Consider the following 252846-nt stretch of genomic DNA (forward strand, 5'->3'; position numbering starts at 1 on the left):
GACCCTGGAGATAACAAAACTTCTTCACAAGTTTTAAAGTCTTCAGGATTGGCAAAAGCAAGGGAGGTTTTACTGTGGCCCATTCTGGTGAATCTCAGCTGTAATGATAGCTGGATATGAATGATAAGACTGATTTTTCAGGGTACCTTATTTTTCACTGGCACTTCATTGCTATATATATTTTACTTGAAGATAGTAGATATTTTTAGACTGGAGGGGGAAAAACATATATAAATATACATACACACACATACACATGCATACATATGAATATGCTACTATGTATATTGAATCAAAGTCGATGCTTTCAAGTATTTCATGGGCTGACATGGTAGTGGGATTAAACTTGTTCTCCATGGCCTTAGAGAGAAAAATGAGTGAAACTGTATTTGGGCCAAAAGGCAAACACTGCAATGGTTAGAGCTGTGCGAAAGCAGCATGGGCTGTCTTGGGAAGTAGTAAGTTCTCCATAGCTAGAGATATTCATGTGGAGCTGGATGCACCACTGTTGGTAGTGCTGTTCTAGAGGGCACTCATGTTCTAGATAAGGGTTTTCTTTTTTTGTTTGTTTTGTTTTGGTTTTGGGTTTTTTTTGCTTTTCTTTTAGAGGGGGAAAGGCAGGGCAATTGGGGTTAAGTGACTTGCCCAAGGTCACACTGCTAGTAAGTGTGTCAAGTGTGTGAGGCCAGATTTGAACTCAGGTCCTCCTGACTCTAGGGCTGGTACTCTACTTACTATGTCACCTACTTGGCCCTAGATAGGGGTTTTCTTGAATGAACTCTAAAGCCCCTTCCAACACTGTGATTTTATGATTGCATGTGTCTTGGAATCCTGGCATTTTGGCACTTCTAGTGCCATATGGAATTTTGTATAAATATGTACATACACACATACATAAATATATGGTGTCATTTGGCCTTATATGTACACACACGTATGTATACACACATATATAGTGGCAAATAGTACTTAAGGGTCATCAGTGTAAATAAGAAACAGTTAATGAGAGATGGAGAGATGGAGAAATAGAGGGAAAGAGAAAGGAGAGAGAAGTAAGCAAGGGGAGAGAGGAAAGTAAAGGTGGAATGGAGAAAGGGAGGAAAAGAGGGGGAGAATGGGAAAGGGGAGAAAGATGGCAAGCTAGCTGTATGTAGGTGTAGATATCCATACAGACATACAAATCATATGGCACTTTTAGTAGAGATGGGGAAGTCATGAAGTCAACTGGCAACTGGGAAATCTAATTCTGTAAAGACTGGTAGTCACAGAGTTCTTTGGAATCCCCTTATCAATGGACAGATTTATCAATGGAATCCACAGGAAAGAATAGGCAGGATTCCTGTGAGTGTGTTGGGAATTTTCTGCCTTTCTAAGTAAAAGCTTCCTTGGACCAGAGGAGCTCCTCTTCAGGACCAGGTAAGCACCAGCTCTGATCTTCAAAATTGTCCTTGTATTTCCCTCAGTTAATGACACTTCCATGACATCACTATATTCTTGCTTTGCATATATTGTGTATTTTCTTTACCATGCAATAATATCGTTTGTATCACCAGCACTTAGCAGAATTCCTTCCATCTAGCAGGTGCTTAATAATGTGCTATAAATTCAGCCAAAATCAGATTTACACCCAGTCAGTTATTATGTCCTGTAGCAAACCTGCCTGTCTTTATTGAGTCCAACATTTTAGAGCCTTACTGCCCATCACCCCAGTTTTCAAAGATGGCTCTGGGTGACCAATTCAACTGCCCCAGATTTTTTCATTTCACGATTTCCAACTGGTGATTTTTCTACTTTTCAAGGACCAGAATTTGTCATAAAAATAAAATTCCTTAGGATATGATTATCTGGACATTAAAGCCAGAGACATAGGAAACACTATATAGGAAAAAAAAAATTTCTGGTAAAAGAGATGATCCTGTGTAATTATAATGAGAAAGCTTGGCTGTGAAAGAGATGAAAAATCAGACCTCCCCCCTTTCTTTGGCAGAGGACTGGGGGTGTGGAAAAGGAATGTCACATCAACTGTCAGCTTTAGTTGATAACATTGGTTGGTCTTACTGTGCTGCCTGCTTCCTGCCTTCCTACCCCCCCCCTCCCCACCCCCACCCCACCCTGCCATTGTTTTTATTCTTTGTCACCAAGGATAGCAACCTGAGTAGGAGAGATACATTCCTAAAGGAAGAGGGCTCTTTTGGAAGAGAGATCAATATTTTTTTTTTAAGATGAAGATCACATTCCTTCATACAAGGGGGCTAGTGTTGTATTAGTGCTTCAGGTACCTGGTGGGCCAGTCAGCCTAAATTTGTATCAAGCTACCCACCACCTAGCCCTCTTATTTCAGAGAAAGAAAAAAAAAAACCCATATGACAGCATTATAGATCATTCCTGGGTCTGGAAATATCTGTTCATGAGTAGGATAGCTATTTCTCAGTGGCACAATTTTTTTTTTAACATTTGGGTACACAGGGTTTATAGTAAGGGTGTGGGACATTTGCCAAGTAGCCACCTCTTCAAAAATTGCTTCAAGTCCTACTTTACTAAGAATTTGCATTAGATTTATTTAAAAAGTAGCAGACCTTTATGGGGGCTCTGCAGGGAGAATTATTAGTAGGCAGCTTTGTGAGGGCAGCAAACATGTGTAGCTTTGCTTTAGTGGGGGAACAGCACCCCTTAGTGTCTAATTCCCTGAATGGCAGAAGATGTCTTGAGAGTTTTCTTCCTTATGGAAGCACTGCATAATATGTGCCCAGGAGAATAGTCTCTAAAGTAGAAGAATGCATTCCAAAACATCTGTCTCCTGAGCCCCCATGCTACCCCTCTGCCAACATTCTCAGCCAGAGACCTGACCTCACACTTCATAAAAATAACTAAAGCCATTCATGGAGATCTTCCTCTTCTCTCCAACTCCTTGTCTCACATCACTTAGAAATCTTTCCTGAATGTTGAGGAGAGAGTGGCTCACCAGATCCAATTATTAAGTTTTTAGCTAGAGCATTTACTCTAACGAAATGGCAGGAACCAAACTTCTCAAATAACATCTTCTGTATTACCTAGGGAGAATGGGCTCAGACTACACAATTTCTACATAGCATTCACCCCACCAAGTTCATATCCAAATGTAGCATAGCAGATGGAAAATCCACATATTAGCTCTGGCTGGGCTGGAGGACAATTCCTACCCTCAAAACATCAATGCCAGACTAACTGGATGCTGAGCATGGACCTGGCTCCTGGACTGCCTTCTGGCTTGCTTTCCTGACCTTTTTAAACTCACAAGGTCATAATCACTCTCAGTCTCCTTCACCTGAAAGCAGGAAACAATAGACCCAAAATATGCAGAGACTAAACCAGGGTCATGTGCTCCCAGCTTCATCCTGCCTCTGCATGAGGGAGAGTCCAAGGCTCCTTTCCCACCCAGAGGCCTCAATCAGTCCACAGTCATTCTCCAAAGCAAGAAAGTCTGGATACCTCAGAGCCAAGAGATTTGGAGGCACCCTATCAGAGCCACTAACCAGTCTGACTCCTCATCATGGGGTTAGCAGTTGAGAAGTAATAAAGAATGTCTGTGCCCACATATCATCATGTCTCTCCAGAAGCAGGCTACCCAACCTCTTCCACGTGAGGGATTGCATAGCACCTATATTACTCACTAAGCACTTGCTATGTATAGATGCATAGGCACTGGGGACCGACTTCCTTACCTTCTTGGCTTCTAGGACAGTATACTGTACTGGTAGCCTTCCTAGTCAATTCAAACCATGATGGCATGGAAGGGACAAGCAAAGGGTCCCAGAGATTGCCTTGACTACACACACACACACACACACACACACACACATACATCAGATTTCTTTCTTCCTGTATATATGTCTCAGCTTGCCTCCATGTAGGCACTCAGATTGATCTGGCCCATTGGCATTAGCATCACAAATGCTCAGGCTCCTTAAGAGTCTATCCAATATGGCAAATCCTTAATAAACTTTGTCTTTTTCCTTGGCTGAGAAGGCTTGAGTCAAATTCATTCGGCAGGACCCAGCGTGTCAGTGTTTAGGGGTCTCAAGCACCCCTCAACCCCAAACCTCATCAAAAGGAAAGAAGTGGCCATCTCTACAGCATTTACTTCTTTGCCAGTCACTGTGCTAAGCATTAAGTCTCATCTCATTTGATCCTCACAAGAACCCTGCCAGAGATGTGCTGTCAGTATCGAAGTCTAGCAGTTGAGGAAACTAAGGCAAACAGGTTAAGACTCATCCAGGGATATATAACTAGCAAGGCCTGAGGCTAGATTTAAATTGAACGAGTCTACTGTGGAAGGCTAAATTGTGGCCCAAGTCACATGGATAAGAAAGAGCTAGACACCATTCTTGGAAGTCCCTAGGATCAGTGAGTGGAAGGGAGGAAGAAAATGAGGGTCCACATGTGGGTAATGATAAATCTGAGGCCAGGGATGATAAAATAGTGGTTAATTGCCTGATGCCTCATGGCATGAAGGAGGAATATGAGCTTCAGAATGGCCTTGGGAGCATGTCTTCACAGTAGGCCAGTCAGCAGTTAGTTCTGGGGAATGCCATGCTGCTTTCATCAACCAGGCAGCTTCTCCTTTCAGTAAATCAGTAAGTTATTTTGCATGTATGCCAGGACTTGATTTCTTATGCTTAGTTTCCCTTCCCTTCCTCCACACCCCCCAAAGGCATTTGGGATAGGCCTGCAGGTTCTAAGTCACAAGTTATATTCTAATGGAAATCGTCAGCTGCAGAGACCATTCAGAGCCTCCTAGATAAAGTGCTGTCTGGCAGCCTGTGTGGTGCACCCCACCCCCTACACCCCTGTCTAGTCCTAATGGAGAGCCTGCCCAGGTATGTAGGGCTGGATTTGGGTCTGATTCGGTGCCCCTCCCCCATCTCTCTCTCCTCTCTCTCCTCTCTCTCCTCTCTCTCCTCTCTCTCCTCTCTCTCCTCTCTCTCCTCTCTCTCCTCTCTCTCCTCTCTCTCCTCTCTCTCTCTCTCTCTCTCTCTCATCCCTGGATTTGTCCCTACCCACAGCATTCCAGAATGGAAGTCTTGAGGTCCTTTGAGCAGTTTGAACTGGCAATTGCCACCTTCCTATTGATTTAATGGATCTGATTGAAGGGAGTGGTCACAGTGGTTTGGATTTACTTGGGAGATTGTGGAATCAAACTTCATCAGCAAATGCTCTCCTGAGCAGTGGAAGGATGGTTTAGAAGACCATTTGAGGAAAATGCACTGGTAATTCACTATGGGGTTACCTGAGTAACGTACTCGATCTAATCTTGGTACGGGGATTTTCAGTGAAAGATTTAAAGGATTTCCATGACAAAGTACGAGTGGCAGAGTTGTATCTAAATAGAAATAGTTGTGAAATTGAGACTATCTCTTCTCATGGAGCTAGAGGGAGTATCTTTATTGGGGGGATTCCTGCAGAAGGAAATCACAAGAATGGATAAAATAACACTGATTCATGTATATATATATATATATATATATATATGTGTGTGTGTGTGTGTGTGTACATATATACATATATATACATGCATGTGTGTGCATGTTTGTGTTTGTCAGCACTGATGGTTTCTGAAATTTACACTCAGATTTAGGTCCTTGACCCATAGAGCCTGTAAGAAATTACTTTTAAAAAGGTCAATATTTTAATGCAATCAATATTGTTAATTAACATCATGTTGGTGTGTGGGTCTGATTTTATCAATTGCTGCAAAGAGAATAATTCCTCATGTCAATTAGGGAGTCTGTGTATAGAAGTAAAATAATAAAACTTCATGCTTTGTCATTTTTAATAGCAATAAATGATACACGGTGGAGAATACATGTAAATGGACAGTATTTAAAAACTGACAGCAAAATAAAGTTGACTTCCCCTCCCACCCCAGAAGACAAATGTGTTAGAAGGTAGGAGTGTGATTAAATAAAGGGATGACAGTGTAGGAAGTGGGGTGGTTCCTGTGATTAGGTGAAACAGTGGTGTTAAGAAGAGATGAAAGAAAAAGTGTGACAGAGAAGATATCAGGGAAAGATGAGAAAGGAGGAGTTTTGGAGCAGGAATGGGATGGGAACAGGAACAGAGGAATTGTTTGGGACTGAAGCAGGTAGATACTCTTCTCTCTATGGGCTTTGGTACTGTTTAAGCTATATCTTCATCTTTAAAAAAACAAACAAACAAAAAAAACAAACCTATTGTGGGTGACTTGGCCAGATTTTGGAGGAACTAGACCACGTGGTGTGGTAGAAAGAGTCTTAGACCCGGAACCTCTAATTATTCTGTCACTATCACGGTTGTAGGAGCCCTTCCATCCTTTACTCAAAACATTGCCCCTCCAACTTAAGAACTTTCTTTAAATAATTACTTTCAGACTATCTAAAGACCAAGATGTGGGTGGAAGTTGGAGTCAAGCTCTGGTGGGCTCCTACTAACTGGTTAATTGGTAAAAAAAAATATTTTTTAAATAAAAAATAAGTGGTGGTAGTAGTGATAGTGTTCAGATCCTCCTATTTGAGATTAAATTGTGATGAAGGTTAGACCTAAAAACAATTTGGCAGAAAAGGAACAGATAAATGATTTTGTGTGTGGGGTGTGTGTGTGTGTGTGTGTGTGTGTGTGTGTGTGTGTGTAGGTTGAATTATAGCTGCTAAGGCCACTTCCAGCGCTCAAATTCTCTGATTCTTCCATAGGTTAATTGGAAAAAGAAAGTTTGAGTGAAATCAGCCAAGCTTGAGCAGATCTCCTTATCAATCCCCTGAGGCACAGGGAGGAGGCTGGGCCAGGACTCTGGAAGTGCTAGAATTTACATTCAGCCTCAGGTCTTATTAGCTGTAAGTTCCTGGATAAGTTTTAGCCTCTGTTTGCATCAGCTTGCTCAACCATGCAATGGGGATAATTGCAGCACGGTCTTTGGGAAATATGAAGGACAGGGGTGGAGCTTCTCCCTTACCTCCCTGGTTCTTATCTCCCTGACCCTTGCCAACTATGACAGTTTTAGTGTTTTAAACTCTTGTCCTCTCCACAAAGATTTCCAAAGTAAGAGAGCACACCACCTCAGGGAGTAGAGAGTGTCCTTGTCGTCTGGTATCGGTGTTCAGAATGGACAGAGGAGGAAGAAATCTGAAGCAGTGACATCAAATGCCCTTCCAAATGTGGGGCTCTAGGCATGTTGTCCCGAATGCAAAAGGGTTCCCTATTTCCCTGCTACTTAGCCTGGCTTTCAAGGCCTTCCCCAGTTTGGCCTAAGGCTTTTGCCTGATATAGAAAATAATGCTACAGGGTTTGCTCATCTAAGGTACATTTCAGCTCCATGTGACCTTAGGAAAGCCACTGTACCACTCTAGGCCCATGTTTTGCTGTTCCGTCACTTTCCAACCTTGCCCAGTTCTTTGTGAGCACATTTGGGGTTTCCTTGGTGAAGATACTGGCATGGTTTGCCATTTCTTTCTCCAACTCATTTTACATATGAGGAAACTGAAGCAAACCAGGTAAGTGACCTATCCAGGCTCACACAGCTAGTAACTGTCTGAGGCCACATTTGAACTCAGGAAGAGAAGTCTTCTGGACTCCAGGTCCCCCATCCCCTTCACCATCTAGCTGCCCAATCCCACAGCACCATGCCCTTGATACAGGGTCAATCCTCAGTCCGCCCTGAATCTGGAACCTAGAACTGAGTACTGACCAGCAGAGTTGCCAAGCTCTTCCAGTGGCAGTCCAATTTTAGGCCTGCACTATATCTGAAATGTCTTCTTGCGATGGTGTCCACCTATTCCCTTCTCTTTATGCTTTGCATGATTGTTCCTATCTCCCTATGCCTACCTGGGCTAGAGAACTGACTCACTTTGATTTTTTCTTGGATTTCCCAATTAGAGCCTTTTGTGGTAGAACAAACAGGACCCACATGAGATATCCATTGACCTATTTTGTAACCCAACTGTTGTTTGTGACTGTAATAAAACAGTGCTGTGCTCTAGGAAACAGTTGTTATCAATGGAGAGAGATTCATGGAAAGGTTTAGGTGAACTGATACAGGATTAAATAAGCAGAAGTAAGAAAATGAGGCACACAATGGCATAATGTGTCATTACCACCCAGCAACACAATTAAGACTGTGAAGAGATCCAAAGGCCAGGAAGTGTAAGGGGATATTTCCCCTCACATCTGGGGTGGGGCATGGGCGTGAAACACCAAACTTTTAAAATCTGGTGGTTTGTGCCCCCCAGCACCCAGCTCTTTTTCTTTGTTATACAGGATTACTTGTGAGTTGGTTGAGGGATACACTGGAAAATGTAGGTGATGTAGCTACACAGTATGTTAGTGATTAGAGGTTTTTAAAGCTTCATTCATGACACAACCTGACTTATCTGGAATACTACTGAAAGCCAAGAAGGAAGGTAAGGGGCAGGTTTTTGGGTATCACAGAGGGTACGCATCTGAACTCATGCCCTTTCCTTGTCCTATTTTCGGCCTATCTGAATGTCTGCCCTCTTATTTTAGGCCTAACATTCTGGCTTATCTGATTTCCCAGCCCACATTAGTTAGAAACAGTAAGACCAGTAACTGTCTCATCCATCCCAGGTGACAGGCCTACTGACAGCAGTAAGTGTCAAGGGCCAACGCAAAGCACTGTTAACTCAGGCAATCATTGTTGAAGCAAAGCCACATGGGGCCATTTACTACAAGGGGAAGCACCTTCTCTCCCTGAGATGTTGGGAACAGGTGTTAGAAGGGATTGGGAGTCCAAGAGCCATTGATCTACCACCTTTACTTACTTTGAATGACATGAAAGTCCTCTCTCTGGGACTCAGTTTCCTCATCTATAAAATGGGCAGATAGGACTAGATAATCTCTAATTCTGACTATAAGGCCCTTATGACTTCCAAAGGAATGACTATTTTATTACCAAGAATAAACAATAACTGATGCTCAGAACCTGAGCTCAAATCTGGCCTCAGACTAGATGTGTGGCTCTGGACAGCTTACTTAACCTCTGTCTGCCTCAGTTTCCCCAACTGTATGGGAATAATAATAGCACCTGCCTTCCATGGTTCTTTTGAGGATCAAGTAAGATAATATTTTGAAAGCACTTATCACAGTATCTAGCACATAGTAAGTGTTCAGTAAATGTTTATTCTCTTCCCTTCCTTTACCCTTCATAATGTCTGCCTTCACCAAATTTCCCATTTGTAGCTGTGTGCCTTCTTCCCTCCTTCCCTCAGAAGCAGCTTTTAAGGTCCCCAAAGCAAGATCAGGAGCAGGGGACAAGGCAAGGGGAGCTCCATGGACTGTTGGGATATGGAGGGAGAGTAAGACTTCATTACCCCAGCCCTTCTTTCTTCTGTTGCTCTCCTCCCTACCTTTGTACTTGTGCTTCTAACCGTGTAGAGATTGGCTCACCCTTACATTGTCTCCGAATGTCCTGTCTCCTTTTGTTTGAGTTGTCTATAAGGGCTGCTGCCTCCACTCTCTACTCCACCCAAAACTGAGACACCCATAGACACAGATATGTCTCCTGGATGCTGGGTTTCAGATGACCTAGGCTGAGGTCTAGAGTTTGTTTTCTCCAGAGAAGCCTAGATGCAACTAGGGTGAGAAGAGAATTAGGAGAACTTAGGGTTAGTTTCTCCAAGAGATAAAGGGAGGTAAAGATTAATGAGAGGAATAGGTATGCAGAGGCAAGACCCTTGAGGGGAGGTAGGTGAACTGGGGAGGAGGAAAAGGTACTATAAGAGTGGAAGAACAGGAGAAGGGGGAAGGAATAAATATTTGAGCTGGGGGAGGGGGACAAGAGACAATTGAGCAGGGAGAGGGAGGGGTAGATAATGGGGAGGGAAGGGGAGACAATTGAGCAGGAGAAAGTTCACCTGGAAGAGAGGGAGGGAAGATAGTTGATCTGCGGAAATGGAGAATGTACTGTGGTGTCTTACCATTATATAAAGAAAAACTGACTTACCATTTCCTATGGAAATCCTAATCAGACATATGCTTCTCAATGCATGCAATCAAGTTTTATTAATCAACGCATGCAAATGTAACCCAACTAGGAACAAACCACCAACCTGATTCCTAGAGGTCCTGGGATGCATGTATCATGTAGATGTTCATGACAAGGTTCCCTCTTAGCCTGGCTGAAGGTCATGTGTCTCTCATGGCATGAAGCTCTAAGTGCACAGAATATAGGAGCCATTTGTTGTGGCCGCTCGGAAGGAGACTAATGCTTAGAATCTGGAGGGTGGGGTTACAGTTTTGCCTAAGGATCCATTTAAAAATTAGATCACAGTTCTGATGGGTGATTTAAAAAAAAGTGAAGATATTTCATCTGTCATTCAGTCATTTCAGTCGTGTCCAACTCTTTGTGACCCAATTTGAGATTTTCTTGACAAAAATACTGGAGTGGGTTTCCAGTCAAGGCCAATATTATTTACCACATTTGGAACATGTTTCCTCAATAAGTATTTACCAAATTTGGGGGACACAAAAGTCATTAATAATTGTTTGACAAATCTAGGGTCATGCCAGTGTAAACTACTCGTGTCCTTATTACAAGAAAACAACTTAGAACTACCAGTTGTTTTCCTTCGTGCTCCATAAGGACCAAAATGACAGCACAATGACATCAGGGTCAAGATACAGTGTGCACAACTGTGGCTGATTGGACCAATAAGAACTCAGAAGGCTCTCCCACAGGTTGAGTACAAATAGTCCATTTGAACATTTGGAGAGGAGAGGCATCTAAATTTTCATATCTCCTGTTTCTCTTGAGCTCCTACAGTTCTCATTTGCTCATAGAGCACAGCCCCTTCTTTAATATGGGCACACCATGTTGGGTGATTCTTTCCCAGCATCTACCGTGTCATATAATTGATTCCAAAGTTCTTCGGAGAAACCTCAGGAGTGTCCTTGTATTTCTTCCTCTGACCACCATGTGATCACCTGCTTTGCTGGAGTCCCCTGTAAAACAATCTTTTAGGCAAATGTACATTTGTCATTCGAACAATGTGGCCAGCCCATTGGAGTTGCACTCTCAGTGGTACAGTTTGAATGTTTGGCAGTTCAGCTCCAGAAAGGACCTCAGTGTCTGCTACCTGATCTTTCAGGTTATCTTCAGAATCTTCTTAAGACAATTCAAATGAAAGGGATTCAGTCTGCTGGCACGGCATTGGTGGATCATACAGATTTCACAGGCATACAACAATGAAGTCAGTTCAATGGCTCTGTAGACCTTCAGTTAAGTAGGCAGCCTAATCCTCTTCTCTCTCACACTTTCCTTTGGAGCCTCCCAAACACTGAGCTAGCTCTGGCAATGGACACATCAACCTCATCATCTATGTGCATAACCCTGGAAAGCACAGTGCCAAGGTAAGTGAACTTATCCACAGCATTCAAAATTTATCTATTTGTTGTAACCAATGGTTCTACACATGAATGGTGTGTTGATGGTTGGTGGAGAACTTATTTTTCTTGGTGTTCTAGGGCCAAAATGAGCACAAGTGGCAGAGAATTGATCAATATTCTGTTGCATCTCAGCCTCAGAGGCTGCACTGAGTATCAATTTATCTGCAAACAAAATATTGCACACCAACTCTCCCTTCACTTTAGTCTTTTCTTGTAGCCTTTTCAAGTTATATCATTTGCTGTCTGTAAGGTACCTGACCTTAATGCCATTTTTGTACTCATTCAATGTGTCTGACAACATTGCTTTGGACAGCCACCCCAGCCCACACCCCAAGGTGAGCAGAGTCCAATACTAACATAAAATACAAAGTCAAGAAATAGACTGGGAAAATGAGCAAACAGCAACAATAACAAAAGAATCTGACCATAAAAATCTATTATGGTGAAAAGGAAGGTCAAGCCAAACTCAGAAGAAGACAATGACTTGTAAACATCTACAAGATATGAGTCAAAGGGGAAAAAATTCAAATTGTACACAAGCCAAACAAGAATTCCTAGAAGAGCTAAAGAAAAAGATAAAAGAGCAAAAGACAAATAATAAATCAAATAAGATTGGTAGGGGAAAACATGAAAAGAAATGAGAGCTAGGTAATAAAGTTGTAAAAAAGAGAATTAACAGCTTGGTACAGGGGACACATGAAAAACAATACAGAAGGAGATAACTCCTTAAAAACCAGAATTGACAAAATGGTTAAAGAGATACAAAACCTCACTGAAGATAATAAATTAGAACTAGCAAAGTGACAGCTAATGACTCCATTAGGTATCAAGAAACAATTAAACAAAAGTCTTCAAAGTTATTAACAATTCCTTGATTCCTTAATTACTAAATCTAATAGCCCTTTCTCAATCCTCATCTTTCTCGTTGTGGTCTTTGACATTGTAGATCACCATTTCTTCCTTGATACTCTCTTCTTTCTGGGTTTTCATGACACTATTTCTTGTTCTCCAGTCTTCTTGACTATACCTTATTAGTCTCTTTTGCTCATCCTGGTCATATCCACTAACTACAAATGTCCCCCAGGGATCTCTCCCAGGTTCTCTTCTCTTCTCCCTCCCTATTATTTAACTTGATGATCTTAGTTCCCCTGGGTTCAATTACCTCTTTGTAGATGATTCTCAGGTCTACTGATGTAGCCATAACTTCTCTGCTCACTGCTATTCTTACATCTCCAACTGCCTACTGCATATTTTAAACTGGATGTCCTATAAATATCTTAATCTCAACATGTCCAAAAATGAACTCCTTCTCTCTCCCTTCAAACGCTGCCCTCTTCCTAACTTCCTTATTACTCTAGAGAAGACCATCAGCCTTGAAGTTAGTCAGGTTTTCAACCTAGATATTATTCTCAAGTCTTCACTAACCTTCATATCCAATCAGTTGTCTAGTTGGGCCATTTCTGCCTTTGTAAAATGTCTTATATGCCACCTTCTCTAACACTCCCATCAGTGTAGGTGTATGCAAAAACTGGCAACATCTCCTATATGCTAGTTTATTTTTGATTCTTGAAGAAATAAAGAAAAACCAAAAATGCCCCTGCTCTCAAGCAGTTCATGACCTAATGGATAAGATAACATGCAAAAAGCAATGTGTAAACAATATATATGGAGGCTAAATTGGAGATAATCTCAAAGAGAAGACATGAGCATCAAGAGGGAAACAAGAAAGACTTCTTGTAGAAGGTAAGATTTGAACCAAGACTTAAAATAATCCAGGAAGCAGAAAAAGCAGGGAGATAATTCTTAGGCATGGAGGACAGATAATGAAAGTTCTGTCAGGAGATGGAGTATCTTGTAGGAGGAATAGACAGGGAACCAGTGTCACTGGATTGCAGGGTATGTGAAGAGGAGTAAAGAATAAGGAGACTGGAATTCAGGAACAGGGAGAGGTTATAAGAGGCTTTAAAAGTCAAATAATAGAATAGAAAATTTGATAGTTGGGCTGATAGGAAACCATTGGAATTGATTGAATGGGAAGAGGGGTTTGCATGATCATAACTAGACCTTAGGAAGATCACTTTGGTAGTTGAGTGAAGAATGGATTGTGGTGAGGTGAGACACTCAAGGTAGGGAAACCAATCAGCACTGAAGAACAAGAGTCACAAATGCTCCTCCCTTGGGGCAAAGTTTGGAGGGCTGGCTGGACATTTCAGAGAGGCAGCTACTGCATACCCTGCCTGCAGTGTGGGGCCCTCAGGGATGGACCCTGCTGATGGCCAGAGCCCTGGTATGAGCCAGGTGGGATCCAAAAGGATCTGCAAAATTTTGAAATTCCTTAGAGAGGTCAGCTTGTCACTTGGCAGGAGCAGGGATGGATTGCTGACCAAGGCATAGTAACATTTTAAAAGGGGAAGTCCTTAAAAACTAGGGCCTTGAAAATAGATGTCACCTGAATATTAAAGATCAAGCCATTTTTTAAAATGAGAAGAGAAGCAGCGTAAAGACCTTTCACAGCTCTGGAGAGGAGCTCAACAGAAGCCATTGTAAAGATGAGAAATCATTTGGACTACATGAAATTAAACTTTTTCACAAACAAAATTAGCAACATCTAGGATAAGAGGGGTAGCAGTACCTGAGGTAAAAAAAAAAAAAATCTTTGCATCAGGTATCTCTGATAAGAGCTTGAGATGCAAGACCTAGAGATAATTAATTGAAATGCATAAAACCAAAGGCCATTCCCTAATAGAGGAAAACTCAAAGGATACAAACAAAGTAATTGTATACTATTAACAGTTATAGAAAAGTATGGTTCAAACCACTAATCGTAAGAGAAACACAGATCCCAGCATCCCTAAGGTTTCATCAAACAGCAATCAAATTGGAAAGGATGACTAACAATGGGTAAAATCCACATGGGAAGGGTTATTGACAGACACATAGACCCAGTGTGAGTAGGTTCAGCCATTCTGGAAAGAAATTTGGAAGCACATGAAGAAAAATAACCAAAATGCCAATACCTTTGGGCCCAGATATTTTACTTCCAAGTATAGACCAAAGGATTTTTTTTAAATGGCCACCAAAACATTCATAGTAGGACTTTTTGTATTAGCACACAATTGGAAACAAAGGAAATGTCTATAGATGGAGAAATGTCCAAGCAAATTGGTGTATGTGAATTTTTTAAAAGTGTTTTTTTCAAGTAACAAATATTTTAAAATTGATCCATCCTTCCTATTATGCCCCATGAGCAATTTTTTCACAAAAGAAAAAACCCTTTAATACATACCTAATCTAGCAAAATAAATTCCCATGTTAGCAATATCCAAAAAAGAAATAAAAGTCTCTGCCTTTAAAGTTTGTCATCTCAATGGCAGGAGAAGAATGGCATGTGTTATCTTCATGCTTTCGGAGTCTTGGTTTATCATTGCATTGGTTGGACTGCCAATTTTTTTTACTTGTCTCTATAATATCATCATTGTATGATTGTTCTCCCCTTTCTGTTAATTTCACTCTGTATCAGTCCATAAATTTCTTCCCAGATTCCGCAGAAGAAGAGCAAAGTAATGAACTTCCTCCAGAAGATCCATTTGAAAAGCCATGAATAAATTTCATATAATTACTTATGTTTTAGTGATTATCTCCAAAATCTCAAGTTGGATTGAGGATTTCACATATAGAATTTCTTTGAGAGTTCTAAAGAAACTTATATATTGTATGGTTTTTTTTTTTTTGGTTTGAGGACTCTGATAATTTCAAGTGACAGAGGAGCCCATTTTACAGGCCAGATCATCAAAGATTCCTCTTAAGATTTTTCAGTAAAATGCATTGTCCTGATTACCCAAGGATTCAGGCAAAGTAGAATGAAGAAAGGGTATGTGAAAATTGAAACTCTCAAAGCTCTTAAGATGAATTACTGCTCACCTGGTTGGCTATTCTTCCTATTGCCCTGATGATTAGAAATTTAACACCATAAAACTCCCATCACGTGAAATAACTACTGGAAGGCCAATGGGATAAGGTTTTGTCAGAATTTCTTAAATGATACTGTCTTACTACTAGCAATTCTGAGCATCATGACTTAGGTAACCACTGTAGGGGCAATGCATGAATTGGAATATGGCAAGTGGTCCTCTGAAGAAAGAGCTCTACAAATCTCCACTAGAAACACGATGAAAAGGCCCATCCCCATGTAAGTGGGCCAAGATGGATAATTTGGAGTTGGTACTCTTAGACTGAGCCCTTACATATACAATGAAGTCCAAGACCACGGGACAGGGTTCCTTCCTACCTGCTGCCGAAATGGGCATGGAAATGTTTGTCCCATTCCTTTTTGTCTTCCTGATGATAAAATTATGCATATTTTCTGTTGTCTGTTACAGGACCCTGATCCTTTTGAAGAAGGTACCTAAGGGTCAGATTTAAGACAAAACTGGAAACAAATCCAGGTCCTCCCTATAAAATGGCTGGTAATAATGTGCCCCAGAAAAAAAAATCCAATCCCCACTTCTGCTGAACAGCAACTGTTCAAAAGAGCAGCTCCAGAAAAGGTAGGGGGAATGATGGATCACAGTCCTTATTTGGACCCTTTATTATTGTTTAGGGGTTTGACTTCAGCTTTCCTGCTTTATTCCCTCTCTAATTTACTGCAGCACCATTGGGTGATGATGTTTAGTCTCAAGGGAACATTTTGGATTCCGTGACTTGTTAGCACCATCTTTTTTTGTTTGTTTTTTCATCATTGTAATAAGCCTCTCTGGACCAAGCTTCCTATTTTACTGTGTAATCAACTGTCTAACTGTTATACATTCATCTATCCATATGTATACTATTTGTGCATGTGTGCATGTGTGTGTAAAAACTCTGACTCTCAAGTAAAAACACACTTATTAAAAATAAACTTTCAGAAGACTAGAAGAATTAGAAGAACTTAAATAGTTAATGACGACAGACAAATCCAGATTTCATGAGTCTTCTGAAGTATCAAAGTTTGTTGTTGTTGTTGTGTTTGTCCTTTATTTTTGAAGAGGACCATGGCATCAGGGAAATGATGATATGACTGGCAGTTGACTTTGATTTGATTGAGGGAGGGCTGTGCTAGGTCACTAGCCTAACTTTCTCCTCCAGAGCCATCTGGATCCAGTGACCAGATACTCATCAGGATGACTGAAGGTGACCAAGGATACAATGGGAGATCCCAGCCCTTTTAGGCTAAGGGCTTTTTGTGTACCCACTTAGAGTGAGCTAACACCCTTGAGGGTCTTTTCCTCCCAGCTTGATTTTTTTTCTTTTTTTCTTTTTCCATTAAAAGGGCCATCCCTTGACTCACTTCTTAAAGAGGCCTATTCACTAAATGGGCATTACCTCACTCTAAGTGAGTACATGAAAAGGGCCAGGGTCTTTCATTCGAAGATGACTGGGTCATCTCCATTCATCTTGATAAATATCTGGTCACTGGGCCCAGATGGCTTTGGAGGAGAAAGTGAAGCTGGTGACCTTGCAAAGCCCTCCCTCACTCAAATCAAAGTCAACTGCAAATTGTGGCATCATTTCCCTGATGCCATGGTCCTCTTTGAAAACCAAGGACAAACACAACCTGTGAGTAGTTGAGCTGCCTTAATGGGGATCCAGCTAGTTGGGTAACTCAGCTCATCTTCTCCCTCTTCCTCTCCCTCTCCTTCTCCCCTCCAAAGGAATTGAAGGATCAAAGAAGAGAATTGGCAGAGGGGAGAAATAGGAACTACAATTATATTTGCAATAATTACAATTATTTTGATGGACTAACAATTTGGAAATCTCCCAACCATGGAGTGGCCTAAGTGGAATAGAAGGAGAATTTAAAAAAAAAATAACAAAACATGCAAGGATAAGGTGAAGCAGACAGTTTAATCCACTATTGTAACAACTATTTGCTGTCCTTGGTAGGAGAGTCTGCAGTTACGTCCACAAAGGCTTCTTTCACAATTGTAAAAGAATTTAGTCTTTTCTCTTTGTCTCCTGCCCAGGAACAGGGAATATTTTCCTGTTCCAATAGTAAATCCTGCCACTTACATTCAAAATACTCCCCATTTCCCCATTGGCTGATTCCCCTCTTTCTCCATCTCTCCCTTTCCCTTTTTGTCCAACATTGTCCCACAATGCTACTGATTGTATTCTCTAATCGGGCTTGAAAATTTATGAAAGCGAAGTCTGTAGCCCAGGACTCTGAATCTTCTCTTGGTGACAGTAGATTCCTCAGCATGCTGGAAAATCTCTTTGCGTTTAGTTTCTTTGACACATAGTCATCTGACCCACTACTACCATCGGTATTTCTCTCCCAAGACACTTTCCCCAATATAGCTCCCCTAAAAGTGACGTGAGAATAATATTTGATTTCCAAAGACCCCATGGTAACAGAAATAGAAAGGAGGAAAACAAACACAGCAACTAAGAAAAGTATAAGCAATGAAATAAATTATTCAACAAAAAGGAGAAGAAAAAAAAACTAGAAAGAAAAAAGCTCTTTCTCTTTAAAACAAAGGGCAGCTAGGTGGCACTGCAGTGCCCCAAGGGCCAGCACTGAAGTCAGGAAGGCTCATCTTCCTGACTTCAAATCTGGCCTCAGACACTTACTAACTGTTTGACCCTGGACAAGTCACTTAACCCTGTTGGTCTCAGTTTCCTCATCTGGAAAATGGGCTGGATAAGTGTTATGGGCTTCCGAAGCCTTGTAACTATGCTCAGGGTTCCCCCCAAGCCCCAGGCCTTTGCCTAAGCAAAGGACCTGATCTCGCGGACAATGAACAGGGCGGGAGCCAAGAAGACGGTGAGTGACTCCGTTTATTATTTCAGCAAGCAGCACCTTTATATCTTTAGTGAAGTAGGTACATTCTTTTGTTACGTGGGTGAAGGACAGGTAAAACTCTATACACCTGGGTAACTAGGACCGCCTTGACTCTGCCTACTCTCCTCCCCTTCTCTTCCCGCCCTACCCGAAGCTTCCTGCTGGCAGGCAGTCCAGGCAAAGAACCGGAAGTTCCACATGCTCTGCCAGAGAGCCGGAAGTTCCACATGGTCAGGCAGGCCTGGGCAAAGACCTGGGATTGCTAGGGAGGCAACAAAGGTGAGACCTCTCCTCCTGGCTCCACCCACATCCCAAAGCCCTGAGTTTATCTCAGCAGGCCCCTGGACCTGGAGGTCTGAGGAGGACAGGGCTTGGCTCTAACGCGGCCCCTAACAGATGAGGAAATGACAAACCACACCAGTGTCTTTACAAATCAACAACAGTAACAACAAAACTGGGGTGAGGAAGAGTAGGGCATAGCAGAAACCACTGGAGGACAACAAACATGCTTTGAACAACAAGAGAACAAGGGAGGGATGCTTAAGAGATTTATTTCTAAAAGTACACAAGAAGCTAGATAAGATTAAAAGCAGAATTTAATTAGACCAGGTAATAGTAGAAGAGTAGGCCTGGAACACCAAGGACTGAGTCTTACAACATCCTGTCAACTGATGGAGCAATTATTTTTTTGTGGGGGTGGGGTGGAGGGAAATAACTGGAGAATGGGAAGATACATAAAAGAGCAAATGAAAGGATAAAAATGGAGGAAATGGGTGCTGTACCCTAATCAAATCAATGGTAAACAATTAAAAGAGATAAATCCTGTCATCTCTCAGGAAGAAGAAAAGCTAAGGGAGAGTAGGAAAGGGGACAAAGGGAGGGATGGAAACAAGAAAAGAAAAGGAGAACTCGTGATCCAGTGGCAGGAGGTGATCACGATGAAGAATGTTCCCATGAAGATTCTGTAATGGTAGATAGAGACAGAGCATAATCTGCAGAGATTGGAAGATTACACAGACCACTCTTCAGAGGGAGGATTGGGCCTCCATGGATAGCACCCCATCTCTGAAGAACAGAAATCAGAGCTCCTTAATGCAATCAAAATCCAGAAGAGTGGCAGTTCTCAGATGCAGAGAAGAAATTTGGTAAAGAAAATAATTATGGGGGTCACACTTTCAGAGGGAGAGTCAAGATAGCAGAGTAGTGGAAGCCATTAGCCAAGTTCTCTCAACATTTCCCGCCAAATAACTTGAAAATAATTCCTCAAATAAAATTCCAGAGAGGCAGTGCCAGGAAAGGTTGGAGAGAGACATTCTTTCAGCCCAACATAACTTAGGAGGTTGGAAAGAGAGATCTTTCATACAGGAATGGATCCTGGCCCAGAGCCCACAAAGAACCAATGACAATGGTGGGACTTTGTGATAGTGAAAAAAGCATCAGGACCTTCAGGAACTCTCAATCCACAGTTGATAAGGGGATCTGACACCTGGCCAGAAAGAGAATACAGGGGACACTGGAGCTAACACTGGATACAAAATTGTTTGGAAACTCCATTGCCTATACCTATTTGGGGTCATAGTTCGGGGGCAAAGTAGAGCAATTTCAGCCACAAGGGAGCAGGGACCTTCCTTGGTATGGACCAAAGTGTAGATGAGGAGAGCCATGACCTCACCTCTCCCTGATCATGGCACCTTGGAAATACCAGAAACTTCTGAGCCCCTAGAAATGGCTCTGAAAATATCAGTGCAATGAAGTCTTGGGACAGGGTCACTACCCATCATGTCAAGAATAAACCTCGACTTTAACACAGAGTTCAAAATCAAGAAACAGGGTGGAGAAGTAAGCAAACAGCAACAACAAAAAGAACCTGAACATAAAAAGGCTACTGTGGTGAAAGGGAAGATCAAGACACAAACTCAGAAGACAACGCTGTCAGAACAATTCCAAGCAAAACCTCAGAGGAAAAAATGTGAATTGGACATGAGCCCAGTGAAAACTCCTGGAAGAACTAAAAAAAAAATGATTTTCAAAATCAAATAAGTGTCATAGAGGAAAATTGAGTAAAGAAATCAAAACAATGCAAGAAAATTATGAAAAGACAGTTCAGAACTTGGTTTAAAAAGAAGGCACAAAAATACCGAAGAAAAGAACTCTGTAAAACCAGAATTGACCAAATGGTAAAACAGGGACAAGTAAAAATAACTCTTTAAAGAGCAGCATTGGCCAAATTGGGGGGGGGGGGGGTCCAAAAGATCACGGAAGACTATAATTCCTTAACAATTATATTGGGTAAACAGAAGCTAATGATTCCATGAAACATCAAGAAAGAAGAAACAAAGTCCAAACAATTTTTTAAAATTGTAATGTCTCTGGTGGAAAAAAAAAAAAAAAACTGAACTGGGAAATAGATTAAGGAGAGGTCATTTAAGAATTATTGGACTGCCTGAAAGCTGTGATCAAAGAAAGAGCCTAGACAATATATTTTCTTTTCTTTTCTTTTTTATTATTTTATATTTTTTGAAATGATGTGAATTTCCAGGGGGGCACTGAGTAATTTTTTTTAAATAATTTTTTTTTAAATTTAATTTATTTATTTAACATATTTAGTTTTCAGCATTGGTTTTCACAAGAGTTTGAATTACAAATTTTCTCCCCATTTCTACCCTCCTCCCCCACTCCAAGATGGCGTATATTCTGGTTGCCCTGTTCCCCAGTCGGTCCTCCCTTCTGTCACCCCACTCCCCTCCCATCCCCTTTTCCCTTCCTTTCTTGTAGGGCAAGATAAATTTCTATGCCCCATTGTCTATGTATCTTATTTTCTAGTTGCATGCAAAAACTTTTTTTGTTTTTGTTTTTGAACATCTGTTTTTAAAACTTTGAGTTCAAATTCTCCCCCCTCCTCCCTTCCCACCCACCCTCCCTAAGAAGTCAAGCAATTCAACATAGGCCACATGTGTATCATTATGTATAACCCTTCCACAATACTCATGTTGTGAAAGACTCACTATATTTTGCTCCTTCCCAACCCATCCTGCTTTATTGAATTTTCTCCCTTGACCCTGTCCCCTTTCCAAAGTGTTTGTTTTTGATCATCTTCACCCCCATCTGCCCTCCCCTCCATCATCCCGCCCCCTTTTTTATCTTCTTCCCTCTTCTTTCCTGTGGGGTAAGATACCCAATTGAGTATGTATGGTATTCCCTCCTCAGGCCAAATTTGATGAGAGCAAGATTCACTCATTCCCCCTCACCTGCCTTCTCCTCTCTTCCTACAGAACTGCTTTTTCTTGCCAGTTTTATGCGAGATAATTTGCCCCATTCTATCTCTCCCTATCTCCCTCTCTCAATATATTCCTCTCTCATCCCTTAATTTGATTTTATTTCTTTTAGATATCTTCCCTTCATCTTCAACTCACTCTGTGCCTGCTCTCTCTCTCTCTCTCTCTCTCTTTATATATATATATATATATATATATATATTCACATACATATATACATACATACACACTCACACATACATATATACACAAACATATATATGTATATATATACATAAACATATATATGTGTGTGTGTATATATGTATATATATGTGTGTATATATATATATATATATATATATGCATATTCCCTTCAGCTACCCTAATACTGAGGTCTCATGAATCATACACATCATCTTTCCATGTAGGAATGTAAACAAAACAGTTCAACTTTAGTAAGTCCCTTGCAATTTCTTTTTCTTGTTCTTTTTCTTGATTACCTTTTCATGCTTCTCTTGATTCTTGTGTTTGAAAGTCAAATTTTCTATTCAGCTCTGGTCTTTTCACTGAGAAAGCTTGAAAGTCCTCTATTTTATTGAAAATCCATATTTTGCCTTGGAGCATGATACTCAGTTTTGCTGGGTAGGTGATTCTAGGTTTTAATCCTAGCTCCATTGTCCTCCGGAATATCGTATTCCAAGCCCTTCGATCTCTTAATGTAGAAGCTGCCAGATCTTGGATTATTCTGATTGTGTTTCCACAATACTCAAATTGTTTCTTTCTGGTTGCTTGCAGGATTTTCTCCTTGATCTGGGAGCTCTGGAATTTGGTGACAATATTCCTAGGAGATTTCTTTTTGGGATCTATTTGAGGAGGCAATCGATGGATTCTTTCAATTTCTATTTTGCCCTGTGGCTCTAGAATATCAGGGCAGTTCTCCTTGATAATTTCTTGAAAGATGCTATCTAGGCTCTTTTTTTGATCATGGCTTTCAGGTAGTCTAATAATTTTTAAATTATCTCTCCTGGATCTATTTTCCAGTTCAGTGGTTTTTCCAGTGAGATATTTCACATTGTCTCCCATTTTTTCATTCCTTTGGTTCTGTTTTATAATATCTTGATTTCTCATAAAGTCACTAGCTTCCACTTGCTCCATTCTAATTTTTAAGATAGTGTTTTCTCCAGTGGTCTGTTGCACCTCCTTTTCCATTTGGCTAATTCTGCCTTTCAGGGCATTTTTCTCCTCATTGGCTTTTTGGAGCTCTTTTGCCATTTGAGTTAGTCTATTTTTTAAAGTGTTGTTTTCTTCAGTGTATTTTTCAGTATTTTTTGGGGTCTCCTTTAGCAAGTCATTGAGTTGCTTTTCATAGTTTTCTCACATCCTTCTCATTTCTCTTCCCAATTTTTCCTCTACTTCTCTAACTTGCTTTTCCAAATCTTTTTTGAGCTCTTCCATCGCCTGGGACCAGTTCATGTTTTTCTTGGAGGCTTCTATTGTAGGCTCTTTGACTTTGTTGACTTCTTCTGTCTGTATGTTTTGGTCTTCTTTGTCACCAAAGAAAGAATCCAAAGTCTGAGACTGAATCTGGGTGCATTTTCACTGCCTGACCATATTCCCAACCAACTAACTTGACCCTTGAGTTTTTCAGTGGGGTATGACTGTTTGTAGACTATAGAGTTCTATGTTCCACGTTTGGGTGGGATGCACCAGCTCTGCCACACCAGCACTCCTCCTTCCCCAAGAACCCCCAACCCGGACTGGGCTTAAATCTTCAGCAGGCTGTGCACTCCTGCTCTGATCTGCCACTTAATTCCTCCCACCAGGTGGGCCTGGGGCTAGAAGCAACTGCAGCTGTAGCTGCCCCACCTCTGCTGCCCCTGGGGCCAGTAGCCGAACCAAGAACTCCTTCCACTCCTGCAGCTTTTCCCACTAACCTTCTCTGTTGTCTTTGGTGTTTGTGGGTTGAGAAGTCTGGTAAATGCTGCAGCTCACTGATTCAGGGCACTAGGGCATGCTCTGCCCGGGTCCTGGTCTGGTTGGTCCACGCTGCTCACGCTGGGCTCTGCTCCCAGCTCCGTGTGGGATAGACCTCACCCAGAGACCATCCAGGCTGTCCTGAGCTGGAGCCCAGCTTCCCTCTGCTGTTTTGTGGGTTCTGTAGTTCTACAATTGGTTCAGAGCCATTTTTTTATAGGTTTTTGGAGGGACTCGGCAGGGGAGCTCATGCTAGTCCCTACTTTCCTGCCGCCATCTTGGCTCTGCCTAGACAACATATTTTCAAAAATTATCAAGGAAAATTGCCTCCATATCCTAGAAAAAGAGAGTAAAATAATTACTGAAAGAATTCATTGATCATCACTTGAAAGAAATCCCCAAAGGAAAACTCTGAGGAAGATTATAGCCAAACTCTGGAGCTTCTGGGTCAAGGAAAAAATAATTCAACTAGCCAGAAAGAAATCCTTTAAATATTGTGGTGCTACAGTCAGCATCACACAAAATTTAGCAGCTATCAAGTTAAAGGAGTGAAAAGCTTGGGATATGATATTCTGGGAGGTGAAAGAGCTAGGATTACAAACAAGATTCATCCACCCAGCAAAACTGAGTATAATGCTTCAGGGAAGAAAATGGATATTTAATGATATAGAGTACTTTCAAGGATTCCTGATAAAAAGACAGGAGCTGAAGAGAAAATTTGACTTTCAAATTTCTCAAGAAAAGCACAAAAACATAAACACGGGAGAAAAATAATCAGAGACTCAATAAGGGTAACCTGTTTATATCCCTATTTGGGAGGATGATACAAATAACTGCTAAGAACTTAATCATTATTAGGGCAATTTAAAGGCATCTACATAGACGGAGGGCACAGGAGTGAGTTGATTATGTGTGGATCATCTAATAAAATCAATGGCTGAGAAAGAAGGAAGCACTGGGAAAAGGAGAAGAAGAATAGAGAAAAATCATCTCACATAAAAGAAGTGCATGAGGAAGAGTTTTTACAATGCATGGGGAACCGAGAGGGAGGGATGGGTAATGTTTGAACCTCACTCTCATATAATTGTTTCAAAGAGGGGAAAACCTTTCTATTTATATCTATAAATATTTTAGAGGAGAGAAAAGAAGAAGAAGAAGAAGAAGAAGAAGAAGAAGAAGAAGAAGAAGAAGAAGAAGAAGAAGAAGAAGAAGAAGAAGAAGAAGAAGAAGAAGAAGAAGAAGAAGGAGAAGAAGGAGAAGAAGAAGAAGAAGAAAGAAGAAGAAGAAAAATCATAAATGTGAATGTGAACAGGATGGATTCTTCCATAAAGTAATAGCAGAATACAGCGATAAGTTGTGTGACATATAAAAAGTCTGAGAAACAGTTTCCAGCTAATTAATCATTTAATTAATTATAGCTAGTGAATAATTAATAAAAGGATGGTCATTTGGCTTTCTCTCACAAACTAAAGACCCCTAATGGAGGCTTCTTGATGCTTATATAACCTTGGAAGACTGGGTATTTCCAGCAAGCAGGAATCAACTCCAATTGATTCCTTTATTTTTCTTTATTCCTTCATTATTTTCATATTCTATGATTCCTTTATTATTCTCATTAACATTTAATGAGAGGATAAATATTATAATGAGAGGTGGGCCTATTTTAATGAGGCACTGGGTATAAGACTCTGATCTTATCACTCATGGACAAAGAGAGACTCATATCAAGCCAGACCACTCCTGTCCCCAGCAATCTACACAAAAGAGACCTTCCTTCCCCCACCCCCAGCCTGTCTGAGTAGAACGCAATGAGCTAGAATTCACCTGGATCAGACTCTTTTTACTCTTTAATCAGTAAGTTTCCCTGGTTGGGTGGGGAAGACTGGGGAGAGTGTTAAATCCATTCTCATCATCAGCCCTGTTTTACAGATGCTGGCTGAATAACCTACAAGAGGCTGATTTATGAATGAGGAAATAGAAAAGGGAAAATCTTAATCTGAATTAATAATTGGTTTTTAATATAAGAGAAATTGTTCTTTCAGTTATTTACAAGAAACAAATTTGAAATGGAGAGATATACACAGAGTTAAAATAAGAGACTGAATCAGAAGTAAAAAAAAAAAAAAAGGCAAGGATAGCAATCATGATTTCAGACAAAGCAAAAGCAAAAACTGACCTAATTAAAAGAGATGAGAAGGGAAACTGCACCGTGCTAAAAGGCACCATAGATAATGAAGTGATATTAATAGTAAACATATTTGTGCCAAACAGTATACCATCCTAATTATTAAAGAAAAAGTTAAATAAAATACAGGAGAAAATAGACAGTAAAACTATACTAGTGAGGGACCTGAACTTTCCCCTCTCTGAAGCTAGATAAATAAGAAAAAAGTTAAAGAGATGACTAGACTCTTAGAAAAGTTAGATATGATAGAAATCTGGAGAAAATCAAATGGAGATAGAAAGGAGTATACCTTTTCCTTAGTTGTACATGGCACCATCACAAAAATTGGCCATGTAGTAGGGCATAAAATCCTAACAAACAAATTCAGAAAAGTAGAAATATTAAATCCTAGGGGCAGCTAGGTGGTGCAGTCAGTAGAGCACCGGCCCTGGAGTTAGGAGGACCTGAGTTCAAATCCGGCCTCAGACACTTGACACATGTACTAGCTGTGTGACCTTGGGCAAGTCACTTAACCCCAACTGCCCTGCCAGAAAGCCAAAAAAAAAAAAAAGAAATATTAAATCCTGAAAATCAAAAGGGAGATTAATATAATTGAAAGTAAGAGAACTGTTGAACTAATAAATAAAACAAAATATATATAAAATTATAACAAAGACTAAAATCTTGTTCTTTGGAAAGTTTAACAAAATTGATAAACCTTTAGGCAATCTGAATAAAAACAAGAGAGCAGAAATTAAATCAATAAAAGAGCAAACCAGGTGAAATCACAACAAAACTAAAAGTAGGAAAGAATTATCAGAACTCAGTATGTACAGTTATAGTCTTATAAAACTGAGAATGTAACAGAAATAGACAAATGTTTTAAAATATAAAATTCCTAAAGTAACAGAAGGCCAAATAGAGGGGATGAGAATAATGGGCTGATGTGGAGGGGGCATGGGTTGGAGATGGCCATAGCTAGTGAAAAATTAGGGGAAGGAGTTGAATGTTTTTGCCTTTTTGCAGTTTAAAAAGGATAGCTTGGGTTCCTAGGAAGAAGAGAGGGTCTATCTTTAAATCATTCTAAGTTTCCTTTCTGCCCCCTGCCATCCTTACAGACCCTGGAAGAAATGAGAATTGGAGAGAAAAAAAAGACACCTTAGCATTGATAACAGAAGTAAGTAGGGGTGGCAGAGGGAGCAGACAAGGAATGAGCTGCATTTTGAAATTCTATATACTAGCATCTCCAATTGAAAATAGCCAAGTGAATTAGAGATTATGAAAGAGGAGTTGGAATAGTCCAATCCCACTTCACAGCTGTTCCACCTCCAACATCTAACTTTAGTAGCTCATGCCAATCAGAAGACACCCATCCCAGCATATTAAGCTTAGCAATGTGACTCCAGGGGACTCATGATGATACCTGTTACAAGCCTATCTCCTGACAGAGAGAGGATGAACTCAGGATGCAGAATGGGCCTTTTTTTTTTTCTTAACATGATCAATGTGGGAATTTGTTTTGCTTGATTCTGTGTGTTTGATTTTTTTATTATTTTTTTTATTTCAAGTTCCAAATTCTTTCCCTCTCTCCCCCACCCACTCAGAAGCAAGAAATGCAATACCCACCATATATAGGAAAACATGCAAAATGCATTTCTATATTAGCCATGTTACAGAAGGGAAAAAACCAACAAAAACAATGAAGTGAAAGAAAATATGCTTTATCTGCACTCAGTTCATCAGTTCTCTCTCTGAAGGTAGATGCCATTTTTTATCATGAGTTCTTAGGAATTGTCATGGAGCATTGTATGAATCAGAAGAATGAGTCTGTCACAGTTGATCATCATAACATTGCTGTCTTTGTACAGTGCCCTTCTAGTTCTGCCAACTTCACTTGGTATCAGCTCATGTAAGTCTTCTCAGGTTTTTCTGAAACCATCTGCTTTGTCATTCCTCATAGTAGTATTCCACCAAAATCATACGCCACATCCTCAGACATTCCTCAATTGATGGACATCCCCTAAGTTTCCAATTCTTTGCTACCACAAAAAGAGCAGCTGTACATATGTTTTGTTTTTATCAGTCCTTTTCGTTTTTCTTTGACCAGTGTGGGATACCAGACCTAATAGTGGTATTACTGGGTCAAAGGGCATGCACAGTTTAATGGCTCTTTGGAAATAGTTCTGAATTTTAGACCAATTCACAACTCCACCAATGGGACTCTAGTTATATAATGGTCTTTTTATATTTCTTTTTTTTTTCTTAGTGAGGAGGGGAAGAGACAGGAGGGAGAGGAGAATTTCATTTATTGAAAAAAAAAATTAAATGAAGTTGGTAGCCTTTACAGGTCATCTGTTCTCTGTTACTGAAGGTATTTAAGCACAAATGAGTTGATGTAGAGGGGGTGTTTTGTTTTTTAAATTCTTAATTTAATAAATTACAATAAGCATTTATCCACAAGCAGAACATAAGAAAGAGAATTCTATACAAAGCTATGATTCTCCATTTCCAGCCTTTCATTTAAAGTATATAAGAAATTCTACACAGTATTTTCAAAACTGTTTTACTTGTCTGTGCTTCCTTGTGAACTTTCTTCTGTTCTCATATGTAGATTTAAAAATATTTAAATGGCTCTATTGTTTTCCATTACGATTGCTAAATCTCATTCTTCCCTCATAGTCAAGCAAAGCAAATTCACACAGTGACCATGTTTAAAAATGTATGTCTCTTTCCTTACCTTATGTCCATCACCTCTCTGTCAGATGGTGGTAACATGCTTCATCATAGGTCTTCTAAAAATGCACTGGCACAGGACTGCCCAGCATGGCATGTTCACATCAAAAAAGGCAGTGTGCTTCATGGGCAAAGCAGAGTTTGCAGTAGCACAAAGGGAACATGAGACATGCAAATCTAGAGACATCTCAGATATTCTAGAGAACATCCCAGATGCTCAAATGGACTGTTTGTGCCCAACCTGTGGTAGAGCCTTCCAAGCCTGCATTGGACTGCTCAGCCACAAACACACTGTACCTTGACCCTAACATTGTGATGTAACTCTTCCCCTTTGAGGATGAACAACTTATTGCATAGACCAGAGCTAGTAAATCTTTCAAAGATTTTTTTTAATATTTGCAATATTTGTTGTTCTCAGGATTCTCCTTAATTCATTCCACATCAGTCCATATGAGTCTTTCCTTGCTCCCCTCAAAACTCTCCTTTTCATCATTTCTTATGGTCCAATAGTATTCCATGATATTCATATATCAGTTTGTTCAGCCATTCCCCAGGGGATGGGAATGCTCTCAGTTTCCAATCCTTTGCCCCTGAAAACAGAGATCCTTTACTTTTTTTTTTATAAATATAAGTCCTTTTCCTCTTTCTTTGATCCCTTGGGTGTACATTGGGTGGTAGTTTCACTGGGTCAGAGGATTGCATCTTAGTAACTTTGGGAGGAATAGTTCCTAATGTATTGAACCAGTTCATAAAGCCACCAATAGGGCATTCATATACATATTTTCCCACAGCCTCCTTCCACCGACAGTTGTCATTGTCCTGTCAACTCTGGCAATCTGATGATGTAAAGTGGCAACTAAAAGTTACTTTAATTTGCATTTGACTTATTAACATAGTCACACTGCAACCTTAAAAAGATTAAATTAACAACTATATGAAGAGGAAGGAGAGGGAGGAGGAAGAAGAGGAGGAGGAAGAGGAGGACGAGGAGGAGGAGGAGGAGGAAGAGGCTGCTTTTGCAATAGTTCAGCTTAGTGGTAATGAAGAGCCTACAATGAGATAATACCCATGTGAGTGAAGAGAAGGGGTTGGATGTGAGAGTTTAGGAAGGAAGAAATGAAAAGACTCTCTGCTCTTTTAGGCTTTCTGCCCTGATTTCTGGAATGTGTCCCCTGTCAGCCTGCCCTGCCTCCCTCCCCTCCCTCCAAGGCTTTCCACTCATGAATGAAAAGTGGAGGAGACAACTGCTTGGGGACCATTATTCTCAGTCTGGGGGGCCTTAGACAACATCTAGTCCAACTCCCTCATTTTATACATAAAGAAATTCAGGCTCAGAGACTTGCACAAGGTCACAAAACTCAGGAGCAAGCCCGTCAGGATTGGAACTCAGGTCTTCTAACTCTATGCTAAGTACTTCTTCCACTACATCAAGAGGCATCTCATAAAGCAGGGGAGGAAAGACTGACCTGCCTTACTTCCTCCTTCGGAAGCAAATGCCTCCTTCTTCCTCTGTGGGTAGTGGCTTACCTCCGCAGGCACACATGCAGCACAAGGAGCTCCACCTAGTCTGGGGTACTGGAGCGGGGACCTGCAGGCTGAGGGCAGCAGGTGGGGAGGAAGACACCCCACACACAGGTGTGGAGGTTCCTAGGAAGGATGTTTGGGATAGGCCTGCTGGGCTTAGCATTTACCACTAGATGGAGCCAGAAGACAAAGAAGAGAAGGTTTGTTGAGAGATGGGAGACCCGTGAGGCTAACAACTCCTTTCTATAATCTTGTGAAAGGTTTCCAAAGAGCTTTCTCCACAACCAGGCTGGGTATATACCATCTTAGAGATAAAGAAAAACAGAGATGGAGTGGGTAAAGGGCCACAGATCATAAACTCTCCCTGCCCCTTTCCAAACTTCCATATTTCTATGAGGATACCAGCGACTTTCCCGTCACCCAGGTTTGTAACTCAGGGGGTACAAACACCTAGGGGGGTGCCTAGTGGATAGAGCAGGCATTACCCAAAGAAGCATGATGGAGTTGTAGCTGACACATTAGGCTGCTGAGGTGGCCCCTGATGGATACCCTAGTGCCCTCATGTGGCAGCTAGAAGGATTTGAGACCTGGCCCCATATTGTGGGTCACTTGGCAAATTATGGCGTTTGTACTGACCTGACTGTTTTGTGACCTTGCAACAAAAACTTGTAGAACATGGAGGATTTGAAAGCTGGAAGGGAGCTGGGAAGGCATGCACAGCTTGGTACTGATGGATTTAGAGCTGGAAGGGTGCTTGCTTCAGCTTTTGCATTTTCTTCTCTTTTTCCCTTTTCTTTTTCTCTTTCCTCTGCCCCTCTGTGTCACTCTGGCTGTCTTTCTATCATTCTGTCTCTGTGTCTCTTTCCTTCCCTCACCCTCCCCCATTATTAGAAAAAACATTGAAATGTTTAAAGTGAAATATAAACCCCTTACTTTGCAATAAGATAGAGGCAGCCTTAATGTCAGTTTGTCCATCTTGCCCCATGGCTGCTTCCACTGCTGAGTGGAATGAGGGAGACAGAGTGAACCTGACTTTCCCCAATGGAAGCAGCCTGGTTTAATGGATACAGCATGGAGCTTGGAATTAGCAAGACCAGGGTGCAAATCCTGCCTGAGACACTTACTGGCTACATGACCCTAGGCAACTTGCTTAACCTCTGTGAGCCCATCTCCTCACCTCAGCAGGGATGAATGAAGCCCCTGCTTCATTGGGTTGTTCATAGGATTTAAAGGGGATTGGTCTTCAGAGGCTATTTAGTCCACCCTTGCTCTCTATCATCAGAGGGGAGGGGAGCAGAGAGGAGGAAGAGGAGGGGAAAGAGAACATTGGGAAGTCTCAGAAACATAGCTACCATGAGCTTTCACTTGAACTGCTCCTGGGTGAGCTGGCCTGTTCACTTGTGTTTCAGATTCCACAAAGGCATTCCATGGGAAGGGTTCCACATGCCTAGTCTAGATAATTGGACCAAAGTCAAGTCACCGTAACATAGCATTTTGGGTTGGGGAGAACTTCAGGTCAGTGGCTCCTTTGTGTTCTCCTCGTCAGCATGTGAACCTGGGCATTTTTACCCCACACAAGCTGAGCTTTTAAATTCCCTCAGTGCCTGAAGGAAAGCTGACCGTGCTGGGGAAGAAGCTCCAGCCATGTCAATATTGTGACAGACGTTCAGTCTGCCATTCACTTCAATGAGCTCTTTTTTTCCCAGGAATTAAATTGTCAGACACAATAGCCAGAGCTCAGTATCAGTGGGGGTGCTCAGATGTGGGGGTGTTTGTTTATATGTGTGTGCAGAAACATGGAAGACTCATCTAGGAAAACCATTGCCCATGGCTAGATCAGTGTGATGAATGAATACAAGATCTGAAGGCTGAAGATCTGAGTTCAAGTACTACTTCCACCATGTACTCTCTCAGTACTCTGAGCAAGGCATGAATATCTCTGGGCCTCAGTTTTCTTCTCTGGAAAGTAAATAAATTGGACTAGATCATATCTCTGGGCAGCTGTGTGTTACAGTGGATAGAGTGTCATTCTTGAGACAGTCAGGAAGATTCGTCTTTCTGAGTTCAAATCTGGCCTCAGATATTCCCTATATGACCCTGGACATCACTTAACCCTGTTGGCCTCAGTTTCCTTACATGCAAAATGACCTGGAGGGGGAAACAACAAAGCACTTTAGTATCTTTTCCAGGAAAACTCTGACTGGGGTCATGAAGAATTGGACACAACTGAAAAATTGACTGAACACCTGAAAAGATTATCTCTAGAGTGCCTCCCTTTTCTAAATCCTGTGGTGCCGTGCCCCAGAATAATTGTGTGAAACCTGATTCTCACTTCAGAGAACAGAAGGAACAAAAAGCTTCCTGTTGTGCTGTCTCTTTGTTAGGACATGAGCCTGCCTGGACCAGAGCCTTGATCCACCCACTCAGGAGGGCAGCAGATTGCTGGAAGACCCAGGCTCCCAGCCTAGCCTCTTGGCTTTTGTTTGGGCCACTTCAGGACCTTTTCCTCTTTCACAACAGAATGAATGGAGGACAGGGAAAGAAGATGAGCTCAGATTCAGCCATCTAGCTGCTGCTCAGCGTGTCTAGTCAGATTCAGGGAGTAAGGGAAGATGGAGAAGCAAGAGCGAATTTGCAGATCTGGAGGGATTTCATTACTCAGTTTAGTCATATTGTGTGTATGTGTGCACGGTCATGTATCCATGCGCAGGTGTGTGGGTGCATATGTGCATTAGTGTGCACGTGTGTTTGTGTGTGTGTGTGTGTTTTTACATGTGTCTGGACTCGTGATTTCATTGGTGTTAGGAATTCCAGTGTAGAAGGTCCCTCTACCAATGCAGATTGACTCCTTCTCCACATCTTAAAGTCTTACAAAGTTGCCTAGAGACCCAGAGAGATGAAGTGATTTCCCAGGGTCATCTAGCTGATATGTCCCAATCTGGATTTATCACAGATCTTTCTGATGCTGAGGCAAGGGTTTTGACCATTACACCAGGCTCTCCTTCATATTGTCCCACTAGTGCATTAATACTTATCTCATTATTGTCAACTAACTCATCAATTTATTAGTTTATTAATATAATCCACTTATTAATTGTGAACCACTAGAGAAAATATATAAAGGAGACTAATTCTCAGTAGCCAAGTGGCCCTTTGGGTCAACTCAGGAGAATTATTACAACTTTACTTGTCTAGTAGGAAAAGGAGGACTTTGTAATCCTTGAATATCTCTTTGCCATAATTTAATGCAATTCAATTTGATAAGCATTTATTAAGCACTGACTGTGTGTTGGGCACTGAGGATAAAAGACCAAAGGAAAATACTCCCTGTCCCCAAGGAACTTACATTCTACTGGCCTATAGGAAGCATATAATAATTATTTGCTTACTTTCGTCTTACTGTGAGATGTAGTCAATTGAGAAATAAATACATAGAAATTATAGAAACACCTAATTTCAAAGTCATTTTGCATGGAGTAGAATACTAACTATTAGAAGGGTCAGGAAAAGCCTCTTTCATGTTGGAGGTGGCACCTGAGCTGTACTTGGAAGGAAAGATTCTAAAAGGAAGAGGAAGAAGAGAGAGCATTCTAGGCAAGGGGAACAGCCTAGGCAAAGGCATGGAGGTGGGAGAAAAAATCCAACACAAAGGAAATGGTAATATTTCTTTAGCAAACCCAATATAGTGTCTGAAAATCCAGGTGTGTGCAAAGATAAAGTCTTACTCTAAAATCTATTCTTCTATTATGTTATGTCATACAAGGAATAAGTAGCCCATGGAGGATTTGAACCCAGGTTCTCTAAGGCTAAAGACAATGCTCTTTCTAGTACATCATAGCTGCAATGGATTGGTTTGTCTTTTGAATTCTTTCCCCTTCCTTAAAGGGACAAGACATCAAGGAGAAGGCCCTCCAATAACATAACGAAACACTTGCAAAGCTTGTGTTGCTTCATGTTTCTCCATATCTGGAGTTTCCTCCACTCCTGTCATTTAAAGCCTCTCCCCCATTGAGCCCCAGCCTGCCTTTCACCACTGATTACCTACCGCTCCCCTTCTCATATTCTATGTTCCAGCCTTGGTATTTCCTGTAAAGAAGTCTCTATCTCCTGCCTCAGCGACTTTGCCCTGGCTACACCCCATGCCTAGAATGCTCTCCCTACTCATTTTTGTCTATGGAAATCCTTGGCTTCCTTCAAGGCCCAGATGGCATCACCACCTATAAGAGACCTTTTGCCCTAATCGGTAGTTCACTTGAAAACCAATGTAATTCTCTCTTTGACTTTCCCTCCCTGTGTCTCAGTTTCATTCTTGATAAACTCAGAGGGAGAGAGGCTAGAGGAGCTCAGAGGTCTCACCTAGCCTTTGGATTTTTGACCTATAACATCTTCTCTCTAATGACAGACTTAGTAATAATCCCCCTGGTAAATAGGGGGATCTGACCCCAGAGCTATTATCTAAATTCTGTTGATTCTTTTCACTATGTCAGAAAGTCTCAGCATCTAGTCTCTCTGATTATATTTTAAGGAATATAACAATTAAATCCTTCAATTCTGGAGGGAGCTATAGGCTTGAATAGGTAAGCCACTTCCCTTCCTTCCCTGGGCCTCGGTTTTCCCACCTGTACAGTAAACAGGGTCAACGAGATGACCTCAAAGAATGTTTTCGATTCAGAAGCTGTTGACTTGGTGGACAAAAAAGTCTCTGATTGGGAATAATGTTATTCCTCATTGACTCTAAATTTCCCTCTTTCAAAAACAAAATTCACCTTCAGTGTCTCCTCATGGAGGACAAGCTCTGGCAGGTCCTACTGAGCTGGAAAGTCATCTGGTAAAGGCCCCTTTGGACCCCCAGCCGGAGAAGAATGAAGAGTCAGGTGTTTGTGCACTGAAAAGAGTATTAGAATGAACTTCTAGACTTGCTGTCTCCTCTCTCAAAGGAGAAGGTTGCATGACATGACCTGTAAGGTTGCTTCCAGCTCTGAGTTCTTACGATTCACTATCCCCTCACCACCCCCAGGGCCTCAGGTTTCCTAGTCTGTAAAACAAGGTAAGACTAGGCAATCTCAGCAGCCCTATCCAGAACTTACATCCTATGTCTCTAATTCTGGGATTCTTAAAACAAGTCAGAGAGCAGGGCCCTGTGGCAGGTGTGGCAGGATGATTTTGCCACATGCCAAGTCCCCAGAGAAGGTGGATGTAACTAAGTAGAAGTTAAGTAGCTGGAATTCAGGTAAGAAAAAAAAAGCCTGACACAGGCTTCAGAATCCAAGTAAGCACCCATCTGTTGGACATGTCTTCTCTACCTCCTGCTTGTGGGAGAGGGTCCAAGGAAGGCTCCCTTCCAAAGGAGCCATCTCTTATCACCATCCCAAAACCCAAACACCAAGCCACAGGTGTTGCTACCTTTAAAGAAAAAGAGCTTGAAAACAAACAATTCAATGAAATTAGTGAGAAATCACTCCACTAATTTGCTAGGTGACTTTCAGCTGGTCTTTTCCTTTATCTAGGCCTGAGATTGCTCATCCATTAAGTGAGGGATTTGAGGCAGCATGACACAGTGCAATGCATTTATTAAACACCTACTTTATGCATGGCACTGTTTGCACAGACACCCTCTTTGCCAGGATCTCACATTCTAACGGGGGAGGCTTCAGCTGCCAGTAAGAGAAGGGCCTGTGGTCTTGAGGGTAGAACACCAAAGCAGACCGTAATGCCTCTTCTCTAATAGAATTTCTACCAACTAAAGTGTTTCTGATGTTAAACCGTTTGTCAGGGCCGAGGACTTTGGCTAGAAGAACTGTCCATGGTACCTGTGACTGTAGCCCCAGCAGGGGCAGTTGCCCGGTGGTATCTCCACAGGGGCTGCTTCCTAGGGTGCTCCTGAGGACATTGGATTGATCCATTGGCAATTCTCAAGGCTTTGGGGTTCAGGGTCTCCATCCAGGTCTGAGGGAAAATGGTGATAAAGGCAGTTGTGATGATTTGACTTGCCTGGCATGTGCTGCCTCCTGGTTCTCCTTCAGGGGGCCTGGCTGTTTCACCTCAAGTAGCTTGCTTGCCTTGTGAGTGGTAGTTGGCAGAAACTAGCTCTAGGCTCAGAGAACCTGGGTTCAAATCCCACTTCTCTTCTGTGACCTTGACCTGGGGTGAACGCCTCCTTTGTAAGATAAGAGGACTGGACTGGATGGACTTTGAGATTCCTTCTGGGTTCATATCTGTGATTCTACAATAGTCACACATTGCCCTGGGCCTTAATTTCCTCATCTGTAAAACAAGACATTTGGACTGTCTGGCCTCTGAGGTCACTTCCTGCTCTAGACCTAAGCCCTAGGATTTTGGTGGTTTTTTTCAGCTCTGCCAGCCTATGACTCTAGGTCCTACTTAGAGGGACCCAAGGCAGACAACACGAGGAGGCAAAGGTCCACCTGCAGGAGAGCCCGGGGAGAAGCTGTCTGGTCCCTCAGCCCACTGTGGCCTACCCCATGGCACTTATTTCATAGTTATTTTAGTATCCAGCTATGAAGCAGTTGATCCTTGTTTTCTGCTCTTCACTGACAGGCTGTCATTCTGCCAGGCCACAGTGAGTTGCAGCCAGGATCACTGGGGCGGAAGGCAGCCTCCCCATGCTTCCAATCCCTGCGTAGCCTCAATCTGAGCAGCACTCTCCAGCTCAAGCTGGGGCTTGCTGGCTTCTGTAGAATGGAGCTGGTTCTTTCACTTCACTGACCTCACACAGGGCTCCTGCCTTTCTTTCTTCCTCAGATTTTTCTCACACTCACAGCTTGTCAAGTGAACAAGCATTTAGTGAGCTCTTACTACTTGGCAGTCACTGTGCTAAGGGCTGGAGACACAAATATGGCAAAAAGAAAGGCAGTCCCTTCCCTCAAGGAGCTTACATTCTAGTGGGGAAAGACAAAGCATAAAAAAGATAGGGGTTTTCTGCATCCTCTAGTCCACCCCCACCTCTGGTGTTCTGCATCCCCTCCTCTAGTCCACCCCCAGGTGTTCTGTACCCTCTAGTCTACCCCCAGGTGTTCTGCATCCTCTAGTCCACCCCCAGGTGTTCTGCATCCTCTAGTCCACCCCCCCCCAGGTGATCTCCACCCTGGTGAAGTCTCTAGAGTCAGAAGCAGTCCCACGTACCCCTTCCAAGGATGTCCAAGGTCCAGGCTGGGCCAGTCAAGAAAGGTTTAATAGTCTGGGGGAGGGGAGGGTGTCTAAGCCTGCTGCTCATAGCAGTGCTATCCTTTAGATGGGCCTAAGAGAATCCTGTGTGGGGAGTCAAAGGATGAGGTTCAAATTTCAAGTCCACTCCTTACTTTCTTCCTGACCTTAAATGAATCACTCTCCTTTTCTGGACCATCATCTATTCCTTCATCCTTAAAATGAGGGGAAGGAACCAGATACTTCTGAGACAACTCCAGGTCTTTTGTCCATGCCCAAAAGCAATCACCCATTCCTCATCTCTTTTCTCCAGTCACCTTCTAGTGGCAAGCGATTTGCTCAAGTTAGGGGTTTCTCTTTCCTTTTTTTGTAAAATGAGGCAGTCAGACTGGGTCATTGCTAGGATCTCTACCATCCTGAGAGCTAATCTCCTTTGAATTTACAGGAATATTTAGCCTGGAGAAGAAAAGACTGGAAGGACATAATTGGAGATATGTCTTCAAGTCTGCTCTCTTCTCCACATCAGTTTTTGAAACATTTGTTCTGATTTTCCAGAGTAAAGAAACAAGGGCCATGATAGCAATCAGAAAGAAAAAAATATATGTGGCTTCAGGAAACTCCTCCAAATGAGGAGAGCTGTCCCAAAGTAGAGCAGGCTACCTTGGAAGGAAGTGGGCTCCCTGTCACTGGAGTGCTCCAAGCAGAGGCTGGCTGGCCACCTGTGATGTATGTTAGAGTGAGGCTCTCAATTGGGTTGGATTGAACTAAAGGGCCATTGAGGTCACTCACTTCAAGTCTCTTCCCCTCTCTGTGCATCAGGCTTCTCCTTTGTGAAGTGGGGGAGGGGGAGATGACTAACCTCGATTGCTTCTAGAGCCTGTCGCAGTCCCAAAAATTATTGTCTTTCAGCCCCCGAGGGTGCTCTGCATCCTCTAGTCCCCTCCCAGGGGTTCTGCATCCTCTCATCCACCCCTCAGGTACTCTGCATCCTCTAGTCCCCTCCCAGGTGTTCTGCATCCTCTAGTCCACCCCCTAGATGTTCTTCATCCTCTAGTCTACCTCCCTACCTCAGGTGTTTTGTATCCTCTAGTCCCCCCCAGATGTTCTGAATCCTCTAGTTCACCCCCAGGTGCTCTGCATCCTCTAGTCCCCTCCCAGGGGTTCTGCATCCTCTAGTCCACCCCCCCAGGTACTCTGCATCCTCTAGTCCCCTCCCAGGTGTTCTGCATCCTCTAGTCCACCCCCCCCAGGTACTCTGCATCCTCTAGTCCCCTCCCAGGTGTTCTGCATCCTTTAGTCCACCCCCTAGATGTTCTTCATCCTCTAGTCTACCTCCCTACCTCAGGTGTTTTGTATCCTCTAGTCCCCCCCAGGTGTTCTGAATCCTCTCGTACACACCTCCAGATGTTCCGCATCCTCTCATCCACCCCCATCAGTGTTCTCCCTCCTCTAGTCCACCCCCACAGGTTTTCTGCATCCTCTCGTCCACCCCCATCAATGTTCTCCATCCTTTAGTTCACGCCCCAGGTTTTCTACATCCTCTAGTCCACCCCCAGGTGTTCTACATCCTCTAGTACACACCTCCAGATGTTCTGCATCTTCTAGTCCACTCCCCAGTGTTCTCCCTCCTCTAGTCCACCCCCCCAGGTGCTCTGCATCGTCTATTCCACCCCACACCTCAGGTGCTGTGCATCCCCTCTTCTAGTCCAGGGCTGCTTCCCTGGCGTTGACTGGGATAAGACCAGCCCGATCCCTCCCCTGCCCTTGGAGCCTCAGTCTAGCCACCTTATATGTGCCTGCATTACTTCTTTCCCCGGAACTGATGTAAGTCATACATCAAGAGGCAACTTTGGGGTCTTAAGGCTGCTTTTTCCTTCCGTTTTCATGATAAAAGCTCCTGATAAAGGCTTTGCTGACAAATAGCAACTCCAGAGGACTTTTCTGTCTGTGGGGGCATTTGTCAGGACTGGTCAGATTCCATGTGCCCTTGCTCACCCACAGGCAGAACCTGTCCTCTTTTGCCTTTGGACCTCCAGGGCTAAACACACCCTGGGCATGGCATATAGTATTTACTTCACATTTATTCTCTCCTTTTGGGGACCAGAGGAACCAGGAACTATTTTTTCCCAGTAATGGTCTCCTTCCTCTGCCTCTTGTTTCTGTGAAGAAGATGTTCCTGGATTTTGGGTGGACATGGACCATTTGCTATGGGATGGTTCCCCTGGAATTTCTGTGCCTGCAATTTTTCCTTTCCAGTGTGATCCTAAAGCTTTCCTTCCAGAAGAAGCTTGGGATTTTGCCCACAGCTTCTTACCTTCACTTTTATGAGCCTTTAGCAAAATGTCCATGCTATTTCCAGGGCGGGGGAGAAAAACCAACAGTGTGAGATATTCAAAAGGGTCCAACCATCAGTCAAAGAATTCCAGATTCCAATCTGAGGGGCCCAGAAACCATCTGGTCCAGCCCTCTTATTATAGAGAGGAAAAGGAAACGAAGGCCCAGAAAGTGACTTGCCCATAGTCATGTAGGCTTTGAGGAGAAGAGTCAGGATTTGAACCCAAGTCAAATTCTCATTGCATTGTGATCTACCGCCACCTCAGAAGATGTGCACTCAAATCCTGACTCCAACACGTCCTGATGACTCTAAGAAATATCTCTTCCTAAGCCTCAGTTTCCTCCTCTCTGAAATGGGAATAATAATGTCTGTATTGACCCTTGGGAAGCTAAGCACCTGCAAACCTTAAAGCTGAGCCCCAATGTGATTAGCAGAAGGATGTTTAAGGGAGAAGAAGGAACTTTAAGACCTCATTTCCAGTCCCAACATACTGATGGCCATTTGCCTTTTGAGACACTTCCCCTCTTGAAGCCTCAGCTTCCTCCTCTGTAAAATGATTATAGCATTGGTTTCATTTACCTCATAAGGATAGTTTAAATATTGAAAGAGATAAAATATATGAACGTCAATGACATGGGATAGTGTTGGTATAGGAATTCCCTTGTCCTATACAGGTCACAAACTCCATGTAACCTAGAGGGGCAGGGTGGTGCAGGGGCAAGAGCACTGGACTTGGAGTCAGAAAACAGATATTCAAATTCTGTGTCTCTCTACTTTTATGACCTTGGTTAAGTCACTTCCCTCACAGTGCCTCCATGCAATTTCCTCAGCTCAGAAATGAGTGGGTGGACATAGCTCATTTCTCATGCTCTTTTCCAGCTCTACATTTGGTGTTATAACTTCTAGTCTCAGAAGGTGTACCGAAGATCAGAGAAGTTAGATGATGTCTGCACTCACATGGCGGTCAAATTCAAACCCGGGTCTTCCTGACTACATGTACAGCCTCTCTTCATTCTGCTATGTTGTTTGTAAACTCCAAAGTCTTGTAGCAAGCATGAGGATCCAGAGATCATTGACCTCTTTTCTAGGCTACCAGTGGAGGCAGGAGCAGGAGTGGAGAGAGGGCTGGGACAGCTGGCATGGGTAGGTTCTCTCATTGGGCTTTTGCTTACCAGCTGAGAGGCCTCCCATGAGAACAATTCCACTCTGCTGCTCAGGATGCTGAGAGCCACCCCATACATAATAGATGAAGCACTTGGGTGCTGAAGCAAACATCAGGCTTGGGGTGGTGGAAATATCTGTCCCGACAGCCAGCAGCAGGCTTTGAGGCATCTATATGGCTGATGGCTCAGATGGGAAGGCTTGTCACCCTGCCCTTTCTCTCTAGCCAAGGCTCTCTCAAATGGAAGAGGAAGAGGCATCTGGGAAACACTGAAAAGCATAGGTCATTTTCATTGCCTCTCCTTCCTTCTTTCTCATTTTGGTCATTTATGTTCTCCCTCATACATTTACTGGCCCCCACCATGGATTTGGCCATTTTAAAAAATTCATTGATCTAAGAATTTGTATTTAATGATCCATTTTTAAATTGTGTATTTTATTTTTGCCCTATTGTGCTTTTTCTTTTCCTATTTTCTTTGGGTCACTGCTTTCTTCCTTTTCTAAAGTCTTAGTTTAAATTAATGTTATTTCTTTTTTTCTATCTATAGACTTTTAATAGTAATACCTAACATCTATGTATTGAATTAATATTTGTAAAACATTTTTACAGATGCCATTTCATTTTATCCTTAGAACAACCCAGGATGGTACATTTTGTTATGAATTCCCATTTTACAGATGAGTAAACCAAGGCAGAAGTTAATTAGCTTACCCAAAGTCATACAGTTAGCTTGTGTCTGAGGCTGGATTTGAAGACAAGCCTTTGTGATGTCAGGCATAGCACATGTCTGCTCGTCAAGCAGAGCAGAGTAGAGCCTTTTAATATGACAAATTTTCTCCCAAGAAGATTGTCGGCTATTTTCCAAAGATCTTTGTGAGGAAGGGCTGAAAGATTCAGTTAGCTCAGTGAACTAGAATGTCATGCCAAAGGCACCAAGGCCACCAGTTTGATTCCCACACAATTGTATTTTCGTCTTGGACAGACAAAAAAAGGCCTTAGGGAGAGGCACACGTGGTGTTTTCCTTCCTGGAAAAAGGAAGGAGCAAAGAATAGATCAGATCATTAATCAAGATGGATAGAAGAGAGAAGCCAGAGTTGTTTAGTTATTTTCTCTTTCCTTGTTACATTTGACATTCATTGCAAAAATAGATGATTTCTGGAGTGAAAAGAATGGAATTAAAATGACTAATTCGAAGTTGATAAGATAAGTAAGGAGAGAGTAGTTGGTAGTTTGTTGTCTTTGCTCTTGAAGAGGACCAAAATATATCGCTATGCTGGGGTCAAATTCCAGTGTGTCCAACTGCCACCGACTAGATCAACGTGAGCTTGGAAGGCTCTGCCACAGGTTGGCCACAAATACTCCGTGTGAACATCTGGATTTAAGCATCTCATGTTTCTTTTGAGCCACTGCAATTCTGCTTTGCTCGCAGAATACAGCACCTTCTTTGATGTGGGCACACCACAATCAATTCCAAAGTTCCTCAAAGACTTTGAAAGGGTCTTTGTATCTCTTCTTCTGACCTCCAAATAAGCACTTGCCTTGTATGAGTTCTCCATAAAATATTCTTTTAGGCAAACATATCTTTGGCATTCAGACAATGAGTCCAGCCCATCAATGTTGCACTCTCTGCAGTAGAGTTTGAATTGTTTGGCAGTTCAGTTTGAGTAAGGACATCAGTGTCCTGTATCTTATCTTGTCAGGTGATCTTCAGAATCTTCTTAAAACAATTCAAATGGAAATGGTTCCATTTCCTGGCATGGTACTTTTATATTGTCCAGGTTTCATAGGCATGCAACGAAGAGATCAGCACAATGGCTCTGTGGACATTCAGTTTGGTTGACAGCCTAATACCTCTTCTCTTTTATACTTTTCTTCAGAGCCTCCCAAACACTAAACTATCCTGGCAATGGGTGTGCCAACTTCATTATCTATGCGTACATCCTTGGAAAGTATACTGCCAAGGTAAGTGAACTTATCTACAGCATTCAAAATATCCCCATTTGTTCTAATCAACAGTTCTATGTATGGATGATGTGGTGCTGGCTGGTAGAGAAATGGTGTTTTGATTGTGTTAATTGTTAGGCCAAAATTAGCACAAGCGGCAGAGAAATGATCCATACTTTGGTGCATCTCAACCTCAGAGACTGCAATAGTGCACAATTATCTGCAAACAAAAAGTTGCACGCCAACTCTCCCTCCACTTTAGTCCTGGCTTGTAGCCTTTTCAAGTTAAATAATTTACTGTCAGAAGTAGCTGACCTTGATGCCGTTTTCATCCTCATTAAAGGCATCCAACAACATACCAAAAATCTTCATGCTAAAAAACCTTGGGAGCAAGAACACAGCCCTGCTCCACTCCACTAGTGACTGGGAAGGCACAAGGGCGTTGTCCATTATTCAGAATTCATGCAAGCATGCTGTCATGAAACTGATATACAATACCAATGAACTTCTCTGGGCAACCACATTTTGCCATAATTTTCCACAAGCCCTCATCACTGACAGTATCAAAGGTCTTGGTCAGATCACTGAATATTTTGTAGAGACTTCTATTTTGCTTCTGGCATTTTTAAGAAGAGAGTGTGAGAGAGAAATGAGATTCCCTTGATGAGTTCAAATCTCCAGGATCAGATGAACTACAATCTCAGGCATAGAAAGAAATGACCAAAGTGATTGCTGAGCCACTCTCAGGGATATCTGAAAGATTTTGTAAAACAAGAGAGGCACCAAAGGTCTACAGAAAGGCAGATTTCCTGATGTTCAAAACAATGATGAGAAAAGCATCTGCAAAAGAGAGGATTGTGAGCTTGACCTTCCTGACCATGTTGAAGATTGAATTATTCCAAGCATGACTTCATCAAGAATATCAATCCAACTTTATCTCCTTCTTCTCAGGGCTACAAATTGGTAGATCAGGAGAAAGCTATAGATATATACCTCACCTGCATCCATCAGATTGGCAAAGATGATGGAAAAGCAAAGCAGTTGTCACTGTAGGAATGGTGGGAGGACAGACACACTGATGAACTACTGGTCAATTTATAATTTCACCCCATAAGTATGAACCACTTGACCTGGCAATATCACTACTTAACTTATATCCCAAAGAAACAAAAAACATGGGGGGAAAGTCCCATATGTGCTAAAATATTTATAACAACAGTGTTTTGTTATATTAAAAGAATAGGGCACAAAGTGGGTATACATCAACTGGGAAATGTCTTAAAATATTATGGCATATGCCTGTAGTAGAATATTATCTCACTGTAGGAAATGATGAGATGAACAGATTCGGAGAAACATGGGAAGACTCATACAAACTGATGAAGGGTGAAGTAAGCAGAACCAGAACAGCAATTTACACATTAATAACCAAACTATGAAAGGAAACTCTGAAAGACAATGGAACTCCAATCAACGTAATATAGAGTGACGACTAAAAAGACGATGAAACAGCAGGTTTGCCACCTCCTGGTAGGAAAGTGATAGATTAGACATACAGGAGACACATATTTTCAGACGTTAACAATACAAACCAAATTTGTCCTACTACTTGACTGTAGTTGTTATTATTATAATAATCATCATCATCATTATTATAAGAGAAGGCTATTGTCAGGGGTGACAGTGGTGATACAAAAAATAAAGGAAAAAAGCTAATCAATGAAACATTTTAAAAATAAGCAAAAGTGAACAAAAGGACAGTCAAAAGGGGACAGAAACAAAAATGGCAGGGTTGTTGCTACCATGTTAAAGTTTATGGATACTTTAAAAAAACCTGCATATGACAGATTTGTATTTAATCCTCTTTTGACTGTGAATTTTGATATGGAAGCATTCATGTTTGTTAATTGTCATGTTTATAATTTTTAAAAATTATGTAAGAAATTGAATTTACAAAAAAGGGAGTATGCAAAGGTTTTTAGGAAATCATTTAATAAAGTCTATCAGTATTGTGGAAGAGCTAGAGAGATGAAGGCAGGACAATAGCATAGTTAGGTTGATTTAGGACCATTTGAATGACTGAATCCAAAGACTAGCAATTAATGGACTGGGGTGACCTGGGCCAGAGGACTCCAGCATAGTGCCCCAGGAATCTGTGCTTGACGCTTTTCTGTTTAACAATTCCATCAATTACTTAGCTAAAGGAACAGATAACATGTTTATGAAATTTCCTGATAACACAAAAGTGAGAAGGTTAGCCAATATACTAGATAAGACAATTACTATTAAAAAGTTCTTGAAAGTCCAGGGCATTGTACTAAATTGAAAAACAAATGAAACTTAGTAGGAATAAATGTCAAGTCTCATATGGGTTAAAAAATTCAACTTCACATGTAGAAGTTGAGGGAGACTTGGCTAGAAAACAAATATTCTGAAAAAGACCTTGGGGCTTTAGGAGACTTGCAGTTGAATACAGATGGCATGTAATATAGTAGCTAGGAAAGTTAATGTGACCTTAAGGTACATAAAGAAAGGTAAAGTGTATAGAAATGAAATGATTGCCTTGTTATTACCCACCCTTGTCAGAACATATCTGAAATATTGTGTTTATTCTGGAAGCCACATTTAGGGAGGGAATTGATGAAAATGAAAAGTGTCCAGAGAAGGACAACCAGAACCTTGATTTCATGTTATATGAGAATAAGTGAAAGGAATCAGGGATATTTTAACTAGAGAAGACTTGGGGTAGGGCAGTATGATGGTTATCTTCAAATACTTGAAGGACTAGCATACAGATGATGGATCCAATTTGTTCTACTTAGCACATGCAAAAATATCCAAGTCTGACTGTGCCTCTTCCCACTCAGGAAGTTTCCTTGGCTCTCTATTGCTTCTGGTATAAAATATAAACTTTTCTTTTTGGCTTTAAAGTCCTTTACAATGTGGCTTCTATTAATCTTTCCACACAGATTTCTCACTGCTCCTCCTCATATACACTAGGTTCCAAAACAACTGGATGACTCGATGCTGCTTGTACACAACATTCTATGTCCTCCATCTAAGCTTTTCCCAGGCTGGCCTCAGGCCTGGAATGCTCTCTTGACTCACTTTGAGTTCCTGGAATCCCTTGATTGGCTGATGAAGTCAAGATCTGGCTCACGTTCATCCTTATATAGGAGACATTTATTTGTTACCCCGATTGCTAGTGCCCCTTCTATCATGGTGTATACAGATTTTATATGTTTCCTGTTTACTTATTTGTGCACATTTTGTTTGCTTCAAGATCAGAGACTTAGATTTCCATGTTGATACTCCCAGCACCTAGGATAATGCTTGGCATGCAATTGAGACTTAATTAATGGGAATTGGATTGAACTAGGAGCACTGAGTAAATTTTGGATTGACATAAAGAACAACTTCTTAGAAATCGGAGCTGCCTGAAAGTGGAATGAGCTGCCTCAGGACCCGGAATATTCAGCTGCACTAGAGATTTTCCCACAAAGACTGGAAAGTGTGAGTGCCTTCCCTCCTCAGATTCCCTTCCATCTACTCTCTATGTGCATTTTTTTTGTTCATGGTCACTTATACATTATCTCCCCCATTAGATGGTGAGCTCTTTGAGAGCAAGGACTGTGGTTTTGCCTCTCTGTGTAACCCCAGAGTTTAACACAGTGCCTGGCTCATAGTAAGGGCTTATTAAATGCTTACTGACTAGCTGTGTGAATGGAAAGTTACTTGCTGGTTACGTTATCAGGAGATCCTGTTACAGAACTGTGTTGGACAAGAGAACCACTGATTTTTCTTCCACTTCTAAAATTCTGTGATTTTTACATGTGGTGCTCATATGTCTTTTAAACAGTCTTACTTTTTGGATTTTCTCTCTGACTCAACTGCTATTTAGGAGATTTTTTCCCATGGATGTGTTTAAATTATACTTTTATCTCCCTTCCCCATTTTTTTTGCTTGCATTATACTCTTAAATGATTATATGTGAAATCTCCACATTCTTGTGCTGACTAAGTATTTATTAAGCTCAAGTTTTGTAGAGGCTCCATATAAAATGTCAACTTAGCAAATCATAGAATTGTAAAATTTAAAGCTGGGAGTTTGTCTCATTTACCTCTCACCAAGTATCTATTAATTCCCTCCCACTAGTGCAGGTGGTTTCTTCAGAGCTGTGGTTTCTCTGTTATTTTCCTTTTCCTTGATCTTTCATATTCTGATAATGGGATATTGATGCCTTCTATAATCTATAGATTCCTATCTGCAGTTGTTCTGCTAATGACATTGATGACTATAGCACTGGCTTCACAGAACTGTTTTGGAGACTGAATATACGTAAGCACTTTGCAGGTCTTAAAGGACTGTATGAAGGGCACTTGGCCATCTTCCTCTTTTTTGTTCTTCCTCTTCCTCCTTGGACTGTAGGGATCAGGAAAAGAAAGCAATAGATTCTAGAACTTCAGAGATGAAAGAGTAGCAACTTGGACAGACACATAGGATCTGTGAAATTTAGACACTGATCCTGCACTTCAAGGATGACAATTAATTGACTGAGGATTACTTCAAGATGTACATTGGCAGGAGCAAGCTTCTGGCATTCTGTCAACTGGCCTATATTAGTCTTCTTGAGTAGGGTGACATACACTGTGATTGTGAGAGAATTAGAAAAGGTTCCCTCCTCATTTGAGCTGACATGTTCATGGTGATATTTGGGGGGTAATGGGATCTCTTTCTTCTTCCAGAGCCATTTGTGACTCACTGTGGCAGCATTGTCATGAAGATCCTTAAGGGTTCATTTGTGTGTGTGTTTGTGTGGGTATGTGTGTGCACGTGTGTGCAAGCACATGCGCTTTCCCTGAGCCCTGGTTGGGGATGTACTTCTTGACTTTGAAACCATAGAAGGAGGGATTTGGGTGGAGTGGTCAGGAGGGATGAAATAAGGTGACTGCCCTTGAAACTATCTAAAGCTTCCTACCAAGGCCTCCCTACCCCCAAAGGCAGGCCTTCTTCAGAGCTCTTTCCCCAAAGAGGCAATGAGGATAAGTCTGCAGGAAGAATGATCACCCTGTAGTTGTAGAGCTGTAGAACAAGTCCTCCCATTTCATGCCTGTTTTGGCCCATTTCCTCTCTCTGCCTTTAATGCTTGTACACAATTACATGATGTCATAATTGAAGCCAGTGCTTCTTGCTTATATGTGGCCCAAAGAATCCTGTCTTTATTCCTGGGACTCAGCAGTTTAGCCCTGATTCAACTTGGGGGCTTGCAGACCAGACCCTTCACAGAGAGCCTTCTGTGCCCTTTTGTTTTGCTTGAAAACAAGGTTCATGGTTCTTTTTAGATCAAGAAAATTAATCTCAAATATTTCTCCAAGTCTGATCTTAAGACAACTTCCCTTGGCCTTTTCTTCTGGAATGTCTTTTAGTCCTAATTTAGATAGTCTGATTTGTCCTTGAAGACAATTAGATAGCTTGGCTGCTTTTTACTGAATCCTGTTAAATTCCAGGCCAAATGATGGATTGCATAGCCTCCCCATGAGGAGACATATCTCTCCTTTCCAATCTACCTTCTGCACAGCTGTCGAATTGAGTTACCAAGTCACCATGCCCATGCTCCCACCCCCCATTCAAGAAATGAAATACAAACTCCTCTGTTCAATGCTTAACACCCTTCCCAGTCTGGTTTCAGCCTTTCTTTTCAGGCTGATTATACGTTTCTTCCCTTCATGGACTCAATAATCTAGCTAGCTTGGTTTGCTTGCTGGGCCTCATATACAACATTCCATCTCTGTGCCTTTGCTGTCACCCAGGCCTATATTTTTTTTCTCTCTTTTCTCTCTGTTGGCCCTTTAGAACCCCTAGTTCCCATCAAGACTCAGCTCATATAGAGCCTCTTTCAACAAGCTTTGATTCATCCAATTCATCGTGCCCTTCACCAAATCACTGTGCATTCATTTTGAATATATCAGTGAATACATTGTGTCCTCTCCCCAAATGGAATGCAAACTCCTTAAAGACAGAGATGACCTAATCCTTTCATTCATATCCCCAATGCCTAGGACAGAGCTTGACACATACTGAGTGTTTAATAAGTTCTTGTTAACTGACTGACTGCCAGAACTAAATGTGGAGAGCTTCATTGCCAGAAAGTTGGCTATGCTGTGATGAATTTTGTTGTCCCCAGTAGCTCATAAAGACCATTGACTATGACATATAAATGTGTGCATGGGGGACCGTGCTGTGTCTGCAGAGGAGTTACACCCAGATGCCTAAAGTCACAGTGTTCTGAAGTCTTGAGTAATCATATAGCAACACTTTCAAGAGCTAGTGTGGAGCCCCAATCTTAAGGAATTTTTAAAAATTATGTTGTAGGAAAAGTGGAGATAGAATTGAATTCTAGCACTGTAAAACCCTAATAAAAATCAAAAAGCAAGGAAGAAAAGTAGCCAAACCAATTTCCTTCTGTTTTACCTCAGACCCAGCATCACGTTCAAAAGTCATCCAGTATCTCCTGAACACAGGAAAAATATGTATGTGTCAAGGCCTTTACTCTAGAGCAGCTATGACTTCTGACATTTGGGATATTGTTTTTATTTTTCTGATGTCACAAGAGGCAATTTTGACATTTTAAAGAGATACATTTATTTGGTTATTTTTTCTAATAAAAAACAACAAAAATGTAGCCAAATTCCATCTCCTGGGGTCAAATCATAGAGTTTCAGAGTCTGTGGTGACAGAAATAAAGGGGTCCAATAGTTTTCCTCCCTTAACATGAGCAACTCCATTGTAGACTAAGCCTCCACTTGAATGTCAATGGACAGTCACATCAAAACCCTGGGGGTTTGTTTTCCTTTTTTCCCAGATCCCACACAAGGCCAGCCAGAAGACAAAGTCTCCCCTGTCTCAGAATCTGAGGCCAATGGCATACCAGTCAAGTAAAATGTCTCCATCCTTTTTCCTACAATTACCCCCAAGGACAATGACACATGGTTTGTGAACCCAGCATGGTTATGTATTTCCTACATATTGTAAATACCAGTGGAAAATGGCTTATGTTCAGAAACTTCTGTATTGCCCAATCAATGCTTCTCCATGCCATGACTTTTAACTATGAGTGAAATAAAGTTTTACTGACTTTTACCCTAAATTATAAGCAGTGATCACTTTCCATGATATTTGGAAGGGACCTCAGAGGCCAACTACTTCTACCCATTCCTGAACAAGAATCTCATGGATAACATGCTTAAGCTATGGTTATCCAAACTTTTCTTGAAGACTTTTTAGTGTAAAAGTCATTGACCCTTGAGACAGTCCAGTAGCCTTTGGGACAGTTCCAGATGCTAAGAGCTGTTTAGAAGGTTTTTCTGCATGTTGAACCTAAATTTGTCTCCTTGCATCTTGTAGCCACCTCTCCTACTTTTACCTTCTGGATCCAAGTAGAAAAAGTCTAATCCTTCTTTTCTAAGGCAGCCCTTCAGATAGTTCAAGTCAGCCATCATTCCTATCTTTGAGTCTTTCTTCTCCAGGCTAAATAGTCCTAGTTCCTTCAATTGTTCCTCATAAGGCACAAGCTTGAGGCCCTTCACACCCTAGGTACCCCCTTATGGACTATCTTCTACTTATCAACATCCCTCCTTTCAAGCAGTGCCTTGAGATAAATCAGCATTGTCAGATTTAAATGAAGCACTCGCTTCTTGGCTCCAAAATCTGTCAAAGAAAAGGCTTACAGTAAGTCAGCCTTTACCTTGATCCAGTCCCTATATATTTCCTGTAAGGTTTACCTGGGCATAGATGTAGCCATACTAAAGTTCATTCATTCATTCACTCACTCACTTACTCACTCACTCTCATTTTCTTTTCAGGTTTGACAATTAGAATGCCAGACAGAAAGGGATGACTCTTCACATCTTTCTCCTTAACCCCCACTTTTATTTGGAGAAATTGTTTTGTGAGAACTAGAGATGGGACCCAGCCAGTAGGGGGCCCACTGTGGATAACACAGGGCACTCACCAGCAGGAATATTCACTGTCATAAAACTCCAGCTTTGGAATAGCAAAGGGGATTAAGATATTAGGAATGAAAAAGTGGACTATATCATTTTGGAGACTACAATATGGTCCATGTCACATGAGGATATAGGAAAGGTTTTTGTTCTGAACTAAGTTTCCATTCAGTACATTGCACCATAGCATTGAACTGCCTTTCCAACGGGACCCATCATGGAAAGATGCTCTATCCAGTTAGATTCCTTTCTTTTCCCAATAGATGCCTCTTCCTCACAGGCTCTGGTAGCTGGCAGAGTCCACTTGGCCCAATCCCAATTGATTTTATTTTTCCATCTTACAGGTGAGTACTTCATGAAATTTGATATCTATGTTTCATTGCCTGCAAACTACAGCCATCTCAAAGCGCAAAACAAGAATATGATGAGACAAGAGGACAACTATGGATGATTCTTAACCTAGTGTTGGATTCCATGTTCTCTTTAACAAATCTGGTATTTGAAAGACACTTATTGTCAAAACTCTAAACAGAGATGATGTGGAAGAGCTGGGCCTAAAGTCAGGAGGACATGGGTTCAGATACTACATCTGAAAGTCTACATAGGACAGCGGGCAAAACAGCTACTTCATCTTTCTGGACCTCAGCTTCATCATTATCCATCATCATGCATCATAAAAGAGGGTTAATAGCACCTACTTCATAAGGACGTAAAATAAAGTCTCTAAAGTACTTTGCCAACCTTAATGCACTATAGCAGTGTGAGCAATTCATATTTGTAAGTGATTCATTTCCAAAGCTCCCTAGGTTTCCCTAAAGAACATAGAGTGCAGGAGAAGGCAAGTCCACCTGGAGCCCCATGGAAGTGACCTCATTTCAGACCAGTGTGGGAAGGATATCATGAGAACAGTGTCTTACCCATAGCATAAGGCCATTGCACAAACCCCATGGACACAAGTGAAACTCTGATTGTCTCAAGCCACTGAAATCAGATCTACCACCTTATGTGGACTTGACTAAATGATTAACTTTGGACAATCCCGAAACATTTCACGGGGTGAGGTTTGTTACTCCCACCTTCTAACTCCAGACTTTAATTATGCTTTTTCAGTCAAACAATGCTCTAAGCTGCATTAGCTAAAAGCCTGGAAGTTTGTACCACAAGCACAAATTCACTTACTAAGCTTGAGAGATCGACTCAACTGGAAAGAGACAGGCAGTCAATAACCTGAGTCTAAACATGTCATAGGATCTCTAAGGTCCTCCTTAGAGGGGGACCTCTGAGGCTAGTGGCCCAACCCCAGCTGCTTTCTCTTTTTCACTTGTATGTACATATCTTTTTACAAAGTGTAATCACCAGCAGTAGAAAGAACATGGGACTTGGAGTCAGAGGCTCTGAGTCTAAGTCCAGCTATGCTACTCACTGATTGTGTGATATCTAGCAAGTCATCCCAACTCGACATCGATGCCTATGGCCTTTCTGAGTCTCAATTATTCTACCTATAAAGTGGTGGGGTTGGCCTAGAAGACCTCTAAGGTCCCTCCTTTCTCTACATCCTGTGCTCTCTACCTAGGAATGTGGAAATATTAAATAGAAGGACGCTTGACTTCTGTGTCCTTAAATGTAAAGGTTTTTAAGAAACTCTAAGCAACCACATGAGCCGAGGGCCAGGGTTGATGAACAAGAATAGAGCTAGGGTAGTCTGTGACTGTGTCATTCACAACTCATCCCCACTCCAGCAGGTGGCAGATGAAATGTGTAGAACATTGTGGTGAAGATGGAATCCTTTCAGACAGCTTTGCTTCATTTTCACTTCCTAGCCCACGCATTTCTCAAGTGATTCCATGAGAGCTCCATAGCTGGTGGTGAAGGCGTGAAAGGAGAAGACATAAGCGGAAGAAGAAATGCATACCTCTGGTTTTCCTTTAAGTTAAGTATTGGCTTATCCCACCATGTGGCTTTGAATTGCTCATATTTTGCCAATTTGAATCTTTGACTCAAAAATAAAAGCCACCTCTGGAGGAAGGTGATGACTGAGGAAACACTTTGGGGCAGGAGTGTCTCTCTGTGGTGGCAGTGGGCTGTCCACTGGGCAGGAGGAAGTCTCCCCAGGATTCCACAGGGCTGTTGGTCAATCCACACATATTTCTTGCCTGGAAAAAGGAAGATGAAGAAACTATTTAGTTATGTCCAAGATGTAAAGTATGGTAGAAAAGGAGGCATAGATTTCTAAGATAATCTCCTGAGTTCTGCAAGAGTTGGTATCTGCTGTTTTCAAAAAAAAAAACCTCTTTGATAGAATCCCAGATCTGACAAGAATTGAAAGATTAAGATATTGAATGTCAAAATACTCTCCATGAGGATTTGCCAGGCTAATTGGGCAAAGGGTACTAACTCAATGGGTCTTGGCTCCATTCCGGCTGCACGGTTCCATTTTCTTATGAGAGCTGCTGCAGTTATTTGAGTAAAATCCCGCCTTTGCTCCATAATTGTTATGTAGCATAGACCCAGTACAAGGGCTTGCCCATCATAGCTACAAATGATTGGGGAGCGAATGAGTGAGCTGACTGCTCCCTTCCAGAGGCCCTGCCAGGGCCCGGAGCCCTCACATGCATGATATTCTGCTGATTTCTCTAGACTGGGAGACAATAGCTTCCAGAAGAATCAGCAGTGTGCCATGGCAGTCAAGAAGAGTATTTTGGCTACAGTAAGAGTGTCTGTGATAATACCAAGGCAAAATCACTGCTATCCTCTGCCCTGTTCAAATTCCACATGCAATGTGGCATCCCATTTTGGGGACATGGTGTAAAGAGGACTCTGCTAAGCTAGAGAGCATCCAAAGGAGGGTACCCATCATGGTGAAGGGTCTGGAGTTCATGTCATCAAGGATTGGTTAGAGGTCATGGGCATGTTGAGCCTGGACGAGAGAAGACTAGGGTGGGGGGAGGGTGAGCAGAGTCTTCAAGTATTTGAGGGACTATCCAAAGGTAGAGGTCTTAGCCTTCTTCTGCTTAGCATCAGAGGGCAGGGGGTCATGGGGGCGGAGGTAGAGGGGAGAAGATTTGTTCTTGAAGTTCAAAGTTCCTAGCAATCAAAGCTGTGACAAAGTAGGCTGGACTGCTTCAGGAGGTCATGTTCTCTTCATCACTGGAAAGCTTTTGGCCAAGGCCGGATGCCCACTTGGAGGTCACATCATATAATTGTATATAACAATCCACTTGTTGTGGATAGTTGGTCCTTTGCTTGGGTGTGACACAGAATATAATTTCACTAAGGAGCTGTACAACTTTGGAGGCAGGAATAGCCCTTTGGGCCTTTCCTGGTGACAGTATTCTAAAGAGAAGTAGCCCATCCCTTAGAGCTATGAGGAATTCTGCAGACTGACATTCACTGGTCATTCACACAGGGAAACTCAACACCTTGCCAGCATAAAGCCATCCAATGGCCTCAGAGTAGAAAGGAAGCTCAGAGGTCAATAACCCTCTGCAGCATCCCCACTGAGGGGCCACTAGCAACCTTTTCCTGAAGCCCTCCAGTGAAGGAGGACGCACTAGCTTTCAGTGCAGTTGAGTTGCCTTGGGGACACTTCTCATCATTAGAGAGTTTGCCCTGCTATCAAGCCTCAATTTACCTTTTTCATAACTGCTACTTACTGCTTTTGATTCAGCTTTCTGTTCTTAAGGAGAACAAATATGATCTCTCTGCCATATGAAGGTTACTCAAGTACTTGAGGTTAGTTATTACATCCCCCATGAGTCATCCCTTCCTTAGGCTAGGCAACCATCAGTTTCATAATGAATCCTTCACCATCCCAAGTGCCCCTTCTGGACACTTTCCAGATGATCAGTGCACTTCCTTAAACATAGTACATGAAAGGCAGTGTGATAGTGGTTCTCTGAGCTGGGGGTGGAGTCAGAAAGACCTGGGATGAAGTCCCCCTTCTGCCATATTGTAGCTGTATGACCCTGGAGAAGTCACTTATCCTCTAAATACATTTAGGACAAACTCTTTAATATAACAATTGGCAGAGCAATTGCTGATCTGCATTGGTAAAGGAAGTTCTCTCACCTGGAGTTCCCAACACCAAGGAACTCATAAGTCTGGTTCATCCTCACCGCCCACCACCCCCACCAAATGAGACCTAATCTTTTCAAATCTCACTCTGTTTGAGATATCTTGAAAACTGATCCCTCAGCTTCCAAAATGAGCTTTTCCCTAGTGTCACTAGCATTGTGGGCATTCTCCATGATTTAGGTAATTATAATACATAGCACAACATATACAATCTATTAGATGATGCATTACTGTACCTAAGCTCATAATTAGCTACAAACATGACTTGAAAAGACCAGTCCTGTACAAACATGTTTTATGAACACACCATAATTGCAGCTAAACTGAAAATAGCCAATGAGAATTCTGCCTTCTAGGTGGCATCCCAGGTTAACTGCCATGCCCAGATCTACTTACCAGTGTCTCCTGGCACCCATCTCCATTAATAAAATGATGAGAAGTGAAATTCTGAAATGGAAACATGGCCTCAGAAGAAATGGATGCAGAAGGTTTTAAAGGGATGGGGTGACATGTGCAAGGGGGCAGGAATCTTTGTCCAGGCACCATCTCAGCTCCTGTCCCATGACTTTTGCCAGTATCCATATTGTCCAATCTATCCTGGTTGGCCTGGGCCTGGGACTTGCTGGAATCTAGTTGAGCATTTCTTGAGTAGAGCTGTGGTCTAGAACTGTTCCCTGCCTGGCTCAGAAGTTTTCTTTGATTTGGGTGCTGAATCCTGGAGGCATGGTTTGGCCACAAGTTGCCACCTAGAACTTGTTGACTGAATGAATCAGAGCTCTGGCTCCTGGTCATAAGTAAGTTCTGGTCAGGGTTAGGTTGTAGGAGCGTCCCTGATTCTAAGGGTCCATGGCCATGGTGCTGCTGAGGCTGAACATGAAGCTGGTGTAGAAGCTGACGCTGAAATAGGGGTTGGCAACCTTCATGCTGTGATCTCAAAGGATTCTCCAGCTGCTGCTGATTCTGTTTGGTCTGGCAAGGATTTTCTAAGGATAGGTGGGGGAAGCATGGGCTCAGAAGGCCTGAAATGTTGGATGGTGGCCACTGTTGCTGGATATCTGCAGGTGACTGTATGAAATGAGTAGAGAGATCCTGAGACATTACTGACAGATGCCCCCATGGCTCACAACTGTTACGTCTCTCATTTGTTGTAGGGTGAGGTGGACCAGGCTCCCAAGGAAGGTGGCTTGGCTGCTTCTGGCTTACAACATGGTGTTGCATTGTATTTGGAAGGCACAGTATTTGGGCTAGCTGGCTGGGTGGTGGTTCCTGTGATAAATGAAGTGGACGTTGATGTGCCATATGAGAACTGTTGACTTCAGGTTCTTGGCTTGGGCTCAACAAAGCATGAGTTTTCAAGGAAGCCTGGGGACCCCCAACTTGCTCAGACTCATTTTTCTTCATGAGGGAGCTATAAACATGGGATGAGATTTCCCTGTTTGTTAACATATCATTAAAAGAGGGACTAGAGCCTGAATTCTCCCCTCCTTTCACCCTCCACTCATCTAGCAGCAGGAGCTCCAGCTCCTCAGCATTAAGTCCCAGGTTCTCCAGAGCACTCAAGAGCTCGTTATTGGAGCAATTCTCATCATAGTCAAGAGAGAAGGAATCCAGGGTAGTTAGAAGGGAAGCTCCTTGATTCAAATCAACCAGTTCCTTAGGCTCATCCTCAGAGGAAATCATCTTTGAGGAACCATCCAGGATGTCTCCTGCTACCCGAGGCACAAAGGGGTCTTCGGTCTGGCTGAAGGTGTCACTGCTGCAGCCAAGTTCTTGAGTCACTGCTGCATGGGACACACAGATGGCTGCATCCTGTTGCATCATGGCACCATGAAGTGAATTAGGAACTCGGAGATCTAGCTGGCTCTTTTCTCCTTTGGGAGACTTCTTGAATTTAAGCATTTTTCCTTGAGTTTGGAAAGGGTCAGGAAAACCAGGATCTGGGTGGGTGGCTTTATACAGAAGTGCTTCCCCAGTAGCAAAGGTAAAAGGATGCTGTAGAGACCTTTTCTGAAGGTGCTCTCCTCCTTCTTCATCCCTGCAGAGAAGGAAATACCAACATTTATGAAAACACAATAAAATTTCAGTTTCCCCAATAGAGCTTCAAGTCTGTATCAAGAGAATGGCTTTGTCCCTTGGCACTTGGCAGTGTTGATTGGCTAACGGATGGTCACTCCTGGCTCACCTTCAGCTCTTAGCTGCTTGGGCATCTGAGAAGGAAATGCCACCTCCAAGGGAAGCTTGGTACTCACACAAGAGGCCTCTGAGTGGCGATGATGTAATCAGGTTTGCCATTTCTATAGACGAGCCTGGCATTAGACTGGACCCATCGCCAACGATTTTCTTTGGTCAGAAGACGAAACACTGTCAGGCCACTTTCCCCAGTTCTCATCACTAGGAAACATGTGAATGGGTTCGGATTAACAAGACTATCTGATATATCTTCAGCAACCCGAAGATTGCAAAGCACTTTCCACACATTATCTGATTTGATTCTGGTGACAACCCTGTGAGATGGGTACCATAGGCATCTTTATTTTCTTTTTATAGATGAGCAAACTCAGTCTTAGAGATGGAAAGTTATTGGCTCATGACTGGACAACTAAGGGTCACAATTAGAATTTGAACCCAGCTAACCCTAACTTCAAGTAGAGGCCTACCACATTGCCCTGGAACCCTTAATAATAACATTTGCTACATTTTATTTAAAGTTGCCCAATCCAGAGCTGGAAGAAACCTCAGGGATCAGAGAGTCAACCCCATTCTTTTTCCATATGAGGAAACTGAGGCCAGAAAGTTTGAGATTTTCCCAAAGCCATATAGGGAGCAAGTGGCCAAGATATGATTTGAACCCAGGCCTTCTGATTCTGAAATTTGTATTCTCCTTGCCTCTCTGAAGCTTTTATGCATGGGATTTCTTTTTCTCTTAGTATCATGCCTGCCCCTTAGGAAGCAGGCAGAATACTTGTTGGCTTGAACTGAATTGCTCTTAATAAACACTTTTGAATGATTTTCTTGTTTTTTTTTTCTCTGTTCAGAAGAAATCCCCTGATACTGCCTTCCCTTCACAATTGGGAAAGTTTCCAGTGAGTCCCCCTAGCAGAAGGCGCACTCCCTGAAAGCAGGGGTTGTCTCACTGTCGGCCTTATGCCCCAGGGCCTTGCACAGGGCCTCAGTGTTGGGAAGGCTTTGTTTGGTCGGTCAGATCCCAAACCCAGCTTCCCCTCTTTCCAACTTCCACTGGCTGTTCCTGTGTCTGTCTTTGAGGACCAAGCAGAATGGACTATTCTACCTTCCAGGTGACAGCCTTTAAAAGCTGCTCTCATGCTGAACCCAAGTCTTCTCCTCTCCAGGCAAACATGGGCATCTCCTTCTTCTGTTTCTTATCTGACATCAGCTCAGCTCATGCAGGCAAGCTCTTTTCTTAAGTAGGTTGAATAAGTATTATTCCCATTTTATAGACGAGGAAGCTAAGGCCTACAGGGATAGAACAACTTGTCCAACTTTCCCAGAGCTGGTTTGGCACTGAGGATCTGAATGAGTGGCTTTCAAACCAGAGGCTCAGAAGGACCATGGACCCAAGTAGCAGATTTGGGGGGATATGCCAGTTCTCTCCTCCTGCATTTACTGAGCAGCAGCAGCATATTGAGAACTGCCCAGGACATTGTGTTCATCCCTATCTGCAGCTTGGAGAGGGCATGAGCAATCACAGCTGGAAGAGACCTCAACCCAGCCCCATTCTACAAAGGAGAAGACTGGGGCCCAGAAAGAGGGACACCTTGCCCAAGTTCATGCCCATACCAGAATGCTGCACAGGAGGTACTGTGGAATAGTAAAACAAATGCTTAACTTGGACTCAGAGGATGAGGGTTCGAATCCAGGCTTGGCTACTTATGGCATGTATGACCTCCATCTGGGCTTCAGTTTCCTCCTCTGTAAAACAGACCATCTCTATGTCCCTGGAAGCTCTGTGGTTCTCCAGCCTCCACAACTGCTGGTTACACAGATGAGCCAATGAGTTTAAACTCTTGTTTCTTTTCTAATCAGAAACTTAGTAAATCTCCTTCAGTGTATGCACAGTTCATGGCCTTCATTTTCATACAGTAGGGTTCTGTAAGAGTTGATAGCCCCCCCTCTCCAATTTTACTCTCCAGAAGCTCTCATCCCTTCTAAGAAGAGAGCTGGCCTTGTCCGTGCCCCACCCCCAGCAGCACTCAGTGTTGTGGAATTCTGAAATGGAAACATGGCCACAGAAGAAATGGATGCAGAAGGTTTTAAAGGGATGGGGTGCTTCCATGCAGCAACATCTCATCTAAGTGGAGAATAGGGGCTTAGATGAAATAGAATGCATGGCTCCCATGATTCACTGGGCTTTCATCTGCCTTTGAACTAGAAATAGCCCAGATTTGTGCTCTCAGAAGACTCCAGTTCAGAGCCTCATTCTGTATTTTAACTGGTATTTAGAAATCAGTTGCCTGGAGAGACCCAGGTTTGAGCCCAGCCTCTGCCAATGGCCATCTAGCTGTGTGATTCTTTGCCAATCACTTACTCTCTCTGTTTCCCAAATGGGATGATAATTATGTCTGTAGTCCCAAGATGGTGCTTCAGTGGATAGAGCACCAGGCCTGCAATCAGAAGGACTCAGATTCCAGAGTTCAAAACTAGCCTCAGACACTAATTAGCTATGTGACCCTGGGCAAGTCATGCAACCCTGTTTGCCTCAGTTTCCTTACCTGTAAAATGAGCTGAAGAAGTAAATGGCAAACCACTCCAGTATCTTTGCCAAGAAAATCCCAAATGGGGTCGCAGAGAGTTGGACACAACTACAAATGACTAAACAACAGCATTGCAAGGCACTGTGCTAACACTGGTGATACAAAGAAAGACAAACAGTATTCCCTGCTCTTGAGGTGCTCACAGGCTAACAGCAGAGACAACGTGTAAATGGAAAGGTCTGTAGAAAGTTCAAACAGGAGGCCTGACCTGAGGGAAAGGTGGGATGGAGCTGAGCCTTAAAGGAAGACAGGCTTCTAGGAGATGGAGGGGAGGAGAGAGAACATTGCACTCAGAGGGAATGACTCCTGCCAAGGCAGAAAGGGAGCTGAAACAACCTGAGTGAGGAGCAGCAAGTGGGCTCAAGTGAGGGAACAGTAAGCAGGCCAGTTTGGCTGGATCATACAGTGAGGAACAGTGAATGGGCCAGAGTGAGGGACAGGGAGAAGGCCGGTCTGGCTGGATCATAGAATGAGGAACAAAGAATGTGCCACAGTGAGGAACAGGGAGCAGGCTGGTCTGGCTGGATCATAGGGTGAAGAACAGTGAACAACCAGAGTGAGGGACAGGGAGCTGGCTCAGTCTGACTGGATCACACAGTGAGGAACAGTGAATAGGCCAGAGTGAGGAACAGGGAACAGGCTGGTCTGGCTGGATCATACAGTGAGGAACGGTGAACAGCCCAGAGTGAGGAACAGGGAGCGGGCCAGAGTGAGGGACAGGGAGCTGGCTCGGTCTGGCTGGATCATAGAGTGAGGAACAGTGAACAGGCCAGAGTGAGGAACAGGGAGCAGGCTGGTCTGGCTGGATCATACAGTGAGGAACGGTGAACAGGCCAGAGTGAGGAACAGGGAGCCAGCCTGGTCTGGCTGGATCATACAGTGAGGAACAATGAACAGGCCAGAGTGAGGAACAGGGAGTGGGCCAGAGTGAGGGACAGGGAGCAGGCTGGTCTGACTGTATCATAGGGTGAAGAACAGTGAACAGCCAGAGTGAGGGACAGGGAGCAGGCAGGTTTGGCTAGATCATAGAGTGAGAAAAAGGGAGATGGATCATAGAGTGAGGAACAGTGAACAGGCCAGAGTGAGGAACAGGGAGCGGGCCAGAGTGAGGGACAGGGAGCAGGCTGGTCTGGCTGGACTATAGAGGAAGGAACAGTGAACAGGCCAAAGTGGGGGACAGAGAGCCGGCTCGGTCTGGCTGGATCATACAGTGAGGAACAGTGAACAGGCCAGAGTGAGGAACAGGGAGCGGGCCAGAGTGAGGGACAGGGATCAGGCTGGTCTGGCTGGATCATAGAATGCACAGAGAGACACAAAGGGCAAGGTAGGAAGGGGCGAAATCATAGGGGGCTTTAAATATCAAGCAAAGGGACAGATAGATAGATAGAGATATACAGATATGTGTGTGTATATATGTATGCGTATATATGAGTATGTGTATATATAATATATATGTACATACATGTGTGTATATGTATATGTATGTGTGTGTGTGTGTATGTGTGTGTATAATAGGGAACCACTGGAATTTATCATGATCAGACCTGGATTTTGGAAAATCACTTTGGTGTTCCTGCTGTCTCCAGTCCTTCTCCGGACCTGGGATGGAGGCTGTAGGAGTAGAGAGAAGAGGGTGTGCACAAGACATGTTGTGAAGGTGGAAGTGACATACATCCACAATAGACCAGATACATGGGTTTAGAAAGAGTGAGGATGAGATCAACTTGGAGAGCTGGGGGGCATGGTGTGCCCTCTCCAGTAATGGGGAGGTTTGAAAGGGGAGAGGGTCTGAATAGGTGGGGGGAGAGACAATGAGTTCTGTTTTGGACACGGCGGGTTTAAGATGCCAATGGGACATTCAGATTGAAATGTCCACGAGGCATTGGTGCCCCAAGACTGGAGAGGTGAAGACTGAATACACAGAATTGGGAGTCATGTGAGTTGAGAGACACTTGAGGCCTGAGCTAAGAATGGGTCACTGAATGAGAGATTGGAGAAGGAAAGGAGAGAGGAGAGCCCAGAACGCTGGGTCACACTTGCCCCAGAAGTCACGCAGCCATTAACATGAGGAAGCCCAAATGTTTGTCCGGCAGAACCTACTTGCCCTCTTCTCTGATGGAATGAGCTGTCCTGGAAATGGATGGTTAGACAAACAGACCCAGGAGCACCTAATGGAATCTGAAGAGATTTTGGTTCAATATCAAGAAGAAGTTCTCCACACTTAGAACTGTCCCAGTGTGGAAGCGGCTGCCTCAGGAAGGGGTACACTGCCCCTCACCAGATGAAGGCCTTCCAGAAGAGGCTGGATGCTCACTCATCAGGAATGTTGTAGCTCAGGTCTAGGTGAATCTTTAGGGTAAAATGAGAATTCATTTCCTCTCTGAAGGAGAGGGCCCTTTCAGCTCTGCATCTCTGCAGTTTTGGGACTTAGTATTCCAATACCCCAGGGGACTTGTGATTTAACCATTGGTAAGCTCCCTCCACTGATGAAAAACTATAAACCACAGGCCATTCATGCCTGCCCACCCTGTGCCACTCACCAACATTCTCCTCAACGGCCCTGTGAACTAATACCTCTCTAGGAAAGGAGTGATTTAGCCACCAAAGGGCTCATGCCAGTGTTTAGCAAAGGCATAAGCAATGCCAGAGACCAGTGAGGAGCTGCTTTCCATGCCATTGCCTGCCCACCGTTGGCTCATATCACATGCACAGCAGTAATCTGGTGATGGCCGGAGGCAGACCATCTCTGATTCTACAAAGAATTGTTCACCTTTAGAGTGCGATGAACCAATATAATTACATTACATAGAGTGTCCAGGGGCAGTGTGGGGCAGGGGCCAGGAAAAGGGGCCTTCACTCTTACTCTGGATATGCTTCTCAGCACAGTAGAGCATATCGGCAGCATGGATAAACTGATAGCCGGTCCCTCGCATGTGCAGCTCTGCCTCCGTGTAGCCGAGCACAAGCTTCCCTCTAGGAAAGAAAAAAGACAGTAGCACTCACAGCCCATGCCAGCATTACTCCCACTTCTGTGCTTAGGGCTCACAATGAAAGCACTTGTCTCTTTTCAAAGGATGGAACTCATCAATCCCATTTTACAGATGGGACAGAGAAAAGGGACTGGATGCATCTGTCCTTACATCACCTATCCTTAGGCCCATTAAGCCTTTTCCTTCAAGCTTGGTCAGAGCAGCCAAGGCTCAATTTCTGCCAAGTCAGCCTTCAGACACAGGGTCACCTGCCCACTGCAATGAGGCATCAGAGGAGGCTGAATGCAGGGGAGAACAGTGGCCCCTTCCCCCACCCCCTGCCCCAGCCTCATGCTTACTTGGCATCACAGGCCAGAGGGGTGAAATCCAGCTTGTGCTTGGTCCGGAAGGTCAGTGTTCTTGTTCTGATCTCCAGAATGGATGGAGGTTGCAGAGGAGTAGAGATGGCAAAGAGTGCCAGCTGAGGCGGCACTGGAGCGCCATCCTTGGTTCTGTGGTTCTGCCCGTGCAGCGGCTTCAGCCTGCCCTGAAGGCTTAAAGCCTTTAAAGAAAGAATATGGCTTCAGTGGGGGTGGCTTGACATATACTCGTGTGTACTTGAATGTATACTTCATGTTACATATAACGTTGTATACCCTAACATACTGTACCGTTACCTAATTTTGTCTCTGATTTGTTACATGACATAACACGGCATCGCATCTTATCACATGATCAAATACAGTACAATATGATATAATGGTATATTCACATAGATGGGATATACAGTTATCTCTTTGGATCTGCTCCTGAAATGATCACATTTGAACGAGTCACAGCAAGGTTCAAGTTTCTTCTTCTCCTGGCAAGTGGGTCGAGGCTGTAGGTTCATGCTCATCTTCTTCGTTCTGCTCATGGTCATCTTACACCAATCAGCAGTGAGTGTGAGTGTCTCTGGATAGGGCACGGGTGTCTGACCAACCCTCGACGCCCCTGGCTCCAACCTCCCTTAGGAATAAGGGGCAGAGCTGACCCCTCCCCAGGATTTTCCCATCTCCTTCCTAGGTGGTATTTTAGGGCAAAAGCAGGAAGCTGGGACAGTGGGCAGCAAACAGACCACAGACTCCGAGGGTAGCCAGAACCAGATGAAGAAAGAATTGAGAAATGTTCAATAAAATAAATAAGAAGCGATACAGTTCATGTTACCGTGCAGTGCTCTAAGTCAATCCGAAGCCCACACCTCCCCCTCGCTAGTGAGGTTTGACCCACTGGTTTAGGGTAGGAGCCTTTCTCCAGGAGCTGCATTCTCTTCACAATTCACTCATTCACGCCGTCTTTGTTCCAACAGTTAGTGCAGATTTTAGGCTGGTGTAGCATCTTCTCCTTTGCTGTTTGGGGACTTTATATTACACGAAACTTGGTGATGTAATCACAGCAGCTCTGAGTCTTGAGTTCAGAAAGTTCTGAATGTCCAGGCAGAGCTCGGTCTCCCTGGCCTAATTTGAATTTCTGTCCACCCTTAGGTAACTCCTGAGCTCTTTATGTTATAGTTGGGACAAGACACCTTGCATAGTCCCAGGGCATCCTGGGCCCCAAAGACCCTTTTTCACCCATCTTTACTTTCTTAAAAGTGTTCCTTTACATCATGAACTCAACAATCACTAATGAATTTCCCAATATACAAAGAAGATTATATAAGGAATCATTAAGCTTCAATAACATAGAGTTTCCTTGTTTATAAGTGTATATTAAACTTTAAAAGGTAGTAACAAAATTGGCCAACGTCACACACTTTTAAGATCAGATGTACAGGACCCCACACACCCATTGTCACCAGTTTCATGTGGGACTCCAAGGACCAAGGCCTTATGGGAGACCAGGAAGCCTTCTTAGCTAGGACATAAGAATAAAGCCAGAGAGACCATCTTGGTGGGGGAGACTTTTTACCCTTTCACATTATCCAAAGCATCTGCTTTCCAGTGGCTAAACCTTTCCTGAGTATTATACACAGAAGATTTATTTGACAGAAGGCATTAAATCAGGTTAGTACAGTAGAAAGAGACCAGATTTACAATACAAAGCCTGAGTGACCCTGGACAAGTAACCACCCTGAGTCTGTTCCCTCATCATTCCAATGAGGCTGCTAGATGGTTCAGTGTACAGAATGTGTGACTTGGAGTCAGGAAGCCCTGAATTCAAATCCTGCCTCAGACACTTACTAGCTATGTGACCCTGGGCAGGTCACATGAACTTTGTCAGCCTCAGTTTCCTCATCTATATAAGGGGGATGACAATAGCCTCTACCTTCCAGAGTTGTTGCCAGGATCAAACGAGGGAGCATATGCGATGTGCTTTGCGTCCTTGAGGCATTAAATAAACATCATTATGGCCTCTAAGGTCCCTTCTGGTCCTATCACCCTAAGTCCCTTTGCTGCTTGTGCCTCCATTTCTCCCTCCGTAAAATGAGGAGATGTAATGAAGTGACTTCTTGGGTCTCTTCTCACTCTGAATCCTTTGGTCCTGTCATGTGGTCATGAGAGAGCAGATAATTCCATATGATTCTGGTACCACAGGAAGATGTGTTCCTCAGGGAAGGGGGGTGCAGCTACTGAACCAAGCTGGCAAGAATGAGGCATGAACGCCTTTGCTCTGTACCCCAGGAGTCTCTTCCCTGCTGTTCCATTTGCATCGAGCCTTAGGATTAAACACATTCTCCACTGAGCTATCTAGATCAGCGATCCCATCAGGGCTGTGACTTACCCGGAAGCCTGATGAGTTATCGAGCAGGCATCGGAAGCGGCAGACAAAGCTCCGTTCTAGGAGTGCTGAGTTCTCTGGGGGGAGCTCCTCCGTCTTGGTGCTGCTACCAGATGGGCTGAACGTTGTTTCACCTGAACAGGAACAGGAATGACCAGAGAGTCTTCATGGCCATATAATCCAACCCTCTCATTTTAATAATGGGGTCAACCTAGCCCAGTGACTGGCCCAAGGCTCCTCCCCAACCCCCACCGCATGTTCAAGTTAGTAAGAACCTGAATGTAATAGGTGAGAAGATGGAACTCTTCTCCGTGAAAGAGAAATGGAATGAGTTCACACGTGGTTCATACAAAATGAATGCACAATACAGATCGCTACATATGGCACTCTCCACACTGTGGAGAACCAACTAATCAATCCCCAAGTATTTCTTAAGCACCTACTGTATGCTAGGTACTGGACTAGGCACTAAGGATTCAAGAGTGAGACAGAACCAGCCATGTCCATGGTACTGAGTTCAGTTCTGGGCATCCCACTTTAGGAAGGATGTTGATAAGTTGGACAGCATCCTGTCCTGGACAATCAGGATAGTGAAAGGCCTTGAATCGAGGCCATGTTAATGAATTTATGGATGGGAAATATTTGTTAAGCACTTACTAAGCCCTAATCATGCCCTCAATGAGTTTATATTCTGCTGTTGGAGGTGGGGAGGAGATGTCCTAGCTAATCAGTGAACAAGGATTTAATAGGCATCTTCTATGGCCCAGTTGCTGTGCTAGGCACTGGGAATATAAAAACAGCAGTCTCTGACCTCAAGCAGCTTACATTCTACTGAGAAATGCACCTATCAACCAATGAATAAGCCACAGAAAACTAAATCCAAAGCAGTACAAGGTAATTCCCAGGTGGGGTGCAAGACACGTCACTCGGGGGGATCATGGAAGACCCACATGTGAGGGACGGTTGGAGGTGAGCCTTGATGGAAGTTCAGGGTTCTAACAGGCAGAGGTGATGTGGGAGAGAATTCCAAGTATGGGGGATGGGAGGAACCTGCGCAAATGCAGGAGCTAGAGGGGAATGTGTGAGGAATCACCTGGGAGGTCCATTGTGTTTGTGACTGCAGAGTTTGAAGAGGAGAAGTGTGAAATTCACCTGGACAGACAGGCTGGGGTCAGATTGTGAAGGGCCTGGGATTTCCAACAGAGGAGCTTGCCTTTGAACCTGCAGGTGACAGGGAGCCACCAGAGCTTATGGAGTGAGGGATGGCATGGTCAGACCTGCCCTTGAGGAAGGTCCTTTTGGGAGAATGGAGAGAGTAGCGACAGGCAGTCTCCTTAGGAGGCTCCTGCACAAGACCAGGGCTAAGGTGGTAACATTTGGGCACCTGAATAGCAGGGAAGCTGTGGGAAGTCTATGGCTACAAGGCCCATTTCTCGCCATTTCTGGAACGTACTACCCTATCTACCCATCATGGGCAGTGTGACCTTGGAAGAAGGAAAATGGCAAAGCGCCCAGAGAGGAAGGGGCAGCTTCTTGTGCCAGTGAAATGGGCTGCAGCAAGACAAACAGAGCTTGAGAAGCTGCCCATCACAGAGGGCAGTTAGATCCAGAAAAGGTTGGTGGGCTAGTCAGGTAACAAACAAGTGAGTAAGAATGAGCAACAGCAGAGGGACAACTGATCTCCCCAAGACCGCATATGAACAGGAAGGAGCTTTTCAATGTATTGGCAGGATCCTCTATGGGGATTCATGGAACAGCATGGGAATCTGTGCCAGGCCCTCTGCTGTTAAACAAATGATTCAGATAGAGGTAGAAGCCAACAACACAAAGCTGAGGGGAGGGGACAGCTAACACCCTGGGCAACAGAGTCAGGATTCAAAAAGATCTTGACAGGCCAGAAGATTAGACTGAATCTGTCAAAAGAACTTTTAATAGCAATTAATGTAAAATCTTATGCTGGGGTTCTAGAGATTGACTCCATAATTTCAAAATTCGGGAGATGTGGCAATAAAGCTGTTGGTCTGATGAGATCTGGAGTTTTGAGGAAATTAAAGAAAGCAAAAGGACTTCTATGTAAACATATTAATAGCAGCTCTTTTGGGGGGAGTAGCCAAAAATAAGGGAATGAAGGGTGTGCTTTCCTACTGGGGAATGGCCAAGCGAATTGTGGTATCGTGCCATAGAAACAATGAAACGAATAGTTGCAGAGGAAATTAGGAAGACCGTTATGAACTGATGCAAAATCAAGTGAACAGAGCCAGGAGAATGAAATGTACCATGATAACAACTTGATATCAAAAAGCAACTTTGAAAGACTTTAGACTTTGATCAATGTAATCAACAGCCATACCCCCAGAAGAATGAAGATGAAACCCTCCCATCCTGACAGAAAGGTGATGAATATAAAGTGCAGGAAGGGATTGACATTTTGGATCATGGACAATGTGGGGCCTTGGTTTTCTGGACTATATAGGATCCCCCCCTTTGTTGTTTAATTGGGGGATATAGAGTGACAGATTAGAAATATGTGTAAAAATAAATTATGTATATTTTAAAGAAAACATATGAGCTTTGGGGGACTGCAGACTCAGTGTATCAGTCAACAGTATCATATGAAACCCAAATTAAAAAATAGGGAAAAAAGCCCAAACTTCATATGATCTTGGGCTGCTTTGGGGCAGTAGAGATGTAGCTTCCAGGAATAAGGAGATGATAGTCCTACTGCGCTATGCCCCGATCTAGAGAACTGTGTTTGGTTCTGAGCACCATAGTTTAAGAAGGGTATTGATAAATTGGAGAGTACCCTATTTACCCGCCCTCCACCCAAAATAAGGTGATTACATCTGACACATGAGCACCAGTTGAAGAAACTAGCGATGTTTAGTCTAGTGAAGACTCAGGAGACATACTAGCTGGCATGAAGGAGAGGGGCTGGGCTTCCCTTGGGACCTAGAATGAAGAGCAAAGAGAGGACCAGGGAAGAGGGAAGATGAATTCCCAAAGATCTCACCCATCCAGAAGGGGCCTGGACTGCCCCTCCTTGTAGGTCTTCAAGAAAAGCTCAGATGACCTCTCATTGTTGATGGCTTGAGTGGGCCAGCTCCTTCAGGGCAGGGATTGTCTTTTCGTTTGTTTGTTTATATTTGTATCCCAAGAACTTAGTACAAGCCCAACATACAACATGCAATTAATAAATGATTAGTGATTTAGAATTAAGAAAATTTGTTCAGGTAGGAATTGGACTAGATGGCCACTAGATGGCTCTAGGCCTAGAATCTAATCATCTGCCTCAGTGGAGGGCTGATGTGCACCAGACTGATCCTGGTGGGACATAAGCAGCCCTCACTATGTACACAATACACCGCCATAGACACTTACACAGAGGGCACCGTTTATTTACACATGAAAGACCAAATCCACTAGGCCACGGTGAAGCAAGTAAATAATTGGAACCGGACTGGAGATGTGAGCCCAGGCTGTGCTTGTACAACACCAAAATAACAGGCCAGACCACTTAGAAACAGAAAATCTGGGGCATTGGCTCTCTGGCAGTGGAGATACTCAATAGCTCTTGGCTTTTTTTTTCCTTTTTCAACTTTGTGCCAGTCCTCTTAGCATGGGACAGATACAATCCAAGAGGAAACAGGCAGCAGGGCAGGACTTGCCCAGGAGGCTCAAGGTCCTGACTCAGGGGTTTCTACCAGACACAATCTCCCTACCATTTCTATATTAGCCCATAGAATTTCCAGTGTGATTTTTCCCTTGGGATACTGAAGGATGTCATTGAAATACCAAAGCTCAGAGGACTTGGAGCTGCTTTGAATCTGGCACTCTATTATCCTTTGGACAAAGACTGGGCTAAAATTTATGGAATTGTGGATTCCGTACCTCCCATACACACACAGACACATGCACACACACACACACACACACCCATACCTTGACACCTCCCCAATAAGCCCCAACCTCTTTTCCCAGGCTCAGCTCCATGACTCAGCACTGGTAAGGAGAGAAGGGGATGACATGGCCTCTGGGATCCTTTCTAGAGCCAATATTCCGAGTCACAGTCATCCATGTATCTAAGGCTGGTAAGTAGGAAGTGCTTAGTGTACTTTTTACAGGCAAACATAGCACAACAGGCAAAGTGTACTGTTCTGTGCTTACCATTTCTCCTTTCCCAAATCTGTCCTATTCACAGGTGCCAAAGTAATTTTGATAATGCATAAGTCTGATAATGTCATTGTCCTGCCCAAGAGCCATCAGTGGCTTCCTATTGCTTCTAGGAGAAAATAAAAAAAAACCCCAGCTTGACATAATAAAGTTTCCACAAACTTGCTCCAACCTACCTTTGCAGGCTTTACACAGATCTTGTGTTCACACACACTCTACATTCAGGCCAAACTGCCCCATTTTATAGTCTCTAACCTTGTTATTTGATCTCCTACCTCCATGCTTTTTTACCCACTGTTCCCCTGTGCCAGGAATATTTTCTCTCCTTACCTCCACCATCACCAAGTCACCATCGAGGCGTTAGTCTTGTGCCTCCTCCCCAGAAAGTCTTCCCCGATGCCACTAGTCACCGGTTCTCTCTCTTCCCCACATAATCGTGTAAAATACTAATCTCTTGACATGTGTTTCAAATGCAGGAGATTGTAAGCTCCTTAAGGGCAGAGACTGACATCATTTTATTTGTGGGTCCTCAAGGCCTAGCACAACAATGTGAAGACAGTAGGCACTTAGCAAATGCTTGCTGGATTGGACAATGTCTATTTTACCAGCAGATCATCATTTCAGCTAAGCGGGCATAAAACCAATAGGACCATAGAGCTGAGTGTTCCCTAGGACTGGCAGTTATATCCCTCTGGAGTAGTAGGAGGAGCTCAGGCCCTGGAGTCACAGGGCCACTCTAATCACAATTCTGCCCTTAGACACAGAAGTAACCCTTGGCCAAGTTGCTTCCCCATTCTAAGGCCCAGTTTTCCCATCTGTAGATGGGCTAGCTCCTCTACACAGTATTTGAGGGAACATGGGGATGAGATAGAACAGAACTGAAAGCCATGGATAGGTCACTGTAAGACAAAACCACAGATTTGGAGCTATCAGAGATGTCCAATGTCACCTAGTCCAACTCCCTCATTTTGTTACTGAAAAAGAAACACACCCATGGAGGAAACTAGTTGCCCACCATCTCACAGGTAGTGAGTGGCAGAACTTACAGATGAACCAGAGCCCAAATCCAGAGCTCTCCCCAGTGCCCCAAGGCCTCCTAATCTGAAATCAGCCCCACTGAAGGGCCTGCCACCATTGAGCACATCAGGGATCCAGTGGGAAATTGAAGTAAGCAGAGATCATCACAGTTTTAATACTTTGCTTACTGGGCCATTATGGGGTTGTTGTGTTTTTCCTTCATTTTTAAAGAAGACCATGGCATCAGGGATATGATGACATGACTTTGATTTGAGTGAGGGAGGGCTGTGAAAGGCCACCAGCCTCACTTTATCCTCCAGAACCACCTGGATCCAGTGACCAGATATTCATCAGGATGACTGGAAATGACCCAGGATGCAATGGGGGACTCCGGCCCTTTTAGGCTAAGGTCTTTTCATGTACTCACTTAGAGTGAAGTAACACCCATTCAGTGAATAGGCCTCTTTAAGAAGTGAATCAAGGGATGGCTCCTTTAATTATAAAAAAGAAAAAAAAATCAAGCTGGGAGGAAAAGACCCTCAGGATTGCTGTTCCAAAGAGAAACAGTCACCACTGACATTTACTCTGAGGCAGGAGGGCCCAAAATACAGCTATTAAGTGGAGCTTGGCCAGGAACCTATTGTAGCCAATCTATGAACTTCAGAGTGAACTGAGTTTAAGGTTTTATGAAAGAAAGAAAGAAGGAAGGAAGGAAAGAAGGAAATAAGGAAGGAAAGAAGGAAGGAAGGAAGAAAGGAAGGAGACAGAGAAAGAGAGAGAGAAAGGAAAGAAAGAGAGAGAAAGAAAGGAAGAAAGAAAGGAAGAAAGAAATGAAGGAAGAGAGAGAAAGAAAGGAGGGAGGGAAGGAAGGAAGGAAGGAAGGAAAGAAAGGAAAGAAAGAAAAGAAAGGAAGAAAGAAAGAAAGAAAAAGAAAGAAAGAAAGAAACCTACCCAGTAAACCCCAAGTTGTGGGGAGAAAGTGAGAGAATGCAGGCACAGTGCTTGGCAAACTTTATAAATCCTTAGCAAGATCAGATTGTCTACATCCTACATGGCTGGGTTTCTCTTTTCATTGGCCCTTTAAGAAACAGATGTTCAATCAGTGGCAGAAATAGACAGTGTTTGTGTCAGTCAGTAAACATTTATTAAGCACCCACTGTGTGCCAGGCACTATGCTAAACACCGGGGAAAGAAAGAAGGCAAAAGGCATTCCCTGCTTTCAAAAAGCTGGTAGTCTAAGGGGGAAGATACAGACAGGATAAATTGAGGGCAGTATCAGAGGGAAGGGGGCTGGACTAAATGACCCCAAAGTTTTCTAACTCTAGATTTCATTGTCTGTGAGGGAATGGTATTCTAGGGCCTCATAGATCCCAACCCAACAGACAAATGGCCTCCAAAGAAAACACCAAGCCCAAGTTAGTGCAGATGTCCTTCAAGGACCCACCGGAGCATGCCTGATCGCTTTCAGGTTCAGGGGTTGATGATGGCCTCCAGCGAAGATTGCGCCTGAATTCTGGTTGGTCTTCTGTGTGGATCAGCTCAAAGACACTTTGATGTAAAACATCTGTCTGGCAAGGAAAACAAATGCCACAGTAGCGTTAAATAGTGTCCACCAAGTCTTGAGTAAAGTCATTGGGGTGGCGGAGTTAACAGTCATTTATTTGTCAAATCCACACATGAAATATCCCCCATCCAAAGCCTCCAAACCACCCCAAAGAACCCTGACAGCAGCTTCTGAGGTTAAGAGTGACTTGGAGGCCCTGGAGTCAGGAGGACCTGAGTTCAAATCTGGCCTCAGACACTTGACACACTTACTAGCTGTGTGACCTTGGGCAAGTCACTTAACCCCAATTGCCCTACCTTCCCCCCTCCAAAAAAATTGATTTGGAGGTATAGAACTTTCTGGACATTCCAAGAAAAAGGCCCCAGACACTAAGAAAGATGGCCCTTGTTCACTGTCTCTGCCATCCTTTCCTGGTCTATTCCTCCCTCTGGAATGTGGAAGGAGTGAGTTTGGCAAGTGTCCAGTGGATCACCTGGAGACCCCAGCCCTCACCTGGCCCAGCTGGCTGGTCAAAAGGCATTGTTTCACAGCAGAAGTGTGGGGAGAGCGTCTAGCATTCCTTCTAGTTCTCCCACCTGCTTCAATGGAGAGTCATAAACCCCCAAATCCTCCTGGAAGCCCTTGGCTTATGAAATGGAAATACGGTTTGAGATGCCCAAGGGCCATCTTGCTGTCATTTAACCAGCACTCACAAACCATTCCCAAGCCTTTGATCTCTCAGTTTCTATTTTTTTATTAAAAAGGGAGAAGACCCCTCATAGGGAGGGGATCATCTGTGGCCAGCTGGACGTTTGAGCAGCTGTGTGATGAAAACACTGCATGGCATGTTCTAATTCAGAGGGATTATTTGGAGGCAGCTCAATGTGGAGGGAGGCTTTGTAAACATGTCAAAAGAGAACACATAATTCAACTCAGTTGCCTTCAATAATGAAGAGTAGTTAAGGGAGATCAACTTCAAATGGGAGAGATTAACCAGCCTCCCTCTTAGGACACAAAGCACACTTTGAAGAATTTCAGAGTATATATATTAAAAAAAACAAGAACTCCACTACACCCACACACACCCATACACCCACCCACACACCCACACCCACACACATACCCACAAACACACACACACACACACACACACACACACACTCATAAGTCAGCTCAGTAGGATTATATACTCACTCCTGAAAGGAGCAACATGAGGAAAGGTTTTCTTTCTTATGTTTTACAAACCTAGGTCTCTTCTCTGGAGCTCTTTTGATATAAGTCTGATCATTTTCAGGATAGCAGGGTTCTAATTCAAGAACTCTGGAAGCTTCTGTTGGAGTCCCACCTCAGCCACTTAACATTGTCTGCCTCACGTTTGTTGATAACATAGGGATGCAATCCCTGTAATACCTACCCCAACAGGGCCATGGCCAGGGTCAAATGAAAGAATGGTTGTATGAAGTCAGCTCTTATTTCTGCTTTCCATGAAAGTGATCGTGGAAGATCTGGACAAGCTAATGGGCTGTTTGCTAAACAGAGGTTAACCTCATCTTCTCTTTGGTTAAGGGACCTGTGTTTGGCAGTATTCGTTCAATCAACAAAGACTTATTAAACCCTTCTGAGCTCAAAGAATGGAGCTAGGTGCTGGCATACAAAGTTGAAAAATCACCTGCCCTCTAGGGCTTGGGAGAGGGGGGCAGAGGATCATGGAGAGATGGGACACACATGCACATACGACTCTAACCTGTGCAATCCGTGCTTCACGGAGCTACCAAAATAATATCCCTAAAGCCTAGGTCGGAGCACATGAAGCTTCTTCATTAAGCCTGATAGCTACTGGGGTAAACTGCAGCTTGAGCGTCAATCCAAAGCCCTCCACAGCTGAATTCCAGATGGCTTCTCTAGACTTCTTCATTTCCAGTATTCCTTTTTACTCAAAGTTCCAATACTGCTTTCTATTGCCAGAACTCTGCATTCCAACCCCCTACTCCTTGGTGTCTTTGTAAAAATTGTGCTCCATATCTGGAATGGCCTCCTTCTGCCTTTGCCTCTGCCTCTTGGAAATGTGCTTCCTTCAAGACTCGGGCTTGGATGTTATCTCTTCTGAGCACACACACACACACACACACACACACCCATAAACATACCCACACACACACTCACATACACATACACACACCCATACACATGCATACACACTCACACACACATACACACACACAAATTTTGTAAATGTGGCATGCCCCTAGGTCAGATGCTTTTAATCTTTGCAGGGGGGGGGAAGTCATTGCCCCCAGTTGCAGTCTGGTGAAGTTTATGCCCCGCCTTTCTGGGAATACTGTTTTTAAATGCAAAAAAAAAGACATTACAAAGGAAATAAAATGTATTGAAATACTTATATCAACATTTTTCCATCCAAGTTCATGAAGCCCTTAAAATCTCTCCCTGCATCCCCAGACCCCAGGTGAAGAACTTCTGCTCTGGAAATAGATCACCTCCTGGAAAGTGGGTCCTGATTTATGGTCTTGGAATCCCTAGCACTTAGCACAGTATGTTGTTAAAGTAGCACTCAATGTAGCCTTCCTGAATGGGTCATTGTGAAAACACTGGGAGCTTTCCAAAGGGTTTTAAATTCATTCGATTAACCCTGTAATACAAGTGCTACAAGAATTTTCATCCCCATTTTATAGGTTAGCGAAGAAAGGCACATGGGGGTCAAGTAACCTGCTCAGGGTCACTCAGTAGCTTTTTGAGACCTTCCTGTGTGACCCTTTTTGTAATGGAATTGAACTTCGATCTTCCTACTGCCCAGCACAGCTCTCTATCCATTGAAACATATTATCTCTAACAGAGTGATCCAAGTTCTGCTTAAAATCAAGCTGTCAGGATGTTGGGAATAGAGTTAGGGAGGTGGGAGTGGTCATCTAAAGAAGAGTTTTGTCCCACTTTAATTGGAAGCATTCCATTTCTGTAGGTGTAGATTGTTTCTACCCAATGACTTTGCCCCAGAAGCAACTTAGGTCACTGTTTTCCTAGGGAAGAATTCAGGTGCTTAGGTCTAGACAGAAGAAAGAACAAGACTGAGGTCATGCCTGTGTATGGCCAAATAGCCTGAAGAAAGCTGAAACCAGTCAGTCATCTAGACATTTCCTAATAGCCTGATTTGGGTCACACAAACTAAATCTCTAGTCATTTAACTGACATGCTCAATTTTCTTCTGGGGATTTGGTATCCTGAAGGCTATGCTAAGGGTTGGGCACACAAATAGAAAAGGGAGACAGTCTGTGCCCTTAAGCAATTCACATTCTAGCATGGAATATAGCCCATATAAGAAAGTTCAGACACAAAGCCCATTGGACCTCAGTATGTAGTGACAAAGCAGGTAACATTGGCCAGGCATCTGGAGAGCACCGTGGAGGACAAGGGAGATGATCAAGTGTAAGAGCCCTCTGTTTTACCAGAAGGATTGTAGCGGGTGATTTCTGCTCACTAAATGTGTGTGGATAGTGGACCTGGACCCACCCCTTTTCAGAAGGGGAGATCATGGTAGGATCTAGAAGGTCAGGAGGTTGGGTTGGGGCCATTGAATTCCATCCCCAGTGTGATCTGCTTCATCCTCCAGAGTACATAGCCATGCAGGTTGAGCCATGACTGGAGGAAGGGTGCTATGTCTCCTAGTCCTTGAGCAAACCTAAGGTACATATTTCCAGATTTGGGTGACAATGAGAGGGTAGTTTGGAATCTAAGCAGTCTCCTTTCACTAGCATTTCGAGTTCATTTTGCTTATTACCTATACTTTGTACATTTATTCAGAGACACCCGGGCCTATAGGTTTTCCTTTCTTCCTCTCACTGCTGATATTCTCTCCTGTAAATCACTGGGCCTCTGACTGGCATTCTTCTTCCTCTGTTGTACTATGTTCTCTGAGCTATCTGACTAGTTAGATCTAGGTGGGCAGTTTTCGCCCTTTAGCCTCCATTTTCAATTTAAAAGCCTCTTGACCTAATTCACAGCATTTTGGGTTAATACATATTTTTTTTTGTGAAAAAGAAAAGTGATAAATGTTGGAGAAGATGTGGGAAAATTTAAACACTAATTCACTCTTGGTGGAGTTGTGTACCGATCCAACCATTCTGGAGAACAATTTGGAACTATGCCCCAAGGGGTATAAAACTGTTCATACCCTTTCTTTGATCCAGCAATACCACTACTACGTCTGTATCCCAAAGAGATCATAGAAAAGGGAAAAGGACCCACATGTACAAAAACATTTATAGCAGCTCTTTTCGTGGTAGCAAAGAATTGGAAATTGAGGGCATGCCCATCAACTGGCGAATGGCTGAAGAAGTTGGTATATGAATGTAATAGAATACCACTGTGCTATAAGAAATGATGAACAGACAGACTTCAGAAAAATCTGGAAAGACTTATATGAACTGATACTGAGTGAAGTGAGCAGAACCAGGGGACACTGTACACAGTAACAGCCATATTGTGCAAAGACTGACTTTGATAGATTTAGTTCTCAGCAATGCAAGTATCTAAGCCAGTTCAAAAAGACTCATGATGGAAAACGCTATCCACATCAGAGAAAGAACTATGGAGTCTGAATGCAGATTTTTTGCTTTTTCTTTCTCAGAGTTTTTCCCTTTTGTTCTGATTCTTCTTTCAGAAGATGACTAATGTGGAAATATGTTTAATATGATTGTTCATGCAGAACCTATATCTGATTGCATGCCGTCTCGGGGATGGGGATGGGGAGGGAGAAAAAATATGGAACTCAAAATCTTATAAAAGTGAATATTGAAAACCATCTTTACATGTAATTGGATACTATTAAGTAGAAAAAAAATATTTTTTGCTGCCTCTTGTTAGGTGAACTGTGTCCCCAGACAGAAGCCCAGAAATCCAAATCCCACTCTGAGATGCCATCTTCTTACCCAGCTATTTACATCCTGAATCCACCTCTCTCTTTTGAAACCCCTGCCCTTGACCAGCTGTGCAGATGAAAATGAAAAAACCTTTTAGTCTCTTCTCCAGAATTTTGTAAGAACAAGAAATACTTTAAGATGGATCATCTCCACACGAATCACCAGAACTACGTAGTTGACATCAGGTTTGACCAGCTTAAGTAGGCTCTCTGTCACCTCCTTCACAAACCCCAGGAAGACAGATGACCTCTGTCTTCTTCCTATTAGTCCAACTAAAGCCTTCCTCAGGGCCCTTGAGCAGGGAGACCTCAGTGCCCCATACTTGTTTCTTCTCTTCAGACCCTCCTTGAATGATCTCACCCAACTGTAACTGACTAAGAAGATGAGGTCAAGCAACTTTCCCTTTGGGAAGCCTCACCTTCTGTAGCAGGAAACTAAGGGTGTGTAACCCATTTTTACTTCCCCCAGAGAATGATCCCTTGAATGAACTAGAAAGGGAACAGTACCATAGGATGAACCACAAAAGGCTGTCATCTGGGTGGCCTTTGAAAGTCAGTTTGAAAAATCAGTCCAGGCTGAGGTCAGACTCGGAGAGGAACACGGATCCTAATCAGACACAGGCAAGACATGAAGGACACACAGCTGGAGAAGGGGAGGCTGTGAGCAACCACATGGAAAAGGGAGCAGAAGCATGAGTGGAGCTATTGGCCAAAAAGAAAGGGGCCAGTAAGGCTGGGCCTAGTAAAGGCCCAAGGCTAACATAATTTATAAAGATGAAGTAGACATTTAAAATAAAGAAAGATAAATGGACTTTGCTTTTATAAATTGTGTTAATCTCAGGCCTTTAGTGGTCTGGAGATACTTATTGGGACTGCAGTTGGGAAAAAGAAATTACGAGGCCTGGCATCTCCAGAGAAGAGGAAGAGATGGCTCAAACACCAAGGTTTTTTGCAAGTCACATTGTCTCTGGAAGGGGGTTCAGAGCTTTAAAGAAAAGAATAGAATTGCAGATCTTTTGATGAAACTTCACAGAAGAGAGAAGGAAATCTCCTCAGACAAGGGACCAGGGGTAGAATGAAGAGGGCAAACAGGAGCGATTGACCAATGCTGCTCACCATTCTGCTGTCATACTGCTGCAGTTTCCCCTTCTATCAGGACTGTTGCAGCTCAGCAGTGCTTCTGTTGGTGTTGACAAGGCCATTCCTTAAATATACGATTGTTTGTCATACTCACTGAAGAATATCGTTTTGATGAATGCCTAATAGGTTCATGGCACAAGGGGTCCAAACGTTATATGTACAACGTTGAATGCTCTGAGTTCTAGCAGGGCCTGTGGGGCCTGAGGCTCTTAACTTCTCTCTCAAGATGAAATACAAATTTTCAGTGGGAATAAATATTTCTTATGTCACAGGGCAGATCAGCTAGGTGGCCCAGTGGATAGAATATTAGGCTGGGAATCAGGAAGATTCATCTTCTTGAATTCAAATCTGGTCTCAGACACTTACAAGCTGTGACCCTGGGCAAGTTACTTAACACTATTTGCCTCAGTTTTCTCATCTGTAAAATGAGCTGAAAGAAACAGAAAAACCATTCCAGTGTCTCTGCCAAGAAAACACCAAATGGACTAAACAATGAGTCAGACATGACCGAAAACTGACTGAACAGCAGTGTCACAGGGTGTCTGACAATCCAGAATTCCAGGCACTGAGGGAGAAATGCAACCAAGCCTGTATCAGAGCTTCAGTAAGAGGCATACTAACCTGATGGAATCCCAGATAGTCCTGAATAGTGTGAGAGGAGTAGAAGATTAACCCCTCAGAGGTGACCACCAGCACAAAACCATTCAGGGCCTACAGGAGAGAAAGAACAGACAAATTCAGGATCAGCTTTTCTCTCTTCCTCTTATCTCTGGAGTCATGCAACAAGCATTCATTAATCACCTACTATTTGCTAGGAATTGTGCTAGGCCCTGAGGATATAAAGATAGGAAAGAAACTGTTCCACTCCTCAAGAAGCATAGAGCATCTCCTTGGTTGATGCGGGTAGTTTGGTTTCCTCCATGCTTTCTGGGGCTATAATTCAAAGGAATCATTGAATTTTAGAACTGAAAAGAATCATCTAGTCTGTCCTCTGAATTTTAAAGATGAAATGCCTGGGGCCCAAAGGTAAAATGAAGCAAAATTCTCAAAGTAGCCTGTTGTATTAGCAGCAGAGTCAGGCTTCCAGCCCAGAGCTCCCAAATCCTTCCTAGGCCAATGCCCTTCCCATGGTATCACCCAGACATTGCAGGGAGGTTTCCAGCATGTTGGGGCAGGGCAGGGCTAATCTATGGAGGACAGATATGAGGACAGGGAGGCAGATTGCATAGATTGAGAAAACGAGGATGAGTCAGAATTTGCCCTGGTACAGTATTCAAAGGGGTGAAGTCATATTGTCCATTGAAATATTGAAATATATGTGAGGGGTAAAGGAAAAACTACTGGCAAGTTTATAAAGGGATTGTTGCTTGCAATTCCATTTGAGCCAATGGACAATTATCTGCAACAATAATACCAAAAATGATGATTCTAAGGATAGGTAGCATTTATATAGTCCCTTAAAGTTCGCTAATTGCTTTGCCAATATCAACTCTTTTTCCAGAAATCAGTATTAACTAATGTAAAGTTTTCTACTTGGATTCAAATAGTCAGCAATACAGATGAAGGATGGGGGATCTACAGGTAGGAAAACATCTCAGAATTTTAGGGGATTGAAAACTCAGGATGAGTCAACAGTATGATATGGTAGTTGAAGGAAGGAAATGAGCATTTATTAAATACCTACTATGTGCCAGGCACCGTGCTAAGTGCTTTGTAAATATTCTCTCAGATGATAGGGTTCTAGATGTGATGGAGTAACCTAGGAGATGTCACTTCACTTCTATGAATGAATGAATGAGGCATTTATAGGACCTTACTACATACAAAACACTGTGCTTTTTTGGGTCTCATTTGTTGAATGTAGGAATTATATGTGCTGATTCTCTAAGGTGCTTCACAGATCTTTGAAGAACAAAAATCCATCTGATTTCAGACTTCATTCTGTCGATCACCAGTCCATCTGAGCAGCTGGGCCAACGTACAGCTAGCACATAAAACCCAGAAGAAGAAGGGTTTCTTGGCTTGTGTCTAAAGATTGGCCTATTTTTCTGCTGTCCTCAGCCAGGCTGTCTTTGAAGGCAACAAAGAGAAAGGGAGTTGAGACTTCTTAGCGTACAGCTGGGCGGCCAAGGGCGTCTGAAATAACGGGGATAATAACACCCATCATTCCTATCTTTAGGGTTATCGTAAGGCTGAAATGAGGTGACTTTGTAGTCTCTGATTTATCCATGTCAGGCATCGCCATTGCTGAGAATTCAGGGGCTATTGTTTTAGGACTAACTTTCTGCAGTGTAGTTACCTTGTTCAGATCAGTCTATCTCTTCCTTCTCTAAAGCACCAATAAAAGTGCTGGTCTTCCCTTAAGTTTCTAAATGTCTCTTTTACTTTTTGGAACAATGATTCAGCCACCATTAGCTTTTATCTTTTTCTTTCTGGGAGGGACATTTGTACTTGGAAGCATTTTCTCAGGCTCCAAGCCAAAAAACTAAAATAAATGATTGATGGTCTCCTGCCAGTCTGGGATCTTGGGGCACTTGCTGTCCTGGGCTGTGTCCAGATTACTCTAGGAGGATTTTCATGGCATGCAGCTACTCTGTTTACTTAACCACACAGCAGGCAAACAGGCTCTGTGTGTGATATGTGTGAAGGATGCAAAATGGGATTTCCTGCTGAGATGATTTTCCATGGATATTTATTCTATGGTACAAGAAATCATCCAGATTCTCCCCTCATCCACTTCAGATTTTCACACAAAGCCAGTTAGTGAACAACCTACGTTTGACCTACCCTGTACCCTGGATTTATTAAGGCACTTTTTAATGGGATCTTCCGGCTTCTTCCTGAGCTAGAAGGTTAATGTCGTCTCCCCTCCAGAAGGGGTTCTTAACCTAGAATCCTTGAACTTAAAAAAGGATAAGTTTATTTCATTATAGTTGAAATTATCCTTTTCAAACTTCTACATTTTATTTAAGGCATTTAAGAGCATTTTTCTGAGAAGGGGCCCATAGGCTTCAGCAGTCTGCCACCTACCAAGGTGGGGAGTGGGTGCAGAAAAAGGTGAAGACCCTGCAAGTCCTCACACTGATCCTGTGCATGTATTTCTCTCAAGAGGCATGGCTTTTTAGGTTATGTCTAGATGGCCTTTCTTCATCACCCTACTCAGTAGTTACTGATCACTCGCTTCAGTTGTGGATAGGAAGTAGTAAAGACAAAAGAAATTCAAACTTACATTACAGTCAATCATATCAACATCTTCCCTTTGGACTCTCCATGTCTTTGGACATTCTGTCCTCTGTTTGTGAAATGTACTCCCTGTGCCTCAAAGAATTCCCAGTATCTGTCAAAGCTCATCTCAGGTGCCACCTCACACATGGATCCTCTCCTGATCCACCTAGTTGTTGGTGCTGTCCCCCTCCCCAATTATTTTGTAAGTATTGGCCTATTTATTACCCTCCTTCCACCCCAGAATATAAGCTCCTCAAGGCCAAGGAGGTTTTGACTTCATAGTCACATGGCATAGCATCCTGCCCACAGTAGGTGCTTATTAAGTGCATTTTCTGGTCATTTACTTACCAGAATTATTAACAAAGAACAGAGTTTCAGTGATTTTCAGCTCTCGTTTTCTGGCTCACCCACCCTCTAGGGGGAAAAATGGTACTTAAAAGAGTTGAAATGAAGATGGAGATGAATTTCAGAAATCTAAAAAGCAGGGAGAAGGAACAAAAGAAATGAAGACAGAAGGAAGCTGGAAAAGGATTTCTATTAGAGGAGAACTGAAAGAAGCTTCTATTTGCATTTGGGAGTTGGCAAGAAAATGCCTATTAGACATTGAAGGCCAAATAACCAAGACAGACTCCTGAAGGGAAAAAAGTCTTCCTTGAAACTTAGCTATCTGTTAGCTTTAAAAATGATTGCATTATTTGTTACATTTATTTTTATATGCTTATCTATGTCCTTGTCGTCTCCCTTACTAGAAAGTAATTTCCTTGTGAGTCCAAAGTACTGTGTACTTTTTACATTCTTACATCCCTACCACCAGGCAGCTAGCTGGTGCAGTGGACAGAGTGCTGGGTCTGGAATCAGGAAGACCTGAGTGTGACCCGGGGCAAGTTACATCACCCTCTTTGCCTCTGTTTTCTCATCTATAAAATGAGCTGGAGAAGAAAATGGAAGACCCCCCCAGTATCTCTGCCAAGAAAACCCCAAATGGGGTCACGAAGAATCAGACATGATTGAAACAAGTGAACAACAAATCCCCAGCTTCTCCTGCAGTACCAGGTGTTTCCTATGTGTGCCTTGGTCAATTTCTTTGTGACCTGCTGGGATCTCCCCTTTGGCAAGGCACAAAAGGCAAAAGAGATTTTTTTCAGTGGTCTACAGAGTATGTGTCATGTTTGTGTTTCTGATAGTGTTAAGAAATAGATACAGCAGAACAAAACACACAGAGGAAGGAAGGAATTCCTTTATAGTCTCCAGGTTATCACAGAGAATGACACATTTCTTGAAAAAAAAAGGAAAGGGTGATTTAACAGGAAAACAAAGGGGATGAAGAATTTGAGGAGCCTGAGAGAAATTCTATCTTATGTTAAAATGTCTGGGTGTGAGAAAGTGTGAGCCTAAGAAGGGACTAAACATGTCTTGAAAATATGTAAGAGCTATATAGCCCAGGCATGGCCATCAACCCACTAATACAGACAGAATAGCTCATGAGTGTGGCATCTTAACTAATGTACACTGATGTCATCTCCTCTCCGTCTCTCTGTCTCTCTCTGTTTGTCTCTGTCTCTCTCTGTCTCTGTCTCTCTCTCTGTTTGTCTCTGTGTCTCTCTCTCTGTCTCTCTCTCTCTCCCTCTCTCATCCCATCCCATACTGGCACACACAAGTCTGGGAGTAGGGAATGGAGGTAAGTCCTAGGCGCCACCATAGTATTACAATTCGACTCTTAAGGTCCTATACTTATGTCTAACCTTAACCCCAGTATGGAAGAATACACTTCTCTTACTGCTACGTGTGCATCTAACAGTGCATATTCTATTTAAACAAAATTAGTCACAATGACATTGACTCTTAATCTTGAATCATTTACCAGAGAAGAAAACAAAAGCAATGATAATTAGGTCGCATTGTCCCACCAACGCAAGGAATGTCCACAGGGGAGAGTGAGCATACACATTGAAACCTTCCATGTATTTCTCTAATCCTATTCTTGGAGCAACTCACAACTCTGGACTTCAGGCCCTGATGCCCTTGGTCTCTTAAGAGTACAGTTTATACCGTATGCTACCTGCTGGTCAAAACTACTTCTCTGAAACTCCTGGACTGCTGAAGCAGTGTCAGACACTTTTATCACAAAGCCACTCTTAGCAGGTACTGAGAAAGTGTTAACCTACTTCAGTGAAAAGCAATTCCATTAAGCCAAAGAACTACAAATCCTCTGGACATCCTCTTGGGGCTCTGAGAAGTCTCTCCCTCTCAACCTAAAGATGTCTCATTCTGGGCAGTGGAGTCCAATACTGTCAAGCACATGAGAGGTTTCCCATCTCCTAAGGTGTAGATAGTGATAAAATGCAATAAGCCCAGAAACTTTTCCCCCAGCAGCAAGATTCTGATTTCCTCCAATCAGCTTTCAGCAGCTACAGAGCTCTCCTCCAATAAGAAAAACAACTGCTAAGCCTATCTAGGGTCAGTCAGTATTCTCAGCTGATTCAATCAGAGGCAGGCTCTCTTGTCTTTTGATTTTTTCATACTATGTTCCTTTTAAGCATCAGGAGACGTCTTCATCGGCAGCTTCTCTCTTCAGATTGAAGCTACTGTGTCTTTGGTCCCCAGCTTCTGACTCCTGCACTTAGCTTCTGACTGATTTTCCTTCCTCAGTGCAGGCTCTGTTTATATTTATTGATTCATCTCTAACTGAGGTGGAAGAACCCAAAGTTCCCAGTTCTATCACTTGTAATGTAAGCAATATACAATTTCCCCATAGGTCTCGTGTCTTTCAGCTGCCTTTAATAGATCCTCTCCATACATTTTTAGCTGAGGGGCAGTTGATATTGGCATACTGAGAGTGACGATGATACCCTCAGGTGCAAGGTCACACAACTCTCATCAGATAAAAAGGAGATGAGTAGTGCTGGCTGGTAGATGGTGACTGTGCTGAAAGATTACTGACAGGAGAGAAAAGAAAGAATAACTCAATTATTATTTTGTTTCTGTTTTCTGTGCTAAAAGGAGTGATCTTTGGAGTGGGAAACATTGTAAAAATGGGTAGCAGGAAATCCAAATTCCAGATGAAGGAATTCAAATCTCCAGGCCCAGGTGAGCTAGATTCCAGGGGATTGAAAAAGCTGGCAGCTGTGACTATTGAGTCTTGGGCAGTGATCTTTGCAAAACTGGAGAAAACAGGAATGGTATAAAAGAACCAGAGAAGGGAAGACTTTGTCCTCATTTTCAAAAGAAGGAAAAGCCTGGGGTAAATGAGAAGGTCAAATTAGCTTTTACTTTTGTAACAATTCTGGCATGCATTATTAAAAGGATTATTAGAAAGAGAAGCAATCATCTCCAAGATGCCCTGATCAAGAACAGATGGGGTCAACCTAACTTGATTTTTTTAAAGCTACCCTAGACTGGTCTACCAAGGGAATGGCAGAAGCCTAGGATGTCTGGATTTCAACAGAGCATTGAAAATTTCTCTCATGCCCTCTTTGTGGAAAAGAAGGTAAGAAAGGGGCTGCAAGACACAACAAAACAGTTATGTGGTTTCTGATTTAGCTTAATGACTAAACCAAAAGATGTGTGTTGCCGACTAGATTTATCAATGACTTGGATAAAGGTATAGCTATATGCTGGGAACCCAAAGCTGAGGAGGGTGAGCACCTTAGAGGAGAGTATCAACTTCCAAAAAGACCTTGAAATGATAAAACAAGAGGATGAAACCAAAAAGATGGCATTTACTGGGATAAATATAAAGTCCAAACAGTTGGGTTCAGGTAATCAACCCTACCAGTAAAGGGTGATGGAGACATTGCTGAGGAAAAGTTTCAATGAAAGAGATCTGAGGGTTTTAGAAGATCACAAGGTCAAAATGAACCAACAACGTGAAACAGCTGTCCCTAAAGGAACAGGGTTCCTTTGGAGGTGGTGGACTCCTCCTCCAGGCTGGATATTGTCAATGTTCCAAAGGTCAAAGGTATGCTACAGCCTGGGTCTAGATGAACCTGGGAGTCCCTTCCAATTCTCAGATTCTGTGAAATGGAAGTGAACTCCAGGGAAACATTGGAGGGCCAAGTAAGACCAACAGATAATTATAGCCCTATATAACTAGACGTGGGGAGGGGAAGTGGGAACGGGGAACCTGTTGCCTTGAGACCACATGTGGCCCTCTAGGTCTTCAAGAAGGGCCCCATGTGAACTAGATCCTAATTAAGGAAGAGTTAACTGTAGGAGGAAAGTAATTCATTTTTCTTCATTCGTGAATACAATAACGGCCTGAAGGCTATTTGGCAGTGCATTCATTCCTCATTTGGCAGACGAGTTAAACAGCTTCCTCTCAGGCAAAGATAGGGCTAGGACAGAGATAAAACAGAAATTTTCTATTTTTCAGTCCTGTCCTTGGCTCCCAGAACCATGAAGACTCCTCTAAACGGACCTCTATTCAGAAAGTTTCTGGTTTGGACAGAGACTCAAACAACCCCAAAACAAAAGTAATCTGCCAGCTCTACAGCAGAAAGGGTTGTAGAAAAAGCAGGAGATTGAGAGCCAGAAAATCTGAGCCCAAATCCCAACCCCACCACTTAGAAGAACATGTGAGCCAGTAGAAGTCCATACATCTCCCTAGACCTTACCTGTGAAAGGAGGGGGTTGGATTATTTGATATCTAAGGTCCCTTCCAGCTCCCCAGCCTAAGTTAGAGACTATCTTCTTTTGGTTTCAGCTGCCCTAGACAATATTTATAATAGCTACAGTTTTTATATTTTCTTTGTATCCCCAGAACTTGTGCCTTGAACGTAGTAAGCAATTAATAAATTCTTAATTGATTAATCTAATTCTATTTCATGAAAACATAATAGTTCTATTCCCCCACTTCTACACACACACATGAACACATACATACACACACATACGGACACTGCTGATAAAGTACAGCCCTCCCAACACTTGAGCTAAAAACATTGGCTCCATGACTTTCACTGCTAATGGCAATTTGAAACCTTGACATCCAACCCCAGCCCACTTTCCCCAACTCACTAATGTAGAGGCATGTCGGAAATCATTAGGGTCTGGTGCACACATGGCACCAAGCTCAGCTATTGCTGCTCACCACTCCCCTTCATCACCCAGGTCTGCAGTTTTTTCCCTTTCACTTTCCTTTATTCTGGATACAAATGGTCTTTCTTTTTACTGAGAAGGACACAGTGGGTGGGAATTTACTCCAGAGGTTAATTAGTGCCCCCAGTGCCCGACCTTCAGCCCATCATGCTGATCGTCAGCAGAAATGTCAGTGGCCAGTTCTCAATAAGCCCCTCATTGAGGTTGGATTATCTGTCCTGTGTTAGCAATAAAAACTGTGATTATAAGTTATAGGACCAGAGATTAGAGCTCAAAGGGACCTCAGAGACCATCTGTCCCAACCCCTTGTTTTTTTATATAAGGGATCTGAGGCCCAGGGATGTGAAGTGATTTGCCCAATGTCACCAAGGTAATAAGGAGCAGACACAGAATTCACACTCAGGTTCCATGACTTCAGGATCAGTGCTCTTTCCATTGTGCCACAACTGGACAGAATCCATATAAAATTGCTCTTTAGTGATGTGTGCTAAAGTGAATTGTTTTTGTTTTTGTTTTTTTTTTGTGTTGACCTATGACTTCATTGTGGCTTTTTATGTCCTTGGGTGCAGCCTTTTGACTGGGTCCAAGTTTTACAGAACAAATCCTTTTATTAAAGGGATTTGTTCTGTGAAATGAGAGAGAGAGAGAGAGAGAGAGAGAGAGAGAGAGAGAGAGAGAGAGAAAGAGAGAGACAGAGAGAGAGAGAGAGATCTTGGTCAGAAGTTTCCTATTGTTAGGCTATCCTGGCTTCCTCATTCATGGATGCTAACTAATCAGGAAAATAATAAATTTCCTAAAAGTTTCAAGCAAAATGCTTTGCCCTTTGTCCCAGACATAGATATATACTCCAATGATGTCAATAACCTGAAGAAAAACCTCACAAACCCAAAAAATCTTTATAGAAGTGTTTTTTAGTAGCAAAAGGGCTGGAGACAAAGTAGATGTCCACTAATTGAGGAATGGATAAGCAGATTGTGGTATATGAATAAAATGGAATATTACTAGACTTTAGATATGATTAATGTGATAAAAACAGAAAAGCATGGGAAGAATTATATGAACTGATACAAAATAAGCAGAATGAGCTAAACAACAGAGAGAGAGAGCTATATCTATCTCTATGTATTTCTATAAATAGATATAGATATACAGATAGAGACTTTAACAGAACCTGAATGCTATGGAATTGCAGCTAGGTGGCCCAGTGAATAAAGCACTGGGCCTGGAGGCAGGAAGACTCACCTTCATGAGTTGAAATTTGTTTTCAAACACCTCCTAGCTAGGGGACCCTAGGGAAGTCATTTAACCCTATTTTCCTTAGTTTTCTCACTTGTAAAATGAGCTGGAGAAGGAAGTGGTAAACCACTACAAGATCTTTGACAAGAAAACCCTAAATGGGATCATGAAGAGTTGGACATGAATGAAATGAATGACATTGAAATTATATGAAACAAACATGAAATTCACAATGACCAAACTTGACCCGAAAGAAGAAATATGAAAAGGCCCGTCCCTCCTTTCTTTGAAGAGATGGGAGGCTACGGATACGTAACATTATGGATAATGTTAACCTTTTTGCACCAATTCATTTTGCTCATCTATTTTTTTCTTTTTTAATCTCTGTTGTAAGATATGGCTCTCTGGGTAGGGGAGGGGATACCCTGGGAAGTGTAGAGAATATAAAAACAACAGCTCTTGGTCAAATTTATTTTTAAAAACAAACAGAACAGATTTGAGCTAGCAGAAGGTTTGGGAACAGTAGCTTAGGCTGTGACTCAGCCCCACCCACCTCCTGTCTTTGCCCAAACAGATTTCACCTAACAGTTCTTTAGTTATCAAAAAAGGTACTTCCTATTAGGAAAAGCCTTAAACAATCAGTAACAGCTACAGAGAAGACATCTTTGCAAGAGCGTTAGACAGACTCCAATGAGAAAGCATGCCTGAAGCATTAACCTGCAGGAGAAGTTTGCCCTCGGGCACGATTGCGCCTGTGCATCGCCAGCTTCTGTCCCCATCGTGGCTGTGGCTTGCAGACCACTCCTTGGCACAGCTGCTCTTCCGGGTGACTGCAGTGAAGCAAAGGAAAGTATTTCAGTGCTGAGCTAATGTTTACCAAGTAACTGCTGGGAATGTCAGCTTCTTTTACACACGCCTCATTCACAGTGCGTGTGCGGCCAGACTTCTCCAAAGGAAGATGGCATTACATTACACACCCAGTAGGTGCTCAGTACATGTTAGCTGGATCCATGGGGTTCCTATTATTCAGCAGATGAGGGAATTGTTATGGATGATATGTTTCCCTAGCCCTTGTTTGTCGAAGGAATATGTAGGGGATTGTCTTAAGAACACCATCCTTTTGATGCAATAAGACCATTAAAATAGAAAACACTGCCCAGTCTGGCCAGTGGTAGGAATGATGTACATCAGAAATACAATTTGACCTAGATTCTCAATTTTGTTTTTATTAAAATGATCATTAAAATCTCCTTAATAAAAAGTTTCACCAATTCCTTCCTTTTCATTTCCACTGCTGCCATGCCAGCTCATTTCCTTGTGCCTGGACTAGAGACCATAATAGCCTCTTAGCCAGCATTCCTATCTCTGTTCCTTCTATGCCTTTCTACAGAACCACTCTCAATACCATAGTAAAGGTACTCTTTGTAAAGCAGAGTTATGTCACTTTCTACCTCTAAAACCTGCTATAGGTCCCATGAAATAAATGAGCAAGTTCTTGACCTCACAATTAAAAAACACAATAAGATGATCTCGTAGCCTTTATATGCCTTTATATCCCTGTGCTTAGAATAATACCTGGCACATAATAATCACTTAATAAATGCTTGCTGACTGACTATAACATGGTACAAATAGGGGTGAAGCTAGAGAGGAAAGAGTGGAGTTCAAATCTAGGATTTGGTATCTTCCAGCTGTGTGATCTCTGATAAGTCCATTAGCCAGCTTCACTTCACTCCTTCTTCCCTGGTCTTCACTCCAATTCCTCCATGCAAGGCTAGGTCAATAAGCCTAATATCCCATGGGGTACCCTCACCATTCCTGTGCCTTTCTAAACCAAAGGGGCCCTCCCTATCTATGGTTGTCCACTCCTTTCATCTGAATGTAAGACCCTTAAGATCAAGGACTGACTTTGCTTTTGTGTTGGCATCCCCAGCCCTTAGAATAGTGTTTGGCATGCAAGAAGTGCTTAAGAAATGCTTATTTTCATTCACTCTTCATTGTCAGATGTCTGAATACCAGTATGGCATCTCTTCTGAATATTCTCTTTTCCAGGTTGAACATTCTGAGTTCCTTCACCTAATTCCATTATGATATAACATATAGTCCTCTCCAGGACACTGAGATGTCATGTGATTTGGCCAGGATCACAAAAGACAGTAAAGGGAAAAAAAGAAAAAAATACAACAAAGACATTAAATGTCAGAGGGAGGAGCTCAAACCCACCTCTTCCTGGCTCTGAGGGTAGCTCCTCACCTACTATTCCTCTCCACATAATCAATCCAGTAGTACTTACTATTTGCCTGGCACTGTGCTAGCTGGGAGGCTAGCTAGGGATACAAAACGGGCAAAATACAGTCCCTGTCCTCAAGGAGCTTAGGCACATTTGAAGATCTAGCCTTCATCCCCCAAATACGTTCTGTGCTTTCCCACTTTTTGGATTTGTTCACGGGACTCCCTGTACTTGGAATGTGCCCCCTACCCTACCTAAGGAGTTGAATTTCTCCCCATCCTTTGAAATCCGCTGTAGATCCTATATCCTCCAGCAAGCCCTTCTAGAAGCTCTACCTTTTTGTCTATGAATCAGACTAACTAACCACTGAGATCCCTCCCAGCTCTTAAGCTCTGCGATCCCCTTCAGGCCCACATAACGCACTGCTTTGCTTCCTTTTATGGACGTTTGGGGTCCAGGCCTGTGATTTCACTGATGTGGCAAACTCTTTTCACTAATGCAGAGTAGCAACTTTTGGAAAGTGTCTAGAGCAGTGATGTCAAACTCAAAGAGGAGGGGAGCACTAAACCATGGAAAGGAATCCCTGCAAGCCGCGCATTGACTTAGCTTTAAAATGTAACATTATCTATGATATATGATCTTTTTCTTCATTTGGGTAATTTTCCAATTACATTTGAATTGGTGCTGGGCTGTACTCAGAAGAGAGACAGCATGATTGACACATCTGGCCTAGAGCACAAAGGTTAAGTGACTTGCTTGAGTTCCAGAGATTGGATGTCAGGAGCAGGTCTTGACCCCAAGCCTTCCAGATTGTGATGAAGGCCATCTGACTTGCAGCTGCAGCCTTCCACGACAGACTGTGAGAAGCTTGAGAGCTGCAGCCTTACTTTTCTAGGTGTATCCGCAGCCCTCAGCATGATGGTTTGCACATAGTTAGTACTCTACAAATGCTTCATCCATTCATCCAAATAGGGCAGGGTACATGAGGGGTCTATGCCCTATTTAAACATTGCATCTTTACGAGCTAAGTGCTGTGGACTGTACACTGAAGATTCAATTAATTTAGGGGTTTGAATTCAACAATCTTACTTAATCTTCACAAAAATGTGAATCATATAGTGCAAATGATTTTATCCCACTTTCATTGATGAGGAAATCTAAGCTCTGAGTGGGGGGAATTTGCTCAAGGCCACACATATGCTAAGTGCCAAAGCCCAGATTAAAACCCAGGTCTTCTGACTCCCAGCCCAGCCTTGCCTGGCCTTGCCTATGTCACCTCTTATTTGTGTCTTAAAACATTGAAGTGGAAAATCTGCTCAATTCTGGAAGAAAAACATTACCTATGTCTAACCCTCCTCTGCAGCGCTCTAGCAAAGACCAGACACCTGATCCCCATTTCAGCAGGATTAAGGTCTTAGCAAAAGGCTGAGCAGGCTGTTAACTACTGCAGAACCAAAGCTGATTGTACTTAGTCCTCTCCCTCCATGCTGCTTCCTCTTAAGCTCAATTCAAATGCCCCCTCCTCAGGGGCCCTTTCCTGATTCTCCCAGTATCTAATAGCTGCACACCCCAGCTGCTACCCCCCAACACACATGTATAACTTACTCTGTATGCATTTTTATTAAATTTTCTGTTTATACATTATCCCCTTGCACCTTGGAGGCAAGAACTTTCCTTTTTTTTTCTTTATATCCTTAGCACCTGACACACAAAAGTCCCTTAATAATTACTTGAATGAATAAAGGTAGAAAAGAGTGCTTATGTCTTCATGTGAATATCTCACCCTTTTTGAGTAGAGCTTAGAGCAGAGGGTTTAATCACATAGGTAGAAATTCTTGTAAGCAGCCTGGGTACATGTTCATTTCTCTTCTTTTCTGAGAGGCCAACGAGGGCCCATTTTTCCAAAAGCATTGCAGTAGCATGGCCAACAGCAGCACCCACCCATAGCCATTCTGGATACTCTTCCATCTTGGTGTCACGGACATGGGAACATAGGGCCATATATTTAGAGCTAGGAAAGACCTCAGAAATCACCAAATCCAACTTCGTTTTCTAGATTAGGAAATGGAGGAGCCAGGAAGGAGAAGGGAGCTGTCCAAGGTCACTCAGTTCAGAAATAGCCAGGCCAAGACTGGCACATAGGTTCTCTGACGCTAAATCTAGCATTCTTTCCATTACACCATGTGGTCTCCTTAGTGTGATCAAACTCATGAAAGTTTGAGCCACTTTCTAATTTCTTTTTTTTTTTCCTGAGAGAGATCCTGAATAGAGTAACTGTCCTTGGTCATTTGCACAGGGCATGTCCCTTTGAAAAGCAAGTGTATGGAGAAGATGCAATTATATAGATCATATAGGTGTTTAGAGATCTGGAAGCTACTCTGACCTCCTAAGAAACATGTTTTCAGAAGGGCACCTTTGCGGATGGCTGATCTCCACTTTGAATGTATTCTAAGTATGGGATGGGAGAAGAAACACAGGTTCAACACTCCCAGTATCTATTCTCAGCCTTGCCATTCACTTTCTGAGTGACCTTGGGTAGGTCTCTCTGGTCTTCAGTTTTTCCTTTGTAAAATTAGGGGACTAAAGTAGATAATTTGCGGTTAATATTGCAAATCTGCAACTAGATAATTTGCAGAAAATATTGTGAAATTGCAACTAATTTGTAGATAATATTGCATATTTGTAACAATTTCTTTCTCTCCAACAGTCCATTTAGACTGACACTTTCTGGCCGAGTCCCCACATTCTAGTAGTATCTCTTGTTCAGATTCTGCTCTGCCCCCAAGGTACTGAGAGGCTTTCTGTGTAACCATCCTAGCTACTCAGGATAGAGCTACAGACCTTGATTAAAAAGAATCATCCCAGCCTCTCCTTTTCTTGCCTCTGCCTTTGTCTCTCCACAAATAGCCTTGCAAGGTCTCCTGGGTCTCTCCATCATCAAAACTGTCACACCAGTTCAGGCTGATGGAGTGAATACCAAGTGGAGACCTGATAATGGCCTTCCCTGCATCAGGGTGGAATGCATCTCCCTCCTGTCTGTTAGAATTATGTCTCACTTTTAAGGTCAGGCCAGAGAGGCAGGCTGAACTTATTTCTAGCAACACAAAGGGTGAACACCCAGTGCCAAGGCCCTGGAATGTGGTCCTTATCCTGCCCTCAGGACGTGACTCTCATGGTAGGGACCAGGGGACTCCAGAGAAGAGTTGTCATGACCCCATCCCTATGGAGCCTTAGGATGAAAAGGCCAAGATGACATTTAGATTTGAAAGATAATGGAGTCCAAAACTAGATGTTAATAATGGAGGTTTTAGGGGAAGGTGAGAGATAGGACCATTACTAGGAGTTGAAGGAGCCCTCATTAGCCATATAAGCCAACTGACACACAAAAGGGAAAGCAAGGCGAGATAGCCAGGGAGTACCCACTGCCTATTAAAGGCAGGACTTAATAGAGTACCTCAGTTAGTGGTTCTAAGAGGGAACCTTTTTCTTCATTCCCCCTTTTCTGCTCCTGATTCCACTCCCTGATCACTGTCAGATAGAGAGGGATGGTGGGTTCAAGAAAGGCTTCATGAATGAGAAGATCCCCAAAGAATTCTGAGACTCAGCTATAAGAAGGCAGCAGCTGTTCAAGGGATTTTCCTTAAGCACAAGCCTAACTCTATTATCTGCCCCACCCCTTCAATAAACTGCAGCAGATCCCCATTTCTCTAGAATCAAATATCAAATCCTCTGACACTTGAAGATCTCCGTAACCTGGCCCCTTCCTACCTTTGTAGTATTCTGATACATTACTCCCTAACACATGCTCTTTTGTTGTTGTTCAGTCATTTCAATCATTTCTGACTAGTCATGACCTCATTTGGGATTTTCTTGGCAAATATACTGGAGTGGTTTGCCATTTCCTTCTCTAGCTCATTTTACAGATGGGGAAATTGAGGCAAACATGGTTAAGTGGCTTATGCAGGGTGACACAGCCAGTAAGTGTCTGAGTCCAGACTTGAGCTAGGGTTTTCCTGACTCCAGACCCAGCTTTCTATCCACCACACCACCCAGCTACTCACACACTCTACAATTTTAATTCCTAAAAAGATTAAGCAACATATTAATCTCTAACAAATATTGGCACAAAAACATAAAAGAAAATATCAGTAAAGAAGCTGAAAGTAGACACTAGAACCAGATCAGACTCATGTTAGGAATATGAGATCTGTTCATTATTAGGAACACTATAAAGGTAATAAGCCATATTGGTGACAAAAACAATTTTGAAAATCACATGGTTATATAAATAGATGTAGAAAAAAGGGTTTTGGTGTTTTTTTAATGAAATGCAACACATACTAACTAAAATCAAAGCAGAGGGGAAAATGGACCTTTCCTTAATATAGTCAATCTTGTCGATCTAAATCCAAGGTCTAACATTATCTAACATGGAGAAATAGTAGAGGGCTTCTCAATAAGATCAGAGGTAAAATCAGTCACTTGGTCAACAAATATTAACTAAATTCTTATCATACACCAGGTGCCGTGCCAAGTGCTAGGATAAAATTAAAGGCAAAAAATATTCCCTGGTCTTGAGGAGTCACATTCTAATTGGGGGGGGAGATGGAATGTACATAACTTGGTACATATGAGATTCACACAATGAAGACAGAATGTAATTTCAGCCAGGCAGGGCCCAGATGGGGGGGGGCATGGTGCACACTGGATTGGGGGGGCTAAAAAGGCCTTCTGCAGAAAGTTGGATTTGGGCTGAGTCTTGGATTCATCCAAGGAAACTAAGAGGCATAAAAACAGAGGGAGTAAATTCCAGGAATGGGGAAGAGTCAGCACGAAGTCCAGAAATGGAAAATGGAGTGTCTTGTATGAGGAACAAGAGTTAGGCCAACTAGCTAGATTGAAGAGTGTATGGAGGGTGGTAATGCATAACACGACTGGTACAATAGAAAGAGGCCAGCTTAAGAAGGGCTTTAAAAGTCAAACAGAGTAGCAAGGAAGATCAAAGAAGCCAGTGTTGAAAGGTTTTCTTATCAAAATATTATGATGCAGGGCCAAGGAGATGACAGGTTTGGATATTTTGGGGGGGGGTAATGCTTATGGATGGCCAAAGACTCTGGACACTGGGGCTCATCCCATCTGACCTAGCTAGTTACAGGGAAGTGACCAGTCCTTTCCCATTAACTAGAATTAAAATAGTATGGCTAGAAACATTGTAATGTTCGTCCCTTCACTGGACCCTTCTTTCTCTGGTCCCACAATCAGAGCAGCTTCAGGGGCCTTGGAACCTCATAGTCTCAGTCTTTGAGGAGGACAGGTCAGGATGGGCTGTGATACTTAGAAGAAGGGAAGATGGCACTCATGAGGGTGCTTGGCACCTAGGGGAGAGAGGAGGCAGAAGGAAGAGAAGGACCATGAAAGAACTTTGCCTGCTTTGACCTGCCTTACAGTCACACGCTCAAAATTCCCTCGGGGTTATCACTGGTGGTTAGCAATAGCCTGGGCTGGGGTGAGTGGACTAGAAGGGTGGAATATATCAGTCTATGTGCCTGTTGAGCCTGGTCTCCCCAGCACTGGATGGGCTAGTTTCCAGTCAAAACCCTGTAGTTGAGTTCTATGTCTGGTTTAGTGGGAAGAGTTCTACACCTGCAGCCAGAAGAGCTGGGAAAAGTCCTGATCCACTACCTCACAGATGCTGGACAACTGGCTGGGAAGGAAGCAGAGTCCAAGCGATGTACACTGGCTCTGAAGGCACACGATCTGGATTCAGATCTTACCTCTGATATTTAAAACCTCCCCAGAGCTCCTCTGTAAAACTAGGGAGTTCAGGTAGGCAGCCTTGGTGATCCCTTCCTGCTCAAGATCTATGATCCTCTAAACCATCCAAAGGAGTCTGAGCTTGATACAGGAGGGAAAGAAAACTACTTGGACATAGCAATGTCTAGAATATCATGTTAGGCTCTGGGCACCAGAGTTTAAGAGGGACACGGCTAAGTTGGAAAGCGTCCAACCAGGATAGCAAAGGGTCCTGCCTAAGCATGGCATGGAGCATGAAGGCCTCTTTTGTCTGGAGAAGAGAAGACTTAGGTAGAGCAGGCTAGCTATTTCTATGTCGCTAAAGGGCTGTCATGTGGGAAGGGATTTGACTTTCTTGGTCAGGCCAGGAGCAGTGGGTGAGGTTGGAACAAGGAAAGTTGAGCCAGGATCTCACGAAAAACTTCCTAACAGTTAGTTGCCCCCAAATGGAATGGATTTTCTTGGGAGATAGAAATAACAGAGATTTTCCTTGTTGAAGGTCTTTGAGCAGAAGTTGCTTCTCAATCAAGCAATCAATATTTCTTTAGTGCCTACTATGTGCCAGGCATTTTGCTAAGCACCAGGGATACAAAAGGAGACAAAAAAGATGGTCCCTCAAGGAGCTTACAGTCTAACAGACACACAAACAAATATAAACAAAGCAAGCTGGGGACTGGTTAAGTAGGAAATAATTAAGAGGGGAGGCAGTGGAACGAAGAGGAGTTGGGGAACGCTTCCTGTAGAAGGTGAGATTTTAATTGGGGAGATCAGGAGTCAGAGCAAAGGAGCAAGAGCAACCTAGGCATGGGGGACAGCCAGAGAGAAAGCCCAGAGACAGAGATGGAGTGTCTTGTTTGTGGAACAGCCAGGAGGCCAGTGTCACTGGATCCGAGAATACATGACAGAAAGTAAGGTGGAAGAGGACTGGAAAGGAAGGAGGGGGGTAGGTGAAAAATGGCTTTGAAAGCCAAACAGAGGATTTTGTATTAATCCTGGAAGTAATAGGGAGCCACTGACATTTACTGAATAGGGGGTAACATGATCAGACCTGCACTTCAGGAGAATCACTTTAGTGACTGACTATAGGATAGACTGGAGTGGGGAGAGACTTGAGGCAAGCAGACTCTCCAGAAGTTTACTGCAATAATCCAGGCATGAGGTGATGCTATAGAGAAAATTGGGGGGGGGGGCAGGGCATGGTGGCACAGGTTAAGATTAGATTGTCTCTCAGCTTCTATATTCTTGCAGGCAAAGAGCCAGCCATGGCTAGTGTAGATTTCTATAGACTTAGGGGGAAAATCATGGGTGGGGGCTAAGAATCCTTTGCAGAATAATTGGTGCCTCATTTCTTTCTTCTTCCAGTAAAGCCAACTCTGAGAACAGCATGACCACTGCTAGGAAAGAAAGTTTACTGAACCTGCTGGGTAAAGGGCATGTAGTGTCAAATGAATGAAGGAGAGAGGATTACCCAGGATTAAGCGGTCTGCTGGGCACCACCAGGCAGGCAGATCTGTCAGCACTCCAGCAGATTGGTGCATGGAGTTGGTGCATGGCCTGGAGTTCAGCACACACAAACACACCAGGAACCAGGAAAGCAAGGCAGAGCCTGTGGAGAAATGGGCTGGGGTGGGGAGAGATGGGGTCAGCTCCTCTTTCCTATATTTTATTAAACTAAGAGCAAAAGAAGTGGGCGGTCAAGCTTGAAATTTTTTCAGGTATCAGGAAGTACTATGGGCTGGAAAGAAGGAACAATTGGGGGTCAAAGGATCTAAGTTCAAGTCCTAACTGTCCCGTTTTCTTCCTTTGTTTCCTTGAGCAAGTTATTTCTCCTCTTTGGGCCTCAGCTTCCTTCTCTGTAAAATAAGGTCACTGGAGATGACCTCTGAGGTACCTTCTAGCTTTAAATCTTGGATCCTCTGAACCCAGGCCAGCTGGCTGCCTCCATAAGCCTTTGAGTGTAGTAGACTGATCTCATGAGAATTTGCCCTGTCTGATTTAGGGAGTCTCATCTACCCCAGAGCCTGACATTCTCTCTCCTAGCAGTAGATGATCTAGGATGCTCTTAGAGACCCCAAGAGGCCTCTGAGATCATTGATGGTGCTCCCCACCAGAAATCTCATCCTTCTCATTTTTTCACTCTCTGCTATTTAATTACTTCTCCTTTCCTCTTCTCTCAAATTCCTGATGCTGTTCTTCCTTCTTCCATTTTCCCATCTTCTCTGTTATGTCTAAAGTCTACCATTGCTACTCAAGATCAGAATGGCTTGCCAGGAACAGTGAAGTGCCCGCTCATGGTTAGGAGTCAGTCAACCAGCCAGGAAGAAGGATGTGCATCCAAAAGCTGGTGCTACACAGCTCTTTAGGTTCATCCACCTTTTCTCTCTCTCCCCATCACTGAGGCTACCAGGAGGGGACAACTCACCCTTCAACGGGTATAAGTTGCCACCTATCTCTTCTGGCCCCTTCAGTCTGCTCTGGGCTTCATTTTAACCTGATTCCTCTTGTGGACAAATGTTGAGATGAGAGTTCACAAAGTGATTTTTCTAGGACATAGAGTTGGAGATGACCATCTAATCCAAGCCCTACATTGTACAGATAAGGCAACCAAGGTCTGGAGAAATTAAAGCCCTTGTCTGAGGTCACATAGACAGAAGCATCACCATAGGGTGGGGATTCAAACCCAGGTTCCCTAACTCTGTCTCTGTTCCAACATGGAGTCTTTCATGAGCATTTTCTTGGTTCCATGCCCAAACAGCACTGGCCTATGGCATGGCTCAGCCCTTCAGGCAATGGCAGTGGATGATTCCTGCTCTGACCTGAAATGTCACAGGCCAGTCCACCAAAGTTTTCTGACATCAACATGCCCCAAACATAGCTGGGCTCATGGTCACCCAACTCTTCAGAAACTTCACTATCATTAACTGTTTGCCCTAGCTTCAGATTCAGCTGATTTCTAGTCCACTGCTTGATGTAAGCCCATGTGAAGATGCCAGTTCTGGTTAGGGTGTGAACTGAGTGAAGGCTGGTGGCATGGGAAAATCTCCCACAGCTGCAGACAGGGGTAGTGGACATGGCATCAGTAAAGGAGCTGGTAGGAACATTTCCTTAGAAACCAGAGTTAACCAGTTAACTGGCCTTTGTAAAAGCCTGTGGATATGTGTGTATCTGCATACATGTATGTGTGTGTATACACACACACACATATACACTATGTGTGTATATATACACACACATATATCCACTATGTGGATATATGTCCGTGTGTGTCTATGTATACATGTAAAGAGTATGGATGTGTATTTTGTGTGTGTGTGTGCCTATGTGGACAATACCAGATTCAACCCTTTTTAGGGGCATTCTCGGTTAAGTCCTTTAGATATTTTAATCCATAGTGTAAAGTTTCCAAAGCTGCTGAATGATGACCAATGAGTCCAACTGTCATACACCAATGACACAGGCCAGCTTTTCTTCAGAATTTGAACCTTGCCAGGCATGGCAAGGAGAGAGCTCAGTGGGTCCCTGGCCAGATAAAGATGGCCAAGATGCCAAAGTTCCTAAAGACCATTGCTAGTGAGGATCAACCAAAGGAATTGGGGGTGATTAACTCAGAGAACACTGTAGGATCATGGTAGCTGTGCCCAAGTATTTTAAGGGCTAGCACTTGGAAGGGTAAGACTTACCCTCTTTAGCCCCTGAAGACAAAACAAGCAGTGATCAATGGAAGCTGCAAAGAGGTGAAGTAAAGCTCGATTTAAGGAAGAATGTCCTAACATTGAACATCCTCTTAAGGTGGATTAACCTGCCTCATTAGGTGCTGGGCTCCCCTCGCTGGAGATCTTCAAGTAGAGACTGAATGGCCCCTTGCCCATGATGTATTAGAGGAGATTCTTCTTCAGAGATGGCTTGGCTTAGATGGCCACTGGGGTTGGAATCCTGTAACTCTTTGGTGTGGCCATTCCTCAACACCATAACAACCCTTCGACTTCATATTCCCCTCTCTGGGGGACCTTAGCTAAGACCCTTCCCATCCTTGGTTCTCCAAGCTGTCATCTACATGGTGGGGGGAGAGGGTTGAACTCAATGCATTCTAGTGCCCTTCCTTCTTTGAGATTCTATGGCTGATTTATTTGCTGAGGTCTTGGTGGCTGGCACTCCTGAGCCAAGTGGAGGGAGCAGTATTGCCAAGTGAGAGGTTTTCAGAGCCTTTGTATAAGGCTCTGCTGCAATCCTTCTTCCTGAGCACATTTTCTATGCACTGAGTGCACATTTTCTATGGCTGCCTGCCATTCTATGTGCAGTGCTAACCGCCCTCATCAGTCACAGAAGGAAACCAGCCTGGCAGGGAACTTTTCACCTGGCGTTCTGGTGTGTGGTTTCTGTTTCACCATTGAGCTCCTTCCCAGGATCACTGATTGGCCTCGAACAAAGTTTACTTAAGGCAATTTGGCTCCCCAATTACAGAGTCCTAAGTAATCTCTCTTGGCACGGGGGCACTCCCTGGGTTCAAGCCAATGCACGCAATGGGCGAGCTCCTCCTGCTGCCGCTCTCCAAATCCTCAGCTAATTTCTAGCATAATGAGGGAGTTTCAGAAGTGAAGGCCCTTCCCCAGCCAAGATAAACAAGCTGACTAATGGCAGAAAAGCTGGAAGGTGGGGGCTGAGGAAGGCAGATTCAAATTTCTGCAATACTGTTGCACACTTGTGGAATTCAGCAAATTAGACCAATGCATTCCCTGGTGGGGCTACTCAGGGAGAGGTTGATTTATTTATTTTTTCTCATTAATGGCAAAGTGTGTGAAATTCATTCCAGGCTCCACATAGATGGGTTTATATTGTGATATGGAATCAGAGATAACACCATCATTTAAAGCATTATTTGGGGATTTTTCATACTGACAATTTTAATGTAGCCTAGTCAAAGGTCTTGAATTTGAATCCTGTCTCTGCCACTTACTCCCAGTGCATAAAGGACCTGGGGGAGAGTAGACTTAAAAGGCAGCTAGGTAACTCAGTGAGTAGCACCAGCCCTGGAGTCAGGAGGATCTGAGTTCCAATCCATCCTCAAACACTTGAAACACTAGCTGTGTGACCTTGGGCAAGTCACTTAATCCCAACTGCCCTGCCTTTCCCCCTCCAAAAAAAGGAGAGATGGTAGTATTCAAGAATGTAGTATAGTAAAAGGAAAAGCAGACTGGATACGGAGGTATGGAAGCTAGGGTAGCAGGTGAGCCAGCTTCACCACTGCATGACCTTGGGTCGATCATTTAACCTGCTTAGGAGACAGTTTCCTCATCTGTAACATGAGAGGATTCGATAGGAGGTGTCTAAGATCTCTTCCAGCTCTAAACTATGATTCCTATGAGAACAAAACTGGCTAATGAGCCCAGGTTTGAAAAGCCCTGAAGCATTCTTGGGTGATGGAATCCTGACTTGGACTTTGGAGAACATGCAGACGTTATTTAACTGGTTCCAGGTGTACTCCTGCAATCTTACCTGGGCGATATAGCCAGCTTTGTTCTAGACAATGAGGATCCATAGGAAATGTTTGAAGGTCTGGAAATGAGCTGGCCAATTAGTCTTGTCCTTTTTGGGCCTAGATTGCATATTTAGGGACAAGGGAAAGAAGATCCAAAGAAGTCTATTTAGGCTTAATACAAGGAAGAACTTCCTAAGAATTTGAGCTCAGGGATGTGCTTCCACTGTGTCCTTTGCCATGACCGAACAATGTCAGTCTGAAGAAGCTTTTCTACCTGGCTTATTTTAAGTTAATGAATAACACTCCTCTGCTCAGGCCCATTAATTTAACAAACATTTAAGCATCTACTACGTATGAGGCACTGTACTAAGAGATGGAGGTGCGATGACAAAAATGAAACATTTCCTGTACTCAAGAAGATGACTTTCTATTGGACAGTGATGGTGGCAATATGGCAAAAAAAATAAAGGCAGTGGAATGAGCAGAGCATATACTCATGAAATGATAAAAAGACTTACTCCTTGAAATCTGACTGAAAGTCAATAAAATAGTCTGGGTGGGGGGAGGTTGAGCCATGATGGTGAATCAGAGGCAGCAACCCAAACTCACCCAATATTCCCCTCTAAATAACTTAAAATAACTCATCGAATCAAAGTTTGAAGCAGCAGAGCCAACAAAAGGTTAGAGTGGACATTTTTACAGCCCAAGACAATTCAGAGGGTCATCAGGAGAAGTCTGTGACACTGCAGCCGAGAGCACACATGTGGCACCAGGTATAGGCCTTGGAGCCACCAGCAATAGCAGTAGCAGTGGCTGTTTGGGGAGCTCTCAGCCCAGAGATGGTAAGGGGATCAAACAGCTGTTCAAAAAGTGATTACAGGGGACCCCAGACTGAAAGGGGGTACAAGTAATACTAATTGGCAGCTCTATTGACCATACTCAGTTCTGGGTCACAGTTCCAGGGAGGAGAAGAGTGCTTTTGTGGTCACAATGAAACAGGGTCCTGGGAGCTACAGGAGACCAAGGACTCTTCATGGTTAAAGACCAGAGAACAAACTAGGTTACCACATCTCTCCCAGGATCATACCACCTTGAAAGTACCAAAAACTTGAAAACCATCAGAACTAACATTGAAAACAGCAGCACAAAAATAAAGCCTGAAGCTTGAAACATCCGCAAGTGAGTGGAGTCTAAATTTAACATAAAAATCAAAGTCATGAAATTCACTTGGAAAATGGCCAAGTGAGAAAAAAAAGAACTTGAACATAAAAATCTACTATGATGGGCAGGGAAGAACAAGACATAAACTCAGAAGAATACAATGGAGAAACAGCTACAAGCAAAGGCTCAAAGAAAAATGTTAATTAGACTCAAGCCCAACATGAATTCCTTGAAAAGTTAAAGAAAGAGATAAGAGTGGTAGAGGAAAAATTGGGAAAAGAAATGAGAGTGATGCAAGAAAATTATGAAAAGAGAATTAACACCTTGGTAAAAGAACTGACCTAATGGTAAAAGAGGCAGAAAAAAATCATTGAAATAAAGAACTCCTTGAAAAGCAGAATAGGGAGGTACAAAAGTACACTGAAGAAAAGAACTTCTTAAAAATCAGAATTGGCCAAATAGAAAAAAGAAGTACAAAAACTATCTGAAGAATTTTTTTAAAAAAATAGAATTGGACAAGTAGAAGCTAATGACTCTATAAAATATCAAGACATAATAAAACAAAATTTTTAAAAAAGCAAAAATAGAAATACAAAATATCTCATCAGATAAACAACTGACCTGGAAAATAGGCTGAGGAGAGATGATTTAAGAATTATTGAATACCTGAAAGCTATGACCAGAAAAAGAGCCTAGATATCACACTGCAAGAAATTATAATGGAAAAGTGCCCCACTATCTTAGATACAAAGGGCAAAATAGAAATTGAAAGAATCCACCATTCACCTTCTGAAAGAGATCCCAATATTAAAACTCCCAGGATTACTATGGTTAAATTCCAGAGCTCCCAGGTAAAAGAGAAAATACTGCAAGCAGCTAGGAAAAAAAAAAAACATTCAAATATCATGGAACCACAGTCAGGATAACACAAGATTTAGTAGCTTCTACATTAAAGAATTAGAGGGTTTGGAATATGATATTCCAGAGGGCAAAGGAGCTAGTGTTACAATCAAACCTGCCCAGCAGAAGTGAGTATAGTCCTTGAGGAGGAAAAATGGATATTTAACGAAATAGAGGATTTTCATGCATTCTTGATAAAAAGACCAAAGCTAAATAAAAACTTTGACATTCAGATGCAAGACTCAAAAGAAACATAAAAAGGTAAGCATGAAAGAGAAATTATAAGAGACTCAAGAAGATTAAACTATTTACATTCCTATATGATAAGATTATTTATGTAACTCCCAAGCACTTTCTTATTATTAGGGCAGTTGGAAGGAGTTTAAATAGACAGGAGGCATGAATGTGAGTCAATTATGTTGACATGATCTCAAAAATATGAAGGGGTGAGAAAGAAGGACACACTGGGAGATAGGGGGAGGGAGAGATAGAATGGGGAAAATTTTCTCACATAAAAGAGGTGCATAAAGAAGAGCTTTTATAGTGGAGAGGAAAATGGTGGGTGGGGATGGAGAGCAAGGCTTCAACCTCATGCTTATTGGAATTAGTTCAAAGAAGGAATACACGTGTGTGTGTGTGTGTGTGTGTGTGTGTGTGTGTGTGTGTGTGTGTAGTTGGAGATGGAAATCTATCAGTGATGAGCAGGAAATCAGATGTTTGAGGACAGACAGGATAAAAAGAAAGAGAAGGATAATAATAGGATAGAGGCAAATACACAGTAATCCAACTGAATGTGAATGTGATAAGCTCACCCATAAAATGGAAATGCACAGAAGAATGGATTAGAAACCAGAACCCAACAATATACTGTTTATAAGAGACACACTTCGAATAGAAACACACACAGAGAGTTAAAATGAAGGTCTTAAACAGAATCTATTATGCTTCAGCTGGAGTAAAAAGGCAGGAGTAGCAATCATGATCTCAGACAAAACAAAAACATAAATAGACATAATTAAAATAATTAGGGAAACTGCATTTTGCTCAAAAGGCATCACAGACAATGAAGTCATATCAAAAAAAATTTACAGCAAGTTTCTTTGATAAAGGTCTGATTTCTCAATATATAGGAAACTGAGTCAAATTAATAAAAGTAAGAGTCACTACCCAAACAATAAATGGTCAAATGTTATGAAGAGGCGGTTTTCAGAAGAAGAAATCAAAGCTATTTATAGTCATGTAAAAAATGCTTTAAATCACCTAGTGATTAGAGTAATGCAAATTCAAACAGCTCTGAAGTACCCCCTCGCACCCATCAGAAATGAAAAATGCTGGAGAGGATAAGGGAAAAATAGGTACATTAATAAACTGGTGGTATTGTGAACTGGTCCAATCATTCCGAAGAACAATTTGGAAATATGCCCAACAGGTTAAGAAACTGTGAATACCCTTTGACACAGTAAGGCCACTACTAGGTCTGCAACCCAAAAAGTTCAAAGAAAGAGGAAAAGGATCTATATGTACAAAAATACTCATATCATCTTTTTGTGGTGGTAAAGAACTGGAAATCGAGGGGGATGCTTACCAATTGGACAATGGCTGAATAAGTTGTGACATATGATTGTCATGGAGCACTACTGTGCTATAAAAATGACATGGGCAGGGTAGGGCTGGTTTCATAAAAATCACATCAAGACCTATATGAACTGATACAAAAGGAAATGAGAACCAGGAAATCATTGTGCACAGTGACAGCAATGCTGTAATGATGGTCAGCTGTGAAAGATTTGGCTACTATAAACAATACAACAATCCAAGATAATTCCAAAGACTCATGATGAAAAAAATGCTATCTACCACCATAGAGAGAACTGACACACTCTTAGGGCAAATTGAAGTATAGTTTTCTCACTTTTTTACAATATGGCTAATATCGAAATATGTTCTTCATGATTTCACATATGTAAGTGACATCATATTTCTTGTTTTCTTACTGGGTGGGAGGGAGAGAACTTGAAACTCAGAATTAAAAAATAAAACAATGTTACTCTTAAATAAATGATTTTTTAAAAGTTTTATTGTTATCACAAGTCTTGAGGTGGAGAGGTCAGATGAATGACAGCATTCCTATTTTATCCAAGTAAATTATCCACTCTGTCCTGGTTTACCAGAGTATCAAGAAAGAATGAGGGGTAGGAATCTGGAAAAAACAATATTTGAGCTCACCTGGGAAAGGGCAGTTTGTTGCATTTAAAGAATGGGAACAGGAAACTGTTAATGGGTACTGGCTTAAAGAATTCCTTCTCCTCCATGGAGAGTCAGCCTTTCAAAAGAACTGGGGTAAAAGGAAAATATAAATATAAGGGAGAAGGCATGTATGTTGATGTATACCAAAATGGGAGCTGGTTGAAAGATGGAGCCCATCACATCAAGAGGAAAGATACAGGCCCCCTCTCTCTTTGCCTCCACCTTAAGAATCACAGTCTTTATAATATCTTTAAACATGAATTTCATTGCCAGTCTTCTAACTCTGAGGTTCTTTTCCAAGGGGCAGCGAGCGGACATTCCACTGGAAGAACAGAATTAAATCAATCTAGACATTCTTGCTATTATAGAACACAGAAAAAAGAAGGACGTTGCAGCTACCTGGAAGGCTGGGTCATAGGTTCTTAGAAAAGCAAAAGAAGAGATAAGTGCAGGTGCTTTTATCATGGTTCCAAAGACAACAAGAAGCTTCATTTCATTTTATATTCTTTATTTTTTAGTTTACAACACATGGTTCTACATAATTTTGAGTTCCAGATTTTCTCCCCTCCCTCCCCAAGATGGCATGGAATCTCATATAACTACCATGTATAACTTCGCATGGAATTAATTTATACACTAGTCAAGTTGTGGAGAAGAATTATGACCAATGGAATGAATCATGAGAAAAAAGAAACAGAACAAAAAAAAAACAACCCAAAAACAAAAGAGAAGAAAAAAGGTGAGCATGTAGTGTGTCTCAATCTGCATTCAAACTTCACAGTTCTTTCTCTGGAAGTAGATAGCATTTCCATCGTGAGTCCCTTGGAGTTGTCCATGCACCTTGTGTTTCTGAGAAGAGCGAAGTCTGTCAGGGTTGGTCCTCATGCAATCCATATATCTGTGGTTGTGTACAATGTTCTCCTGGCTCTGCTCCGCTCACTCAGCATTATGTCATGTAGGTTTTTCCAGGTTGTTACGAAGTCTGTATCATCCCCATTTCTTATGGCACAATAGTATTCTATTACCTTCATATACCACAGCTTGTTCAGCCATTCCCCAATTGATGGGCATCACTTTGATTTCCAATTCTTGGCTACCACAAAAAGAGCCACTATAAATACTTTTGTATATATGGGTCCCTTTCCCTCTTGTGTGATTTCTTTGGGATACAACCCTAGAAATGGTATTGCTGGGTCAAAGGGTATGAACATTTTTATAGCCCTTTGGGCATAGTTCCAAACTACCGTTTACCTGGCCATTATGTCTCCCAGAAGCTCAAGAATCCAAGTTTCATTCTTTCCGGCTGCAAGTCTCAGGAGTAGATGTTTTCCCGGCCAGTGGCATTGTGCTGCCTCTCGTCGCTTCCACAGACTGCCGTCCTGTGTTGGGAGGCCTGGGGATCTCCACCGGTTTCAGGCGCCCAGCTTTCTCCCAGCCTCCCACGTGGATTTCCCAGCCGGCCGCTTCTGCCTTGGTCTGGAGCAGCTCCGCACCGAGCACTCTCCGAGCCTGCAGGTTCGTGCCTTCAGCCTTTCAGACTCTCCCAGCTCGGAAATTTGCCCCACTCAGACTGCTCGCAGTTTCTGACTCTCTCAAATCTGCTCAAATTCACTTTTTCATGGGAATCTGACAGACCTTGTGAGAGAGCTCTGGTAAGACGCTACCTTCATGTGGCCATCTTGGCTCCGCCCCCCTCATTTTATATTCAGTAATGTTATGTTGCAATGAACATATTACAATAGGAAGTCAAATTACTCCAGGACTTTAAGGTTTGGAGGCTGTTTTCCTCAGAACAACATTGAAAGGCAACTATTGCTCATATTACTGTCCCTATTTTACTTATGAAGAAATGGCAGCCCAGAAAAGTATAGTTAATTGTTCAGCATTACCAAACTTATGAATGTGTAAGGGAGGATTTTTACTAGGCTCTCCTAAGTCCAAATTCGTTATTGTTTCTAAAGTCACGTTCTCTCTCTCTCTCTCTCTCTCTCTCTCTCTCTCTCTCATTCTCTTTCTCTCTCTGTCTCTCTCTTTCCATTTAACATAATAACATAATAAAAAATGAATATTAATTGCATAAATCTGCATTGCTGCAAAAACCCTGAACTCCACTATGTGAGCTGAGTGTGAATGCTGATCGATGGCAGTTGTAAATTCCAGGAAGATAATGGAGCAGGAGGATGCAAGGGAGCCTGTGTTCCATATTTCCCTCATAAAGGGCAATAGAAATACACTCCCCCAAAAAGCTACAGAAATCTTTGAAAGAAAATCAAAATATCAAGGAAACCATCCCAAAAACATCCCAAGGCAGCCCAAAGAAGCACTCAGACACAATGAAAAAAATATGGATATAAAGAAGTGAAGGTCAAAACTCTGGTAAAAAAAATAATTGAAACAAAATTATGCAAAGTACACAAAAGAAAGGAAGAATTTTTTCCAAGATGCAATAAAATGGATAATGGACACACTGAAGGAATTAAAGGAAGAAAGAAAACTGAAAAAGCAATACTCTAAACCACTGACCTGGAAAATAGATCCAGGAGAAATAATTTAAAAATTATTGGACTACCTGAAAGCCATGATCAAAAAAGATCCTAGATAGCATCTTTCAAGAAATTATCAAGGAGAACTGCCTTGACATTCTAGAATCAGAGGGTAAAATACAAATTGAAAGAATCCACCAATCACCTCCTGAAGAAGATCCCAAAAAGAAAACTCCTAGGAACACTGTTGCCAAATTCCAGAGCTTCCAGATCAGGGAGAAAATACTGCAAGCATCCAGAAAGAAACAATTTGAATATTGTGGAAACACAATCAGGATAATACAAGATCTAGCAGCTTCTACCTTAAGGGATCAAAGGGCTTGGAATATCATATTCTGGAGGTCAAAGGAGCTAGGATTAAAACCAAGAATCACCTAGCCAGCAAAACTGAGTATCATGCTCCAAGGCAAAATATGTATTTTCAATAAAATAGAGGACTTTCAAGTTTTCTCAATGAAAAGGCAAGAACTGAATATGAAATTTAACTTTCAAACACAATAATCAAGAAAAGCATGAAAAAGTAAACAAGAAAGAGAAATCATAAGGGACTTACTAAAGTTGAACTGTTTGATTTACATTCCTACATGGAAAGATGATGTGCATGATTAATGAGACTTCAGTATTAGGGTAGCTGAAGGGAATATATATATATATATATATATATATATATATATAGTAATTATCTTCCCCTGAATAAACAACTGTTGCAGTGTTATCCTTCCCATATAGACAGAGGGCACAGGGTGAGTTGAATATGAAGGGATGATATCTAAAAAAATGAAATCAAATCAAGAGATGAGAGAGGAATATATTGAGAGAGGGAGGGAGAAAGGGATAGAATGGGGTAAATTATCTTGCATAAAAATGGCAAGAAAAAACAGTTCCATAGAAAGGGAAGAGGGGGCAGGTGAGGGGGAATGAGTGAATCTTGCTCTCATTAGATTTGACCTGAGGAGGGAATAACAGACACATTCAATTGGGTATCTTACCCCACAGGAAAGAAGGAGTAAGGAGATAAAAAGAGGAGACAATAGAAGGGAGGGCAGAGAGGGTAAGGAGGTAATCAAAAGCAAACACTTGTGAAAAGGGACAGGGTCAAGGGAGAAAAATGAATAAAGAGGGATAGGATAGGAAGGAGGAAAATATAGTTAGTCTTTCAAAACATGATTATTGTGGAAGGGTTTTACATAATGATACACATGTGGCCTATGTTGAATTGCTTGCCTTCTTAGGGATGGTGGTTGGGGAAGGAAGAGGGGAAAGAATTTGGATCTCAAAGTTTTAAAAGCAGATGTTCAAATAAAAGTTTCTGTATGCAACTAGGAAATAAGATATAGGGGCATAGAAATCTTTCTTGCCCTACAAGAAAGTAAAGGAAGAGGGGATGGGGGCAATGGGGTGACAGAAAGGAGGGTTGACTGGGGAATGGGGCAATCAGAATATATGCCATCTTGGAGTGGGGGGCAGGGTAGAAATGAGGAGAAAATTTGTAATTTAAGCTGTTGTGAAAATCAATGCTGAAAACTAAAAATATTAAATAAATAAAAAAGAAAAAAATACTCTGAAATTAAATTGTGCTTTAATTATTAGCTGCTTTACAATTGTGATGAGCTAGGAACAGTTTTAATGTATTTAGCTACAGAATAAAACACAGCACTAGTATCATGTAGGATTACCTGCTGGATGACCCCCTCTTCCTTGAGGGGGACAGAAGTGGGGAGATTAAAAATGAATGAATAATTTATTGTACATCTAATGCAAAAGAAAGTGGACAGAATAGTGATGGTGAAGAGGTGAGGGAATGGACAATCCCAAAAAAGGAAACTCCTTTTTTAAATGATGATTGGGCTAGGATTGGGGTTCTTCTTAACATATGAAACATAAAACACTTAAATTATGAAATATGTAGGAAAGGTTCATTGTAAGTTTTAGAAGTGAGACTATATTTTCTTCTGACAAAATAAGTACTTTAACAAAGAATGACAGATAATGCCAATTTAATATGGCAACCTCAAGTGTAAATGGACTAAATAACCTTATAAAAATAAAAGGGGCTAGTGAATGGATATATATATGTGTGTGTGTGTATGTATATATGTGTGTATATATATATATATATATATATACATATATACATATACGTATATACGTATAAAACACCCAAGAATAAGTTGCTTAAAAGAAACACATCCAAAGATTAAGATTTGGCAAATAAATAGATATGTCAAGTGAGTCTGAAAAGTCAGGGATAACTCTGAGGCTGTAAGCCTGGGTCCCTGGAAGGAAGATGATGCCCTTCACAAGAATGGGGAAGTTTAAACGTGGAGGGGTTTAGGAAGAAAGATAATAAGCTTTGCTTTAGATATTCATCTCATGTCTGAGGTCCAGTTTCAGATGTCTAGGAAATAATTGTCATGAAACCGGTGCTCAGGAGAGAGACCAGGACTAGTTATTTAGATGTAGACATCATGTGAATGGTATGACACTTGAGTCCATGGGAAATGATGATACAGGGAGAAGGCAACAGAGCCCATGACAGAGACATCCGCGATCAAGGCGACGGGCTCCGGATGATTATCCAGTGAGGTCACCTCCCTGAGGCCTTGTATTGGTTTTTGTTTGTTTGTTTTTTTCAATTTTCAGGCTTAATAGATGTAAAAATAATTTAATAATTGACTGTTGAACTGAAATAGTAAAGTGTGGGTGAAACCCAATGAACTCTGAGACCCCCCCCCTGCTCTGAGAGCGAATGGCATCGAGATTCACAGTTGAGCTATTCCTCTGGAGAGGCATGCCGAGATTGTCAGGAGAAGAAATGGCACTTCCTGGCTATTAAGACCTGTCTTTTAAACTCTACAAACATGGATTGTCCTCCCGTTCCATGTCAGACTGCTCCATCAAGCACACAGGGTCATCTGCCTGACATTCAGTCCCATGACCTCGCTGCTCAGCACCTACACAAACTCTCTATGAATGCTGTTTTGAACTGTAACTTTAATTGGAAGAGTCTTCCTTACAAACCCAGTGACCTGTCAAAGGCCTTTTTTGACCTTTTCCTAAAGGTTTTGACCTCATTGGCCCTTTTGTAGTACTCACACACTCACACATTCGGGGAGGAAAATCCCCAAACATCTGCTTGTAACCACCTAGGGTCCTGTCCTCTCTCTAAACCATAAATACTTAAAAGGAAATGTCCAAGGACATTCCTAGAAATGTTTAATTAGGCACAATAATGATGATCTTTTGCCACTTCTACCACACCTCACTCCTTGTGAATGAAAATTAAGAGATGAAATGTGGATGTGGGCTCTTCAAGGCCCTCTTGTGATAAGCACAAGCTCTGGTCATATCAACCAGTCTAGAAGAGCTCTCCATGCCCTCCCAGAAACAGATTATCCACGATCTAGTCTATTCTGGTGCTGAGTGTGACCAGCAGGCTAGCCACTTGATGAAGTACTTGGCCTTGACAACAATGAATCCACAAAAAAAATAAGAGATGGCCGTCATCACTACATCCTCCACCTATCCCCACTTCAGATTCCAGAAAAGACACAATCCGAAGTCACACAGGAAGAGAAGTCATTGATAGGCTGCAATCTGTGCTGAGGAGAGCACAAATGCATCAAAGTACAGCAGCAATCACAAAAAGACCTCACTTCATTTTCCTCCTTAATTGTGTTCAGACATACTTGACTTCCAGCAACAGATCGAAAGGGAAGATGTTACACTGAAATACATTTGTCTGAACACCAGCATCAACGGGGGGCCTTAACCATAATTTGAAATAAACCTCTGGTTGTTTTCTTTTTTCTGTGGAATAAACATGATTTCTCTACTAGTGCCTCCAGATTTAGTCAATAGCTCTCAGGCTGACCTGTCTGTTAACATTACATGCTGAGAATTTACTTCGGACAGGACACGCTGTCACACATGCCCAGATTGCCGTCTTTCATTATTCAGGACACCAAAATACAACATCTCTCACTCCAGGGGGTCACAGAAAGTGGATTCTAGACATGGGAGACCTCCCACTGAGAGGCAGCCGGGCTTGGAGAATGAGTGAGTGCATCTAGCACACAACAGCAGGAAAGCGTGTTTGGGCTCCAGGAATTAAGCAGCGTCTCAGAGCTAGCCAGGGGCACCGTTAGATCGCTGCCCTCTCCTACCCACAAACACTTAAAGATGAAGTGGGCAAACAGTCGTACCTTCTCCCAGGACAATTATGCCTGTCAGACTGTCAACTTCTTAGCTCAGGGCTTGGTTTTGGTTAGGTTCTTATGGAGCAAAGATCTACAAAGAAACTTATTTCCATAAAATAGGAAAGCATGTCATCAGAAGATCTGGGTGTGAATCCTGAGTCTGATAGCTAGATAGGTAGATAGATATATAGATATGGATATAGATATGTGTATATATGTATACACATACACTTATATAGATATACATACCTGTGTGACCTTGGCAAAAGGTGCCCTCAAGTCAGAGGACCCAGATTCAAGTCTCCATTCTCCAACCTTACACAATCTGGGCAAACCATATCATCACTCTCAGTTTGTTTCCCTATCTGTTAAATGATCGGGTTGGGTCAGATGCCCTTTGAGGTCCCTGAGTCACATCCCTATGGACCTCTCCGAGCCTGTTCCCTAATTGGAAAACAAGCTGATGGGACCAGACCTCTGAAGTCACTTCTAACTCCACATTTCTTTTCTCTGACTTTGGCTTTGAATTCTTGCTTTGGGCCTCAGAGTTCCTGATTTCAAAGCTAGAAAGGACTTTAAAGATCATTTAATCCAACTCCTTAATTTTATAGATGAAGAAACTGAATGTGAGAAAGAGCTAGAGTGACTTGCCCAGGATGACAAAAATGAGCAGGCATCAAAGAGTGAATTTGAACCCAGATCCTTGACTCCAGATGTCTCTCTCCAAGGTCGTGTAAATAGTGACTAAGTGATAGAGCTGGAATTTTAACCCAGATGCCCATGCTTCCAGTACAGCATCCTTCCCACTGTCCCAGCCATCTCTTGTCCAGCCACTTCTTCCAAACCGTTCCCAGATGGGCCTGCTTTTTAAACCGTATGCCCCTGTTCAAGAGCCCAGAGTGGATGAGTTCCCAATAATCCCCCACAGATGATCAGATCTGAGCAATTCAGCTCAGGATTTCAGGTCTCCCAACAATGACCTCTCCCGCACTCACAGCTCAACAAGAATCCTTAGGACCGTGGCCTCCACAGTGAACTTGGTTGGGATGAAAGAAGTGGAATTCTAAATCATGGGCCTGGGCTGCTGTCCTCTGGACACCGCTGGGCTTTCTGGGGACTAGCTCAGAGGGGTAACATTAGCCTTTACAAGCTGATAATTGCTGTTTATTCACATTCCAAAGTGCAAAAGGGGAATTTCAATTTTACTCAAGGTCTCTGATCTGGCCCCTTCTGAAGGAAATGAAATTTCAGTGTGTAGAGGAGTGCTCAGAGCCTGAGATGAAGGCTCTTCCCAGGGCTCCGTTTTTAGCCATCCACAGCAAACCTGCCTCCATGAAATTCCTCATCATTCCCCTTCCTGTTATGGGAGGGCATCCTCACTCCCCATGCACAGGTACCCTCCCCAGCACACCTTATTTGCCTATTCACCTCTGAGGAAGGTGGTCTTCGAATATCAGACGTCAAAAGAATTACCTTCCAATTGCTATTAAACAGGGAACACTTGGGATCTGCCTGACAGCAGAAAAAAAGAACAGGACGAAAATGTTCCGATTCTATTTTCCTTGTTTCTCCAGAAGATTTGGTGAGTTTCTTTTCAAAACAAAATGGGATACTTCTGTGCCCGGCCCTCCAGAATCTTATCTCATTGAGAGCATTGGAATGTTAACAGGCTTTTTTAATTTTGAAAGGCTAATGGCAATGAGTTCAAAAAGATAACTGGTTCTATAGCACCCCAACCAATGCCTCACTTATTGGCCCATAGTCACAGTCCTGTGCGGACTCACTGTGGGTGGTAACACATGAATTGTTGGGGAGTGGACACAACTTATGGCCTGAGCCCTAAGACTCCTCTTTCCGAGCTCAAATCTGACCTCAGACTCTGACTAGCTGTGTGACCCTGGGCAAGCCACTTCATCCCGTTTGCCTCAGTTTCCTCATCTGTGAAATGAGCCGGAGAAGAAATGACAAACCACTTTAGTGTCTCTACCAAGAAAGCCCTGAATGGGGCCATGAAGAATCAGACACGACTGATTGCACAGCAATAGTAATAGTAGTAGATGGAATAGTAGTAGATTTGATAACAATAGCAATAGCTGTCATTTACATAGCATTTTATAAACATTATCTCATTTTATCCACTTTACCAATGAGGAAACTAAGCCAGACAGAGGTTAAGTGACTTGCCCAGGATCTCAAAGCTAGTGAATATCAGAAGCAAAATTTGAACTCAAATTTTCTTATTAATCAATTAATAAACATTTATTAAGTGCCTACTACATGGCAGGCACTGTGCTAAGTGCTAGGGATACAAAAAAGGCAAAAGACAATCATTACTCTCATGGAACTTGTAATTTAATGGGGGAGACAAGCAGGCAAACATGAAGAAAGCAAGCAATAGACAGGATATATAGGATATACTGAGCAGAGGGAAGACATCAGAATTAAGAGCGGTTGGGGAAGGCTTTTTGTAGAAAGTGTAATTTTAACTGAGATTTAAAGGAAGCTGGAGGGGTCAGTAGTTAGAGTGGAGGAAGGAGAACATTTGAGGCAGGGGAAAAGACAGAGAAAGTACCTGCAGTCAAGAGAACAAGAAGGGAGTCTTGTTCGTGGAACAGCCACTAGATCAGGGTCACTGGATCAAAGGGTTGGGAAGTGAGGTTTAATAAGACAGGAAAGGTAGAAGGCGGCTAGGTTCCAAAGGACTTTGAATGCCTCACAGAGCATCTTGTTTGCTCCTAGAGGCCACAGAAGCCACTAGAGTTTATTGAGTAGGTGGTAGCCATGGCCAGACCTGCACTTTAGGAAATCACTTGGTGGCTGAATGGACGACAGATTGGAGTGGGGAGAGATCGGTGGCAGGCAGACCTGTCCAAAGGCTATCACAATGGTCCAGGGACAAAGTGATGAGGGCCTGCACCAGAGGAGGGTCAGTGTCAGAGGAGAGAAGGGTGCATATTCTGAAGAGTTTGCAGATGTGAAATCAATAGGCCTTGGCACCATATTGCATATGAGGCGTAGGGGGAGAGATAGTGAGAAATCAAGAATGACCCCTGTTCTATGAACATGAGGGACTGGGGGGATGGTGGTAGCCTCTATAGTAGCAGAGAATGGTGGGGGGGAGATGTTTAGGAAGAAAAATCATGAGTTCAGTTTGGGACGTATTGAATTTCAGATGGCTTTCCTGACTCAACATAAAGCATGTTGTCCACCGTGTCATCTAATTGCCTTGAGTACATTGCTAGTAACCCAAGGAGCCTATTTTGTTTCCTATCTGTGTTGGTAATGGGGGTGGGGAGGTTCTAAAACTCAAAATTACCCCAAGATTGGGAAGAAAGCTTTATACTGACTGAATGATAATAATTCTCTATCTGTGCATTTTGAGTATCTACAGCTTCATGTTAGTGAATGTCTTAACATTCTCTCATTGGTGAGTTTCCCTTTAGTCCCTATTTTGTGGAAGGACCGAGGTGGACCAGACTTTCTAAGCTTCAATATCATGGACTTTGACTAGGTATCTTCATCTCCCTCTTCCTCCTTCCCCTTTCAGATACCTTTTGTGTGTTGTGTCCTTGAAGACAGAAAACATCTTTCTTTTTGCTTGTATTTGTATCTCTAGCACTTAACACACTAACTGGCCCATTGTAAGCACTTCATAAATCTTTCCTTCCTTCCTTCCTTCCTTCCTTCCTTCCTTCCTTCCTTCCTTCCTTCCTTCCTTCTTTCCTTCCTTCCTTCTTTCCTTCCTTCCTTCCTTCCTTTCTCCCTTCCCAGGCCCTCATCAGTCAAGACACTCCATCCTGGATTCATCCACAATCACCTCCCCTGTTTATGTGGCTGCATGCTTATCTTAGAATCATAGGATTATAGATTTCAAGTTGGAAAGGAGCATAAGAATCAAACCTCCTCTTATTAAAGATGGGAAAACTAAGGCTAAAAGATGTTATGTCCCTTACTCAGGGTTAGCCTTAAGTCAAGATTGGGAGAAACTCACATTTTGTTAAACAAAAATGGCATCTGTTCTTCTGAAGACTCTATGGGCTTTTAAAAAATTCTTTAGTCTTACAGACCCTCATTAGTGAGGACTCTCTTCCCTAGACCCATCCATGTTGGTCTCCATTTTGCTTATTTGGATGTACAGTTATCTTGGAAGAATTTCATTGCCCGTGGAAAATAAGCACATTGGGATTCTTGGTGACTTGATGAACCCTTTCAAAGCTGCTGTTTTAAGGCATCCCTGCCTCCCCTCCTCCCTTTGAGAAATTCTTTAGCTGCAAGTTTTACATTATTAATGCCCCAGAAGAGCCCAATGGCCGCACTGCACCACTGACTTTCAACAAACAACATGGTCGACTCAAGGAAGAAAAAAGCAAAAATGGGTTTTAGACAACCAAAAATAACTGATGATTCCAAGCACACTTTTTTTGAAATCCCAAATATTGCATGTCTCTAATAAATTCCCATTGGAGAAGGAAATGGCAAACCACTCCCGAATCTTTACCAAGAAAACGCCAAACGGGGTCACAAAAAGTCGGACCAACTGAATGAATGAACAACCACAAAAATTAAATTCCTATTATTTCTATTTTCAATACACTTTCTTTTCCTATTTCATTACTGATTCATTAGACAGGCTTTCTGAAACAGTAGGCAAGGAGGTATCTAGAAAGAGCTTCATTTGACAGCAGTCTGCTTACTAATTCAGAAGAAGAATTCAAGCTAAAAAAAAGCCCATGGAATGTGAAATTAGATTGTTATTAGGAAAAAAGGAAGCAAAGACTAGATGGGCACCATTAAAGAGAAAAAGTCTCTTTCTAATCATTCTAGAAGTCAAGTGATTTTAGCTCAGTTCCCATTTAGACAAAATATTCTAAATAAAATGAGGAGTAAGATATCAAACACAGGCAAATTTTCCAGCCGGAAACATAAATCCTTTTCAAACAGATATTTTTGGAATATACATAGATGGCCCCAACATACTTGTATTCCATAAGCCTGGAAAAGACAGATTCACCAACCAATTATCTTCCTCTTTCGTTTCTTTCAAATTGAAAACAACACAATTCCCACTGCCATGAGATATATAATAGATTGACTTAAAAATACCACTAGATATTTTATGCAAAACACTTTTCAATTTCAAATTGCTGTTGAAACCATCTATACTGAAATATGACTGCATAGTTATAATATTAAATGAGCAAGGATAGGAAAAACCATGAGAATGTATTAAGGGCTATAAAAATAAAGGGATGATGAAGGTGATGGTGATGATGAAAATTTATTTAATAAATGTGTCATTAGATAGGATGCAGCAAAACAAATGATGAAATGCCTGGCGAACCCTTTCTCCAGATTCTTTAATATGAGTTGGTGCACATGTTACCAAATCCATCACCCAGAGCCAAAAATATATGCACAAATGCACACATACACATATGCCTGGAGGAGTAGTGTACATCCCAGAATAAACAGATGTGCTCTAAAGCACACCTCATAGAGTGCAGAAGAAGCCTGCTATCAAATGAAAATGTTCGAAATCTGCTGTATTTTTTAAGGATGTAAGAAAAAATATAAAACATTTGCTTTTCTAGATAACAGCTAGCTTTTAGCTTCCTAATTAACATCAAAAGATCAATTCAAAGTAGCAAAGAAGAGCATCCTTAGATCATGTTGTGACTTCCAGTAGCACCCTTCTAACCATACCAATTCAATACCATTCTTGAAACCGTCTATAACAAAGTATGACAAAGGACACCGCAGAACTTCTGTGTCAACTATGTAAGAATTGGAGAAGACCTGGAAAGGTATCAAGAGCTATAAAAAGGAAAGGAAGGTGGAGGCAGGAATGAAAGCATGTTTGCCAAACATGTCACTAGATGAATGACCGATGCCTGGAAACCCCACTCTCCAGATTTCTTCGGTGAGAATCAGTGAGCTCCAATTACCAGTACTGTTACCTCTGACACAAATACACATACAGACACGTACATATAAAGGTGTACAAACACACAAAATACATCTGGAGGAGCAGATGACATCCCAGAACAAACAGATATTCCTCAAACTGATGAATGGAAGCACGTTCGATAAATATTTTTGATTGTTTATCTGAATAGCTTCCAAACGGAGAAAACATTAGGTACAGCCAAAACAACAAAGATCTCTTTCTAAATGAAAACACGATCTATCTGAAAGTGGAATCACCAAGTGAAAACACTTCATCCTTCTCTGGAAAATAGGCTGCATGGTGTAAATAAAGAGATCGTGAAAGGAGTTCAAGTCAAAATGGAAAGGACATGAGCCTGGCAAGACAGCTACTGTCTTGTAGCCAGGATTGTAGCTGCCAGCTCTAAGCAAGTCTGGTAGGGTGATTTGAGTAGATGGGCTAGGGTGTTTACATTTTTCTCTTTCCTGGAGCAGTAATCTATCTAGATTTCCTCTAGAGAAGGATTTTTTTAAAATTGATCCATGACTTTCAGAGTTGAAATTGCTTTTTTTCCTTCAGAAGAGAGATCAGAACCCACTAAGATAGGACTTCCTCTTTCCTCTTGTTCCTTCTAGCTCACTTGAAAGGCTAGGACCAGAGAAATTGCACTCCAAAAGTTGAACATTTCTAGAAGATGGAATATGACTGTGAAATATTATCTTTCAAGGAAATCAATTGGTTTTGAAGCTGTCACTAGTCTTCCTGCAGGTCTGTGCTCAACTTACTACCAAGAGGTGGGATTCAATATTCATCTCCGTGCCATGTTTGTTTTGAAATTGTCCAAGGTTCCCAAGCAAGCCCCATATTCCCCATTGGAAACTGACCAGCTTTAACAATTTCAGAATTCACTTGTTTTTTTTTCTTCACATGACAGAAAATAATTGAATTTGTTCTTGTTGGGGACAAGAAATGGAATCCTATTAAGATCTAATGAGGTGGGAAGGTCTTATTTTGGAGGAGGATTTGATACAGATGGTGATGATGGTCATAGTAATCATAATGGCCACTTCCAAAGCACTTTAAAGAGAACAAAGCATTTTTCAACCACCCTTTCCTTGTGGAAGATTGCCCCTTGCTCCTTCTACTCCTCTTGGGCAAGATCTGGAATGAGCCAGGGGCTCAGGGCTTACCTTGGAAGAAGCTTTGAGTGCGCAGGTAGCTGACAGTAAGTCGGAGAATGGACAATTTATCCAAGCTGGAGATGACCTCATTGGGAAAGGGCAGCAGGCTGGCCAGGCACTCTAGCTCAGAGTTCAGCCTCTCCCGGTGCCGCTTGGAGGGGTTTGCCTTGACACCTTCAGAGGGAGGCAACTTGGCCCTGCAGTTGGGGGGTGGGAGGGGCAAAGGCAGACATGTTACAATGGTAGGCCTTCCCCCTCCTGCTCCCAACCATTGCTAGTCTTCAGGAAACAAGGGGAGAGGAGGACCCAGTATTTGTTAGTGGGCTTCTAACCACACACCACCAAGCTTTCTTTAAATCATCTGGCCTGGGAACCCCCGCCTAATGGGCAAGCTGAAGGATGTTTAGTTTGCCAATATCTTTTGATCTGGGTCTGCTGATTTGAAGTAAAGATCATAAGAGAGCTCACCCCTCCTACAGGAAAATGGCCTGCTTTTCTCAGGGTTCCAATTCAATTCAAACCGCATTTACTGAGGGACTGCCTTCTTGGCCAGGACTTAATGTAATTCCTTCACCAAATCCAACACACCTTCCACGAAGGCCCAGGGCAGAGCCAAGACCTTCTGTCCCATGGCCTTTCCATCTTTTGTCCTTTGTTAAGACCCCGCAGTTTCAGAGTGAGGATCAACAAAGTCTAGGGCTCTATGTCCCTCTCCAAAGCCTGTAGACATCTCCTATTGCACCAGTCAGGGATGGAGATGGCCAGATCAGAGATGTCTCCTACACAATCTGAGCAAATCTGAATACTCCTCTCCCCACTCTATAATCAAATAACAACAAAGAATCGAGCTTGGATTCTATCCTGGCTTGGATGCCATAGACTAATAGTTCTCCTCTCCTTCTTAAGATGCAGAGGTGAGGAGAGAAAATAGTCTTTCTGAAATGAAGGCTTCCAACTAGGGCCTTTTATTGGAAAAATCCAAATCTGATCCATTCTGAAATGGGAGCAACAGCCTAGGCCTTCTGCTCTGCACAGAGAAGCAACTGCTGGCTCTGGTTGCCCTTTCAGGGCTGCAGATGCCAGCTCCATGGCAGACATTACACACCCAGGCCAGACAGCGATGGGGGAAGAGGGGGTAGTGATGGAACCAGGGGGAAATGTGCTGCTTGCCTCCCTTACAGGAGGGAAACTGGGCTGAATGTTTGTGTCCAAGGAAACAGAGTCTGTGGGAGCTGGAGACCGTAGCTCAGAGGAGAGCTGGATAACTGGAAACACAGGATATGGGTTCAAATCCCATTGATGAGCTAAAGTGATCTTGGGGAAATCCTCTGGCAGTGGTGCTGGTCTTGGCACTGGTGGTGCCGCTGCTGCCCATAACCGACTGAACTGAGCACTCTGATCGTAGGGAGCAGACACGGAGGAATGGACAAGGGTGCCTTTCTCTAGTGAACCTTGGAGGGGGTGGGCTGTGTGGTGCCTTCTGCCCTAGCTCCTCCTCCTCCTCTAGGAGCTAAGCAAAGCACCTCCCACCCCAGGGCAAGCAGGGGCCTGGCTCCACCTGAGAACTAAGACAGCAGCAACACCAGCCTGAAGGACAGGACACTCCTGCAAATCCCCCCACCCCACCGCCGACTAGCTGGCTGGGGCCTAGAAATTGGAAGGGAACGCGGGGGGGATGCGGTATTTAGTCCAACCTTGTCTTCCCGTGGATCAGGATATTGAGACCCAGAGAGGGGAAGGGACTTGCCCAAAGCCCTACAGAGGGAATGGGGAGAAACAGTATTTGAAACCAGGTCCTCTGACTCCAAGGAGAATATCACCATCTAGACAAGCCTCCTCATTTTATAGATGAAGGAACTGAGTCTCAGAAAGGTACCCAAGTCACCCAGGTAGCTTTGTGGCAGCCACTAGATTTCCACCCACTTCCTCTGGCGCCAAATCGAGAGCCTTTTTTTCTGTAGCAACGTTTCAGCAGGGGCTGAGGAAGGGGAGGCGCTTCTGGGGCGAGCTTCCATCCCCACTCCCTGCTCCCCATCCTGTGTCTCCTGAACCCCTAATCCCTCCCAAGTGAAGTCACAGCAGCACCCCAGGAGCCGCTAAGTTACAAGAAACGTTTCATTTTCGGATGTGGCGAAGGTCTTAGATCGACAGACCCCTAAACCCAGCCCGTCTCAGTGAGAATCCTGAGGCGAAGAAAGCAAAAAAGGGCTTGAGCAGGGTCCCTCAGCCAGTGAGCCTGAGTCACACTTCAAAGCAGGACTCCCGACTCTCAGGCAAAGAGCCGGGAACTGTGGGACCGGGACCTCTTTCTACTCCCCAAGAGAAGAGGGTGAGTTAAGAATGAGGGTGCAGCTCAGGGGGGGAGCAGAAAGTACTGCCGTCCGAACCGTTCGCGTTAGGGTCCAGAGAGAGAGGCAGAGACTTGCCCAAGGACATACAACTGGTAAGGAGTAGGATCGTGAATGGGCTTGAAGGAACACGAGGAGACCAGGGGAAGAATAGACCGGGCAGTAGAAAGTCCTCCTCCGCCTCGCCGACCCTGGCCCTCTGTTCTCGACCCCTTTGGTGGCCTCAAGAGTTCCGCTGCTTCTCGGGAGGGGTCCATGCCCGGACCCGAGCTTCATCCCCAGGGCCCACCCTGACACCGACCCCGGGGCGCAGAGGACGCCACTTTACCGGGACCGTCACTCACTCCCGGAGGGGGGGGGGATCATATCTACTCCCCGGGTACCCCAGCCCGCCTCCCCCGAATGAGCGGCCGCGCGGAGTTATCCTCCGGCCCAGACTCGTCCTTTCCCCTCCAGCCCCCCTGCCCTCCCGAGCGCCCGGCACTCACGTCCTGGGCACGGGCTTCCTCCGTCGGCGTCCAGCGTACATGGTACCGTCGGCACAGGCTGGAACTCGGGGTGCGATAAGTTTGGAGGGGAGCGCAGATCGGGCCCTGTGCGGGACTGGGGGGGAGGGAGGGAGGGAAGGCGGGACCAGCTAGGGTCTCCCTCCCCCTCGGTCGGCTCGCCCCTCCCGCTTCTGGTGGGGCTGAAGGCAAAGGGCTGATGCGGGAAGCCTCCGCTGGTCTCTGGCTCAGGGTTTGGCTGTGAGCAGGGCGGAGACGCAGAGGAAAGCAGAGAAGTCGTCCGTGCCCTCCCCCAGACTGTCCCCTCCCCAGCCCGGCCCGTCACCCCGCCTAGCTGGGCTCAGCACAGATCAGCCCGGGATCCGTAGCACGAGAAGAAGCCGCGCTCTGGGCATTTACTCCTGGCACCAGCGTCGTCCCTCCGAGCCCTGCCCCGCCGGCCCTGCCTCCGGGCTCTGTCCGGCCGGCGCACGCTTCCTTTCCCACGAAACCCCGAACTCCTACGTCCTTGGCTGTTCCCTCAGACAGCACCTTCACCCATGCCAGCTGCCGCCCCTGCTGCTAGTTAGGTGAGGGCATAGTTGCCTCTCCAACAGAAAGGCGGCGGTTCTTGCCCATCCTGGCCTCTGATCCCGGGGGCACAGCCAAACAGAAGTCCTGGAAGGGTCCGTCAGGAATATTCCTCGTCTCAGTCCTGTAAGGGACAGAACCCAGGGAGTTCTGCAGTTGAGGGTGATCCCAAGAGGGAAGGCCCAAGGGCTGTTGTATTTGTCAATGCAAGAACAGGGCAGGGCAGAGATTTGGGGCTGGAAGAGGCCTTAGAAGCCAAGCATTCCCATCTCCTCATTTCACAAGAAACTTAAGACATCGCACAGGTAGCCCGAAGTGGAATTTGAAGCCACAAGGTTCAACTCTAGGTCTTGCTAACTCTGAATCCAATGCCTACCGTCCAAATCAACAATCATTTTGTCTGTGTGCCTGACAGCACTCTGGGCTCTGGAGAATACCGAGTCCCTGACCTCAGGCCTCCAGGTCAAGTCCAGAGCTGTCAACAAATCAAAGGTAACCGCGATGGGAGAGGACACTAGCGGCCAGGGAGATCCCCCAGGCTTCCTGCAGCAGGGAGCCACTGAATGAGATCCAAGGAAGCAGAGGATTCCAAAATGGGAGAGGGAGAAGGAGTGAACTCCCTGCTTGGGAAACAATCACAAGAAGCTTATTCCTAGGACCTGTATGGCCACTCGCTGTGCAGAGAGTGGGAGTTTACATTTTCATTGACTTGGCCATTGTGCTGAATGGCTTGTGTGGGGTCCCAGTTCCCTGCCCAATCAGGCAGAGTGTGGGTCCTACCAGCTGTGGGAAAGATGGGTAAACACACCTTTGGGAAGTCCAATTCTCCAGTTTCTCTGGAGCAGAAAGAGTTGGAATGTGTTTGCGGACCACATGGAAAAGGCAGGGTGAGTGATTATTAAGTTTGGGGTTCTCAGCTTTTTCCTCCTAGGCTCAGCAGGGGCTCTGCAGGGGGCAACCTTGACAGTTTCAGAGGTCCACCCTCAGTAAATCACGAGGCTCAGTGTGTCCAGCAGAGGGCGCATTAGGCTTCCCAGTGAACCCCAACCTCCTCCCACCATCAGGGGCTTAACTGCCCAACATCAGGGTCCTCCTCTCTCTCACCCCCAGCTCCATACTCACTCAGTTGCCAATGCATTGCTTTAACCCCACTGTAGAGTCACAGTCTAGAGCTGGGAAGGACTTCAGAAGCATCTAGTCCAAAACCCTCTTTAACAGACAAGGAAACAGTCTCAGAGGCATCAGTGACTTTTCCATGAAAGAAGAGCCTCTGATCATGGAGAGCCTCTGACTCTAGCACTGAGATTCTTTCCAACTATCACTCACATCAGTCACATACAGGGCTAGGCACTGTGCCTGCCACATAGTAGGTGCTTAATACATGTTGATCCATTGAGTGATCCATTCCTTTCTTTCTATTCACATGCTGTCCATCTTGTTTGAGGTCTCCCTCATCTCTTAGCTTTGCAGAAGTCTTCCGATTCGTCTCCTCAACTCCAGCTTCTCCAGCCCCTGCTGCATCCTCTACACAACCTGCCAGATTCACCCAGGACCTTGGCACTCCTCTCCTCAAAGTCAGCAGTGCCCTCCTGCCTCTATCAGAAACTACGAATCCCTCCTGTAGTTAAATCCCTTCACACTTGGCTCTAGCCTACCTTGGCAGACTTATTCCTTGTTCCCCTTACATCAAAACCTTGAGCCCTGCCCATCGGACTCTGGGTTCCCCTATGAGAGCTTTAGCAGGCTCTGAGTCACTTCCTAGCCATCTACACCTCATTCCACACTGCAGCTGCCACAACTTGGAAGCTTCTGTTTATGTGCTGTCTTCTCCCATTAGAACAGAAACTTGTTGGAGGAAGGGATTTTCTTCCTTGCTTGTGTGTGTATCCCCAGTATTAGAAAAGTATCTGGTCCATAGAAAGTGTTCAAGAAATGATTGTTGAATGACTTACAAAAACTATTCCATCTCCTCCCTCAGGCTTTGCATGGTCTGTCCCCCATATCTGAAATAGTCTCCTTCCTCATCTCTGACTCCTTGAACCCCCAGCTCCCTTTAAGGCTCTGCTTGATTTCTCTTTCCTACATTCTTCCTACAGTCTTAGTTACCACTCCACAATCATTTTATATTTATTTGTACATACTTTGTATTTTGTTGTTCTTTAGTCATCTCTGGCTCTTCATTACCCAATTTGGAGTTTTCTTGGCAAAGATACTGAGCAGTTTGCCATTTTTTTTCTCCAGCTCATTTGACAGATGGAGAAATATATTAGGAAGGCAGAATTTATGATTTCAAAGAGAATCTCATATGTGCCTAAAAGGTCCGGAACCGCAGGATATAAAGAATTCTCTAGGCAGAAGGCAGGAGAACTAAAGCATGTATTTACACTCCACAGTAACAATCCCCCAAACCAGCGTCCCCATTTTGATATTTTCATCAAAAGCTTCCAGGCCCAATAAGTCTGCCTCACAAGGGTAACCAGGAGGCCACAGAGAAGCAACATGGTATAAGGCAAAATCGTATACATGCTTCCCCTCTGTGGTAAGAAGATTACCCACTAGCCTCCAGTCAGCTCTGCTACCGGCAGCTCAGCTTCGGCTGTAGGCGTCTCTGGCTCCAACCGGAAAAGGAAAGGAGGATCTTCAAGCTGTCCTCTCCCCTCTTATAGAGTTTTTGACATCATCAAGCGCAGCCTGAACAACCAGGGCCGATTGGTTCTTGACTTGGCCCCTCCCCCAGCGTAGACCACATTAACACACCTCCCCTCAGCCAGTGCCACAACTCATCACACAGGAAGCTCTGGTCCTGCCCCGGAAGAGCAAGCCCCAGTGTCCAGGGAAGCTCAACGAGGCGAGCTGAGTCATTCAAAGAAAACAAAGTCCATTCTGGCAACAGGAAACTGAGGCAAACAGGGCTAAGTGACTTGCCCAGGGTCATAGAGCTAGAAAGTATCTAGAGCCAGATTTGAACTCAGGAAGATGAATCTTCCATACTCCAGGCTCTATTCACTGTGTCACCTAACTATCCTTTTGGCATTCACTTATCTATGTCCATCTGGTTTTACCCCATAGAATATAAGCCAAGGGTGGGGAACCTTCAGCCTTGAGGCCATATGTGCCCTTCTAGGTCCTTGGGTGTGGCCTTTTGACTGAGTCCAAATTTTACAGAACAAATGCTTTTATTAAAGGGATTTGTTCTGTGAAGTTCTTGTACCGAGAAAAAGGTCACACCTGAGGACCTAGAAGGCCACATATGGCCTCCAGGCTGCAGGTTCCCCACCCCTGATATAAGCCAACAGAGGGCAGCTACTGTTTTGTTTATGCCTTTATGTGCCCAGGACCCAGGACAAACAAAAGATGACACAGAGGTGATGTTAAACAAATTCTTCTTAAAATTTGTCTTTATTTGATATATGAGTAGACCTGCTGAGTGATGAGGGCAAAACTCCAACCATACCATCTTTTACCTTGCAGAAAAGTAAATCCAAACCTTGGTAGCAGTCAATCAGTATTTCTTTAGGGCTGGTTCAGATAAAGAAGAGTTTAGTGCCAATTATCTAAGGAAATTTGTGCCCAGGGTTCAAGCATTATTTATTTATTTATTTTTAGTTTGCGTCATTCAGTTCCACAAGCTTTTGAGTTCTAGATTTTCTCTCCCTCCCTCCCCTCCCTCTTCCCCAAGATGGCATGCAGTCTGATATAGGCTCTACATATACATTCACATTAAACATACTTTAATATTAGTCTTGTTGCAAAGAAGAATTATAATCAATGGAATGAAGCACTAGAAAGAAGAAACAAAACAAAAGAGAGAGAGAGATCAAATAGTTTTCTTCAATCTGCTATCAGACTCCAAAATTCTTTCTCTGGATGTAGATAGCATTTTCCATCACAAGCCGTTTGGAGTTGTCTTAGAATCTTGCATTGCTGAGAAGAGCCAAGTCTATCAGAGTTAGTCATTGCATAATTTAACTGTAATTGTATGCAATGCTTTCCTGGTTCTGCTCCCCTCATTCAGCATCAGTTTATATGTCTTTCCAGATTTTTCTGAAGTCTGCCTGCACATCATTTCTTATAGCACAATAGTATTTTATTACATTCATATACCACAACATGTTCAGCCATTCCCCAATTGATGGGCACCCAGGGGTCAAGTATTACCTGGAAAGAGGCCATCTTCTTCACCCATCATAAAGAGTGAGTTCTTGCTAAATGGATTCTCCCTCCTCACAAACTTTTTTCAAAATAATATTTTATTTTTCCCCAATTACATGTTAAAATAAATTTTAAACTTTTTTAAAAAAGGTTTGAGTTCTAATTCTATCCCTCTTTCCTTTCCTCCCCTTCCCCTTCTCTGAGATGGTAAGCAATCTGATATAATTTATATATGTGCAATCATGTAAAACATTTCCTTATTAGTCATTTCCCTACAAACTTTTGCTGTTATTCAGAAGGACTGGAAGCCTACAGGAGGCAGAGTTTCTGAACAACAGCAGTTAAATGGGTATTGATAGTTTGTATTTCTTCCCTTGAGAATAGCCTGTTCATATCCTTTGAACAAGTACCAACAGCAGCTCTTTTTGCGGTTGCAAGAATAAGAAAGTAAGAGGCTGTCCATCAACTGGCAAATGGTTGAAAATATTTTTATTTATTTCATTAAATATTTCCCAATTACATGTAAAAAAATTTAATAATCTTTTTTTTTATTTTGACTTTTAAAATTCTCTCCCTTCCTTTTGCCTCTCCTCCCTCCTTGAGAAGGCAAGCCATTTGATTTGGATTAAACATTTGAGGTCATGCAAAACATATTTCTGTATTATAAATATTGCAAAAGAAGACACAAAATTTAAAAATGAAGATAATTTTTTAAAAGTATGCTTCAATCTGTATTCAGAGTTCATCAGTTCTCTCTCCAGAGGTAGACAGCATTTTTTATCATGAGTCCTTCAGAATTGTCTTGAATCATTGCCTGATCAGAGTAGCTAGGTCTTTCACAGTTAATCGTTCTTACAATATTACTATTATTGCAAACCATGATCTCCTGGTTCTACTTGCTTCACTTTGCATGGATTCACATAACTCTTACCAGGTTTTTCTGAAACCATTTTATCATTTTTTATAACATACATATAGTATTCCATCATAGTCATATACCACAGCTTATTCAGCCATTCCCCAATTAATGGACGTCCCCTTACTTTCCTGTTCTTGCCAAACAAATAGAGCTGCTAGAAATAGCTTTATACACACAGGTCCCTTTCCCTTTTCTTTCATCTATTTGGGATAGACCAATAGTAGTGGTATTCCTGGTTCAAAGGGTATGCACAGTTTATAGACTTTGCGGCATAGATCCAAATTGTTCTCCCAAATGGATGGATTGGTTCCCAATTCTGCCTCCAGTGCATAATTTTTTTCCACATCCCCTCCAACATTTATACTTTTCCTTTTCTGTCATATTAGCCAATCCAAGAGTTGTGAAGTGGAATCTCAGAGTTATTTTAATTTGTGTTTCTCTAAACAGTAGTGATTTAGAGCATTTTTTCATGTAATAGCATGAATTTCTTCTTCTGAAAACTGTCTGATCATATCCTTTGACTGTTTATCAACTGGAGAATAGTTCTGTTTTATTTATAATTTGGATCAGTTCCTTATACATTTGAGAAATAAGGCCTTTATCAGAGAAACTTGCTGAAAAAAATTTTAAAAAATTTCCCCAAGATTCCTGTTTTCTTCTAATTTTGGCTCCATTAGTTTTGTTTGTGTGAAACCTTTTAAATTTGATATAATCAAAATTATCTAATTTACTTCCCACAATCTCCTCTATTTTTTGTTTGATCATAAATTCATCCCTTATCTATAGCTAAGACAAGTACATTTTCTCTATATTCCTCTAATTTATTTATGATATCACCAATTATGTCTAAATCATTTATCTATTTTAAGCTTATCTTGGTTGGTGTGAAGTCTGGTCTAAGTCTAATTTCTGCCAAACTGCTCTCCAGTTTTCCCAGCAATTTTTCCCATATTTTATTGTTTAATTTTTTTTTTTATTTTTCAACATTGGTTTCCACAAGATTTTGAGTTACAAATTTTCTCCACATTTCTACCCTCCACCCCACTCCAAGATGGCATATATTCTCATTACCCCATTCCCCAATCAGCCTTCCCTTCTGTCACCCTACTCCCCCCCCATTACCCTTTCCCCTTACTTTCTTGTAGGGCAGGATAAATTTCTATACCCCATTACCTGTATATCTTATTTCCCAGTTGCATGCAAAAACAACTATCTTTTTTGAGCAGCAGGTTTTAAAACTTTAAGTTCCAAATTCTCTCCCCTCTTCCCTCCCCACCCACCCTGCCTAAGAAGGCAAGCAATTCAACATAGGCCATACATATCAATATGCAAAACACTTCCACAATAGTCATGTTGTAAAAGGCTAACTATATTTCCTTCCATCCTATCCTGTCCCCCTTTATTCAATTTTCTCCCTTAACCCTGTCCCTTTTCAAAAATGTTTGCTTCTGATTACCTTCTCTGCTATCTGCCCTCCCTTCCATCATCTCCCCTTTCTTACTCTCTTCCCCCTACTTTCCTGTGGGGTAAGGTACCCAACTGAGTGTGTATGTTATTCCCTCCTTAAATCAAATCCTATGAGAGCAAGATTTGACCATTCCCCCTCACCTGCCCCCTATATATATATATATGTGTGTGTATATATATATATATATATGTGTGTGTGTGTGTGTGTGTGTGTGTGTGTGTGTGTGTATGTGTGTGTATATATATATATATATATATATATATATATATATATATATATGTATATTCCTTTCAATTACCCTAATACTGAGAAAGGTCTCATGACTTACAAACATCCTCTTTTCTTGTAGGAATGTAAACAAAACAGTTCAACTTTAGTAAGTCCCTTAAGATTTCTCTTTCTTGTTTACCTTTCAATGCCTCCCTTGATTCTTGTATTTGAAAATCAGATTTTCTATTCAGCTCTGGTCTTTTCGTCGAGAAAGCTTGAAATTCCTCTATTTTATTGAAAATCCATATTTTGCCTTAGAGGATGATACTCAGTTTTGCTGGGTAGGTGATTCTTGGTTTTAATCTTAGCTACTTTGACCTCCAGAATATCATATTCCAAACCCTTCGATCCCTTAATGTAGAAGCTGCTAGATTTTGTGTTATTCTGATTGTGTTTCCACAATACTCAAATTGTTTCTTTCTGGCTGCTTGCAGCATTTTCTTCTTGACCTTGGAACCTGGGATTTGACTCCAATATCCCTAGGAGTTTTCTTTTTTGGGTTCTTTTTCAACAGGTGATTGGTGAATTCTTTCAATTTCTATTTTACCCTCTGGTTCTAGAATATCAGGGCTGTTTTCCTTGATATTTTCTCGAAAGATGATGTCTGGGCAGTTTTTTTCATCATGGCTTTCAGGTAGTCCAATAATTTTTAAATTATCTCTCCTGGATCTATTTTCCAGGTCAGTGGTTTTTCCACTGAGATATTTCATATTGTCTTCCATTTTTTTCATTCCTTTGGTTCTGTTTTATAATTTTTTGATTTCTCATAAAGTAACTAGCTTCCACTTGCTCCACTCTAATTTTAAGGTAGGATGTTCTTCAGTGGTCTTTTAGACCTCCTTTTCCATTTGGCTAATTCTGCCTTTCAAGGCATTGTTCTCCTCATTGGCTTTTTGGAGCTCTTTTGCCATTTGGGTTAATCTATTCTTTAAGGTGTTATTTTCTTCAGTATTTTTTGGGTGTCCTTTAGCAGGTCGTTGACTTGTTTTTCATGGTTTTCTTGCATCACTCTCATTTCTCATCCCAATTTTTCCTCTACTTCTTTTATTTGCTTTTCCAAATCCTTTTTGAGCTCTTCCATGGCCTGAGACCAATTCATATTTTTCTTGCAGCCTTTTGATGTAGGCTCATTAACTTTGTTGACTTCTTCTGCCTGTATGTTTTGCTCTTATTTCTCACCTGAAAAAGATTCTAAAGTCTGAGTCTGGGTTTGAGTCCTTTTTTGCTGCCTGGTCATGTTCCCAGCAAACTACTTGACCTTTGAGCTTTTTGTCAGGGTATGACTGCTTGTTTTTTTTTTTTTTTTAGGCCACATGTGTATCATTATGCATAACCCTTCCACAATACTCATGTTGTGAAAGACTAACTATATTTTGCTCCTTCCTAACCTATCCCCCTTTATTGAATTTTCGCCCTTGACCCTGTCCCCTTTTGAAAGTGTTTGTTTTTGATTAACTCCACCCCCATCTGCCCTCCCTTCTATCATCCCCCCCTTTTTTATCTTCTTCCTCCTTTTTTCCTGTGGGGTAAGACACCCAATTGAGTATGTATGGTATTCCCTCCTCAGGTCAAATCTGATGAGAGCAAGATTCACTCATTCCCCCTCACCTGCCATCTCTTCTCTTCCTACAGAACTGCTTTTTCTTGCCACTTTTATGCAAGATAATTTACCCCATTTTTTCTTTCCCTATCTTCCTCTCTCAATATATTCCTCTTTCATCCCTTAATTTGATTTTATTTCTTTTAGATATATTACCTTCATCTTCAATTCACCCTGTGGCCGCTCTCTCTCTCTCTCTCTCTCTCACTCTCTCCCGCTCTCTCTCTCTCTCTCTCTCTCTCTCTCTCTCTCTCGCGATATATATATATATATATATATATATATATATATATATATACACACATACATACACATACATGTATACATACACACTCACATATACCTATATATATATAAAGATATATGTATACATAAAGATATATATATATATATATATATATATATATATATACATATTCCCTTCAGCTACCTTAATACTGAGGTCTCATGAATCATACACATCATCTTTCCATCTAGGAACATAAACAAAACAGTTCAACTCTAGTAAGTCCCTTGCAATTTCTTTTTCTTGTTCTTTTTCTTGATTACCTTTTCATGCTTCTCTTGATTCTTGTGTTTGAAAGTCAAATTTTCTACTCAGCTCTGGTCTTTTCACTGAGAAAGCTTGAAATTCCTCTATTTTATTAAAAATCCATATTTTGCCTTGGAGCATGATACTCAGTTTTGCTGTGTAAATGATTCTTGGTTTTAATCCTAGGTCCATTGACCTCCAGAATATCGTATTCCAAGCCCTTTGATCTCTTAATGTAGAAGCTGCTAGATCTTGGATTATTATGATTATGTTTCCACAATACTCAAATTGTTTCTTCCTGGCTGCTTGCAGTATTTTCTCCTTGATCTGGGAGCTCTGGAATTTGGCGACAATATTCCTAGGAGATTTCTTTTTGGAATCTATTTGAGGAGGTGATCGGTGGATTCTTTCAATTTCTATTTTTCCCTGTGGCTCTAGAATATCAGGGCAATTCTCCTTGATAATTTCTTGAAAGATGATATCTAGGCTCTTTTTTTGATCATGGCTTTCAGGTAGTCCAATAATTTTTAAATTACCTTTCCTGGATCTATTTTCCAGGTCAGTGGTTTTTCCAATGAGATATTTCACATTGTCTTCCATTTTCTCATTCCTTTGGTTCTGTTTTATAATACCTTGATTTCTCATCAAGTCATTAGCCTCCACTTGCTCCAATCTAATTTTTAAGGTAGTATTTTCTTCAGTGGTCTTTTGGACCTCCTTTTCCATTTGGCTAATTCTGCCTTTCAAGGCATTCTTCTCCTCATTGGCTTTTGGGAGCTCTTTTGCCATTTGAGTTAGTCTGTTTTTTAAGGTGTTGTTTTCTTCAGTATATTTTTGGGTCTCCTTTAGCAAGTCATTGACTTGTTTTTCATGGTTTTCTCTCATCATTCTCATTTCTCTTCCCAATTTTTCCTCTACTTCTCTAACTTGCTTTTCCAAATCCTTTTTGAGCTCTTCCATGGCCTGGGACCAGTTCATGTTTTTCTTGGAGGCTTTTGTTGTAGGCTCTTTGACTTTGTTGACTTCTTCTGGCTGTATGTTTTGATCTTCTTTGTCACCAAAGAAAGATTCCAGAGTCTGAGACTGAATCTGGGTGTGTTTTCACTGCCTGACCATATTCCCAGCCAACTAACTTGACCCTTCAGTTTTTCAGCAGGGTATGACTGCTTGTAGATTTAAGAGAACTATGTTCCAAGCCTGGGGGTATGCGCCAACTCTGCCACACCAGCACTCCTTCCCCAAGAACCCCCTACCCAGACTGGACTTAAGTCTTCAGCAGGCTCTTCACTCCTGCTCTGATCCACCCCTTAATTTTTCCCACCAGATGGGCCTGGGGCCAAAAGCAACTGCAGCTGTAGTTCTGTCACTGCCTCACCTCCTCTGCCTGGGGCAGTGGCCCGAACCGAACTCTTTTATAAACTCTGTCCCCACTAGCCTTCTCTGTTTTCTTTGGTGTTTGTGGGTTGAGAAGTCTGGTAACTGCTGCAGCTAACTGATTCAGGGTGCTGGTGCATGCTCTGCCCTGCTCCTGGTCTGGTTGGTCTGCGCCGCCCATGCTGGGCTCTGCTCCGCTCCGCTCCCAGCTCCGTGCGGGATAGACCTCACCCAGAGACCATCCAGGCTCTCCTGGGCTGGAGCCCTGCTTCTCTCTGCTATTTTGTGGGTTCTGCAGTTCTAGAATTGGTTCAAAGCCATTTTTCATAGGTTTTTGGAGGGGCTCGGCAGGGAGCTCACACTAGTCCCTGCTTTCCAGCTGCCCTCTTGGCTCCGCCCCCAGTTGCTCTCAGGGTATGACTGCTTGTAGAGTAGAGATTGTCCCAATCTTTAGGGGACTTGCAATGCTTTTTTCAGAGCTACTTCTTCTCCATTGTCACTGCAAGCTCTGCCACAACAGCGCTCCTCCTTCCCCAAGATCTGCCAACCAGGACCATGATTCAGATTCAAGCAGGTCAAAGCAAGAGAACCTGCCTTTGTGCCAGCAAAGTGCTCCTTGCACTCCCACTCTGATCCACCACTTGATTCCTCCCACTGTGTGAGTCAGGGACTCTGGAAGCAGCCACAGGAGTTTCCTGCTGCTGCTGCTGCTGCCACTACCACACCACCTCTGCCACCCCCAGGGCTTGACTATTCTCTAACCCAATCCAGCAGTTTTCCTATTAACCTGTTCTGTGGTCTTTGGTGTTTGTGAGTTGAGAAGTCTGGTAACTGCTACAGCTCAGTGATTTCTGGCCCTAAGGCCTGCTCTGCCCACCTAACTCCTTTTCTGGTCTGTTCTGGCATGGCCCATGCTGGGCTGTGCTCTGCTTCCAGGCTCCGCTCTCAGCACTTTGGAGTAGATCCTTCCCAGCTACCATCCAGGCTGTCCTGGAAGGGAGACCTGCTTCACTCTGCTATTTTGTGGGTTCTGCATCTCTAGAATTTGTTCAGAGCCATTTTTACAGGTGTTTGGTGGGATCTGCGGGAGAGCTTAAGTGAATCCCTGCTTTCTGGCTGCCATCTTGGCTCCACCCCACCCCTCAGCAATTTTTGTAACTGTTGAGTTCTTATCCCAAAAGCTTGTATCTTTCAGTTTATCAAACGCTAGATCACTATGGTTATTTACTACTGTGTGTTGTGTACCTAGTCTATTCCATTGGTCAACACTCTTTTTCTTAGGCACTATCATGCTGTTTTGATGATTACCAATGTGTAATGTAGTCTGAAATCTGGAACTGATACTCCTATCTTCCTTAACATTTTCTTTTCATTGATTCACTTGATATTCTTTACCTTTTGTTCTTCTAGATGAAGTTTGTTACTATTTTCGTAGCATTTTAAAATAATTCTTTTGTAGTTTGCTTGGCACTAAGTAAATTATCTTAGGTATAATTGCCATTTTTATTATATTGGCTTAGCCCACTCATAAGCAATTAATATTTATCCAGTTGTCTTTATTTATGTGAAAAGTGTTTTGTAATTGTATTCATATAATCCTGGGCTTTGTCTTGACAGATAGACTCCCAATTATTTTATATTATCCGTAGTTATTTTAAATGGAATTTTTCTATCTCACCCTGCCAGGTTTTGCTGGTAGGATATAGAAATACTGATGATTTATGTAGATTAACATATTGTATCTTCCAGCTTTGCTAAAGTTCTTAATTGTTTCTGCTAGTATTTTTAGTTGATTCTTTAAGTATACCATCATGTCATCTGCAAAGAGTGATAGTTTTGTTTCATCACTGCCTATTTTTATTCCTTCATTTTCTTTTTCTTGTCTTATTGCTATAGCTAGCATTTCTAGTACAACACTGAATAACAGAGGTGATAATGAACATCCTTGCTTCATTTCTTATCTTACTTGGAAGGCTTCAAGTTTATCCCCATTACAGGTAACACTCTTGGTTTTAGATATATACTACTTATCATTTTAAGAAAGGTTTCATTTATTCTTATGCTTTCTAGTGTTTTTTAAAGGAATATTATGTCAAATATGTTTTCTTCATCTATTAATATAACCATATGATTTTTGTTGTTATTGATGTAGTCAATTATGCTAATAGTTTTCCTATTTTTTTGTTTTCCTATTATTGAATCAGCTCTGAATTTTTAGTATAAATCTCACCTAGTAATAGTGTATGATCTTTGTGAAGCATTGCTATACTCTCATTGCTAGCATTTCATTCATTTTCTTTTGCATTGATATTCATTAAGGAGATTGGCCAATAGTTTCATTTCTCTGATTTTGCTTTCTTTGGTTAAGGTATCAAAACCCTATTTCTGTCATAAAAGGAATTTGGTAGGACCTCTTTACATTTTTTTCAAATAGTTCATGTAATATTAGGATTAATTGTTAATTAATTAATTTTTCCTTAAATGTTTGGTGGAATTCACTTGTGAATCAGTTGGGTCCTGGTGATTTATTTTTTCTTATGGAGCTCATTGAAGGCTTATTCATTTTTTTCTAGGATTGGATTATTTCAGAATCCTATTCCCCTTGAAGAGATACCCATAAATTGGGGAATCGCTGAACAAGTTGCAGCATATGAATGTAATGGAATACTATTGTGCTAAAAGAAATGATGAGCAGGCAGATTTCAGAAAGACCTGGAAAGGCTTCTGTGAACCGATGCAAAGTGAAGTGAGCAGAAGCAGGAGAATATTGTACACAGTAACATCAACATTGCATTATAATCAACTATGATTGATTTAGCTCTTCTCAGCATTACAATTATCCAAAACAATTCCAAAAGACTCATGATGGAAAATGCTATCTCCATCCAGAGAAAGAACTGATGGAGCCTGAATACAGATTCAAAGCACACTATTTTCACTTTCACCTTTCTTCTTTCACAACATGATTAATATGGAAATATATTTTGCACGATTGGAAATATATAACCTATATCAATTTGCTTACCATCTTAAGGAGGAAAGGGGGGGATTTGGAAGTCAAAATTTTATTTAAAATGAATGTTAAAATTGTGTTTACAGGTAGTTAGTAAAAGTAAAATACTATTTAAAAGGGGAAAATAGAATTCTATTTTTTCATCTGTTAATATGGGCCATTTACATTTTTGTAAATATTCATCCATTTCAGTTAGATTATCAGTTTTGTTGTTGTTGTTGTTGTTGTTATCTAGTAGTTCAATCCTGTCTAACTCTTTGTGACCCCATGGACTTATATATAGAGTTTTCTTTGGCAAAGATCCTGGAGTGGTTTACCATTTCCTTCTCCAGTGTGTTCCCATTTTATAGATGATGAACTGAGGCAAATAGAGGTTATGACTTGCCCAGGTTCACATTGCTAGTAAGTGTCTGAAGCTGGATTTGAACTCAGGTCTTCCTAATTCTGAGCCCAACACTCTATCCACTGCACCATCTAGCTGCCCCTTGTCGGTTTTACTTATTAGTTGAACAGGGCAGCTAGGTGACACAGAGCTCTGGGTCTGGAGTCAGAAATACTTGAACTCCAATCCAGCCTCAGACACTAACTAGCTATTTGACCCTGGACAAGTCACTTAACTATTTTCTCCTATTTATTCTATTAGCTGCTTCTTCTTCTTCTTCTTCTTCTTCTTCTTCTTCTTCTTCTTCTTCTTCTTCTTCTTCTTCTTCTTCATCATCATCATCATCATCTTCTCTGTCACTCTCTCTTCCTTTCTCTCTCTCTCTCTCTCTCTCTCTCTCTCTCTCTCTCACACACACACACACACACACACACACACACACATCCCTCCTCTAAAATCTATTTTGATTCTGAACACTTCCTTCTTTTATCTACCCTTGACTTTATCATCTTCTCCCACCTTTTTATCCTCCTTCCCTTCCACTTCCCTATTGGGTAAGATACATTTCTATTACCAATTGAATACGTGTGTGCATGCATGCATATGTGTGTGTGTGTGTATTTTCCCTTTCTAAACCAGTTTAGATGTAAAGTTCAAGCACTGCCTACCCCTCCCCTCATCATTCTCCCTTCCACTGTAAAAATTGTTCCTTGCACACCTCTCTTGTGTGACATAATTTTCCCCATTCTTCCTCTCCCTTCCCTCTTGTCCCAGGACAGCCCTCCTTCTCACCTGTTTTCTTAAATCACCTCAACATAATCAACTTGCTCCCATTCCCTCTTTCTATAAAGAATTCTGTTATTTGCTCTAATAATAAAGCTATTAGAAGATACATGTATCATCTGCCCATATACAGAGATAAACAGTTTATACTTATCGAGTCCTTTATGATTTCTCTTTAATGTATACCTTTTTATGTTTCTCTTGAGTCTCGTATTTGAAAGTCAAATTTCATTTTTAAATACTTTTTAAATGTATTATTTTTTATTGGCCTTATTTCTTTTTAAATTCTGAGTTTCAAATCCTCTACCTCCCTCCTACTCTATCCTATCCACTGAGAAAGCAAGCAATCTATCAACTATACATGTGAAATCATGCAAAATATATTTCCATATCAGCTATTTTTTAAAAAAGAAAGAAAGTGAGAAAATGATGCTTCAATTTGCAAAGTTCATCCATTCTCTTTCTGGTGGTGGATGGCATTTTATCATCAGGAGTCCTTTGGAACTGTCATAGATCATTGTCTTAATTAGAGTGGACAAGTCTTTCACAGTTGATCATTACAATATTGCTGTTATTGTGCACAATGAGCTCCTGGTTCTTTTCTTTTCACTTTGCATCAGTTCAAAGAGGTCTTGCTTTGTTCTTGTTTTGTTTTGTTTTCCTGAAACCACCCCCTCGTCCTTTCCCATAGCACCATAGCACTCCATCACAATCACTCCACACAATCACCACAACTTGTTCATCCATTCCCCAATTGATGAGCATCCCCCTTGATTTCCAGTTTTTTGCAACAACAAAATGAGCTGATACAAGTATTTTTTGTACACACACGTCCTTCTCTTTTTTTCTTTAATCTCTTTGGGATAGAGACTTAGTAATGGTATTGCTGGATCAAAGTGCATGTGTTGTTTTATAGCCCTTTGGACCTAGTTCCACATTGTTCTTCAGAAGGGTTGGATCAGTTCACTATTCCACAAACTGTTCATTAATATACCTATTTTTCCCTCATCTCCTCCAGCATTTGTCATTTAAGATTGATGTGAGGTGAGTTGTTTTAATTTGCCTTTCTCTAATCAATAATGATTTAGGGAATTTTTTCATATTAGCATAGACACTTGACTTTTCTTCTAAAAACCTCCTGGAAAAGGAGCTAGAGAGGACCAAGGATCTGTGAGTCAGTCACTAGACAATTGCCTTCCTCCCTGTTAGCCCTACATGAGGCCTTGTAGTAAAATAGTGGGGAAAAGAAAGGGAATAAGGATTTATAGTGCACCTACTCTGTGTCATGAACTGTGCTAAGTGCTTTTTTACAAAAAAGCTCTTGTTCATTGCCAGCAAGATTCTTGTCCATCTTCCTCATCTGATCCTTCAAGTGGAAGATGGTCATTTACCCAAGAGTTAGTGTGGTTTCAGAAAGGGCTGAAGAATGGTTGTCATGCTATTTCCTACCTTACAACTCCTGGAGAAATGCCAGGAGCAGAGCAGAGGTCTATACAAAATGTTTATTGATCTAAGCGAGGTCTTTGATACTGTCAGTCACAAGAGCCTACGGAAGATCATGGTAAAATTTGGTTGCCCAGAGAAGTTCATCAGTATCATACACCAGTTTCTTGATGGCATACTTCTGAATAATGGATGATGCTCTTGTGCTTTCCCAGTCACCAATGGAGTGAAGCAGGGCTGGGTACTTGCTCCCATGCTTTTTAGCATGATATTTTCAGTGGTGTTTTCTGACACCTTCACTAAGGATGAAAATGGCATCGAGTCAACTACCACACTGACAGTAAATTCTTCAACTTGAAACAGCTACAAGCCAAGACTAAAGTGGAGGGAGAGTTGTTGCAGGACTTTTTGTTTACAAATGACCATGCACTCAGAGCAACCTCTGAGGATGAGATGCAACCAAATATGCATTGATTCTCTGCTGCTTATGCTAATTTTGTCCTGACCATCAATACCAAAAAAAAAACAAAACAAAAAAACAGAAGTTACTCACCAGCCAGCACCATACCATCCATACATGCAACCATCAGTTACCACAAATGAGAAATTTTTAATGTTGTAGACAATTTCACTTAACTTCGCAGTATATTTTCCACATAGATGATAAAGTTGATGTACATATTGCCAGAGCTAGCTGAGCATTTGGGAGACTCCAAAACAAAGTGTGGGACCTCATTGTTGTACGCCTATGAAAGCTGGACAGTTTCCCAGTGCCATGCCCCCAAATTGAGCTGCTTCTGTTTGAATTGTTTGAGGAAGATTCCGAAGATTACCTACCAAGATAAGGTACCAGACACTGAGGTCCTCTCTCAAGTTGAACTGCCAAGCATTCAAACTCTACTGCAGAGAGTACAACTCTGATAGGCTGGCCACATTGTTCAAATGCCAAACATACTTTTACCTAAAAGACTATTTTATGAAGAATTTGAACAAGACAAGGGCTCACAAAGAAGTCAGAAGAAGTGATACAAGAACACTCTCAATGTCTCTCTGAAGAACTTTAGTATCAATTGTGACACATGGGAGATGCCAGCATAGGAAGACTGAGCATGGCATGTCCATATCAAAGAAGGCCAGAATCACAGTAGCGCAAGGGAAATGTGAGACACACGAAGCTAGAGACATCTCCATCCCAAATGTTCAAAAGGATTATTTGTTGCTGGCCTGTGGTAGAGCCTTCTGAACTCATATGAGACTGATCAGAGAGTAAGACATTGTTCCTTGATCCCAACATTATGATGTAATTGGTCCTTTACAAGTACAAAGGATGAACACCAACAGTAGTTAGCATCTGGGGATGGATTTGAATCCAGGTTTTCTGGAATTCAAGTCAAAGTAAGATTCTATCCATTCTGCCATGTTGACCCTGTTAATGGAGAAGGAGAGGAAAAAAGGAAGGTGATGGTCAAAATGAACTCCTCTGTATTTTGAAAGGCAACTAGCTAATCCTGCAGCCAGGGGAGGGAGGGAAAATTCATCTTCATCTGGCTCGTCTGGGTGCCTGATCCCAGGACCCAGAACTCAAGTTAATGAAATTATTCCGTATTGTCGGCTACCTTAAAAACCCTATCAACCTTGACATGAGAATATTTTCTGTTGGGGAAAAAAAGGCATTTTTATTTCAAAATATCTTCTTTCCCAATCAACTTTAAGGACTTTTGCCCTACCCATGGTTGATCTATAAGACAAGTAATCCCCATGACAACTACGCATTTTCTCCTGTGTTTAGCTTCATCAAAGGCCACATTAAAAACAGCACCCTTTGCTGGCAAAATTACAAAGATTTGCCTGGGGGGAAATGTTTTTGTGTACAAATGGAATCAACAAGGTTCTCCACAAGATTTTCATTGTTGAAGGGGGATGCACTGAAAAGTTACTGGCCAAGGTGAAGAACACTAGTGAATGTGAATACTTTGTATTTAACATAAAACTTGGAGTATTGGTGAAGTATGGCTAGATAATATTTTGTGATCATCTCCAATTGTGGTTTTGCTAGTAGTCTCCTTTTTCATTTATTCACTCCATGAATCGGATTGAGAACAGCTGACAGTGGGCCTTTTGAAGAATTGCTAGCCTCATTTAAGGCATAATTTATAGGCCAATCATGTCATGAGCAGATGGGCATCATTGCTCGCCTGAGCAGCATCTCAGAGACAGAAAGACTGGAAGCTCTTGTTAGAAAGGACACACAGCAGGGCTCCAGAATTCCCCTCAGTGTTTTGCAGGAATGGTTTTGGAAGATGAACTGTCCCATTGCCTCCATTCATACTTGTTTCATGTAAAGCCAGAGAATGCAGTTGGACCATCAAGGAGCTTTCTGTTGGAATCACATGAGAACTAACTCCTAAAGGAGCACAGAGTAATCAACCATGTGGCATCTGGTAATATTGAGCCATGGGAACAGGCAGCTATGGGGAATGGGGAAAAAACCCACTGGATTTAGAGTCAGAAGACCTGGATTCTAATTCCAGGTTTGCCGCTTGCTACCTGTGTGGCCTTGGATGTGTTTTATTTTTAACCTTTCTGGGTCTTAGTTTCATCCTCTGTAAAATTAGATTGGGCAGGTGGCTTCTAAGTTTCCTTCCAGCTCTAGATAAGTATCCTGTGATTTTGATCCAGAAAGCTTACTTCCTTGGGAGTGCCCTTAGAGCTTGAAAATTCAAAATTCCCAAGTCAAAATAGCCAGTAGGGAAGCTACCCAAAATCTTTATTCTTCAAGATTAATAGACCCCATGAGAATGGAAATCTTTGGGGAAAGAACCACTTTACTTTTGTCTTTTTATCCCCTAGTGCCCTGCACAGTGCCTGGCACATAGCAAATGCCTAATAAATGCTTCTGAAATTGAAATTAAGAAAAGTGCACCCAAATCTTCCAATGCCCCTTTAGCATCCTGTCCAGTGGCAGGGGGGATTTCTTTGTTTGTTTTCCATTTTTATGATAGTTAAAATGATTTCATGATGAATGTTTGGTATCTAGGTCCTATTTGGCTGCTAAAAATCTTGATCCCAATTAAAGTGACTTTCCCTGTGCCATCCTGGCAGAACCAGGAACAATGGTACAAATGATGACTTTGTCCAACCACCTTCAAGTGTCCACAGGCTTCTATGTTCTTCTCCCATCTGTGCTCACCTGCCATCTGCGAAATGAAAAGAACTGGGGCAAGATCTCAGCTGCAAGAAGAGTTCATTTCACCTACGTAAAGGCTGCTACCTTTGATGTCATTTTTCTTATAATTTGTTTCCGATTCTTCTTTTTTCCCCAAGGAATAAGCAGAAAATAACCATGTGAAGATCACCTACACTCCTCTGGAAGTGCAAAAAACAGTGCAATATGGTAATAAAAATGGGGAACCCCCAGAATCCCAAACAATGGATCATAGAAATATAGACTTGTGCACATTGAGAGGTGTTTTGTTTTGTTTTTTAATCACAGCAATATTCACATATCCATTGAAAAGCATCAGGAACTTCAGTCCTAGGAAAGACAGGTGTTATTAAAGCCACACAATAAAATCAGTCCCAAGAAAGATATAGTGATTTGACCTCTGAACTCGAGGTAAACTGCGTTTTGGAAGGATAAAGAGTAGCTGGGAATCCTGTGGTACTAGACTCTTCATTCTAATGGTTTGGCTGGTTGGAGAAAAGAAAACATCAATGAATTAGCATAAAATAGCTATACCCAGAGACTGCAGAAAAGCTGATTTGATCAGGCTAGGCCCTCCTTCCCCAGATGCACATGGTGTGTTCCCCCAAACCCCATCCACCCCATGCATCAACAAATTTTACCTGGATTAATCCTTAAGTGCCAGACACATGAATCTATCTCTGGTCCATACTCATTACCTTGAGCCCCAGAGATATTAAACTAAATACCCAAGGCAAGAAGAGAGATCTGCTTGTGGCTGATGGAGCAATGTTAACAGATGGAAAGCAAGCCCACTTGTGCCTTATTTTACTTGGGCCGCCTTTGTCAAGATGCATGCTCTTCAAACTGGAAAGGCTAGAAGAAGCATGGAAAATGCAGGGAAATGAAACCCAAGAGAGGTCACAAGCTAGGAAAAAAGAGCTAAGTTTATTTAAATGAGTATCTATCACTTGGCATAGTCCAGTTCCAAATCAGGATAGTGAGTGGGGGGCGGAGCCAAGATGGCGGCGGGTAAGCAGGGACTAGAGTGAGCTCCGTATGGAGTCCCTCCAAAAACCTATAAAAAATGGCTCTGAACCAATTCTAGAACGGCAGAACCCACAGAACAGCAGAGGGAAGCAGGGCTCCAGCCCAGGAGAGCCCGGACAGTCTCTGGGTGAGGTCTATTCCACACGGAGCTGGGAGCTGGGAGCTGGCAGCTGGGAACGGAGTGGAGCAGAGCCCAGCCTGAGCGGCGTGGACGATCCGGACCGGAAGCCGGGCGGAGGGGGCCCTAGCGCCCTGAATATGTGAGCAGTTACCAGACCCCTCGACCCACAAACACCAAAGACTGCGGAGAAGGTTAGTGGGAAAAGCTGCGGGAGTGGAAGGAGTTCGCGGTTCGGCTTCCAGCCCCGGGGGCAGCGGAGGTGGGGCAGCTACAGCTGTTGTTACTTCCGGCTCCAGGCCCACCTGGTGGGAGGAATTAAGTGGCGGATCACAGCAGGGGTGCACAGCCTGCCGAAGATCTGAGCCCAGTCTGGACTGGGGGTCCTTGGGGAAGGAGGAGTGCGGCTCTGACAGAGCTGGAACCTCCCCCCCAAACGTAGAACACAGAACTCTGTAATCTACAAGCAGTCATACCCCACTGAAAAACTCAAGGGTCAAGTTAGTTGGTTGGGAATATGGCCAGGCAGCGAAAGCACACCCAGATTCAGTCTCAGACTTTGGATTCTTTCTTTGGTAACAAAGAATACCAAAACATACAGCCTAAAGAAGACAACAAAGTCATAGAGCCTACAACAAAAGCCTCCAAGAAAAACATGAACTGGCCCCAGGCCATAGAAGAACTCAAAAAGGAGTTGGAAAAGCAAGTTAGAGAAGTAGAGGAAAAATTGGGAAGAGAATTGAGAAGGATGCGAGAAAACCATGAAAAACAACTCAATGACTTGCTAAAGGAGACCCAAAAAAATACTGAAAAATACACTGAAGAAAACAACACCTTAAAAAACAGACTAACAAATCAGGATAGTGAGAAAAATTAAAGAGCTGATTTAGAAGCATGTAAGAGATCTTCACATTGCTGTGGAGAATAAGAAAGGTGCTCAGGTGGTACCCCAAAAGGGAAAATTCAGAAAATAATAAATCAATGAGCATGGCACTAATATCCTGAAAACATCCTCCTCTTGGCCTCAGTTTCCTCATCTGTAAGTTGAGGGGGCTAGATTAGATGGCCTGTAAGAGGTTATCCCTTTCCCAGCTCCAATAATCCATAAATATCTCTTCATGACGAAGACTCTAAGTCACCAAGAAAATGTTATGATATGTTTCCTATATTTGGTGTAACACAGCTAGCATAAAGCACACCTTAGAAATGTTTCCATACAAAATGGTTAGAAGCAACGGAACTTTATCAGCTGAAGGCATAAGCTGCAGTGCTCGGAAAGACTCCGTTCAGAGGACTCCTTCATTCCCTGATAATACTGGTGAGATGAAGCCTGCCTGCCTATTGAATAACACCAGGACAGTAGAGAAGATGCCAAGGAGGCAGGACCGAGGTCAGAAACCAGCTTGATTTGTCAAGTACAGGCAGAAAGATGAGATTAGAATAAAAACAACCTGGATGAAATTCTACCAGGTATTACAGTGAGAGCTGGGCCAGGTTCAAAAGGGCCAGGCATGGCACAATGGAAACCTAAGGATGAGTCATCCAAGAAATGTTATTTTAAAAGTTATTGTGTGTTATAGCATGCAAAGCATAAACATTCCATGTGATGACCCCTAGGTGCCATCTCTGAACTAGGGAGGCGTGTGATGAATATCCTAATATTGCCATTATCAAAGGACACCTCTTTGACATACAACTTTTGTGAAGAAGGGAAGGATCACTTCCCAGGTCATGTTCAGCTTTTCAGCTCCAGCCAGAAGAATAGGAATGTAAATGAAGGAAGCCACAAGCCACAAGCCAGGCTTGAAGTGGAGGAATTCTACTGGTCAGGTACATAGATGCATATATCTGGGGGAGCAGTAAGTGGAGGTTTCTTCACTAAGAGCTCCTCCCTAACACTAAAGAAATCACAGATTTGTACAATAAAAGCATATTTTTGGTCTGGCTTTCATTAGCATATAGGAGGAAACCAGTGAGGAAACTCCCTCTACCAGAGCAAGTTGCACCTGCTTTGTAACTTGTAGTCTTAGAGAGTTGCAGGGGCAGCAAGTAGGTGAATGACTTGCCCAAGGTCACACAGCCAGGATATGTTAAAGGCAGGAGATGGACCAAAAGCTTCCTGACTTCAAGAACAGGTCCCTCACTTGGGACAAGCTGGAAAGACTTCCAGCCTGGACCTACAGATGATAGTGTATCTACCACATCCTAACTGGCCTAGCTGATTTTGAGTCTCCAAACCAGATTGGCTATAGTGGGATGACTTTCCAGCCATGGCAGCTCTCAAAGACCCTCTCATCAGTAATAGAGGGAAGGTGCTCTGGGTTGGTGGGAGGGAGTGGTGGGCAAGGGAGCATCCTCCCACTGAGCTCCAAGCTCCCCAAAGTTTGTCTAGGATTTCAGCCAAGCCTTCTCCCTCTTCCTCATCCCCACTAGCCAAAAGGGCCTTGCTGCCTTAAAGCCTGGAAGGCTTTGTTCTCCAACAGATAATTCTTATTTGTGCCCAGAGGGTCTTTCACATGGTAGTGAAATACTTTGTGTACTTGCAACAGCTTCTTGGTATGTAGAGCATTAAAGACCACATTCTGGGGGAGGCCCAGGAGATGGACAAGGGAGCCAGTGTTTGGAAGATGGGTGCTGCAGCCCTCCTACTGCTTGGGCTGTCCTGGCAGGAAGGGGGTCAGAACTGAGAGCAGCCCCAAAGCCAGAAAGTCTTCAGCCTGCCTGCTTCTGCTCAGCTTTCCTGACAAAATGTGTGTGTGTTTTTGTGTGCGCATGTGTATTGAGTGTGTATATGTGTGTATGTATGTATGTGTGTGTGTGCATTGTGTATGTGTAAAGTGGCAGGCAATCGATCAGCACTTGTGAAATACTTGCTATGTGCCAGACACCCAGACAGTGTTCTGGGCACTGCCCTGTTTCCTACCCAGGATTTTATGAAACATTTGGAAAGCCATTCCAAATGCTTTCTATAATCCTCTACATCTTACCTTTCAGTGAACATCAGAAGTGAAAATCGGCTGGCCATCTGGTTGTTGTTCGAATAATAACATGTGGGAGAAAGGAGGGTCCAGGGGTTGGGGAGGAAGACTCCAGTCCAATTCCAGATTTGCTTCCCTCCCAGGGGCTGAGCCAGTGAGTCTGTCTGTGCAAGATGGTAAGGCATCTCCCAGCTTACTGATGAGATGGGGGGACCCGAGAAAGGGTGATACATGAGTTGCCTGAAGAGAGATGTCCCTTTCCACAGTGGGAATGCTGCATTGATATTCTGGTGAAGAGAATAAGCATTCCCTCTGCCATGTGGTCTGGAACCTCCTATCTCCCTGGCAGCTGGCCTCCCGATCAGGGGTGATCTGGTGATGGATGCTGGGCCCCACTTCTCCCATGAAAGGTACACCAGGATGTGCCAGAGCTGGCCCGCAGGGCACTACAGAATGTTCAGTCCCTTGCACCAAATGCTGCTGATGCTGGGTTGAGAACACTTGCTGTTCACTGTAAACATCTGTGGCTGGTGATGGTCGCTGCTGGTGGATTGGCCAACAGGAGGAACTGCCCCCTGGAATCTGAGGGCCTTCCAGGGGAATGGGCTGTTGGCCAAAGCATGGTGGCATTGTTCTCTGGGCCTGCTGTGGATTAGAAAATGTAGGAATTCCCATACCTTTTATGTCCCCTTGAGGGTAGTCAGCCAACCTTGAAGAAATCCATGGGCTAGTCTCCTGGTTTCCAAGTATGTTAGTCTGAGCTCTCTCCATTTGGAATTGTGGTTCCACCTCCATAGGCTCTCCTAGGGTCAGAGAGTCTAAATTACAGCTGGGCTTCATACCCTGGGGAGGACCCTGATGAGCACCAGGGACTGAGATCTCTGCTGGCTCTGGATCCTGCCACTGAATCCTGTGTTCATGTGTCTGGAACTGAACTGACTGGGCAGAAGCATCACACCCAGATCTGTGCTGTGTCTCCTCCTCAAAACCGACTTTTTCCAAAGAAAGAGAGGTTGTGTGTTTTGGTAGAAATACTGTTGTAGAATTGTCTAAACTTGGTTCCAGGGGATACCAATGGCTCTGATGTGAGGAAGTGGCCATGGGGTTTGCTTGGCTAGATGCTGCTTTTATCTTAGAGATGCATATGGAATTTGGGCCCATCCCAAAGGTCAAAGGACCCTCATGACTCTGTCCATCTATCTGCTGGGGTAAGTCTAGTAAGATTTCCTGCAATCCAGGTGGTAAATGGACAACTGTATCAGGGCCCAGAGAATGCCAGTAGTGTTCCCAAGGATGGCCTGCATCCATCTCTTTAGAGTGGTTCATAAATAAGTGCTGAAGTGGGTTCACTGGAGTAGTTTGATGGGATGGTCCCATCAGTGGAGCCTGTTGCTCTAGGGATTGTAAAGGCTTTGTGATGTTCAGTGGTGGGAAATCCACATACTTTCTCTTCTCTGGTGAGAGTATCACCTCATCTGTGAGGAGGGTCACTCCCTGCTGGAGTCTTCCCTGGAAGCTTGGGGACCCCACTTGGTTCACCAGGAACATGTTTTCCTCCCACTTCTGTAATTCGAGATCATCAACATCCAGGTTCTGGATGGTTTGGCAGATGTCACTCTCAGTCTCATTTTCCTCCAGTAGTGTCTCAATGATGGCCGAAAGGGAATCTGTCTCATCACTGATGATCTTCCCATTCTTGTCATTGGGACACCATTCCCTGGGGGTTTGCATAACGTCTGTAAAGGAGAACGAAGATGGGGGGACAGTACGCGAAATGCATGCAGATTCATCTTGCTGCATCATGGCTTCCAGAAGGGAATCGGGGTCAGCTGAGTCATGCTCAAGATGAGCTTCTTTCCGTGCCTTGGACCGCTCCCTGGGAGGAAGAGAGCTGAGGAAGCCGGGATGGTTTTTGTCGTACAGGACAGCCTCCCCTGTGACAAAGTTAAAGGGCAGCTGTGATGTGGCCCGCTTGTGCAGATGTTCCTCACCTTCTTCATTCCTGAAATGGTGCAGAGGCAGGCAAAAACCACAATTAGAAGCTGTGTCTCCAACAGCTTTATTTAAAAATGTACCTTCTCCTCATCACTTTTATTTGCAGTTGCTATCTCAACAGCCCGCCCAGCTAGAATCTTTTGACCAAGTGGACATTTTGTTTTGTTTTGCCATTTTAATGGACATAGTGAACCTGGGCACTGCCAAGTTTTATACATAAGCTCTGAAAGCAAATGCTTTCAAACAGAAGCATCCATTTCAATCACTAGGAAAAATCATGTTTATTTTGAGGGCCAAAGAGATGGAATGATCTCATGCCATCCTCCTGCTGCCAAGCTTCTGACTGACCGGGGACAATCTCCTCTGCCTCTCCTTTACCTCCTCTCCCTGCCCCCACCTCACAGGCTATATGAGTTCAGACTCTGGGCTCTCATTCCCCTCCATAGTATTTTCTCACTACTGTACATGCTCCTCTGCTTTCCTGGGCAAGAGAGGTACACAGCAAGCATGCTGCTGGCAATCCTCTGGGTATCAGGGTAGTTACATCAACTGAAGAACAACAGCCATGATCCAAGAGGGAAACCAGGGAAATAAAAGGTTCTGAGCCTTTTGCTAATGCTTAAGGGGAGAAAACCATAATGGACTTTATCCTTGCGATGTTCTCCTGATGGGAAGCTGCCACTGCTCTTTGGGATTTGGGAATTTTGCCTTTGTATTACCAACCCCCAGCAGGTAGGGAGTGCTTAGCCAAGGCTTGTTGGCTGTCCAAACTCATAGAATGTAAGCTCCTTGAAGGCAAATATTACACTGTTTTTGTCTCTCTCTCTCCATGCTTAGCACAGTTAGCACACCCATAACAGGTGACTAATGGACACCTGTTCGGAAAGGTCCTGAGTTAGAATATTCTTAAAGGACATCAGTGAAACAGAAGTTGGAAAAGGTATTTACATGCTACAAGGGCTGCCCAACACACTCAGTATTGAAGACATTTAACAAATGCTTCTTGAGTAATTGTTCTGTAATTTCATCACTGTGGATATTTCCTCCACCAATGCAAGTCTTAACCCTTGTGGGCCTTATAAAATGGTTTTCAAGAGTCACTATGACCTAGTAGCAGCCTTCTAGTGACAAGCCTCTCTGCATTTGGCCTGTCTGGTTCTCAGACAGCACACATGCCACATATCCCTGAGTTCTGGGTGCTCACAACCTTTCCAGACTTGCTGGACCTTGCTCTCCATTGAGATGAGCCTTTGAGAACCCAAAGTCACCTCTAGGCCTTTAGGAGAAATCAATCACCTGGCATATGTTAAATACTTGCTTAGGCTAGGCACTTTGCTGGGCACTGGGGATGTGAAGACAAAGATGGAGTGGTCCTTGTTTTCAGTGGGCTTAATTTCTATTAGAGAAGACAATGTGTATATACATAGGGAAATAAAACAGATTATAAGGATAGGGACTGTCCCTCTGATTTCATTGGCATAGAAAACTCCCAGGTGAGAAAATTCCCTCTACTAGTCCAGGCAGGCACGTTCTGTGTAACTTAAGGTCTTAGAGAACTGCCTGGGACACTGAGAAGTTAAGTGACTTGCCCAGGGTCACAGAGTAGCATGTGTCAAAGACGGGATTTAACCCCACACTTTCTTGGCACTGAGCCTGACTCTCTGTGTCATGCTGCCCTTTATACATGGGCTATATAGGAAATCAGTTGGCAGTGATTTGGGGGAGGAAGGCACTAGCAGCTAGGGAGATCAGGACAGGTTGCAAGTGCAGTTCAGAACATAATGTCAAAGTTTTACAAACTTATTCCTGGTTTAAAAAAATCAAGATCCTGGTTCTTGATTCAGCCACCTTCCTTTCATGCTTGACTGAGCAATGTGTTTGAGGATCAGGAACCTTTCCCTTAAGTTCACTTCCTTGAAGTGAGGATCTGTGAGGGGGAAGGGATGGCAGTGCTAGACCAGGCTAGGGGGGTTATTGTGGACATGAGCAGTTATCTGTACCCTGACAGTAGCTGACAGTGGCCACCTCTTCTGTGATCACATGGCTTGGCCTTGACCATGTATGAGGCCAATCTTGATTGACTGTATAGGGATACCTGATATAGAGGCATCCATTCAGGAAGCCAAGGGCTAACACTTCAAGGCCGGACTAATTTGGGACCATTTCTGAATCTGAAATGGAAAGAAATAACAATAGGGGATCTAGACATAGGAGACAGAAACATCAAATTAGGAATTAGAAGACCTCAGCGTGAATCCTGGCTCTGCCCCTTCCTACTTGTCTGATCTTGGGCAAGTCACCGGACCTTCCTGATCCTCAATCTCTTCCTCTGTAAAATGGGCTGGGGAGTTAGAAGGCATCTAAGTTCTCATCTGGTCCTATCCCCTCATTTCCTTGTGAAAGAGCCTCTTTGCATGTCCTTGGACCTGGGCCCGATTGCCACCTTTCAGCTTGAGTTAGAGATTCCAAAGGCCAAGACCCATGAAGCTCTCGATTCAGTACCTTTGGGATCTCCAAGATCTCAGAATGATGTAGACCAGAATCAATAAAAAACATTAAAAGTGTGGCATTTATAAGCATATGCACATATGTTTCTAGTCTTCGGGTTCACTTGGTCAAAGCATGGCCCTAATAGGTTCCATATCATGTAATCCATCTCCCTTTGTGTCAGTTCCAGGGCAGCGCAGAATGCAGAATAGGAAAAAGGGCTGGACGTCACTTTCAATCCTGCTTTTGATATTAACTAGCCTTGTGATCAGGGAGAATCACCTAACTCTTTGCACCTTGGGCAGCTCTCTAAGACTTAGCTCCTGCGTTATTGCCAGGCTGTGGCCTGATATCATGCATCCACACAGGTACCTAGTAACCTTTTTCGTCCCCTGAGCACAAGCTCTCCCATTCTTAACCATCTACTTCATGCGTGTGAAGGGAGACTGGGACAGGGGTTGTGCAAAACTCAGACAAAAAAAATCTAAAGCCCTGGATCCCACTGATGGCAGGCTCAGTAGCCCAAGCCTGCTCACAGGTGAGGGATTTCTCTTTATAATGAGATCCCAGGGTCTCGGTAGAAAGAAGAGTGAACTGGAAGACAGGAGTCCTATGTCTTAGGAATCAGAACTTTCCCTACTTAGTTACTGGGCAATTGCTTCCTCTCCTGGAGCCTTGGGCTCATCCTGTCTCTAATGCAGAGACATGAGGAAAATCTATGTCCATGGGTGATCTTAGAGTGATTACTAATTAAGGCTCATGACCCCTTTGGGCTTTAGTGGGAATGTGCTGTTTGGTCTCTGGCCAAACAGAACTGTTATGTCAGGAAAGCACGACTCACGAGATCACCCTCTGCCGAGTGATGATGTAGTCTGGCTGGCCTCCTTTGTACACGAGCCTGGCATTGGACTGGACCCAGAGCCAGCCAGCCTTCTTGGTGAGCAGCCTGAAGATGCTCATTCCACTCTCACCCATCTTCATAACTGTGGGAGGAGGGAAGATGAAGAAAACATTCCTCAGTAAGCTCAGCAAGCCAGCCGGTTTGCCAGATCTGAAAACTGCCAAGTCAAGACAACAAACCTTCATAGAGCAACTGCTGTGTACCAGGCACAGTGCTAGGCACCAGGGACACAAGGAAAGGCAAAAACACAGTCCCTGACCTCTAAGGGCTCACATTCTGATTGGGATAAACAGTATTCAAACAATCAACTGCATACAAAATACATAGAGGCTTAATTGAAGGTAATCTAGGAGGGAAGACACCATTCCTAGGAGTTGGCGGTGACCTCTGGGAATTAGAAACATTTTATAGGAGCTTCTGGTTTGTTATTATGCTCTCATGCTCCACTTTTCAGTCAAAAGGACAAAAAATTAAAAGTTTGGCACTGGTAAAAATAAACACATATGTACATATGATGTATGTATATATATGTGTATGTGCATACATACATACACACATATAAATTCTATGATCTGCTGGCTTTTATAAGAGTTTTCCTCCAGTGGGAAAACTCAGCACATTGGAAAAGAGAGTTTGGTTTGGAACCAGTGCATCTGAGTTCAAGTTCTAAGCATGATTTACTGCCTGGATGACCTTGGGAATGTCACTTCACCTTTTCAGGACTCAGTTTCCTCATCTGTAAAATGAGAGGGTTGGACCAGATAACTTCTGAATCCCCTTCTATTTCAAAGTCTATGGAACTACTAAATAAAAATATTTCATCATGGTATGGAAGTGACACTTGGTCCTCGAAGGCTGTACCAGCAGAATGGAAATTCTGGTGTGTTCTACAAAGCTGCTATCATAGCTAGATCAGGAAGTCAATCAACAAACACTTACTAAGCACCTACTGTGTGCCAGGTACTATGATATGTGCTAAGAATTTTTAAAAAGGTGAAAATAGTACTTACTGCCAAGGAGCTCACATTCTAATATGGGATGTATACATTTAGGTACAAGAATATAAATACAGACTAGAAAAAGGAGACCTTAGAAAGGAAGGTGCTAGAGGCTGGAGGGACTGGGAAAAGCTCCTATCAAAGGTAGTGCTTGAACTGAGTCTAGAAAGAAACCAGGATTCTTCTCCATAGAGGTAAGGAGAAAGAGCATCTCCAGCATGGGAAAGAGCCAGTCTAAAGGCATGAGATGAGTTGATTCTTCACAGGTGAGGAAGAGCAAATAGGCCAGTCTGGCTGATCTGGAGAGTATATGAAGGGAGTAAAGTGTAAGAAAACTGGAAAGCCAGGAAAGGGGGTGGTAGGTTGTGGAGAGCTTTACATGGGGGACAGAGGAGTGTCTGATCCTAGAGGTCACGGGGAACCATTAGAGTTGATTGAATGGGACAGGCTGGCATGGTCAGAGTTGTGCTTTAGAAAAACCACCTTGGCAACTTGAAGGAAGATGGACTGTAGCAGAGAAACAACAGCAAGATCGATTGGGCAATTATAATACTCTAGGTCAGAGGTGGTCAGAAGGTGGCTGTGGAAGTGAGCACAAAGGCATTTATTTGAAAGTCCTTGAAGAGGTAGATCTTGAGTGAGCAGGAAGGAGAATAGTGCTACTCGAGACAGCCACAAGGAAACCTGGAAGAAAGGAAGGTTTGCAAGAAAAGATGAGGAGTTCTGTTTTAGTTGTGTTGAGTCTGAGATGACTGTGAGAAATCTAGTCCAACAGGAGTTGGATCTCAGGAGAGAGGCTGGCCAAACTGGATATCTTTACCTATACAGCTAAGTATGGAGATGTATGTTTCAATAAATACACAATATATATTCTATATGGAGATCTCTCTGTACACAGTATGCATATATATATATATATATATATATATATATATATATATATATATATCATTGACATGTCTTCTCCCTTGGTCAAGTCATTTTGTGCATGTAGGACTTTCTCAGTACTAAAATGCAAGGGTTCTAGGATTTACACTGCCTTAGGATAGTAGATAGTTCAGTATGATGCCCATGTTTACAGATGAGCAAATTGAAGTCCAGCTAGGTCAAGTGACTTGCCTATAGTCATAAACCTAGTAAGTAGAAGAAGTGGGATTTGAATCCAGGGCTTCTGATTCCCCACTGTCCATAGCACCACACTGTAATTTTGCATATGAGTGTAGCCAAATGATTTAAAAAGCACACAATAGTATCACTAAGAGGGATCTTGGAAATCTTTCAGTCCAACCACCTCAGACTTTACAGACGAGAAAATGCTTCAGCCTAGAAAAGAGAAGCCCTTTCTCCAAGATCACAAGGGTCATGAATAGCCTAGGTGGGGCTAGAATCCAGGTATTTTGATTCCCACCCAGTTCACTGATCTTCCCACAACCCCAAGCTCCTTCTTCCCCAACCTCCTCATGCCCAGGGAGTTTGGGAGATGGAAAGTTTTGAGGACTACTTGGCTTCTAGTTTGCTAATGCAGCAGATGTGCTGGGAGGGCAGAATCAAAGCCCCCCTGGCATCCAAATGTTATATCTCTTGATTCAGGTTCACATAGGCTCTTCTGTTACTCTTTTGCCCTCTCACCCCACCCCTGCCCAGGTAATTATGGCTCTTAATATCTCTTTGGTATCTAGGAACATTTTGTTACAGTTTGTTTGAGTTGTTGGTTGTCTCCTTGATGGAATGTCAGATCCTTGAGGGCACTGAGAATCTCATTTTTGCCTTTCCATCCCTATGGCTTGGCAAAATGCCTGGCATATAGGAGGTATTCAAGAAATGCATATTGATTTCTTGTTTCATTGCCTAGGAAGTTAAACTGCCAAGGTAGAAAGTGAGTTTTTAAAAGGCCTGGTCCCATACCTTAGGGCATGCCAGGGCCCATGAACATTAAAACGCCTGTGAAGAAAAGAACAATGTCTCTGTAGAAAGGCCTGAGCCCCTGTCCTGTAGCCACTCTTTGGATAACCCAGTGACAAGCCCTAAGTCAGACCAAGCATACAGTTTTGCCTTCAGAAGATTCCTAGGTAGATTAAAATGACTCACCGCCTCATGGACTTGGACTTGATCTCTTGATCCCTGTTTAATACCCAGGCAAACCTGGCTGACTGAGTAGCCTTGTACTGTCAGGGATAAAGGGCCACTGAATCAATGAAAGGACCCCCCCAAGACCAACAGCGAATGTGTGGAGCTCTCCATGGTTCTGGGATGAACTCTGTTTAAATAACAATGAATTAGACCAGAGGTTCTGAATATTTTTGGTCAGAGATACTTTTGCTGGTCTAGTGAAGCCTACGGACCCTTACTCATAATAATATTTTAACACATAAAATAAAATACAAAGAAAACCAATTATATTGAAATATAGTTATCATACCCATATCTTAAAGTTCACATATCTCAGATTAAGAGCCTCTTCTTTAGCCTGAGAGTTGGAAGGGTCCTTTGAGTGCTGCATCAGACTATACTTCCTTTTTTCTCATTGCTTGGCTTATCTCCTGCCTCCTCTTTACTTTCTGGTTTGAACCCTGATGATCTAGCTTATCTGATCTCACTTTGCGCCTTTTCACTCACTATCTCCCATGCTTCCTATGCTCATCTCTTTCTCCTAGATTCTCTGGCTCAAATCCCAGCTTTGGAAGGAGGCCCTTCCTACTGCCTCTTCCACCCCCACTAGTGGATTTCTCTGAGATTGCCTTGTATTTACACTGTACATGGTTGATTACATGTTGTTTCCCCCATTATAATGTGATTTTCTTCAGGACAAGGACTGTGATTCTGGCCTTCTTTTTTATCCCCAAACACACACAGTTCCTAACATATAATAGGCACTAAATAAATGCTTATTGACTAATTTCTCCAATTGTAATTCTGAGTTTTTCTGACCTCCCTAATCTAACTTTACCCACTGACTGAGCCCAACTGCAGTCTTAAATCTTGTTGTACAGTCTTGGCGCTTGTTGGCTGAACTCCCTCCCTTTTGTAAATTCACTCTACCTCATTGTCTGTATTGATCCCACAATGGAGGGGATGAAAAGAAGTTGTTATATAACTGGGAGGAATGTACAGATGGCCAGAGAACTTACTTCTTGCATGCTTTTCAGCGCAATACATCATATCTGCTACATGGATAAACTGGTATCCAGAGCCTTTCATGAAGAACTCAGTTTCTGTGTAACCCAGAATCGCCTGCCCTCTGAAAGGAAGAAAAGGATGTCAGTTTTAATCTCAACATGTCTTGTAACCCCAAATGAATAAACCCTGGCCAAATATGACCACCTTTCACCAAAATACCCATCTGCTTAAGTGTCCTTGTCTGCTGCAAAAGCAAAGACTTGCCACTACTACCAACTATCATCCTATAACATATTCAAGAGTCAGGAGGACACAAGAGCTGAAGCCATCACATGGGGGCCTTTCACCAGAGGATGGCAGTGGAAATGAAGGGAGATGCCTTCAAATATATTTACCTGATAAGTGAGAAAGTGAGAAATTGAACAACCAAGTCATATTCCTAGGCTTAACTAACCTTAGATACTTTCTGAAAGACTTGGGGTAACAAGGCAACTTTCTTTAGCTCATCAGTGGTATTCCCACCATACGCCAATCTGATGTTTTCTCTAGTACTATGAAGCCCACATCCTCTGTTGTTATTAATGAAATGTCAAGAGAACCCAAGGAAGGTCACCACAACATTGAGTATGCAGTGTTCTCCTGGGAGGACATGGCCAAGAGCAGTGTAGGATGTGCAGGTACAATCTGTATCTTTAAAGGGAACATCTAAATCACCAAGATCTCAGAACCACCAAATCAAAGAATCAGAGAATTTCAGAGTATGAAGGGACTTCAAACACCAAAGGGCAAAAAAGAAAAACCATTCCCATTTTGACACACCTGGCAAGGGATTATCTGGCCTTTGCTCAAAGACCTCTGATAAAATCTTCCCATGCCCATCTGAGGCAGCCTACATCCCACATTGGGATAACTCAGCTGTTGGGAAATGCTATCCTTATGCCAAGTCTAAACTGGACTCTTCAATTTCCACTCATTGTTCTGGGATCTGCTTTATCGGGAATTGCAGTATCAAAGTTTTGAAAGTTGACATGACACATTGAGATTTGTAAGTAGGTGAAATACTTCAAAATTTCACTGAGTAGATGTCATGAATTGGCCATTTGATCAACAGACTTATTTTTAGTTAATTCATGTTAAGACTTCCCCCCACCACCCTGTCTGATTTAGGTCTGACTGCAGGTGGTTCATAACTTTGATTCAGTTGTCATCATTGGTAGGAAGTAAATAGGCAGTGACAAGTTCATCCTTTCAAATCAGAGACTCTCCTTCCACTGCTCACTTTCTCATCACATATATGTTCAGTCAGCTTGCAGCTTAGCTTTGCCCTAACTCAGCTCAGGACAACTGTGATGGTCCCCAGGAAGACACCTCATTACCTGAAGCTCTGACTTTCAGTCACAACATTGGCACCCGCCATACCTAGTGTCACAAGCTATTGGTGTGAAGTCCAGCTTGTGCTTGGTCTGAAAAATATAGATCTTCACCCGGAGTTCCAAGATTGAGAGAGGCTGGCAGGGTGTTGCTATAGCAAACAGGACCAGCTGAGGTGGCATGAGGGATCCATCTTCAGCTTTTTTATTCTGTCCATGGAGGAATTTCAGGCCACCATGGAAATTCAAAGCCTGGGAAGAGGATAATAAACAGCAGAGCCAGAAAGAGATTTTTTGAAGGGACAAATGAATCACTGACCTTTAGAGGTCTGTTGCCCATCACATAAGACTTCATTCTTTTACCCCAGAAGCTTTGTGGCTATGTGGGGCAAGGGGAAAGATGAAGCTCCCTCTAGTCCTATCCTGTTCTCTGGACTATCTGGAGATACAGTAGATGCACTAGGCATATTCAGTACATAGCAGTAGAAGGTAAATTCCCTGAGGGCAGGGACTTTCTCACTCTTTAATAGTATTCTTGGCTGCTAGCACAGTGTCTGGCACTTGTTGGATAGAATTGTAAGCAGGATTCACCTATGCTTAGTGAAAATGAATAAGGCTCAGGCAATTTTAATCATTCTCTCCAGTTCCTAAGATCTTTCATGAAACAAAGGGAATGCTTAGGTCATTAGGCATTAACTCCTCCGTCTCCTGGCTACCATTTTGGAGTAAGTCAAACTTATCCAGAGGCTCAAAGATTTTTTCAAACAGCTGGGAAATCCTGAACTCCATCCAGCTAGAATAAAACTGTATCAGCTTCATATTCCTAGGAATCTCTGCAAGTAAATGTCAAGATCCATTTAATTAATCAACTTGTCCAGTCCTACAGCTTTCCAGAGAAGCAGAGAATCTATGTGTTCAATCATTTTTTTAGTCACGTCCTACTCTCCATGACCCCACTTGGGAGTTTTCTTGGCAAAGATACTAGAGTAGATTGCCATTTCCTTCTCCATCTCAGATGAGGAAACTAAGGCCAACAGGGTAAAGTAAATTGCCCAAGATCAGACAGTTAATCAATGTCTGAGGGCCAATTTGAACTCAGGAAGATGAGACTTCCTGACTCCATACCCAGCACTCTAGCTACTGTTCCACCTAGCTGCCCCATTGGCATGATGATGAGATAAATGGGCCCATGCTCCACATATGAGTGGGCATGCAGTCTAGCTCAAGAAACAATCAATCACCAAGCATTTATTAAGCGCATACTACATGCCATAGACAGCGTTAATTACTGGGGATGCCAAGATTTGGTTGTGATGCTCTTGTAAGTCAGTAAGAGCAATATTGTAATGATGATCAACTGTGGAAGACTTAGCTACTCTAATCAGAACTTTGATCCAAGGAAATTCCAAAGAATCCAACAGGAAAAATACTGTCCCCCTCCAAAGAGAGAGAGCTGTTGAACTCGGTGGATATTGAAGTATACATTCATTCTGTTGTTTCCTTGTTGTGTTTTCTTTTGCAATATAGCTAATATGGAAATATGTTTTGCATCTATAATCAACATTGTATGGTTTGTCTTCTTAAAGGGGAGGGGATGGAGACAATTTGGAACTCAAAAAAATTTAAATGAATGCTAAAATGTTTTAAATCTAATTGAGAAGTATTTAACAAAATCAATTATATTGAGATATATAGATATAGATATGTAGATGTTCTTGTCACTGAAAATTTGACTGAAATCTTATCTTCTTGGAGTTTGATCCAGCTTTGATGCTCAGTGCCTTCTTAGCTGCCTCTCCTCTCTGAATGGAGGATTAAAAGATAGTGCGTTAAACTCCTTCCAAAATCTTTCTTTATAGAGGACATAGACCTTTCCAGCTAACCTCTTCATCAGCTGCTCTGATTGGTTTTGGCTCCACAAACATCATGGCCCCACACTGGGTACCCTCCAGCTCATCTACCCACCCACCTTTTCAGCTTCCTTTTGTGTATCTTTCTTCGTCCATTAGGTTATAAGCTCCTTGAAGGCAGGAACTGTCTTTTTCTTATCTGTATTCCTAGTGCTTAACACAATGCCTGGCACACAACAGTGTTTAATCAATGTTTATTGACTATTATTAACCATTGATTCACTTCTAAAAGTAACACAGGCCCTGCTATTAAGGAGCTTACATTTTTTCAGGCAATGAATGTCACTTATGAGAGTAGACAATCATTGTATCTGGAGCTAACCAGGAGCTCCTTCTCAAAATTTGATTTGAGATCAATGATCACATATGTCCTTGGTTTCTTTAAAATGAATATATTATGAGATTATCCAATCCCTGATAAGCTACCATGGTTCAGTATGGAATAGAGAAATGGGACATGGCTAAAAGACCTCCCTTTCCCCCAGCCACTGCCCATGAGATGGGAGAAGATGGTGCCCCAGGCTAGACCATGCAGAGACACTACAGGGCCACAGGTCTATGTGGATCTTTAAGGGTCAATGACTGAAAGGGAGATTACCATGAACCCTGAAAAACTGTCCAGTAGATAGCAGAATCGGCACACGAATCTTCTCTCCAGTAAGGAGGGATTCTCTGGGGATAGGTGCTGAGACTCATACATGGTGGTGCCACTGTTCAGAGGGCTCTTATTCACAGGCCGAGCTAGAAGGTGAAATGAAGACTAGTGAGGCAGCTGTTAGGACAACGACTCACAGACAGGTTGACTTGACTTTTAACCCTTTTGAACCTTCCCTTCTCCGCATACTGGTTTTTGACCTCATCATTCAACTGAAACTGCTCTCTTCAAAGCTACCAGTTGTCTCTTCGTTGTCCAATCTAATGGTACCTTGTCAGTCCTCATCCTTCTTGACCTCTTTGTAGTCCTTGACACTGTCAATCTCCATCTTTTTGTTACTCTCTTCTCTCTAGTTTTGTGATCTGGAGCAGGGTCACTGCTATCTCCTGGTTCCCCACCTGCCCGACTGTTCCTTCTTAGTCTTCTTCAAGTCATGCCATAATATCAGCTGTTCCCCAAGGCTCTGTCCTGGCTCCTTTTCTCTTTCTATAACATTTTACTTGAGGAACTCATCAGCACTCATGAACTCCATTATCATCAATATACAAGTGATTCTCAGATCTATTTGTCCAGTCCTATCCCCCTGACTTCCACTCTAGAATCTCCAACTCCCATTTACTGTTGTTCAGTAGTTTCAGTCATTATCTGACCCCATTTGGGTTTTTCTTGGCAGATACTGGAGCGGTTTGCCATTTCCTTTTCCAGTTCATTTTACAGATGAGGAAACTGAGGCAGACAAGGTAAAGTGACTTTGCCCAGGATCACAGAGCTAGTAAGCGTCTGAGGCCACATTTGAATGCAAGTCTTCTTGACTCTAAGACTGGTACTCTACTGCATCACCTAGCTCCCCCATCCAACTGCCTACCTGATACCCTAAACTTAAGATGAATAAAAAGGAACTCATTCCCTCCCTATCACAATTCCTCCCCTTTTCCTAATTTTCCTATCACTGTTATCACCATATATGCCTCCTTACATCCTATGCCACTGCCTCCACCCTGGTTCAGGCCCTCTTGAATGCAGGCCTGAACTATTGCAATAGCTGTCTGGTTGGTCCTCCAGCCTCAAATCTTTCCCCTCTACAGTCTATCCTCTACTCACCTGTCAAATCAACCTTCCTAAAGTCCAGATCTGCTCATGCTCCCTCATTCAATCCACTCCTGCTGCTTCATATTGCTTCCAGGATCAAATATGAAAACCTGTTTACTTATAAAGCCCTCTAGCGCCTGCCCCTTCCTACCCTTCCACTTTTCTTACCCCTCCCACACACAGAGTCTTCTTCCATTGCAGTGAGATGGGCTCTTTGGTTGGCACTCAAACAAAACCATACCTGCAACTCTCTTGTCATCTCTGCCAGTCTTTCCCAGACCCCTATGATGTTAATGCCTTCTTTCTAAGAGTATCTCCAACTTACCCCGCACATACTCTGTTTATATAAAGGTGTTTGCAGATTGTCTCTGCCTCAGATTGTGAGCTCCTTGACAGCCTTTTTAAAGCCTTTTAAAACAATCATTTAGTATTATCCCCATTTACATGGAAAACATTTTTAACATTTATTTTTAAACTTTGAGTTCCAAATTCTTTCCCTTCCTCCCTCCTCATCCCTTCTCCTTAAGAAGGCTAGCAATCCAATATAGGTCATGCATGTGAAGTCATACAAAATGTTTCTATAGTAGTCATGTTGTAAAAGAAAACATAGACCAAAAAAACTCAAGAAAAATAAATAAAGTGAAAGTCGGCTTCATTCTGTAATTCAGACACCATCAGTTCTTTCTCTGGGGATGAAGAGCATTTTTGTCACCTTTTTTTAACCAACACTTAGCACAGTGCCAAGAACATATTAGGTCCTTAAAATATGCTTTTTGACCATGAATGACTTAGCTATTCTCAGCAATACAATGATCTAAGAGAATCCCAAAGGACTCATGATGAAAAATGCTATCCACCTCCAGAAAAAGAACCAATGGAGTCTGAAAGCAGATTGAAGTAGACTGTTTTTTAGCTTTATTTTTCCTTAGTTTGTTTTTTGTTTTGGTTTGGTTTTTTTGCTCTTTGTTTTCTTTCACAACATGAGGAATATGGAAATATGTTTTGCATGACTCCATATGAATAACCTATATCAAATTGATTGCCTTCTCTAAGAGGGGGAAGGGTAAGCAGGGAGAGGATTTGGAACTCAATTTTTTCAAATGTAAAATTTGTTTTTATGTGGAATTAGAAAAAAAATTTTAAATGGTTGTTGACTGATTGACTGTACTTTGCTGGACATACTAAATCTGACTAGTAGAGAATCCCCATAACCTGTGTGGTTGGACCTGTGACCCGAAAAGTCTGAGTTTATTGGCACTTTGATATGCAGCAGACAGTGGTATGCCAATGGGTTCCTTGGCATGTATAGAAGAGAACCACACAGATGAACTTGGGCTTATACATCAATGAGTCATCTAGTGCAGAGTAAAGGAGTGGCACACTGGTGTTCATTTGGCCAAACTGAGATACATACATGCCTCATAAATGTCTATTTTTCAAAAATATTCATAGCATGCAGACTGAAGAGGTTTTGCTCTAGAGTTTAAAGCTCTCTCTAATAGAAGCACATGGACACAGAATCTTTACTAGACAATCCTTTTGTTTTTTGGATATGATAAAGGATGTCTTCCATGACCCTGGAGAACATCCCATGACTCTGGAGAACACTACAGTTCCACATGAATCTCCCAGCTCCACACCTCACTTGATGCCAGGAGAGACAGTTAAGACAGTTAAATCTAGACATGCAAGATCTCAGTCTTAACACCCACCCTGGGGAGAAAAGAGGGATGAAAAAGTCTATTGCTCATGTTGTGTACTTTCATTAGAAAAAAGTTAAATCATGTTCAAAAATATGTACTGGATAGATTTTTATAACCATGACTATATCTCAGGACTCATAAATCTTGTCAGGTTTCTAGCATTACTCAGAATTGCAAGTAAATATACTATTTGTGTATGTCAGATGAAAATGACTCAAGTATAAGTAACTAACAGCAGAACATTCAAGCCATGATTCCCAAATGAGCAGGCCTAAAGGAAGGTCCATCTCCTTCCATGTCTGCCTACAAGTCATTCTCTCCACAAAGATAAAGAAGGAAAGCAGAAGTAGCCAAACAAAGGCATTCAGAACTTTGCAGTTACTCCACTTACTGGGAGGCAGAGAGAATCCAAGACTGAGCTGGGTTCAGGTTCTTGTTATAGAGCAATTGGCTCTGTTACAATGCTTTGGTTTCTCTTTTCTTTTGGGGTGGGGGGGAGAAGGATGGAGGGAGAGAAAGTACATCCTGCTTTTTAAGTAAAATGTATTTTTAAGATAATGCAATTGGTTTGAAAGAAGAAAACCACCTTGGGGAATCTCCTCAGACAAATCATCTCACATGCATGTGTTGCAATCATGTAGAGCTCTATGACAGTTGGAGGTAACTTTGTTCACAAGTCTGCTGAGTACTCACCTCCAATGAGGTGAATTAAGGGGAGACATTTACCCAAAGTGTCTATGCAGCATGTCTGGGAAGGAGTCTGAGAAAATCTCAGATAAGAGGAGGGTTTTCTGTTGGTGACAGGGTTCATTGTTTTTCAGAGGAAAGTGCAACTGAAACACATCAAGCCTCCCTAATGAAGTCACATTAATGCAAAACAGATCAGTTTGGCCGTCCACCCTGAACAAACAAGTGGATGAAAAACGCTGACTTTCAAGATTGTCCATACAACTGGGTGGGTAACTTACTAAATAACCCCACACTGAAGAGTATCTTACAGAGGTGGTAAAGAACTTGGGATCAGAACCGAACATCGGGATGAGGATATGTGGGATCACATGTGGGAAGGACATCAATTCTGCCAATGATCCTCACTGCTCATAGTGGCAGAACTCCATCTCTAACCTAACTCTATTGTCCCAGAGATACTCTACCAGGGTGTTCCTAAAGTCTGGACACATAGGCAAAAATGCATATTTTCCAGAAATGAAATGAATGAAATTTTCAACAACATTTTATTTAATTGGAATATTAACAAATAACATCTTCAATATCATTGCCATCATTTGTGATGCAACGGTTGATGCACTTTGCAATATTCACATGAACTTGATGCAATAGCTCCACATTGACATCAATTTTAGCACATTCATTTTTTATACATTCAATCAAGTGTGTTGCATCTATGATTTTCATTGAGCACACCTTCTCCTTTAGCATACTCCAGAAAAAGAAGTCAAGGGGGCTAAGGTCTGTTCATATTCCAAATATTACAAAATATGCATTTTTGCCTATGTGTCCAGACTTTAGGGACACCGTATAGTGACAGTTAGGTGGTACCATGGATAGCACACTGAATCTGGAGTTAAGAAAACTTCAGTCTAAATCTAGTCTCAGACACTTAGCTGTGTAACCCTGGACAGGTCACTTAACCTCTGTCTGTCTCTATTTCCTCATCTATAACATGATAACACTAGCACATCCCTCCCTTTCAGGGCTGTTGTGAGGATCAAATGAGAAAAGATTTGTAGAGCATTTAGTACAGTGCCTGGTACAGAGTAGGTGCTTAATAAATGCATTTTCCCCCCCTCTGTTCCTTCCTTCCATGTCTGAAAATGGCAAAATACCATAATATCAAGAGAATCAAAATTACAAGCAAGCCAAATGGCAATCGAAATAGAGCTAATAGGGCCAGAAAACAGGAAGCAGGGTGACATTTGTGAGACGTAATGTACAAGGAATTCTCAAGGACATGTGTGCTAGGTAAAAGAGGTGATCGAGTCAAATCGTGAGAATGAGAGATCATAGAAGGTATTGTCCTGATAGCATAAAAGTACCAGAGGACTACAACCAGTGTGTCGTGTAGATCCACTGGGGAGTACTTGTGTAAGGACATGAAGAAGACTTCCACGGGATTAGAGAAAGCATACCTCAGTGAAGGAAGTGTCCACATTAATGAAATCATAGCTCCATACAAAGGGAATCCCAGAGTCAAAAGGGGCCTCCAAAGCTAACTAGTCCAGCTTATCCTGGAATAAGGATCTCCTTTTCAAGATACCTGAAAAGTGCCTGCAGAGCCTGGCCTTGGGGATCTCCAGTGAGAGGGAACCTACCAACTCCCCAGGCTTTCAATGTAGGGAGGTTCTCATGACATGAAACCTACATCAACCTCTCTACAACTGCTACCCACCACTTCAAGTCCTACTCTCTGGGGCCGTGGAGAGCTTATTTAATCCCTCCTTTCAGGTGACAGGCCTTTGAACACGTGAAGCCAGCTTTTATGTCTTCCAAATCTCTTCTCCAGAAGAGGCCTATCCAGGTCCTTCAACCAACTCTCATTCAGCATGAGCTTAAAGTCCTTTTCCCATCCTGGTCTCCCTTCTCTGGACATTCTTCAGCTTACCAATGTCCTTTCTATAATGTGGCAACTGGAATGAAACAACATTCCAGATGTGATAAAAACAGATGGAATAAAGGAAATTATCATCTGATTCTTCCTTTTGCAAGCCTTAAAATGCTTTATACATATGAACAACTAGTAGTATTTTTAATGCAATGAAAGGCTCCCAGGATGAGCTTTTGGGGCTCCTATAACACAGAGTTGACTCATACTGAATTTGTAATCCATAAAAGCCCAGGATCTTTTTTTTTCAGAAACAAATGCAATTCGGCCCACGATCCACACCTTGTACTCATGAGATTGATGTTTTGAACCCAGGAGACTTTACAAACTCATTAAATTGAATTTGGCTGTTTATAGTGTTCTAGCCTATCACTCTTGGCTACAAACTCTATAATCAGATACATTAACTGTATTTCCTCACTTCATATAACCTGCAAATAAGAAAAAGCATCCTGTCTGTGCCTTTAGCCAAGTCATTGATGAAAAAAACTGCAATACAATAAGGACCAAGAATCAGTCCCTGGGGCACTCCAGGACCTCCTTCTAAGCTAATGTCAATCCAGGAACAGTTAGGCTTTTGGGTTCACCCATTCAAGTATTTCAGACTACATTGGGCAGGGGTTAAGAATCCACTGGCTAGGAAGCTGTGTGGTCCAAATTAATCCAGTTGGCTGATTTATATTTTCACCATAAGAAAGCAGGAATAGGTGGGCAGAGACAGGATGGCAGCTGGAAAACAGGGATTTTCTTAAGCTCTCCCCCAAATCTCTCCAAACACCTGTAAAAAATGGATCTGAACAAATTCTAGAGCGGCAGAACCCATGAAATACCAGAGGAAAATAGATCTCCAGCCCAGGAGAGCCTGGATGGTCTCCAGGAAGGGTCTATTGCACCATGCTGGGAGTGGAGAGCAGCCCAGCGTGGGCCACGCCAGGTATATCATTAAGTCAGAATTCATGATTTCAAAGAAAATCATGAATATGCTCGAATGGTCCAGAATTGCAGGTTATAAGGAATTCTCTAAGTAGAAGGCAGATGAGTTAAAGCATTTGTTCAAAATCCACAGTAGCAGACCCATGGACCAGTGTCCCCAGTTCGATATCCTGGCAAGAACCTTCCAAAACCAATATGCCCATCTCACAATAGTGACCAGGAGATTGCAGAAAAATATTATAGCAACAAACCAAGCCATACTGGTGATTCCCCCCAATACTAGGGCTCTCCATTAAGAAGATTACCCAGTGGCCTGAAGCACTTGCTCAGCACTCTCTGGTCTGCACGAGGGTCAGTCCTGTTTCAGTAGCGCCTACTGCTGCCACCCCTGCTTCCACTGCTGCAGCCACTGCCACTTCTCCTCCTCCTGCCTCCACTATGTCTCCATCTCCAAGCTGTGTTCTCTCCTTTTATATAGTCATCAGATGTCATCCCATCATCAACAACATCATTTGAGCAACCAGAACTCAGGTGCCTACCATTGGCTTTGGTCTTAGCCACTCCCCCTAGGACCCTGAGAGCCCCACCTTAAGCCTATTCAAATGGGCAGGAAAGATCTTCTCATTTACTGATTGCCTTTACACCAGGACAGACCAGACCGGGATTTAGCCAGCTGAAACAAGCCTTAGAGCGATGAATCATTGAGCTGTGGCAGTTACCCAACTTCTCAACTCACAAACACCAAAGAGCAAGTTAGTGGGAAACTGTGGAATTGAGTTCAGAGGCATCCAATCACCAGCCTTAGGGGTGGTGGAGGTGGTGTGGTGATGGCCGTGGCAGCAGCAAGAAACCCCTGAGGCTGCTTCTAGAGCTCCGGTGTCAGCTGCTTGAGTCCCTGGCTCACATAATGGGAGGAATCTAGCAGCTTATCAGAGCAGGAGTGCAAGGAGTGCTTTGAGGGCACAAAGGCAGGTTCTCTTGCTGTGCTCTGCTTGGATCTGCATTGCAGTCCTGCTTGGTAGTTCTTGGGGGAGAAGGACCACTACTGTGACAGAGCCTGCGGTGGTGGTGGAGTAGAGTTAGCTCTGAAAACAACAGTGCTTGGACCCTAAAGCTTTGGACAAAATACTCTCTACTGTACAAGCAGTCGTACACTGACAAAAAGATCAAGGGTCAAGTATTTGGCTGGGAACATGAACAGGCAACGAAAACAAACTCAGACTCAAACTCAAACTCTGGATTCCTTTTTTTGGTGACAAAGAAGATCAAAACATACAGCCAGAAGAAGTTAATGAAGTCAAAGAACCTACATCAAAAGCCTCCAAGAAAAATATGAATTGGTCTCAGGCCATAGAATAGCTCAAAAAGGATTTGGAAAAGCAAATAAAAGAAGTAGAGGAAAAATTGGGATGAGAAATGAGAGTGATGCAAGAAAACCATGAAGAACAAGTCAACAACTTGCCAAAGGAGACCCAAAAGTACTGAAGAACATAACACCTTAAAGAACAGACTAACCCAAATGGCAAAGGAGCTCCCAAAAGCCAATGAGGAGAAGAATGCTTTGAAAGGCAGAATTAGCCAAATGGAAAAGGAGGTCCAAAAGACCACTGATGATAATACCACCTTAAAAATTAGGTTGGAGCAAGTGGAAGCTAGTGACTTTATGAGAAATCGAGAAATTATAAAACAGAACCAAAGGAATGAAAAAAATGGAAGACAATGTGAAATATAGAATTGGAAAACCACTGACCTGGAGAATAGAACCAGGAGAGATAATTTTAAAATTATTGGACTACCTGAAAGCCATGATGAAAAAAAGAGGCTAGACATCATCTTTCAAGAAATTATCAAGGAGAACTGCCCTGATATTCTAGAGCCACAGGGCAAAATAGAAATTGAAAGAATGTATCCATCGCCTTTTGAAAAAATATCCCAAAAAGAAAACTCCTAGGAATATTGTAGCCAAATTCCAGAGTTTCCAGGTCAAGGAGAAAATAATGCAAGCAGCTAGAAAGAAACAATTTGAATATTGTGGAAACATAATCAGGATAACACAAAATCTAGCAGCTTCTACATTAAAGGATCAAAGGGCTTGGAATGTGATATTCTGGTGGTCAAAGGAGCTAGGATTGAAACCTAGAATCACCTACCCAGCAAAACTGAGTATCATGCTCCAAGGCAAAATATGTATTTTCAATAAAATAGAGGAATTTCAAGCTTTCTCAGTGAAAAGACCAGAGCTGGATAGAAAATTTGACTTTCAAACACAACAATCAAGAGAAGCATGAAAAGGTAAACAAGAAAGAGAATTCATAAGGAACTTACTAAAGTTGAACTGCTTTGTTTACATTTCTCCATGGAAAGATGATGTGTGTAATTCATGAGACCTTTCTCAGTATTAGGGGAGTTGGAGGGAATATAGACAGAGGGCACAGGATGAGTTGAATATGAAGGGATGATATCTAAAACATGAAATAAATTTAAGGGGTGAGAATATATTGAGAGAGGGAGAAAGGGAGAGATATAATGGGATGAATTATCTCACATAAAAGTGGCAAGAAAAAGCAGTTCTGTTGGAAGGGAAGAGGAGGCAGGTGAGGGGGAATGAGTGAATCTTATTCTCATTGGATTCAACCAGAGGAAGGAATAACATACACACTCAAATGGGTATCTTACTCCACAGGAAAGTAAAGGGAAGGGGATAAAAAAGGGGGTATGATAGAAGGGAGGGAAGATAGGGGGAGGAGGTAATCAAAAGAAAACACTTTTGCAAAGGGTCAGGGTTAAGGGAGAAAATTGAATAAAGGGGGACAGGATAGGATGGAAGGAAATATAGTTAGCCTTTCACAACATGAGCATTGTGGAAGTGTTTTACATAATGATACATGTGTGATCCATGTTGAATTGCTTGCCTTCCTAGGGAGGATGGATCGGAAGGGAAGAGGGGAGAGTATTTGGAACTCAAAGTTTTAAAAGCAGATATTCAAAAAAAAGTTTTTTGCACGCAGTTGGGAAACAAGCTACATAGGAAATGGGGCATAGAAACCTATTCTGCCCTACAAGAAAGTAAGGGGAAAGGGGATGGGGGCAGGAGTATGGTGACAGAAGGGAGGGCTGACTGGGGAATAAGACAATCAGAATATATGCCATCTTGGAATGGGGGAGGAGGGTAGAAATTGGGAGAAAATCTTGTGGAAATCAATGTTGGAAACTAAAATATTAAATAAAATGAAACAAAAAAAGAAAGCAGAATTGTTTCATGTTTCCCCACATTCACAAAGTAACTTCTAGGTAGGCTGATAGCTCAGATACTCACAGCTAGAGTCCTGCTCCGCTTCTCTGAATGATGGGGGATTCAGGGACCAGTGCAGCTGGCAACGGAACATGTCCCTGTCATCAGCGTGGATCAGCTCAAACACACTCTGGTAAATGATGTCTGACTGCAAAAGTCAAGGCAAAAGTGCTGGCCTCTTGGAGGGGCTTCTTATGTTCCCTGAAGCCAGCCCAAGGGACAACTAAGGAAAATGCTATCAGGACAACTGCAAGGGAGGCATTTGAAATTAACTTATTTTAAAATGTTTTATTGATATTTTTTATTTAAAAATTATTTCAAACCCCACTCCAAAAATATATATTTAATGAAAATTCACCACTGACAAAAGTAATTAAGGAAAAAAAATTTAATACAGTGACCACTGTATTAGTCCCCACGTCCCTGTTGCGAGAAGGGAGGCAGATTTCATTAGCTCTTCTCTAGGAACTCAAGGGGAGCACTATTTCCTGAAGTAGTTGTAAGATTTACTCTTCCCTGACTAATGTTCATACATCAGTATCAAAGAGCACAGGGATCCTACATCTGTGTTCTTCTCATGTGGCCCTATATGACTCATCTCCTCTGAACTCTATCAATGAACATGAGTCATGATGATAGCAAGAAAGGAAAAGCATAGTGCACAGCAGTCCACCCTCCCAGGACCCGACGTTACAACAAGTAATTGGACAGCTTTTGGTGGCTCAGACCAGACATCCCCAGAGAGTCAAAGACTGGAACAACCTATCCTCTTTACTAATATCTGCAGAAGAAACAGAAAGAGAAGAGAGACAGAGAACAGGAATTCAAAGAAGAAGGCAGTGCCCTGGGCAGGGGGTCAGAAAATAATAATAATAACAACAAGAAAACTCTTACTATGTGCCTAGCACTGTGCTAAAAGCTTTGCAATTATTATCTTATTTGACCCTCACTATAACCCTGGGAGGTAGACGCCATTATTCTGCCTGTTTTACAGATGAGGAAACTGAGACAAACTGTGGTTAAGTGACTCACCTAGTATCACACAACTTGTAAGCATCTGGGGCTGGGTTTAAACTCAGGCCTTCTTGACTCCAGAGCCAGTACTCTATTCATTATGCTGCCTAGCTGCCTCTTGCTTGAAGCCCATCTCTGACACTTAGTAGGTATGTGATGATGGGCCAGTCATGTCACCTCTCTAAGCTTCAATTTCCTCACCTGTAAGATGGGGAGAATAATGCTTTTTGTACCTCCTTTGTAGGGCTGATGTGAGGCTCAAAGGAGATTGTGTAAGTAACATTAAAGGATTCTAGAAATATGAGTCATTATAATTTAGGTATGTGACCTATGGAGGTCTGCACATTTTCTTCTATCCTCATGACCTCTGGGACCTCTCCTAAATAAGAATTATATACAAGAGAAAAATCAATTTCAGTGGTCTCCATGATCTAAGACACAAAGAAACTCACTGAGGTAATAACCCAATGAATCTCTAATCCTTAATGCACTCACTCAGCACCCCTCATCCACTACCCACCATGTTCTGGCAGGCCTTCCTGAACAAGCTGTAGTATTAATGTGGTCAAAGATCTTTTCCACCCATTCAATAGGCCTCAGGTGGGGCTAGGTGGGAAAGTTTGACTGTATCTTTGTTTGTAAGTAGGCTTAGCCTCTAGTCACTAGGTACTAAGCTGATTTGGGTGGGAAGCCCTCAGGACCCTAAGGGGAGTTGCTAAGACCAGAGCCAATGGTATGTGCACTGAGTTCTAGTCAATCATGAATTCAGCCAATCAGAGACCTGAGTTCTAGCCAATCAGACACTGGCTAGGACTGTATATAAGGAGAGCCCAGAGTGTGAAAGAACAAGAATTGAAGAGAGACAGAACTGAAAAGAAGCAGAACTGAAGGGAAGCAGAATTGAAAAGCAGACATCAAGAAGACATTGAGGTAGCAGACATCAAGAGAGTCAGCAGAGCTGCAGAAGAGAGTTCTGAGCAGAGCATTAGGATTAATGAGTGATTGTTTACAGGAAGGCCCTAGCATGGGGAAGGTTACAGGATGACTTGGTTCCTTGCTATAATACTGTGTTATAATTTCCTCGTTGCTACACTAAGGTGAGCTTACTGGTTTTAGAATATAATTACTACTATATTGAATTGGTATTGTTGGTCTTGGGATTTGGTACGCTAGTGCCAAAATAAATGTTCTACTTCCTCTGCCTTCTACCTGGAGAGTTTTTCATAATTTGCAATTCTGAACCATTCAGGCATGTTCATGGTTATCCTTGAGGTCATGAATCTTGCCTTACTGATACACAAGTCCATTCACTGGACACAATATCACTCAATTCTGCTTCCCCCTCCCCACATACCCCAAACCATGGAAAGCCAAAATCCAGAAGCTTACTCTGCTTGGATCAGCTTTATAGCATCATGCTATGTTGTAATAATGCTCAGCCAGAGACCTGAGGAATAAAGGAAACTCTGAAAGAGAGTCAGAATGTGTGAGACTCCATTAGACTTGAAATACAGGGACCTGTATACATATGTGGCCAGTTTTGTTTTCCAGAAGTCACTTGGAGCAGGGACCAAGACCAAGGAAAAGTAAAATTCCCCATTGTGAGAGGAGGCTAAGACAGCTTTAAGGTCCAGCCTCCAGGCCACACCAACAAAGGTGAAAGAGTCAGAAACTGAGCAATAGGGGAATAAAAAGATAAAAGCACTGAAATGATCAAATTTGTCAAAAGAAAGAAGGGCTTGGAATGCCAAACAGAGGATTTGCGTAAGTACACCTTACTCCCAAACACATAACTTTGATCTGGTGGCCCTGGCCTCCTGGCTATTCCACAAACAAGACATGCCACCTCTTGGCTCTGGGCATTTTCTCTGGCTATCCCCCATGCCTGAGATTCTCACTCATTAGTTTATATGCTCCATGAGGGCAGGGACTGTCTTTGGCCTCTTTTTGCATTCCCAGTGCTTAACAAAGTGCCTGCCCACAGTGGGCACTTACATGCCTATTAATTGGTTGATTGATTGGTTAATCACTCTTCCTGATTCAAATATGTCCCCTCTTTATTCTTTCCTATCCACAGCTGCTAAATGATTATCTCTAAAGCTTAGATCTGACCATGTCACTCCTCAACCCAAGAAGATTCAATGGCCTAGGACAAAACACTAACTCCCCTATTTGGCATCTAAAGGCCTTCACAATCTAGTTCTAACAAATCTTTCCAGAATGATTTCCTAAAATGCATTAGCATGTACACTATATTCCATCCAAACTACCCTGCTTACTTTTTTCCCTATACATGCTTTTCAGCTCCTGTACTTCCTCTTCATCTCTAACTCATGGAGTCTCTAGTTATCTTCAGTCTCCACCAAAGTACCCTCTCCTGATTTCCCCACTCATTAGTGGTCCTCCCAAATACTTTTTTATATTGGGTGCACATGTTGTATCCCCCAATGGACTTTAAGTTTCTTGAGGGCAGAGGCTGCCTTAACTTTTGTCTTTTTTTCTCCAGTACCTAGCACTGTGTGTGACATAATAAGTACTTATTCAGTACTTGTTGAACTAAACTGGAAAAGCCCTGCTACCAAACTCAACTGATGCCATGTCCAAAAGGCACTTTGTACGCCTTACTTTAGATTATTGCTACTATTATGACTGCGTTTTTCATTGTTACTTTGTTCTCATCTTATTTTAATGAAGTTCAGGCAGAAATGGTAAAAAATCAAGTCACTATCCTGCTATTTATTTTTTTAAAATATTTAATGTTCCATGGACCACTGATAGGTGAACAAAATGGCTGCCTTCATAACAGAATAAGAATATTAGGAAGTAAGCTCATTCTCAATAGACTCACAGAGAAGATTCTCAAGACAACTTCAGAAGCACACAAGATGGTGGGCCTGGCCTGCATCTCATCCTGTGCCCTCATGGTTTAGATTTCTTTTACTGCATCTCTATACTTTAAAGGCTTCTCCTCTCATATAGTTTGGAAATTTCAAATATTTGATATGACAATATCTACTAAAATTTTCCTCTTGAAGTTTTAGGAATGGTTGTAATGTTCAGGTGGATGTGAATACAGCTCTGTCTGCAGCAATGTTCCACTTTTACTATGGTTTATTGGCTGAATTCCCTAGAATAATGGAAGTTTTTATCGTATGGGACCTTGACAGTCACTAGTTTATAAAGGATAGTGACGTTCTGGTCTAGAACTCTAAATATCCATTCATGTCCTTATAATTAGATGCTCACTATTTCTGCATTTCACAGTTTTCTAATTCTTCACTGCAATGCCTGCATTGATCACTCCATCAGGGACTACCTCAGCACAGCCTTCGACAATTTCTAATGGAAATGATTAGATCCTCAGTTGCCCTCATCAACCTCACCATGCCTATAAGCAAATCTTTAAGATACAGTGGTTTGTTCTATGCCTCTGTGGACACATATTTTTGGCTGAGTTGGGTGTCATCCATCAAGGCCCATTCCATAGGTTCCATTTGGACTTCAGTCACCTTCAATTACATTTGACAGATACAACGGTGTAAAAATATGATGTTGTCCTTTACTATCATAGCTTTGTGAAGTGAGGCCTGTTTGTTCCCAAAATTTCCAAATGAGAACATTTGCCAGTCCTCTTCCTCCTTTTTGATGAGGAAGTACTAATCTACCTGTCTTGAGGTGACGAATCTGTTTTGTCAACACTGTTTAAGTTTGTGTTTGAACATCTTCTAGATCCCCTGTCATCTCTTTTGTTGTGCTAAAGATATGTAAAGACTTAATGCCACCACCATCATCAATATTGTTTCGTTCTCATCTTTAAGTTTGATAAAGTTCAGATGGAAACAGTCCTGCGACAAATTCTACTCCAGCTCAATTTGTTTTACTATTTAGTGGTCGGCATGAGGTGAATGAGATGATTGATTTTTGTACATGAATGCCAGTGTTGTGATTTAAGTGGCTCTCCTGTAGATTCCCTGAAACCATCTTCAGGACAGCTACAACATCAAACAGGATGACATGTGCCCACATACTGTTTATTTCATCTACTAGGCTACCATATTTTAGAATATCTCATTCCATAGAGTTTGGAGATTAAGACAATTTGGGATCATAACTTCTCTTAAAACCATCCTTAAAAATGCATTCTTCAATGTTCCATCCATGCACTCATGGATGATCATTTTATCAGTGATGACACTGGGCCAAAACCATATTTTTTTAATTCCTGGAGATATTTGGTGGCTTGTATTTGTAGTATAATGATCTATCATCTGCTTATTAATGAAGAAGAGTGAGCTTCTGTTGCGTAATTCTGGTCACAATAGCAAGGGAGATTCTGAAGTGCAGTTGTTTGAAAGTTGCAAGGCAGAGGAAGCTACATACTCTGGAACAGACACCAGCAGAAACCAGCATCAGAAGGAAAACTCATTCATAGGACTCAAGCACTTTGCTCTTCTGGCAGTAGTTGAAAACAAAGAACTAATGCAAAGACTGGTCATTTCCCAGTGTGGGGTAATAGTGGTTTGTGGATACAAAATATTCACAAGAAAAAGATGGGCAAAACCCTGGAATTCAAACAGATGGAGCCAAGACATGAAACTCTATAAAACACTCAACTGTTCTCAGAATGCTGTTTGCATCATAAGAATCAGCTGGTCAGGAAATATCTGAGGAGCTCCACTCCCATCAGCTAGGGAGAAGAACAGGAATTATTTTCCAAATATCATGGTCCAGAGCTGAAAGGGTTCTCAGAGGCTGTTTGGCCAACTACCTCATTTTACAGGTGAGGAAACTGAGACCAATAGTCTAATGAAGTGACTCAGCATCAGAACTCTAGAGGTGAAATGGGCCTCAGAGGCCATCTAATCCAAGCCTCTCATTTTACAGATGAAGGAAGGGAGGCCAAGAGAGGTGAAGTGACAAAGAGATAAGTAGCAGAGTCAAAATTTGAACCCAGGCCATCCAACTCCAAATCCCAGTACCCAGGCATTCCTGGTTGCATCCTGCACCAACAGGTGCTAGAGCCATAGCTGCTGAAGACACAGGAAGGGAAGTGCTCACCACCAAAGTCCTTGGCCTTACCCAATGGTTCAAAATCAAAAGCCCGTGTAATTTTATCAGTGGAAATGACATTAAAGATGAGGTCTTTGCCATCTGCTTTGCTGCTGCTCCCTAAGAGCTATGAAGCTTTTCTATCTGACTTTCAGCTAAAGCTTTCCATGTGTGTTGTTTTCCCCATTACAATGTGACTGCCTGAGGTGCAAGCACATTCTTGTTTTTCTCTTTATATCCCCCTGCATTTAGCACAGTGCTTTGCTCAGGGGAAGAGGAAGGAAGCATTAATAAATGCTTTTTTCATTGCTTCAGTTCATTCATTGTTGGGGGAATGGTGGGAGTGAGGGGTGTAGGTTGCAAGACTGAGTGACTGGAAGAATGGGAGAATTCTTGATGGTAAATAGGGAAGTTCAGAAGAGGCAGGGGTCTGGGAGAGGGAAGAGATCATGAAAAAGGCTTGGGCCATGTTGCCTTTAGATTTGAGATCAGGAGAGAGGTTCGACCTGGATAAATAGAGCTGATAATCTTCTGCATAGATAAAATCATTGAATCCATAGGAGCCGATGAGATCACCAAGCCAACCAGTCTAGAAGAAGAAGAGAGAAGGCCCAAGTCAGAGCTACGGGGACACTCAGGGTTAGTGGACATGACTTGGTTAAAGATCAAGCAAAGAAGGCAGAGGAGGTATGGTCAGACAGGCAGGAGAGAACCAGGAGACACCATGTTGTGAAAACCTAAAAAGAAAAGAGGATCAAGAAGAGGGTGATGAACGTTGTTAAAAGTCAAGAAGGATGAAGATGGCAAAAAGACCATTAGATTGGGAGGTGAAGATATCATGAGGATCTTCGGGAGAACAGCTTGAGCTGAAGAAGGAAGTCAGAAGCCAGCGTGAAGAGAGTCAGGAAGGGAATGCAGGAGGAGGCTCTAATGTGAGAAAAGGAGGAGACATAGGATGAGAGCTGGTAAGGATGGATCACGTAAAAGCTTTTGGAGGAAGGGAGAACCCGGCTTTCCTTCTCTCTCAAGAATTTTACTATAGTCACTTCTCTTCACAATGCCCAGTATCCACCCCAGCAACTGGCTAGTCGTTGTGGTGAGCATCAGGTCAGGAATTTTCCTTTTATTTGTTCAACCACATTTTTAAAGATAAAAGTGTCATTAAGGCTAGGAAAGACCCATTAGCTGCTCTGTTTTGAAGAGAGAGAGATGGAAGTAGGAAAAGAAAAAAGAAAGAGAGAGAAAGAGAGATCTAGATGAGGAAAGGGAGGGGAGGGAGAGAATTCTTGATTTGATTAATTGAACTCTCTCATGTAGTGGAAAAAGTTCTGGTTTTTGGTCAGAGAATCTGGATTCAAATCTTAGCTTTGCCACTAACTAGCTATGTAACCCTGGGCAAGTCATTTCTTTCTGGGCCTGAGGCTTCTCACCTGTAAAATGTGAAGGTTGGAACAGATGACTTTGTAAGAAATGGGAGGAGGAGTTTTGCTTCCACAGAACTGAAGGTGTACTTCCCGCCGCCCCAGCTTTAGCAAAAACCAGGCCTCAGGTCAGTCAGGTGAAAGGTCAGAGGCTGAATGCTTAAATGAGCCCTTTGAGGAGAGCATGACTAGGCAGTCAGGGGAACTAGAGAGGCCAAACTGGTTGAAGCAGTTCAAGCTTATCAAGGGCCTGGTTGTGGTCGAGTCCAGACCTACTTATTTGCATAATTTGCATACATTAAAGAGGGAAGGTAGGGGAAATAAAGAATGTAGATTAATCCTAAACTCAGACAAGGAAGATCTAATTAACTTCACTTCTGCTTCTGTATCTTTATTATCCTACCTATATAAACTGTATAACCTAGGAAAACTATGTAAAAAGTAAAGATTGTAAACTAACCACAACTCAAGCAGGAGTGGAGGTGATGATTACCGCCACTCCTGTAGCTGTATCAGTGTGAGTGTTCCCAGTGAGCACTATACCCGCTCTCTTGAGGACCATAATAAATGCCTTCCTCTGCCCACTCTGGTCCTGAGTTCTTTGGGTGAGAATGGACAAATCACATGGATCTTCCCAAGGTCGTGTTACCAGGAAAACAATGAGCTGTGGAAGCATGTCTTTGGCTAACTTCCTGACCCTGTCTTGGGGAGTCCTGTGGTCCCCACTGCAGTGTTAAGAGGACTACCACTCGGGATTTCCCTGGGGAACCCTGTGGTCTGCACAGCCTTCTTAAAGGGACATCACTTGGGACTTCCAGCCCTGTCTCAGGAGCCTTGTGATCTTACTGCCATTCTAAGGGGCCATCACTTGGGTCCTCCTTAGGGTCTGACCCCTAGGAGGCCCTGGGATCCCCACAGATTAAGGGGGGCTACCATTTGGTCTTCCTCTGGGAGTCCTGTGGTCTGCACAGCCTTCCTTAGGGGTCATCGTGTGGTTCTTTCTCAGGGTCCAACCCTAGAAAGTCCTCTGATTTCCTCCAACCATTCTAAGGGGCCATCACTTAGATCCTCCTTGGTGTCTGACCCCTAGGAGCCCTGTGATCCCCACAGATTAAGGGGGGCTACCACTTGGCCTTCCTCTGGGAGTCCTGTGGTCTGCACAGCCTTCCTTAGGGATTATCACAGGGTTCTTCCTCAGGACTTTGGCCCTGCCTAAGAAGTCCAGTGATCCCCAAAACCACATTTCTCACAACTTCTAGTCAACTCAAAATCTATGATCCTATCAAGACCTCACTAATAACCTCAATTTCTCCATCTGTAGAATGAGGGAATTAGAGTAGGTGACCCTATGGGTCCCTTCCAGCTCAAACCTGTGATTGTCCCACCAAATCTGTTTGCTTCTTTGATAAGATGATCCTCAATGGGATTGTCCAGAGAATGTCCAGATTATGTTGAGTGAGAACAGAATGCCCAAGAGAGCAGTTACGAAACAGGATAGGGAGGAAGCAGAAGTTTTGGTGGGAGGACAGAAGGCCTGGTTCCCTTCAGGTCACAGTTCTACATGAGGCCCCCTCCTCCATGAGGCCTCTTCTGCCACCTTGAGCTGGGATCACTGAATTACAGTTGGGAGCTGGAGGGACCTCAAGGTGAGCTGCTCCAAAAGAGGAATTTTGTTCTCAGTTTCCTCATCTATAAGCAATAACGAATAAAAATAATGTAATAACAATGGGTGAATGTTTTACCTGCGGGACTCATTTATACGTTTAATGAAATGTTGTAATAGATTAGCTTTCAGTTCTTTCCCAGCCCTCCTTACAGCCTGCGTATCCCTGAGCAAGCAGCATCACTTTACTGGGCCTCCCTCAGTTTACCCATTGGTAATCCCTGTGGTCCCTTCCACTTCTGGATGTGATCCTATGAGCCTCTTCCAATGCTTTTCCACATTAAATTACATTTCAATAAGAGGAAAAAACCTCCAAAAACAGCCATAACTGACCTGATGAAATCCCAGGTAGTCCTGGACTGTAGGTGACACATACAAGATATATCCATCTTCAGTGACTGCAATGAAAAAACCTTGGAGAGCCTGGGCGGGGGAGGGGAGAGGAGGGGAAGAGAGAGGCAAGAAAGGGAGGGAAGGGGAAGACAAGGGACGGGTGGAGAAAAGAGGGAAGGGGAGGGGAGAGCAAGGGAAGGTATTGAAGGGGAGGGGCGAGAAAAGGAGGGGAGGGGAAAGATAGGGAAGGGAGGAGAGAGGAGAATAGGAGAGGGGTGGGGAAGAGAGGGGAGGAGAGGACATGTTATTGTCACTGTATAATTTGAGTATAATTTTTTCTTCTAGCTTTTTTCATTCCACTCTGAATCAGTTCATATCAATCTTCGCAAGTTTTTTTTTTTCCTGAAACCACCTCCATCATTTCTTACAGAACAAGAATATTCCACTGTATTCACATATCATAACTTGTTTAGCCATTCCCCAAGTGATGGGCACGCCCTCAGTTTCCAATTCTTTGATACCATAAAAAGAGCTGCTATATTTAAAAAAAAATATGGGTCCTTTTTCTCTTTCTTTGATCTCTTCAGGGCACAGACATAGCAGCAGTACAGCTGGGTCAATGGACATGCACAATTTATCTGTAAACGATTTGGGGTTTAAGTGGATTCCAAACTCCATCTGTCTGCAGTACTCTGGAGCAGCCAAAAGTGCTGATGTGCCCTTCGGGTGCATTAAGGGATGTTGTATCCTCGAATCTTTTGGCTGTCCTCTGCCCTGGTCCAACCACACATCTGCAACTGTGTTCCATTCTTCTTGGTGCTACATTTTAAGAAGGACAAGGAGACATCTGAAGCATCCAAAGGAGAGAAACCAGAACCCTGTAAATTATGTCCCATGATGATGAGCCAAAGGAACTTGTGATGTTTAGAAGAGAAGGCTCAGGGAGACACAGATTCATAGAATTGGAGCTGGAAGCGACTGTGAAGGCCAGCCTTCACTTTGAAGATGGTAGCTGTCTTCAAATACTGGAAGGGTCATCATATGGAAGGGGGACGAGATTTGTTCCAGAGGGCACAAACTACAAAGAGACATATTTGGGCTCTGATAAAAGGAATACCTTCCCCACAATGCGAGCTGTTCCAGAGTGGAAGGGGCTGCCATGAGAGCTGCTTAGTACCCCTGTTCAGATGACTTCCAAGATAAGTGTCCTGCCAGAGAGACGACTCTCATTCAGATTTGGGTTGGACTAGCTGGCCTTTGAAGCCATCATCACTCCTGAGATCTCCTGACCTTTGGATACTGCAGTGAGTATTGCCTTTGTACCAGCTCAGTAAGGTCATATACCTGCCTTGTGAGACATTAAAGATAAAACATCTTATTACCACTTCTTGGGATTGCATATTAACTTGGTGAGCTATTCAAACTACCTCTGACGGAGAGTATGTCACAGGTCACACATTTCATTCATTTCCTGATTATTCTTAGGGAACAAATTGTGAGGAATAAACCAACCTTTGGTCTGCAGAGACCTGTGCTATGACTAAGTTCAATATCTCAACAGAGGCAGCCCAGGGTGCTTGATGGATCTTTGGTGAACATGTTTTTTTTCATGGGAGTCAGAGGAAGATTAATGGTAGACTTTTACAAGAGAATTAGGAGAGCATTGGCACAGATGTCCACAGAGCTCTGGGAACTTCTGTGGGTTGGGTCCTAACACCCATGGCAGGTCCTGCTGATAACAGGGGTGGGGGAGGCACTCAGCCATTGCAGACAGATGGGCAGCTTTCGACTCATCACTTTTTAGCTGCCCCACTTGCATATGCTCTAGGCCACCTTGCCCAAGGCTCATGCCAGCACAAAGATAAAAGGGAAAATGCCCAGGAAGCTGGCACTACTGTGACCACACCACAGCACTGAGCCACTAAGTCATGCCTGGCCACTGCTTGCTCCTGCAGCCACCATAGAGAAGAGGACTTTGAAACTCTCTATGTCACAGCTGCAGGACAGGGGAGTGGGGCAGGCCATGCCCAGTGTTGGGCTCTATCCATGCTCCTCCTGCCACTGCACCCCTCAGGCCATGGGCTTACTCTATAACCGCAGGTTACCACCAGCCAAGCAATTGCCAAGAAGTTGTCGAAGACCTACTGTGAGCCAAACACTGGTGATACAAAAGTAAAAATGAAACAGCCCACAGCCTCAAGGAGCCCATTGGGAGAAACAACATTGACCCAGATAAATCTATGTGTAATATATTTTTACATTAATCAATTGTAATCATACATTATACATAATTATAGACATAACCATATAATTACAATAATATAACATTTATATAATTTATCTATAACAGATTGGTAATAACATATAATGTGCTACTAACAAATCACGTATAATCAAATACGTACGTCCAGTTTACACATAAGGTGACACACGTGCACACGCCTTTGAAAGGTAAGCATGTGCTCGTTGAACAGATTGTTTAGCACTGTTAGCTAAAACTCTCAGAACGTGGAGACAGCATCTTGCCCCCTGAGACCTTACAATCTTGCTCAGGAGGAAGGCCTGACAAAGCAAGGACATGCCTAGCTAGCCCAGTGAAAGGGCCCGGACCCCACCTGAGGTCTCCTGCTACTGGGCCCTGCTAGGTAGATACACATGATCTCATCAGAACTCTCCAACAGTCCAGCAGAAGAAGGTCCTCCGAATGTCTGGAAGCTGCTGAGGCAGGAAGCTGAGCTGGGAGTCCCATGGCCCACTCCCTCACAACCGTGTGGAGTTCAGAAGCATCCTTAACTCACCTTTCCATCTAACCTCTTGTATCCACTCAGCTGCCAAGTCCCATCCATTGGACCTTTCCAATAGGTCCCATATCTCCCCCTGTGTCTGCTTCCATTGCAATTACCACCCTGCTACAGACCCTCATTGCCTCTCTCCTGGACATTTAGAAAAACTTCCCCCTTGGTCTCTCTGCTTCCTGGTTCTCTCTAATCCATCCCCAAATAGCTCCCACCATCACTCTCCTATGGCATAGATATGACCAGGCCACTCTCCTGCTCCATAATCCACAGTGACTACCTATTGTTCCCTGGTGAAATTCAAGCTTTGCAGCATGGCTTTAAGGCCCTCACAATTTGAATCCCACCTACTTTCCCCACCTGCCCCACCTTAATTTTCATAATCCCATGTCAGAAACATTTATGTATGTCAGGAATGATCCATGCAAACTTGCCAAAGAGATAGTTCCAAACTCAACATGACATCTTCCCACCTCCCCATATTTGCACTGGCTGTGCCCATGCCTAAGAGATGCTCTCTCCTCATTCCCACCCATCAAAAGCCTTCTCTGCTTTATTGGCTCAGTTCATGTCATAACTCTATGGAGTCTTCCCTGATTTTCCCCAGCAAACATGTTCTCTGCCTCTGGACATTTTCCTGTATTCCTTTCCCTGAATCTCTCTCCTCTGACATACTGGACCTTGGGTGACATTGATCTGTATTCTAGCCATGCCATGCCCCCAGCCAGATGTTGGCTTTTCCAAGGGACGGAGTGATTTTCCCTGTTGTTGTCTTTGTACCCCCAGTCTTAGCCCAGAGTCTAACACAAAGAGGCACCAAATGCTTGCTTGTGGAACTGAATCTCAACAAAAGCCTTGGCCAAAGTATCCTCTTGAGACTGACTGCTGAGGACAATCACTTCTAGTGTCCCTCCGAGCCATCTCTGAAAAGCCAAGGACCCAGGCCAAAGAGGTCCAGGGAGTGAGAAGGATAGAGGTCTGCTCAGCTTTCCACTTACAGATGTCAAGCACAAAGGCATTGAAGGCCAGTAGGGTCACACAAGGCGCCTCAACCAACAATATTCCTTGGCTCTCCTTTACCCCTCAGGCTGCCAAATAAAAGTAGGGACCTTGTACACCATGGGAGTGTCCAAATCTGTTGGCTGAGCCAGAGCTGCTTCCAGCTGTTTCCATCCCTGGTTGGTTCTATTTTAAGTGGCCCCAGCCATTTCATGTGCCATGTGTCCCCAAGGACAGAACAAGCCACAAGGGGTGGGTGGGGGGCAAGGCAGGTTTTGGCTGAATGTAAAGACAAATGTCTTAATTATCAGAGCTGTCCCAGAGTGGAGCTGGATGGCTCCTTGTTGGTGTGTTACAGAAAGACTCTCTCTCCACGTACAAATCAGGCTGGATGCTCTGAAGGTAGCTGGGGCTGCAGTGCTGGGCCTGGAGTCAGCAAGCCCTGAAGTCCGATCCAGCTCAGACATGCTCCTCTGCTATGCTCTGGCCATGGGGCTGGGGAACCCTGGGATCTGCCATTCTAATACACAGTCTTCCCCGCCCCCCCCCCCAATGGCACAGGGATCCACATGCTTTCTTCCCTACTGGTGAGCTCCCAAACATCTGGCCTTGGAACCACTTTCAAGGGGAAATGCCATCCAATGAGCTTCCTCCCAGAATGCGAGCAACATGCCTGCCAGAATCTAGAAGCTTGGGAGGGACAAACCGTATGTTTCAGCTTTTAAATGGAGGTTAAGGTAGAGCCCAGAACTGGCTGGGGCTGGGGGGCATCAGCACTGAGGACAAGGTCCTTTCTCCCTCCCAGGGCGGAGGTCACTGAGAAGATTCCAGAAACATTAGACCCCGGCTCATGGCCTTGGGTAGTTGTCATTGATGGTGTTATCAATGTTGTAATAGTTCACCTTTTATTTATTTTTCTATCTTCAAAACTGACTTTCCTTTTACTGAAGCTGTTTCAACATGAGTGTGGGGGATGATGCCAGCTGTGTTGGGCAGGGGCCAGCTCTATAATATCTCATTTATACGCAGAACTACACAGACAAGTACAAAGACACCATCACACTTAGAAGTTGGCACACTGTATGGGGGTGGAGGGAGATGGAGGGGAGGACTCGGGGTGTCAAGGGAAAAGAGGAATCATTGTTAAAAAATACAGCTGCCCCCCAACTGCACAACAGAAGAATGAGAAGATTAAAGGCTGTTTGGCAACTCCAGAGCCATAGGTGCAACGTGGGGGAGGTCAGGGGTCAGGGGTTGGTTTGGGATCTCTCTTCTGTGCTAGGATCCCACCCAGCCACCCCAGCCTCTACAGTCTGGCAGGAATTGCCAATGGCTTTGTGAGACAATTGACATCTGCCAGGGCAGGGAAAATGGCAGGAGAGGAGGAAGGTGTGGATTCGAATGCTGCTTCTGATATTTATCATTTATGGTAATATCACTAAAAAATCACTAAAACGCTTGGTTCCTCTAAAACGAGAATAAAAATAAAATACCTGGATTACTAAGAAGCCAAGGGTCCTTCTCAGGGTAACAGAGCAAGTATCTATCAGAGATGGAACTTGAAACTAGAGGTCCTTCCTGAAGTCTCTGCCTTCTGAGGCAGATGAGAAGCTCGAATGATCCCCACACATATCCCATGGAACTCAGGAAAGTGTTAACATGTATTTATGTACATGTATCACATAGACTACATAAATACATATGTATAACTATAGACATAAAACTTCAGATATGGAATTATATGTATATCCTTGCCTATATATATTGTGTGTATACAAATATATGCACATATTGATATTTAATACAAAAATATGTGTACATACATTCAAGTTTTATTCTATGTGTATACGTATATATACATGTGTGTATATGTATGGATATGAAAATTTGCTGCTTTTCCATGTCATGGCATGCTCAGAATCAGTTCATAATATTTCAAATTAGGAAAAACATTCAGATCTCATTTAATCCAATCCCCTCATTTTACAGATAAGGAAACTGAGTCCCATAGAGGGGAAGGGAGAAGACCTGGCTCAAAGTGCCAGGGCAGTCAATGGCAGATTTGGGATTCAAACCCACATCTTCTGACTCCAGGTCCACCTTTGTTTCCACTGTGTCACATAACCTGGCTGTCAATGAAGGCCTGAAAGGTCATGGTATGGAATTTTCCTATTCTCTTTCAAATCTCCTCTGTGGGTGACATCAATTTGAGAAAACTTTCCCAACTCATCGTGGCCATTTGTGTCCCTGCTTCACTGAATACCTAGCAGGTGAGAATCCCTCAAAGTCCAAAGCTAGAGCTACTCAAGAGGCTTAAATTCTTTCTGACTTCTGGTCAAGCAGGAAACACTGGAGGAACATGGAGCCCTCCAGAAGACCCTGGGTCAGTATCAGGAAGCCTGGGGTCAGCCTAGGATCTGCTCCTGATTCTCTGTGGAAGCTTGGCCAAGACTGCCTCTTCTCTGGGCCTTACCTTCTTCCCTACAAAATAAGAAGCTTGGTCTACACATGCTCTAAGGTCCTTTTCTGCTGTGGGTGTGTATACATTGGGTTCCATGGTTAAAGTCTACTGTATCTTTCAAACCTCAGCTCAAGCTCTACTTCCCTCATGAAGTCCTTCCTGATCCTAGTCCCCACCTACTAGCCTTCCCCCCTTATTACTTTGTATTAATGTTCATGGATTTTATACTGATATGTGTCTATATACACATAGTTTCCCATGACAAAATATAAGCCCCTTGAGGGGAGGAACTATTTTGTTCTGGGCATGTAGTAGGTGTTTAATAAATGTTTGTTGATTGATGAATTACTTTGGAGAACAGCAGGAATATTGGATGTCACAAGTTTATGTAATGTCCCCAGATCCACAAACCCAAATGACAACTGTTTTTTTTTTAATTTTTTGGAGAGGGGAAGGCAAGGCAATTGGGGTTAAATGACTTCCCCAATGTCACACAGCTGGTAAGTGTCAAGTGTCTGAGGCTAGATTTGAACTCATATCCCTCTGACTCCAGGGCCAGTGCTGTATTCACTGTGCCACCTAACTGCCCCTTGAGAACTGTTTTTAAGGAGAATGGTGCCTGAGGTTGTGGGTCCTCCTTATCTTTCCAGCCTGGCATTATCTCTTTTGCTCACAGTTCACATGGAAAATGACAACCCTCCTTGTGTCCTAAAGAAAAGTGATTCAGCCTCCATTCCTTGAGCACAGCTGAAGTTGGGGGAAAGTCTACAGGATCCAGGGCCCACCCAGGTGGGCAGTGACTGTGGTGGGAAATTTAATGGGATGACAATGGTCATGGTAAAGTTAGTGGCAAATGTGGAAAAATGGACATGATCTTTCTTTTCTCATCTGAGAGGAAATTGACTGTTTAGGTTCCCTCCAGCTCAAATAATCTCTTATTTCACATTGCAAATCAAGCTGGCCTCATTTTCAAAGTGACCACTACTGGAAGACCATTCCAGTTGGGGAAGAGCCATTCTCATCTGACTGAAATACTAAGCTGAAAGCAGTTTTTTCTAATGAGAAGGTCTGTCCTTCAGAGGCAGCCAAGGACTCAGAAAGACCAACTCTGAAAACAGAGCCTGTGGGTTAAGAAATCAAAGTCCAGGAGGAGAGGCAATGGTCAGCCCTCAAATGAGAAAGCCTCTCAAGGTGGGGCAGGCCTGAGAGATAAAACTGCCCAGGTGGAATAAACAGAGGGGGGTTGGCTGGCATCAGGGTGGAGATGGCTGAAAGCCCCAAACCTGAAGGGCAACAAGAAGAGAACAGATTTATGCAATGACTTCATCAAAAGCTTCATGGGATCCAGGCAGCTTCATTAGGGCACCAGGGAACCAGGCACAAAAAGAATGCCCCTCACCCGCAGGACAGGCTCTGGCCACACGCCATCTGGGATGCAGAAGGGGGACACAAGCTTCTGAGGATGCAGCTGCAGCCAATCCTTAGCCTGCCATTACCAGATAAATCATGGAAACAGAGAGGAGGATGAAACCAATGGAGTCACCAGCCCAAAGGAGCAGAGAGGCAGCTGTCAGGTTTTCCCTTTTCAGTTTTTACTTACTCACCTGCTGACTCTGAGCTGTCAGAATGCAGGGAGAATCCACAGTCACACCTAAGACCTAAAAGGGCCTTCCTTCATTTAACAGAAGAGGAAATTGAGGCCCACAGAGGGGATGTGATTGGCCAAAGGTTCACAGTGGTGGTAAGGAGCAGCTTTGGGAGACAACCCCAGCTCATCTGCTCCAAGTGCTACAAGCCTGCTTCTGCACCACATCATCCAGGTGGCACCAATGGCACCAGTTCCCTTCCATAAAGGAAATACATAAATCTCCCATGCTTTGAAGAGAGTTGATGGAGTCTCTTTCAAAGTGCAGTCAGCAGCGGGGGTTAGGACGCTCAGGACTCCCACATGCTCCAAGCTTAGAGTGTATTCAATGTACTTCAATCTCACTGATGTAGGGGAGAACAGGTTCCAGATGTTTCCAAGAATCAGTAAGGCTCACTAGTCTGGAGTCTAGACTCTCTTCTCTGCCCCTTTAGGAAAACTGGACCGTTTGCCTTTCTCAGGTCTGCAGAGCCCCTCCTAGTCTCCACCTTCTTTCCAAGAAGACTAAGCATATTTTACAGAACACTGCATCCCAGAAAGATCAAGTAACTTACCTACCATCACACAGCAGCAGATGGAGAACGCTGAGCCTTGTCTTCTGGATCCAAGCCTGGAACTCTTCCAAGTGTCCTCCTTGCCTCACTGAAGAGGCAGGGGAAGCATCTTGGGACCGCAATCATTGTGAGGAAGGCTCTTCCAGTGTCAAGCCTAAATCTGCCTCTTTATGATTTCCCCTCATTTCTCTGCTTCTGTCCTCTGGGGCCAAAGAAAATGAGGAGAATCCTCCTCCCACATGGAAGTTCTGATAGCTGAAGCTGCCAGGATGCCTCCCCTGGAGTCTGCTCTTCTCCAGGCTAAACCTCCCTACTTCCTTCAACTGAAGGAAAATGAATTTGGCAAAAACGTGAAGTCTTTCAGACTCTTGTTGGCTCTCTCCCTCAAAAAAAATAGTCCTCAGACCTGATGTGAGTTTTTTCCCTAATGGAAATCTATCCTCTTCTATCCTCTCTCTGTCTGTGCCTTCATACAAACACACACACACACACACACACACACACACACACACACACACCTCCACAGCTCACGGTGGAAACCAGACCTTGAGAAGACAGCTCCTCTTTTACTTGTGGGGTTTCTTTGAAGGCCACAGGAGGACTCTGGCCTTTAGGCACATTATGTGTGTGTGTGTGTGTGTGTGTGTGTGTGCGATTTAACCAAAATCACTTTGACAAACACCAAGGTGAGAGCCAGTCAATCCCATGGAGCAGCCTGCAGCCCATAGCAAACACTTAGTCAGCTTGTCATATTCCAGGATGTCATATTCCTTTATAATTTACAACTGATGGCTTAAAGAGCACTTTGAAGCTGGCAAAGCCCTTTACAAACATTCTCACTCGAGCTTCCTGCTATTTCTGTGAGGGAGGTAGCATGGGTGTGGTTAAACCCACTTTATAGACTGGTAAACAGAAGCTCACAAATGAAGCACCTTGCTCATAGTTGTGAAACTCTAGAAGCAAGATTGGAATCCAGGGCTTCATGACTGTGTCCAGCATTCAAACCAACCTCTCTCACTCTGAGAGGAGCTAAGAAGTAGCAGTTTTCAGGAAGGTAGGAAGTGTCCCACGGAAGCCACCACTCCCAGCATTTGCAAAATAACATTGGTAGACATTGGAACTGAAGTGATCGGTTTTTCTTAAATTCCAGTTGGATAAGTGAAAGAAGTTAGAAATAAAGCAGAGACCTGTGAGGAAGGCTGATTACAGGTCATCTTGAAGTATTTTGTAATATTAAAACAGTCTGCCAACAGAGGGCTTGTTAATTGATTGGAATGGGCGGCCATGTAAGATAGTGAGCTCCCCATCACTTAGAGTATGGAAGCGGAAGCTGCAATACTGTTGCCTCTAAAGTCCTTTCCAGCTCTGAAGGTTTTCCCTCTATAAATCATTGAATCATGGGAGTTTTGATTCCATAAAATAAGGACCTGGTCACATTTCACTTACATAATGTGTTTACAAGCAATGTTTTTCATGAGACTAACAGAAGCTATCATGGTCTGGAAGGTCCATTCTTACTCTTTCCAGTCCCGTCTCCATTGGGATGGATTGCAGGCCAAGTTTTGTTCACATCTTGAATATCACCTCCCTGCTTATTCCCCTGCCAATAAACACTCATGAACTTCACAACCCAGCCAGAGGGTCCCCCCTGATGCTCCATGACCTTGGCAACCCATCTCCTGCCTCAGTGCCTTTCAGAGGCTGCTTCCCAGGCCCAAGATGAAGCCCCTCTTCTTCAAGACTCATCAAAGCCAGCCTTTTTAAGGGAAGTCTTCCCTAATCCTCCCAGACATCTGTGTTCTCTTTCTTATCAAGTAATATTTACTATCTGCCAGCTAATGTGCCGCGTGCCCAGTAAAGCAACATCTTTGTAGGAGGCATTTCATATCAGCCTTCTCATCACCAGCACCCCAAGCATGGCACCCTATACATAACAGGCCTTTAATAAGTATCCATTGGATTGGAGTCTTGGATTTAGGAGCCAAGAAGCCTTGGGTTCGATTCACACCTTGACAATTACTTAGCTTCATGACTTTAGGCAAATTTCTTCATTTCTTGGGGCCTCAGTTTCTTCTTCTGTAAATTGGAGATAATGATAGCACCTCCCTCTTAGGTTTGTTAGAAGGAAAACATCACATGACACATATAAATTACTTTATAGACCTTAAAGCATTATAGAAATACCAATTGTCATCACTGATGTTGTTGCCAGTCAGCGTTATCGGGTAAATAGTTGGGTCCTGCATTACAGGCCCAGGTGTCCAGGCTTCAGCCAAAAACACTCATTTTTGAAGCCAAGCAAGATCCCAAATTGACAAAGAAAAAAAGGATGTGGGTGCCATATACTGTGCTTACTATGGCAGGAAGGTGAAATAATATTTGAAAACAAAATCTCAAGAAAGAGAGCTTTGGGGTGAACTATCTGGTGATATAACTGTGCCATGAGTCAGATCCCAATCTATCCCCCTCCTCATAATTCTTATCTAGAAAAAGATACAGGTATCTTCCACCTACCTGAAGAAGCAAGTCTCCTTCAGAAAAGATGTCCTGGTGGATTTGGGGAGGCATCGTGACATTTCCTCCTGAATGTGCAGGTTGGTTATCGGGCCGGCCTGTACTGGGGTTCTTCAAAATGGCTGAGAAAAAGAAGGCGTTTTGTTATAATCTAGCTGGGGGAATGGACAAACTCCAGGTGATCTTTCCAGGTTTCTTGGACATGACCCCTAGTTCTAATTAGTAATAACTGTAATCTGTTCACTGAACTTGGCATGCCATCCCCCAACTCCAATGCATTTGCCTGAGGCTTTCCTCATGTTCAGAATTCCCCTTTCGTCCCATCTCTAACCATTCAAAGCCACTTTTCCTTCAAAGTTCATCTCAGATGCTCCCCCTTCTGTGAAGTCTTCTCTAACCATTTCCCTCACCCCATGCCCCACACATCCACAGAGTTGAAAGTGTTTTCTCTCCTTCCCCATTTCCCTCCAACCCATTATCTGGAGCTCTCTTCTGTTCTTATCACACTTTATCTTATATTTGTGTTCAGGGCATTCAATTTAACAAGTGTTTATCAAGTACCCACATAAGCCTAGGACTGTGTGGGATACTGGGAATACAGAGATTAAAAAAAATCAAACAGCCCCTCACCTTAAGGAGCTTACAATTTAAAGGAATCCTCAACGAAGTTTCCTTGTATTGATTTTGTATATATTTTATTATGTACTTATATGTGTATGTTCTGGTTTCCATCACAGGCTGGAGAACCTCTTGAGGCCAGGGTCTGCTTTGCCTTGATTTTGTTGCTCACATACCAAGAACAGTGTCTATAATGAATTGGGTGCTTAATAAAAGCTTGTTGACTAAATGATTGGTTCATTGTCACACCCATAACGTTAAATGATTAGAGTTTGAGAATAAATTCAGAAAATTTTTGTCATTTATTGTGTTGGCAACTAAAAATGGGCTCCTTAGCACTTAGTCAACAAGTGCCCTTGACTAGTTTGGCTTTTTCCCCTGAACTGAATGCTGTTTGTATGTTGGACTGGAGTAAGCTTGTCGGCCCCTTCACCTTGCTTCCCTTGCTTAAGCTGATGGAAAGAACCTGTGCTTTCCCGGTCAACCCCTTCACCTTGCTTAAGCTGATGGAAAGAACCTGTGCTTTCCTGGTCAACCCCTTCACCTTGCTTAAGCAGATTGAAAGAACCTGTGCTTTCCCCGGCGTACCTTACACCCCCCGCAGAAGCCGGATGGTTAAAAGCAGCTCCCGTTGGAGCCAGAGGCTGCTACAGCCACAGCCACAGCCGAAGCAGGAGCTGCCAGTGGCAGAGCTGACCTACGGGAGGAAGCTGAACAAGGACTTCAGGCCAGTGGGTAATCTTTTTACCATAGAGGGGGAAGCATGATTTTGCTTTACACAATCATGCTTCTCTGTAGCCTCCTGGTTACTCTTTCAAGGCGTACTTATTGGGCCTGGAAGCTTTTGATCAATATATCAAAATGGGGTTGCTGGTTCATGGGTTGGTTACTGTGGAGCCTAAATATATGTTTTGATTCTTCTGCCTTCTACTTTGAGAGTTTCTTATATCCGGCGGTTCCGAACCTTTCAGACATGTTTATGATCCTCTTTGAGATTATAAACTCTGCCCTCCTAATACATTTATCTAGCCAGCATGTGGAGCAGAGGAGACACTTAATAAATGGCCCCTGTCTCTCATATTGAACCCTGTGGTTGGGGCACAGCAGGATTCCAGAGAGTCATACACATAGAAATTGGCACAGGACTCACATTGGCATAGGACAGCAATGGACAGGATTTGGGGACTTTATTCTAAGGTTAGCATTAAACAGATTTTGCTGTGTCATTAACATATTTCATTTCCGATATGATCACAGTTCATATCTTTTTATCATAAAGTTGTCATGAATCCAAAGCCCAGATGAAAATTCAATGTTATTTTTTGTTTCCTGAGCAAACTTCCTTCCCAAGGACTGTCTTCCATGTATGTATGCCTTCTGTAGGCACAGCTTCTGGAACCAGCATTTCAAATACAAATACTTATGCTAAGTTGAACCCTGAATCCCTGAGACCCAGAAATTAAACCAAGACCAGCTAGAACATTCCTTGGGGTCTACCCAAGGGGTCAGATTTGAGCCCCATCTCAGATTGAGGCTGTGAAGCTCAGCCATAGATCAAAATCTACCCTTTCTGTGGTGGTGGCAGGCGGAAGAGCACAGAGGGAGCAGAAGAGTGATGCTCTTGCTGCCTACAAGGTAAGGGGTACTGGGACAGCATCTAGCCCCCAAATCTAGCTAATTACTCTCAAAAACACATGACCCAAGTCTGAAGGAAAAGAACAATGTTTTTGATCAAAAGTAGATTCCAAGAGCTAGCCTGCTATTTGTATATGTACTATTTGTAAAGACGGGCAGATGATTGAGCCACATCAGGGAAACAAAGAATGCATAGTCCACTGCCATTGGACACTCTGGGACACTGAGGGCTAACTCCATTAATGTGTGCTGTCCAATTCCACCCAAGAAGGTGCTTTGTGCTTAGGAAGCCATCTGCAAGCATGTAGGCAGCACCCAATCCACTCCTTGGCCTGTGATCACTGGTGTGGGGATCCAAAAGAAGACTAAGACATGGTGTCCACCCTTGAAGAACTCACCATGTACATGAGAAGACACCAGGTATGTTCCACCCTAAGCACCCTTTGAGGGTCAGCTCTGAAACCCTTCCTGCACTGCTTTAGTTTTTCCCTTCTCCAATCCAAGTGATCTAAGTGATCTTGCTTTGCCATAGATCTGACAGTCATGGGTCCCTGCTCAATGACTTTTAGTATGTCCCTGTTAGCTCTAAGGTCAAACGCAAACTCCTCAATTCAGCATGTAAAGTCCCAATCGATTAGAAAAATGCAAATTAAAACAACTCTGAGGTACCACCTCACACCTATCAGAGTGGCTAATATGACAAAAAAGGAAAATATTGGATCAGAAGGGATGTGGAAAAACGGGACACTAATGCATTGTTGGTGGAGTTGTGAACTGATCCAACCATTCTGGAGAGCAATTTGGAATTATACCAGAAGGGCTATAAAACAGTGCATACCCTTTGATCCAACAATACCACAGCTAGATCTATATCCCAAAGATATCCTCCCAAAAAGGGAAAAGAACCTATTTGCACAAAAAATATTAAAGCAGTTCTTTTTTGTGGTGGCTAAGGTCTGGAAATCAAAGGGATGCCCATCAATTGGGGAATGGCTAAACAAGCTATGGTATATGATTGTGATGGAATATTATTACACTATAAGAAGTGACAAGCAGGATGATTTCAGAAAAACCTGGAAAGACTTACATGAACTGATGCAGAGAAGTGAGCAAAACCAGGAGAACATTGTACACAGAAACAGCAATATTGTGTAATGGAGAACTATGAATGACTCAGTTGTTCTCAGTAATATAATGATCCAAGTCAATCCCAAAGGATTAAGGATGAGGCACACTACCTGCTTCCAGGGAAAGAACTGATGTTGTCTCATTACAGATGGAAGCAGGCTATATTTCATTTTCTGCCTTTGTTTCATTCTTTTTGAAAGTTTTATTCGAGTCTTCTTGTACAAAGTGACTAATTTGGAAATGCTTTACATGATTGTACATGTGTAACCCATATCTGATTGCTTACTGTCTCAGGGAGTGCTGAGGAGAGGGGAGGGATAGAATTTGGAACTCACAATATTTTTAACAAATGCTTTAAAAATGTTTTAACATAAAATTGGGGAAAATAAAATATTAAATATCAGTCAAAAATAAACTCTGAAAAAATTAAAATAGCAGCAAAACAATTTTAAACAGAGTGCTTATTGTCTGGTAGACAAAACCTGAGACCCAGCCTACAATATGAAATCCTAATTGTACACAACAGACATTCCCTTCAAATTCCAGAAAGCTGCCAGGGATGTTAGAAATCGTTGAGTCCAACCCTTTCATTTTACAAAGAATGTGACTGAGGCTCAGAGGTTAAGTGACTTGCTTAAGGTCTTTGGGACACTCTCCAGCCCAGATCTGAACACTGAACTCCAGACCAGTGTCCAGTCTGACCAGGACAGGAGAGAAAGGAACAATTGTCTCCCAAGTCCTGGAAGCTTGGCCCCTCCTGATGTGGCCCAACATCGTATTTACTTCCTTGACTGCTAATATTCTGTTTATAGATGAGGAAAGTGAGACCCAGAGAAGATAGTGGCTTGCCCACTGTCGAATGGGTCTGTTGTTGTCATTTTGTCATTGAGTTGTTTTCATTTCAGTTGTTTCTGACTCTTTGTGACCCTTTTGGGGGTTTTCTTGGCAAAGATACTGAAGGGGGTTGCCATTTCCTTCTCCAGACCATTTTAGAGATGAGGAAACTGAGGCAAACAGGGTTAAGGGATTTGCCCAGGGTCCCACAGATAGTAAGTGGTCAGGTTTGAACTCAGATCTTCCTGACTCCAGGCCTGGCACTCTGTTCACTGTGCCCCATAACTGCCCTACATTCTTGGTGCGTTGCATTGTTTGTCCTCTGTTTTTGAAGAAGATCGATTATATCACATGTCTTCACTTGTGTATGAATTAGATTTAAGTAAGGCAGAGTTGCAAAAGTCATTAGCCTCTCTCTGTCTTCCTGAGTCATCAAAGTCCAGTGGCAGGACAGAGTCAAGAGGAGGGGTGATGGCCCAGGGTGCAGTGGATGCATGGGAAGTGCTTAATAAATGCTTGTTAATTGACTGCCTCTCCATCTCATCCCATTCCATTGCTCCTACTCAGCCTATTTTTCAAGGGTTGATCTCAACAGTGAATGATCATTCCTCTAAATTTCTGTGGAGCTTATTTTTGTCCCCCTGTAACCACAATTACTGAACACCCAGCAAAAAAGGTTTTCAGGCATCATAGGAATTGTGAAACAGGTCTAGGAGAAGAAAAAAGGGAACTGAAAAGGCAGGGGATGAACAATGAAGGCCTTGAGCTTGGAAGCATGGTTCAGATGCCTGAAAGCCATGACCAGGTTGAGGAAGGGTATGAAGAAGGGCGCCTCTGAAAAAGGGAAGACCTAGGAGGAGCTCACTAGTAGGAACAGGGGGTAGGCATCAGAAGGATATTCAAGGGGACAAAGGCACATTCCAGGCTGAAGAGGCCTCAGGGATGGGTTGAGACAGCATCAGAGGCACAGTCTGAAACTTGCCTCTCCTATCAGGTGCCAGCTGTGGCCATTCCTCCATTCCCCACATCTCTCCAGGCACACAGCTACCAGGGTAGTTCAAGCCCTCATCACCTCTCACCTGGATTACTGCCACAACCTCCAAAGGATTCTGCCCTGCTCAGCTCTCCCCACCCTAATGCCTTCTATAGATTGTTTAAGTGCAGACCTGATGACATGACACCCTTCCTCAACCAGCTCCAGCTGTGTCCTATGGCCTCCAGGAGAAAATATCAACTCCCCTTTCTGGCTTTGAGAGCCTTACATGGCACAGTCCCAAACAGACTTCCCACTCCAAATGCTGCTCCATCCATACTGGCCTTTTTCCTGTTCTTTATTCACAACACTCCATATCCCTTCTCCAAGCCTTTGCATGGGTCATTATCCATGCCTGGAAAGCCGTCCCTTCTTACCTCCACCTCCTAGAGTCTCTGTCTTTCTTTCGCTTGCACCTCAAGAGCTACATTCTGCATGCAGTCTTTCTTAAGCCTCCCAACCACTAGTGCCTGTTTCAACAATCCGGCTAGCAGCTTCTGTGGGGGTGTAAGATCCACCTACAACCAGCACCCAGAAAGCTGCCAACACACTGCAAAAGCACAGGTTCTTTTGATCTGCTTAACTAAGGAAAGTTACTTGAAGGGGTTGACAAGCTTACTTTAATTCAGCATACAAATATCATTCACTTAGTTCAGGGGAAAAAGCCAGCAACCTGAACTTCAGAGCAAATTACAAACAAATTACAAATATCAACAGACAGACCTTGTCTGATTCAAATCCCAATACATAGTTACCAGAGTTCAACAAAGTCTCAGCATCCGGGTTTACGAGCTGGAGGGCTCCTTAGCTACAGCTGCCTGGAGTCTCTGCATCAGCACCATCAGTGCTGAGTGAGAGCCCTTAAACAAATTACAAATAGACCCAATACAATTCATAGTTACCAACATCTAGGTTCAGCCTGGGAGCTCAGAACAAGGGCTGGCCCAGAGTCACATGTGCCACCACTGCTGTGGGTAAAAGCTCCAAAGAATAGAAAGCCAACCCCTGATTTTATATCTTTTTCAGGGTCAGGGGTGAGTCACACATGTGACTCACCCACGTGACCTAGAATCATCACAAAGAGGCGACTTAAACTCACATGGTCTAAAAGCCTCTGCTGTCCCAGACATGTAAACTAGGCCCTCCCTGGAGTTAGCCCCACCTTGGGCCCCACCTTAGTTGCCAATCCACACCCAAATAGGTTTTGCCCCTAATAGGGGTTTGGGCCTGGTCTCAGCACCTAGTAAGGCTCAATGAAATACACTCAATTCCTCAAAGGGAATAAAAGCCAAACTAAGTGCTAAGGGCCCATTTTGCTTACCAACACAGTGCCTTCCCTCCCAAGCTACTCTATATAGATCTGCACTTATTAACTTTATGTTTCTTATATATGATGTGTGTGAGATAGATAGATAGATGGATAATGAATGGATAGAAAGAAAGATGATAGAAAGATAGAGAGATAGATGGTGGATGATGGATGGATGGATGGAAAGAAAGAAAGATAGATGACAGAAAGATGGATGGATAGATAGAAGGATGGATGGATAGATAGATGGATGATGAATGGATAGAAAGAAAGATGGATGGATAGATAGATGGATGCATGGATGATGGATGGATGGATGGATGGATATACAGAAAGTCAGATGATAGAAAAATGTATGGATAAATAAATGGATGAAATGTTAGATAGATGGATGGATGGATGGATGGATGGCTGATGGATGGATGGATAGAAAGAAAGATGATAGAAAGATAGATAGGTGGATAGATGGATGGATGGATGGATAGCAAGATAGATGGATGGATGATGGATGGATAGATAGAAAGATGAATATAGAGACAAAAAGATAGATAGATAGACAGATATATCATGTGCTTCCTGTCTTCCCAGTTAGAATATAATCTCCTTGTGAATAGAATTGACTTAGCCTTTATCCTTGTATCCTCCACACCTTGAACAATGCCCAGTAAATAATGGGTACCTAACAAATACTTAATAGGGCAACTAGGTGGCACAGTAGTGCCAGTCCTGGAGTCAGGAAGACTCACCTTCCTGAGTTCGAATCTGGACCCATACCCTTACTAGTTGTGTGACCCTGGGCAAGTCGCTTAACCCTGTTTACCTCAATTTCCTCATCGATAAAATGAGCTGGAGAAGGAAATGGCAAACCACTCTAGTATCTTTGCCAAGAAACCCCCCAAAAGGGTCACAAAGAGTCAAACATAACTGAAAGGGACTGAACAACAATAAATGCTCAGTGATTTTTTGAGCCACTCATTCATCTATCGAGCCATCCAAGAAGTTGAGCCCAACCTGCCCATATCTTCTAAAGTAAATCCTTCCTTCTAGTCAGTTTAGTCTACTCACTGGCCTCCATACCCTCCATGAACACAAATCCACTTTCTGTCTCCATGTATGTTTCCTCCTACTAACACATTCCCTCTCAGTCTTGGTATCATAGATCTGGGATCTGGAAGGTACCTTAGAGATTTCTTAGTGCAACTAACTTATTTTTTCAGATGGGAAAACCAAGGCCATTTAGATAAAGCATGTAGGGGAATTCAGGGGAACTCCTTTATCAATTGAGTGAGTTCGCAAGATAGTGAGAGCCTGTGTTGGTAAACAAAATGGGCTCTTAGCACTCAGTTCAACCAAGTGCCCTTGAAGAGTTTGGTTTTTGTTTCCTTTGATTAATTCAGTGTATGTCATTGAGTCTTACTAAGTGCTAAGCCCCAGGCCTTAACCCCTATTAGGTGCTAAACCTATGTGGGTGTGAAGCTTCCAGGATCCTAAGGGGAGGTGCTAACTCCAGAGCCAATCATAGCAGCCTAAGTTCTGGTCATTTAGATGACTTTTGATGATGTCTAAAATGGCATAAGAAGAGAAGACAGAGCTATTTGCTCAGGGCTCTCACTCTTGGTGGTGCGCTGATGCGGAGACTCCGGGCAGCTGTAGCTTAGAGCCCTCCAGCTTGTAAACCCAGATGGACTTTGTTAAACTCTAGCAACTATGTATTGGGATTTGAATCAGACAAGGTCTGTCTGTCGATGTTTGTACTTTGTTTGTATTTTGCTCTGAAGTTCAGGTTGCTGGCTTTTTCCCCTGAACTAAGTGAGTGATATTTGTATGCTGGATTAAAATAAGCTTGTTAACCCCTTAATGTTGCTTTCCTTAGTAAAGCAGATCAAAAGAACCTGGGCTTTTGCAGTGTGCTGGCAGCATTCTTGTTATTGGGCTTGTGTTGGTCTTTCACCCCCACAACAGCTGCTAGCTGGATTGTTGAAACAGAGCCCCTTACAAGTGAATTGCCCAAGGTCCCACAAGTAGGTAATTAGCAGAGCTGAGTTTTGCACATATATTCCACAGTGACCCATGACCATGGTCCTTTCCACCTTCAAAATCCTTTCTATCTTTTAAGGGCCAGATCAAGCCTCATCTTCTTTCTGTAGCTTTCCTTGACCCTTTCCAACTCCGTGATCTCTACCGGTGCTTAACAGTATGTCTTATTGTACCAGTTAGGCAATAAACACAACATCCATGATAATCATGAATATACCTATGTAGTTCCATATGGCAAGGTATGAGAGACTCTCCATGTAGAAGGTAGAAGAAGAATAACATTTATTCAGACACCAGAAAACCATATCCCATAATCAAATGTTCAGCTCCCAGTCAGTCAGTCTACTTTATCATAACAGCAAGGAACTTACAACACCATATCACAGCCTGGAGCCTCTCCATCCCAAAACCTCTGCCACCCCCTGCTGGGGTCTTCCCCAAAACAAACCCACAGTACACCTAAGTCAGCCTGTTCAGCTCTAACAATCATGAGGGCAGCCATTAGCAGTCATTAGTAGCCATAACATCTCTCTCTCTCTCTCTCTCTCTCTCTCATTTTAAGGTAGTATTTTCTTCAGTGGTCTTTTGGACCACCTTTTCCATTTGGCTAATTCTGCTTTTCAAGGCATTCTTCTCCTCATTGGCTTTTGGGAGCTCTTTTGACATTTGAGTTAGTCTATTTTTTAAAGTGTTGTTTTCTTCAGTGTATTTTTCAGTATTTTTTGGGTCTCCTTTAGCAAGTCATTGACTTGTTTTTCATGGTTTTCTTGCATCATTCTCATTTCTCATCCCAATTTTTCCTCTACTTCTCTAACTTGCTTTTCCAACTCCTTTTTGAGCTCTTCCATGGCCTGAGACCAGTTCATGTTTTACTTGGAAGCTTTTGATGTAGGCTCTTTGACTTTGTTGACTTCTTCAGGCCATATGTTTTGGTCTTCTTTGTCACCAAAGAAGGATTCCAAAGTCTGAGAATGAATCTGGGTGTGTTTTCGCTGCCTGGCCATGTTCCCAGCCAACTTACTTGACCCTTGAGTTTTTTGTCGGGGTATGACTGCTTGTAGAGGAAAGAGTACTTTGTTCCAAGCTTGAGGGGATGTGCCATTGATTTCAGAGCTATTTCTATACAGCCAGCTCTGCCACACCAGCACTCCTCCTTCCTCAAGAACCACCAACCCGGACATGACGCAAATCTTCAGCAGGCTCTGCACTCCTGATCTGATCCGCCACTTAATTCCTCCCACCACATGGGCCTGGGGCCAGAAGTAACTGCAGCTGTAGTTCTGTAGCTGCACATCCCCTGCTGCCCCTGGGTCGGTTGCTGAAGCTCGAACTCTGTCCCCCGCAGGTTTTCCCACTAACCTTCTCTGTTGTCTTTGGTGTTTGTGGGTTGAGAAGTCTGGTAACTGCCACAGCTCACTGATTCAGGGTGCCAGGGCCTGTCCTGCCCTGCTCCCAGTCTGGTTGGTCCTGCTGCCTCCCTTGCTGAGCTCTGCTCCCCTCCACTCCGTGCACTATAGAGCTCATCCAGCGACCATCCAGGCTGTCCTGTGCTGGATCCCTGCTTCCCTCTGCTATTTTGTGAGTTCTGCAGTTCTAGAATTTGTTCAGAGTCATTTTTATAGGTTTTTGGAGGGATGTGGTGGGGAGCTCATGCAAGTCCCTGCTTTCCAGCCGCCATCTTGGTTCCACCCTGTACGGTGCCGATTTTTAATGGATTTTATTCTCCAGGACAAGAGTTACATTTCCACTTGTTTACAGAACAGATACAATGCGATATTGTTCACGTCTCTCACTCTGCACACATTTAAGTATCCAAAAGGCCCTGGTTTACACATTATCTGCTATTGTTTCTCTAAGTTTTTTCTTTAACTCATGAATTGTTCAACCAGTCATGTTTCCACACTGCACTGCATCTTTTGATCATGTTTATTGCTGCTGTTCAATCATTTCAGTCCAGCTCTTCAGGTCCCCCATTTGGGGCTTTCTTGGCAAAGATACTGGAGTGAGTTCCTTCTCCAGCTCATTTTACAGCTGAGGAAACTGAGACAAACAAGGTTTAATGACTTGTCCAGATCCCACAGCTAGGAAGTGTCCAAGGCCAGATTTGAACTCAGGTCTTCCTGACTCCAGGCTCAGCACTCTATCCACTGTACCACCCAACTGCCCTTTTGATCACGTAGCCAACATTAATTACTAATTTTTGTTACATTTTGATACATAGATCTAGAGGTTAAATTCCCCCCCCCCTTTTAAGGTTATCTGCAAATTCTCTGTAGCCTAGAGCATGATTTATTATCATGAAATTGTGAATATTCCTGGAATTTTTGGCATTTGGAGGGGGGTTTACATGATAAAATTTCTTCAGAAAAAATCAGCTTTGCCAACAATGATTTTGGCATGACTATATCTTCTGTAAATTACACAAATGTTGTCCATTTTAGTCCAGCCTATCCATGCAAATCTAGACACATCTGGGCATGTTCTCTAAAGGCAATACACAGTTGGGTTTTTTAGTCTATTCAATAATCCATTTAATAGGATAACTAAATTAATTTAGATTCAACGTCATGATTGTTTAATCATAGAAACTGCTAAATTTGATATCCTCTAACTTTTTGGTTAAATTCCTTGATTTTTAAGAAGAAATATAGTGCCTAGAACATGAGAGAAAATAGTGTAGTACATGTACTCAGTCAGAATACCACGCTCAGGTAGAGGCAGCGCATTTAGACAGGATATTAACAAGCCAGAGTTAATTCAGGGGACAGCAACTGCAATGGTCATTGAAAAGGTGACTGTACTTTGAAGGATTTCCAAACAAGCAATGCCTCTTCACATGGCACTTGCCCTGATGAGCAGCTCATGACATTGGTGTGGATGACAAGGTCCAGATCTCTTTCTCCCTCCCTCCCCATGGCATCACTTCTTAGAGTTTGCATTTCTGGAGGGAGGGGGCAGCTAATGAATCAAATGGGCTGTTGAGTGTTTTTATCTTCCCTGTGTATTTTATGGTATCCTGTGAGTTCTTTGTGTCTAATACAATTTCTGTTCTAAGTCAAATGAGGGTTATCCAACACATAACCATTTTATACACTAAGTACCATGAATATATTTAGAGATTTTCCCAGAGAGTGAAAAAATAAAGCAAAGAGAGAAAAATTCCTCTTGGTGATGACTCCCTCTCTAGTCTGTGTGAAATAAGAGTCCTTTGGGGGTGGGGCAGGGGCAGGCAAATCCTGGGCCATGCTCGTCACTTCTATGCACTACAGGCAAGGAGAATGTCTTCCAACAAGCATCGTTTGACTTTCAGTCACCAATCATCTGTCATCTTTAGTCCCTGAAGTCTAATCAAAGAAGTTCCCTGAGTTTCTCAGCAAGGTACTAGAGTGCATTCCTACCTCCATAGGAAGTATCCAGACAAAGACCTACATCATGGCATGTCTTCTCATAAAGTTGATTAGAGTTCCTGCAAACAAGACCCACCCCTTTACAGAAACGAATGTGGACTCCATTTTAACTGTCCTCCCTAACAGTAGCTGCCTCCCAGACTCATTATTTGTTATTAACAATAAATCCAATTCAGGAAGGTATATTACATATTACAAATACAAACCCTAGAAAATCCTTGAGAATTCAACAAATAAACTATATTAGAAATAGAACACGATTACGGATACAGCTGTTTCCTCCAACTGCCTACATATGAGATTGGCCCACAAACATTTAAAAGCAATGTGTTAGACAGATGTCACCAAACCAAATATTCCCAATCTCCAAACTTTGTGAAATGAAAGGCTTTCCAAATATAAAAGACTACTGGAAGAATTTAAAACCATTAGAGAAGAGGATGAGGTACATATTATCCCTGTTTTCCTGACTGCAACTGAAATTGTACCAAAGATACTTGCAGTGAGCCAACAGAGGATGAGTTTATATATCTTAGTCTTACTCAATTACAAAAAGAAATCATTTTGTCCACCTGCACAATGGCCCAGAAAACACTGAATACACAAGTAGAAATAAGAGCATGTTTGTCATTTCCCCAAGACTGTTTTTATGTGAACCAAAGAACATGAAACATAAAAGAATGGTGACATCACCTGGGGCAGTTTCTATCCAAATGTCATCAAAGAGAAGATGCATATAACATAGAGATACCAAAGCCAAAGCTGCAACTATGTATATAAAGAGCCTTACAAGCATATCGATGTCAAAGCTCAACTGGAAGACATGTTTAAGGTAATTAACACTTAGTCAATAACATTTTAATATATGTTTTTGGATCAGTAAGATGCAGAACAGATTTGTAAATAAAAACAGCAAAAACCCCTACACTATTAATGAAATACACACACCATCACCATAGGTAACTATAGAAAAATTGCTACTATTACCTCTGAAAAGGAGAGAATTGATAGATTTTCTCAGAGACCATGATAAACAGCTTAAAAACATAATCAAAATATTTTTCAAACAGGCACTACTTTGATGAGCAACAGTAAAGTTTAATAATAGGTAAACACCATTGAATTCATCAAATGTGACTAAAAATGGTTTACTTTTAGAAGGATTCTATGAAATAGCTATGACAGAAGAATAGAATCAAAAGGTCCTCCATGGGTGACACCCACATGAACTGAATCAGCAACATGTCAAAGAAGTGTCAAACAAATCTTTGAGTCGTGAAGATTTCTTTACAGAAACACAAGTGTTTATGATGGAAATTCAGAAACAGAAATTACAGAAGGATTAACTTTAACTTACTAATTGATCAGGGCAAATTTTATAAAGAAAGGTCAAAACCATACCATTGTAGTTTGTAGAAAGGTAAACACCTACATCACTATAGGTGGCAAAAATTTAATATCTACAAAATAAACAGCAAGACAAGACCTCATATTTAAATTGTGTATCCAAAGCTTGCTAGCTTTCATAAATTAACTGTCAACAAATCCCCATGCTATAAATACAAACCCCAAAATATCCTAGAGAAGCCAACATATAAATTATACTAGAATCCAGACATTATCACGGGGGAAAATGCTACCCACAATAAAACTGATCAGTAAAGACTTACAAATAGCATTTTAAAGAACGGCACCCAATATTCTAAATCTGCAACACACATAGGATAAAAAGTTTTCAAGAAACAGAAATTTCTCAGAAGAAAGTAGAACCCTGCGGAAACTACATGGAATGCACATCACATCATCTCCATCATCCTGTGGTTGCTTTAGTTGAACTAAAGATGTTTTCGGTAAACTTGAAGAAGAAAAGCTTACATCCCAGTGTTGTTATCTAATGGTAAAAAGCAGTTATTTTATCCAGCTATGAAACAGTCCAGAGAATACTAAGTATAAGAGATAAATAACATAAGAGTGACTTGTCCTTCTATTGTTTCTATTTGAACTCCTTTGAAAAAGATGAGAACGAGTTTAAAAAAACCAACAAAATAAGAAAATAAAGATGAGAAGAATGAAATCAACACAATAATAATACCAATGGGACATAAGTGTGGTGCTGTAAGCTCTCCAAAGCACTTTCCATCCATCTCTCCACTTGAGCCATAGCACCACTCCATCATGCAAGTACCAACCCGGCTACTAGAGACGAGGATATTGAGGCTCCAGGACCCCAGTCAAGGTCAGCAAGTTGTAGAGCAGTAGCTTAATCCAGGTCCTCTACTTGGCATCCAAAGCTCTTTGAGTGAAGTACCATAAAATGAGGCTGAGAACAAACACATCTGCACTAAAGTCAAAATTCCAGTGTTCTTGATAGACACTAATCTATGAATTGAAGCTGTGATGTTAATCAGTTCTCCATAATAATTAACATTTATTTAAAGCTTATGAGAAACATTTTCCAGGCTAACTATAGTCCCTTCCCCACCCCTCCCCAACACACACACACACATACATTCACATACACACATACACACATACACACACACACACAAAACAGTAAAATATATTTTTTCACTGTAATTACTTCAACAGGGCCTTTGAGGTCCTAAATGTCCATTTCCCATTTCATGTGATACGTGGTTCTCACATTGGGCAGAATGAACAACCAGGCCATTGTTCTTAGACATGCCTCTCCTTCCAGGCAAGTGAAGACATGTTACACATTTCATCTTTTGCTTCAAGTCTCAAGTTCCTCTATGACTTCAGGTAAACAACACAGACTCCATACTGTTGAGTGTGCTCATATTCAAGAAACCAAATATTCCTGAAAGAAACAAACAAAGCCCCAAACATTCCAGTCTTTGGTTAAGGTTGGAATGGGGTGGAGAAGGATGTATCTATTTCTGCCAGGAAAAGAATACTTCAGAGGAAAACATAAAGAAAAGATTACCCTTAATAAAGTAAGGACTTAAAGGCTATTCATAAAGATGGTCTCATTTTCTCCTAACACTCAGATACATATGAAAATAGGGAAGAAAAAAGAACAAAAGAATGAAAGAAAGAAAGAAAGAAAAAAAGAAAGAAAGGAAGGAAGGAAGGAAGGAAGGAAGGAAGAAAGAAAGAAAGAAAGAAAGAAAGAAAGAAAGAAAGAAAGAAAGAAAGAGAGAGAGAGAGAGAAACAGGGAGGAGGGAAGAAAGAAACCTATCAGCCAAAGAGTAAATGGATTTTCCCTAATGATCTCTACCCACCAAGGTTCTTTCCAACTCAAAACATCTAGATTGACAAAAATTTATATAAGGAAATGAATGGCTGTTTCAGGCACAGAAGCTAGACACCATAGAACTGCATTCAAAAACTCTTGTTATAATCAAGCTAGGTTGCAGTTATGTCCCAAGGCCGGGAAAGGCAATTATTGTCCAGTTAAAGAAATCAAGACCATTTGACCTATACCATGCAGTAAAAAGTTGAAACCTCAAAAGTGTAGCAAGGTACCTGATTCAGTATAAATGAGCCTTTGCTAAGGAAGTATGTATGTGGAATTTGGAGCAACATACAATCACAGGAGAGACAGTGGGATGGGGAAGGGATGCAAAACAATGCAAGTTCTTGGTGACTAGAGAGACTTTACATCATCTTGTAGAGTAATTGGGCTAAGTTACCAGAAGGGGGCTGGGAGCAGGGATGATAGCCTGGTGCTCAGTCTCAGATCTGGGATGAGCACTTCTTAGATCCTAGCTGAAGTCTAAGAAGAGAAAATATTTAATTTGTACCTAATTATTTGCATATCTTCAAGTCTTGCTCATACTATATCTTGACTTTTCTGGCAAATAAAAGTAGCAATTAAGGATTGGTTAATAATTTCTACTATTATTTTAATAAAGCAGGTACCTTGAAAGTGCAGGTACATGCCGAGGCGTGTGGCATGTTCTTCTAATCCATATAAAGCGGTAGGATGATGTGGTGAAAACATGTCAGTCTTAGAGACAGAAAACATTGGTCCTGATCTTGACTGGCACTTACTCTAAGTAAGTACCATAGCCCAGCTTCCCCATCTGTGAAATGGAGGTAGTAACATTTACACAACCCAGCTGGCAAAGGGGCTGTGAGACTTTGTAAATGCTCCATATTTAAGTGTGACCTGGGATGACTGCCCCCAGTCACGTCCTTCTAGTCCAAGTCTCCCTCTCTCTCCCCCAAGCCTCAGCCATGGCTGCTAAAGGCAAGCGCCTGCACGGCAGGCAAAGCACTAGCGAGGCAATGACAATCCTACCGTGTGATGGAAAACGTTGCAGCAATGGACAGAGTATGAATAAGCCAAGGAAATGTGTTACCATGGATAAAATAATGCCAAAACATCTTTGGGGGATGCCCAGATCAGGAGATGAAAAGACTGGATCGTAATACAACTATTCTTTGGGAAACGCTCTCTCTGGGGATGGGCTGGGATCTAAAAGAGATGAGGCATAAATACATGACTCTAAATTTCGATCACTCAAGAACACTAGCTGAATCACTTCCCCTATCATTCCCTTCTGCTCAGTGTCTGACAAAAATGCCAAGTCTCCTTATTCCTCCTTTCTTCTCTTTGCCAGCCCCAGGGGCCATTGGGTGAGGCTATCATCTGAGGTCCATGAAGAAGCATGTGGAACCCAACTGGCTATTGGAGAATAGCCGCGATAAACAAATTCTCCTGCTGGACAAACTAGGACAATTCATTCATTCATTGATTCATTGATTCACAGAACAATATGTCAAGCACCCCAAACACATCCACAAACTCAATGAACAGAAAATGTGTAGAAATCGGTAGGAAATCAAGACGTCCCATGGAAAGCCAAAGCCACCACCAGAGTGCCCTATTGATGCCCTATTGGTGAGGAAGCACCACACACCTCCCTTCCTGTCCCAACCAGCACCTCTCCTGCCAAGCCAGAGGGTGGAGCCCTCAGGCTCACTTAAACTTTGGGGAGAAAAGTTTATGACAGATGGAAAGGACATCAGATACCATCTAGTCCAACCACCTTATTTTACACAGGAGGAGACTGAGGCCCAGAGAGGGGAAGTGACTTGCCCAAGGTCACAGAGGGTAAATGTCAGAGCCAGAACTTGAACCCTGGTCCTCTAACTTCAAGCTCAGTGCTCCACACTGGACAAGGTGCTGGACTAGAAGTCAAGCGATCTAGTTTTAGGTCAGTTCTTCTACTAATGAAGGGACCTAGTGCAGCTCTCTGTCTGGGCCTGGTTCCCCCTCCACAAGAGAGATGGGTAGATTAGATGCCCATTAAGGGCCCCTGAGGCTCTAAGTCCATGATTCAGATTCTTCACCTGTAAAATGAGCTCATTGGGCCAGATTATCTTGGAAATCCTTTCTAGCTCTGGTGTTCTATGAGCCCGTGATCTCTCTGGGCCTCAGTTTCTTCTTCTGTAAAACAGCAGGGTTTGACTAGACATCTCATGTCTCTTCCAGCTCTAGATCTATGAGCCTGTGACCTCTCTGGGTCTCATCTCCCTTCCCCGTAGAATAAGGGGATTGGACTAGATGATCTGAAAAGTCCTTTCCATTCCTGATGTTCTATCACTCTAAGATCCATTTTGAAGGCTAATCACCCAAACACTTCAGCTTTCCCCTTCCCTCCTGCCCCCAAGGATGCCCATCCCCTTTCTGGTCAGGGCACTGCCATCCTCTTGGTGGCCCAGAATCAAAGCTTTGAGGTCAGCCTTGACTCTTCACTCCCCCATCCAAGCAGGGCCAAATCTTGTCTCTCCTCCAGAACCTCTCCCATCTATTCCCTTCTCTCCACTCTCCTCACAAGTCCCTGGTTCAGGTTTTCATCACCTCTCACCTGGACCTCTAAAACAGCCTTCTAATTGAGCCCCCTGCCTCCATTCCTCCTCTCCAATCCATCCTGCATTCACCTGCCCAAATCATCTTCCTAAGGCATGGCCTAGTCAGGGCACCTCCCTGCTCAATAGCCTTTACTTACTCCCTACTGTCTTGAGCAAACACTTCAAATGCCTTACCCAGCCCCTTCACATCTGTCCCAAACTACCTTTTCAGCCTCAGTCACATTCCTGGCCCCTTCTCTACTCCTTGTTCTAGCAAAACTGGTCCAGAAGCTATTCTCCAAACCCCATGTTCCATCTCCTACTTCTTGGTGGTCACACAAGCTATCCCTGACACCTAGACCACCCTCTCTCCTCACTGCCTTTCAGAAACTCTCCTATCCTTCAAGGCTCAACTCCTCCAAGAAGCCTTCCTTGCTCTGTCTTCCCTCCTCCAACAACTGACAGTCACATAGTTCATTAAGGTTTGACTATTGAATTAAACTAGAATCTATTATGTTTTTAAGGGAGGAGCCTGGTAGAATAGGTCCTAGCTTTGAATTCAAAAGACCCATGATTCAATCCTACTATGATGCTTTCTGTGGAACCTTTGACAAATCATTTCACTTTTCAGGTCACGGTTTCTTCATCTATAAAATGGGAAGGCTGGACAAGATGGACAAGGCCTCTTGGGCTCTAGGTAGCTGAGTTGTTCTATGACCTCAGTCTCTGCTTCAGAGAGAAAACCACCTCTGTCAAGCTGAGGAGCTCAAGCCCTTAGGAGAACCTAGCTGGAATGCAACAAGGATCAAGTGCCCAATGCCCAGGCCTCCGCCTCAGCTTGATGTCACCACCCATTTGGAAAATGTCTTCTCTGTGCCTGTCTCCTTGGCGGGGGTGGGGAGGAGGAGAGATTGTTAAGAACACAGCAAGGTAAATAATTAGCATGATTAGAAAAGCAGTTCATGTTTCCCATTGCCTGCCAGTTGTGCCCAGGCCCAGGGCCTCTGGCCCTGGCTATAAGTCCACCAAGCAACAGGTGGTGACCGACAGATGGCACCTGTCCCCTGCTCTCCCAACACACACACACACACACACACACACACACACACACACACGTGCGCGCGCGCGCAAGCACGCACACATACACATACACACAGCCCAATCACAATGGGGCTGGGAGGGCCCTTGGGTGACATCAAATGACCCCATGATCCCATAATATTTGTAAGAAGCACATAATAGGGGCTGTACAAATGATCACTCCCTTTCCTCCTTGAGGAAAAATCCTTTCACCACAGTATAACTGCCATCATTTACAGGAATGCACCCATTGCCATGAACATAGGGACCAAGAGGGTGGAGACAGGAGCAAGGCAGGGAAGTTGAAGGAGGTTTGGGCTTGACAGCAAGGAGAGCTTCGGTCAATCAAGAAGTGTTTATAGTGATTATTTGGTGTGTGCCCAGCCAGAGGTATTAGAGACAAAAGACAACAGATGAAACAATCCCAACGACATCCTAGTCATCAGAATCATCCAAAAGACTAGGCTGCCTCAAGAGGTAGTGACCTCCCCATCTTTGGAGGTCTGCAAGAAAAGTCTGGATGACCTTTTGTTCAAAGATGTTTCAGGGAGGATCCTTTTTCCAGGTCTGGGAGCCCCCTTCTGTGAAGTGCCCTGAGGAGCTTCGAAGTGTCCAGAGAAGGCTCTCCTGGGAGGCAGACCACACTGCCTCTGCCATCCCAGCTCCAAGTCTGTAACATTCTCCTTTGGTTTGTCAGGCTCTGCTCCACACCCCAGGGTGGAGGGGGCGATACTCAGTGGGTTCATTAACAAACCGAGCAAGGGAAGAAGGCCAGGCTCACTCCTCCAGCCCCACTGTGGCCAGGGCCAAGCCAGGCCTTTCCCAGACACTCGGGCTCTCCCTGATGGCATCTGGCCTGGTGCCTCTGATCCAACAAGGCCAGTTTGGGGACCATGTGAGTGACTCAGCTTGTGCAGTGAGACATCAAAGGGCCAGCCCATTGGAGCCAGCCCCGAGGAGCAGGCCGAGGCTGGCTGGCAGACACAGAAGAGGAATTTGGTATGAAAAGGATCATGGAGACACTTTGCTGCTTAGTAACTGGGAAAGAAACAAAGCCATTTCCTCCCCTGGCAGCATCCAACACAATCCCCCAGGAATGCTCGGCTAAAGACCCTGGAGGGAGGGGGCCTTTACACTCCACACAGGGCTAGGCCAGCTCTATGCCAGAGGGGCAACAGGGAGATGTATGTAAAGTGACCCCAGGGGATAATAAGAAATGATAATAACCAGAATACTAGCTAAGTTATGTTTGTATGTCATCTTAAGGTTTGCAGAGAGTTTTGCGAATCTCATCAAGTTTTAACCTCGTGATAACCCCAGGAGACAGTGCTATCAGAATCCCCAGTTTAAAGGAAGGATGCTGAGGCAGATTGAGGTTAAGTGAACTGCCCAGGGTCACACAGCTAGTAAATGTCTGTGACCAGATTTGAACTCAGGTCTTTCTGACTCCAGGTTCCTGCTCTCTCCCCCTCCACCACTTAGCTGCCTTGGGCTTGCCACATTGAACAGAAGTCTGCTGTGGTGATTGAACAAAAACCTTAATGTGCCTCAGAAATGTCCAACTGCTGGCTTCTTGGACTCTTGGAGCCATATGGGCCCTTGGCAGCATCTAGTCAATCAGGTCCCGAGCAGGAATTGTCCTACCTCAGTGGTACTCCTGGGGCCCTAAGACTTCCAGGAGGAAGGGATAGGCCACAATGGCTGCATTGACACCAGACAGGGCAAGAAAAGCCCAAAGTCGTGTTTTGTGGTTTTGATGTGCGCGATCATTTGTTGCTTGGTAAACTGATCCACCTATCAGCAAAGAAACTGCAGAGAAGCATCTTCCATGGAGGCATTTGTCCCATTGGCAGAAAGTTCCCAGCCCCTGGCTGTACTTTGGAAAAGAGATATGGCGGATAGCAGCACAGGCTGCTTCCTTAGTGGGTCCTTGCTAGCTGGGGTTCCTACTCCAAGCTTCTGGGGGAAGAGAGGGAGAGAAGCTGGCCTGCAGGGTAACCTCATTCTATCTCTGTCTGCCTTTGGCCTAACTGGCACTTACACAAATGTTTACAAGCTGCTCCTGTGCCAGTGTAGGACTGGCATGAGCTCCCATGTACTTATACAGGTTGGGCCTCAGTCTATCTCCTTTCCAGTCTGGTAGAGCCTGCCAGATCTTGGGCCCTCACCATTAAACATTTAACACTTGGGCACCACCATGCCAAAAGGAACTATCCAATTAAGAAGCAGAGGGGGTCTGGGAATAATTCACAGGATAAGAGGAAAAAGTTAATCAAGAGTGGAGGAAGAAGAGAGGGAGAGAGACAGAGAAAGGAAGAGAAGAGAAGAATGGAGGAAAAGATAGCATTAAACCTGAAAATTTGGTTGAAGGAAATAACAGAGGTAGGTGATAGAAAAATCCATGTTGTTTATTATTTTCCCTTAAAGCATAGCGGAGCTAGCTTACTTGTATGTACAAGGAGTCAGAGCATAAGCTCTGGCTGTCTGAACAAATCAATGAGAAAACTTATATACGTTATTTTAGCAGGCCTAGCAAGCCTGTATGACCTCATTTTTTATGACCCCCATGTATGTTTAACCGTGATACAAGAAGAGGATTTTCCTTAATTGAATAGAGTTGTAAAGGATGTTGACAAAAGTCAGTTGAAACTACAGCCCAGCGTCTCTGTGTCTCATTACATTCCATAACATAGTATATACCTGTAGAATATTAAGCAAGGTAATCTCTCTTGGGGTTAGGGTCACATCCTTTAATGATCTGGCCTTGCTGGCAGAGGTAAGGGTATTTCCTGAGCAAACTTTTAGAGAGAACAAAGAAGCCCAGGGCCTGGATCTTCATCCAGTTACTCATTAATTCAGGCTCTGGGTCTAGTTGAAATTAAAAATGATATAAAATAGTATAATATTTTCCACAATAGAAAGAGGAGGAAGAAAGAAAAGGAAGAGGAAGAGAAAGTCAACAAATAGGAAGGGGGGACAGAGAAGGAGAGAGGAGAGAAGAGTGGAGGAAAAGATAGAAAGAGGAAGAAAGAAGAGGAAGAGAAAGTCAACAACCAAGAAGGAGAGAGACAGAAAAAGGAGAGAGAGAAAAGGAAAAAAGACCAATAGGAGATTAAGAATGCAAATGTGCTTTTACTTAGAATGTTGCCCCTTTGGAGATGGTGGCATTCCATGATTCCCAGAGACATCACTGGGAAGAGCCTAGGGTTCCTGAGATGTACTTCTAAAGCAGCAAGTGATTTTGAAATCAGTGAAAGTTCTGGACCATATCCCAAATGTGGCCAAGGCCAACCTCCCCCCCACCCTGCCTAATTCAGAGCCATCTCACTGGAAAGACCCAAGAAACAAAGAAGCTTCCATTTATCCCTACTACATTTCACCTTATTAGATCTGGCCCAGCATCTGAGCCTGACAAGAGTGTTGCATCTTGACACTAACATCCAACACTTTTGATGCAGCCCTTAAGGCTAATTGTGCCTTTTACAAAATCAAGAACAAAGAAAGTTTGTTTTGAATGTGTGAAGAGCCCCTAAGGAGTGACAGGAATAAAGCAGTTGATGGTGAAGAACATGACGCCTTCCTGATCTTGGGCTCTTCCACTTAGAGCTGGAAGGGACTTCCAGCCATCAATTTCAATCCTGTCATTTTTTCAGAAGAAACTGAGATCTAGGGAAGGGGAGTGACCTGCCCAAGGTCATGCAGACAATAAGTGGCAGAGACAGGAATCCAACCCTGGTCCTCTGATGCCACATGCAACCCTTTGCCCCACCCCACTCTGCCTCCATGGCCCTTGGGTATCTATGACAAGGAATGGATGGGCAGGTGCACAGTCTTGTATCCTGTAGCCAAAGGAATTCACTGGGGCTGGAGGACAGTTATTCTTTCCTTCTGGACTGAGGATGAACATTAGAGAGAGACTAGAAGCATCATGACAGCTTCAGAATGGGTTCCAAGGCAGACAGGAGATGTGGCACTCAGCCACTGGTGAGGGGCATGGTTTCCTCTGTTCTGCTTATGCTCCTGAGCAAAAGCAGCTCTACAGATGGTCCTGGCATGGGTGGGGAGGTCTAGGCACACAGGGGAGTAACAAACACAGTGACTAACCTCAGGACGAGGCTCATCCTGGGAACTAATTACCTAGGAGAATGCCCAGAGTGGCCAGGTGCTCTGCTGTGTACCCATGATACCAAGGCTCAGTGGAGGACAGTGCTTTCTTCTACACCACAGCCCACCTTCATCCTCCTCCCTTGGTCCTGCCTTTCCTTGGGGTCCTTGGGGAAAGGAGAAAAAGTCATCCCAGGATTTGTTGGAGGTTCTGGGAATTGCTGGGCTAAATCTGTTCTGACTACATCTAACCATTCCTTAATGGGTTGGTAGATGTACACAGAGGTCCACTCCTCCTGGGATGGTAGGATCATGGAGAAAGTGTGGCATCTTAGGATGGGGGCTGCATCTGCAGGCGGCCTGGAGTCTCACCAGACTGCACCGAATGGCCAGGGGCAAGAAAGGACCATAGGCCTTAAGTTGGAAAGTTCATTGCTATACCTACTTTCCCCCCTCTCTCTTTTTGATAGGAAGAGGAGGGGGTAAGGGAAGGGAACAAACCTTTATACAGTGCCTACTATGTGCCAGACACTGAGCTAAATCCCTTTTCAAACTTGGCTTTATTTGATCTTCACAAGAACCTTGTGAGGTAGGTACTACTAATGCCTCCACAGTATATCTACATTATCACCAATTGAAGAAACTGAGGCAATCACCCAGGCTTACACAGCTAATTAGTGTCTGAAGCTGGATTTGAACTCAGGTCTTCCTGATTCTATCCACTGAACCACAAACTGCCTTCCTTTGATGAACTCAAAGAATCATCTTCTATCTGAGGCCCAATTAGAGTGATTAGGCCAAGGTCACATGGCTAGTTAGTGCCAGAGGCAGGACGTAAATCCTGGTCTTTCCAACTCCATTTACCTTTGGTTCTTGTCCCTCCCTTCCCTGTAGGGGTTGAGCACAATGATTTGAACCTTGGAGACCTGAGTGTCCTACTCTGCCATACACACGCCTCTCTGTTCATCTTCATTCACTCCACAGTGGAGGGGGGAAGAGGAGATGACAGCCAATAGGGGCTCATCATCCATGAGGAAGAGGGCTAAGACTGGAAGCAAGGTTTTGTGCATTCTGAGCACACTTTGTCCTTCACACAGCATGTTCTAATTGGCTTCTGGTCCATACCCATCTCAGCAGAGCACAGGGAGGCAGAGACAGAACAAATAATAACCCTTGCCCTCAAGGGGCTTCCATTCTATTGGGCAATACATGTTCACAGATAGGTCCATACAAGACAATTTGAGGAGGGAGGGAACTATTACAAAGAGATAAGGAGAGATCACCTGCAGGACATAGCACTTAGGCCGAGCCTTAATGGGAGCCAAGGATCCCAAAAGATAGAGGGGAGGAGAGAAAAAATTCCAGGCATAAATTCCAGGACAGCCTGGGCAAAAGTATGGAGGTGGGAGATGGAATATTGACTTGGGGAACAATCAGAAAGCCAGAATATTGAAGGGGTATTGAGCTGGAAATCCCTCACTATCACATCCTTCTGCTACTCCTATGGCAATTTGGGATATTTAAATACACCAGATTCAGAAGCAGAGGACCTGGGGTTTGAATCCTGTCTGTGTCACTTGTCACTTAATGTCTTGGGTTCGGTTTTCTCCTCTAAAATAAAGACACTGAGTTGGATGTCCTCAAAGGTCCATTCCAGCTCTGAATCTCTGACCTTGGGATCTCAAAGCCCAGAATGCTACCAGTGCTCTGGGCAGTGCTCTGAGCAGTCATACTGGGGATGAGTGTCTCCCCAGGATGGTGTCTTTGCCCAATGAGATGCTGCCAAAGGTGGAGGCCGAGCAGGGAGAGTCAGAATCTCTCTTGCCTATCTTAGCTGAAGAAGAGGGATGGAGGAAGGAAAGAAAGAGCCCCACCTCCAAGCCCAAGGGAAGATCAAAGGACAAAGCTTCGGGACTCCCAGGCTTAAGAGAATTAATCCCTAGGAGCCTCCGTGTCTGCCTGCAGCCCACAGCTCAGACTTCTTGGGGGAGCTCTCCGCCTGAACTGGTGCTAGCTGCAGACCTGTGAGGCACGTGGGCCAGAGGAAAAGGAGAAAAACATTGGAAGAGGGCACTCCTAGATACACATGCACACCCAAACATAGCTCCCCTGCTACCCCGCTCCCCGCCCAGCCATGAAACATGCACGAACAAGAAGGTGAGCTGATTTCATCAACAGTAGTGGTGGCAAGGACCAAAGAGAGAAATAAATAGAGCTGGTGATTTCATTGGTGTAGAGAACTCCCAGGTGAGGAAACTCCCTCCCCCCACCAATGCAAATCAACACCTTTTCTATAACTTATAGTCTTAAAGAGCCAAACACAGAGAGGATAATGACTTGCCCAGGGTCACATAGTCAATATTGCTGTTCATCCCTCATTTTTGAAGAGAGCTAAAGACATCACAGATGATATCTTGATTTTCATATGAATTGGACTTAAGCTAGGCAGAGCTGCACAAAGATATCTGCCTCACTCTCTATTCCTTAGTCACAACCAATGTAAGCCAGGTCTTGAACCCAGGTTCTCCTGGATCTGAGACCAGCTATCTATCTCTGGGGCAGGGGCCCCATTTCTCTGTCTCTGATGCAGGGGCCCCATCTCTGATGCAGGGGCCCCATTTCTCTGTCTCTAATAGAGGGGCCCCATCTCTCTATCTCTGACGCAGGGGCCTCATCTCTCTCTATCTCTGATGAGGAGGCCCCATCTCTCTATCTCTGATGCAGGGGCCTCATCTCTCTATCTCTGATGCAGGGGCCTCATCTCTCTCTATCTCTGATGCAGAGGCCCCATCTCTCTGTCTCTGATGCAGAGGCCCCATCTCTCCATCTCTAATGCAGGGGCCCCATCTCTCCATCTCTGATGCAGGGGCCTCATCTCTCTCTATCTCTGATGCAGAGGCCCCATCTCTCTATCTCTGATGCAGGGGCCTCATCTCTCTATCTCTGACGCAGGGGCCCCATCTCTCTATCTCTGATGCAGGAGCCCCATCTCTATATCTCTGATGCAGGGGCCTCATCTCTCTCTATCTCTGGTGAGGCCCCATCTCTCCATCTCTGATGCAGGAGCCCCATCTCTATATCTCTGATGCAGGGGCCTCATCTCTCTCTATCTCTGGTGAGGCCCCATCTCTCCATCTCTGATGCAGGAGCCCCATCTCTCTATCTCTGATGCAGGAGCCCCATCTCTCTGTCTCTGATGCACGAGCCCCATCTCTCCATCTCTGATGCAGGGGTACCATCTCTCCATCTCTGATGCAGGGGCCCCATCTCTATATCTCTGATGCAGGGGCCTCATCTCTCTCCTTCTCTGATGCAGGAGCCCCATCTCTCCATCTCTGATGCAGGGGTACCATCTCTCCATCTCTGATGCAGGGGCCCCATCTCTCTCTGTCTCTGATGCAGGGGCCTCATCTCTCTATCTCTGATGCAGGAGCCCCATCTCTATATCTCTGATGCAGGGGCCTCATCTCTCTATCTCTGATGCAGGAGCCCCATCTCTATATCTCTGATGCAGGGGCCCCATCTCTATATCTCTGATGCAGGGGCCTCATCTCTCTCCTTCTCTGATGCAGAAGCCCCATCTCTCCATCTCTGATGCAGGGGTACCATCTCTCTATCTCTGACTCAGGGGCCTCATCTCTCTCTATCTCTGATGCAGGGGCCCCATCTCTCTATCTCTGATGCAGAGGCCCCATCTCTCTGTCTCTCATGCAGGAGCCCCATCTCTCCATCTCTGATGCAGAGGCCCCATCTCTATATCTCTGATGCAGGGGCCTCATCTCTCTCTATCTCTGGTGAGGTTCCATCTCTCCATCTCTGATGCAGGAGCCCCATCTCTCTGTCTCTGATGCAGGAGCCCCATCTCTCCATCTCTGATGCAGGGGTACCATCTCTCCATCTCTGATGCAGGAGCCCCATCTCTATATCTCTGATGCAGGAGCCCCATCTCTATATCTCTGATGCAGGAGACCCATCTCTATATCTCTGATGCAGGAGCCACATATCTCTCCTAATACAGGGGCTGCATCTCAGTGATAGAAGAGCTAACAGTGACAATGACAATAACATGCTGGGGGTAGACCCTAGGGACATTATTATGCCAGTTTTATGGAGGAGCAAGCTAGGGCTCTGAGCAGCTGGAAATGAATCCATAGGGTCAGACAACAAAAGAACAAATCTCTACTGAGCAAATAACTCCAGAAACTAAAAAGTCACCAAAAGTTTGACGAGATGCGCAACAGAAGAGGGATCAGCCTGGTTCTTTCTGCTTGATGCCAGAGGGCAGAACAGGGAGCCCCAGTAGTAGGTTTACAGAGAGGCAGATTTTAGCTCAGTAAGAGAAAGAACTTCCTCATGCTGAAAGAAGGTTGGGAATGGAAAGGGATGCTTTGTGCTGAAAGAGGTAGTGAGTTCCCCATCACTGGAAGTCTTCAAGCAGAGACTGGGTGACCACTTATTGCCGATATTATAAGCAGGCTTATGTTCATGTACAAGTGTGAGGAGATGGGCTGTGAAATTTGAGGATTCTGAGGATTATTCCAAACTGGTTTGAATTCAGCCCTGAGTGGATCTAAAGAATAGGGGGATGAGTTAGACACGCTATCAGTGAGTACTTTTCCATAAGCCTAGGATTTGGAGTCAGAAGGGAGAAACATTTCCTCTGACTCTTGGTTTGGTCTCTTCTTTGTGACAAAAAGAAGCCAGATTTTCCTGTGGATAAAACACTGCTTTTGGAACTGGGAAGACCTGAGTTCAGATCCCTCTTTACTAATTACTAGCAGCTGAACCGAGGAGAGGAGCATCTTACATATGTTTCAAGGAAAGACTATGAGCAGGAAAAGCTGAGACTAATGTTATTCTTGACATTAAAATCTAAATGGTGCTAATATTTCCGGAGCACTGTAAGGCTGCCAGGCATTGTATAGAGATGATTTTTCTTGATTCTCCCAACAGCCTGTAAGGTAGGTGCTGTTATTAGGATTTTACTCATGAAGAAACTGGTTTATAGAGGGGAAATTACTTGTCCAAGGCCAAAAATCTGGTAAGTGGAAGTGGCAAGATTTGAACCCAGGTCATTTGACTCCTGATCCAATGGCCATTGGGAAGCTCTGCTCTGCCAAGCCCCAGGAGCCCGGACAGAGAAGAATAAAGAGTTTCCTAGCAATAGCTACAGAACTCTCATTGTCACTTACTGCTGATTCCTCCCTGGGAGGTTCTTGGCTCGTTTTCCCCATCCCACTTCCTTTTACAAGACACAACAGCATCCCGGACCATCCTGGTGACTTCTGTCCTTCCACTGGACTTCGATGACTCAGGAAGAGAGTGAGGCTGATGGCTTTGTGCCACCCTGCCTCACTTAAATCTAATTCATGAGGAAGTCAAGACATCACCCTCTTGTTGTATTGGTCCTTTTTCAAAGGAAGGATCAACAGCGACAGCGACAGCAGCAACAGCATCCCAATGGTTGCTCAGACTCAAGACTTTCCCATCCAATCTGCCCTCATCTGGTTGCAAAGGGATTTTCCTAAAGGTCTGACCATGTCACTCCCTGTCCAATAAATTCCAGTGATTCCCTCTTGCCTCTCAGACACAGTTGAAGCTCCTTTAGGTTATTTAAGGCCATTATGATCTACTTCCTGCCATCCCAGCTTTCTTCTCCCTTTCACATTGCCTGGAGTCCAGTCCAACTGGCCTGTAGCTTTCCTTGCCTAAGCCTCTGCCCTGGCTGTCCCTCATGCTTGGAACACCCTCCTTGCTCACTTCTAGCTTCCAGGATCCCTGGCTGTCCTTGAGCTCAGCACCACCACCTTCCATACAGTGCCTTTCCTGCTCCCTCCATCTGCCTTCCTCCTCCCTCCAAATCCCCTTGGCTGTCCTTGAATCTCCCTACATAGTACGATAGAGGGGAAGGCAGGGGCTGGATCACTTTGGTCTTTGGGACCCTAGCACAAAACACAATGCCCATGCAGGTGATGGGTATGTGGTAAATGTTTGTTGATGGATGGATAGACTGGACCACCTTTCCTGAGAGCCTCACCCTGAGGCCCCGATTACTCCGGGGAAGATCTCCAGGTGGGACTCTGCCTCTCACAGCCCACCTCCCCCACCAGGGGCCCCTCTAGAGCCCCTCCAAGTGCAGTGCCTGTGACCCACACCTGCCTATCCAGGACAGGGTCTCAGGGGCCAGCAAGTTCAATGCCAGGCAGTGGTGTGATATAGGAATCAGCCTTAGGCTGCCTTCATAACAACAGCCCACATCTGTTTGGGAAGCTGAGGTTTACCAGATGCTTTACAAATATCATCTCCTCTGATCTTCACAATAACTTTAAGAAATTTGTGCTGGGTTCACAAGGGACCCTGCCCTCAAGGGGCTTATGTGGTATTTTAAATTTCTTTGCAGCTCAGCTCTTTTATTGGGAAAGAGTAAGAAGATTCTGCTCTGGGTGTTGGGGGAAAGATACAGTCCAACCAGCTTAGCCTAGCATGGCTATCCAATGGTGACTTCCTCTGCCTTTGGGCAGCATCAGCTGGCCACTTCCATATTAGATGTCTCAGTGGATACATCTGTAGGCACTGCCAACCACTTGGGGGGCACATAAGAGTCCATGCATGCTGCCTGCTCTGCTTCTTCCTGACTATGGGATTCTGCTGTCAGTTGCTTCAGCCTTTTTTGTGATCTTTGGACTTCAAATGATTCTTCAGACTGGCAGTATCAATGAAGAATCTCTAGCAGGTCAGACAGCAGTGGTGGCCACCTCCAGGCAAGACAGAGTCGGGCTGTGGCCCATGGGCAACGCTAGTAGGGTCGCAGGTCCCAGTGAATCTCGTCCAAGTCTGGCTGCCATGGCTTGGCCTAAAGCTGGCTGGGAGTGCACCAGGAGTGGGCCATGGTCCGAGCTGAGAGGTAAGACCCGGGGCTAGGGGCTTATGTGGTATTTAAAAAATGTTTGTTCAGTCAAATTGAATTGTCTTCCAGGAAAAGATCCTCCATCCACCCATAGGAGGTGAATCAATCCACAAGCATCTGTTAAACACCTGCTTTTTGACTAAACTAGCCCTTGCTCTCAAGGTAACTGAACCCCTCCAGAGATCTGGTGCTCTGTCAGAAGAGACAGAATGTGCCTATATCAGTACCTCTAAAATATTGATGAGGTAAATACAAGGTCATTCAGAGGGGGGAGGGCATGACCAGCCAGGGGACCAGGGAAGGAAGACAGAGGCAGACGATTAACAAGTAAGGAGAGAATGAATATTATAATGAGAGGTGGACTTATTCTAACGAGGGCCTGAGGGATGGGACTGTGAGCACTCAGTCTTGGTCAAAGAGACTAATCTACACCCATATTACCTGATCTAGGAGAATCTAGACAAAAGGGGGAAATCCACTTCCATCCAGACCTTTATGACTGAAACACAATTGGGCACAATCAGGGGTGGGGGGGTGGCGGGGCTCTGAACAAGATTGAGGAGAATGTTAGAGAATGAGGAAAAGGAAGGGGAAAATCCTGGATCTCCCCAATAGTAAATGGTTATCAATGTGTGAGAGAAATAAGCATTTCTCTCAGTGTCCTTTGACCAGCTCTCACAGGAGAATTTGCCCCAGAGGTGGGACAGGGCTTGGTGGACTTCTGGGAGATTCAGTAAGGAAACCCGGAGCTATTTGGCCTGTGGGCTGCTGTGGTTGTTGTTGTTGTGGTTGTTGTTGTTGTGGTGGTGGTGGTTGTTGGCACAAGCATCCTAAAAGACAGGTCCCAAAGGATTGTACAGATATACATTTTTTTTCAACAGAGAGAAAAAAGAAGTTCCACCTTCCATCCACTCAGGTAAGAAAGTGTTTCTTCAGGTGCAGGCTGCTTGAAAGTAGAGAGACAGGATCTTTTAGGAGGAGCCCAGCTTTGCCATTTCTCAGCAAAGCTGCCTAAGTGAGATCCTCCAGTGCTAGGAGAGGGAAAGGTGCTTGCTCTCTGGAGGGAAGCAGAAAGTGGTGGAGAGAGGAGACCTTGGGTTTGAGTCTTGAATTTGCTACTTACCACCTGTGTATCTTTGGGGGCAGCTGGGTGGGGCAGGGGATAGAGAATCAGGACTGGAGTCAGGAAGACCTGAGTTCAAAGCCAGCCTCAGAAGACACTGACTAGCTGTGTGACCCTGGAAAAGTCACTTCACCTTGTTTGCCTCAGTTGCCTCATCTATAAAATGAGCTGGAGAAGGAAACGACAAACCACTACAGTATCTTTGCCAAGAAAACTGCAATTGGGGTCAGGAGGAGTCAGACATGACTGAAATACCTGAACAGTAACAAAAATCCTTGGGGAAGGCCCTGGGCCTCTCTGACTAATCCTGTTTCCTGAAAAAAAAAAAAGATGCTAACGACTGCCTGTCTCTCTCAAAGTGTCTATGTAAGAACACCACCAAGCTTCAGATGTAGAGACTTTTGGGGAAGTTTTATCCTGAGGTCAAGCTTTGTTACTTCTTTCTGGAGTCCATGTATAATAAACTTTGTGACTCACCTATTCAGCTCATTCCTCCTGAATACATCTCCCTCTCTGCTCATGATAAGGCATCTAAAGGGTAGAGTAATCAATACTGCTGTGACTGACTTAAGTATTTCTCCTCTGTTCCATTAACACAGAAGCCTTTGGGCCTTGGCTACTTTTAGGTTACTAATTAATGAATAAATAAACACAGTGAAGGATCATAGAACAAAGGCATGGGTACTTCTTCAGAGATAGTTCCTACTCAGGGGACAATGGGGCTCATTCCTGCCAGTGGAGGAGAGCAGAGCACCCTCCACCCTTCCTCGCTCCCCTAGCATCCCCTCAGGCTCTCTCTCAGAGCCTAAGAGCTCCCCAGATCAGGAAGCCTCAGGACTCACCGTGGTCTGGACTTTGGCTCAGTTCCAAAGGAAGCCAGAGGCTCTTCTGGTTGTGGGTGGGAGAAAACAAGGAGGCTTGAGGCCACAGGAGAGCTGGATGGCTCCAGGCTCAGTAATAGCTCCTTCCTAAGAGACCAGCCCTATGAACCAGCCTCCCCTAGAGTGTAAGGACCAGGTTTCTAATCCATGCCTGGGGGCTTCCAGGCCTTTTCACACTACATTGCTAGTGAGACAGGCCCAGCCTGGCCTCCTGATACCCAGTGGGCTGTCTCATGAAGCCCTGAGTGGATTCTCTCCAAGCCAGATGAAGCTGCCTGCCTTTGGGGAAGCTGGGCAGAATCGGATCAGGAACATCATTCACGTAAGAATTCTGAATTCTGGGGAGATGCCCAGGTCCAGATCTTTGGATGGGCATTAAGGAAGGAGGATATCTCAACATCCTTGGATGGGGATTGGATGAGATCACAGATTCTCTGAGTTGGAAAGGGCTTCTGAGACCCTCTTCATTGACTCACCTAAAGAAAACAGTCTTGTGTAATGGAAATTAAGCAAGAATGAGTCTTCCAATCACTTCTCTTCTCTTGGGATTGGTTTCCTCATCTGTAAAATGGGAGATTTGAACTAGATGGCTTCTGAGGTCACTTCCAGTTTTGTATCTATGATGCTAAGATCCAAAGAATCACAGATTTAAGGGTCTGACGTGACCTCATCTTACTCCCATTCTACCGTATCTAATGATACCGTATCAGTCTCTACCTGGCGTACTATTCCATGCTACGTAAAGTCTCTTTCAACTGTCCAGTGTCCAGAATACTGAGAGAAACTGGGCCTCATTTAGGGTCTCATAGAGCTGATTCCTGAGCCCTTGTCTTACCTCTAGCTTATCCTTCCCACTGACCCTGAGACACTGTCATCAGCTGGTGACCCTTCTACAGACCTACTGAGTGACCCCAAACCAGCCACCTCAGCCATTGCACATATACATGGGAGGTGAATGGGCTGATCAGAATTCCTAAGACGAAGGCAATAAAAGGTTTGCTGATGTGGGCTTCCCTCATTTGTCTATTTGGACCTGGGGTAACAGGTCAAGGGAACTTGCTGCAATAAAAAAGCGGTGCTTAGTTTGCCAAAAGCAAGAATGGGGAATAATCACTGGAGAGTCCAAAGGCTGCAAATGGTAAATACTGAGAGGGAAATTTCTGGATCTGGAGTCCTTGAACCCTCATGGGGTCAGTAGATAGATTTTGGAACTTGGATGGGAAAATGTTTTAATTTTTTGTTTTCACTCATCTCAAACTGAAACTTAGTATTTTCTTCAATTATTTAAATAAATCTTGATTTTGAGAAGGGGTCTAGATCTACTAGATTGGCAAGGAGTTTTCTAAGACTCAGCAAAGGTGAAGAATTCCTGATGTAGAGGAAATCAAGTCAATAAGCAATTATTAAGCACCCACTATGTGCCAGGCACTGTGGTAAGGGGGGGGCATTACAAAGCAAGGCCAAACACACACACACACACACAAACACGCACCACAAAACAGTCCATGCATACTAGGAACTCACAGTGTAAAGAAGAAGACAAAATGCCAACAGCTACGTAGAGACAAGAACAGGAAAGACCAATTGAATATCATTTTAAGGGAAGGCTCAAAGGTTTAAGAGGACAAGAAAAGGCTTCTGAGAGAGAGGGTAGAAGCTTCTTGTAGAACCTCAGCTCAGACCAGGAGGTAGAGATGAGGAGGGAGAACAATCCGGGCAGGTGGGACAGCCAGCCAGTGGAAATGCCTGGAGCTGAGAGAAAGAGGGTTTGTGTGAGAACAGGCAAGGAGGCCAACGCCACTGGATCACAAAGGATGGCAGTGGTGTGTAAAAGGTGTAAAAAGACAGGAAATGTGGAAATCAGGAAGGCCTCTACTAGGCTGGGAAGATCCTCCTTTGAAGGTTCATGGAAGCTCTCAAACAAGAGACTCTCAAGATGAGGAGTAGCAGATGTCCCTATTAGGTGAGAAGCCCCACCAATGCAGTCTCTCACCTACAGTGTTCCAAAAGCATATTACCAATATTCATCTGAGCCTGGTAGAAAGAGCATTGGTCTGAGAGTCAGAGAATTTGAATCCTAGCTCTCCAAGTTTCTTGCTGTGGGACACAGGGCAAGGCCCTTAACCTCTCTGATTAACTTAAAGGAGTTAAAACTAGCACTACTGGCCTCCTGGTGGTAAGAGGAAAGTACTCTGTACACCTGAAAGCACGTGGAAATCTGAGCTGTTATTCCCAAGACAAACCAGGAAACAGCAGATTAGAAACAAAGAGGGGTAGACAGGCCTGGCATTGTGGTCAAGAAGACCTGCTGTCAAGTCTTGTCTCTTAAACATCCTAGCTGTGTGACCCTGAGCTAGCTACTTAACCTCTCAGGGCCCCATGAAATGCCCTAAGACTGTAAGTCCCACAGCTATGTTAAATAGTGATGCAAATTACTATGAATAAAAAAATGCAAGTCAAAACAATGCTACGGTTTCTCCTTACATGCAGCACACTGGAAAAGATGGCAAAAGATGGACTGCTCCCCAAGACTGCATCACGTGAAATACCAACAGATCCCTACTCTTGTGCTATATTAGCCAAGTGTCTCAGTGATCTGTCCTTGGCCCTGATTTCTTCAGCTTTTTCACCAATGACTTGCTTAACAACATAGATGTAGGAAACTCCGTACTTTGATGGCTCCATAATACCACTAACACCAGCCCTTCGGGATCAGGGTTAGGGAGAACTCTGCACATTGTAGCCTAGCCAAGTGACTCTTCTCCAAGTCCTTCCATAGAGCAATCCTGCCAAGAGAGCTCCCCCAACGTAGTGGAGAGCTCCCTCTGTGCCTTGCAACGGTCTCTCATGGTACTTATATTAGGAATTAACCAGAAGTGGAGAGGGCTGCTATTTGGTCTCCAAATCAGGCTTTGAACCCAGGTACCAAGTCCCTAATCCCTGCAGTGCCTCCCTCATGAGGACAAAGTGAGATAATGTTCCCATAACATATTCTACCTGAATGTTAATTCTTGTGGAGGCCATGGGGTACAGCAGCAAGAGGGCTGCCTGTCTGCCCCTTTGAGCTTGAGACAGACTCAGAAAATCCCTTCCCTTTCTCAAGATCTCAGGTTCCTCATCTGGAACAAAGGGAGAGTTGGTCTAGGTGGATTTTCAGGTCACTTTCAGCTCTGAACCCTATGGTTTTAGTAGAAAGGCCAGGAGGTAGTAGACTTCCCATCACTGGACATCTTCCAACAAACTCTATGGCCCCTTCTTGGGGATATTGGAGAAGGAATTTTTGTTCAAGGAGCGGATGGACTGAGTGTTCCCTAAGGCCCTTCCAGCTCTGAGATGCTGTGATGAAAGGGGGGATGCAGTAAGATTCCCAAACCCAATTTTGACAGCAGCCTCAGTGGGTTGCCTCCAACTTGGGGAGGAGGGTGAACTTAAACCCTGCCATGATGGTTCACAGGCTTTTACCTCTTCGTATATGTTTGTTCTCAATGTGTGCACGTTTATCTACCTTTCTTTTTCTTGAATTTTATTTCCATTCCAAATTCCTTTCCCCCACATCCCACTCCTTGCCTTGAGAAGGAAAGAAATAAAAAATCTCTTACAAGTATAAAGTCATGCAAAATCGATTTCTATATCGGCCATGTTCTGAAAAAAAAGACTATATATATATGTATATGTATATATATACATATATATATGTTTGTGCGTGTGTGCATATATATGTACTCATCTATACATATACATACATATATACACATATATACATATACAAATATATATATACACATACACACACACACACATATATATATGTGTGTAGATATATATATACATACATCCATCAGCCTTCTATCTGGAGGGGAGAACATGCTTCATAATGAATCCTCGGGACCTGCTGGGGAGGGGGAGTTCATCATGGTGGTCAGAGTTACTAAGTATCTCACAGTTAATTCTTTTACAACGTTGCTGTTACTGTGTAAATTGCTCTTGGGTTTCTCCTCACTTCACACGATTCATAGGCATTGTCCTAGATCTTTCTGAAACCCTCCCCTTCCTCACAGTTTACAACACAACTGTTCCATACCATTCAAGTGCTTTTGAATGAAAAAGACTTGCAATCCCCCCTTAAGATTTGCAGCATCGCTACCTCTAAGCACATCCAAGCAGGAGAGAAGTTTTGGCAGCAGAACGCTGGGCTGTGACTGTGCAGTTAATGATGGCAGATCAGGTGTGAGGGCTGGGTTCTGAGTGTGGTCTCACAGGTGCTCTCTTAATAACAAGCGAGGTTTGCTGGGATGGCAAGACTTGGCGGCTTTGCTCTTTACCTTAACAGCCTTTGACAGCAGACATGGCACTGGAAGCCCTGAGTTCAAATGCCATCTCTGCCACTTAGGACCTGTGTAAACTTGGACAAGTCACCTAATTTCCTCCTCGAGCCTCAGTTTCCCCCTCTTTAAAATGAGAGAGTGGATGATCTTTGAGGTCCCTTCTAGCTCTCAGTCTTTGGGCCTCTGACCCTGAGTCCTTTTACCTGCCTGGCCTCAGTTTCTTCTTCTGTAAAATGAGGGGATTGGACCAGATTGTCTCTGAGATCACTTCCAGCTCTAGGTCCATGAGCCCATGACTTTCTTTGCCAATGAGGAGTGAAGAGGATGGGGCTGTGGAATCACAGATTCACGTCTCAGTTTGGAGTAACACCTGCCCAGACGATGCCCTCCTTCCCTGCCTCCTTAGTGGGTAGAAGTGAACCTGGGGTCTCCCAGGTGATAGAGCCAGTGGTTCAGGAGGGCCTGCAACAGACTGGTATGTGAAGGCCAGTCTTCTGAATTCAAAAAGGTGATGCTGCCAAGAACTCAGTCCCAAATAAAGAATGACTGGATCCCAGCCAATCATAAAACTAGCTGGTAAGATCTGGAGAGGGTGGGAGCTGCTGCAGAGCAAGGAATAACAGCAGCAGCCTCGATAATTGCTCATCCTTGGGCATTTCCTCATCTGTAAAAGGGAGGTAAAAATACCAACCTGGCAGGGCTGTGGGGAAGCCCAAGTGAGGTTGTCTATAGAACAGGCTTCCTAAATTTTCTCACTTGATATAAATCATCATTCTCTGAGTGACTAATATAGCAGGAAACAAGCAGGGAAGTTTTTTTTCACAGTTCAAGTGGAGCTAAGGTTAATAAGCTAGTATTCCACCCCAGATGGATTCTAATGACAATATATTAAATGAAATAATTTGGGTGGGGGAGAGGCTGGACCTCCTCTATGATTTCATCGCTGTGAGGAATGCCTGATGTACACTCCTTCCCCCAATTCAAATTAGTAAATCACTGGTAACTTAAGGTGTTAGGCATGGACCTGGCATCCTGGGGTTAATTGATCTGCCGGTAGCCACACAGCCAGGGTATGTCAAAGGGAAGACTCAACTTTGATATTTGAAGGCCAGCCCTCTATCCATTATACCACACTGCCTCTAAATCAATCTTAAGTAACTAATTAAAATGTAAACGTGAAATTTGGGGTTCTTTTCTCCTCAGTGGACACAGAACCCTTCCCTTAGCCTCTCATGATGTTCTGATCATGTCACTTCCCTGCTCAAGAAGCTCCAGTGGCTCCCTATTGTTTCTAGAATAACATACAAAATCATTTCTGGTATTTATATCAATTCACATTCTATTTCCAGACATATTACATATTATTGTCCTTCACCAGAGAGCAATTTACACAGTAACAGTAGCATTGTAAAAGAATTAACTGTGAGATACTTAGTAACTCTGACTGCCATGGTAGCCCCCTCCCCTGCAGGTCCCAAGGACTCATTATGAAGCATGCTCTTCCCTCCAGATAGAAGGCTAATGGATATGTGTGTGTGTATGTATATGTATTTGTATATGTATATACGTGTATGTGTATATGTATATATGTGTGTAAACTGACCTACTTCCTGTTCTTTGCAAGCAACATTCTGTCTCCCTCCTCCACGAGTTTGCCGCTGCACAGAATGTCCCTCATGCTAGGAGCACCTTGCTTCCTCACCTCTACGTCTTGTAACCTCCATTGCCCCTTCAAGACTCAGTTCAAGCGATGCATCCTATGAGAATCCATTCCTGATCTCCTAAACCTGTGTTAGCGCCCTCTAAACAACCAATTTGCATTTACATTGTAAATATTGAACCCTACCCCAAAAGAACATAAGTTTCCTGGGGGATGTTGTCCTTTGTCTTTGAACCTCTAGCACTTTGCCCAATGCCTGGCACAAAGTAAGCACCTAATAAATGCTTGTCAGTTATTGACATATTGGCAGGAAGAAAACATCCCTCTAGCACCCATCAAGCTCTTTCATTAGAACAATACGTTAATCATTACTTGGGTCCTTTTCCATGATGAAGAAGAAAGTTCTTTTATAGATTCTGGCAACCCTGTAGTTTCTAATTCTGTTGGGCTCAAGAAAATACTGATCACTGAACTCTCAGTTGACCAGGCTGGGTGACATACCCAGAGTCCCCCATTCCTTAGGCATGATGGGTGGAATGACTCTCTCCACCCTACCCCCAACCCCAAAGCCAAACAGTTGTCAGATATCCTGGCTTCTCCATCCAGAGAGCTTCATTTCCTTCTTTCCTCCCACTCAGAGCTACCACCCAATTCAGACTATTATCAACTCTTGCCTGGATCATTTTTAAACAATATATTAATAATGTCTTATTTTTATATCAGTTATTTTCAAATATGCTTCACCCCCTCCAAAAAATATCTTCCTTTGTAGGAAAGAAAATCATTCCACAAAATGGCATTGCCCACCTTCCCAATGACATTTCATTCCCCCTCAGTATTCTTCACACTGCTCTTATTAGAAGGCATCCCACCCACCCCTCCACCAGTGAAATATGTTTCATTTGTAAAAGTCTTTGTATACCTAGTACCCTGAGTATCCTAATTCTGTGCACATCAAAGGCATTAATTAAATATTTGTTAAACAGAAGAGAGTAAATGGTGTTGCTAGAATCACCAGGGAGGGATCTACCAAAAGGGGAAAGTGAGTTAGGTGAGTTCCAATCACTTATGCCTCCTCCTTGACCACACTGCTTATCTATGATCCATGTGGTAGAAACATCTTTGTTATCTGAATGAAAGAAAGAGGATGAGGGACAGGGAAAAAGTGGGAGAGAGAGAAGAGGGAAGAAGTGGGGGGCAGGGAGAGAAGGAAAGGAAAAGAGAAGAGGGAGAAGGAAGAGGAAAAGCAAAGAGAAAAAGAAGCCATGAAGATCAAGTTTAAAAAGATCAAAGGAACCTGTCCTCATCCAGCTGGCTTTGCCAAAGGTGACTAAAGGAAGGAGAGAAGCCAGAGAAGAGCCCTCATCTCCAAAATAGGGACAGCACCAGCCTCTCAGGCCCAGGTGAGAACCAAATGAGATCCCATGTGTTAAGGGCCCTGGCAACCTTCAGTGAGAATCAGTGTCAGGATGCACTAATATCTTCCTTGGCATTATTACTGGCTTTTCTTTTAAGCTAAAGACACTCCCTTTAATAGACTGGGGTGTTTCTTTAGCCTGCGACTTCAGATGCATCAGTATCATGGATCCACCAAACTTTCCATTTAGATGGGACCCCAAAGATTAGCTAACCCAAGCCATTGACTGATGCACAGCTTCCTGGCAAATAGCCACAACTTCACTTGACCAGCCTAGTAACAGGGAACTCACTATTGGTCCTGCCCCCAGCCCCCCAATCTTCCAAGGCAGCTCATTCCATGTTTTTCCTTTTTTAGCCAGCCCTAACTGCAGTGCTAGTATGTTCTTTTTTCACATCGAGCTCCAGTCTGCCTTCGTGTAACTGCCACTGACTAGAAGAATGTTCCTTGCTCTCTGTCAATGGAAGGTCCGTCCAGAGTGAGCACATGCCCTGCATTCTTGCATCTCCATCTATCAAGCAACCAGTTCACATGCATTTATTAAACCCTGCACTGTGCCAGGCTCTGAGCTAGGAGCTGGAGATCCAAAGGCAAAACTAAAAGTCCCTGCTCCCCAAGAGTTTGTATTCGATTGAGAGACACGCCCATGTGTAAGTATATACAGCAGAAATAAATGGAACAGACAGGCAGCATCAAAACCTAGTTGTTGGGTGGGGGTGGACACCTGCCAACAGTATTGGGAGCTTTTCCTGTGGCTTGCACGGAGAACCTTGGAATTGAAAACACAAGCTCCAGCTTGAGAATATTGATTTTCTTAGGTCCCTTCCCCAGCCTTCAGCCTGCTGCTTTTGCTTTTCACAATCACGCTGAGATCAAGGGCCATCCTGAGGCCAGGACCCCTGTTCTTGGGTTTGGATCCTTGCAAGTCCTCCTCTTTGGGATTTGTGTCCAGCCCCACAAGGCACTATACCTCATTGGGATGGCACTCTGAGCATTTCCTGACTGACTGAGGAGACACCCCAGCAGGAAAATAGGTTCCACAAGGATCTCCTACAGAAATGGCACCCACTGTCTCTCATGCCTGGAATACATTTGCCTCCTCCCCTCAACCTCTCAGAATCCCTAGTTTCTTTCAAGCCTTTAGTAGAGGACCATCCTCTCCATGACTGAAGCCTTTCCTGATTCCTCATCTACCAATTCTACACCCCACCCAAATCATTTCAAATCTATTTTGTATCCATTTTACATTACATTATATTTATTTCTATCTATCTATAGAATGTACACACTTCTTATATACCTGTATGTATGCATGTTGTTGGGGCAGCTAGGTGGTGAAATGGTTAGAGTGTCAGGCCTGACATCAGAAGGACTCGTCTTTGTGATTCAAATCTGGCCTCAGACACTTCCTAGCTGTGTGACCTTGGGCAACTCACTTCACCCTGTTTGCCTCAGTTTCCTCATCTGTAAAATGAGCTAGAGAAGGAAATGGCAAACCAGTCCGGTATCTCTGCCAATAAAATCCCAAATGAGGCCACAGAGAGTCAGACATGACTGAAATGACTGGAAAACAACATCCATGTTGTCTCTTATGATAGAATGTAAGTACATTGAGGGCAACGGCATTCTATTTCTAGCTTTGATGCCCAGCACCAAGGACAGTGACTGCCACCTAGCCTGAACCTGATAGGTACTTGTGGATTTATGGCTTACTTGTTATTCTGGGCTGAGCGTGCTGGGAGGTGGTGGGTGAGCCACAAAATTTAGCTAAGGTATAGTTCTTGCCCTCGTCATGCTTCCAGTCTAGTGGTTTCTTTGAGATGTACGAATACGAACTAAGGATTAGAAGAAGCGGACTAATTTCCCATCATCGCAGGCCACAAAGACTGACATGTGAGGAAGAAACATTTATGATGCCCACAAAGACTTCATACATGGGTCATGAGGTCAAAGTAAAGTTTCAAAGTCACTAGGGCTCTTTATTCTGAAGTAAGATTCTACATGTTTTAGAGGAGTCATTGAATTTCTCAAACATAGTAACAACCAAGCAAAAGCCAGAGGGGAAAGGGTGAAGGGAAGAAACTGTACCATTGTAAACCTAAGCTGAAACCTTTATCATTCATGCTCTATCCAAGGAAGGCCGTGGTGCAAAAGACACCTGGAATGCCAAACTATATCAGCAATTTGCATCTAAGTCTGGCCTTGGGTTAACAAGGGAGACAATCAAGCTCACCAAGGTTTGGAACTTGCTGCCCTTGTCCAAATTGGAACTTGAACCTCTGCTTCCTATTGTATCCAGGAACATGTGCCTGTAGCATGGCACTGCCCCCATGCCACATTCCCAAAGCAACTTCTCAGCTTAAATATGGCACCATGTGACCACAACCCATCAAATAGTAATTGACCAGCATCAGAATTAGGTCTGAATTACAGGGCTTTGGCCCAAGTCACTGAACTTAAAGGATGCCAATGGTCCTTGTAGTCCTTAGGCATAATAGAAACAACAAAATATTTCACCAATTAGCAGAATAAAAGCTAATATTGGAAACTCCTAGAGGGAAGCAAGGAAATATTGTGACTTCTCAATGTTCCTCCCCTTCATTGTGATTTCTTCAGAAGTGGCCTCACAAAGGTGCTCCAGGGGCTCTCAGTCTCTGACAACAGAGTGTTCACCACCCATTCCCCAACTGAGGGTATCTTTCATGTTGTTTTCCATAGACACAGCAATTCCTAAATAGGGCTCTGCTGCTGACCTCCTAGGCAGGCTCAAACAGAGGATGTCTGGATTTGGTGACAACAAATGGGGACCATTTCCACATCTTACCTTTGAAGTAGCCCTTCAACTTTAGGTAACCCACAGCCAGCCTGAGGATGGAAAGTTTGTCCAGCCGGGCCCTGACATCCTCAGGAAAGGGCAGCAAATTGGTCAGTTTGTTGAGTTCCTGATTCAGACAGTCCCGGTGTCTTTTTGAAGGGTTGGACTTGGCTTCCCCAGGAAAGAGTAGCCTGGGACTATTTAATAGGGAGAAAAGAAGGAAGGAGATTATGATCAATTTATCTAAGCAGGTCTGCATCTATTTTTAGATTAAGATTATCCAAACCACTGGAATTTCTGAGGTAATACCACCTGGTCAAACTATCCCAATCCTACTGATCCTCAAAGGCCTAGATCAAATGCAAAATCTCCCATGATGCTTCAGGACTGAGCATCCTCTTCTCACAACTTCTACAACAATAACTCTGCTTCACGTATTTAAAAAAAACACCTGGAAGGACTTACATGAACTGATGCTGAGTGAAGTGAGCAGAACCAGGAGAACATTGTACACAGTAACAGCCACAGTGTGCAATGATCAGCTATGAATGACTTAGATCTTCTCGGCAATACAATGATGCAAGACAGTTCTGAAGAACTTAGGATGAAAAATGCTATCTACCTCCAAAGAAACAACCGATGGAGTATGAATGTAGATTGAAGCAGACTGTTTTCACTTTTAGGGGGAGGGTTGGTGTTTTTTTCCCTTTTGTTGTTTCTTCTTTTACAACATGACTGATGTGGAAATATGTTTCACATGACTGTACACGTATCAGATTATTCACTGTCTTGGGGAAGGAAGAAGGCAGAAAAATTTGGAATTCAAAATCTTTCAAAATATGAATGTTGAAAATTGTCTTTATATGTAATTGGATAAAAATAAAATATGATTAAATTTTAAAAAGAATTTCTCTGCTCCAAAATTATCCTCTACTTTGTGACCCCTGGGCAAGTCACGTTGCCCTCAGCCTCAGTTTCCCCATCTGTAAAATGGAGACAAAATCATCTACTTCACTGGGTTATTTGAGAAGGATCAAATTAATTTAGAGCTAGACAAATGGGTGGACTGATAGATGACACATAGGTAGATAGCATTCTGCAAACACAAAAAATGTTACTTTATCCTTTACTCTGTGCGTGCCTATACACATACGCCCCATCTTCCCTAGCTAAGATATAAGTTCCTTGAAGGCAGGAACTGTTTCCCCCAGGGCCTAGACAATGGCTGGCACCTGATATCTGTTTAATAAAAGCCCTTTGAGCAATTGAGTAATATCAACTAGCCTGTACATAACACCTCACATTATACACATTATCCTATTTGATTTTGACAACTCAAGGCAGTCAGTGCTGTCACTATTCCTTTGTGCAGATGGAGTAACTGAGGTGCCCCATTTTTCAGGTGAGGAAGAGGAAGCTAGATCCCTTTGTGTTCTTTACCAACTCCAGGGTTCTTGGATTCTGTGAAGCTTCCCCAGCCAAAGCTGCTGGCAGAACTTCTATAGTCAGGGGCCCCTCTGTGCCCCTCAATATACAACTTTCTATCACTTGTTCACTTTTTCCTGTGCTCCAAATCAGAAATTACTCTCCTTCAGAGCCTCTCTCAGTTCTCCTCGGGCTGGACGAATCACTCTAAAAGCAAAATGAGAAAGCAAATCAACATCCCCCATCTTGCTTTTCTGTGCATCCTGTCTCCCCTTTCAAGAGTGTGATGTAAAACCAAAAAGTCCCAGATCTGCCGTTGACATTGCCAAGCTACTCACCATCCATTTAGAGAACCAGACTTGAGGAAGGCTTGTGTCTTTTCAACACTGAGCTCACAATCTAAAGATACTAAGGACAGCTCCTGAGAGGAACACCACACCTCTTCCATTCCTGGATGGCCATCAGCCTTCAGGCAGGAGCCAGCAAAGGGCCTAAAGGCTTCAGAGGACAATCCTCTTCTCAAGAAAAGGAGCCTCCTCTAGTGGGACCCTGAGAAAGTCAGCCCTAGACACAGAGCCCTGGACTGGGAGTCTCCCAAAGGATGGATGAGCCCCGACTAAGCTCAGACTCACCCACTCATGCTCTCCCCATCTTCTTAGCATTCATCTCCCTTTTCTTCATCAGAAAAGGAGAGACCACATCTTTGAAGATGGGGGGAGGGAGTCACAGGGTGTAAAACTTCACATATTGTACAATTTGTTAGATATAGCGATTGGTTTGGCTCATTTTTCTTCTTCCTTTATCTTTCTTTTTTTAATTCTTTGTTATGAGGTGTAGCTCTGGGGAAGGAAAAACAGAAGGCTAGAGGGGGAAATTAAGCAATGAAGAAACAAGAGATGTCGATGAAGATGTATTTAAAAGGGGGAGGGCTCGGCTAGGGACAGCTGGAGAGCACCAGGTAGCTCCTAGGTCTGCCAAAGACAGCCCAGGGAATCTTGACCATGCAAGAAATCAACTTTATGATTTGTTTTCTGAGAGAAAAGAATATTTCCAAACCCCATGAGTGTGGCCACATTTAGAAAAACTCACCCCCAAACCTTCAGAACCCCAGAATTTCAGATCACATGTAGTCACATTGTTCCAGTAACTTCCATGACCAAACTGGAGTTGGTGTGCAATAATTCTCCAAATGAAAGCCTAAGCTTTTTCACATGTGCCAAGTAAAGAACCTGCCACAGCCTGCAAGGAAGTTGTGGTTGTTTTCCTCAACTATGTGAACTTCCATTTCTAGTGTAGTGGTATTGATCAGTCTTGCCTCCTTGGGAGCGAAGGCCGATGAGGTGCGATTGTGCATTTGTTTGTAAGCTGGCCATCCACATGAAGTGCTTTGGCTCAGACGTAAGAGAGCAATCGCAACACCCCCGAGGCCATGAAGACAGTCAGCCTGGTGGAGAGAGGAACCCTGGCTCTGGAATCCTTGGATTCCAGGCTGGCGGGGGCCTCAGGAGACATTGAATCCCAGCCCTTCATTGTACAGAGGCCCAGGGAGATGAAATATCTTCACCCAGGTCACATGGGTAGCAAACAGCAGAGACATGATTCAAACCCAGGTCCTCTAATTCCAAAGACTTCCTCAGCACCCCTAGGTTCAAACTACCATCTCTGTCTCTTCCCACTGTGTAGCCTTAGGGGAGGCCTCTCCACAGCCTGTTAGTCTTTCAGAGCCCAAGTTTTGTCATCTATTAGAGGAGGGAGTGGGGCCAAATGGTCTTTGAGAGCCCTTCCCCCTCTGCAGCTGGGATTCTAATGGATTTAGACTCAGAAGACCTGGGTTCGGATCCTGAATCTACTCACCTCTCTGAACCCCAGTTTTCTTATTTATAAAAACAGGAGGTTTGACTAACAAAATTCTGTGTTTGGCCTTCAAAGCCCCTCCTCCCTTTCCAGTCTTCTTACACCTCGTTCTCCGGCACACATTCTTCAATCCAATGACATTGGCCTCTTGGCCTTTCCACAGACGAGATCCCCCATCTCAGCTCCAGCATTTTCTCTGGCTGTCCCCCCAGTCTGGAATGCCCTCCATCCATCCCAACTACATTCTTCCCTGACTTCTTTTAAGTCCAACTAAAGTCTCACTTCCTACAGGAAGCCTCCCTGAACCCCTCCTAATTCCAGGGCCTTTCCTCTATTCATTATCTCCTCTTTATCTCGTATAGAGCTTGCTTGTAGATGCTGTCTGCATGTTGTCTTCCCCATTAGATTTTAAGCTCCTCGAGGGCAGGGACTACCTTTTCCCTCTTTTTGTATCTCCAACATTTAGTGTAGTATTTGGTACATGGTAGGCAATGAAGAAATGTTAGGTTAGGATGGGGCTGGCTTTTCTCCTCCTCCTCCTCCCCCACCTCTCTCTCTCTCTCTCTCTCTCTCTCTCTCTCTCTCTCTCTCTCTCTCTCTGAAAAAAAAGACATATTCTTGCTCATACATGAACTTCTCCAGAGGATGTTGGCTCTCCCCAGCTTCCCGTCAGTGCCATAGCACATAGTACATAGCACCTCCCCTTCTCTCTTAGGAAAGAGTGGAAGCTCCTGTCTTCCCATCCCTGTCATAAATGGTATCCCCCAAACAGCTGGAGGCACAACACAGATAACATCAGATTATGTTGGGCATAGATCTAAAGTAGAAAGGGACCTCAGAGCCCATTAGTCTACTCTCTTCATTTTACAGACAAGGGAAGACACTGAATCTCAGGGGGCTAAGTGACTTACCAAAGGTCATACATAAGTCCTCAGTATTCAAAGTCAGTGTTATTTTACAGTATTGGTTAAATTTTCCAAACTGCTCCCCCTCCCTCTTTCTCTTTTATTCTTTACTGTAAGGGCTAGTTCTCTGGGAGGAGAGAGAGACACATCAGAAAAGAAGGGGTGATTGTCTAACACCATTGGCTGAAGTCCCAATTGAGGCTTTCCCCTAGGTATTATCAGATGAAAATCATTTAATCGGTGAACCTTAAATAGCTTTTAAAAAAGGAGAAGGAAGGAAGGAAGGAAGGAAGGAAGGAAGGAAGGAAGGAAGGAAGGAGGGAAGGAAGGAAGAAAGAAAGAGAAAAAGAAAGAAAGAGGAAGGAAGGAAGGAAAGGTGGATAGATGGATGGATGGATGGATGGATGGATGGATGGATGGATGATATTTACTAAGATGGTACAACAAAGATAATTGGTATAGAACATGTGCCACAAAATTCTGTAACACACTCTCCCTCTCCCTTGTACGTACATAGTTCAGAGAAAAATAGACTCAAGCTGAGAGATCATATGTGGCCAAGGAGTGGCTCACCCCTGATGGCTATATTTCCTTTTATCCCATTCATGTGTATGCTCAAGAAACATGGTGAAGTCTCTTTGCTGGGCTCCTTATAAAGTCATGAGTCCAGGCTGGAAGTCCAGTTGGAAGATAATAATGCAATCACTGCCACCAGATGTTTTGGGGATGCCATTTAAGACATAGATGGGAAGAGATAGGAGTTTCTGCTCTTTCCTAAGAGAAATGGGGAGGTGGTATGTGCTATGGCACTGATAGGAAGCCAGAGAAGACCAACATCCTCTGGGGACTCTTCCATCTGAGGAAGAATATGTCTTCCCAAAATAAGAGAGAGTAGAAGAGAAAATCCAGCCCTGTCCTAAATTCGGCACATAATTGTGGGTTCAGTGAATGTCTTTGGAATTAACAAAGGCAACCCAATTCCTCTTCCTCAGTTCCCTTTCTGAGACATCACGGTGTTAGGGAAGACTAAGTCTTCAGTGGAATGGGTAGGCCCAGATAGCTGTGTGGAGCTGACAGATCAAGCAGCTTGGCAAATGGACACAAAGCATTTTTAGACTCAGCGAGGGACACTTTGGTGAGCTGAGAATGTGTGATGGGCCAGCCTTCCCTGGTGACAAAGCACATTACTGCTTATTCACCCCTGGTAGTACATACTCAAAATGTGGCCTGTGAGCCAGAAGCTCCCAAGAATCAGCAGCGGGTACAACGTCCCAGAAGTAGCTATGGATTCTCTAGAAGGATATTGTGATTTAAAGTCCTGCTCTAATGTCTCATCGGGGTGCGGAGGTAACACTGGGGACATGCGGCTCTGGTCACTGGACCCTAATCTCTGGCAGTTCTTACCAAGCTGGGACAGCCTCCAGGATAACCCCATCAACAATTTTATGTTTGTTCTTGTTATACCTTCAAAGTAAATATCTCTTTGCAAAAACTCCTTAATGTTAAGTGGTTAAATGGACTTACATTGATAATCATTGGTATTTAGTGGTGGTTGTTGTTGCTGTTTGTCCTTCATTCTTGACGAGGACCCCGACATCAGGGAGGGGATGCCATGACATGCAAGTGAATTGTATTTAAGTGAGGCAGGGCTGTGCAAAGTCAGCAGCCTCACTTTCACCTTGGGAGCCATCTGGGTCCAGTGGCAAGATACAGATCAGGACAAGTAGGGATGGCCCCCCTTTAGGAGTGAGAGAATACACAGCTGGTGAGGGCTTGAGCCAATGGCATTACAGAAGAGAAACCCATCAGCCTCTCAGCGTGCAGAGGAGCCTGCCGGGGAGATCCAACCACCAGGCTTTGGGCAAGACACCAGAGAATACTCACAAATAGTATGTCTGTTGTCCAAGACCCAACATGTGTGAAAGAACAGAAACTCAGCCAACAGATAAGCCAGAAGAGGGATGGACTTTCCAGCCATGGCCATTCTTCATTTTTTTTTGAGGGGGGAAGGCAGGGCAATTGGGGTTAAGTGACTTTCCCAAGATCACACAGCTAGTAAGTGTGTCAAGTGTGTGAGGGCGGATTTGAACTCAGGTCCTTCTGACTCCAGGGCTGGTGCTCTATTCACTGTACCACCTAGCTGCTTCCCACAGCCACTCTTAAAATCATTGGAGTTCACAGATCTCCTTTGGTAGAAGAAGTTCATTGACTCAAAGTCATAGATGTTTACAATATGGAAGTATACCATGAATTAAGTTCTAAGAATGGGTTAAGCATCCACTACATCAAGGCCCTGGGATCTTGTCAGCACAGAAACACACTATACCATGAAGATCTCCAAATATCTACAAGCTATTGGTCTCAAGAACTTCCTGAGGGTCAGAGAGATTCACCAATTTGTCAAGAGTCATGAGGTTTTTAAGTGCCACACACCAGAGGCAAGCCTGCAGGACACAGCCCTGAAGACCTCCTGTTTTCTCAGTTGCCTGACCTATCTGTGCAGTGCCTCAGGCACAGGAGAAGCACTGTCTTTACATCTCAGGTAAACCAGCAATAGCCCTGATGGGTCACTGAGAAATATGCCAGACATACATTTTACAAATGGGGAAACTGAGGAAACAAAGAAGTAAACTGACACATTTGTAGTCATTCATCAAGAAGTACCAGTTCAGATTCAGAGCTGCAAGAGACCAGCAAAATCAACATTCTCATTGCATAGCTGCGAGCTGACATTTCTGCTGTGCTAAGCATTTACAGAGGAATTTACAGCCAATATCTCCTTGGATCATTACAGCAGCACCGTGAAGTCAATGTTATTTCTCTTCCCATTTTGCAGATGCAGAAATTGAGGCAGAGAGGGGTCCAGAATTCAACAGCTAGGAAGTGATAAAGCCAGGATTTGAACCCAGGTTGTCTGATGCCAAATCCCATGCTCCTTCCACACCTGCACTAGGAGTCTCACTTGAGTGATTCTCACTCCCAGACAAGTGCATTTCAAAGTGTTTAAATCCTTGGAAAAACTTCATTGTCTTTTCTCCTTTTCAGATCTGGGAGAGATGAATGGACAGATTACAAGGGTCTGAGAGGTATGCCAGCCACTGGGGAGGGCAGGAATACAATTGTGCACTATCTTCTACATACACACACACACACACACACACATACACACACACACACACACACACACACACTCAACTCCCGTTTCAGCACCATCATGCTTGACATGGCTGCAGGCCTCCCCAGCTTGGAGTCCTCTGATATCCAGTGGGACCCATGGAAGACCAACTCTCTAGGCTTCCCATGCAAAAGCTCTGTTCAGATACACCAATATGCAAGTCAAACTCACTTTCATAGGAGAGAAGAAAGAGCCCCTTTTTATAAAAAAAAAAGCAAATAAGTCCCAGCTCTTTCTCCAAGCTGAGTGATTAAAGAAAGCCACAAAGCCAGGGAATGCAGAACAAAGTAATTCTAAAAATCCGCCCAAAGAAGTTTAAAGTTTAAAAATAAAGAGGACATCTTGTAATCATTAACTGTTCTCCAGAAGAGCCAAATTAGATGTCGGGGTGAAGACCAGGCCAGGTGACCATGAGGGATGCACACAGCAGCCTCTCTGTCTTCTGGTCCTTCCAAACTCTAACTTCTATAAGCTGCCTCTCTGGTCTTACTTGTTCCCTTCAGAATGCAGAGGCTGGGCTGGGGCAGTGGCAGCCACTGCTCTCTGGGGTCAAGCAAAAGTTCAAACTATCCATGGATCACTCCCAGTCTGGGTTCCAGTCAATGTGGTCTATGTGCTATTTCTCCCACCCAACATTCCATCTCCCACCTTCTTGCCTTGGTATCAATCCTCCATCTTTGGGGGCATATCAATTCTCAAGCTGATGAGTCCAGGTTTTGGTCAAATTCTCAAGCTCAGGAAAACATTCCAGGCAGCTACAGGGCACCAAAGATTGAGGGCTGGACTGGAGTCCATCTCACCTCCACCTCTTAGAACGTCTAACTTCCCCTAAAGATCAGCTCCAGAGATTTCCTACAGCAAACCTTGCCTAATCTCTTTCTCCCATTTGCTAGCTCCATCCCCAAATTACTTTGTATTTCTTTCATTGCATACACACATACACACACAAACACAGTCATACACACACATATACACCATACACAACACCAAACACACACACATACCACATATACATACACGCACATACACACACATACACAAATATACACACACACCATACACAACACCACACACACACATACACACACACACACTGTTAATTCAACTTCTCCTTAAGGAATATAACAGCTAACACTTTAAGGTTTGAAAAGCCCTTCATATATGTTAGTTCATTTGGCCCTCACAACAAGCCTCTGCTTTTAGGGCTACTATTAATCTCTAAATTACAGATGTAGAAACAGAGGCTGGGAGATAGTTAGGTGACTTGCCCAGAGTCACACAGCTAGTAAGTGTCTGAGTCAGGATTTGAACTCAGATCTTCAGGACTCAAGACCAGCACTCAATCTTCAGTGCCCCATACCTGCCTGGAATGTTTTCTTGAGCAAACAGAACTTGACTAGAACTTGGATTCAAAATCTTGTGAACTTAGATGCACCCAGGCATACACATACTCCTAGTCCTATCACTGAGAACATTTGGTACCGAGTAGGAAAGGTAAGTTAAGGTCACGTGACCTTTACCTTCTAGGCCAGAGCTGGGTCAGGTGGCTCCTTGGGGCTATTGGAGGAGAGATGCCATCATGCTTCTCCATACACTTGGTCAGACTCATCTCTTCCTTCTGATGAACCAGTTGGGGAAAGAATTCTGGGAATCCCAAGATTGGAATTGGGCCTTTTAGTTTGCTAGTTGTGGCTAGCACCCCATCCCTTTCACTCTTTGTGCCTCAGTTTCCTCCTCTGTCAAACTAGGGGTAGGGTGAGACTAGATAGCCACTGATGCCTTTCACCTATAAAACCCCTTGGGATTCCATGATTTGGATTCCACCAGGTTTGTAGGAAGCATAATTCCATGCCTGTGTGCCTAGGGAGAGGCTGAACAGCTAAATGGCCAGAGGATGTGTTGGGGTCAGGAAGACCCTGGTTCCAGTACTGCCTCTGACACCTGCTAGTGTGACCCTGACAAAGGCTCACCAGCTTCTTGGTCCTTCAGATGAATTTGTCTACATCAGCAGAGGCAGCTTCCACATTAGTATAATGACAAGTTGGAACCAAACCAATCATTTATCTGAGCCTATACTGCAGGGCATCATGAACTAGAAAAGACCTTCCTTAGGAATTACTCGGGCTACAGGTCCTAGACCAGCCCCACTAAAAGGTAAATGTTCTTTTTTATTGTTATTAGTGCTTTGTGTTAAACATTGTGGTTGATTTCTGGTCCGTGAATCCCCTTATTCACATTAGAATACTCCCCTGTAACCATGAAGGGAAGCATATGGGCACTGAGGCCCAGCCTTATTCCATGTCTACAGTGCATCACTTCTGCCCAGTGACAGGAGACAGATTTCACTGGGTTTCATGATTAGTCCTTTCAAGTCACAATTCCCACCCAGTCCCAACCCTTTCTTATAGAGATGGAAGAACCTGAGAGGAGGAAGCGGAAGGTCCAAGATTCAAGCCAGGTCCTCTGATCCCAAATTCAGGGCTCTTTTCATGGTTAGTTCTGACCCATCCAGCAGGGGCAGGACACCGGCTGGGATACATACATGTGCATATCTAGCATGGCTAGAACAAAAGCAAGTTATCAGCATTCCAGACAGCCTCAGGGCATACAGTGACAGGCCTGGAGACAGCTCAACTATGGCCCTAGGGTGCCACCCCCCCCTTCCATCTCTGCTCAAACACTGGCCGATGTTTCTGTCCCTCATACATCTCTGCCCAGTGTAGCCCCACTCGGCTCCCCCAAAAGAAATGAATGACCTTAAACTTGCCCTTGACACCTGAGCCAGTTCAGAGGAGCTGAGAAAGAAAATCCCCCTCTGGGTAAAAAATAAAATAAAAATGCTTTTCAGGGCAGGGGTAATTTCATGGAGCTGGGGAGAGGTTTGGGGTAAGGAAGAAGTCTTTGGGAAGGCATGTAGCAAACAGTAAAAATTTAAAATCAAAGTCACTTAGCCATCCCCTAGCCTCTCCCTTTCGCCCCCAGCCCTCCTCTCCGCCTAATTGGGCACGCACTGCCCGAGCCCAGAGTTAGAACCGAGAGGAGGGGGTGCGTCGGGAAAGGTTGCTGGGCCCGGAGACCTTTCCCTCCAAAAGCTTGGAAAGCCTCGAGCGCTGCCCTGCGCCAGTGACTGTACCTAAGAAATTAGCTTCTTCAAGGGCTGTGGTGGCTCTTCTAGGCCATTAGGGCCCTGTCCTAGGTTCCCAAGGAGCCTCGCTGAGGACGCTTTTGGTAGGGCAAGACCTCCTGAGATAAGGATGGGGGCGGACGCGGGTGCCTTGTGAGACCGCCCTGGTTCTAGAGTTAGAAGTACTGGGTTCCAATTCCAACTTTCCATTTACTAGTTTTGTGGCCCTGGCCACTTTCTGGACCTCGGCCCCCCCCCCCCCCCCCCCCCCGGCCAATGACGATCTCCCGATCGCCAAGCCTCCCCCGGGCTCCTAGATATTCTGTTCTGTGCTCTGAGCCCCACTGGAGGTTGTCTCGTTCTAAAGACTCCCTGGGACAGGCCAATCAGCTGATATCTGCTTCTGGGCAAGCTACGCTGGCCCGAAGTGGGGCAGCGGCGGTGGTGGAGCAGGTGGCCGCCGGCTCCCCCGGTCCAAGTACCCACCTCTTAGGCACGGACTTTTTCCTTTTCTTCATGGCATAGACACCTCCCGCCCGCAGCATGGCGAAGGCTGCTCCCCTCTCTCACCCTCCTAAGCAGCCAGAGGACCCAGGCGTCCCGCACCTCCGACCCGGGCCCAGCTAGAACAGAGGAAGGGACCGAGGCTGACAGCGGCTGAGGGAGGGACGGGTTCCCACGGGCCAGAGAGTCCAAGGCGGGGAGACCGGCGCAGTCACCTCAAGACCGCACCCACGCACCCCAAGCCCAGCCTATTGCTGCGGGGTGGGAAGGAGGAAGGCCGCTTCCTCAGGGGCGCGCGGCTGGCAATGAGTCTCTCAGAGGGAGCTGCTGTTGCGACCACAACAAGAGCAGCGCAGGTTGGCGCGCGCCCTGGACAGGTCCCCGCAAGCCGCAGCAGTCCCAGCTGCGGGGCGCTGCTGTCTCTGCTTCCCGGCCGTCTTCCAGTTCTTCAGCCTCTGCCCTCGGCTTGGCAGAGTTAGAGCTCCAGTTGCGGGCTCAGGGTCTGCCCTGCTCCTGCAGCTGCTGCCTCAGACAGCACTTGCGGGGTGGGGGTGGCGATCACTCCCTCCGGCAGTTTATCACCTTTGCTGCCGTCAGCAGGGACCTGCGCGGCCCGAGAGTCAGCAGGCCAGGGAGGGAGGGACTGAGCTCTCCGTCGGCCAGGTGGTGGCTGCACTCAGAAACACCCAATCCTGGAAATCAGCGTGCTGGAGGAGGAGGCTGAGGCCAAAGGGGAGAAGAGGAGGAGAGAGGAGAAGGAAGGGGCAAGTGAAAGGAGGAGAGAAAAGGAGGGAAGAGAAAGGAGAAGAGTGAAGAGGTAAGAGGGGAGTTAGAGAGAGGAGGAGGAAGAAAAGGAGAGATGAGGAAGAAGGAGGGAGGAAGAGGAGGGAAAAGAAGAGGAGGGATGAGCAAAGAGAAAGATGGAAAAGGAAGAGAAGGAGGAGGTTGAGGTGAAAAGGGAGGCAGAGAAAGAGGAAGAAAGAAGTAGGAGGAAAGGGGGGAGAAAAAGGAGGAAGAAAAGGAAAGATGAGGAAGGTGAGAGGAAGAGGAGGGAAAAGAAGGAGGAAGGATGAGGATGTAAGAGGGGAGAGGAAGAAGGAAGAGGAGAGAGAAGAGGAGGAAGGAGAGGAAGAAGGGGGAGCCTTTGTCCCCCCTCCCAGTGCTGAAATGGGCTAGTTTACTATTTCAAGTGAGACAAAACTTTGTATTTCTGCCCTCCAAGGCAAATTGAAGTAATGGTCTAGACTCTAGATGCTGTCTCCTCCTGGTAAAGAAAGTCCACAGAGTTCAAGAGGCAGACTGAGCCAGAGGAAATGGAATTGAAAGTCTGGGGAACAACTTGGGGCTTGCTTCAATATCCTGCCTTTCATATCCATCCCTTTACCACCTGTGTGGTCCTGAATCAGTCTTGTCCCCTCTGGGCCAGGGTGGGCATTTCCTCTGCCTATAGCCCATCACTTGAACACTGAAGAACCTGGGTCACAGCATGCTCAGAATCTTGTCCAAGACTGACAGTATCTCAGAGCAGGTAGAAACCCAGGCCTTCCCCAGCCTGCTCCCAAACCCCTTACCAGACTACAGGGCTTTCCACTCACCTGTTTCTCTCCTGCCTCAGAGGGTGCTCTACCTCTTCCAGCCTTGTAAGTTATTGACATGAGACATGCAGAGGCTAGAAGTTCTAGAAAGCTCTCTTTAGGCCAATCAGTTCTATTGAGGCTAAATAAATGACACTTAGTTTCCCAAATGGAAGGAGAAAAAATGGTGTCTTCCTACTAAACGGAAGGTAGAAATAAAGAGCAGTGACATAGAAGGGAGCTGAGGCATGTGGGCAAGGTGGCTTCTTGACTTGTGTCCCTCCTTCCATCAAAGGTCTCAAACCAGTTGCCCCAATAAACAAAAATTTCCCCAAATGGCCAGTTTATTTCTGTCCCATTTAAAGAAAATACAGTCCATCAGGCTGATGGGGAGGTAGTTGTAGATCCTTTATCCAAGCCTGGGGGTCCCTCACGTCCTGGCCATGGGCCCTCCATGTGAGAGAGAGGAATCCTTTTCAGATACGGGTGGGACTCCTTCGGATTCTAAAACCTGTGTTCTGCAAAGAGGAATTGGGAGGTGATTGGGTGATGGCACCATAGGGAACAATGCGCTATTTGGTCAGGCAGACGGCCACCTCTGACTTTGAGACTTCTCTAGGTCAAGCAGTGTTTTAGGAGCTGGGGTTGCAAAGACACAAAATGAAACAGTCCCTGTCCTCAAGGACCTTAACATTCTATGAAAGAAAGGGTGTTGCTGTCATTCGGTAGTTCAATCATGTCTGACTCTTAGTGACCCCAATTTGGGATTTTCTTGGCAGAGATACTAGGGTGTTTGCCATTTCCTTCTTCAGTGGGTGAAAGTAGATGTGTGGTACATGTAAACATAGAGTGTAAACAAGCTAAATAAAAGGCAATTTGAGTTACTAAGGGAGACCAGGAAAGACCTAGTGGTGCTTGAGCTGAACCTGAAAGGAACAGGGAATAGCAAAAGGGTGGGGGTGAGGAAGGAGAACATTCCAAGCATGGCGGACAAGCCTGGCCAGAGCTGCCAGGTGTGAAAGAGTGTGCTGAGTCTATGGAGCTCATACCAGGCAGGCCAGTTGGACTGGGCTGTGGAGTACATGGAAAGGGACTAACGTAGGTGGTCCCAATGTACGAAGGCAAGCTAGGGTCAGAGTTAGGGTTGGGGGGGGGTCTGTGTTTGGGCCTCTAGGCAGGGGCTGCCTTAGAATTGGAAAGGAAAGCCAATATTTAAATATTCAGGGGAGCATTATCCCTTCATCAGTCCACACTACAAACCAGGGCCTGATGTAGTGTTCTGCTGATAGTTTATGGAAGGAAGTGATGAAGAAAGTGTCAATTCTTCAGATGAAAGTGCAAAGTTTTCCTGTGCCCAGCTTTGTTTGTTTGTTTTTGCCTTTCTTTGTCTGCCCAACATTTGGTGCCTGGTTCTTAGGAAACACAGTGAATGTTTGTTAGTTGACTTTCCATCTTAGGCAGCCTCTCCTTCAGATGGAGTGGCCTGGCTTCAGCTGGCCAGTAGGGAATGAGAGAGCAACAGCCTAGGCATTCATAATGAGATGCAGCAACCAAGGCTGAGGTGCCAAAGACAAGCTCGAGGACAGCCTCCCTCCGGACACTGCTACTGAAGGACTCAAGGTCACAGAGATCCCAGACTGTCATCACTGGACCATGCATTCACATCCAACTCCCTCTGTTCCAAAGGGGTTGAGGTAGCCATAGAAAGAGAAAGTCAAAAAATTTAGCCCATAATAAGATAGCCAGTGGAAAAGCACTCAAAGTCCAAATATAAGCTTCAGTCTAAATGGGTCCCAAGTTCCTGTCCCAACCCATGAAGAAAAGTTGAAAGCTAGGTCTACAGTTCCCAATTCCTTATCTAATGACCAGCCCTAATACATGGCAACAACCATTCTTAGTAAGAATCCATTTGGAACTATGTTGAATGTTTTATGCTTCTTTGCAGCTGTTCACAGGAGTGTATTTTGGGTGAGTATTAAACAAATTAAACTGTCTTTTCCCTTGAATTCCTGGGTATGAAGCAGCCTACTACTGCCTGAGAACTGTCTGTATCTAAGAGAAGCCCTAAGCAAACAGCCACATAGGTGTTTTATTATGTATTGCACTGTTGCTTTTTATTGGTTCTATAAAAGTAAAACACTGAGTACAATTAAACATGCTTTGCTTATTCCTGCTAGAAAGCTACTCCATTCCACCAAGGTCATGACAGAGTGCTTGGGTGCTTGTGTTTGGACCCCAATTCCAAGATCACATTTCTCCCTAGCCTCAAAACACCCTCCCTGACAGTTTTCTCCCCAGACCAAGGACACTGTGCCTGGAATTAACTCCTGAGTGGGTAAGACAAATCACCTTTCCCCATCACAAGAACAAGCTGACCTCTGAAGAAATTCTCTTGTGAAAACAGGACCATCTTGTAACCCCAGAATTCTCATGTATTAATTCCCAAAGTTATCACATACAATCCAGAGGTCAAGCTATAGATGTCAGCTCTCCAAGCTATCTTGCTACAGATGTAACAGACCAAGAGAGTTCCACTGAGAAACCCCTTGCCCTGGTTTCCAGCTGCGAATGACGCTGTGACCAAGGTTGTAAATCATCACTCATCGGCACATCTGCCACATAATCCACTCCTTTTCCTGTTTAAGTGTCAGCTCCATTCCTGTCAGGCCGCAGGTTCCTTAAGAACTCTCTTGCCCGATGAAAAGTATAACAATAAAACTTTGCCGCCTTGACTTCAAGAATGCTTGAGTCCATGAATTCTTTCCAGACGATCCTGGCCAGTGCTCCAGTCCTTGAGGGGTCCCTGAACCCCTCAAACCTCATCAGTATCTTTGCTCCTTGCTACCTGCATGACCTTGGGCACATCATTTCTTCTCCATGGGCCTCAGTTCCCCAGTGATAATGGCAGGATATCTGAGCCTTCACTGTCTCCATCACCTGACAGCATAGAAGTGATCTCAAAGCACTTCCACAAGCATGTATTGAGGCCTCCTGTGTGCCAAGTACTGTCCTTGGTGTTGGGGTACAAAGACAAAATAGAAAGAGCCCCCACCCTCAAAGAACTGAATTTCTCCTGTGAGATACAGCATGGAAACAGGTAAATATAATGCCAAGAAGGCTGAGGTGGAAACACAAGAAAAATGTGGCTAAAGGTAAGTGCTCCAGGACAATTTGAGAAGGGAAGAACCTCTCGGCTGACAGATCAGAGCAGGCCTCCTGGTGGAAGCGGCACTGGAGGGGCTGCTCTGAGAGGTCACCGGGTCCTTGGAGGACATGGAGCAGCGATGCTGGGATCCCTTTCAGTTCTACCATTCTGAGATTCTGTGGTGTCATGAGCTCAGTCTTGAAAAAAGAGAAAGATCATGAAAGCCAGTGATGCCGAGAGGGCTGTGTCCCCCAGAGGGGCAGTGGGCTGGTGGGCTAATGGGCAATCTTGAGTATTCATAGGTAAGAGGGCAAACCTTGACCTTTGACTTCAGTCCCAGAGGGGCTTCCTTTTGTTGCTTGCCTCTAGTTTATCCTGTCTGTAACTTGACTGTACAGGGCTGTTTGCAAGCTGTCTTCCCCCTTAGACTGGATCCTCCTTGAGAGACTTTTGCCTTTCTTTGCATCCCCAGGGCTTAGTATACATAGTACCTGGCACTTAGTAGGTGCTTAATAATTGTGAATTGGCTGACTGGCTGAAATCCCTGCTCCTGGAGGCATTGGTTAGTCGCATCAAAACAAACTAGCATCACAGACAAAAGAGGTCTTGGAAGACACGGCCTGTGAGTGTCAGGTGAAGAAAAAGCTAATTCAGGTGTCTTAAAAAACACAGATAAAGACCTTCAGATTCGGTTCACACTCATTTTTACTTTTAGGCTTATGGTCAGAACTAGAGGCTGGAAGGCTCAGAGGACATCTCCATCTCCTCACACTTTATGAAGGAGGAAACTGAGGCTGAGGAGGGAGTCTCATAGGAAGGAAGCAGCAGAGCCGGGGATCACATTTGTAGCCCCCTCATTACTCTTCTCTCACTTACGGTGAATTGGACAGTGTCAGCACAGTGGAGTGGATGCAATTGGTAAATATGTTCCCTTAATAAAACGTAAGTTTCTTGAGAACAGTGACTATTTCAATTTTCTCATTGCCTTCTCAGTAGCTTGCTCAATGCCTGGCACACAGCAGGCCCTTTTCAAATGTTTGATGAATTGACCTGAAGTCCCAGAGAGACAGATGAAGGCTGGATGTCAGCACATACTTCCTCCTAGGGAGAGTCGTCCCCCATGGGGTGAAGGCCTCAGGAGAGGTTGGGCCTCCCTTGGTGGAGAGAAGTCTACAAATACAAGCCGAAAGATCAGTCACTTGTCCAGGGTGTTGTGGAGGGAGTTCTTGGTCAGCTGTGAGTGGGATTCAATGCCTCCGAGACACCTCCTAGCTCTGCGGGCCTGGGAGTCTCTGAGATGGGCAGTAGGAGGGCCTCCAAGTCACTTATGGGGCAGTGACAAGGTCCCTAAAGGGTTCCAGTTTCACCAAAGCTTGAATGAGGGAGCCAGGATGGAAGGAAGGCTAGGAGAAAGGTGACATGTTCCCAGCTGACCTTCAGATCCGAGGGTGTGACATCATCATGGGTGAGTAGCCCTGATCTCTGGGGAAGCACTGCCCAAGCCCATGCTTTTGCACTGGATTCCATCCCAGTGCCAATGTTCTGAGTTGTGTGGGGCAAAGGTCTCTTAACCTGGATGGGAGAGGCCACTGATGGGTGTCAACCGGACTTTAACCCCTCACGTACCACAGGGCCAGATGTTTGGCACCTTCTGGATTGTTCCAGAACTATATTCCACAGTACTTTTTCCAGTGAGATGACTGTGGCAAATTTGTATTTCCAGTCCTCAAAGCCCCTCTGTGGTCCAGTGTGGAGTCAGAAACTTCTGTTCAAATCTCAGCTCTGCCATTTACTGGCTGTGTGATGTTGGACAAATCACTTAGCTTTCTTAGGTCTCAGCTTCCAAATCTGTCAAAAGAGGGAGTTGGATTAGATGGCTTCTAAGGTCCCTACTATTTCTAGATCTATAATTCTGTGACCTTGGGTAAGTCATTTAACTTCTCTGAACCCCAGAAAATAAGTTAGACTAGAGGAGATAGGGGAAGGCCAAATTTTTAAAGAGAGGATTCAATAAAAGAATGTTGGACTAGTAGACCATCGTAAAGGTTTAAATTGGGGTGGGGGACCTTGAGGCCCTCTAGGTCCTCAAGTGCAGCCCTTTGACTGAATCCAAACTTCACAGAATCCCCTTAATAAAAGCATTTGTTCCATAAAACTTGGACTCCGTCAAAAGTCCTCACCTGAGGACCTAGGCTCCCTGTCCCTGGTTTAAATAGTTTTAAGTTTAGTAGTTTAGGCATGACAGTGGAAGAAAAGGAGACCCATTAGGTGGTTCACAGTTAACAAAAAGCAGGAGGGGTTACTTAGCCAGAGCAGGGGAAGGACATTCTCCAAGCCAATCCAGTGAGGACGCCAGTGTGATTTAAGGGAGACCAGCATTCCCGTGTTCTTCATGTTGTTGGTTCCTGATCAAAGGTGTCCAAGGAAGCTAGAATTCTTCCTGGCCTTTCTGACTCAGCCCACTAGGAATTAGCCCACCAGTTAATCAAGTCTTGAGGAGCATTTCAACACTTCTTAATGAAAAGAACTAGTCTTACTTATAAGGAGTAAGAAAGGGCCTAAGGAACATAGAGCCCCTTTTATGTGTCAGGGTCCTGGGAAGAGAATTACTCTGGAGAGCAGGGCAAAATGAGTGACAGAAGGAAGACTCAAAACTCTCCACCCGAACCCCACCCCTGTTAGAGAAAGAGATTCTTCAATGTGGGTATCACCCTTATGAACTATTGTAAAACAGCCTCTGCTGGGATCTCCCCAGTGAACGGCATCCTCCTACTCATCTCCCAGGACGCCCCTTCCACTTTGGGACAGCATCATGGTTGGGAGGGTTTTCCTGACACCAAGCCTCTCTGTAACTTTCAAGTTCTGCCCTCTGGAGCCAGGCAGAACAAAGGAACTTCCTCTTCCATGTGACTGCCCTTTCTGGACATAAGGATAGCTTTTACGTTCCTCTTCTCCAGACAAAGCATTTCTAATTTCTTCCAATAATCCTCCTGTGACACAAAGTCAGACACCTCCGTTATCCTGGTCATACTCTTCTGGACACTCCAACTTATCAGGTACCCCTTTCAACTGTGGTTTCAAGGGGCAACCAGGTGGAGCAGTGAATAGAGCACTGGCTGTGGAGTCAGGAGGACCTGAGTTCAAATCCGAACTCAGATACTTGACACTTACTAGCTGTGTGACCTTGGGCAAGTCACTTAACCTTGATTGCCTTGCCTCCCCGCTCCAAAACAAAAACAAAACAAAAAAAAAAAAACTGTGGTTTCAAGTGCTGAGCCAAATGCTCCAGAGGCAATCTGACCAGGGTACTCCCCTGAGGGACCAGGGTGGTCATCTCCCTCATCCTGGACCTTGGGACTCTCTAAATGCTCCTGACGAGCCCGTTACACTTCTTGGCTGTCATGACCCACTTCTGGTTCCTAACAAGCCTGCAGTCTAGTTTAAAAAAAATTAGATGAATTGCTATCTAACCATGTCTCCCTTTATTATTAACTCCCTGGTAAAACCTAATTTTAGCTAGCTGGATGCAGTGGGTAGAGTGCCAGGCCTGGAGTCAGGAAGACCTGAGTTTAAATCTGCCTCAGACACTTAGTAGCTGTGTGACCCTGGACAAGTCTGTTAACCCCATTGGCCTCATTTTCTTCACCTGTAAAATGAACTGGAGAAGAGAATGACAAACCACTCCAGTATCTTTGCCAAGAAAACCCCAAATGGGGTTGCGAAGAGTCAGACAGGCCTGAAAGACGCTTATACAACAAAACCAAGTTATGGCGGCTAGAAAACTTTGAAAGTAACTCAAGTATATTCTTCACAGCAAGTTACTTTACAAAAGTTGATTTATATCAATACATGCATAAATCCATATAAAGGTCTATATGTTTATTATATATGTGTATGTACATGCATGTGCGTAGCTTAGGAGTCATGACAAGGGTTAGGAGATGAATGTGTTATATATATATATATATGTATATATATATATAAAAAATAGTCTTATAATGAATTAGAAGACTGAAGATGTGTCAATATTATTGTGATGATTAAAAAGTTTTGAGAGACATGGTTTCTAAGTAATTGAATCGTTTTATTAATGAGACCATCAGGTTATTAATAAAAAGATGGTCATTTGCTCATCTCTCTTAGACCAAAGATCCCTAATGGAGGTGGGGATCCCAGTTTATAGGCCCCTCAAAGAGGGCGTGTTCCTGAGGGATACCTAACCACCTCTGAATGCTTACTCCAATGGGAAGTGGGCTTTCTTGGGGTAAGTGACTTAGGTCACGCAAATCTTGGTCAAAGAAACATCAATTTTCATGTCACCTGCCTTGATAATAGAGAGAATCAGCATTTTCCCAGGACCTGTCTGAGCAAACACAATGAAGAGAAATATACCCGTTAGCCCAAACTTGGAGTTTCTTTTACTGTCTCATTAGAGCTTGGCCTGGGGAAATCTCTAAAAGGGATTCCCCACACTGGTTGATTTCTGGATAAGGAAGTAGAAAAGGGGAAAACCTTGGTCCTAATACAATAATTAGCTATTGAATATGATAGAGTAATATTCATTTCTCATATTATAAAACTTATAAAAAGAGTTTTTAAAAGAAAATATCATAATGCAAATAGATATGGGGGATATAGATAATAGTGTTTCCTACTGCAAGTATCTCCTGTGCTTATAAAGCTGAATTTTTTGAACTTTACATTTATCTCATTAAAGATCATCTTTTCCCCCTATAAATTAACCCATTTATTGTCAGACTATGGGCCACAGATGCTTTCTTTAGACTCCCCATGGCAAATTTGACTGTGCCTACAGAGGTCGTGGTATATGTCCTTGCACATGTACTACCCCCTTCCCAGGTGCTATTTTCATACAGGACTCCCAGTGCTAGATCTCAATGGCTCATCTCTTCATTTTGGTCTTGCTACAGAAGAAGTACATCTCCTTGGCTTACTATTCATTTCAGTTCTCTTCCTCAGTTTGTCAGAGGGTTGTACTGTGCCAGGTTCCATAGTTACCAACAACTCTAACCTTGGGATGTTGGTTCACGCTTCTGATCCAGACTTGAAAATGCTCAATTGTCATCTTATTTGACTCAGCCAAGTATTTTAGGCTGTCAAGATATTTTTGAACCCCAACTATCATCCATAACACCATCTACAGTAGTCACTTGAAAAAAGGCATTTGGGTAACTCTGATTACTTAAAATTGAAAAGCTTCTCCACTGACAACATTGATACATTTAGGATAAGAAGGGAAATACTTGAATGGGATTTTTTTTTGTATCAGATTTCTCTGATGAGGATTTGGTATCTAAGATATATAAACAACCTGTCTCTGTCCATCTCTCTCTCTTGTGTCTCTGTCTCTCTCTCTCTCTCCCTCTCTCCCCACCCCCCTCTCTCCCTCTCTCTCTCTTTCTGTCTGTCTCTTTGTCTGTCGGTCTCTCTCCCTCTCTGTCTCTCTCTGTCTCTCTGTCTCTGTCTGTCTGTCTGTCTTTCCCTCTCTTCCTCTCTGTCTCTCTCTCCCTCTCTCTTTCTCTGTCTCTGTCTCTCCCTCTCTCCCTCTCCCTCCCTCTCTTTCTCCCTCTCTCCCCCCAACTCTCTGTCTCTCTCTGTCTCTGTCTCTCTCTCTCTCCCTCTCCTTCTTTCTCTCTCTTTCTGTCTCCCTCTGTCTCTCTGTCTCTCTGTCTTTGTCTGTCTGTCTGTCTCTCTC

General features: G+C 43.5%; 2 protein-coding genes across 8 annotated transcripts; both read right to left on the minus strand.

The window, feature by feature from the left end:
- Window positions 1-52487: 52487 nt before the first annotated feature.
- On the minus strand, window positions 52488-121964 carry LOC118857007 (aryl hydrocarbon receptor-like). The gene is made up of 11 exons (XM_036767592.1): window positions 121913-121964; window positions 119086-119273; window positions 88138-88250; window positions 78484-78573; window positions 71694-71817; window positions 65066-65196; window positions 62665-62867; window positions 62200-62309; window positions 56814-56955; window positions 54961-56599; window positions 52488-52643 (listed from the first exon to the last, which is right to left on the minus strand). Exons 1-11 carry the CDS (start codon window positions 121951-121953, stop codon window positions 52488-52490), a joined length of 2937 nt encoding a protein of 978 aa, XP_036623487.1. The 5' UTR covers window positions 121954-121964.
- A 19941-nt stretch (window positions 121965-141905) lies between these two features.
- Window positions 141906-243002, minus strand: LOC118858095 (aryl hydrocarbon receptor-like). Of its 7 annotated transcripts, XM_036768541.1 has the most exons (13): window positions 242394-242473; window positions 241204-241344; window positions 240304-240427; window positions 231434-231621; window positions 189288-189409; window positions 178320-178409; window positions 168864-168987; window positions 159143-159285; window positions 156684-156886; window positions 155276-155385; window positions 151090-151231; window positions 145776-147768; window positions 141906-142126 (listed from the first exon to the last, which is right to left on the minus strand). In XM_036768541.1, the coding sequence occupies exons 3-12, from the start codon at window positions 240390-240392 to the stop codon at window positions 145779-145781; spliced, it is 3201 nt and encodes a 1066-aa protein (XP_036624436.1). In that variant the 5' UTR covers window positions 240393-240427; window positions 241204-241344; window positions 242394-242473; the 3' UTR covers window positions 141906-142126; window positions 145776-145778. The 7 variants fall into 7 exon arrangements, with proteins under 7 accessions (XP_036624436.1, XP_036624437.1, XP_036624439.1 ...); XM_036768542.1 differs by lacking the exon at window positions 241204-241344 and having other exon boundaries at window positions 242394-242420; XM_036768544.1 differs by lacking the exons at window positions 240304-240427; window positions 241204-241344 and having other exon boundaries at window positions 242394-243002.
- Window positions 243003-252846: the final 9844 nt, after the last annotated feature.

The sequence above is a fragment of the Trichosurus vulpecula genome, chromosome 7 (genome assembly GCF_011100635.1).
Source record: "Trichosurus vulpecula isolate mTriVul1 chromosome 7, mTriVul1.pri, whole genome shotgun sequence".
In the NCBI taxonomy this organism is placed as follows: Eukaryota; Metazoa; Chordata; class Mammalia; order Diprotodontia; family Phalangeridae; genus Trichosurus; species Trichosurus vulpecula.

What these genes read in the sequence shown, in the direction of transcription:
- LOC118857007 (XM_036767592.1), bottom strand. Translation starts at nt 121,953, where the DNA reads ATGTACGCTGGACGCCGACGGAGGAAGCCCGTGCCCAGGAC. An exon ending in CCTCTGGCCTGTGATGCCAA is followed by an intron (nt 62,310 to 62,664) that starts GTAAGCATGAGG and finishes TTTCTTTCCTAG; the next exon opens with AGGGAAGCTTGTGCTCGGCT. An exon ending in ATGGGTGCCAGGAGACACTG is followed by an intron (nt 52,644 to 54,960) that starts GTAAGTAGATCT and finishes TCCTTTTTCCAG; the next exon opens with GCAAGAAATATGTGTGGATT.
- LOC118858095 (XM_036768541.1), bottom strand. Translation starts at nt 240,392, where the DNA reads ATGAGTCTGACCAAGTGTATGGAGAAGCATGATGGCATCTCTCCTCCA. An exon ending in ACAGTTTTTCAGGGTTCATG is followed by an intron (nt 156,887 to 159,142) that starts GTAATCTCCCTT and finishes TCCTCTTCCCAG; the next exon opens with GCTTTGAATTTCCATGGTGG. An exon ending in CCAATAGCTTGTGACACTAG is followed by an intron (nt 155,386 to 156,683) that starts GTATGGCGGGTG and finishes TCTTCCTTTCAG; the next exon opens with AGGGCAGGCGATTCTGGGTT.